The sequence below is a fragment of the Cavia porcellus genome, unplaced genomic scaffold (genome assembly GCF_034190915.1).
Source record: "Cavia porcellus strain 051 isolate PalLab524CR breed Dunkin Hartley unplaced genomic scaffold, mCavPor4.1 scaffold_9, whole genome shotgun sequence".
NCBI lineage: Eukaryota > Metazoa > Chordata > Mammalia > Rodentia > Caviidae > Cavia > Cavia porcellus.
The window spans coordinates 11,588,677-11,875,163 of record NW_026947492.1 but is presented as its reverse complement, the minus strand read 5'-3'; the positions used below and the strand labels follow the sequence as shown (position 1 = coordinate 11,875,163).

At 50.9% G+C, this 286,487-nt stretch overlaps 1 protein-coding gene and 2 long non-coding RNA genes across 6 annotated transcripts; 1 reads left to right on the top strand and 2 right to left on the bottom strand.

Annotated features, from left to right (window-relative positions):
- Nucleotides 1-98,297: 98,297 nt before the first annotated feature.
- Nucleotides 98,298-107,200, bottom strand: LOC134477627 (uncharacterized). 2 transcript variants are annotated; one of them, XR_010049670.1, is made up of 4 exons: nt 106,069-107,200; nt 101,776-101,858; nt 100,645-100,711; nt 98,298-100,555 (listed from the first exon to the last, which is right to left on the bottom strand). It is a non-coding gene; the product is annotated as an uncharacterized LOC134477627 (long non-coding RNA). The 2 variants fall into 2 exon arrangements; XR_010049671.1 differs by having other exon boundaries at nt 106,104-107,199.
- An 11,208-nt stretch (nt 107,201-118,408) lies between these two features.
- On the top strand, nt 118,409-226,781 carry Nectin1 (nectin cell adhesion molecule 1). Of its 3 annotated transcripts, XM_063255929.1 has the most exons (10): nt 118,409-119,308; nt 162,959-163,309; nt 163,860-164,162; nt 164,480-164,597; nt 166,038-166,189; nt 199,078-199,219; nt 200,287-200,356; nt 200,809-200,919; nt 208,212-208,394; nt 224,455-226,781. In XM_063255929.1, exons 1-9 carry the CDS (start codon nt 119,230-119,232, stop codon nt 208,350-208,352), a joined length of 1,467 nt encoding a protein of 488 aa, XP_063111999.1. In that variant the 5' UTR covers nt 118,409-119,229; the 3' UTR covers nt 208,353-208,394; nt 224,455-226,781. The 3 variants fall into 3 exon arrangements, with proteins under 3 accessions (XP_063111999.1, XP_063111998.1, XP_063112000.1); XM_063255928.1 differs by lacking the exons at nt 199,078-199,219; nt 200,287-200,356; nt 200,809-200,919; nt 208,212-208,394; nt 224,455-226,781 and adding an exon at nt 175,024-179,127 and having other exon boundaries at nt 118,571-119,308; XM_063255930.1 differs by lacking the exons at nt 118,409-119,308; nt 199,078-199,219; nt 200,287-200,356; ... (1 more) ...; nt 208,212-208,394; nt 224,455-226,781 and adding exons at nt 128,729-128,821; nt 175,024-179,127.
- On the bottom strand, nt 215,712-231,206 carry LOC134477626 (uncharacterized). Its single transcript, XR_010049669.1, has 3 exons — nt 230,744-231,206; nt 229,284-229,397; nt 215,712-220,570 (listed from the first exon to the last, which is right to left on the bottom strand). It is a non-coding gene; the product is annotated as an uncharacterized LOC134477626 (long non-coding RNA).
- Nucleotides 231,207-286,487: the final 55,281 nt, after the last annotated feature.

The window sequence follows — 286,487 nt, the reverse complement described above, 5'->3', positions numbered from 1 at the left end:
AGCTAGAGTGGGCCCTGACAGTGCTGAGAGCCAGAAACTGGCAGAGACCCCAATTCAGCACCTTCAAGAGGTTGCTAAGAAGGTGTGTTGCCTCGGCCAACAAGGCACAGTTGATAGAAGTCAGCTCTAAAGGGTGTTCAAGTCCTCAGGCCAGACAGAAGTCTGAGACCTCCAATTCTAACATTTCACTTAACAGCCAGCAGAGCTGAGATCTGTGGAAGACAGGGATGGGCCCAATTCACCCTGCCAACCAGGGGAAACCACATTCATCACCTCAGCCCCCAGTTGCATCGATCCAGCTCGCAGGCAGACGACCTGAAGTCAGCTGGGCAGGGCTGCTGGTCACGGTCGCTGTCCGTGGGAGGAGGGATAAAGTTCTGGGGTCCTGTTCTCAAGCCAGCTGCTCTCCAGACCACAGGCTGGGCTGCTCCCTAGCCAGGAGACTGGCTCAGGAATGCGCCTTTTAAGAATAAAGCAGGAAAAAACCTTGCCCAGGCCTTTACCCTTCTTCCTGCCTGATGCAGCATTGGGTCTTCTCTGTAACATCAAAGCCATTTCCCTCCCCTAAGGAGAGGAGTGGAAGGGGTGTGAGGGCCAGCATGGAGGCGGGGGCACAGACCTGCCCTGGGAAGACAGCAAATGTGCCTCTCCCCAGTTGGTTTTTGGGCAGAGCCTGGAAGGTTTCAGGGTGTGCCTCCAAGTGTCTGAAATGCCATCCCGTAGGCCCTGAAGGGATGACACCTCATGGAAGGGCTTGATGTGCCAGCACCTGGCACCTCCGATGTGAGAGCATTGCGGCTCCCATCAAAGCTTCGCAGAGGAGATACAGAAACGTTCAGCTGGAGCCTGGAATTGGACAGGGAGAAAGGAGATGTCAGACCCCAGCCCTAGCTTGGGGTAGGGAGGGACAGAGGCAGCTCAGGTCCCCAAACTGGAGCACTTTGGATCAAGAACAAAGTATTGACCATCAGCAAGTGATCCTTGTCCTCTACCCTCAGGCCTAGTCCCAAGAGCTTTCCCGATGGTGACTCACTGCTGAGTGTGGCACACTTCTCCCATGCTGGGGTATGCGTGGGACAAGCGCCACGTGTCATTCTGCAAGTAAGACCAAAGCTCCAGCTGGCTGAAGCCCCAAGGTCATCCAGATGTTTACATCTTTCCTATTTATTAGCTGTATTTCATAAACAGCTCAAGGCTTGCAATAGAATGCATGCTTGTAATAAAGGGCTTTGAATTTATTCCCTCCATAGCTATTTGGTGCTCTGGTATTGTCCTCTGACATTGTCCTAGCTCACAAGTAGATGAAGAAAGACAGCCCTTGTTTCCATGGAGCTTATGACCTGACACATTACAGCCTTATACTAAGTCCTATGATGACAATGAGGGTGACTGTTAACAAAGTCAGGGCAGCCTGCTCCATGGGGGTGGCACTTAAGCAGCTATGAGGCCCACCGTGACCGAGGTGGGGTCACACTACAGAAAGACTGTCAGGCTGGCTGGAGTGTGATGGAGGCGGGAGAGGAGTGGCTGCTCTCGAGACCTCTGTGGTGAGGAGTTAAGAGTTTCTACTTAGCAGGATGGGGGACTGCTAGGGACCTGTGTAGGTGTGAGAAGTATGGACACTTTAGGGGGATCCTTCCTGCCTCCCTGAGGAGACCCCCAGGATGTGAGAACCCAGCAACTCCTAGAAGACTGCAGATGAGAGCGATGGACCAGAGGCTACAGTGGAGCTGGAGAAAGAAACAAGATGCTGGCCTCAGGGCCCTGAGTTCCTACAGAAAAAAGCCTGGAGAGAAGGTTGATGTTCACAGCAGCGGCCCCAGGCCCCTTCAAACAAGGACTGAAACCCTGCTGGAGATGAACCACCAAAAATATAACTAACTAGAATCCTTGTGAGTTTTCTTCAGAGATTTCCATTCGAGTCGCCTGCTGGAATAACTCCCACCTGCAGAATAATTTCTAATAACTCCATTTTGCACTTCAGGAAGAATGGGAGAAACACAACATAAAAACAGAGATGACTCACAGAAATGGCTTCCACACCGTGGCCGGGACAGACATTGCCAGTCAATCGTGCCATTTCTTCCGGCTGAGCCCAAAAGCAGCTTCACTGTCTTCTCCAGGTCGTCCTGCAGGCAGCTACTGTCAACCAACTGCCAACAACACAGAGCTAACCTGCTCTTCACTCCCAGTGCAGCAAAATGAGCCCAAAGTTTGGAGTCCAAAAGCTTCAGGGTTTCGCTCTTTGTCTGTTATGGAGTCGCTGAGTATCTGTGGCCAACTTATTTAGCCTGAGTCTCACTTTCCCATCTGTTAAAATGAATTATTATTCCAATGTCACATGTTTGTTGCAAGGGCAAAATGAGACAATCAATGTATGAAATCAGTTAACCTGATTCTAGTCCAAATAGGCATCCATAAATGTTAAATAAATAACCTCTCTGCCCCGCCCATGATTATGTTCCTGATGTACACACACACACACACACACACACACATGCACGCACACGCACACGTACGCACGCACCGTGCGTAAAAGGATAGAAAAATGTATCCCAACAGCTGGTACTGGAATTGATCTTCAGGAGGGAACTGTCTTTTGTTCAGGAAATTACCTTGATAAGTCTCTAAGGATATAGATTAACAGAAGTCAAGGAAACAAAAAGATAGCTGAACTGCTTTGCATTAAAATTGAGACAAAATAGAGTGGGGGAGCAGGAGAAAGTCGACCATCTCTGTACTGTGGGTGCTGCAGAGCATTACGGTGGAGCAGGTAAAGGACATTTTAAGAATGAGCTATGTCAAATACCCAACATGAAACTGCCTTGAATATTTTGAGACATAAAACCTCTCCATCTCAAAAAGGGCACATACGACATGATTCCATTTATATAAAAGTCTAGGAACTGCCAACCGATCCACCCTACTGGTGGCTGCTCAGGGTGGAGAGGGGGAACTCCTGCAGCAGGACGCCTGCTCTCTGCCTCCACGGAGGCAATGGGCTGGTGCCGTGTGTCTATATCTGTACGTAGATACAAACCGGTATGTCAAAACTTATCATTGGGAACACTTTAAATATGTACAGGTTTTGTACGTTAATTATGCTTCAATAAGCTATTAAAATGCTTTAAAAAGGAGTTTATATCAATGTGATTCAAATATTTCTGTCTCTCAATTTTCAGGTGTGCTGATTTTCCTTAGCTTTCAATAGACACTGACATCCCCCCAAAAACATTTCCTTCTGTCTCCCCGCACCTCAGTCAAATCTGACATAGATGTAAATATCTTATTGAGAGTGATTTTGGGGTAGAATTTGAAGGAGGGAATTCAATCTCACATCTAAGTCAAAACTGCAGAACTCGAAGGATGTGGGGGACAGGAAATATATGCATCACTGAGCAGATTCTGCAGAGGCTTGGAGTTGAGGTGTTCATAAGAACTTCAAATCCACTCCTTTTTCTGGAAACTCTTAGAAATCTGCAGCATGAGCGGTGAATTTCCATAGGATGTGACACGAGGAGTTAGGTGAGAGTCCTAGATCTCGGTGCCATTCATGTCCCTTACACAGATAGAAGAACCCGCAGGCCCTCAAACACAGGCCCACATGCTGGCACCTGTCACTGTGCACCTTCGCATCACGCCCAGCCCTGGAGCTGAGGGCATTGGATGAACTGCATTTTCTCTCTAAAGAAACTGAGCAGAGGTAGGAAGATCATAGTGGGGAAGGGAGGTCGGTTTCCCTGGCGAACCCAGGAGCGCTGCTCTTCCTCTGGCTCACTCCTCAGAATCTTCATGCCAGCTCATTCTCGGTGGATCCTCCAGCAACATCTGCTCCAAGCAAGCATAGCGACCAGACAGGAGGTCAGGGTGCTCCTGGCAGTGCCACTCTGAGCCTCCTCGGCTCTGCAGGCACTCCGTTCCTGATGGACCAGTGCTTCCCCAGCCCCTCTGCCTCTTCCGCTTCTCTCCCTGATCCCTTCTCTCTACCTCAAGACCAGGAGCACAGTGCAGAAACCCAGAAACCAAATCAGCCTCTCGCCTCCTTCCGAGGGGATAATCAAAGTTCGGTGTCTCTGGAGAGGACCCGGCTCTGTGGAGCAAGTCTTTAATTTCAAGCTGACAAGGTTGGGAGCGTGTGCCGCCAGCCTTCAGAGAGCCAAGACGGATGGACGGCCAGGGAGTCCAGCTGGCAAGCAGGAGCCAGTGAGGGCAGAGGGGAGGAGCGGAGGGAGGGCCGGGCAGGAGCCCTGGCAGCTTCCCAGACAAGAGGCAAAGGTCTCCCCATGCTGCAGGGGTGCTTGCTCTCTGCAGACCCCAGCTGTAGGCGTCTCCTATGCTGCTCGCAGCACAGGCAGCCCTTGCCTGCAGCCCTGAAGGATGAGTCTCTGGCTCAGGATTACAAATCACCCAGAGGGTGCAGGCAGAACCTTAAATACAGACCTGAATGGAAGATCAACTCTTCTCAGGCACTGCATTTAAATTACAGTGTTGAGTTGACAACAAGGCCTCACTGACATGAGAAAACTGGTGCAGTGCAGAACACTCTCCGGCCTTTAGAAGCAGGTATCTCTGAGCTCTAGTCAACTTCTTGTTACCAAAAGGAAACAGGTTCAGAGAGGGTAGAAATCCTACTTGAGATCACACAGCATGCCTACAGAGAAACCAAGATAGGACATAGTAAGTTCTTCAGCATTCACAAATAATGCAACCTAAAGTCTTGATGAAGGCTCCGTTTTTCAAATAAATCATGGAACTAGCTGGACAACATCATTGCTCCCTGGGCCACAGAGCCCGGGTGGGGAGCAAGGCTCCAGGCAGCTCAGTCATGCTTTGCACGCCCAGTGGTTAAAACCCATGTCTCTGCAGGGCAGATAATTTCTACCCAGGACTCCCATGCACTATCAAAGAGATAAAATCACAGATGGCCCCCTAGCAAGGCAGCAGTTTCTTTTGCAGCGCTCTACAATCCTGGACCAGTGCTCCAGCACTGGCTCCTGTCACCTTGGTGCATTAGGTTGGGGTCTCTGTGAGCAGCGGAGCGGGGATAGGGTGACTGCCACCTGGAAGGATAGCTGTGCCTCTCAGCCCATAAGTGCGCTGCCTCCCTTCCTGTTATGGCTTGTGTCTAGATGATCCCCCAAACCAAAGCGGGTCATAGGTGGGTGTCTGGGTCTAGGGTGTGTGAATGTGGCTTAAGGATGTGATACTGGAACTGAGGGTGTGTGCTACTAGATTAGTACACTGGTTAGAATTAGCATAGTTCTGGGTGGGGCTCAACAGACTTATGTATGAAGACAGGAGACCCGACCTGCCTGCAGGAGGCACCACTCGAAAAGCTTGTAGCCTGGATGTGATTAAGGGGAGAGGCAGGCTTGCCATTTCCTGCTTACTGCTGCTGTTTGTCGCTCCGCCATCTCCAGCCTCCTTGGCCATGGACTGTTTCTTCTCTGCCACGCTACCCTGCCTTGGAGCCAGCCAGCTGTGGACTGAGCCCTCTACACACTGTGCTGAACTAAACCTTTCCTCCGTTAACTTGCAGGTGCCAGCTATTATGGCTCAGCAATGAGAAAAGTAACCAAGGCATTTTTCTACTTGACTTGTCTGCCAGTACTGGCCTGGGCTCCACATACAGAAACCAAGTACCTGGACACCAGCCCTTTTGGGAAAGTTTCCCCTTCTTCATGCTCCAGAGTGTGTTGTGTTCCCATACTTCTATGATGTAATGGTGCCTGGACATTGGCAGGTGCTCAGAACTTACCGAATGAGGTTAGATATGTGCATGAATAAGGCCACCCACAGACTTTCTTTCCTTGAGCTGTCTCAGTTTCTGTTCTGGGAACAGATACTTCCACAAGGTACGAGCACCAACCAGCAGGTAGGGCATGAAAGGGTGCTGTAGACTGAATTGTGTCTCCCAAAATTTATGTTGAAGCCCTAACCCCTCCAAGGTGAAGGCCTTTGGAAGTGAGGCCCCATCACCAGGGTAATTAAATTTAGAAGAGGTCATAAGGGTGGGGCCCCTTCAATGGATTGGTGTCCTTTTGAGAAAATAACAGAGGGTTTGCATGTTCTCTGTACCATTTGAGGACCCTGGGAAGGTGGCTACCTGCAAACCAGGAAGTGGGTCCCCACGAGGACCCAACTGTCCAGCACATCAATGTTGAACTTCCCAGAAATTACCATAAGTAATAAACATCTATTGTTTAAGCTCCTCTATATCCATGATTTCTACATCTGCAGATTAAACCAACCATGGATTGAGAATAGAAAAAAAAATGTGTTTGTGCTGAACATATAAAGGTTTTTTTCTTGTTATTATTCACTAAACAATACAGTGTAACAACTATTTGCATCACATTTACATTGAAATTAGGTATTATAAGTAGTCCAGAGATAATGTAAAGTATATGGAAAAATGTGTGTGATAGTTTATGCAAATACTGTGCCATTTTATATAAAGAACTTGGACATCTACAGATTTTCATATTCACTGGAGGTCTTGGGTCCACACAGGTACCAGGGGATGTTTGCACTTCGTTATAGCATCTTGGGCTGACTGAGATACAGTGATATCTTAGTTCATGAACTTAATTCCTTCCACAATTCTGATTACAAACCAAATTAGTTGTGAACTTAACCAAACTGAATCAAAATCAGTGATTAGGTTCAATGTTGACCTTATGGGGAAATTTGCTTGGATTCATGACCAATTCGATTTGTGATTGAAACTGTGGAGTTACACTGGTGAACCAAGGTACCATTAGTCATAACAGGATCACCACCACAAAATACCTCCTGACACACCCCAGAGCCATATCCCCAGGGGTTTAACAATGCCCTTGAGTAGAATTTTGACTTCTGAGGCAAACATGCACTGAGCTGGGTGTCCAGAGCCTGGCCTCTAGATCCAGGCCTCCCGTTTACCAGCGCTGTGATCACAGGCAAGGGATGGAATGAGATGCAATTTGGCAGCAGAGGTGACATCCACATGACCTCAGTTTTCCCACCTGTGTACGAGAGGGGAAAACCCTTTACGCACACTAGGAGACTTTCTCAGGAATACTCGTAAGTGAGCCCACCTGGGAGTGACAGGAAGGTGCGTGCCTGCACAGGGCACTGCAGGACTATGCCAGAGGACCAGGTCAGCTTGGTGTCAAGCACTGCAGAGCTGGGGGCAGAGGAGCCAGCCCCCGTTATGCCCAGCTCTGAGCCCTACTGTGGTCTTCCGTTGGCATTTCCCACCTGCCCACATTCTTCAGACGCTGTCCACTCACTTTGCCAGATGACTCTAGGAGGCCTTCTGGCCTAAGGGCTCTGCTGGATACCCTCGAAGGGCAGGTCTGAGTCCCTCTGGACTCTACTGAACTTACCAACCTCTGCTCTCGGCAGGGACCCAGCTACATCCTATTTGAAGGAGAGGGCTGTAGGAACTCCCTGAAGCCTGTCTTTGGCATTCAGCACTGCTAATGGCAAACAACCCTCTCTTCTCAGGATAATAGAAGGAATAGAGGACAGCCAGGCATGGGTCCCTGTGCCCTTCCCAGGCCCAGCCCCTCTGCACTACCTGTGCCCTTATGCACCAGCAGCACCACACAGCAGGGTACTGTACCCCAGGCCCTGACTGGGGAAGGAGAGATGAGTCCCACTCATAGTGACATGGAGCTGCTGGGGGCTTCTCTGGATTGCTCATCCCAGGAACCCAGCCACCCTCTTCCTGTGTCTCTGTGCCCAGTTGCCAGGGAGTCAAGGTAGGGTGTGAACTGGCCTGCTCCTGCCTCTTGCCTCAGTCCCTGGCCTTTAATATTCATGAACCCTCCTAGCAGGGGAGCTAAAAATGTTCTGCTCCTAAATCTAACTGTTTTATGGATGCCTAATTAGATTCTTTGGTGGAAAGGGAAAAAAGTGACCTTCAAAACTGCCAAAACCGTTCAGAATGGTACTCTCTAGAAACCTTCCTTCTTATCTCCCCTGGGTAACTTGTCCTCTGGCAATGAAATTCTCCAGCTCCCCCTTGGGCTCAGGGTCCAGAAGGTGCTCTGGGGCTTGTGAGTGTCCTAGTGGCAAGACAGCTTCTTGTCCAAAAAACACAGACAGGCAGTGCTACCAGCTCCTCAAGGGACCAACTCTTGCTGGAAACTTCCATCTTAGCCAGAGTTTGGGGCTGAAGGGGACAGAAATGATGGTGACAGAGGAGGACAGAGTCCCTCCCCTGCAGGATGAGTACTTCTGCAGGAGAGAGCTCGGGAAACTCACGTTCCCACTTTCTCTGGCCAACTTGTCCACGCATCCCGGTGAGGCCTTAGAGTAGAGGACGGCCCTTTGCACACCTGTACCCGGGAGCCTCGGGTTGAGCTCATGCGCTGGTTAGATCTTCCCTTTTCCTGGAACAAGAGGAATTTTCCAGAAGTCAGTGGGAGGCCTGCTGCTTCATAAAGTCTAATAAATAAAGTGGGTAAAATGGTCTTTCCTGTGACCTGGCCCCCCAAGAAGGTGGGAGAGATGAGAAGGCATAAGGACATGAGCCCCCAGAAGGCCTTGCGCGGGCTGAGACGCAGGTGAGTTTCTGCAGACATAGTCAGAACTCCACAGATGGCAGTGGAAGGCCCCTGAGGTACGGGTCTCCCCAGCATACCAACATCAGGCCTTTACCTACTGTGACCTCCTGTGAGTGTGCCTGCCACATGGAAAAGCCCGGGGCCTGATGGAAGAGGGCCACCGAATCTGAGTTCCCACCACTTTCTTTCCCCTTTTGAGAAGAGGTCACTTTTGTCTGGCCCAAAGTTGCCTTCTGATTGATTACCAAGGAGTCATACTCAGATATGTCACAGCCAAAGCATGATGACTGGTGGCCAGAGACAGCTGGGCTTTCCACAGGCCTGTGCATCCCTGCAGTAAACAGTCTTCCAAATCAGCTTCTGGGTCATCTTGAGACCATGAGAACAGGCTCTGCTTGGCGTGTGCATTTTCAGGGACACCCCACATAATTCTAGAAAGCCAGGCCACTAAGTAGTCCACGGAGAGCAAAGCCCCGTGGTTGCTCCAGGTGACAGAACTCACTGTGTCCTCACCTCTGTCACCTCTCTCTTCATTCCAGGCTATCACAGTCCTCTCATCTGGACTCCCCTCTTGTACCCAAGTCTTCCACTGCAACCCTGCCTGACATTCCCAGGCCAGTCACAGCACTGTGCCCTGCCCTGACTCTTGGGCTGGCTGACGTCTAATTCTGCCTCCGGGCTCCACAGCGCAGAGCCTGAACACCATGCACATGGGGGTCCTAACCTCTCAGCTACAGTCTAATGCCAGAGGCCGATATTCAAGTTCTCAGTGCCCTTAGCACTCCTGGGCTTGAAGGAGACTCAGCTGCTTGGGAAATAGTGAGTGGACACTTGGGAGAAAGGACAAAAGTGATGGCACAAAGGACGACACTGGCTCACTCTGCTGTGATGGGCTGTGTTCTGGGCAAGCTTCGGACCTAAGAGGAAGTCCCAGAGCTAACACAGACCCAGTTCCCAGCCCTGGGGTCCCTCAGCACCATGGAAAAATGAGTGAGAAAGTGAAGACCAGGGAGTAGACAGGTGACCAGACAGCACACTAATAAGCCTTGGGGACCCCAGCCACCGTCCCGTGGCCCGGGGCTTCCTCACCTTGTCTGTGTCTCCCTCCCCTCTGGCTCCCCTGGGCTGGTTCTCCCCAAGGCAAAGGTTCAGACTCACCCCCTCCTGCACCGACTCCCCCTTCTATTGTCCCTTTTGGTGTCTCTGCACCACACGGGCTCCTCCTCCTCTCCTCACATCTACCTTCTTTCCCATTCTGCATTTCAAGAATCAAACGGCATCGCAGTGCTGCCCCTACAGACACCGTCTTGGGTTAAGACCCAGCCAGCTAGGACCAGCCTCACAGAAGGAGGGTCGCAAGAGCCCCCAACCCTGGCCAAGAAAGAGTAGCCAGGGCTGGGGGTACCTGCTAGCTTGGTGCACAGCACCTCACATCAGGGCATGGGACATGTTCCTGGTGTAACATGGAGATTCACATGACCCTAACCAGGTGGGGACAAAGGCGCTGGTACCTTCAAAACGAACTGCCAGACACCCTGAAGACAGCGTCACAGCACAGCAATATTACTGTTAAATTTTATGTAAATATTTCAAATATAATCCTACAGTTCTGGGCCATACGAAAGACTGATTGGAGCTGGCCTGGCCTCAGGGTCCTGTCTGGAGCCATACTGATTCTATGACCTAAGAAAGTTCACCTCTGTGCTTCCCAGCCTTTCCATCCATGGGTGTCACATCGTAGCAAATGTTGTGGGGACCACCCAACACCTCCAGCAGTCGGGTCTTCATCCTCTAGGCCTCTAGGCCGGGCATCGCCTGCTGCTGGCTCCCAGGGCCATCGCTGCCCTTGACAGAGGGGGCTGCCCTCCTCCGGCAGGCGCCATCCCTCAGCAAAGTCTGGGGCCAACACTGGTAGCATGAGGATGGGACAGTACCCACTCCGACCCACTTGAGATGAACTTGAACGGTCAGCTCAGAGCAGGGACAAGTCCACGTTAACTGGATCTCCAGTCCCTCTGCCCCTCATGCCACCCTTCCTTGCTTACAGGTGGTGGTTGCTGAGTGTCCTCCCCAGAGAGCCTGCTGCCCATAGGGGAACTTGACCTGAGACAGTGGCCAACTGGCCACTCATGACGTGGTAACTCGCAGTGCCTAGCTCATGGGCAAGCTGAATTAATGAGAGCTGTCATGATTCTCCACGAAGGTCATTGTTTCCTAGCTCTAGCTGAACATCAAAGTCAGATGTGGAAAAAAAAAAAAATAGCTCAGAAGCCAAGGCCGTTTTCCCTGAGATTATGATTCAGTAGAATTCAGCCCTAGATTGCTTCATTTTAGAAACCCCAAGGTGTTTCTGATGGACGGTGACAGCTGAGAACCCCTAACCTGGGTCTCTACACCATCAGCCCTGAAGTTTACAAGGCAGAATCACAAACCTATGAAGGGCAGGGTGACCTGACCAAGGGCAAGATGGTACTGCTCAGCTCATTAATCCTGACTCACGCAAGGTCGTCACCTAGGCCCTTGATTCCAATGCTCTCCCATATGTACCCAGGCCCTCACGTATGTCAAGCAGATCCCCAAACCTTTGGCCTTACAGATGATGCAAGGAAGTGGGTGATCAGGTGCTGCCTTCACCAGTGCAGGATGTGAGCAGGATGTGAGCACTCAAGCTCGGCAGTCATGGAGGGCTGCCGGGAGGAAGTGGTCCCTGAATTAGACTGTAGAGAACAATGCTTCAGGGAGGGAGCGCAAAAGGAGACAAGGCCCCAGAAGCGCCATCTCATCCTGTGTTCGGTTTTTAAGGAAACCAGCGGTGATCTGTATTCTCATCATCCTTCTGGCAAGACGGGAGCATTTCAGGGGCATCAGACTCATGGACTGGCGGGCAACAATTGCCCAGTTTTCACAAGAACAGATTTTGTTCTCAAGATTAAAATGGTGGCAAGGGTTTGTTGAAAATTTGTCTAATCAACCTTTTATTAGCCTGCTTGCCTCTGAGGACTGGCGGCTCATAGCCATGTGGATATTGGTGTAGTCGAGGCAGAGAATTGAGCCAGAGCTCAGGCTTTGCCACTTGTAAACGGTGTGCCCTTGGCCAAATTATCTGACTCCTCTGACTCTTTGTTTGTTCAGTTTTTAAATGAGGACCATAATACCTACTTTCTTCCCTCTGGATTGTTGAGAGGATTAAATGGGGCCAAGTTTTGTAAGTTTTGTAAAATTAAAGCACACTATAAGCACGAGATGGTGTAATTTTCCTCTCTCCCTTTTTGGAAACTCGGGATGCGGAAGCCCAGTGAGGTTTCTCTGCTCAGCGCCCTACAGTGAGCCCTCTGAGGGGCAGCGGCAGAACCAAAGTTCCCTGAGTCCCCCGCTAATGTTTTTTCCAATACAGCAACATGTCTCTTCCTGCAATCTTCCTCTCTCTAATTTTTCGTGCACTGGGGGGAATTACACATTCTCACCTTGCCCTAAATTTGTAGTCTTTGATGCCTCCTAATCTTTTGATCACCTCTGCGGCAGCTGGCAGCCTGTGCCCTTCCTGCCTCTGTGTCCTCTCCAGAGGGGGAGGCCTTTCTGCCTCTAGACTCACTCCCCATTCCCAGCCCTGAACATGCCTTGGGATCAGCCTACCTGCTGACCACCCACCTCCTCCTCAGAGTCTCTGCCTCCCACCCAGACCCTGGTAAAACGTTCCCTTCTGGTGCATTTTGATCAAGGCACTTGGCTTAGAGTCAAAAAGCAAACAATAAAGAAATCCTTAAATGCACATTGCTGGTCACTGCCTGGGACCAGAAGGGCAATGCTGGGTATGGGCCTCTCATGCAAGCCAGGAAGGCTGAACGCTGGATTCTAACCTCTGCTTGATCCTTCATCCTAGTATCTCAGCCAGTCAACTAAATTCTCCACAGCAGAAAATGTCTGCTGCTGTATCAGTCTCTGGGTCTCCAGTGCCAAGTGCATGGCGGCCCCACCACTCCCACCCCCACCCCATCCTCTCTCCATGAGGCTCCTCCAAGTCCAAAAGCCCAGCTCAGGCTCTCAGTTCTAGGAGACAGGTCACGTCCACCACCCCGGGGTGCAGTGTGAGCCAAACTAATCAATGGCAGAGCGGTAGATTAAGGGGCCCTGCTCGAAACCATCCATCACTGTCGTTTACCCGGGCCTGTCAGCCTGCAAATGGAAAAGGAGATGATGTGAAACAACCCATCTGCAGGTTTTTAACGCTCTTTACAAATTGCTGTGGTGAATAACTTGTTGCCTATATTTATCCCTTTTCAAATTGTCTCTTAGCTACGGTCATCCGTCTTCATTCTACACCCCGATGGTGCATGTACTGCCAGTTGGCCAACCTCATTATTTCCCTGATGTTGCTGCCTGGAGGAGGAAACGGAAGAAGAAAGAAGAAGAGGGAGGGAGGGAGAGAGAAAAGAAGCCATGAGAGGGAGGAATGGGGTGGGAGAGAAACTCCAGGTGATGGAGCCAACTTGGATGAGAACCCATCAGTTAGAATCCTTCTTCAGAAGCTCCTACCTCCGTAAGCTCATGGCAAGAGGAAAAATGTCCCCATTTTCAGGGGGTTTGTGAGCAGGACCTATCCCCTCAGGAGATGACTTAGTGCTCCTTAGGGTACCAAATCTGTGATCAGAATCTCCAGTCCAAGGCTGGGACTTGGCCATCCATGGTAGCTACCATCGAGGACAGCCCATCTGCAGCTGGCCATGTTGCTCCATCCCACTCCCTGCAGAGACCTTTCCCCTGGCTTTGATCTCCCTGCTCTCCCACGGCTGCCCTTTCTCCTGCCCCCGTCAGAGCAGTAGCCTCCTGCAATGGGCTGGATCAGTCTCTGGGTCTGGGCACCTCACACACAATCTCTCTGTCCCAAATGTGTACGGTGAAACTCATGCCCCAAGGTGATGGTGTTAGGAGATGGAGCCTCTGGGAAGCGACTGAGTGATTATGTGGAGTGGACAGAGCCCTCTTAAATGGGACTCACAAAAGGGATTCCTTCCTCCATGTGAGAACACAGCAAGATGCCCTGCTGAACCAACCTGAAGTTGCCACCCGATACCAAGTCTGCCAGCTCCTTGATTTTGAACTTTCTAGCCTCTAGATCTGTGCAAACTACGTGTTAGTTGTTTATAAGCTGTTTACCGTGAACTAACCAAGACACACCTCATCAGTCATCTCCTGCCAGTGCACACTCATTCTCAGCAGCAAACAGAACTTTTTTTAAAACCATGTTATCTCTTCCCTCTGTTGATACCTTGCAGGGAGCACCCGTATCAGAAGCATCCACACCTCCCCTCCTTTACCTGCTCCAAGATGCCTGAGGCCACTCAGGTGGACAGCTGCACTTTAACTGTGTCCCAGCTGCTCAGTGTGTGTTGCAAAGGTTGAAGGCCGTGTCATAGAAGTTCCTCTTGACACGAGACACAGAGAGATGCTAGCATTGGCTCAAGGTCACACAGCTCATTAGCAGCTGAACCAGAACAAGCAAAACCCTCTTCTCTTTTGCTTAATTTTTTTTAGATTAACAATGGTTAATATATTGCGTATTGTTATCCTCAAAGTAGTTTTAGATTACAAGATAGCAAGCCTCTTTTCCTGCAACCCTTGCTCTTCCTCTATACAACCATGAACCTCCACGTGGGTATTTGTTGTTCATGGTCCAGCTCTGACTCACATAGAAGCTCCCAGATGACAGTGTCCTGCACCCTGTCTCCACCCTCCAAACTCAGCACCCAGCTTTGTTGGCGGTAAGTGGGAAAATGAAGAGGGTATACAACAGGCCAAACCACAGATATGGTTTCTCTTGCAGGCGCAAAAGCCCGATCCCAGCCTGCCCTTTTCCTTGGTTTTCATGAACCGAACCAAAATCCACCTGACTGTCAAATGCTGTACGTCTGACGTTGCAGCCAATGTCTCTGCTCCGTCTTCCCCAACAGACCTTTAAATATTTGAAAACAGCTGTCAGGATTCACTTAGATGTTCTGACTTCTAGGTTTCAGGTCCCCCGTTCCCTGAACCACTGGTCACGTGGCATGGTACAAAGACCTTAGCCATTCTGTGCCCCTCCTCCAAATGCCATCCATTTGTCAACTTCCTGGCTCGCTGGTGACTCTCACATGAAATGCAGTGCTCCAGATGTGGTCCAGCCCCTGTGAAGCACTGAAGGGCACGTCATTATTCCCTCTCTTCTGCGCTCCATGTTTCAATTAATACAGCCCAAGACTGCATTAGCTCCTGGCAGCCTCCCTCCACACTGCACTTTGTCTGCTCATCCATCTAACTCTATTACTGTCTGCCTCGTCCTTCTCTATCTTGTCCCTGAGGATTACATCGAAGTCTTACAAAACACCTTGCTGTAATCCAGATTTGTGATGTCCATAGTGTGCTGTGTGCCTAAGAGTCTAGAAATCTACCAGCAGGAGAAGAGAGTTTGCTTTGGCTGGGACTTACGCTTGGTGAACTCCAGATGATTACTGGTGATCACTCCCTTTTTCCTACAGGTTCACAAGGCATCTATTCAATACAGAGCCCTTTGTACCTCGCGTTGGTGGCCCCTGCCGAGATTCCTCACCCAAGGTGCTTGCTCAGTGTCTGGAATGAGCAACAGTGATCAGCTGCTTGATTGATTCTCCTGTTGTGAGGTTTATGGTGGTGAATAGGGGTCACCCGGGGAAAAGGAAAGGGGAGAGTTAGTCCAAATGCCACAAACTCAGTAATGCCCACGGAGGCTGTAAATAGCTTGACAGAGAGGCTCTGAGTCTCCAGCAAATTTATTAACAATGCTGAATATATTTCACTCTCTATGCACAATGTTTGACTCAAAGAAAATATGAAAACATCACTAGAATCCCAATTCTGCCAAAGCACTTCCTTTCTCCTATAATTAGGTACTCTGGGTTTTTAGTATCATTTTTGTGTTTTTGTTTGCTTCTTCTGATTTCCACAGGCTATTTTTAGGCCGATCATGACTCACTCTTTGAAAGGCTTTTTTAAAAAGTCTTTATCCCAGCAATCAAACGTTCCCATCCTCTGAGTGAGATGCATTTAGGTAAGTCACAGGTGGGTGACTGACATGGCGGGGGGGAGTGCACAGGGGGAAGAGCCCTGCTGTGGTGTGAGGGACGCAGCACTGGACAGAAGATCTGGAACCTTCTGCCCCTACCCAGCTCAGCCCTGCAGCATAGCCCCTCCCTGATCGCCACAAAGGGAGAGGAATCTGAAGCCAGGATCCTAAGCAAAGAGAAGCAGGTCACGCCCAGGTAATGCTGGAGAGCCGAACTATGGGATCATTATTCTGAGAGAACCAGGGACAAGAAAGATCAGAAGGTAGCGTAGTCTCAGGAAGATAGAACTAACTACAAGCTATGTGACAGTACCAGGGGCTGCCAGAGAAAGTAGTGAGCACCTCATCTCTGAAAGTATCCAAACCACACTGGGTAACAATCTCAGTGTCCAAAGCCTCTTCCAGTGCTGGTTGTGTGAAATCTGCTAGGGTGCTTGCTGAAACAATTTCTGCTTTAAAAGGGAAACTAAGTCAGAATGTTCAAGGTCTTTTTCAATACTAAGACTCTGGAAAAGATAAAACATTTGCCCCTATTCACTTGTTCCACAGAGCAGAGTCAACATGGGCAGGTTGGCATGTGGAGGTGTTTATCTCCCCCTTTCAGCCTTTCTGTATGGACTGATCAGAAGAAGAAGCCTTTGAATCCTTTCCAGGGCCTCTGGCTAGGTAACATATGCACTCTCTCACTTTCAACATGAAAAATACTTCCAGTGCAACACACTAGACAGTTACGAAGTAATTTTCCAATTCCTTTAAGCACACAGACTCTTTGCAGAGACTCTAGTAGGCCAATTCCTTCTCTCTCAGAGCTTGTACTCTATGGCAGAGACACCAAAACTAACAAATGTATAAAACACACCATCCTGTGCCAGTGACACAAACTCTGTCCATTCATTGTACCTGGTTCAGAGAGGAATGGAAGTTATTATAATCATCTGACCCTCCTCTAACTATCCTTTCCCTGCCCACCTCCACAATCCCCATATAAGGACCTATCTGACCAATGTCAGATGAGACGTGGACCCCCAGAAAAATGCAGAACCACTTGAAGAACTTCACAGTTTGCAAATCTCTTCCTCATCCATTATTCTTAAATCATCTCCTCACTCGATGAAAGTCTGTTTAGCTCCTGTTATGCTCCTGGCAGTGAAAAGACAAAAGTGACCAAAGCAGGCAGTTCCTGGGCTCACACGTGCAGCTTGCACCCTGGAGAGAAGGGCAGACCTCAGCAGACCATCGGTAAGGTGCATGCTGATCCTCAGCTCCAGTGAGAGCACAGTAGAAGGATCATGCCGTGCTGCAGAACATGTGACTCAGATCTGGAGTTCCAGGAAGACTTCTTCTGGACAAGGTGACAGGATGAGGTCAGGTAACCAGATGAGTGTGGGGAGGACCAGAGAGAGCCTGGCTCTTTGAAGGACTGAAAGATATGACATCCTGAGTAGGGTATGCACAGCTCATCCAGAAACATGGATCTCCCATGAGCCAAGTGTTGCTAGGCACTGGAGATGCCAGTTTTCCCAGACAGACAGCCCTGGCCTCCTGATTTATCAGTCTGCAGTCTGGGGAAAGAGGAGAACAGCTTGAAACTTCACCAAAAATAATCATGCCATGACATTTGGGGAAGCACTAGGGAAAATTTCAGTGTAAAAGAGGAACAGGACATACCTGGGACATTCTTAAGAGTTAGAATTAATTAGACCCAAAGGCTGGTTGAGTGAGGAGAGCTGACTGAGATTGGAGAGGCCAAAGAGAACCAAGAGTTAACCTTGGACACTAGGTGCGTGGTGCAGTGCTTAACCTAGATGAGGACTGCGGGGGCCTTTCCATGAGGACAGAGTACATTCCTTGGAATACATTCCATGAGGATGACTTGGGCATGATCAGTTTGTGCTAGGTCCGACCTCTCCCCAGACAGGGTGCAGAGGCTCAGAAGACATTTTGAAGTTTGTTCTTAAGGGGTAGATGGTGAAGGAGCTACATGGGGTGACTTAAGATGGGGCTGTAGGTAACATGACATAAACTCTCCTCTATGTCCTGAGCAGTCTGGCTCTCACCCCAAACACACACCCTGCATCCACACTGAAAAGCAATGGCCAATAGCTAATCAACCTACCACCCCCAAAAGTGGTCGAGGGATGAGGTATTGCTATTCAAACAAGCCCCTTTATTCTGAGCCTGGATCCCAAGCATATTTTGAGAATGTTCCAGCTGCCCACCTCTCTGAGAGGAGCAGAGATCCACACCGTCCTTTCTAGCACATGCATTTATGGTAATATTTCTGCATCTGACTTAAGACGGACATGCTGGGCAGCTGCCTACTTTTAATTCAGCTCCAAGCAGGTCCTGGCCCTGTACCAGGCCCTCTGTTATGCCTAGTGGAGAGAGGAGAGCATGCATCCTGTTGTGGCTGGTACTAAACTGGTGTGGGGAGGTGGCAGGAAAGATCTGGGTCTCCCAGGCATGGGCAGTAGTTTAGGGTCCACTACAGGCCCTCTGCCACTTGCTCTGCCAGAGTTTAAAGTGACAGGACTTCGGTGTATTCATATTCAAGAGATGCGTGTTTTAGTCTTTGTTCTGTTCCTAACCAGCTCTGTGATTTTAGGCAGGTCACTAATTTTCTCTGGATCAATAAAAGGAAGGAATGAGGGGACTTGAATCTGAGTCCTCCATTCTCCCCATTTCCAATTTTTCTGAGAAACCCCAAATACTTGGATCTAGTAAGTCTCTATCCCCTCAAGGTTAGCTGTGGACTCTCACAGAAAGATGGTCAGTGTAGAAATGAAGAAGGGTCCCTGGGCGATGCCTGGGGCAATTTCATCATGTTGGATATCAAGTGGGGCTAAAGAACCCACTCGGAAAGGCCGATTCTCAAATCAAAGGACAAGAAGTTACCTACAGGGATCAAACACTCACAGAGGAAGGAATCATGTTTTGAGAACAGAGGACAAGGAAGGGGGGAATCTGTGCTCCAGAAGGAAGAAAGCCCACAGGCAGGGGATGCAGGCTGTCGAGGAGCGGTGGCCTCCAGGACAGGCACAGCTGATCCCAAGCAGCTCCAACAAGACGTTGATGTCCAATAGGTCACGAGGAATCTGAAGATTACAAATGGGTCCAGAGACAGTGGAGGCTCATCCATGTTAGGGACAAGGAAGGATGAGCAGTGGTCCAAACAAAACAAAAACAACAACAAAACTGCACACACACACACACACACACACACACACACAAAGAGTGGATGCTGGTCCTGGGAGAAAGCCTGTCCTGCTGAAGGTGATTTGCTCTGCTCAGGGGAAGGACCGCAGGTTTTCATCATTCCAATCCAATGTTGCCCAGCCTGGGCCACAGAGTGATTCAGGGAAACCCAGAATTAGAGTAAAAACTGAAACCTAGGGGGCTGGGGGTTTAACTCAGCTGCATAAGCACCTGCCTTGCAAGCAGGCAGTCATGAGTTCGATCCCCGGTACCGATAAAAATGAAAAAGACAAAAAAAAAAAAAAAAAAAACTGAAACCTGGCCTGGGACTGTAACTCAATGTGAGCGAGTAAATAAACAAATAAATGTGCCTGGGATGAGCCTGTGGGGCCCTCCTGACAAACCCTGGAAGGCTGTCATTGTCCCCATATCCCAGCCACCTTGTAGGGCCCTCCCGCCTCAGCTGGAAGAGCAGTTGGCATCTCTCAGGCTCCTCACCTTGCTTTAATGAATTTTCACCCCTGGTCTGACTCACCCCCCAACCAGGTGGTGGTGGGGGGGGTCAAGGGAACAAATCAAAATATGCTCAGCTCTCCCAGTTGGGGCCTTCAGAAATGCTATTTCCCCAATACATAGGTTTGTTAATACATAGGTTAAATACCTGAGGGAAATGAACTCAGAGGAGAAAAGATTTATTTTGCTCATGGTTTAAGTTCAAGTCTGTGGTGGGCTGGCCCCATTGCCTCTGGACTTGTGGGGCAGTGGTGCCTGACCATGGTGAGGACGAGGAAAGAGTAAACACCTCCTAGCAGTGGAAAGCAGAGAACAGACAGAGTCTGCAGGAAGGAGTGCGGACCGGATATGGACACATAGTTGCACCCTGTCTTGATTACTTTTCTCTCTTGTTGAGACAAAATACCTGAAGCACAAAGTGAAACAAGGACAGATTTATTTAGCTTACAGTTTTTGGAGGTTTTAGTCCATGCTCAGCTGGCTCCAAGGCAGGGTGGCGTGGCTGTGGAACAACCATTCATGGCAGCCACAAGCAACAAGATTGAAAAGGGCCAAAGCAGGAAAAAGCATGCCTCCTTCCCTGTCTTATCTGTATGCTGGTTACCTCAGGTGGGTGCAGCACTCACACTACCAATCGCAGTGCTCGACAATGTACCAATCACAAACACTAGACCTCCATGACTGAATGAGGCATTGGCGGGGGGTGCATTTAAACAAACTGCAACATACCCCAAGGCCTGCTCCCTTGGGCTAGGTCCCACCTCCTGTTCCATAACCTCCCAATAATGTCATCAGATTATGATCAGATTGAATGGGTTAATCCAAGGATGACCATAGAGTCCTTACAATCCAATCCTGTAAAAACCTCACTCTGAACACACAAGAATTTTGGGCAACATTTTAGATCTAAATCCAACACCTATCATGAGTGCATCCAGGATTGAATGCTGGGATATTTAACATTCCTTTTTGTCCTGTTTTTCTGCCCACTCCACATAGCTTCCCAGGCCTCTGGAAAGTTAGATTTAGGATCAGTTTCTAAAGGTAGGTAGGATAGATTTCTGACCCCTCCATCCATGGGATAAAGGGAGTCTTCTTAGGAATAAAGCCTGCCATCTCCAAGGCTAACAGAGCGAGGCAGCATAGCATGGAGACATAATGCTCTGAGCCCTGCCCTGCCTGCTCCCAGAGTGCGGAAGAGGAAGCAGACTCCCCACCATGGCTTGTGTTAGGACAGCACTGACCAAAGGCGACAAGTGTCTCAGGTGACTTCCCAGAGTGGTCTGCATTCCCCTCAGACAAGCTCAGGATGGAGAGTCAGAGGTCAGGGCGTCACAGCCTGCTTCCCCTTGGAGTGGACTCGGTCCCCTGTGCTGGGAGGGTTTACCCCACAACCCTCTGGAAGACACCCTAAAGAAACTGCTAAACTTCACCAATAAAAATGCAGTGTCAAGACAAGCACTGAATATCTGTTTAGTGTAAGTATATCCCCAAAGTTGTATGGGTTATACATATACATGATTATCTGAAATGCAGATTTAACCAAGCATTTTACATTACCCAGCAACCCCTTCCCATATCCTCTAAGAAGGTCAGGTGTCTTCAGAAAATCATTCCTCAGCAGTCAGGGCCTGGCTCACTGCTCCTAACACTTTGGGGGTGGCCCTCTAGGAGCCTATGTGGCAGTCCCAGTATTCCCAGGGGACCCTGGACTGTGGCTTCAACTCCCCCCCCCCACACACACACAACCAACATGAATTATCAGCACAGGGCTGCCTGCAGATGCCCCTCACATCCCTGCCTGTGGCCAAGCTCATCAGCAGGGCGTTCCTCTCTCCCCAGGGCTGAGGTCAAGTCAGGCCTCCGTGCTCTCTTCTTCCTTTGCTGCTCCCTGGCCTGAACACCCACTTCCCAGCCAGGTCTCCTCTGCCCTCTTGACCGGAATGCCTATGCTAGACCCAGCCTGAACCCAGAGGCTTTGGGGCACAAGAATTTCCCCTTTTTCAAAGCAAGAGGGAGGAGAAAGCTAAGATCTGCTTTTCTTTTCTTCCTCTCCTCGCTGATGTCCCCAAATTCTCTCTATGCTTCCACCCCTGGTCTCTCCTGGGCCCCCAGCACTTGCAGGGACCCTGGAGCAGAGGAAAGGAAGTCCTGCTCCATTCTGCCTGGCTGCAGATCCGTGGCCCACATTGCCCTGTGCTCCTGCTTGGGCGATTGAGGCCAGCACATGAATTATAGCCACTAATGGGCCTCTTCTGCACAGACTCAGCTGGTGGGTGGAAGGCACATGGCTGCCTCTTCTCCTGGCCATTAAGCAGAGATGCCAGTACCACACACCAGCTCCTGGCTGAGCAGCAGGGTATAAGGCCTGGCAGGGGGCATGGGGACTAAGTCCCCTACCCATCTCTGCTTGGTTGGCCAAGGTCTAGGAGCCTTCTTAGGGTGATGGGGGCCGTGGCTAACAGGGAGGCTGAGGGACAAGCTCTCAGGCCGTCAGGATGCCTGGCTGGAGTGGATTCAGTCCCCCCACATTATCCCTTTCCTGCAAAAGGCATGCAAAATAGCCCCCCATGATTCTGGGGAATCTCCCCATTGCTCCTGGCCCTGGACAGGAGTTGAGCAGCCTATGCTGAGACTCTGGAAAGATTTTCGTGTAGGATAAAGAAGCAAGAATCGCACACTCCTTAGAACCCTGCTAGCACTTGCATTCTTAACTTTTACACAGCTTCTAGGATTCCACTTAAACAGCACCTCCTCAGGCAGTCCTCCCTGATCCCCCAAACTAGGTCAGGTCTCCCACTACACTTTCCCATAGCACCCTAAAGTTCTATTTCATACCTCATCAGCATTATAATTACCACAGCATGAGGTGGAATTTATACCCAACAACTCAGATGGGTAACACAAAATAACTTTAATTTCTGTAGCTAATCACTTCTTTTTTCTTCAGGACTGGGGATTGAACCCAGGGCCTTCACACTGAGCTATACTCCAAGTCTTTTTTTATTTTGAGAAAGGGTCTTGCTAAATTGCTAAGTTTCCCACAGTGCTGGGATTCCAGATAGGCACCACTATTCCCAGCTACTAATCACTTCCTGACCCAGGTTCTCTACCCCTGCAGAGCTTGATGGGAGATCAACTTGCCAGGAAGTTGTATCTTGGTTTAACATCTTCTCTGAGATAGTTACCAAGATCAAAGTTCCTCCTAGAACTTAGCATCCTCTTTCCTTGGATGGCTTCGGACAGCCAGGGGAGCCGCTAGCCCACCTGCTGCTCTCTAGCTATTGCCAACCTCTGTGAGACATTCTTATGTGTCTGGGGTCCAACCTAGGGTCCTCTGGCCATGCCTGACTGCCAGGATCTCCACTGCACTCCCAGGTGAAGTCCCCAGCCATGGCTAATGACTTCCAGTCATATGACGTCCTCATCCTGACCTCAGGCCTCTTCCCTCCACTAACTCTATCAGGGCTGCTGCCATCCCCATCCTGAGAAACGTGGGAAATGTTGGACCCTCTACCGCATCAGATGTAGGGCATCAGTGTCAGACCAGGGCCACTGTTTCGAACCCACCACCACCACCACTGGGTCACATCAAATGTGAGCCTTCCCTCCCCTCCCTCCTCCTACAGAGGACTGCAGGCAGTTCCTTCCTTGCATCTCTGTACCACACCAAGCTCAGCCCTGTGCTCAGATGCCCAGTGCCCAGTGCCCAGTGTGGCTCTGATAATGCACAGGAGTGCTTCCTACATGTAGAAAAGCATTTTATCTCTACAAATGAGGCTGTCAAGACCACGGTTTTGCTAAAGTCTTCGAAAAGCCAAGCAATGACCTCTTTGTTCCAGAGTCACTCACTTCTTTAATGCTTCCTTGAATATAAAAGAAAGGCAAGGGTGATAGCTCTCAAGCCCGGATTTTTAATCACCTTTGGAGCACCTTGCAAAGATGAACCCCATTGCTCATAGCAGCTCACAACAGCAGGTGATAGATTCCCGCTGCTGCTGATCTCCCCAGGTCCCCCAGCACAGGCAGGCTGTGCTTCTGTGACCCAGTGCTCGGGGCCAGATCAATATACAAATAACTGCAGCGGAAGACAGACCTTGAGAGGGCCTCAAGAAAGGTCCAAGGGCCCGGAGAAGGTGGCATGAGGGGAAGCTTCATCATTTAGAGCACAGATTCTCAAAATTTTTTTAACCCCTGACTCCAATAATGCTTTCTCTCGTTGTCTACTGTATAATTTACTACTCAGAGCAGTTTGTTAACTTTACTGTGGGCAGGTACATATACAAAAATGATAAAAATGATGGCTTTTCTAAAGTATGCACTCTCCTTTGTCACCTCACCCACCCTGTGACGAGTCTGGGGCAGCTGGAAAGGAAAAGGAGGTGTGTCCGAGGGTTACTTAGGGAGGTTTCATGGGCAGCATTGAGGTAGGACTTGAAAAGTGGGTGACATCAACTGATGGAAGTGAGAGAGCCCCCAAACGTATACAGGGAGGAGAGGGCTGGAAGCATTCAGAGACTGGGGTTGGGCCTGGCTTCAGGAGGTTTCTGATGGACCCAGTTTGTCTCTGATTGGAGCAGTTTACATCGCAAGGTAGCAAGGTAGCACCAATCATCATGTCAAGAAGAATCTTATGTGTTGATTGGCCTATCCTGAGTCACATGCCTTTTCCTCAGCCAATCAGTATAAGCACAAGATAGGTATACAGTATTGTGACTGGCTTAGGCTTAGTCAGGAATTGTCCTACTCATGTAATACACAGTGAGATGGTGAATGGATGATGGGGGAGCAGACAGTGGTGCCCAACATGGATGTTTCCTTTGCTTCTCATGAGAGAGAAGAGATTCAAATTGGAACCTCCAAAGAAATTTGAGGGTCACCCATAGACTTGACTCATCTGTATCTCCAAGGCCACACAGAATTCTGAGTGGGCTGTGCTCTACGCTTCCATCTGGTTTTCTTTTCCTTCTTCTCCATCTTGGTTTCCATATTCCTCGTCCCAGTGCTCCCCTACTTCCTCTTCCCCGTTCTCTCCCATCTCTGAACCCACAGAGCTCTGTTGCCCGTGTTCCTGCCTCTCCCCGCCACCTAGCTCTCTCCTCCCCGGCCCACTCCGCCTCCCCGCCCGCATCTTCAGACACCCTCTCCCCATCCCTCTGAGTTCAATTTCATCTCATCCAAATTGCTTTATTGGTTCAGCAGAAAAACAAGGCTAGCTAGAGCCATTATGGGCACACACAGTGTGCATTAGACTCAAAAAATATTTAAGGAAAATACTCCTGCAAATGGAATCAATAAACTCCAAATCAAACATCCACCGGGAAGGAGAAGTGTACCTTCAGCTCAGTGTGCCAGGAAACTGCTCACCACGCAGCAGAGGAGGCCAAGGCTGCCTTACGGCCCCATCCACAGGGCATGATGGCCAGAGCGAACCGGAGAAGCCCCAGGCCTCCAGCCTCCCTCTCGCCAGCCACTTCGCTCTGACCGCGCCCCACTCAGCCCTCCCTCCTCAGCGGCTGAAGGGCCCGTGCTTTCCACATGCCCTGGTGCAATGATCAGTGGTTCTGATTAAGAAAGGAGGGTGATGGGGAGAGGGAAGGGAACTGGGGAACAGAGGCATTTGCATTGTGATATTTTTAGACCCAAAGATTAAATCTTTAATAATCATAATTTTTTCTTGAGGGAAAATGAGGGTTTGGTGTGCAGTGCTTATACATTCCCTCCTCTTTGAGCTTTCTCTACTTCAAGCTCTCCTCGCCTTGCTCCTGCAGCAGAGGAAAAAGACAAGTGGCAGAGAGGAGAGAAAAGAGAGACTCTGGGGGGTGATTAGTACCGCAAATCTGGGCTCTGGCTCCACCTCTCCCTCCCAAGCTTCGGATGTCTGGTGGATTCCAGAAAGAAGAGCCCAGGCTAAGGCACAGTGGTACTTTGGGACTGTCTTCCAAGCCATAGAAAGCTTTCTCTATTCTCTGCTGTCTTTTGGATTAAAAGCAGTTAGTGCTACCTTCCCAGGCCCCCTGGGTAAGGGATTCCTTCATCTAAAGGGTTCTTCCTCCATCACTAATAGTCCCCCAAACATCTCAGAAATCTGACCATACCCCAAGGTAACTTTCTGGGTTCACCTTCCCCCACATGATGCCAATGGGGAACCGTCTCTCACAGGAAACAAGACAGAACCCTGTGCCTGCAGAGGTGGAGAGAGAAGGGTGGGGTGGTGGGGGGAAAATGCTAAAGATACAGTTCTGATTGTACCATTGGCTCTGAGACTTTGGACAAATCCCCAGAGATGTATGCCTCAATTTCCCCAAATTGCAATGAAGAGGAAGATAGATCAAGAGGGACCGGGTGAGACTCCATGAATCCTCTGAATTTTCTTAGAGATGTTGTCTGCCTGGGCAGTTTCCTGGTAGGGGGTTTTAGCACATTCCCAGAGGGGCCTGAAAGCCCACCAAAGCCAAGAGCCATCAGTCCAGCCAATGTTAGAGTTTACTCAGGGCTCCAGTGCTCCAAGCCTTCCCAGCCTCAGCTGGAGAGCTGGCCAGCATCCTGGCTTTGTCCCTGGGCGGGGAGCTTGGCCCTCATGCCCACTGCCACCACCGTGCGTGACTTGCCAGCTTTCCCCGTGGCCCACACCAGCACACAAACCTCTGCTTCTTCCCTTTAGCAGGCTCATTTTATTATAATACGTTTAAATAAAATGTAGGAAAATGAATAAACTGTAAACAACATTAGGCTGTCAGGTTCTTGAAAGCACTAAAAATCCCCCACGACTATCAAAGAGCTCATGGGAGCCCACGTTATTTATCTCCCCCTGAAGTAGTGGCTATCTTTACACATGGGCCAGTGGCCTCACAGGCACTGGTTTTAGGTCACCTCCCATCATGCTGCCTGTGTCCCCAAACCCACCATAGATCCCATCACTCTGGGTGTCGGCTCACTTCTGACCTCTCAGGCTTTAAAACTCACTCCACACATTGCTTAATTCAGACAAATACCCCTCCAAGCTGAGACTTTGCACTTTCTGACCAAGCGTCAAGTACAAGAACCCAAACCCTGTGGAGGGTTCAACACACAGGCAGTGAAGTCATAAGTGAGAGAATGAAGTCATGAGTAAATTCACAGAGGAAATTAGTGACACCTTGACTTTCTTCCCTCCTCTGACTCCCATTTCTCCTAGCCTGGGGATTCCCAGCTCAATTCCTACTTGGGCCAAAAATTTGCAAAGTTCCTGAGCCACCAAATGACTGATCTCTCCAATATCAGGTGCAGATCAGTCTACTTTAGATCCTTCATGTATTATAGGCTGATGTTTTTGCCCCACTAAAAAATTCAAATATACCTTCTATCCTGTTCTCACTCTGTCTCTGTCTCTGTCTCTGTCTGTCTCTCTCTCTTCTTTCCTCCAAGACTTCAATTAAACATAGACTTCTCATTTTTGTCTTCCCTGTCTTATATCCTCCTTTCTACATTTTCGATCTTTTTGTCTATCAATGAACAATTTTCCTCTCTCCTCTCACCTGGAGTTTAGTTTAGTAATTTCCTCTTTAACTGTGTCTAACCTATTATTAAGCCAATCTATCAAGTTCTTGCTTAGATCAACTACAGTCTTAGTTCTAGAATTGCTTTAAAAAAAAAAAATATATATATATATATATATATATATATATATATATATCTTATGTGTGTCGTATCTCTGAACTAGACCCTGCCCAACTTATAGGTTAGCCAAACCGAGTTGGAAAAGAAAATGAGGTATTTAGGCTTCAGGTTGGGAGTGAAATGGAGAGGCTTAAAGTTTTTGAGAATGTGCATCAAAGGAGACAAGGCAGGTAGAAAGAAAGATGGTTGCCCATATTGGCTCAGGGCTCCAGTCGAATGGGGCAACTCAAGAAAGAGAAGAGATGTCTCTGGTCAAACCCGTGAGGCCCAGAGAGTGGCCAGGTGACCAAGTGAGGTGCCCCTGACATTGGGCAGCTGTCGGGGAGTCTGACTTCTGGGCAGTGAGTGTGACCAGGCCTGGGTTTTTGTGGTGCCCAACTCAGACTGGCTCCCGGAAGCCAACGGGGGTGCAGGGGGAGAAGACACAAGCAACAAAGAAACTGAGTTACCCGGACTGAAGTGGGGACTCAGACTAGCAGCAAGTCAAGGCCAGGCGGGGACAGGGTGGATGCCAGGGGTAGTCTCAGTGAGCTCGAGGAGGAGAGGCCAGACCCTCAGAGGAGGGGACCTCGACCCAGATGGGTTATAGCACCAGATGTTAGGAAAAAGCAAGGCGAGCTGAGACCAGTTTCCAGATCCCTGCTGAAATGTTCAAGCCGGGCTTGTTGGTTGGTTTGCTTGTTTGAACACAGCGAGCCTAGTCGGTTCACAGTTCGTGTCCATTAATTCCAACATCTGAAGTCTTGGAGACTGTCCCTATTGCCTATGGATCCCACTGGCCCCGGTCCATGAGTGTATTTGAGTGTCCTGGACACCCATCTCATCCCAGCTGCTGTATGTGTGACCTTGTCAGGGGAATTTCAGGATGAAGGACACTCATCCAAGGGACTGCTGCTCCTCACCTACTGGTCAACATCTGGTTAGAAAACAAGTGGATGGACTGCAACCAGCACCCACTCTCATGGACATCTGCCCCGTCCTCAGAAGACACTGAAGGGCACTTGGAAGCGGGGAGTGGCAGGCAAGAGGACCTTCTGGAAAGCCTCCTCCGCTGCAGACTTGCCTGGTGATGATGGCTGGAGCAAGGCAGAGATGGGGTTCCACTTCAGGAGTCACCTGACAGAGTGACACCTGCACGGTTAGTATGTTTTGTTTATTTATTTGTTTTAAAATACAGCCCAGAAAAAACACATTTGTACCATTTTCTTTAAATCAAGCGATCTCGGCTTCTCTTAAAAGATCCAAGGTTCTGGGCCGGGGGTACAGCTCAGCAGCACGGCACCTGCCTGGCAAGCGCAAGGTTGTGAGTTCGATCTCCAGTACCAAAAAAAAGGAAAAGACCCAAGATTCTGAGCACACTGATCCCTGGCTCCGGGAGGTAACCTGGTCATAGCCAGGAGCTCCTGTCCCCAGGAGCCCAGGGGGCTGCAAAAGCAGCAATGGCACCGCTCAGGCAGTGAACAAGTTCACATGGACACTGGGCACTTCCCAGTCTACTTGTTTACTGCCTAGTCCTGCAGGGACTTGGTGTTTCAGCCCTTGACTTAGAGGAAAAGACAACATGGAGTCTCTAAGCTTGTGAGACAGAGCAGATAGAGGAGACCAGAGAGGCAAAGGTGTCCCCCAGAGGTGCCCAGCTGGCCAGGTGACTGCCAGTCACCCTTGGGCAACTCATTCTGAGCCTCCCCCACTTCATCTGGAAAGTCACAGCGCCTGGCTTATAGGATGACTAAGAAGTGAGGTAAGGTGATGAATGTCTGTGGGCAACAGATGTTCACAGCACTACTGCAGGTGTCTGAAGCCCTTTCCAGCCTTCTTACTCCCATGCTCCTGTGTGCCCTGAGGACCAAGACCCCGGAGGCAGGGTTGCCTTCATCCCTGTGATGTATGGATGATGGAACAGAAGCTCAGTGAGGGGAGCAGCTTCTAGATGTACAGCATGAACACCTAGCCTAGGACATAGTCTGCCTGAGCCAGCTCGGACTCAAAGATGGCAGTAATCACAGCCAGAGTGAGGGGGGGATAAAAGACTTCCTGGGGCTGGGGGGTCTTTAAACAGGATTTGGGGGAATGTTTTCTTATGTACTGCTCCCACATACCCATGCTCTGAAAGTATTTTTACTGTCTTTGAGCCTCACACAATAGTCTAAGCATTATCCTTACCCAACTACCCTATCCAAACAGTTTGCTTTCTTCCCTTGGGGAGTCCTTACATCACCAGCTCGCTTTTCTCATGGACAGTCCCCAGCCAGGTACAAACCAGATGCCCCTCATCAGCACCACACCCCACCAAGGCAGCAGTCCAAGGGTCTCCCTCACCAAGGAGATCGCCACCTAGATTCATCTCTGCATGGAACCATTTCCTTCATTTATTCTAACGGGTTTTATGCTGGCCCAAGTCCCCCCTGGGATATTTAGCAAATAGCACAGCTCCCTGAAAGTCCTTCCTCCCTGCTTCCTAGCATCCACTGGATCCTGGCAGGGCTTTCAGGACCCCACCTGCCAGCCAGCCAGGCCTTCAGACCAACACTTATCTTCCAGACTTCTCCTTAGATTGTCCAAGCTGTTCCCCTAGCACTAACATACACACGCATGCACACAGACACACTCATGCACACAACATACATGCATGCAGAGTAAAACGCGCACAAACACACATGCACACATAGCTATGTCATTGTCACGCACAGGTCTTTCTCCTCAGCCTGTGTCACAGTGGCTTCCCTCCCCATCACTCCCTGAAACCATTGTGTGGTCACATAATTTTGGTAAGCTGTGGTCAGTTCCCTGTCCCTCATCTTTGGCTGCCCTCTTATAGGTTTTGAGCTCACAGCTACCTTCCTGCTTGAAATATGCCCGTCACTGGCCCTTCCAACCCCTCACGGACCATACTGTGCCCGCCCCAGTGGTTCCTTCTCAGTCTCCTGGTCAGCCTCCTCTCCAGGCCTCATCAAGCTGGAGCAGCAGGAGAGGCTCCAGCTGGCTCGCTCTCTCACCCCATCTTTACCCACACTGAGTATGATCGCCATTTTTAAAATCTCTGCTAATCTGAGAGCAAAATTGTTTAAGTGCCCAGTTCTTTTCTAATGGAGAACTTACGGGATCTTGTAGGTCATGGTAAAGAGTTTGGATTTTATTACAGACTCCACCTGAGGAATGACACAATCTGATCCAACAGTGCTGAGTCCCCGTAGCTCAGGGAGGATGCAGAGACAAGAACAGTAGCCTGCAGACCAGATGGACACAGGCCAAGTGCTGAGAGGGTGAGAGAGACACAGACCTGCACTGTTGGTGGTTGGAAAGACGAGGAGGAGGAATGGAAGGTGACCTTTGGGACACTGCCCTGTGGTTGCTGAATCCTGGAAGTCCTCCAAAGGCCATGTGTTGAAAACTTGATCGCCAGCCTGTGGTCCTATTGGCAGGTGGTACAGCGTTCAGGAGGCAGGATCGAGGGGCAGGAAATTAGGTCCTTGGGGTGTGCCCTTGAAGTGGATATTGGGGCCTGTCTTGGTTTATGTTGGTGGCCTCCAGGCCTCATGCATTTGCATTATGCATTTGTGATTGGTTCATTGTCTAGCGCTTGGATTGGTGATGTGAGTGCTACACTGGCCTAAGGGTGGAGCCAGGATGTGGCGTAATGGCAGGAAGAAGGTGTGTCTTGCTTTCTTGCTGGTTTCCACCTTGCTGTTTGCAGCCGCCATGAACTGCAGCCCCGCCATGCCACCCTGCCTTGGAGCCAACTGAGTGTGGACTGAAACCTCCAAAAACTGTAAGAAATAAAACTTTCCTTTCCCAATTTTGGGGATCAGGTATTTTGTCTCAGTCACGAGTAAAAAGTAACTAAGACAGGGCCCTGGCTTCATCATCTACTGGCTTCCTGCTATGAGGTGAGCAGCGTTCCTTCTCTGAATGCTTGTTCACCATGATGCGCTGCTCACCATGAGCCCAAAGCAACAGGCCAAACTACCATGGACTGACACCTCTGAAGCCGTGATCTCCACTGAACCTTTTGTCCTTGTAAGTTGACTTTCTCAGGCATTTATTTACAGTGACAGAAAGCTGACTGATACACCATATCAGCAACTGGAGGAGCAGTCACTGCTGCCACTCACGTGAGACAGCTAGCTGTGTTCTGGCCACTCTTCTAAGGGTGATGGGGTGTCCTCCTCACTCAGCCTCCATAGCCCCCTACAGCAGGTGTCATTACTATCCCTTCTGGTAGCTGAGGACATGAAGCCAATCCGTGTTGGAGCCTCTGTGGTGGATTAACTAATGGGCAACCTGTAACACCCAGCTGAACTGAATCAATGTGTTTCTGGGCATGGTTGGCCCACTCGCCAACAGCATAAAAAGAACTAAAGGGAAGATGGTGTGCTGTTGGTTTTCTCAGAGAAGCTTGTCACGCTGGCTCTCCTGATATGAAGTCGGTCATTCTCCTCACCATTGAGCTTGGGTCCTTACTGTTGCTGAGGATGGCTGTAGTCCTCTTTGTGGGAGCTCTGGTCCTTACCTTGAGCATCACTTCCCGGCTGCAGTGCAGATCCCTTAAGCTGCTGGCACAGATCCTTCAATCAGACTTTCTAGCTTCACACCACTGACCTTTGGGCCTTCCCAGAGCAGATCCTTAAACAGACTTGCATGAGATATTGTCATGCAATGGGCTGTAGGGCTTCAGATGGACTCGAGGAACGTTGCCATCCAGCCCTCAGCTGGATTCTTTGGGTCTCTTCTCTGTGGAAAGATCTCCTGCACTCTTTTGCCTTTGACACTTTTGGGCAAATATTATAAAATAATCCTGTGACATTCTATTACAACAATGCAAAACAAATTAAGAACCTTCCTACCAGGCCCTGTAGCAATATGTGAAGAAGCGGGAAGAGAAAGCCGAGCAGGTCTCGGGAAGCAGCTGCCAGAAGGGTGCGGGAGTCCAAGAGTGGAAAGGCTCGGCGTGTCCTGCCACCAAGTCCACATCCCCTTGCTCTCCCTCATCCATGTTCTCCTTCCCCCTTTGCACTTTTGCCCTTTCCCTCTTTTAGAGAAATTTATCTTATTATTTAAAAATAATTTGTTTCCTTATAAATCATCAACATACTGCAATGTAGAAAAAAATTTCCAATCACCTGTAGGTAACTGAGAGTCCCCAAGAACATTCCGGTGTTTATTTCAGATAGAAAAGAAACCATGACCAGCATCATAATGTATCTTTCCTTTGTATCATGATTTCTTTTTTACTTTAGGCACAATGGAAGCATTTTCTTGTGTCTAAAACAATAATTCTCTAACTGTATGGCAGCCCTGTCTCTGTGTGCCAGGATTTTACCAGGCTCTTGTCACAGACATTTCTGTTGCTTCCAGCTTTTTTCTTTATAAACTGAAACTCTAATGAGAATATCTGTGCTTAAATCTCTGGTGCATCTGATTATCTCCTGCACTGACCTTGCTGGCCCAAAGGGTTTAAACCTTTATGCAGCGTTTGACAGGTATCCCCTTGCTCAGGCCTTGGCCATTGTCGTCTCTCACGGTCATGACTTCCACAGGCTTCTCTCTGTCCCTCTTGCTTCCTCTACTATATTCCAAACTATTGTCACAGCAGCAGGAGTGACTTCTATAAACAGCAGTCACCCTTGTTGAAAACCCTTAAGGACTCCCCTTCGCGCGGGCAACCAGCACCCCCAGAGCATCACCCATGATGCACTCCTCCAGCGGCCACTCACTATACACCCCTCACCTGCTGTCTCCTCCTTGGTCTCTGCATGGCCCCTTTAAAAAAATCTTTGTTGCTACAGGTCCTTTGCACATGCTGCTCTGTTGGCCAAGACCATGCTCTCCTCTGCCTATGGCTTGTTTCTTTTTATCATTAATGACTCTGCTCAAAGCCTCCAATCTTTCTCTGACAGCCCTTGCCCCATTCAATTTTCTTTTTACTTGATGGAAGGCTTTTCATATTTTCTAAGTATCTAGTTGATTTTTGCTTCTTAAATCAGTTTCTTTTGGCTTCTTTTTCGCTTTTTCAGTTTGCCTGCTAAGTGACATGTTCCTGGAGGAAAAACGCAGAATTCCACTCAATAGTATCCATCCAGGCAGGGCCTACGCCAGGGCTCGGCAGAAGGCAGACCCTTGATGCCACGAAATCATCTCCACAGTGACAATGAAAGGGCTTGTGGCTGTGGTTTCATCTTCTGCCATCTCACACACACCTCCCACCAGAGTGACACAGCAGGAAGGCGCTCCCAGATGCGGCCCATGATCCTCGGACTTCCCGGCCTCCAGAACAGTGAAAGTACATTTCCTCTTTATGGGTTACCCAGCCTGTGGGGTTCTGTTACAGCAACACAAAACAAAAAAGAACCTTCTTACGGGTCCTGAAGCAATGTATGAAGAAGTTGGAAGAGAAAGCTGGGCAGTCTGAGGGGCGCTCATAAGCACAACTTTTATCAATTAAAAACACGTTTCTTAAAGGTTCTCTCCCCCCACCCTTCCAGCAGTAAAACAGGAGAATACACTATAGTCTCGCCAGGACCGGATGTTATGATTTTATGCATTTTTTTCTACTCCATTGGCAAAAATATTTCATTGTTGGATTTGCATTGCTTTGGTTACTAGCAAGACTGAGCACTTTCTAATGCTTACAGTCTTTTTAGAGATGGGGGTCAATAATAAAAGAGTTCATTCATGACTTTTAATTGACTTCCTCATTCTTAAACATAGCCCCAGAAAAGAACATCCTGGCCTCAGCTGTTCTAGAAATACTCAGTTGTTCCTGAAGTCTGGTCCTGCTTCTTCCGGCTGCTGTTTCCCTGCTGACCTCCCCCTGCTGAGCCCTGTGAGCTGGCACCTCAGTGGCTCCTGGCCCCTGTCACCTGTGCCCCTCTCCTGCCTGGGCTGTGCAGAATGAAGCAGCAAAGCCCGAGTGTGCGCCCCTCCCCACGCCTCCGGTGTTGAGCTGCAGATTAAACGATTGGATTCAGGAAGGAAGGCCATGCCGGTGAGATGCAATCATCTCTGACTAAAACCTCTTTTTCAGATATATAATGGTCTAATCAATATTAATAGAGAGGCTTATCTGTTTTCTTCATCTCCCATGTCCTTAAGAGTAGATAAAATGCTTGTAAAATAGGATCCTATTCAGCATATACTGATTGCTTCCAAAACGCATTTTCCTGAGATCCGTCATCAAGTGAGAGTCATTACCAAGCAGCCGGGCCCAGCGCCACCGTTGATAAATTTTGGGAAGATTCTTTGATTATTTTGCTCAACATGTGATTTAAGGGCTGCAGCTCCTCTCACTTCCAGATTTGTTCTTGCCTGTCCTGCAGGAGATCTTGGAAACCGGAGGAGTTTTAAACAAATGGAGGTTGTGAGCAAGCGAGGCTGGAGGGACTCCGGAACTGCCAGGTGGTCCTGATCCTTGAGGGGAGACCATGGGGCCGATGGGGGAGCAGAGAGACCAGGGTGTCTCCAGAGCAGTGAGCAGAGCTCAGGAGGGAGTGGGTACAGAAAGAGGACAGGGCAGCACCAGCAGCAGGGCCAGCTTAGAAGGCCAGCTATGCCCTGGGCATCCCCAGACCTGGGTGTTATTCCTGCTTGCCTGCTACTAGCTGCGTGAACCTGCACAGGTCACCCAGGCTCTCCGAGAGACTTTGCTTAACCTCGGTGTAGGAAGAGCCCAAGGCCTTCCAGACTCAGGTTCTGCTGATCTTCTGCTTCTCAGGTGTTCTTGGTATGCCTCAATTTCCATGGTAACAAGACCCAGGAAGTAGTTCAGACAGTGTGCCTGTAACAAAAAGTCATCAGAGTGACAAACAAAAATGAAAGCCACCCTAAAAATTCACCAGGACTACACAGTTCATTAAACAGGTACCTTGACCGCGTTTTACACAGAAGACATAATGTGATAAATGATCCGTGCGACTCCTTAAAGGAATTGTGGAGCTCCATAAGCGCCAGCATGAGAGGTGTCCAAGCTGTAGTGCCAGGTAGAAAGATCAAGCTGCTGGGTGACTGGCACACAGGGAAGAGGCCACATAGGGTAGGGTACAAGCAGGTGTGTGAACATCTGGGGAAAAGCCTGAAGGACAAAGTAGCCTATCACAATGGTTGTCTCTGGAAAGTCTTCTCCAGAGATAGGAAAATGATCCAGATAGGTAGAGAGGGATAAAGAGCATTTGGGTAATGTAATGTCTTTGAGTCTTTTAAAGAAAAAGTACCTACATGTTTCTTGTGTAAAGAAAATAGTTAATGAAGACACTTAGGTCAATCAAAAAGTTCATCTTGACCCCTGCCTTAGTCCATTTTCTGCTGCTATAACAGAATACCATGGGCTGGATAATTTATAAACAATAGAAATTTATTTGGCTAATGGTCCTGGACACTGGGTGTTATGGCTTACATCTAGATACTCCCCAAAGCCCCATGTGCTAATTTATAGGTGGGGCTTTTCAGAGGTGGCTGGATCTAGGGTATGTGAATATAGATTATGAGTGTGTGATGACTGAATTAATTCACTGACTGGGTTAGCATAGTTCTGTGTGTGGGTGAATGAATTTACCAAAGACAGAAGACCCACCTTGGGTATGAGTAGCACCAACCACTAGGCTTGTAGCCTGAATGGAGTAAAGAGGGCAAGGAAGGCTCAGTGCTGCTGCTGCTGCTGCCTGCCTGCCTGCCTGGCTGCCATGGACTGTTTCTCCTCTGTCAGAAAACAAAGCAACTAAGACCTTGGGTCATCCGAGAGCATGGTGCCAGCATCCAGCTAGGACCTTTGAGCTACAAGATCATATTGCAGAAGGCAGAAGGGCAAGTGAGCAAGTGAGACAAATTCATCACTTTTATCAGAAAGCATCTCTCAAGATAACTAAACCACTGCCAAGGTGATGGCACTGATCCTTTGTGAAGAATTTTTTTTTTTTGTCTTTTTCATTTTTATTGGTACTGGGGATCAAACTCACAACCACCTGCTTGCAAGGCAGGCGCTTATGCCGCTGAGCTAAATCCCCAGCTGATCCTTTGTGAAGGTCGAGTGATGCCCTAAGCTTCTCTCAGATCCCACTTCTCAGCACTGTTGCACTGGGACGTGCTTTAGGGGGACACATTTTACCGCGGCAACCCCACATCACATCCTGGACAGAAAACAAGTCCAGGTGAATCATACATGCACATGTCAAAGGCCTCATTATAAAGCTTTTAGAAGAAACATACAAAGATCTTTTCAAGACATTGAGGTAGGCAAAAATTTCCTAAACTGGACACAAAAGACATTCACTATAAAGGAGAAACCCACTATGTTAGAGTACATTAAAATTGTAATTCCTTTAAAAAGAGGGTTCCCATTCAAAGTAGAAAACAGACAGCCAGCCGGCGGCAGTGAAGGGGAGCTGGAGTTGGAAGTCCTTCCTTCTGGAAACGTCATAGTAAAGACTGGTTCAAGCAGGAATCACCAACCGATCATAATCAGCGCAAACTTCGATGAGAAGCAGAGCATTCACGTTATACTAACCCCATGGTCTCCTTAACTACAAGGGGGAATTCTAACAATAGAAACAACTTTGACCAGGTGATCAAACATCAGTCACATCAGCAGTGAGGGGCAGTGCAGTGTGCAGCGGCAGGCGTGGGACCAGGAGAAGAATTCGACATCATTTACATGCGGTTCCAGCAAGCAAGACAATAATCCCGCTAATCACAATAAAATTTCAGACAAACAAAATGAAGAGCGTTCCATTTCAAAGAGAAGGGGAGGGCTCGTATCCTTCAAAATGTCAGTGTCATAAAAGACAAAGAAAAGCTATGGCAATGTTCCTGATTAAAGGAGACTGAAGAGCTATGTCACCGGAGCACAATACCTGGGACTCTGTACTGGAAGGGAAGATGCCATCAGGCACATTATTAGATCAAGTAAGAAAATTTGCACACAGTAGATTAGACAAAGGTATTGTAAAGATGTTAAATTGACTGCAGCTGATAACTGTCATGCGATCATGTAAGAGAATAGTCCTAAGACACAGACACTGACACACTAGCCTGACAGTGAAGAGCTGTCATGTGTGTAACTCACTCTCCGATGGTTCAGAAAAGCAGTGTTTGGGTGCACGCACGTGTGTTTCTGTGTTTCTGTGTGTGTGGCAAGGAGATGCAAAAGACAAAGCAAATGAACAAAAGGTGAATCTGGCTAAAGGCTATAATTCATATTTTAAGCTGCTTTTAGTTTCGTGATGTTCCTGTACCTGTGAAAATATTCTAAAATGACTTTTAAAATAGAGAATGAAACAGCGAGGCACAAATTTAAAGAAGATAATTGTCATACAGATGTCCAACATGGAACCCACGATCACAGTATGAAAAGAGTCCCTACCAACAAATGAGAAAAAGATACATTACCACTAGAAACAATGGACAAAAACTTGAAGAAGCACTTCACAAAAGAGGATATTTGGACAACTAAATAACACATAGTCATCATTAGTGATCAGAGAAATACAAATTAAAGTCATAAGACGATGTTGCCACCCACCATTATAATGGCCAAAATTAGAAAGATAGGTAACCCCATGTGTTAACAAGTGCTTAGAACAACTGGAACCCTGGCCATTTGGGGCAGGAATATAAATTAGTACAATCTCTCAAGAACTTGGCAGTATAAGAATGATCCATTGTCGTGTAGCAAGCCACCCCCAAAACTTTGTGGCTTAAAACAATAAGAATTTATGATCTCACAGTGTCTGCGATCCAGGAATCTGGCCCAGCCCAGTAAGGTACCTCCGGCTCAAGGCTGCTTACGAGGCTGCTGTGGAAGCTGTGAGCCAGGACCGTGGCCTCACCTGAAGCCTGGACTGGGAACAGGTCAGCATTGAGATTTGCTCATATGGTTGTGGCAGGAGTCCGCTCCTCTCATGCCATTGGTGGGAGGCGTCCCTTGGTTCCTTGCTGTGGGGGCCTCTCCATGTGGCTTTGCAGAGCACCCCACAGGACCTGCTTCAGAGCAGATGAGCTGGAGAGTGAGAGAGACACCGCAGAGGACAGAGGCTGAAGTCTGTCCCTGGGGTAATCTTGGTAGTGACACCTATGGCTTCTGTCATCTTGTCTTTGTTGGGAGTGAGTCGCTAAGTCCAGCCTACGCCAGAGGTGAGGGGTTACAGGAGGACCTGAAGACCAAGCCGAGCAAGGCTGACACTGACTTCCCCGCCCCTCTCTAACAGAAATATTTGCATCCACACACCAAAATATTACACCAGGAGGTTCACAGCAGCTCTCATCCTAATGGCCTGACTGGAAGCAATCCAAACACCCATCAACAGAAGAAGGGTAAACAAATTTTGTATAATCATGCAAAGGAATACTACACATCAACGAGAATGAAGAAACTATACCACATGTGAGATAAATAACTTCCAAACCCAGCACCGAGGAAAATCCTGCCAAACGCAAATGAGAACATATTGTGTAATTCCATTTATATAAAGTTCAAAGAAAAGGGCAAAATTAATTTATGGAGTTAGAATTCATAATGGTAGTCATGCCTGGCAGAGGGAGGCCGGAGGCTGGAAGGAGGGCCCTGCTGGGGGCTGGTGGTGTCCCACCTCCAAACCCCAGGCTGCGCTCTAGGGTTGCTACCCTCGGTGGATTCTTCAAGTGTGCACTTTTCTGTACTTATCTTGAAGTTAAAACTTTCCATTAAAGAAGGGATCTGTGGACTTGTTAAATTTGGATTCTGCAATGACACATGATCTTCCTTCTCAAATCCCCTCTTGGCGGGTCAGGCGAGGTGAGCGGGGGAGTGTAGGCCCCAGGATCTGCCCTGGGAGCAAGCTTCCCGGTAAGCCTACTGGTGGTGGGTCACACTGGAGAAACATGGTGACCCGTGTCCATGGGATAGCAACACAGCCTTGCACAGGCAGTGGAAGTGTGGAAGGGCAGAAGGTTCTACTACAGCTGTCCTTTCCAGATGTGTCCCGGCCCACCTGCCCCCAAGAGTGTTAAATGTGCTGCCTTGGGCTTCTAATAGAGAATCTTTTTTTGTATCTTTAAAAAGAACACAGATATTTCTCCTTTAACAGTGAGGTCTATTCCTGCAAATAGGTGGTTAGGTGAATTGGTCACTAAATGAGGAATTGTTTATAGCATGTACATTATAATACTCAGAACAAAGAAATGGTCAAAGGAAACTCCAACTTGGTGACCTTGCTTTTATTTGTGTAACTCTTACATACAGCATCATAATATATAACAGAACATAAAACAATGCTGTATCGTACGGTCAGCAAAAATTATAGCACTGTATTATAGTAAAAGCCATCATAAGGCCACTCTGCCACTCACATTCCTGTGTCCTAAGTCCAAATGCAGGCTATAAGTCCAAACAGCATGCTTTGGTTGTAAGTCCAAACAGTTATTAAACAGATAAATTTTTAAAGGAAGAATCTCTGCATTTAACAGTCAAATTCCCACTGGACTACAAACTCCACGGATGAGGAAGAGGTGTGACCTGTCATTACTCCCCACACAGCACCGCTGAGCAGCCATGCCCAGCCTCGCTCAACAGGAAATTAGGTGACAGACACACTGGATGAATACGTGAATGAATGAAAAATGGAATACGACACACACACGCACAGTCACACACAAAGGCACACGGAGGTTGACCCATCTGTGCAGAAGGCTCAGGAAGTGGGGTCTGCAGTCAGGGCGACTCCTGCTCTTCAGAAGTTTTTATGGTTTTGTGGTGGCTCCCACATATCGCCTCACCTCCCAACTCTGTGCTGTTCACTGCCTGCCCAAGATGATGTGAGTTTGGTCTCAAGCTCCCAGGGCTCCCATCACCATCGGCCCCTCGGGAGGTGGTGACTTCCTTGAGGAGCGAGATCCCAGCCATCTTCAGTTCTGATCCTCAGACCTGCACAAGGAGGGCTTTGCAGAATTTCCAGGCTGCGGGTGTGCGTGGCCAACTGGGTCTCAGCTCTTCTGTGCCTGTTTCTAGCCCAGCAGCCGTGATATCTTTACGAGCATTATCTCCCATCTGAGACGATATTTCCCAGAGCTTAGCATGGTGCCTGGCATCTCTCAGGTGCTTTGTTAAGCTGACAGAGCAGAAGGAATCCGAGCTGGGAGTCCTGCCCTTGCCATGCTTGACAGCCCACCGCCTCCCTTTCCTAGGACATGGCAGGACCCTGTATTTCCAGCTCTCACTGAAACTTAGATCCCCTTCCTCCCTCTCCCTTTTCTTTCTATCTTCCTCTTCCTCCTTCTTTTCTGGGGGGAGCTTAGAGAAGTATTTCTCATGCATAATTCTATCCTTCATTAGCCACCATGATATCGTCACCTGACCAAACTCTTAGTTTGCCCATGAAGCATCTTCTCAAACCCTCTTTCGCCAAGCTCTCAGCTCCCCTGTTCCTATGGAGGTGCCTGCTAGCTGCAGGCATCTCCTCTTTCGGGGCCTGAGAACCTTCATTCCCACCATCAACACATTTTACAACCACAGAACAGTTAAAAACTTGGAAAAAGAAGGAGTAGACAGGAGATTACCAAGGACACAAGGAAACTTTTGGGAATGAAGTGTGTGTTGGTATCTGAATTGGGGTGATGGCTCACAAGTATGTAAATCCCAAAACTTAGCCAACTGTGCATTTTAAATATGTGTGGTTTGCTCTATGTCAATTACACATCAAAAAAATCTCTTTTTTAAAATGAAATATTTTGGAAACTATGCAATCTGGGATCCCCTATGTGGTTTCACTTTGGAATCACTGAAGAATTTAAGAAAATATAGATTCACCCCTAAGTAAATGGAATTCATGTCTTTGGAGATGGGCCTCAGGAAACTTTGTTGTTTGTTTTGTTTTGTTTTGTTTTGTTTTGTTTTGTTTTGTTTGAGACGGGGTCTTGCTATGTAGTTCAGGCTGGCCTTGAACTCATTCTGTAACCCAGGCTAGTCTCCAATTTGCAGCATTCCTCCTGCCTCAGCCTCCCAAGTGCTGAAATTACAGGCGTGCACCATCATGCCTGGAAGGAACCTGTTTTCTTAAAAATTTTCCGGGTGATTCTGTCACAACAGATTGGTGTTTGAAATCCAATGGTTTGGAAAATGTAGCCTCTGACCATGAGCAACATTACCTGGCCTGCACAGAAATGCAAATTCTGTTGAATCAGAAGCTCTGGGTAGGGCTCAGTGATCTGTGTTTTAACAGTCTTCCAGTTGCCTTTGATGATGGCTAAATTTGAGCACCTTGGATTTAGACCATAGCATCATTTAATTAGTGATGAAAAGTATGTGAGAAAAGGGAATAACTTGCCTGAGGTCTCCAGGAAATTTTAACAGAGCAGGATCTTGTCCTCAAACCTCCTGTCTCCCTGGCCAGTACCCAGGAAGCTTCACTTTAACATATGACCCACCCCGGGGAGTCATGGAGACTTGCAGTGGCCTTGCTTGGCCCAGTTGCCCACCGACAGGTCAGACATGGTGACAGTGCAGACGGTACTTACTCCCTCTGAGTGATGGGGACTGAGCACCTCTCTGAGCTCCGTGATGCTGGATGCTGAGACCCAGGAGCAAGAAGACGGCATCCCTGTTCCTGGGGCTCGGTCCTGGGAAGGGTAGAGATGTCTAGCCACATTGTCATACTGGGCTGACATCATGATGTAAGCAAGAGCTGTTTAGCTGAGTCTGGGCTCAGTTTCCTGGAAGATGAGGAACCCTCCAGGCTGTGCCTCCTCTCAGAGCTCCCACCTTACCTCTGCTGCCCCGCTCCTCAGACCCTTCCCATGTCTCACCTGCTCCAGCTCAAATGTTCCCAACCCCAACCCCTTTCTTTTATACTCCTCGGGGCAACAGATACAGGCTGCTTTTTATGAGAAAACTCAGAGAATAAGCAAAGAATACCAGAATCCTGACTATCACAGGGCAAGTGTCTAATTCTCCCACGGCCAGCAACTCAACCCTCCATTTCAACCCATTTCTCCATCCCTTCCCGAAATTAGCACAAAGCAGACCTCCAGTAGGCAAATCGTAGATAAGCAAGGGCCTAGCATCCTTCACCCTTCTACAGCCAGGTCCAGAAGCTGCACCCTCATACTCCATTCCCGGGAGCAGCCCAAATTCTTCCCGATAGAGGTGTTTCCAGAAAGCTTTTACACAGGAAAAGAGAGCAAATCCCCTCACACCCATTATATCCTTTAATCCTCACTATGATTTTTAAAGAGCTAGAAATAGTAGTCTCCAAGGAACAAGATAGTATGCCTAAACAGAGGAAATAAATATACAGTGAGTCGGGGCCACTAGGTACTGCAAGAGGCAGCATAATGTCCCTCCTGAAGTGTCTACCTCCTAATCCCCAGAACCTGGAATGACATTACCTTACATGGCAAAGCAACTTCGAAGATATGATTAAGCTAAGGATCTCGAGATGGGAGATTATCCTGGATTATCCGGGTGGGCCCGATGTAATCACAAGGGTTCTTATAAATCAGAAAGGCAGGAGAGTGAACATCAAGTGACACAGAGTGAGAAAAACTTCATTGGCTCTGAGAAGGAAGGAAGGGGCTGTGGAGCCAAGTGCGGGCAGCATCTAGAAGCCAAAAGGCAGCGAGGTGGAGTCTCACCCAAAGCATCTGAAATAAGTGCGCCATTTTTCCCAGTGAGAACTTTTTGATTTCTGCTACAGTTAGGATCTGAGATGTCTCTCAAAGGTCCGTGTGTTGAAGGCTTGGTTGCCAGCCCAATCGCTACTGGGAGGTGGTTGGACCTCTAAGAGGCAGAGCCTAATGAAAGGCGGTTAGGTCACCAGGGGCATGCCCACCAAGGGGCTGTCAGGATTGGAAAATCCTCCTCCTTCCTCTCCCTTTACTTAGCTCACCACCATGAGGGGAGAAGCTTGCTTCTCCACACGCTTCCACTGTGATATGATGTTTGATCACAGGCCCAAAGGCAATGAGACCAACTGACCATGGACACCAAAAGCCAAAATAAACCTTTCCTCTTTTTAAATTTTTTATCTCAGGTACTTTGTTTCAGTAATAAAAAGCCAACTAGCACCATTTCTGGTCTCCAGAAACATAATCAATTGCAATGTTTTAAACTACTGAGTTCTTGGCAATTCGTTGCAAAAGCCAAAGACACTAATCTAAGTCCCTAACAGGACAAAAAAAGCCCACCCACAGGATGCGATTTACTGACTGTACAATCTTGTCAGCCTTGATTCCCCATTTCACAGATGGAGGCACTGAGGCTCAGGGAGCTGGCTTTCCCAGCTAGTCTTAAGTCTAGCTTCCTTAGGAAGGGATTCAGGGTCATGTGACTTCCCAAGGGAACACTCTTCAGGAAAACCCCATCTGGAAGAGAAGGGCATGAAGAAGTTTGGGGTTTTGGGACCAGTTCACCACAGGCTTCATGCCTGGGTCACTCTGGAACATCAGTCAGCCAAGAAAGTTAGCTCCATCCCAGAAGGAGCTCAGCCTTTGTACCCAGAGTGAGTACATCAGTGGCTGATGGCTGCCATAGCAAGTGGTGGGATGTGACCTTCTGGACTGAGGGTAGGTCTCTGCAGAAGGGGAAGCTGGGGATGGGCACCCCAACCCAGTAAAAATGATGTGGGCAGGTCCTAATGGCATATCTACAAAGACACGGCCATATCTTTCTCTGCAATAAAATTGACCATGACCAAGACTGTTTGTAGGATGACTAGAGAGTAAAGTGCATAATGTCATGAATAAGGGGCAGGAGTGACTTGAGCTAGGGACGTGAGGTGCCAGGGACACACAAAGAACACCTTCAACACCAGGCATAACCATTCCAACAGCATCCCCTAAGCATCTGGACCCCCAGTCTCACCCAGCTCCCCGCATTGGTCAGAGCTGCTTTTTGGGAGGGGTGCAGCATCAGCATCCTTTTGACAGCAGTATCCACACCCTCCTCCTCCCTCTTCTCCTTGTTCCCAGGCTCCCAAGACCAGAGACCAGCGCCTCAAATGTTCCTCTGATTCTCCGAGGAAATTGGATGTTAATGGTGTTCACAGTTTCCCTTTTGCCTTCTCCTTCCCCTCCCATTTCCTTTTGAGCTCGTTCCTGAAGCTATTAATATCCAACTTGAACTAAACGGCAACTGTATTTCAACTTCCCTATTTTATTTGCCATGAGGCCAGGTTGTTTGACTGCGGGCTGTGATAGGACGGGGGTTCCTGCTCCATGCCAGCCCCGTGCGCTGAGGGCTGATGATACAGAACACAACGGCCATTACCAGGTCTAGGAGGAAACTGAGTGTTTCATTTTCTGCGTGTTTTATGTGAAAGTGACTCCTGCTCCAATCACAGACCTTTGCATGCATTTTACCAGCTGGCCTAATGGAGCAAAAATGTGTTCACCGGTGTGGTGGTGCTGGACTGGGGAGCGCTGGGAGGCATCAGTGACTTGCTGCCACAGGCTGGTCAGTAGCTCAGGACCCTCGTTAGGACAGCATAAAGGTGGACAGTGGCAGGCACCCCAGTTAAGACGGGGCATCAAGGAAGAGGCTAGAAACCTGCTCAGAGGATGGCAGAAGCCACGCCTGCCAGCTACAGAGGAATGCTGTCTCTGATATCCTATCAGACCTGAGGACCCTGAAGGGAATATTGGGTGGGGAACACAATGTCCAGATGACCTTGCTCTTGTCTATGGACTCCAGTACAGGCCAGAGGCGAAGTCTAGGTCTACAGGGACCCGCCTGCCCCCATTTCCAGGGTGAGACGGAGATGAGGTTTCCTGGGCATCCCTCCCTTCCAGGCCAGCACCAGTAGCCAGGGGCTACATTTCCCAAAAGCTTCCTGGTCCCAGAGCTCTATCTCCTCTGCCTCCACACCAGACAGCAGGTGGGGACTCAGACCGACTTTAAAGCTCCCAGAGCCAAATGCCACATATATTGTATCCCACCCCAGGTTCTTAGTCCTGCCAAAACCCAGCTAGTAATCCTGAGATATTCAATCCCCGAGACAGACTGACCTCACTCCTGACAAGCAGTGAATCAGTGGCTGGTATGCACGGACAAAGGGACCTTGGAAGACAAAACACCCCAGATAAGTAGCTCCTGGGCCTTTCTGATAGCGGTGGAGAGCAGCCTGCTAAGGTCAGCAGAACACGTGGGGGTTGACCAGTGGGGGAGAGCCGGTCATTTAGTTACTACAGGTGATTGCTCTGTTGCACACCCACCGTGCCCCTGAGCTGTGCAAGGGGCTGTTGGAGATCCATCATGGCAACTGCTCAGTCAGTTACGAGCAGAAGCAACTGCTCTTTTACACATGAAGTAACAGACCTCATGTGTGAAGTCCCTTTCATCCTGTCGAAAGTCCCAGGAGACCATCGTGACAGAGGATGAGTCTCCCTTCACTGAAGAGGAAAGTGAGACTCAGAGAGCTCAGTCAACTTGCCCCACGTCCCCAACTGGTCAGTGCAGGACTTGTGCTCCAAGCCCTGAGCTGCTTCTACTGTGGCTCCCACAGAGGACACCAGAGTGAAGAGGAGAGGGACTCCTATGTCCAGGAGAGGATCTGTCCAAGGAGAACTCATTGCCCAGGGGCCTGAGGTCCTACACAGTTACAGATGGCAGCTTTTACAGACTGGCAGGGTGACAAGGACATTTTACCCTGGGAGGCAAAAAGCCCTTCCCCAGGCTCTTCCCAGGACACTGCTCTCTTGAGTCTGCACTTGGGACATGCTCATGCTGTCAGTGGGCTGCTAGGGGGTGCCTGCGTTACAGAGTTAAACCCATGCACTGCTAATCCACAGAGCCCTGTGAGGTCCCCCAGTTCTGCCTCCAGACCTGGTACCCATCTCACCCCTCTGGGTGTGCTCCCTGTTTCACCCACCCCCAGAAATGCACACCTATGTATACAGACACATGCACACACACTCCCACACCCACACTCCCACATAGGCATGAGGGTGCGTGCACACACGCACACCCTTCCCCAGTCAGCCACCCCTAAACTAGGTCAGGCCCTGCAGCCAGAGCGAGGACAAACAGAACAGATGGAGTGGTGCGGTGGCTCCACAGACAGAGTTCCGGAGGAAGAGGACTTGGAGGAGACACCAGAGAGGGTGCTGTCTGAGTGGAAGGGGGGCGGCCTGGAGCGGCGGCAGGTGCTCTCTGCAGGAAGCCCCGGTGTGACTCAGAAACAGGCAGGACTCAGCAGCCCTGCACAGCTTAGTGGCTGCTCAGGGAGGTGGAGCTGAAGGGCCACCGCTTAACAAGGTGAGCTGGGGAAAGGGACGCAGACATACTGAATCCCCTTTCTCCATCTGTCAAGGGGGCGCTGAGAGTTGCTACCTTACAGGATGACAGTGGTGATTACAGGAGGCAGAGCGTGGCGTCTGGGATGGCTCAGGAGGCCTTAGTCATCTGTAGCAACCTCCCCCATCTCCCTCCTTCCCCACCACAGCTGGCGGACGGCTGAGCACGGACTCTGTCCTGGGCACCCTTCTGCAGTACATCTCACTGGTCAGCCTCCCACCTACCCTAGGGAGGGCAGGAAGAGGTGCTGTCATTGTTGGTCACATTTCTAAGCACGGAGCTTGTCCAAGGCAGGACAGAGCTCAGCCTAGCAGCCCAGCTCCTCTGGCCTGTGTCCTTCCCACCGCCTTTCCTGCTGGCCCTTCTGTCTTTTCAGACCACACCAGGCAGCAGAGCAGGCTCTGAGGTTCACTGTGCGGGGCAGAAACCTCGAGAACCTCCTTGTCCAGGAACACCGCCTGGCTGCCCTCCAAGACCTCTAAGGTAAATTGAGAGACGGTGGCTGTTAAACACCAAATGGATGCCTGGGACCGAGGCTCTGGCCATTACCCCTCAGCAGCCCAGCCATTAGGGCTTGCTGGTGACAGGGCTCTCTGATCGCAGGGAGTGGGGAAGAGGTGCCCACAGGGATGTGCCTGAGGAGCAGAGGATCGTTCAGGGGCAGATAAGGACAGCATGCAGGGACAGGTGACAGGGGAAGGGCTGAGTGGGGTACAGTCAGGGACTCAAGAGACAATGCTGGGTGAGAGTGGGGTGACGCATGCAAAGCAGCAGCTTTCATAGCTTTTTTGCAGCAAAATTCTATTTTTCATAAGTTTCCTTCAGAAAGTAAACTAGACCACAAAGGACGGAGCAGTACTGGCTAAAATGGAGATGAGAGGAAGAAATTAAGTCTGGGTCACTTTAGCCTTCATTATCTTCCCCATCAAGACGGCCCCAGGGCATCTCTGCAGGCCCTCCGGGCCCCAGAAATCCACTTTGCAAACCACCACCTCATGTACAGAGCAGTGGTCCAGAGCCAGGCTCCTAGCTCTGCTTGCCATGTGACCTTCCTCTGGCTGGTTGCATCCCTTCTCGGAACTTAGGTGACCTTCCCTGTAATCTTCTAACATCTCCCCTGTGTGACATTCTACGTAGTTTGGGGAGAGGACTAAAAGGAATTGCCCAGGAGCAGCCTGGACTGCTGAGTGGAAAGCAATTCTGATGCCAGGGGCCAGTGAGGGCCACAGACACTGTCCGGTTCAGCCAGATCTGTGGTCACCTTCCCCTGCCCCCAGCCCCAGCCCTAAACATAAGCACAGACTTCTGTGGCCACCCACAAGAGGTGCACAACTGTGCACAGAGCCAGATTACAGACGGAAAAAGAAGATGTAAGTTTTGGGAGTTCAGCCAAAGGGTACCCTCCATCTCTCAGCTCCCCTGGGAGTCTCCCCACATCTACCCAGTCTTTCCTCTCTGTCTTTAGCAGGCTGTGGGGGATGGTGGATTGATACCATGAGGTCTGGAGTCAGCTACCCTCCTGAGCTGAGCCTTTGCAGGCCACTAGAAAGCACTGTCACATTTTCTACCCTTAGAAACACCTGGGGGCCAGGAGGGCAGACTAAGTCCTCCTCTTGTGCAACTGAGCAAAGAGGGATTTGGAGAGGTGAGGTGGATGTTACCCAGGGTCATGAAGCTAAACCCCAGCAGAGGCATGGCTAGGACCAGTCCTTTCCCAGATGGGACTCCTGCAGCACTCATCATCCAAGGCAGGCATTCAGGGAGTTTTTCCTTCTTCCTGCAGCTCAGTGGGGTGTACAGGCCCAGGGCTGGCAAGAGAGGCTGGCTCCAAGAAGCACTAAGGTAGGCGTGAGGACACCAGCAGGGATCAGCTAATCTCTTCAGCTCACGCTCAGGCCCACAGCCCTGCTGACCACTCAAGAGAGAGGGGATCAGCATCTAATAAGCAGAGAGACAAAAGCCTCCCCTGCAAGGGGCCCTGTAGGACCCAGCACCTCTTCAGAGCAAGGGTCGCAGCATAGCACTGCGCTCTTAGACCTAAGGCACCGGGCTAGGAGGAGGACGAGCCCCATGCACAGGGAAGAGTCGGGACCTGACCATACTGCAGGGCTGCTGGCTGTGTGGCATCCCAGATGCAGGGGCAGGGACGACTGGGGGTGGGGGAGGGACTGGCAGCTGTCATAGAAAGGGGTGGGGCATGCCACAGAGAGTCAGTGTGGGCAGAAGGACCAGAGATCAGGAGGTGACAGGTCATCTGGACCTGTGCCCTTGTCCCATCTCTTGCCCTGGCCAGGACAGCCCCAGAGGTGGAGAGACTGCTCTGTGTCCTTTCTATGTCCTCTTCATGCTTGTACCTCATGTTCAACACTGATTCAATTATTCATCCAGCCAGTTCTCAGCCTTTGGAGTTAATCTCCTGTCCCCAGCACCTACCCCACCCCCCACCTGGGGGTGGGGACAAAGCACCTGCGGGTTCCATGTGGTGTTGATTAGAGTATTGATCACGGCTGCAGCCCGCACAGTTGCCCACTTCAGCATCCATCAATGCCAGGTGGGAGGCCAGAGCCTGGTCTCACGGCTGGGCCCAAGATCTGGTCCAGACAGAGCACAACCCAATGGCTCCCTAGGGCAGAAGTAGGGCAGGGCCAAGGGCAGCCCTGGCAGCCAGAGGATCAGTGGGGGCCAGGGTTATCTGACTTCTACTCCTGAGTGCTGGCTCCTATTGCAGCCCCCTGTTCATGCTCCCTGCTCTCTCCTCTGCTGGGTGTCAGCTGATTCATCGAAGCATCAGTCTGGCCATTCAGGCTGGCAGCCGCCCCTGTCAGGTACTGAGAACCTCCACTGTGCTAAGACTGCTCACAGAGCCCCGTAAAGCATTGTGACAGCAATCTGACCTTCTACACACAGAAACCGAGACCAGAGAGATCAAGTAAGGCCAGGCTGCTGGTCGGAGCTGTGACCAGATCGCAATGCCTCTTTTCCACCCACCACACTGCTCCCTGCAAACAGCTGTGACGTTAATTGAGCTGCTATGTGCCAGGGACACGTCCGCTCACTGACAACACGTATTCATCTTGTGATGTAGAGGTTCATTATCCTCATTTTACAGATGACGACACTGAAGTAACTTGTCTGCAGGTTGTGTGGCTGGGAAGCAGCTGAGTTGGGTTAAAGCCAGTTATTTATAAGACTGCAGAGTCAGCTCCTTGTATCCATACAGTAACTCTGGGTTCAAAAGCATCTCTCTTCTGGGGGAGAGGATGGAGGAAGCTGAGGCATGACACAGGTAGATGGCTGATGGTGGCAGAACTGGGACTCTAATACACATCTGCTGACTCCTGATGCTCTTGTGCCAAACCTGCCCCTCGGTGGCCTCTTCTTAGACTGGACCACCCCGCCGCATCTGCCTGTTGCTCTGCATCTCATCTGCTGCTCAGGAAACCACTGAAGTCCGTCTTCCACCTCTTGCAGGAAGTGCTCCTGGGCGTGACATCACAGAGAAGCAGCCTCCCGGGGCCTTTCTGCTTCTCTCTGGAGCCCAAGCCAAGGAAGCAAGTGGGCAACTCTCCCCATGGGGTCAGTTCCTTTCCAGAAGAGGATGAGATGTGTTAAGGATCATTCCAGAGCCGTCTTCATGCCTGGGTCAATCCAGCCCTTGCTTCTGCCAAGCCGCCCTTCCTCTCCTCCACCACCCTGCAGTACCTGCCTCCCCCACTTCCCTCTCCAGAAGGAAGCTCCAAGTCCATGTAACCCCCATCATGCCTATGCTCACCCAGCATTCAGTTTAGGGGCTTTGGTGGTTCACTTATACTCCCAGAGCCTGTTTCTCTGCCTGTCCTACCCACTCCACTCATTAGAGTCACCCTGAAGCTCGGTGACTCTGCTCCGGACCCTGCCCGGACCCTGCTCCTGGCATTCTGTCCGAGGCATCTGCCCACAAATACCCCAAGAGCTCACGACCCCTCCTTCTCCTCCTTGGACCTTCAGCCCTTGGGAAGGTAGGAAGGCGGGAAAGCAGGCGACTGTTGTCCCAAACCCAGCCCTTGAGTTAGCGCTGATAGCGGTGCTGGGCCCACGAAGAGCTCTGATTGCAAATTGATCTGTTGTGCACCAAGCCGGTTAACTGAGCAGAGAGGAGCAAGCTGTCGATACTGCATTACCCACCGGGGTCCAGAGCCCTCCCTTGGGCTACCAGGAGGGAAGAGAGAGAAGAGAGAAAGGGAGAGAGAGAAAGAGAGACACAGTGAGAGACAGAGAGAAGAGCTTCAGTGCTACCCAAGGCGTCTCTGAGCCTCCTAAGGAAGAATGCCCGAAGTGGAGTCCCGGCCTCTACCTCCTTGTCCTGGGCTTCCATGATGCTTTTCTCATGACAGAACCAACTCAGAGTTCAATATGGAACAGAAGAGCTAGAGTGGCAGATAATGTAGCAAAGTATCTGCTGGAAGCACAGGATAGCCTGTTCATCTGTCCTGTGCTGAATTTGAAGCCTGTTTTGTTCTCTCCAGGGGTCCCAGAGCAGGGCCAAGAAGGACGCTGGGACCTGAAGGCCTGGAGTTGGAATCCGGGCCTTCGCCTTTGCAAGCTCATGCAAGGTGTGATTCCTCTGTGGTCAGAACCTTTACAGTTCTGATCGAGTTCCACCAAGCCCACACCCAGCTCAGTGTCCCAGGGTCTTCTTCCCTTTCCAACAGCATGCTGCTCAGCCCTGACCCTTGGAGGAGGGAGCTCTGTGGCAGCTGACACCAAGGAAAGCAGTCCCTGCCCTGAGCCCCTTCTCCCTGGGGACCCTCACTGACCCATATTCTGACTTTAGGCCAGGACTGCTTCCCTGCCACTCGGCCCTATTCCTGGCCACCTAACCCTCTCTGCAGGTCCCTGCACTCAGGCAGCAAGTGACTCATTCACATCTCGCATGGGAGATAGCCAGGCAATAGGACTTAAAGGCTCAGTGACTCATGACTAGAGTGGAGGTAGCATAGCGCCCTTCTGCTGGTCCTCACCCTCTCTACTGCCACCACCAGCTTTAGAACCAGGCTGGAATTTGAACCCCAGCTCTTCCGAACCGAATTGCCTCCAAGAGCTGCTTCGTTGTTCTAAAATGCAGTTCCTCATCTGGGAACTGGAGACAAAACATCTGCTAATAATGATGCTATAAGAACTAAGCCCCAAGCACAGGGCTCTGACACAGCTCATGCCCACTTGCTGATGGCACTTATTGCTGCCTACAGCGCAGGCACCACCTTTAACCCTTGCTTCCCAGGAGTTTACAAAGGAAGGAATTAGTACAGGACACAATTTATAGGATTATTTTATAATAGTACCCAAAAGAGTTAAATGCAAAAAGTGCAGGAAATCTGCCCACACACTAATGCAAAGAATCTGGCTGAGGGCCTAGATCCCACAACAGTGTCCTGCATGAGTCCAGCTGAAGACTTAGAGCCCATGGCAATGCTCTGCACAAGACCAGCTGGAGCCTAGAGCCCACAACAATGCCTCACACACGTCTGCATCAAGGATCTGCAGTTGGAAAGCCAAAGGTCAGTGGTGGAAGCTAGAAAGTCTGTGTCAGTGGGATGAAGGATCTGTGCCAGCAGGCTGAGGGATCTGCAGTGGAGCCAGGAAGTGACACTCAAAAGTAAAGGCCAGAGTTCTCCCAGAAAGAATCACAGCCACCCTCAGCAACAGCGAGAACCCAAGCTTATCTGATGATAACAACCGAGTTCATATCAGGAAAGCCAGTGCAACAAGCTTCTCCAGGAGAATCAGCAGCACCCCTCTTCCTCCCCAGCTCTGTTTTTTATGCTGTTGGCAACAATCCTTAGGTTTGTTGGCCTTCCATACGCAACACCATGCTAATTCAGTTCAGCTGGGTGTTGCAAGTTACCCAAAGGTTGTGAATCCACCACACTTCCCAAATATCTCTAGGTCCTGCAGATCCAGGCCAAGGTGCCATGCTCGCACATGAAGGAGGATTTCCCTATTCTGGTTACCTGTCGGATTTCTGGTTTCCTCTTCCCTGGATGACAGTGTCCAGCTACTTTTAGGGTAAACCCTCAAAGGCCACATCATTCTATCAGACCATTTCCTAGTAGGTCCAGTGTCTAAGCAAGAGCTGCCACAGACTGCCCAGTGAAGGCTGCTACCTAGCCCAATATGGAGGTGGCTTCCTCTTCCTGTTGCAGTAAGAGATTGAACCCAGGGCCTTTGCACTGAACTATACCCCCAACCCATTTTTATGTTTTTATTTTGACACAGGATCTCATTAAGTCACTAAATTGTCCAGGATGGCCCCGAACTTTCGATCCTGCTATCTAAGTCTCCCAGAGTGCTGGGATTACATTACAAGCATGCACCACCCTGTCCTTTCCAACGGGACATTTTTAAGTAAAAGAAATGGCCACCACTTTGTGTACATCATGCACTGACACAGAGTTCAGTGATGGGGTGAAGTTCTGACATGAGCCATTCCAATGATAAGCACTGCTGGCTATGAGGGACTGAGCCAGGCAGATGCTGCTGAAGGACCCCTTGATGTGGCCCAGGTGCCAGGCTACCTATCAGGGAAGGACTTCCAAAGGAAGGGACAGTCAAGCTGAGGAGAGGATGAGGATGAGATGAGCTCCCGGCCTCAGCACGTCTGAGTATTCCAAACAAAGGTCCCTGCTGGTGCAGAGGCTCCTGTGGCTGCATCATAGGGAGACACTGTAGGTTCAATCACTGAGTTCAAACAACGGCCACTGAGCTCCTACTATGTGCCTAGCAGGTCCTGGGTGGGAGGAGTGGCATGGGCACTGGAGAGAAAGACAGACTTATCCATGGTCCTTCTGCCGTAGGGCAATTGAGACTGACACCCAAAAAGACTGACGCCAAACGGACAGAAGTGTCAGCTGAGGGAACCAAGGAAGAGAGGGGAGAGGTGGAGAGTGAGGACGCAGGAAAGCTTCGGGACAGGATGTGAAAGAAGTTAGGACTGTGCAGAGGTCACAGGAGCTGGGGGTCAGTCCAGGAAATACAAAATCATAGCATGCAGGATCTGCAAACCTGAATTCAAACACCGTGTGACTATAGGTGAACAATGTCCATCTCTAGGGGAATCAGGGCTCACACAAATCGGGATAAAAACCAGGAAGGGTTTAATAAAGGAATATTCTGCACACGTATTAGCAGAGTTTAAGTGGAAGCTGAGATATTACCATCTTAAGGTCAGAAGAAAGGGTCAAACTGAAAAATCACCATCATGTCAGGAGCATGAACCTCTGGCCAAGGGATGTGGCCAGCCTAAGGTAGCCCCAAGGAAAGAAAACAAAACCTTGAAACAATGCCCCTCCATCCTTTGGAGCCTCTTCTGTAGATTCTCCATCAGCAGAACCCAGGGGAGCCCAGAGGTACAGGGCCCCGGTACACTCAGGTCTTGTAGGCCAACCCCTGCTCTACCCCCATCCAGGCAGATATCTGGGAGAGACTGGCGAGTGTCTGGGGACTCAGAGAAGCTGCTGCATCTGTAACACCCCTGACTCAGAGCTTCTTCCCCTGAAAGTAGGCCATCAGAATCACAGTCCAAGAGTCCACAGGCTTCTTTAAAGAAGCAAGTGAGAGACCAATGACAAAAAGCTTTGCACAAAAATAGTCTGTGCTCCTTCTCACAAGCCTAGCAGGCATCCTTCAGAATTGATGCTTTTAGAATTTGTAACAGAGATAATTTTACAGATGAGGAAACTCAAGTTCAGAGAGGCTAAGTCACTTCTCTGTGGTAATTAGCTTCTTACTTTGCAAGTGACAGGAACCCCAGTCACACTGGCTTCTGCAAGAAAAAAGAAGTCACTGACTGGCATAAGTGGAGGATTTCAGTGTTTTAAGCACGGCTGTGTCCAGGCACTGGCTCTGCTATTCTGTGCTGGCTTCATTCTCAGGTAGCTTTTCCACAGAGTGACAAAACGGCTTCCGAAGTACTTCTACGAGCTTAGCTAGGCCGAGAAAGAGAGTCCCTTCCCACACTTCCCTGTCACTGCCCCTCGGTGGCAGGTCTTGCCCTGGCCAGGCCAGGATCAAATGTATCCCCCAACCTTGGAGCCCGGAGGTAGAATCACCATCGCCAAAAAAGGATAGGATGTGAGGGCCAAAGGGACAGCCAGAGAGCTGACTACCCTCAGACAGCAAGACAGAGAAAGGAGGAGAGCCGTGCACAGCACCCCAACAAGTCACAGCCACTGCAGCCCCCCAGGGTGCAGCCGGGCCAGCAGGTTCCAAGCTCTGTGTGCTGTGGCTTTTGCTTGTACTTTACTGGGCTTTAAAGCACTGTGTCCTGCGCCAGCCAGGCCTCAGGGAAGGACAGAAGCACATAGACATGGGGGTGGGGTGAGGAGTGCTAAAGGCAGGATCCACTGGACAGAATTTTGCACGCTGACCAGGAGCTGGAGACCGGGAGCCGCAGTGCACAGGTTAGCACGACCCTGCATCTCAGGTTGGCAGCTGCAGGATCCGGAGCTTGGGTCTGACCCACGGGGACAGGTGCTCTGAGGAATCCTCCAATAGCAGCAGCCTACAGACCCTGCAAGCAGTCAGACTCCAGGGCTCTGGGCTGCAGGACTGAGCCCAAGACGACACGTGTGGTTCCCCGTGTCCACTATCTCCCTTATCTGCTCACTTCCTTCAAGAGCCTGATGTTCGTGAATTTCCAACATCACTTCCCATTTCCCATTTTTCTTTCTGTGTGTTCAAAGCCTCCTGTCCTGCCTTATAATGACATGGTGCTGGGCTGTGAGCACGTGAGCGTGTGTGTGCACAGTGTGTGCATGGTGTATGCGTGACCTGCAGTGGCATGTCACCGAGGGGCCCCCTCTTCTTCTGGTGTTGAGGCGGCCCCATCACGAGACTGGGACTGCAAGCAGCCAGAGAGGAGCCTCATGGCTCCCTGGATTCCCTCTGACCCCAAGCTCCACGTTCTTATTTATCACCCTCTGCGGCACAGGCAGCCCTGAAGGGAGGACAGGAATGGGACCGAGTACAAAAGCACTTCGGGTTCAAAGAGGGAAGAGGGTAAAGAGGCAGTGGGGGGGGGGGGGAGAAGGGGCAGGAGTGGACAACAGGAGAGAGGGAGGATGAGGGAGTGCCTGTCTCAGAGGGAGAGAGACAGGACAGCGGACTCTGAGATGGGCAGAGAGAGGAAGCAGGCGTCGCCACCCCCAGCAAAGCAGCCGGGTGGAAGGAGAGGACGGAGGGAAATATTGGGGCTGGAGAGCCAGGAGGAGCAGGGCCACAGGCTATGGGTGATGAGCATGTCTCGGCCTGGACTGAGGGGACAGATATCCCCCACCCCGGCCTCTTTGGTATTGCCCTCTTGTCCCCTGAGAGCTGAGCTCTCGCGCAGACACGTGAGTGGACATGACAGCGGCCCAGCCCTCAGGCTTCCCTGCCTTCTCACCAGCTGCTGTGCCGCATGCCCTGCTGGCCTCCATGGCACCTTCCTCCAGAGTGGTCAGCACACGGGGCTCCTCTTCCAGCCCACCCCAAAACCAAGAGCCAGGATGTCAGTGTCAGAACCAGATGGGGCACAGGACCCAGGACATGGGGCCTGAGGTCCTCGCAGCCCCCTGCCCCTCTCAGAAACCCCTTGCCATCATGGGAAAGTGGTGGTGTCTCCCTTCCAGCCTGATGACCCAGGAGCGGAAGGAGCTGAAGCCTGTCTGAGGTTGTTGGAGATGCCCACCTCAGAGATGCTGCTCCCCAGACACCCTGTGGTCCGCATGAGAGGCTCATGATTCCAGAGATGCTTCAGTCCGTCATCGCCTGGTTCTCCTAACCTGCGAATCTGATGGGACGCAGAGGCCTGCAGGAAATGGAACCCATGAAAAGCCCCACCTCCTGGTGCTTTCTTCTGCTCCCTGCATGCGCTCCCAAGCTCTGAGTTCAGCCTTAGGTCTGCCTCTGTGTAGCCTGGGGGCGGCTGGCCTTCCACAGTCAGCGTCCCGGGGAATGTGGAGCAGAGACAGTGATTATGAAATGCCAAGGAAGTTTCCAGCCCAGAAGAGGGGAATGCAGGACTGAGCCCCAGCGGAAGCTCACCCTGCCCTACTGAGTGTCTCCCTCTTCGCAACAGGCCAACGTCCTCCTGCCTCCATCTCTGCATTTCTAAAATCTGGTGCTTCGTGCTCCATGAATTTTTGCATCAGGGTAAGAGGTGGAAGACTTAGAACAGACACTGCCAGACCCACTCACATGTTGTGTAAGTGTGAACCAGCACATGCATGCAAACCTGCCCCCCACTAGGTGCCAGTATGTATGGACCCCAGCACCCTACCCGTGTATACATCCTTTCATCCCTCAGGGTCCACCCTTCACTCTCTCAAGCACCCATGCACACACCTGCATATGGTCACACCCAGACACCCGACTGAGCCCTGCTGAGAGCCCCTTTGATGAGTTTCCCCTGTCATCTAGCATAAAGCCACATCTAGACTGGGCCAGTCACACACATGTACCACACTGAGCCCCCAAAACACACCACAGACATTCCAGCGCTGTGGCTGTGACTCACACCATCCCACACTGGGAGTAAACAGGGGAATGCTTACTCTGCCTGTGCTTAATATTTCCTTGTATGCCCTTTAAAAAATTGCTTTTCTGCTTACAGAGCATTTTCATGCAGATTATGTTATTTAGTTTGCTTATTTATCTATTGCTATTGCCTGTGGTGCTGGGGATAGAACCCAGGACCTCACACATGATAAGCAAGTGCTCTACAATTGAGCCACTTGTCCAGCCCCTGCTTGCAACTATCTACTGAGGGAGGGACAGCTCAGAGGCGCAGAGGACTTGGGCTCTCTGAGGTCACATGGGATGCATGTAGCCAAGCTGGGCTTGCATCTGTGTCTGACTGATTTCAGACATTCTGCTTATTTTCATGGTTGGTCACTGGCCTGTAGCATGCCTATGTGCAAATAAGAACCAGGTGTCCCCTCTAAAGCAGACAGAGACCAGTGCCAGGTACCAACTTGACAACCAGCATGTAGACTCAAGGTCAGACCTTACCAGACATCTGCACCTGAATAATCTACTGGGCCTCCCTGCTCTTCCACCATCTCTGAAGGGGCCCTGTCCCCAGCATCTTCCTTGCATTCCCCTGTGCTCTGGACATAGCAGACCCTTAACCCAGACCACCCTGAGATGGCCCTCACTTAAACTTTGATGAGAACTCTGGTGCTGGAGCCTGCAGGATGCTCCCACAAACAACTCTGAGGCAGACGCAAGGCCCTCGGGGGCACAGCCTCCCCGGACCCTGGTTCCTTATTTCTTACAGCACACAGGGCGATGTTGTGGCAATGCACAGAGGCTGCCTGACCGCTTGCAGAGCCCCCTCTGCTCCAACTCCCTCCCTCTTTCCGGGCGCTCCACATGCTGTTTGGTAAATAAATCGAGGGCAGCGGGAATAATACACCTGTCAAACAGCAGCCAGCTTCCAATTTCCGCTGTCAGGCCTGCCTGGCCACACCACGCAGAGCCTCCTGACACGCTGCCATAAGCAATCCACTCCCCAAGGTCCCTGCAGGTGGAAAAGGGGGGTAGCCACCAACAGGGGACTCCCCACCAGACAACGTGTGACAGGGCAAGCCTGAAGAGGAACTTCCCAGTGATGGCCACATAAGACAGCTTGGCAGGGTGAGTCCTAGGCTGGCTGGGAGGGCAGGAGGGGCAGAAGGATGAGCAGGTGACCCTCTGCAAAAGAGGTGATCAAAAGGATGACACCCTTCACCCTATGAAAAGCTCCCCACTACTAGTCCTTCCCGAGAAACTGGCAGATAATGGGATTTAGAGGTAAAATACTGGGATCTACGGTTAGACTGGGTCCCAAGAGTCATTAATCCCAGCCCCCTGTCCCAGATGAGCTGCTGTCCCTTCACCATGGGTGTTCAGGTTGGTCAGTTTATAAGCTTCCTGGAGCCAGCACCACCGGCCAGCAGGATGGCTCTGCAGTCGGCAAGTCCTCTGGTATAGCCTTGACACTGTAGCTCATACCACCCACCCTATGCTGGCCTTGGGAGCACCAGAACAGGGCAGCAGTGAGCCTTCCCTTTTCAGGGTCTCCTGCTACCCCTCCACGTCCAGCCTGGGTCCAACACATCATTCTGCTCCCTCGTCAGCAATCACGTGAGCGAGACAGAGAAGTGCCTGACTCGTGCTTTTGGAGAGGGGCAGAGTCTGGCCAAAGGCCAAAGGATTCCTCCCCTCGTTTTCCTTCCCTCCTCCTTGCTTCCCACCAGCACGGGCTGGTACAACCTTCCTCAGTGTCCTCCCAGGTCATCTAATGGTCACTCTTCGCTGGAGTGCCCCTCTCCCATTCCTGCTGCTCTAAATGCTGAAGACTGACAGAGATTAGGGAGAGTTCTGCGCCCATCATTAATCTCCCCAACCTCCTCCAACCCCCTTTAACTGCAATGAACCCAGCTAGCCTTCCTGGAGATTTCCTGGTTTTAGCCCCACCATTTTTAATGCAGATGCATGACAAGTGCCAATAAACAGCCTGTATCTCCCAGGAGTTCACTGAAATGCCATCATGAGAGCTGGGCTGTCCTAGATGTCCCGCCAGCACCAGCACCTACACACCCTGAAATCAATCACTGGCCTACACTTGGATCAATCAACAAGCCCAAATTTAAGCCAATCACAGGCCTACAGTTGAATCAATCTCAGACTTGCAGCTGCTATATAAGCAGAACTTCATACTTCTGGGGCTAAGTCAGGAAGGCTGCTTCTGGTGTACTAATTCCTCTATTCTGACCCACACATCCTATTAAAATAAAGTCTTGTTCCAGTGGTCCTGTATAGCAATTTATTTCTCAGTCTCAGAAGGCAGGCCCTGTAAATCTGCTCAGGATCTTATAATTATGAGCGTGGATGGACAGAGCAGTCCCTTTAAAATAAAGAGCAGTAAACACCAGGGACTGTTAGCTGTGAAGAACTCCAGAGACCAGGAGCTGACAAAGATCAGTGTCAGAGAACAGAAAGCATCAGAGTCAACAGACAGCTTCAGGCACACAAGCCAGCATCAGATGGCAATGGCCAACAGCAGCAAAGGTCAGCAGCTAGCAGAGCTGACTGATGGCATCCAGCACAAGCCAGCACTGACCAGCAGCCAGCACTATCAACCATTAGCATCTGGCTTTACTGGTGTCAGCTGCTAGAATCTGGGCTGCTAGCAGAGCTAGCTAGAATCTGAGAGATAAATGGAATAAGGGCAAAGTCTGGCTCAGGTCAGTTTTTCCAACATGTCTAGTCACTCTGGGCCATGTCATCCTGAAACTCCAAGTAGGACAGGAGAAGCCAGCGCAGGTTCTGTCATGGCAAGACTTGGGACATACCAGGATGACAGCCCCTATGCAAACTTTGACTCCCATGGAGAACACCCCCAAACATAGAATATGTAGCACAGCTCTAGCAAAACCCTCGCTGCTCCCTCCCCAACACATACCAGGTGACACATTTGTGGGGTCACAAGGTATGAGATGAGGGGCAGGGGCAGGGGTGCTGCTGGAAGGAGACTAGATTGATGGCACATGTCAATGCTCAGAGTCGGGCCAGGTCTCCTCAGCAAATGCAGGTCTGAGCCAGCTCAGCCTGAGACACCTGCCCCAGCCAAAGGCTTCTCAGGCTGTGGGACAGCTCCGCTGCACCCACACAGCATGCACATGCGCAACTGGACCAGAGGCACGGAGTCCAAGACTTCCTGACTGGAAGTCACGGTAAGGCTGGGGATTCAGAGAGCACCAGAGTGGGGTGCGCTGTGGACCCACCCGGCTGAACTGGTCTCTGCCTCTCTCTCCCTGTCCTCTCCGCCTCCCCATCACTCCTCCAGTGGAAGCGGGAGCCCCATACCTGTGAAGATTGAAGAAAGGAGGGCCAGCCACCAGCCACCAGGTGAGGGACAAGATGGTACTCATTCCCTCCCTGGGCCCGTTTCCACAGCCCCCCAGGCCTCCCGGCCTCCCTGCCTGCCTGTCTGGCTTCCAGAGTGACGAGTTTATCTGCCTGGGACAGAGAGGTGCGTTTGACGGCGGAGATGACTCGGGCTGAACTCCTCTGTAAGCAGACTCCCCGGGGAAGGGATGGCAGCGATGGTATCGCTCCATTTGTCAGTCAGTCAGGAAATGAGTCTTCCTGCCTCCCCTCCCCAGGGTGGCGCTCAGCTCCACCCAGCCACCGTAGCAACTGAGGGAGCTGTAGCCACCCCGCAGGACTGGGTGCCAGGGCCCTGGGGGCACCAAGCAAACAAGAATTAACCTTCCCAAACCAGCACCTCCTCATCAAAATCGTAAAATATAACAGTAAGCAAACCTTTCTCACTGCCCTGCTTCCTAGTGCTGGCGCTTGAGTAAACCTCTGAAGTAAGAGAGTCGTCAGCAATTTGAGAGTGGAGAACACTTCTGGGAGAGAAGGGACACATCGGGGCCATCCTCGTGGGTACCCCAGGGACCTTCTCCAGGGCTTTGTCATCATTCCCCCTTTGGCTGTGCTGAGTGCCATTTATATGAAATTCTAGAAAAGGGAAAACTGATTTACATCAACAGAAATCAGATGGTGACATCCTGCAGGGGACCAGATAGGGCTGGGGCGCGCCATCTGAGGTGACCCGAGGGTTATGCTGGAGCGCGGTTATGCAGAGAAATGCATTCACCAACATTAACTTTCTACACGAGGAGTGATAAAAACACAGTGCATGTTTCAATAACAAATATCACAGCAGAAGACACACTGCCATTAATTCCCCCGGGATACTTCCGCCCTCTCGCTTCAAACACACTTCGATACTCTTTGTGTAACTTTTTGAAGCAGTCCTGGAAGTTCTCTTCTGGGAGTGCCTTTGGCTGTGCTGTCCTGGCTGCCTCTGTGTCCCGAATCGATTCACAGCACTGACCTTTCATGACTCTAGGGGAAAACAAGAAGTCACACCGTGCCGGACCCAGCAAATAAAGCAGATGCGGTCATACTGGGCTGTTTTTACAAGTCTGTCTTTCCATTGGATGGTGCCAGGCAGCAACACTTACCAAATTTTTAGCACACCTTGTAAAGACGGGAAAGATGACTTTCCAGAACTTCTTCAAGGAGGGAAAAGAACACGGGAACAAGTGTGTCCAAAGTGAGGAGTGTCACTTTGATTATCAGCAGTGAATCTTTGGCTGCAATAAACTTTTTTAAATGAACATGTTCACCAAGTATTTTGATCACCCCTGTGGACTCTCTAAAAGCACCTGCTCCAGCCGGGGCTTGCTGCCTAGGAAGCCATTCAGCTGTGAGCTCATCAGTAGACCGATCCATTGATAAGCTCAGCACCAACCCGATCCAATCACCTCCAATAGCCCCACCTCTGAACACGTGAGACTTCCGGGAGACACTTTAGAGCTAAGTCACAACAAGCATTACCCTCTCTTTCCTGCCTTCCCAGCCTCCTCCAAGAGGCCTCTCAAAGAAAGCATTAGGTGCCCAGGTTCTTGCTACCACTGGCGCTGTGTCCGTCATCATCGTGGAGACATCCTGGGAGGTGGCCTTGCTCTCCACGTGGTCTTTCTCAGGTCTCAGCCAAGCCCAAATCAAGCCCCATGCACTGTGGGGCCTCCAGGCTGTTCCTTTCCACTTGCTATTGCACAACTGGGTGGTGCCAGGAAGAAATAAATACCCCTCCCTGAGCCCCAGGGCTGGAATTCCAAACACTGGAGCTTCTAGTTCTTGGATGGCAGGAGTTGGGAAGAGGTAGGCAGGTGGCATTCAGGCACAGGAAGTCACAGCCTTTGGCAGCTGCGTGGCTGCCAAAGGAGGAGGGAGCATGAACATGCTCTGCAGCCTCTGATAGAGGAGTAAGGGAAAGCGGGGAGGCTTAGCTTTGGGGGGGACCTGGTGCAATCTGTGGGCAGTGTTAGGGTTCTATAAAGGAAGGAAGTTCAATGTCCCAACCTCAGGGGCAGAGGGCACAGAACTGAGCCTATCACCCTCCTCTCAAGCTGACAGTATTCATGTCACCCTGGGTGGATTGATGTGCCTCCCTGAACCTCTAGCGAGAACAGAATCTCTGTCCCTCAAAGGTTGGTTGGTGGCTCAAGTTAGATACAGGCTGTGAATCTGCTGAGCAGGTAACGGTAAGCAGGGATAGGCAGGCTGCCTGTGCCATGGCAGGTCACCTCTGGACGCAGAACAAGGGAGCCAGTGTAGGAGCGCAAAGCCTGGAGACTCAGCAGAGGAGCCCTGATTGGGTGAATCTGGGCCACAGCTGGATGAAGGGCCTGGGAGCTGTTATCCATGGGACAGAAAACAAGGTGACTTAGGGGATGCCACCAAGGTCAAAAAGCCCAGGGTGCTCTATTGCTAGACTGAAGCTCTGTTGCTAGAATTTCCAGCCCGATTGGCAGTGTGTCCAGGACAGGGAGCCCCTTGCTGACTCCTCTCTGTTCCTGCCATCCTGTCTAGCACTGGCCTGGCACACAGCAGCAGATGCAGGCTGAGCCCACTCGACAGAGGCCAGGCGGGCCTGGAGCTGACTCACTCACCCACGAGGTGCTAACTGAGCCAATTAATTGAGCCAATTACCGCAGCCTCCCAGGAGGTCTAAGAGCTGGCTTGGCTCCTGCGGACCAGACAGAGGGCTACAAGACAGTCTGACAAAAGCCCTTGAGAGGCAGAGCTGCCCCAGCTCTGCCCACTTGGCTGACCGATGCCCACTGGAATGAGGTAGGTTTGATCTCTGGGACCAGTCTGTAGAGTTGGGCCAGAAAGGGAGGCAGGGCTGGAACAGAATAGGGGCCCCAGAATAGGAAGAGGGTGCCCTGAACAAGTGAATGATTCCACAGAGAAATGAATTACCCTTTCCTGCCACATCTCTTGCTAAGTTTGGAGTGTGAATGAAGGTGAGAGTGACTGCGAAGTGCAAATCCTGCGTGGGACATTTAGGATGTGTGGGAATGGTGCACCGCCTTCCGCCTATACACTCTCAGCGGCGGCGGCTGTGGGTGGGAAGCAGGCACCGTGGCTGTTGATGCCATTATATAGGTGAGGAGACTGAGGCTCTGCCCCTGGACTGAGGCCACATGGCTGACAAGCAAAAGAGCGAGGATACACACCTGAGTCCCCCAGGCTGCAGGGCTCAGTGGTATGCGGCACTTGGGCTGTCCAGCCCAAGGTACACGAGGGCTTGGAAGACGGCGAGAGTGAACCTGTGTTGGAGTTTGAGGGAGTGCCATGGGGCCACAGGACCATGGCTGCCCATGCATGTGCACCTCCAAGAACACTCTTCCTCCTCTCCTGAGAACATAGATAGGCTTCCCCTGGGCTATGCCAAGTGGAAGTCCAAGGCCAGCCTGCTCACCAGAGAGGAGAAAGCTCAGCACCTCAGCCAGAGGCTCCAGGTCTTCACCTCCCCCAGCCCCTCTCCACACCACCACCCCACCCACATCCGAGCCTCCCCCAACTCACACACCGTTTCCCCATTTTTACACCTGCTCCCTCCCAGCTGTGGCTCTGTACAGGGGACAGAGGTTTTGTTTAAACACACACACACACAAAAATATACACACGTGCACACACACACAATAAAAGCAGGCTAATCATGACTATTTTTGTCTTGTTTGTGCAAATAGTAAGTCTCTTCACTTGAGAAAGAGAGATTATATTCATTATTCAGTTTAAGACAGAATAAGTACCTTTTTTCAAAAATCAACTTTATTACCATATAATTTACATAAAACCAAATGCACCCATTAAAAAGTACAAGAGTGATCAAAAACTACAGTGAATATTTAAATTTTAAAAATTCATTACAGTAAAAGACAGACACATTGCCATTAACCACCCTCAACATCCTCTGCCTCGATCCAAACCCATTTACCCCTCGTGCTGGCCACTTTCGGGAGCGGTTCTGGAGGTCCTCTCTCATGGAGCCTTTATGAGTTGCAGTAGAAACACTGTGAATGCAGCCACTGAGTGCCATTCACCAGAAAGGCAGGCTCGTGAGACACTAGTGTGTCCTCATCGTCCTTAACCTCGGGATCTGGCACCTGGTGACATGTGATTCTGCCTCCAAGTCAAAGTGGCCATGAAGGTCAGGGCTGTGAATCGATTCGGGACACCGAGACAGCCAGGACAGCACAGCCAAAGCCGCTCCCAAAAGAGAACGTCCAGGACCGCTTCACAGCGTACACGAACTACAGCGAAGTGTGTTTGAAGCGAGAGGGTGAGAGTATCCCGGGGGGATTAATGGCAGTGTGTCTTCTGCTGTGATCTTCGTTATTGAAACATGCACTGTGTTTTTATCACCCCTCATGTAGAAAGTTAATGTTGGCGAATGCATTTCTCTGGATAAACACGCTCCAGCATAACCCTCGGGTCACCTCAGACGGCGCCCTATCCGGGCCCCTGCAGGACGTCACCATCTGATTTCTGTTAATGTAAACCAGTTTTTCCTTTTCCAGAGTTTTATATAAACGGGCTGAGGCACTCAGTACTCTTTTGTGCTGGCGCCTTTCAGCACCACGTTTTTGGACTGCATTTGTGCTGCGTCTTAGCAGTCTGCCCGTTTTTATTGCTCGGTGCTATTGTATTGTTTGCGTTCTCTAGTTTTTATCTAAAGTTAGTGAGCATTGGGGTTTTTTTTTTCCAGTTTGGGGGCCATTATGAATCAAGCTGCTGTGAATTCTCTATGCAAGTCTTTTTTACATATAATTTTATTTCTTTGGGGTAAATGGTGAATATAGCTGCATGGTAAGTCCATGTTTATACTTGTAAGAACCTACTGAACTAGCCCTTAGGAAAACTTGTAGCTCCTTTAGCCTGACCTGAAAATCCATGCATGTTCTTTTTTTATTTTTATTTTATTTTAAAGAGGATAAAACCAAGGAAAATAAAACAGAAAAAAAACAATCAAAATAAACCAGTATAAATGATACAGGACTTCAACACTTCACAAAAATCAACAATAGTTACCATAATGCCTTTTGCTGTCTTCAAATAGCTTCAGATACCTTTGGACATAGTAAAAATTGACCAGAATAGAATAAAAACAAAACAATGAATGCAATAAAGGACTTCATAACAAGCCAATAGTAGATCTAAAATAGCTACCATAATGTCTTGCTGTCATTTAAATAGCTGCTCCTGCCACCAGGTTTAACATATTCAAACAAAACAAAGAATAAAACCCAGGTCAGCAAAACAATGAAGATGCTATGGTTTCCCGGCGGGACCGCCTCCTGGCGAGGCCTGGCTCTCTCCCTCCACAGTCCACGGATGCCCGTGTTCTGTCCTTCTGACCCATCTTCCCTCCCTGTTCCTTTCCTTTACTGTGTGTCACATTCTTTCTTGCTGTTCCTTCTAAGTGCCCACCAAATCTTTGCCTGCCCTGATTCCTTTTCCAAAAATGATTTCCCCAACTCCTTTGGTCTTTGGGTCCCATCATTTGTTCGCTTTGTTTTGTTGTCTTTCTGAGACAGAGGCTCACTATGCAGTTCAGGCTGCACTCAAATTCACGTTGTAGCCCAAACTGGCCTTGAGCTCAAAGCAATCCTCCAGCCTCATCCTCCCGAGGGCTGGGATTACAGGCACACACCACACATCCGGCTAGGTTTCAACACAGGATTCATTCTTAAGGTTTGGGGGAGGCCAGTTTCCTAACTATCCCCACCCCATCTTTATCTGGTGCTCTATGGGCCTTCTCAAAGCTCCCTATCACCGTGTCAGTTACATAGTGGCTTGTGTGACTTCACGTTTAATGTTTCTTTCCTCCCTAACAGGACCTGAGAGGGCAGGAGTTATATCTCTCAGCTCCTTAGTACATAGTACAGTTCCGAGCATGAAGTAGCTGCTTAGCAGACCTTAGAGACTAAATCAAAATGGTTGAGCCCCAAGTCCCACAGGTCTAGGACAGGGTTCATGGTGCCTGCTGAGGCATCTGGGAGCCCACACACCGCAGAGAGGCCACGGCAGCCAGCCAAGCAGCGATCCCAGCCCAGATCCAGTGACAGGCAGCAGGAGAGAAGCAGAGAAGTCAGGAGAGGGAAGAGGGTGACTCATCCCCAGAAGCACATGGCAAGGGAGGAGAAAAATGCAATTCTGCAGCTTCTTGACCTTTCGCTTGTGTGAGGACAAATGTCCCATCCACCAGCTAGCAGGGGTGGCAGTGAAGCACTCTCAGAGCCAGAGAAAACACTTGTCAGGGCATGAGCAATGACTGGAGACATTTCCAGGTTCAGGAAGAAGCTGGGTCATCCTTCCCCAACCAGCTCTGCCACTGGGGTTGTCTAAAAGGCCCCACATTTCCAATCTTTCCAGCAGTGGCTATGACCAGCCCGCCACAGAGGCTGAGTGATAATGAGCAGTCCAGAGATGAGGTGGCGTGCACCCAGAAAGCAATGCCTCCTTCTCAAAAGGCAAGGGCAGGATGCCCCTGGTGAGGGATGGACTCACAGACCCTTCCCAAAGCACCAGGCAAGGTCAGGGGCAGGGCCCCTGGGCCTAAGCGAAGCCTGCGGGAATATACACAGAAATCCTTTTGTACACCTGTAGAAGTCCGGTCCCGCGAGGTGGGGTCACACAGGAGCAGAGTGTGAATGGGGGAGAGTCCACTGGGTGGTGGAACTTACTCATCTCTTAGAGACCAGCCTGGCTCTAGATAGCTGCCCACGTGGCCTGAGTCACAAAAGCAGCTTCCCAGTACCTAAACAACAAACCTAGAAGAGATGGGCGGGCTCTTAGCCTCATGAGGAAGTGGCCCAAGCCCTTGCAAACAGCGCTAATGGACAGTCTGCCCACTAGGACCATCGTCCAGGGCCAGTCCCTGGAAATCTTTTTTTATTTTTTTTTATTTTTATTGGTACCAGGAACCAAACTCACGACCGCACACTTGCAAGGCAGGCGCTTACGCCGCTGAGTTAAATCCCCAGACTCTAGAAATCTTCTTTTAATGTCTTTCTGACCAGCTCCTTTGCAGGTCTGTAACCATCTCGCCTTCACGCTGGGGACGATTTATGGTTCCTAAGAGGGTCTCACTCAATTGCTGCCAGGACTCTTGCTCCTAACCGCTAGGATGACCCCAGGAATGCATGTTCCACTGGGTGCTGCTACTAAGCAAGTGGTCAGGATCTTGATCCTCTGAACTGATCTTCAAGGGCTACTAATCAGGGGACCAGGTAGCAAGAAGGACTCAGGGCCAAAGCCTCAGAATTCAGAGAGAGGGTCAGGCATCTGTGATGGCCGGGGCCTGGGTTCCCAAGGGTGGCGATGAGTACAGCTGCTGTAAGTATGAATTTTAAGCATGGCAGTTTATCTTGGAGCCTTCGTTCCTAACCCTGAAGTGGAAGATGGAAATAATTACCCCTCAGCAGCACCTTGTTAAGATTAAATATAGTCGTGACTACAAAGCCTTGGTGCCTGGTTAGTATTCAAAAAATGGTAACTCATTATGAATGGACGTTAAATTTTATAAAATCATTTGTTTCTAACCCTCAAGTTTGTCAAATGTTTTATAGTTTATGAAATACTTTCTCATTTACTTTCTCATTTACTCCTTAGAGCAATCTTGGGTATAGACAGAACAAATACTACTGGCTCCACTGGACAGATGAATTAACCTAGGCCCAGCACGAAAAAGGGAATTGTGCCATTCTCACAAAACCTAGTGACTACCAAACCTGCAGGGCTGAAACTTTTTAACTTCTGCACTGGAGTTTTTGCCCCTTATCCTTGACCTTGGATGTGCCTGCCTGCTGGGCTCTGTGGGACTCAGTGTGCAACCCCAACAGTCCAAAGAACTTTAGAGGCTTTGCAGAAGGTTCACAAACCACATTTTTCACACTGAACATGAGGGCTGAGTGAACACTTCAGGTTGTACAATAGCACATGTATCTGGGATTGGGGCTGAGGCTGCGGCTCACACTGGGGCTGGAACAAGAGTTTTCCCTGGAAGCAGTTTGGGCAGAGGGTTCCCAGAACCAATGAGAGGAAGAGAACAGCCCTTGGAGGAGAAGAGGTGATGCTGGACCCAGCCTCTTAGGTGGGAGAAAGCCAAGCAGTGGTGAATGGACCCATGAGTGACCTCGGACATTGGTCCCTCTCTTAGGAGAATTGGCAAATGAATTAAAATCCTTTGTGTAAAGTGTCAGACACCTGAAGAAGATAAATAGGCATGAATGTATTAGTTAATTACAGCTGCATAACAAATTATCCCCAAATTTACTGGCTTAAACACAGCAGAATTTATCATCTCACAGTGCGTGTGAATCACAGGTTATAAGGCAACACTGGCTGGATGGTTCCCATTCAGGTCCTCTCCTGAGGCAGCAGTCAAGATGCTGGTCAGAGTCTCAGGGACCCAAAGACTTATTGGAGTGGGAAGAGCCACTTCCCAGGTGGCTGATCAGGAGGCCTCAGTGCCTCACCTTGTAGGCTCCCCAGAAGTGTTGTTAAAGTGACTTTAAGACAGACAGTCCTCCAAAGCCACAGCACTTTGAATTACCTGGTCTAATGAGTGACACAGCATCATTTCTGTTGTATTTCAGTTTTTTAGAAGCAAGTCTCCAAGTCCAGCCTACACTCAAAGGAGGAGAACTAAGCTTCCCCATTTAAAGGGAGCCTCAGAGAATGTGGCTGTGTGTATTTAACCAACCTGAAGGGATAAACAATCCTCCAGTGGACAGACCATGTTCAGAGAGATCCAGGAGCCCACCTGTTGGTGACAACCAGCATGCTAGACACTTGTCTCCACAGCACTGGGAAGGTCCCTTCACACCAGTCAGGGCCACCTGCCACTTGAGCAACCCTGGACAGGAGGATCCAGCTCCCCAACATAGTAATGAAATGGAGGAGAAAGCTGCCAGAGAGCTGCCAGGTGGAGGCTGCCTCTGCTCAGGCCCAAGCACCTGGTGGAAGGAGGCAAGGCATGTTGCCCACTCCTGGTTCTGTGCAACGTTCCCCGAAACTGAGGCCAGGAGGATTCTCCACCTGCCTGGATCCAGCCACAGGAATGTGTCGGAGTGCCCTTGACAACACTCCTAGGTCTGGAAAGGAAACTGCCGTGCTGTGGATGTCTATGCTGTGTGTCACTGTAAGGAGGCGAAAAGGTGGGGCCTCTAAGTAGTTAGAGCACTACTGTCGTGTGTGTGTGTGTGTGGGGGGGGGGGGGTTATGCAATAGTAAAAGGGCTTTCAGAAGTGGGCTTTTTCTCCTTCTCTATGGAAGACCAAAGACCCTTGCCAAACCCTGCTGTCTCCCCTGTGAATGTCCCAGCCTCCAGAACTATGAGAAATAATTTATTCCATCGTGATGTTCTGTTATAGCAACACAAGAATAGACTCTGACGCTGCCTCTCTCTGGTCCTGGCTGGCTCAGGGCAAAACTGAGCTGGTAGAGGTGAAGCCCACGTTACCCAGCGTCTCCTCCAGAAAGTACCACTGTCCCTGAAAAGACAGTACCAGGTCCTGCCAACCCTGCCTCCTGGCCTCAGACAATTAAATCAAAAGTGGACACCTGACTCACAGCAGACCATTTATTGGCTGACCGAGGACCAATCAGAGACTCTGTCTTAAGACTTTGGTACCCTACATCCAGAAAGCCTGGGAAGTAGTCTGCGCTGGGCCTGAAGCTGAGGTCAGGCAGCCAGGGCAGGCCGGGGGAGGCTGGAGCAGCTATTTTAGGACCATGTGTTGATGAGCAAGCAAAGGAAGCTGATCCGCAAAACAAGGCAGGGAAGTGGAGCTGAGAGGGCAGGAGGGAAGAGACCCTGTGTGGCCCAAGGGCAAAAACAGGCAGCGGAGTCCCCGGCTCTGCGGACCCCTAGCTCTTCCGAGACCTGGCGGTTCTTTAGACGATGGGTCCTACAACATCTCCTGCTCCCCTCTGATGTATCCCCTGCTCCATAAGCAAGCTTGAAGAGGCAGTCAGCCCTCCCTGTTTAAGACCTGGAGGACGAGGAGAAAGAGACAGGGACCATGGCCTCTTCACAGCCCTACTCAGGAGGACATTGGGGTAAAATCGTCACACTTCTGATGCCCAGAGAATCAAATTAAAAAAACAAGATATGGCACTTAACTCTTGCACGATTGCTTGCCTTTGCTTCCCTGCTCTTTCTGCAGGCTGGCATGGGAGTCACCTGAGCGGAGGTGCCGGCAGCAGTGGAGGGGGTAGAGAAACATCAGCTCCACATGCTGTGCATTGTGGCATCAGTGGACCTGAAAGCAGGTGAATCCCTCCATGCTAACCACATCCATGGTCAGTGCTAGTTCAGTAGGATGGCTATTGAATTATTCATTGATTCATTCAACAAACATTTGTTCAGCCCTTTCTATATACCAGCTACATGCTTGAAACCAGCTCGGTTCCCATGCCCAGGAGCTCACAGTCTGGGACGGGTAATAAGATGTGAGAAGCACCCACTAGAGGACACACAGGAAGGGACTTTGGTAGCTCACAAGAAAGAAGGATGCACCCAGCCTGGAGGAGCGGCAGAATTCAGGTAGGGGGGAGACCATAGTCGAAGAGGGACTGAAGAAATGAAACACTGCCAATGACCCAGGAAGCTGATAAGATCCTCTCTTCCCTCTTTCCACGAACTTGTTAATCCAACAGGGCCTGATTCTAGTGCCAGCTCCTCAGGGCCCGTGGGGTAACGGAGCTCCTTAACCACCTTGGAGAGTCCTGAGGGCCTCAGGGAGGACAGCTTTGTCCCCTCCCCACCCAGCAAGGACACCTGCATGAACTTGAGGGCAAAAACAAATAAACAAAAATAAATAAGTACCTCCAATAGGCAGGTTTACCAGGCAATAACCTGGCAGGCACCCAGTTCACCAGGAAGAGCTGTACTCTCCCAGCAAAAGGGGCCATTAGCTTCATGATTGTGTTAATCAACAGTGCCCCTGAAATGATTTGCCTTCAGCTTCTCACCGATTGACCACTCAGGGAAACAGAGGCAAGATGCTGCTGAGACACGCACCAGGAACACAGAATGGGCCAACAGGACTTGTTACTGAGGGAGCCTGGGAGAGAAATCGGTGTGCAAGAATCTGTCAAGGTCAGATCATAGAAGGTCTTACATACTGGCCCAAGGAGACAGGATTAGAGGAGGAGGAGCGGTTGAGAGGAGCCGGGGGTTAGGAAAAGATACCAACAACAAGAGGTGACATGTCGAGGTGTCCAGGGAATCTTCAGACAGGGTGATGAGCCGAGCACAGACTGAAGGACTGGAAAGAGGTGGAAGAGACCCAGGAGGCAGTAGACGCCACAGGATTTGAACAGTGACCGGAAGTAGGAAGCAAGAAAGAAAGGCACAGAGAAACTTGGGAAGTTTCCGCTCTTTTTTCTCAGCACAGATCCAGCAAACCACACACCTGAGTCCAACATATCCCGCGCCTGGTCACAGCACAGATGACACCTAGGAATTCCAGCATTCAGAAAGCCCGCACACACACACCACCTGCCAGCAGGTCCCTAGAACGGGGGACCTCATGCTTCTGAGGGATGAGGGTTCCCTGCCCCCCGGCTCCGGGATCTCCCAAACCACTCTGGAGTAAGGCAACAGAAAGCTGAGGGGCCCAGCCAAGGAAAGGCCGAGCCCCCTGCTCTCATCAACAGTCTCGCCAGTATTTTTAGCGCCGCAATCAAGAGCAGGCCCGCCTCTGGCTGGGTTCAGGCAGCCTGGGCCTCGCAGGGCTGTTAAAAATGGAGCAAATGATGCACATTGCAATCAGTGGTGGCGGGTGTGGGGCCCCGGCTGGGCAGCAGCTGTGACATCAGAAGCTCTTGGCCCTGGAGTCTGGCAGGAGAAAGGAAGAGCAGCCTCCCCGGAACATGCTGGCCTCTGAGATCAGTTGTCCCATACCCGTCACGCCCGGAAGCATGCAGGTGCCAGTCCTGTCCCAGCACTGCCCACACACGACCCTCGCCTTGCGCTGCCCCATGAGGTTGGCTCTGTGTGTCTGGGGGAGGACCCGGCTGGACAAAGCAGCCACAGAGGTCCTCTCCCCCTACTGACAGGGAGCCCCATCACTGCCTCCCACTCCACTGCTCTGGGTAGGAAGCAGAGAGGCACTGAGAGCTCCCTGCCAAGGCTGAGTCCCTCCCGAGGGTGGGAAGGTGCAGGGGACCGCCCGAGAGAGTGCAGGTTCAGAGCAGAGACCTAGAGGCCTGGGTTGGAGCCATTTCGGCCACTCTGTGACAGCTTTGGAGCCTCGGGCAATCACTTCTGTTTGGCCTCCATGGCTTTATCTGGAAAATGACGAGGCCAGAGCAGAGTGCAGAAATGACAGTCTCTGAGCTAGTAGCAGAATGACGGACGCCTCAGGGGCCTGCATCCCAGAGCAGAGAACCGCTGGCCAGGGGCAGAGCACGGCCCCATGAGAGGGACTGCCCTCAGGGCCCTTTCAGAGCAGGAGGCCCCAGGTGCTCTCCAGAGGGTGGACCAGCATGGAATGCTTTTAATGTTGCATCCTTCCCAACCAGGAGCTGAGAGGGATCTGGGGTGGGGAGAGAATGTAGTTATGGAACACAGGCCATTGGACAGGAGTCTGCCTCACCCTTTCAGTCTGCAAACAGTGGAGCTAAGGTCAAAAGGACAGAGGATGGGCTCCGGTGACCCAACCAGACCCGTGCCTGTAGGAGTGTGCCTTAGATGGCAAAGGCAGAAGCCAGTACTACTTCCCTGGTCCTTCCTGGGTCCTTCGAGGGCCTTCCCTCAGGATTTCCTCCAGGACGTGGTCTTCCTCAGCTGAGCCCTCAGCCTCACACCCAAGTTGTGGGTTTCTGTGCTGCCAGCCAGGCTGTCCCTGAAAGGCAAAGGCTGCTGGTGTTTACTGGATTCGTCCTAAATCTGTGGTGATCTGTCTCAACACAGCATTCAGCTGGCAGACAGGCTGTGCTGCAAAGCTCACTTTTCTGGCTGTCCCAGAACCTTTGCACACCCCCTGAGGGACAGATTTAAGCCTGACCAGCTGGGCACCTTGCAGGAGGAAGCATCAGAGAGGCCACGCCTGCCATCTCCCAGTCCGCAACCATGCCAAGTCAGCATCTTCTTAAGGACATGCCCTGGACAAGAGTGTTCCACCTCTGTTGGCTCTGCAGATGTTCAGCAGCTGGAAGGACCCCCTGCCAAGCATGGGAAGCCTTGCTGCCTTCTCTGCTGGGACTAAGCTGAGCCAGGGATCCTGGAGTCAAGACAGGGAAACTGTTCACCACCTGTCTGGCTGCCCTGCAGGCACCTCATCCTTCCGCCTGGGAGGTAAGGGAGGCCCTGTGTTGGCACCCACACTCAGGGTGTGCAGACTAGAACACCCCAAGGCTGGCATATGGCAGAGGCGTGCGTGTCACGGTGGGGAGGGGAGGCAGCGCATCAAGTGTTTCCTCAACACCTAGGAAGGTGGGGATGAGAATCTGCCGTCTAACTGCCTCGGGGTGCACAGCCTGCTAAAGGCTGAGAGGCAGACCTAGTGCTGTAGATGGCTGTCAAAGGGGGCGGGAGGGGGGCAGAGGCTCTCAGAGCAGCTGCTGCTGCTGCTGCTGCTGCTGCTTCTGCTGCTCAGCCTAGGAGACTTGGTGGTGCCCAACTTCGGAAAGCAGCCAGAGAAGAGCTGAGCTTCTCTCATGCCCACAGTGGACTGTTCAGTGGTGGCTGGTCTGTGACTCTCTCTGATTTGAGGAAGCTCTCTGATGAGGGCTCGAATGCCCCAACAGCTGCTGTCTATAGGACCAAAACAAATTGGCTGGGACCACAAAGGGAGGGAAAGGGACTGACCGGAAGTGACTCTCTGGAAACAGTCAGCGGAACAAGGCATTCCTCCCAGAGGGAAGCGGAAGCCCATTCTCCAGTGAGGAAAGCATCTAGAAGGGAGTGCCCCCAAGGGAGTAAGAGGATCTCAGAAGGACAGAGATGGGGGAGGCAGTGGAAGGAAGGGACCCGTCCCTCTCTTTCTCCAGCAATTTTGAAACCATAGGTTGCAATTTAATCCCCACAGGAACGGTATTCAGAGGAGGCACCTTTGGGAAGTACTCAGTCACGAGAGTACAGCCTTTGCTGATGGGATTAGTGCCCTTATAAAGAAACACCCCACAGCACTGTCCTGTCCCTCTCACCATATGAACATGCAGCAAGAAGGTGATCTGTGAACCCTGAAACCCAGCAGCAGCAGACAATGAATTTGTTGGTATCTTGAACTTCAACTTTCCAGCATCTGGACCTGTAAGACACAATGTTCTATTGGTTTTAAGGCATCTGTGTTCATGTTATAGCAACACAGACAGACATTGCCCCACTCCCAGCAGAAAAGAACTATCATCCCCACTTCACAGATGAGGAAACTGAGGCTCTTAGAAGTTGAGTAACTTGATCACAATTGCACAGCTGGGCCACAGACACAGTTAGAAAGCACACACCTCGTTTGGTCATGAAATAATCAGACCTCCACAGTCAGTAGGCCCACTGAATTTTCCTTGATATCCCTGGACAGAAGGACTGCCCATAGTCTAGGTCCTCAGTCAGCGGGGCTGGCTGCCATGTGTTCTTGTGTGTGATAAGTGTTGCCCTGAATTTGTTGCTCTTCTCTACAGAGAAATATCCTGGGGGATGGCAGCTCCTTAGCCTCTTGGCCCCCAAGTGAAAGCATCCTTTTAGCCTGTCAGACGAAGGCTGCAGGAGGGCATCCTGGGCCACTTGCAGGAAGTGTCCCTCACATAAACTTCACCCACTGACAAGGGCATGGGTGAGTCTAGTGGAAGACCCAGACATGGATCTCACTCCCCTCCTGATCCTGTTTCCTTACCTACAAAGTGAAGCACTAGATTAGATCCCAGAGTCTCATCTCAGCCCAGTTCTAGGATTCTAGAAAAGAAGAGACTCTGGTCAGTGACTCTGCTTCAGTGTCAGTCCCAGCTCCGACCTGTCCCTGATATCTCTGCCCCTTCTGGTGGTGTCATGCCAGCCGAGTGTCCTGTGCTCATCTTGGACTTGAGGGAAGAAGGGAGGAAACACAAAGTGGTCAGCAGTCTCCAGCTGTGATGGTTTATATCTAGGTGGCCCCCCAAGCCTCATGCACCCATGCGCAGGGCTTTTGAGAGGTGATTGAATTACTAGCCCCCTAAACATGATAAGGGGGGCACTAGGGGCATGATCTGGTAGGGAACACCTTTCTCTCTGGCTATTCCCTTTGCTCTGCTTCCTATCCAATGATGTGGGCAGCTTTCTTCCACCTAGGCCACTCTGCCATGTCATTTCTGCTTAGAACCAGCCAACTATGCACTAAAACTACGAGCCAAAATAAGCATCTCCTTTAAGTTGCAGGCGTCTGGTATTTTGTCCCAGCAATGAAAAGCAGTGACCAAGATACCAGGTGAGTAACACAAAGGTGTCACTGGTGCTGTTCCACAGCTATGACAGAGAGGAGAATCTGTCACTGCTTTCATGGAGCATCTGTTTTTCCAGTAGTGGAGATAAGAGCCACTTGGGAAGAGAGGAGAAAGCTCAGACTTACAGGAGCAGATCCAGCAGCAGGAACTAGACAAGGTAGACCAGCAGACAGGCCATGTGGGATCTGTCATAAAGACACAGAGGGGACAAGACATGACCACAAGGTCCACAGGTGATGGAAAACTTCCTGGAAAAGGCAAAGAAAGATGCCAAAAGGCCAAAGGGGAGGTGCAAATGCCAGGTCTGTCTCAGCATCATCCTGCCCCAGAGACCTCTCCATGGGAGAGATCATGCCAAGCATGGGGGAATGTTTGATATAGTGACCCACTGAGGGATGGTCCCAAGCAGAGGGATGGCACCTGTTACCATCCTAAGAACTTGGACCTTTAAAGGAGCTGGCCAGGCTGGGGCAGTAGGTAGGCGGTAGCAGGGGAAAAAGGGACAATTACACTCGGATCATTAAAATTTGGCTGCACAAATGCAGGATGAGGTAGAGCCCACTCCTCAGCAGCATGGAGAAGGCTCAACATGTAGTAGAAACCCCACTTGTACAAAGATGAAAAAACAGGGAGGGCCCTTGTGTCTGTACCTAAGAACCCAGGACTGGGCTGCATGAGTTGAAGAGTGGCCCAGAGAGGGAGGTGTCATGAAGTTCTGTGCTCAGTTCTGGGTCTCTCATCACAAAGGGCACAATGACAACCTAGCCAGCTCCACAAGACAGCCATCAGAGCTGTGGGGGAGGGACTGAACCATGTCATGCAGTTAATTTTGCAAACACATCTGTTGTATTTGCAGCATTTTCTAAAGTCCCCAGCACAACAACTAACTCACTCCATTGTTGTGATGATTCCACAAAGCAGGCACTTTTGTCAGCCACCTTGGGGTGGAAGGATGAGAAAACTGAAGGGCAGAGGGCTTAAGCAGCTTGTACAGGGTCATCCCCAGTAGTTGTCCAGTCAGGGCTTCACCCTAGAAAACCTAGCTCCAGAGTATGTGCTCCTAACCCCCAGGCTAGGACACCTCGATCACAAAGATCTGGGTAGGGGTCAGGAGTCACAAGGTCTGAATAGAAGAAATTCAGAATGGTGGGCTCCATGCTGTGCATACAGTAGGAGGATTCCAGACTGAAGCTAGGGCCTCAGGAAATGTCAGCAGAGGCCAGATGCAACTCTGTATGTGGGAGGCTGAGGACCGTCCATCCTCACCCCCACTCTGCTGTTTGCAGGGCTCTCAGACTCTCCCACTGCCCAGGACCCCACTCTGTGTCCAAGAGCACATAGGCTAACCTCTACATTCTCCTAGATATTTCCTCTCTACTATTTATGCCCCCCACAACCAAACGGTATGTATTCCAAGGCCAGAAACTACATCTGTTCTTCAGACCCTCCCACTGCCTACCTTTACTCCAGGTACTAGATGGCATTAGAGAATCAAATTACAGACACAAAGGACTTCTAAAGTTCTCCTGCTTAACTCACTCACACAGAATTGCCCTTTGCATCAGCCCAGGGCTAAGAACACATTATCCTTGATGACCTTTAGTAATGGACTCAGTACAAGTCGAGCATTGGTAAGGTGGACAGCTCTGTTAAAAGGAGAGAATCCCAATATTATAAGACAGGAAAGGTCAGGGTGATGTGAAGTGGGATGCAGGGCCATATAGGCTGAAATATTTATGCAAAAGGAAACATAGCACCTTCTATTTGTGGGGAACCTGAGATAGCAGGTCAGAGCCTTGTGGTTCCACAGAGAGGAAGCAGGAACGACCTCCCCCCTTACAGGAGCAGGTGACAGAAGCAGTGACAACCTGGGACTGGTGGTTACAGGGTGAAGAGTAGGATAGATGGGACATGGATTCAAGATTCTGTCTCTTGGGGCTTTCTAACATGCTTGCACCCAGTAAAGAGACCCAGAGCAGTGCTTCCTGCCATATCTGACGAGATGGAAAGATCTGAGAACCAGAGGACGTTTGAACGCACTTTCCTCACTTGCTGGGGCTCCAGAAACACTGTGAAAGAAGAAGATACACCACAGATTTGAAAAGGAAGTGAATGTTCTGTTAGTAATTTTTAAATGTTTAATATATGTTAAAATGACACTATTTTAGATATATTGGGGTACACATGGATATATAAGGATAAATAATGAAGATACATGTAGACAGACAGACAGAGACAGATGGTTATACTGACTGACTGACAGACAGACAGACATGGGAAACCCTTGACAGATGCAGCACAGATGACAAGAGATCAAGAAGTGGACACACATGGCATAGGGCAGTGAGGGGCACTGGTTAGAGAAGGAGGTTCCTGGTGGAGAATAGAAAATGGATCAGAGGGAGAATGCTGTCTCCCGACTGTGCCCCTCAGAGGACCTGGCTTGGTCCCACCCAGCTCCAATCCAGCCTTCAGTCTCTGTTTCCTGTCTGCTCAGCACTCAGTTCCTGATTAATCATTGCGGAGCACCTGCCATGTGCCAGATACTCTGTTAGATTTTGGGACCACAGAAGGTGAGGAGGTTTATTGGTTTCCTGTCCTCCAGGAAGACAGGAATGGAGGCAAAGAGGCAGAAGAGTACAGTGCCAGTGGACTGCTTTACCACACCCAACCCCAGCCAGTGCAGTCCTAGCCGTGGGACCTTTTCAAAGAAACAGCCCAACACCAGGATCCTTCCTGTTCGCTCACCAGTCCTGGCAGGCAAGTCTGAGAATCGAGTCGAAAAAGCCCAGTCTGAGGGTCACACCTGGGTTAGCTGGGAGCTCAGAGCCTTGGTGCCCACGTGGGCCTTGTGGGACCACCACAGGGCCTTGAAGAACCCCTGGGCCTGCTTTAGAGCTTCTGGTGTCCTTGTCCAAGGTGCTGAAGTCATTGAGCGACAGCCTCCTCCAAAAGAGAGAAGCCTGCCTGACTTCTTTCTACCCAGCCAACACTTCTCAAAATAACAGAGCGGTGGACCTGCTAAACCCGGGTTCCCAGGACTGTCTCTTCTAATCTAATTTCTCCTTCAGCCAAAATCACTAAAAAGCCAACCCACAAGGGCAGGAAAATGGGGGCTGAAACCAGCCATCTCCCTCATCCTCTCAGCCTGATTCAGAAGATGCTAGTAACAACAAGAAATCACCCACTTGCTGATCTGCTACCCGTTTATATTCCTATAAGAAGAGGTGAAAGCCCACTTGCACATCCCACAGGTCAGAAATTGGGCTTGAAGTTCTGCATGAATCTTGTACTAAAGCCTATGCACTGTGCAGTCTTCCCCCACACATGAGTAGTATGAGACGGATGAGGAAACTATCTGATATGTAGAGATTACTTCAGTGCCAGAGGCTCTGTACATCTCTGACCCAGCTGATAAGTCAGCAGTCCATTAAGGTCAAAATGACAGCAGGTCCTGTGGCCAGGGAGGAAGTAGGTGAAACCAATCAGAGAGGGATGTTTGGAGAGGCCCTCTTTCTGGCTAAAATCCCCTTCACTAAAGATTTTTTTTCTTTTACAAAATGTATTCCTGCAGCCCAAACTGCACTCAGAAAATCAACGTGCAGCAGGAGATATGGAAGCTGGATTGGAGAGCAGCCTCCTGAAAGAGAAGCAGGAGAGGCCAGCTTTGTGTAACCTTGAGCAGTCATGCTTCCTCTGGGTACCACCTCACCCCTTCCAGGGGATGATTGCAAAGCTCTCTGACCACCTCAACATTGGAGACTCCAGGGGGACATGAACAGCATGCCCATCAGAAGCAGCAGGAGCAACACACAGGCAAAGGTTAGGAAACCAGCCTGACACTCTGCATATGGGAACATGGGACGAACGCAATGTCCCGCACATCCCACCACACCTCCCATCTCTCTACAGCTAACCTGATTGATATCAAGTGAAGGAACCTGGCACGGCGCCTTTCCCATTGCAGGTACTCCACTGTCCCCAAAAAGACTCAAAATGTTTTCTATGGGGATGATGAGAGCAAGAAAACCAGGGAGGGGAGAGGCAGAGCAAGGTCAGGGAGGCTGGGCAAGCAAGAAGGACCACAGCTGCCATCATTAATCACCTCCCCCCGGCAACCTGCATCTCGTGAATCAGCATCTGTGATACTGACGGAGGGTGCTGGAGGGATGGAGGTGACATAGTCACAGGCTGGATGCGATTGTGTGGGGGAGGAGGCAGCAAGGTTGAGTCCTGCTTTCAGGGCTGAATCTCAGTTGGATACACACACACGCACATGCACACGCACACGCACACACGTGTGCACAAACAGTGCCATTCTGCAGATTGCAAAGCCCCTCTTCCTGCTGCCACCCCATCTGTGCTCAGGCTGTAGCCCCTCTGCCGGCTCCCCATGGCCAAGCAGGACAAGCAAAGCAACTTCTGATTAATATTTTACATATTAGGAATTCTGTGAAGCCAGTGCCATTAGAGGGACGGCGACTGTGAAATGAGGCAGACCGGTGCCATGGAAAGTGTGTGGGACAGCTTAGGACCCACCGGTCCCCTCTCAGTGCTCATCCAGGTCTGCTTGCTGACTGAGCTCTCAGGAGTCTTGCTACCAACTAGCTGTGTGACCTTGTCCAGCTCACATCCCCTCTCTGGGCGTCAGTTGCATCATCTGTGAAATGACTGTGTTGGATCACAAGATCCCCCAAACCCCTTCTGGTTCCAAAAGTCTGTGATTTTCTGCCTCTATAAGCTATTTGCACGTCCCAGCAGATGGCCTGCAGCAACAGTCACTGGCTGAGCTGGTTCCCACCAATTCCCTGTAAGAAATGAGCCTTACAGCAAATGCTCTTTTTGGTGTCTATCCATGCAACAGTCAGTGTTTATAATAAAAATCCCGAATTATCAACTGTTTCATTATAAGCAAGGAAGGGGAGGGCAGGGCAGAGCAGAATTTCAGGTGGACTCTTCACCGCTCCCCCTCTGCTAATGGAATAACCACTCACCTCCTTTCTCCTTTTTAAACCTCACTCCCCCTCCCCCTGCGTCCCTCTGTCCCTCTCTCCCTCTCCCTCTCTATCATAGGAAGAGTCTAAGACCACCCACAAAATCCCTGCCTCTTTGCATATTGTGTATTTGTCAACTGGCTCCCCCTTTCTCTCCAGTGTGGGTGGAACTCATGAATATGATGGGGAGGTAATTAGGGCCTCAAACCAGTTGATTCTGAGTTAATTAAAAGGAACATTAAGCCATATATGCGGCACATGCCTGTTGTCCTAGCATTCTGAGAGGCTGAAGCAGGAGAATTATAAGTTTGAGTCCAGCCTAGACAACTCAGGGTCGTAGTGAGTTGATTTAGTCTCAAAAAAGGAAAAGGGGCTGGGAATGCAGTTCAATGTGAAGACCTTAAGTTAAATCTCCAATACTGAAGAAAAAGAAAGATTGTCTTGAGTGTGCCTGACTTAAAGAGGTGATGGCCCCTAACACAGGGAATGCCCCACCTTGACCACAGAGCTAGCTTCTCCCAGCTTCTGTAAAGAAGTGAGCTGCTGCATAAAGGAGCCTATCAGAACCACAGGCAAGGACCTAACTCACTGCTAGGGCCAAGCAGGGGGCCCTTGGTGTCAGCCAGCAAGAGAAAAAGGTCTCAGTCCTGTGACCACACGGCACTGAACCCTCCAACTACACAAGTTGGAAAGAGGACCGCAGCCCCAGTGGGAATAAAAGCAAGCCCGTGACTGCAGCTTGGGGAGCCCCTGAGCAGAGATCCAGCTAGGCTGAGCTGGGACTCCTGACTCTCTGTGTGGATGATCACGTGCAGAGCTGCTGTTCTTGGTTATTTGCAACACAGCAATAGAGAAATAAATACATGCATCCAATTGAATAAAACACCATACAAATAGTATCCCTTGACAGGGTTGTGTCTGTGTCTCCCTCTGTCACCATGCACAGGTGGCCTGCTTCCACTGCTGCTTGGGGGTTGACCAAGACCCCTCCCTCTGACCTGCATTGCTGAGACCAGGACAAGCAGCACTCTGCCCAGGGAGGGCTGCCTCTTCCCTTATGAAGGCAATGACATCTGTCCAGCCCAGCACCAACACAGGATGGCAGGGACCACCCTAGGGCACAAGTGCCCTTCCATTTGTCTCAGCCAATATGGTAATGGTAGGCAGATGATTCTATCAGCTTCCAGGCCAACTGATGGTCAAACCATGTGTTAGGTCAACTGCCTCTGGAGGGCCACCACTCCCACCCCAGAGCGAGCACCATGACACCTGCTTCAGACACCTTCTGCCTTTCCTGCTCTTGTGCCCTCCTCCTGCTTCCCTGTCTGCCTCTCCCCTGGGGGACCAGCTAGCTGCCTCTGTCTGCCACTCTGCCTTACTGCTAAACCTCATCCAGGTTGACAACAGAGGGCAGAGGCAGGGACAGGCTGAGGGTTTAGACTGCATGATCCCAAGGCCCAGGCCCGTTCCCCATCCCTCTCATCCAAACACCTGCCCAAGCCCCTCCCACCCCACTCAGTGCATCCCAGCTTTCCCTGCATTTGCACAGGTTGAGAAGAATTTCCAGAGATGAGCTAGACCCAGTGGTATAGGCCAGGGCCCAGAGTCTCTCTATGTGCCCACTCCTCCCCTGATGATGCCAAGGGGACTGCTGCAGTCTGGGCCCTACAAGAGGCACTGGTTAACTCCAGCTCTCCCTGAGAAGCAGCCCACGGCCTCTCGGTGTCCCTGTCCTCCTTCCTTCCTTCACATCCTGGCCCCACCTTGCCATACAGCCAGATGGGAAGTGTGGAATGGGGCCAGAGGGGGCAGCGAGGTTTCTGGGACCTTATCCAAAGAAAGCTGAAAAAAAACCTTACAGTTTCTCCCTTTATTAAAAACAGAGAAACAACACTAGCCCTATGTCTGGCCACTTGGGAAACACAAACACAGGAGCACAGGGAAAAGAGTTGGCTCATAAGCCTCCTGAGGCTGATTTAGTTCCCTGGAGGTTTGTCTGCACATAACTGCAAATGCCCCACCCTCCAGGCTGGGGTCCTCCATGCTCAGAACTCACAGGCACACGCCCCTGCCCGCAGTGCTTTGAGGTCCCCCATACCAAACGTTCCCTCCTCCCCCAAGTAAAACAGCCTTTCCTCTCCCCTGCACAGGCTGAGTTGAGTCTTCTTGGTGTGGCCTCCTCACGACACCTGTCAAAACTTCCCACACAGCTTGTCAAAGATGTAGATGAGATTCTTGGCCCATTTAATAAATCCTCCAAGTGAAGCTCATGCACATTAAGACTTGAGACCCCTGTCTAGTTTCTCCATGGCATGATTCTTCTATTTTACTACCAAGTAAATACTCAGCTTAGACCAGGTAGGCACAGGACCATGTATCTGATCCATTTATTAGGTTATGTGGTACTGGGAAATATATTTAATCTCTCTAAGCCTCAGTTTTCACAGGTACAAAATGGGAACCTTCTCTCGAAGATCAAAATAGCATCTGTTCACTTCACATCAATTGGACTCATAGTCTATGCTGAGTACAGAGAGAACAGTCTCAGTTCTACTAAGTCAGTTTTGTAGGTTAAAAGCATGTTTTTAAAAATTTAAAAGCATAGCTTGGCATGGTAGTGCATGCCTATAATCCCAACACTTAGGAGGCTGAATCAAGACAATTGCCAGGAGTTTGAGACAACCCTGGACTACATGGTGAGTTCAAGGCCAGCCTGGGCTAGCTAGTGAGACCCTAATTTTTAATTAAAAAATTAAAATGCCAAGAAATTAAGGAGACAAGAATTTGTCAAATAATGTAAAAGGTCTGTGCAAGTAGTTAAAGATTAGAGTGATGGTCAACTGTCAAAGTTCAGGCAGGAAGAAACAGGGAAACTAAACTATCTTGTATGAGTGGAGGAAGCCAAAGCCTGGTTTAAACGTGTCCCACAAAGAAAGTTCCAAACTCAGGTGGCTTCCCAGATAAATTCTAGTAAATATTTGAGGAAAAATGATTCCAAATCTGTATTAAAACCTTCAGAAAGCAGAAGAGGAAGGACTATTTCAAAACTCATGCGGCCGTCATTACTCTGACAGCAGAACCAACAATACCCGCAAAACAAAGCCGTGAACTCATATCCCTTATAACCACAGACACAAAAATCCTACACCAGATCTTACCCCGTTCAACCCAAAAACATATTAAAAGGAGAATACACCACAACCTTGCAGAGTATTCCAGAATACAGAGTTGTTTTAACATTCAAAAATCAATCTGTACTTCCCATATGAATAGACTACAAAAGAAAAACCATGTGATCATCTCAGGCAATGCACAAAAAGCATTTGAAAAAATCCAACATCCATTTCTGATTTTAAAAATCACTCTCAACAAACCAGGAATAAAAAAGAATTTTTTCATACTGACAAAATGTATCGATTCAAAGCCACAGTTAAACTGAGTGTGGTGGCACATACCTGTAGTCCCAGCATCTGGGAGGCTGAGACAGGAGGATTGCTGTGAGTTTGAGGCCAGCCTGAGCTACATAAGTGATTTCAAGGCCGGCCTACAGGATATAGTGAGACCTGCCTAAAAAAAAAAATGGTTAAAATCATATCAACATGTTTGATGATAAGACATTAACTGCTTTCTTCCCAGAGTCAGGAATATCCATTTTCTCATCACCTCTGTTCAGCATCCTCCTGGAGGTTCTAATCAATGCAATAAGACAAGAAAAACAAAGAAAAGGAATTCAGATTGGAAACAAAAAAGTAAATTACCTTTGTTCACAGATGGAAGAACAATCAGTGCCCAAAACCCAAATGAATGTACAAAAACCAATAAACATATCCAGAAAGATTGTAGGATACAAATTCAGTGTACACAAAAATGTATTTTGTCATCAACCAATTAGAAAATTTTAAAAGGAACACATTTAACAATAATAGTATAAATTACTTAAGTGTGTATCTAATCAAAAATATGACATATGTAAGACATGAAAGACAAAAAACTAAATAAAGAAAACTTAAATAAATGTAAACGGCTACTGTATTAATGGAGCAAAGGATTTAAGTAGTGATCACCTCTGTACAGTTTGATCTATAGCTGTACCCCTCTAAATGCAACCGATCTCATCTGATCCACTAATTTAATGCAGCTTTTTAAGATTGAAATTGACATGCCAATTCTAAAACTCATATGGAAACACAAAAGACCTAGAAAAGTGAAAAAAAAAAAAAAAAGGAGAAGAAAGAAATGAAAGTGAGCAAATTTGGAAGACTCATATTCCTTGATTTCCAGGCTTATTATAAAACTAAAATAACTATGATATTGTGGTATTGACATCAAGATAGACAAATAAATCCATGGATAAAAGATGAAGAAAGACCCAACATAGACTCAGATGTAGTCCACGTCTAAACAAAACGAAAAAACTTCTACTCACACTACACACCACATACCCAGTGCTAAATTATTTTGTAAAATAAATGCAAAATACAAAAGCTTATTCAAAATGCATCATAAATCTAAGCATAAAGCCTAAAATTATACAATTTCTATGAGAAAAGCAAAGAAAATTTTCACGATCTGTAAAGAAAAAAATTTCTTAAATATAGCACTAAAAATACAATCAATAAAATAAGAAAATGATAAATAAGACAAACAAAATTAAGAACTTCTTTTGTTTTGAAGGCAGTTAAGAAAATAAAAAGACCTGCTAAAGACTGGGAGAAAATGCTTGCAAATCACATTTCTGATGAAGGGCCTATTCCCAGCCTATTAAAAGTACATCTCACTACTCAAAAATAAGGGGAAAAAAACCAATTATAGAGGAGGAGGGCACAAAATATTTAAACAGCTCACCGAAGAAGACATACAAATGGCAAGCAGCATACGAAGAGATCCCTGACATTATTAATCATTAAGGGGATGTGAATTAAAATCACATTGAGAAGCCACTACACAGTTATTAGAACAGCTAAAAATAAAAAGACTGACTACACCAATTTTAGTTGAGGATGTGGAGGAACTGGAATTCTCCTACACAGCGTACACGAATGCTGGAGGAAATATAAAACGATGCAATAACTTAGAAAAAAGAGACTGAGCCGTTTCTTAAATTAAATATGACCCAGTCCTTGCACTCAGCAGAGACAAACAACTTATACACAAGTGTTCACGCAGATTTATATATAACAGCCAGCAATCCCAAACACTAAGCAGCAGGTGAAAGGAATAACCGTGGTCTGTGTCCACTCAACTGAATGCCACTCAGCAATACAAAGGGGTAAAGTACTGACATATGCAATGTGGCTAAGTCTCTAAATAACTGTGGAAAGTGAAAAAGCCAGACCCTGGAGAGATGGGGGCTTGTTTTATTACATGTATCTGAAATGCTATAGAATGCAATCCCACCCGTAGTAACATAGCAGATCAGAGACCACAGGGATGGGCGACGGAGGGATGAACAGGAGGGAAGGGTCACAGAGGTACACGAATGAACTCTTGCGGGATTCACGTACTATCTTGATTGCACTGATGGCTTCCTAGGTTTTGCATCTGTCAAAATGTATCAGCTGAGCCTGTTACAAATGTGTGGTTTATTGTATGTCAGTTACATCTCAATTAAGCTACTTTGTAAAATACAGCGGTAGAATACTTTGTGTCTCCTGGCTGCTTTAATATATGGTTGCCAAAGGGCACACACTTGGCAACTTTAGATTAGCAATCAGGAAAGGCCTCCCTGAGGTGGTGACGGTGACTGACCTGAGCTCTGATGAGAAAGAGTGATCCACGGAGGCCTGGGAACAGCATCGCAGGCAGAGGGGCAGCCTGGCGGAGAAACACACTTGTTCCCTTCCAGGGATGCTGAGTGGGCTCTGAGGGGCAGGCAGCCCTCCAAATCAGGAGGATCTGTACTCCAGGCTGGGCGTTTAGACTTCATTTCAAGCACATGAGAAGTCGTTGGGTAGATCCTAAACAAAAGTGGCACCGGCTGATTCCTGCTGACTTGCTGCCTTTAATCATTCAATTTTATGACAAGGGCGTGTATTACCTATTAAAAATAAGTGTCTATTAAAAACAAAACTGTTGTCACTGTTGTGTGGAGGGTAGATTGCAAATGAGTAAGAGAAGCAGGGAGCCCCGCCAAGAGGCTACAGCGGTCACTCAGCAGAAGGAGCAGCAGGACAGGGGACGACGCCTTGGGTGTCTGATGTGGAAGGGCCTGGAGCACAGACTGGTGCATGGGCTGCGGGAGATGGGGATCCAGCACGTGCGGAAGCAGCTTGTCCTCAGGACGCAGCAGCTCTGTGACCTATGGTCCCCACCACCACTCTGCCCCAGAGCATCCAGCACAGTGCCTGGGGTCCCTTTGGCTTATCATACCGTGCCTGGTTATAGGTCTGCCTCCTTCTCCAAACATATCTCTTTTTTCTACCCCTACCTCTTATGATGCCTGGCACAGGGCGAGCCTCCAGGATTCGTTGAAAAAAAGTACAGGAACGAACAGCTGATGAGATAATGAATGTATGAAAGCTGAACAAATGAATAATTTCAGCTTCCCCTCCGCCCTATCTTTCCTGTGCCACTACTCTGTCCACTGCAGCTGCCCCCCACCCTGCTCTCTCCCCTGGAAGCTGTAGCCATGCGGCCAGCTTTGCACCGGGCAGCCCATGCCAGCCGCCTCCTGCCAGCAGGCCCTGACCTAGTTTGGAGCTGGCCGAGGCAGACAGCGTCACGGCAGATGCAGCTCCTTAGCTAGGCTTAGCGAACTGGGCTCTGAGACTGGGTCTGGCTCTGAGCACCAGCAACTTGGATAGAGCGCTGTCCAGAGGATGCTGGGGAGTGACGGGGACAGAACTAGGGAGAGAGCAGCAGCTCTCTGGAGACCCTCCTCTTCCTGGGAACCCACCATCCCATGCCCAGTCCCCTTTATGAAATCTTGTAGTGCAGGTTCTGAGACCCACCCCACCCTCACATCCCACAGGGAGGTGTTGGAGGCAAGAGGGAAGGACTGGGGGACAGGAAGAACTCCTGGAACACCTCTGAAGGGTCCTGGTCCATTAGTTTGTAAAAGCAAACATTTTCCAAACATCTATTATGTATCAGCAACACAGGCCAGGAATAAGACTGTTGTGACAGTGCCAGCATGATAAGATGTGATCTCAACACCCAGTGCTCACTATCACAAATCAGGGAGGAGCACCAACAAGCAGCGGGCTCTGGGGGTAATTGTTACTGCATGGCAGGAGGAGGGAGCATACTAGCCAGGGGAGGCTCTCCTGCTGAGGTGGACCTGGGGATGGAGAAGGACAGTGAAAGAGGTCACAGTCAACCCCAGGAGCGGGGTCAGCATAGGCCAGGGTGGTATGTCTGGGGCTACACGGGAACCCAGCCAGGGGGCTGGCCAATCTGATTCACAGCAGGCTGTGGGTGCTCGCTCAGAAGTCCAAGCGTCCTCCTGCCCATGATATGGAGCCAGCAAAGGAACTGGAGCAGAGCAGAGACCTGGACAGCACCTTAGTGATTTGGGGAAAGAAGTTCCTAACCTGCTAGATGTCCAGTAGGGGTTCGTGTTCTCTAAAATTGAAGAATAAATTTTAGGAACGTGGAAGTTAAGAGCAGAATATATTTTTGAGAGAAAGAAAGTTCTGTCTGAGAGAGAGACAGGAGGGGTCCTGTTGCCAAAGACTCTGTCTTTTTTAGGGAGTTTTATAGAGCAAAACACAAAGTGAGACAGGCCTAGGGTGGGGAAAACAGGAACTGGCAAGGTGGGCATGAGGTGGGACAGAACTATGGGCAACCAAAAGGATAACGAGTGTAATTGCTCAGATAAAATTGATTAAATTGAGGATAAATGGGGAAGTTGTCATGTAGCAAACGGGCATGCATAAAAAGCAGTGACTCTTCCTGTGGGGACTTGGGTAGTGACCCTGGCTTCCTCCGGGTGTTAGAGACCTATTTAGAATATCAGTCCCTGATGTTATCCTTAGGGTGTGGGTGCATTTCTTTGACCTTTTGTTTTGAGGTCTGGCCCACAGCAGGAGGTGTCTGTCTCCCCCACAGTTGCAAGGTATCTGGTCTTCTGCCCTGGCTCCTTTGAGGGCCTAGCTGTCTGACTGCCTATAATATGTTTATCTAACTCAGCTGCCTGTGACATTAAGATGCCGGCAGCCTCATGGAAACAACAGAGGAGGCAGGAAGGGCTCTGGGAAAACTGGAGTCTTGGTGAGAATCGATGGAGTCATGCCAGACCCCATGTCAGCCACCAGGAAGGGTTCAGCCAGCCCCTGCCCTCTGGGGCTCAGCGCATGCCCAGTTCATGCTTCCTACCCCTGCTGCTCACTCTGGGCACTGCACAGAGCATGTGCCTGCCCCCAGCACTGCCTTCCTCGGGCACGTGGACATGACCTTCTCTGCCGTCCCTTCACTGCTCACCCCAGTATCTCCAACTTCACGTGTGGAAGAAATAGGAGCTGCTGGGATGAAGATGAGGGTGACCATGGAGACGGGCCCCTTTAGTAGGGAAGGCTGCCAGGTTCTCCCCAAGTCTGGGAGCATCGTCTCTTTAGGGGAGACAAGGACTGACGTTCATGTAATCCAGCCTACATCCAGGCTTCTGCTGGGCAGCATCTGCAAGCCAAGAAGACGGACAGACCCTAAAACCCTGGACTGTACACCAGTGATGACAGGAGCCTGGCACCCAGGAGGCCAGATGGGACTATTGAGGGATCAAGATTCCGCCACCAGCCAAGCACTCTGTGCCTGTGAAATGCATTCCCAGGGGTCAGGAATGCCACAGAGTATAGCATCAACCACAGGGAAAGGAGAGAGGGCAGGCGGCAGGATCTTCCGACTGGAGGGAGCAGGTCCTGAGGGCCCATGTAATGCACTGTGACACCCAGCCCCACCGGCAGCATGAATGTTCCACGTCACGGTAACCAAGTCTGACATCTCTCTGGTGCCCTGAGCATGTGCCTACCGCAGCCATCTCTACCCCAGGACACTGAAAGTCAGCGTAAGGGAGGCCCCTAAAAGGCTGCTGCTGTCACCGTGGGATTACAGGGCAGGAGTCATCTGCACTACTGCAGCACAGGTGGGCAAGGAAGGAGATTCTCCAGGGCCTGAGCCAGCCCAGCACAGGGACAAGAAGCAGATGCATGGGGAAACTGAGGCAGGTGAAGATAGTTTGGAGTAATACGAAGAGTCCTGGAAGTAACTATTCAACCTCCATGAGCATTAGTAGGGAAAGGTAGATAAATAATATTTCTGCCACTGAGTTTTTGCAAAAAGCAAAGGAGCTGACTTATGAGAGAGCTTGTTGAAAATACTAATCAAAGATCAGTGAAGGTTACGGAAAGACAAAGCTAGCCCTCCTGACAGAATAAGCCACGGGAGGCCATGAGGGACCAGGACTAGGGAGAAAAACAGGGGACACAGGTGATGGGAGGGCCTTGCTGAGACTGCACATGAGTCTGGCTAGGTCCCCTGTCCCGTGCATGTCTGGGGATCAAGATGCTGGGGTGCACCCTCCACGAGGTCTTAATAAACTGCCTTTCCCAGTCTTTCCCGAACTTCACAACGGAAGGAGCAGGCAGAGATCAGGCGGGGGGACCTCAGGATCACAAAGCCTCCAGCCCCGAGCCCACTCACCCTGCGCTTTTCTGATGGGCAGCTTTTGGGCCCTACCTTGACCTTCAAGAATCAAACCTATCAGAACAGCATTATAGGATACATCGTATCAAGTCAAACTGAATAGCAAAGCAGAGCTTCCATAATGTGTTCTGTAATAACAGTAGCAACAACTCCTAGCATTTGGATGGCAGCGTAGAATTTACAAAGTACCTCCTGTTTAATTACTCCCTTTAATGCTAACTGCAACCCTAGGAAGTAGGTGCTGAATTATTATTTTCAGAGGAAGAAACAGGCTCAGAGAATTAAATTACCTGCATAAACTCACGTCGTTGTGTGGTAACAGAACAAGGCTCTGAGCCCTGGAAGTTTCTCACGGGACCCCACGGTACCACACCCACTAACAGCAGACCACGGAGTGTGTGTGTGTGTGTGTGTGTGTGTGTGTGTGTGTGATAAGTTCCAGTTCCAGCACCAACGGTGAGTCTGGACCGGAAGGGGGCGGAGCTTCCAATGATGCACATGGGCTGGATTCTGCTTGTTCCTGAGCCCTGGGAGATCTGAGGATGGAGGGATAACCACACCCATGCATTACCAGCCAGCATCTCCTGTGCACCTATTTTGTCCAGGATGCCAGTGAGGACAAGTGCAACTTGGACCCTCAAGAAAAAAATCAAGAAAGAAACCAGAATGACATCTCTTGGCACCAATGTGGTATTTGATAGAGCCAGCCAACAGTGACCAGCCCCCCCTCCACCATTGAAAAAGCCCAAACATGCAGACAAAAGGTCCATTGTCACGTTACAAGAGCCTAGCCACAAGAACAAGGAAATATCCCCTGTAACGAGAGCCCCACTGGCAACCTCCTCCAGAGAAAGACCAAAACAATACCTACCCTCTCTTTTAAGTGCTCAGCCCTGCCCTGGTCTGCTGGATAGAGTCACTTCTGCTTCCTTTGAGTAAAACCCCTCATGTTGACCTCACAGTGTGTGTTCTGGTTCTTGGTGTGGGGTTCAGTCACTCTATCAATGTTTAATTCAGGCTTCCCATTTCATGGACAGGGAGACTGAGGTGCAGACAGCCTTCTAAAAGATAGATGACAAGCTTTATTGCAAGCCACATATATTTCTATGGCTATTACTATTCTTTGACTTTTTAAAGCAACCCAGCTCTTTACACTGTAGAAGCTCACAGTGAATATGTGTATCAAAACATCACATTGTGCCCATAAGTATGTACAATTATCAGGTGTCAACTTAAAATTTACATGAAGTGTAAAAGCCATTCTTAGCTTGATGGCCGTAAAAAATAGCCTGGCAGCCGATGGCATTTGGTCCACAAGCTATCATTTGTCAACCTCTGTTCAAGGGACCAGGCAACCAGTTGCTTCCTGAGCTGGGGTTCATCCAACCAACTATTCACAGCTGCTCTGCTCTCAGCCTGCACCAGGACCTGGAGGCAAATATCACACAGTCAGTGCCCTCAGGCTGCCTGCAGTGCGGTGGGCCAGATAAACAGCTAAAGAAATATTGTCAGCTCAGTGCACCAGCGAGAGGCAGTGCAGGACGGGGCACCCGGAGGCAGGAAAAGGGAGCTATTCCTGGGGTCTCCCTGCTGTCCTCTATGATGGCAGATGTCACAGGATGTTTAAATCCACGTATACCTATCTGTGCTGAGCCCAATCTGCATGTCACAGGAGGGCAATGGCTGTGTCCGTTTGCTCCCATCCCCTGCACCCTCAGTGATGCCTGGAACTTTCGCTGGATGGAGGAGGGGCAGCAGCCACATGGTGAGGCTCTCAGTGTTCGCTAAGACTGAGCCTGGAGTCTTCTGCCCAGTTCTCACCCCTTCCCTGCCCCCTGCTCACCTTGGCCCTCTCTGCTGACTCACATAGCAGCTACGATCACACTCCTGTCAACAAGCCTAATTAACCCCGCTACCCACAGCTGGGGGGTGGGTGGGACTCTGGTGCGTACAGGGCCAAAGGGGCCGGGGTCGGGTGTGGGACTGGGTGAGGAGATGCACACTCACGACAGGTGAAAGGATTTTGCCCTAGATAGAACACTACAGCAGTGGGGGGCGGGACCGAGGGAAGCCCACCTTGAGGGCATCTTCCCCTCCCCCAGGCAATTTACCTGTGCAGGGAAATGAGTTCCAATGGGCTACCTGGGCGTCAGCAATGCCCCTCTAGTACCACCCAGACCAAAACTATATGTATGCCCCACACAACATGTGTCTGGCAGAGAAAGCCAGACCCCAGTGGTCGTGGGTTCTCTCCACATTCTTAGAATAAAGGCCACTTTTATTTTATATTTTCTGTCTCTCTAACCGTGCCAAAAAGCCCTATCAATAGGCACTGGCTGAAAACCTGCAATAAAAAATCACAAGAACAGTTCGGATGCACGGAGCTCGTCATCTCTGCCAGGCGTTGCTCTAGGTCTTCCCGTGTATTCACTCCTCATAGTAAACGCGTGGCCAGACAAGTGCCACTGTCCCACCACTTGACAAATGAGGAAGCTGAGGCTTAGAAAACTATGCGACTTGCCCAAGGGCACACAGCTAGTGAATATCAAGGTGACGGGAGTCCTCTTTTCCTTGGTTCCGTGGCCGTGGAGAAGTGGTGCTCAGAGAGGAAGGGCAGCCCTAACCCCATGGCCATAGCCCTAACCCTACTGCCCACTGGCGTGGGCTCCTCCAGATGGCAAGACTCCTCTTCAGTCACACATGAGGACACTACAGCATCGTCATGGCAACTCGCCATTTCCATATCCACCCCCTCCATGTGCCACATTTTGGAGACACATGTTGAAGAGACTGAGTTCCTCATGCAGGGAACATGCAGACCAGTGGACAGCAGAGCTGTACACAGGCTGTGCTGTGAGGCTCCACTGGTGCCCAGGGAGAGGGTAGGGGCCAAAGACTAGACTGCTTTACATACCAACCAGCACCAGACCCCAAGGACCCCAGGCGCTCTCTTCTTCATAATCTATGATGATATGTGTTGCTATTGCTGTTAATGTAACCGTCATCCCACACTGAACCGAATACTCCACAGCGTGAACCACGTGTCCCAGGGTTTGGCACTGTGCCTGGCATGAAGTGAGTATTCAGTATATGCTTTGAAACAAGTGACTGGATGAACCATGGGTCCTGCTGTCAAGGTGCTTGCAGTTTAGGAGGGGGAACTGAGTCACACATAGAAGAGGAATGCAAAGACATGGGAGTAGGGAAAAGAGACCCATTCCTGAGCAGGGGAGCTGGGAAAGTGATGCCAAAAACTTGGCTCCAAAATGCCCCAAGGACACGAGGAGGAAAGGTCCCTGAGCTACAGGGACAACCCTTGCAAAGGCCAGGAGGTACAACCTAGCAGCTCTGCTGGACAGACTCTAAGCGGCTCGATGAGGCTGAATTATGGGTGTGAGAGTTAAGGGGGAAGAAAGAGACACCACTGGGGACAGGAATGGGGCTGAAGCTGCTTTCGGGTGGGCCTTGTGTGCCAGGGAAACTGGGTCTTATTCCCCAGGCAACAGGAGCTATTGCAGGGTTTTAAGCAATAGGATGCACAGTTTCACTTGCATTTTAGAAAATGGCCCTAGCAGAGGTGTGAATGGCGGACGGCAGCAAAGGGAGCTGGGGGCAGGCTGCTGGAAGGAGGGACAGACGGAAGGAGGGCTGGGCGCTTCAAGGGAGCAGCGAGGACGTGTAGGTTGGAGGAAGGAGGCAAAGAGAGAGAAAATGGACAGAACTTAGCGACCATTTGGCTGTGAAAAAGGAAAGGGGTCACTTAAGCTCTTAGCGTCGCTATCTGTGCTGTAAAATGAGGGTAAGATGATCTTCCCAGCAGTGTCATTGTGAGCTGCACAGGAGGACGACTGAAAGGCTGGAACGGGGTCTGGCAGGCGGCGAGAGGCATTTTCCCTTCTGCACCTCGCTGTGCTTTTGTGCCATCTCGTACGCTACACTGGTTTTTTCAAATTTCATTTTGAATTTTAGTATATGCAATATACCACATGATGCAAAACTTACCATCTTAACCGGGAAGTGTATGCTTCAGCGGCAGATACAGATATCAATATAGATAAAGATACAGACATCTCATAATGTGCAACCCTTCCACCATCCACCTCCGTAATTCTTTTAATTCTATACCCATTAGCTAAGTACACATTTCCCCTCCTCCCAGCCCCTGACAACTCCCATTCTACTTTCCGTCTCTGATTTTGGCAGCACAGGTGTGGAAGATGGAGTCATGCAGTATCGGTCTCTCATGTCAGGATTACGTCACTGAGCCTAATGATCTAAGGTTCAGAATTTCCTTCCTCTCTAAGGCTGAATAATGCACTTTGTTATGTACATACATTTTGCTTACCTACTTATCTGTCTGCATACTTAGGCTGCCTCTACATTTTAGCTATCGTGAATAATACCGCTATGAATGTGAGGCTACAAGTATTTCTCTGGGTCTCTGCTTTCAAATTTCCTCAACATATACTCAGACGTGGAATTGCTGGGTCCTATAGGAATTCTATGTTGAATTTAGTGATTTCCACAACAACCACACCATGTTTTCCCACCAAAAAGTTTACAGGAAATCCAATTTCTCCAGGTCCTCATCAAGTTATTATTTGCTAATTTTTGCTAGGAGTCATCCTAACTGGGCTGAGATGGGTCAGTTTTTACCCTTTTGCAGCATATAGCAGAACCAGGCTCAGAGGGGGTGAGCAATCCTGGGATAGAAAGGGCCAGACCATCGCCCATGGGCCAGAGGCACACGCCCTGCCATAGGCAGCCACATCTGGAGGACTCCAGATCCCTGGCAGGTCAAACCAGCTCAGAACAGGCTGCTTGTGGGGTTGGGGATTTAGCTTAGCAGCATAAGCGCCTGCCTTGCAAGCAGGCAGTCGTGAGTTCGATCCCTGGTACCGATAAAAATGAAAAAGACCAAAAAAAAAAAAACAGACTGCTTGTATACAATCTTGTTCCTCAAGATATCATGGAGGCCACTCAACATTCATTCCATTGAGTCTGCTCAAAACACACACACACACACACACACATACACAGAAACCACTGTAGGCTTTTCGAGCAGAAGGACTAAAATGAAGAGCTTGGTTGTCACTGACAGAAGAGGCAGAGTGTTCCATAGTGAGCCACAGAAGGAAATTGTCCCCCTCCCAGAGAGAAGCATTGGTCTAAGGCTAAAGACTAAAGGCTGAGGTCATCGGGCAGCAGCTGGAGCCACTGGGCCTCTGGAGGAAGTCAGGCCACTGGGAAGGCTGTTCAGCAGCAACAGAGGAGACATCTAGACTGCAGAGTCAGACAAGACACCCAGGAAAGAAATAGCCCACTTTCCCCACCACTCACATTCACCTTCTTCCAGTGCCTCTGATTGGCTGAACCCATCCAGAAGCCAGAGGGAGCCTGGGAAATGTAGTTTTCTGAGACATAAAATAGGGTGGGAACAGCAGGAATGGGTTCCTGAGCAAGGGGCAAATATTTGCCCTTTCATTCACTCCTTCATTCAGTCAAAATTTATTGAGCATCTAGATAGATGGCTGGGGGATAAAAACAACATCCAGGGTCCTCCCCCCAATCTCACAGAATTTAAGGTCCAGAAATATCTGTACTATACTGCTCATCGGATGCCCCTAGGTACCCAATAGCACCTGCTTATCTAACGTAGGCAGGGGTTGGAGCAAAACTTGGGGAATGGTTGCCTGGGAAGCTTTCAGAGTGTGGAGAAGGTGGAGCTGAGCTGAGCCAAGGCTGTGGACCTAGAGGAGGAAGGAGCTCAGTCACTGGGCCTCCTCCCAGCTGAAAGCTCAGCTTAGAATGCAACATCTCCAAAAGGGAAGAAAACCCTTAAATCCCAGTTTGTCTTCTGAGCCTGAGAAGCAAGGATCTAATGAACATGAAACACGCAGGCCGCTCAGAAGTCCTCTTTGAAACCTCCGCAGGCCAGCTTTGTCAAGGAGCAGCCTGCCTTTCAAAGCGGCTGGCTGGCTGCTTCCCCTCTCCTCCCTCCTCGGTAACAGGCAGCGGTTAATTAGCCAGACATGTTAACCACCTTCTAATCCCATGGGAGAGGTCCTAGGGCTTCTGAGAACCTGGAAGTGGGGCCGAGAGCTGAGTGCCTCCACTCCTACACCCCGCGCCCGTGTGCTCCCTCCCCTGCCAGCCTCGCTCCCACCTGGGCCCTCCCTGCAGCAGACCTGCCCTTGGCACTGGCTCCCAAGGGCCTGTGCTCAAACATGCCCATTTCCTCCTGACTCTGCCTCTTCCCAGAAGCCTCCCCAGATTTATCTCATGAATAATGACCAATCACGCCCCAAGTTCGCCAGTCTCACCTGGGATCATAATCTGACCACTATGCCAGCTTCCGTGACCTGGCATAAGGTCATGCTTCTCTCTGGGTGTCAGTGCCCCATCTACAAAACAAATGTTTGGCGCTTTTCAGACTGGAGCACTCATCAGAATCACCGGGGATCTTGGGAGACACACAATGCAGGTCACAGCCCCAGATTCCTGAGTCAGCATAGGGGGAGGAGGGGCTCAGGATCTGCATTTTTAATAAGTCTCCAGCTGCTGCTGATGCTGCTGGTCTTACTGGAGAACTAGTGGGCTGAATGGGTGAGTTTTCATCTGTACTTGTCAAGGTTCTGAGGCAGGAAGTTCTCTCACTCTGCACAGGTGAGGTGATGATGGGAGAGAGCTGAGAACTCCACCCACCCGAGTACTAGCAGTTTCGCCTGTCTGCTTCTCCTCGTGAGATGTGATCAGAACTGAGGTTCCATGTTTTAGGTCGAGGGTTTGGAAGCCTGTTCACTAAACTGGAGAGCAGGAAACTCCTTCCGGCTCCGACCCACCAGGGCTTGGGGATCACTGCATAACTCCAAGCTTCTCCACTGGCCTATTATTCAGCAGCCCCCAGGGAGAAGGGCAGCAAGAGCTTGGCCTGGTATTTGAGTCCTTGATCTTAAGGAATAGGTTACCAGAGGGATGGAGAGGCTGGTGAACCACCAGGCTATTTCAACAGAGGATGCACCACAGAATGGTCTCTCTCTCTCTCACACACACACACACACACACACACACACACACACACACACACGGGCAGGGCTGGGAACCCCAGAGTCAACGTGAGTGCCAGGAGGTGACATTTTGTCAGAGTGGGCCAGGCACAGGTCTGTCTGCATCTGTGACAGCAGGCCGACAGCCAAGGGAAGAGTGTGTCTGGCAGGGATGTAGTGGGCACCACCACACTTCTGGGGACCAGGCACCCTTAGGGCCCCCTTCCCTGGGACCCCTGCTGTCAGCTTTCCTGAATGCTGCTCAGGTCCTTTCTTGCCTTCGCTGCCATGGCTGCTACACTGCTTCTCGGCTAAGGAGTTTCCAGCTTCCTCCACAGAGGTGAATGCCCCTGAGCATGACGTCCCCAGCTCTGAGAAAACCCTTCCTGCTCTGGACACTACACATGACATCCCCGTCAGCACAATGACCTCCAAATACCCACTCCAACCCTGGCCTGTCCAGCTCTGCTGTGGACCAAGCTCAAATCACAACCTGGACATCAGACTTCGCTGACTTTGAGTCAAATCCCTGACTCTGCCTCGGCCTCTTCCACTGTGCAGCCTGGGACAGGTCACGTGGGCCTTCGAAAGTCCACGTTTCTGCATAAAGGAGGAGAGGGAAAAGGAACGGGAGAGGACAGTTTCTGTTGGGTGAGATAAGGAGTGTGAAGTCCCTGGCACTGAGCAACCACAAGGCAGGCACTTCCCCTTCGGTCCCCAGTTTATGTTCCCAGGGCTAATTTGTGTTGAAAATTCCCAGGGGCTGGTGAGATAAACCAGAGCCTTGTATGCAAATATCGTATAGTTTCCCTTGTGTAAAAACTAAAATGGTAAATAAGATCCAAAATGTGTAATAGATACTGTGAAAGTGAAAGGGGAAGAAACTGTTCAAAAGGAAAGAGTAACTAGAGCAGAGAAAAGGAGAGAAAAGAAGGGATAAGGAAATACACATACATACATATGATAGAATAACTATTCTACTAATCTGTATTAGTTCATAGAAAAGAACACTTTGTACTTACATTGTTTGATCAATTTCTTATGTCTTCAGTCTTTGTTTTGTAATCTGAGCAACTACTTTTAAGATAACAATACGTAATACATTAACCACTGTTAACCTCCTAGTATCTTGGTTTGAAATTCTGTATCTTTTTTTAAATTTGTTTCAAAATTAAAAAAAAAGAAAAGAAATTCCCAGGGGCTCCCTAAGTACCACCATCTTCTTAAAATCCTGAAGCCAGAGGTGACCCAGAAGCATGTAACTGGAGTCCACCTTGTCCTGTGCTGAGACAGCTCTCACATGGACAGCGGAGCTGAGAGCAGAGCACGGGTCCACTGCCACGCGATCACCAGCTCAGCTCTCCGCTTTCAGCCAGAGCCAGAGACCTGCACTGCGGTGTCCTTTGATGGGGATTCCTTTGGGTTTGCAGCAAGCCCGAGTCCTGTTAGTGTGAGTGGGACAGAGGCAGGAGGAGGAGGCCTCTGCACAGGAGAGCTGTGCCCTGTGAGAGTCCTCAGCTATTCCACTCTGGGCCAGACTCACGTTTAGGCTTCTCAAAGCCAAAACTCTGCAGAAAACTGCATTCTCCCCACCTCCCGCCTGCACACTAGGAGAAACCAGGCTAGATCCTTATGGCACCTCATTCACCACCAACAGGACTAACAGCGCTGCAGTGGACAGGACTGTGCTGAGACCTGTCCTCCCTTGTCCCAGGGAAGAACAGGGATGGGTGCCAGGAGGACAGCAGAAGTCATGTTCCTTTGTCACATCCAGCCTGGAAGGCTTCTGACCAAGGAAGCGAATGGCAGGAGGAGGTCTGGCTGGGAGAAAGAACACAGCTTGCATCATCCAAGAAGTCAGGAAGAGAAATGCACCTCACCTGCTGCCTCCCTGCTCCCAGGTCCCAGGGGGCTGAGCAGCAGGACCAGGATTCCTCACATAGTCCAGTCAAGAGCAAGCCCACTGCCTGAGCAATCTCCTGTGCAGTATGGTCACCCTGAGGGTCACACATTTTTTGGGAGTCCTATTTGCTCCCACAGAGACCACCCTAAACCCGTGGTCCAAGCAAGAAGACAAAGTCATCCAGGTGCTTTACAGCCATTAGGCACATCTTATCTGTCTTGACCAAAGTCATCAGCCCCATGGCACAGAGAAGCATGCAGAGACTCAGAAGGTGGAGCCCCTTTCCCAAGGTCACTGAGCCTCTCAGGGAAACACCTAGCGCTCCAACCCAAGTCTGCTTGACTCCGGATCCTACAGTCTCAGAACATACTATGGTCTTTTAAATAGCATGAGTAATAATACTTATTATAATAACTAATACTTATGTGGCACTTCCTACGTGGCAGGTGCCTTTCGGTACACTTTGTATTTAAATCATTTAATCCCCATAATAACCCTACTAGACAGGTACTATTGTTGTGCTCGCTCTGAGGCACCGAGGTTAAGCCACCTCCCCAAGGCCAGAAGACAAATCACGGGTGCTGAGAGTCACAGACTGACAGAAGCCGGAGAAAGCTCTGCAGGCTCACAGGGGGGAAGGGGTGGACTCAGGCTGCAGTGAACAGTGGGATACCTGAGAGTTGCCTGCCGCCCCAAGATGCTGACTCTCTCACCCTGTATTCCAGAACTTTGGGGTCTGCAGTTCCCCAAACTTCCTTCTGCTTCCAGTTTGCCCACGGCGAAAAGGACAGGAGCCCCACCTCCCGACTCTGTTCCCCTTCTCCTGGCCCTGGGCCCCATCACATCATGAGGCCTCCTGTGTAGCTGAGATGGATGTGGCCAGGCATTTGGGGCTGCTTCATCCACAGTTCAGGAAGACACTCAGCTGGTGCTCACGTGGGGGCCTCCCGCAGATGGTGGCTGGATAGTGAGAAGCCTCTCCTTCACTCCACTTGGGCCCCAGGGCTAAGCAAGTAGGAGTTCCCTTTGCAATGTTGTAGCTGCCACTCAGAGAAGGGGGCATAGCCCCAGCTGTCCTCAGGCCCAGTGCCTCGCCCCCACTCCAGGTCAGGCTCCATCCTCTCCAAGCCTCATTTGGCGTCAGCCACAGGTGCTGTCCCTCTCAGCACAGGACAGAGAAGGGCAGGCCAAGGACCAGGGCCAAAAGCCAGCGAGGACTCGGGAACCTGAAGAATTCATTTAGCTCTTGTCTTTGCAGCCAGCACCCTCCTGCCAATGCCACCAAAAAGCCACGGGGTCTCTGCTCCTGGGGTGCACACAACTTCTTGGAGCTTGGTCAGCAGAAGAGTTTGCTCAATGGCTGGCTCTGGCAAGAAACAGAAAGAACCTTCAGGCTGGTGTGGGCATTGGGACACAGAAGGGAGAGGAGGCAGGAGCAGAGACCAAGTGACATACCGCTATCAAGGTGACGAAGATTGTCTCCCTCCCTGGGCCAGGTCCCCAAGCTCAGTCCTCCAGAGGTCTGTGTGGAGCATGGAAGAGAAAGGAACCAGCAGCACAAGGCTGAGAAGAGGCCCATGGCAAGGATGCTGATTTTAGTGGTCCCAGAAGGTAGGGAGCAGGGCCACCAGCATGTCTGGGAGGGGACTGTGGATCCTACTGATGTGACCCCCTGCAGCGTTGGGCAGAAGCATATTAAGGTGGCCTTTTGCTGAGCTGGCATGTTTTTGACTCCCAGCTGGGTCACAAAATGGGACAAAATATCCATAAAGTTCCCGAGTGTCTCTGCAGCTAGAAGCTTGCCAGGGGATGCTGCCCCCCCCCCCACAATTGATCTTAATTTCCTTGATTTGCACATCCCTGGCCTCACCCAGGGCCCATTCCCCACCATGATGAATGGGTAGAAACAGCCTGGAAAGCCAGGTCTCAGGGCTCTGGGCTGATCCAGCAAGGGCCACAAGGAACAAGGCAGCCAGCTCTGTCTGCCTCCACCTGAGTCCACCCCTGCCCCTTAGGCTGTGAGCCCCATGAGAGCTCAAATCCTTTCTCCATTTGTTCCCTGCAGGAAGATCTCCACCTTGTCATAAAGCGCCAGGATGGGAAAAGAGCAGGAGCTCAGTACCGGGGTTCAGTTTTATCACACACCCGGGGAGTCTGGCCCAGGCCTAGGTGCTTAGAAAACAGCAAAAGTGTGACTTCACTGTTAGCTGATCTAAGGGGATTTGGCCGCCTACCATGCAGAACGCGTCCATCCCCACCTCCTGTGGGGCTGCCCCAGTTTGTATCCTAAATAGACTGAGGCTGCCAAAGCAAGCACTGGCAAATTATTCGGCAGCTCTGCACCGTTGTCTCCTTAGCTTTAAAATGGAACCAATAACATAACCTACTGCTCACGTGTCCTGTGAAAAGTCTGAAGGATGGTGTGCTTGGCAGAATAATAGGCTTCAAAAGTGTTCACGTCCCAGTGCCAGAGAACTGGGAATGTTTCTTTGCACAGCCAAAGGGGCTTTGCAGATGGGATTATAGTATAGCTGTATTAGTCAAATTTCTGCCACTATGATAGGAAAAAAGACTCTTTTGGCTTACAGTTTCAGAGGCTTCAGTCCATGGTCATTTCCCAGCTGTCTCTAGGCCTGCACTGAGGCAGAACACCATGGCAGGCACATATGCTAGAACAAAACAAAAGAGAAGGGAAGTGGGGTCCTAACTTCCCCATCAAGGCGTGCCCGTGTCCTAACTTCCCCCTACTAGGCCTTTCCTCCTGAGAGTTTCACCACCTCCTACTAGTGCCATAGGTGGGACCAAGCCTTTAACACATGGCCTTTGGGAGACATTTAAGAGCCAAACCAACCAGGTGTGGCGGGGCATGTCTAATCTAAGTATTCTGGGAGGCTGAGTCAGGAAAATTACAAATTCAACCCCAATCTGGCCAACTTAGAGACCTGGTGAGGTACTATCTGAAAATAAAAAGTAATACAGCTAGAGAATATTTTCACGCAAAGGTCTTGGATTCAGTCTCCAATACTATAAAAAAAAAATATCCAAACCATGATAACAATTGTCAAGATGGAGAGATCATCCTGTATTCCCTAAGTGGGTCCAACCTAATAATGAGTTCTTAAAAGCCCTTGACCTCTCCAGGCTATGAAAGAAGGGAGGACATAAGAAGATACAACAATATTAGCTGGCTTTGAAACTGGAGGAGGCATCGTGAGCCCAGGGAGATAGGCGACCTCTCAAAGCTGGACAAGGTAAAGACATGGAAGGCCCCGGAGCCTCTGGAAAGGAGGCAGCCCTTCCTACACCTTGGTTTTTAACCCAGAGAATCTTGTGTCACGTTTGTAACCCTCAGCAGAGCTGCAAGATAACAAGCTTGTGTCGCTTTGATTCGCTGAGTTTGTGCTAAGTTATTGCAGCAACACTAGGAAGCAAATACACATGTGCGAGCAATTTGAAGAGTATCCAGCACACAATGAGAGCCTAAGAATGTCAGCTCATTGTTATTCTTACTAGCTTGGCATCGGTCCGAGTGGGGGGCACGTACTTGGTTGTAGCGTGAGCTGCTCAGAGTCCCTGCCTCACTGCCCTGGGGAATGGAGACTGGACATCAGACAGCCAGGGGGCAGGAACATGCTCAAAGCAGATATGTGCTTGGCACAGCCACCAGCGAGTATAAGACAGATGATGAGGCCCCCCTGCAGTCTCTTTCTTTTAAAGAGCAGGAATAGTGGGCACCCAGGAGAGAGGGGTGGGCCTGCCTGGCACAGACATGATGACAATCCTATAGTTGTCCCTGCAGAGATGACAGCCACCCCAGCCCTACACAGCTAGGTCTGCAAAAGGCTTGGCCATGAGAGTGATCTGTCTGGAATTCAAACTGTATACCCTCTGCGCTATGCAAGGATGAACATGGGGGGCCCCAGAAGGGACTGGGTTAGACAGAAAAGGGGTTTCCTCTTGGGGCCGGATTAGTAGGTCCGCTCAGAAGGGCTTCTGAGGGCTAGACCAGGGAGAGAGAGAAATGACCCTTGAGGTGCCATCTGGCTGACTGGCTCTGGGTCACCCTACAGATCCAGGACCTCTCAGTGGCCTCATCCTCACCCTCTGACCAAAGGAAAGTGCGGCTGTGTCCCCCATACATGGTCTGCCTGCTCCCCATCTTTGCAGAAGCATTCGTGGCCTATCCTTCTCCTCCATGACTCCTGCATCCTGCCTAGACACTAGAGGAGGTCAGAAACCTATCCCCAACACATCTTCACCACTGTCCACATTTCCTCGGAGGTTCTGCTGCGGATGAATATAGAGGCCACACTGGTGGCCTTTCCTGGACTCCTGAGTCCTACGGTAAAAGCCTTTGCCTTGGGCCAGACCAAACCCCCCAGTACACATACCAAGACTGTCCCACCACGGCCACAAACTTCCCCATGTCTAGTGGACAGGGGCTGCTTTCCATCAGACCCAAGCTCAAAGGCCCTGTGAGACTTAAATTCCCTGAGGGCAGGGCCACACCTGTCTGTGCACCCCTCCAGATGGCCTGGCAGGAGGGGCTCCAACTCTAGGCACTGGAGAAGGAAACCCCATGCAAGCAGGGGCCCTGGACCTCAATTCCTCCATACTCCCTCCAAAGGGGCTTGGGCAGAAGGAACCACCTCCGAAGGGGCCACTTGGCATAGCTACTGCAGCAGTGAGGCCGGAGGACAGGGAACCACTCCTCCCAGAACAGCCTGACCTTGGCCAAACCTCTGCCCACTCCTCTGTCTCCAGCTTGCAGCGCCACTTACCGAAGAGTTTACTCTCCTAGGACCTCCCACTCCCGCCTCAGGAGGTCAGCCTGCCCCGGCCCTGCATGTGGCACTTATGCACAGCCAGGAAAAGCACCTCTTTCTCCACATGGACACAGTTCCTACCAAGACACACAGCCTGGGGAGAACATAGGCCAGATCTCAACTTCCATCTAAAGATACCACTTGGCCAGGTGTCTTTGCACAGTGCGCAACCTGCCCTCCTCTGCCCAGAGCCCTGTTGAATGGAGTTTGGAGAACACAGCTGCTGAAAGAAGCTGCTAGGACCAGCCTTATCCCTCCACCTTACAAATAAGGAGATAAAGACCCAGAAGAGCAAGCTTAATTTACCCAGGTCACATGGCAGGCCCGTGGCAGAACCAAGGCCAAAGACCGGATAGCCTGATCCCAATCCAGTGCTCTTTCCCTCAGCCCATTGTACCCAAGCCTTACGCTTGAGGACAGATGCAAAGCCGAGATGGCAGGAGAGGCACCAAAAGCAGAGCCTGGGAAGCCTTCTCGAACTAATTATAAGAGAAGTGATAACTTCATCTCGAACTCTGTCTGGACATAAAATTGAACATAAAACTCTCTGAACCGTGTACCAAGCACCTAACCCTTGGCCGGTGTGCAACGTAAATACAGAGCTTCCCATTTATTTCCCTTCTCCCGGCCACACTTATTCTGTGCTTCTGCCAAGGCTGTGGAGGCCCGCAGATCTGTAGGGGCCGGAAAAGCGCAGGCAGAGCTTCGAGCTTTGGAAGCACTCTGAACACACACCCCGAGAAGCTGACTTTTAAATTCGATGATGCTGATAAAAGAGGAGAGCAGGAAAGGCAAGAAAGAGGAAGAAGAAAGGCAGGCCTGACAGTGCGGCTCGGTGGTGGAGCGCTCTCCTGGCCCAGGCCCCCAGCACCACAGTTCCTGCCACCTTAGTCCCTCACACAGGGTTGCAGTAACACCACTGATCTCTGCCTCCCAGAGCACACATTTGCCCCTGCTCGGTCTCTCTGTGTAGTGTCTACAACATAAATGCACAAATTAAGTTCAGGCAGAGCCAAACATCCTGGTTTTGAACATAAGCTCCGTCGTTTCCCGGCTGTGAGATTTCTGGCAAGTGCCTTCCCTTCTCTGAGCCTCGACTTCCCCTTCAACAAAATAGAGATAATAACAAATGTGACCTTGGAGAGTTTTTAGATGATTATGGGAGAGAATGTATGCGTGACACTTTACAGGGTGCCTGGAGGTAGTGGGTCCTCACAAATATCTCAGAGTGCTATTTTGTGACACCTTGTTCTGGTCCTGTTTCCCTGCAGAAATAGAGAGGGGAGTATTGTCCAGGATGTCTGGCACAGTTTACAGTTCAGTATTTCAGCTTCAGGATGGACGGTCTGGAAGCTTCTAGTCACAGGAATAATCAAGCATAATTCACATGAGTATTTTACATGGGCATGGTAGAAGGTGGTGTGAGGGGATGGGTCTTTCAAAGTCCCTTCCAATTCCAAGAGCCTGTAGAGAAACACACATCCAGGTACTCAAGAGGGCACAGCCTTGCCCACAAATAGGGCCACGCTCTCCACCCTGGCTGTGGGAATTAGGAAGAAGTATGATAAACCAGGCAAACCAGCGTCCCCACCCAGTCTCTCCCCAGCCCCAGCCCAGCACTGCGTACACACCCACTGGCAGCCAGGTGGCCAGCAGGAGCTTTGCGGGAGAGGCCAAGCAGGTTGTCAGGAGCCTGTTTCCTGCCCATCCCTTTTTATGGTACTAACTGCCAGCCACTCCCCACCCCCACAGCAGCCCAGGAGCCATGGGGGGCAGGACCAGGGACAGGGACAGGTAATTGGGTGCTGGTTGTAGCTCTGACATAGGTGCGTGGGGAGAGCATCTAAGCAGTCCTGGCCTCTAACGGGCAAGGACCTCAGAATTGAGTTGCTGTGAGAGGTAAGAACTTCCCCAGCACATAGGAAATCAAACACAAGTCTGCAGAAGAGTCAGAAGCCCTGTCTGTAAGGGAGGCTCAAATCCAGCTCCACCGTTCTAGTCCAAACAGGGACAGGCTTCCGGGTAGAAGAAGAGACACTCAGGTGATTCTTACCGCCTGAAGTATTCCTGCCTGATTTCCTCACTCACCCACTGGGTCTCGGACACTTCTTCCTGCCGTCCAGGGCAGACGGCTGAGCTCGCACTCAGGACGGCAGCCAGCCATGCACTCCTGCGTATCATTTGTCACTGTAGCTGCTGCCACAGCAGCTCCGCCTTCCTGGCAGAATTGGTTTTGCCTGGTATTTAACAGGGCCCCCAAGTGCCACGGAAGATCAGATCAGGGGAGAGGAGGTCAGGGGCTGCAGCAGTGGGGACACGGTGGAGGGGTTGTCCAGCTGGTGAGGCTGGAATAAACCCTCCTCTGGTGATTCTTCCCAGGAGGCTTGCAAAACTTAGGTGAGGAGCCAGCACTGAGAGGAAGAGCTCTGCCTGGCACGGTGGGCCTGGTGGAAGGCAGAGTGTCTCCGTGTGCACGTGAGCATGCGTGTCTGTGCGTGTGTGCCCACCAGCGCGCGTGTCCTCTCGGCTTCCCTACCACAGTCCAGCTGCTCTTCCCGATCAATGGCCTCTTCTGTGGCAGAGAGGGGCAGCAGGGAGGACATGAAATGTAGGGGGAGGGCCGCTTCCTGCATGCCCACGAGTCCGACCCAGCTTACAGTCGTCGGGGGTACCTCGGGAACCGGGAAACGGACGCCCCCCGGAAGTCTCTGTACACCCTGAAGCTCAGAGGGTTACCGCTGGTCTCCTGGAGCAGCCAGTGGGGGGAGGAGGGGCAGGACTAGGTCCGCAGGTCCCCTGCTCTGAGAAAGGAGCCGCGCGACTCCCGGCCCCTCTGCCGCTAGGTGGCGCAGAGCCCTGCTCGTCCCACTTGGGGCAACCCCAGGGGCAGCGGCCCCAAAGCAGCTGGCACAGCTGGAAGCGGGCTGGGGCGACAGGGGCCTTCTGGCGCACGCAGAGAGAGGGAGCAGGGAAACAGGACGGTCGCATTCGTGCAGCCATCACGCGTTCCTTTACGCACGTCGATAGAGTTGCACAACCTTCTTATAAAAGTCTACATGTTGGGGCTGGGGATTTAGCTCAGCGGCATAAGCACCTCCCTTGCAAGTGTGCGGCCGTGAGTTCGATCCCTGGTACCGATTAAAAAAAAAAAAAAAAGTCTACATGTCCTTGTCTTCAAGAACAACCTCAGAGAAACCAAAGCTTCGCGCAGGGTGTCTTCTGTGTGCAGGGTAATCTGTGCGCAGGCCTGGGAGAGGTGCAGCCAGCGCTCTTGATTGTGAATCAGCGGAGCATGGGCTCTGAGGTGGCCTGTCTCGGCCGTACTCCAGACCCATCAGGTGGGGACAGTAGCTCTTTTCTGCCAGTTCCTGCTGAGGCCTAGATCACCCCATGTGACCAGGCAGACTCAGCCCCTGTCCTCAGGAGTTTGTGGAGTAGGGTGGGGACACAACAGGAGGCAGATAACTATACAAATAATTACTTAGCTCCGGCTGCCACAGAAGTTTCCAGATACTCAGCCGGAGCTGCCTGCCTGGATCCTAACCAGGGCTGGCTGTAGAAAAGATGTCACTTCTTCCTATAACATAAAAATACGACAGGGTTGCTTGACACCCAGAGTGTCTTCTTCCTTCAAGGAAACAGCACAAGGGGAAAAGAACCAGCATTTTCTTCGGGCTTAACTCTGGCAAGCATGGCGATCTTCACTCCAGAGCTAGGGTTGGAACCCACGACTGGCTGACATTCAAATCCCACACTTCCCCTGCTATGATTGCTGTCCCTGGGACCAAGTCTAGATGCTCTCTGGGGGCTGGAGCACTAGGGGAGGAGAGAAGTCAGAAAGAGAAGGATCCAGGCAGGTAAGAAGCCTCCAGAGAGGGGCCTTGTCTTCTCCTCCAGCTCATCCCAAACAACTCTTTCTCAGCATCTCTGGACCAAACCACTAGCCGCTTAACATTCTGCTCAGTTTCCTCTCTTCTCTGACTCCAAATGTTTATCAACACATGCTGTAATGTAATCAGCTTCTGGGAAAATACACACCAGGTAACGGATGCTGACAAGAGTGTCAAACAGATGTCCCCTCCCTGCCCCTCCTTCCCTCCCTCCCAGCCAGCGCTGGCATACCCAGGAACCACCTTCCAGCCTTGGCAGTGGAGGCATTTCTCAGGAAGCTGCCAGGGCAGGGACGGCCTGGCACCACGGGGTCCAGCGGTCTACCAGGAACTGTACTGTAGGCTCTGTACACCTGCTCTCATCTGGTCCTCGCATGACGCTGTGAGTTCTGTCTTACCATCTGCATTGTGGGTACAGAAACTATGGCCCACAGCGATAATGAACCCAGCGTGGCACAGCAGCAGAAGTCAAGGGACAGGCCAGCACCCTAGTGAGCACCCGTCATTGAAGGGTGCTCTGATCACCTTTCAAAGTCACTGGCTCAGAGGCCGGGTGGAAGGGACTTGCAGTGCGATCCTGCCCCAGCACAGTGGGGACAGAACTTGGTGGAAGAAGGAATTTCCCACTGCAAGTGCGCCAGGAAAGAGAGGCTGAGGGAGGGGGCGCTCCTTCTTTGTCTCCCCCTCCCCAAACCAGAGCCTAAGGATCCACAGACCAGACAGACAGAAGAGAGGAAGTACAGAGTTGGGGAAAGCCCAGAAAGAATAAGATGTCCTCATCCAAGACCTTCCGGGGGCCCCCAGGAATCAGGGATCAGCTGTCTGAGGCTAGGCTGTCCAAAAGGAAATCAGTATTTGCTTTTCCCTCCAACACATCCAATTGCTCCTTTCATCTGACAGCAAGTTGTAAATGAGGCTTTATGGGATTTCTAATGATGGTGGTTTCCCTTTATCAGCCTCCAATTCCCACTTCTCGGCCAGAGCTGACTCCAGAAAATGTTTTGACCAGAATCAAGAATCTTGCAGTCCCCTATGCTGAGGACTGGAGGTGGTCAAGTCAACATCCAAGCGTCAAGGACACTCACTACCAAGTCAGAGATGAGTTCCCAGTCATCTCCTAGATGGGCATATCTCAGCTCCTGGTTTCTGGTTCTGCAGACATAAACCTGGAGCAATAATACCGCTCCACCCACCTATCCCGTGGGGCTGCCGTGAGGGTCAAATAGGATTACAGGTCTGAAAGCCCTCAGGGAAATATAAAGCAATCACCCAACCTGGTTTTGCTATGATTATTACTGCTGCTGTGCTTTCGCGTAGGTGCAACTGGGGGAACAAACTACGGCAGCCTGTAGGTCTGAGAGTGAGCTCACTTGTGTACAGGAGTCTGCATGCATCAGTTTTGTGAAAGGGTGAAGTTCTTGTGCTTGAACCTGCTTTTAAAAGCATATACGAGGCAGTATATGTGTGTATCAGTATATGTGCGTCAGTATATGTGCATACATTAAAATCTCTTAATATACTCATATGTAATATCATTAAACTACAATACAAAGCCCTGTGTCTCAGGCATTGAGTTAAATGCTTAATCGGAATGTTCCTTTCTAATCCTCATGGCATCTCTTTAGGATGTGAGGGGGTGTGGGCCAGCACAGCTGTGCAGACATCTATCTGAGTCGGTGTAGACAGCATTTACAACATATGTGTGTTAGTGCTTGAGCAGCGTGTCTATGATAAATATAATGCCATGTTTATGCATCTCATCCAGGTAGCAGGGAGTGTTTCTGAGAGCTTGCCTGAGTTTCAATGAAAATGTAGGCATAAATGTCAGTGAGTCTAAATGAGTGTGCACAGGCGTGTGTGTGTACTCATATACATGTGGGTGCACGCCTACTTCCTCTTTCCTGGGAAGGTCAGTATAACTGTTCATGATTTATCAGCTGTCTTGGCCGCATGAATCCCCAGCACATCCCGAGTGCCACTGCCACACAAAGCATCAAGCCCATGCAGACGCACTGTGGTGACAGCCATGTGCCTGGGAGGAGGCGCCACAGCCTATGCCAGGCAGACAGGCTCCTGCCAGGGGAGTGTGCAGGTGAGTGCACCAGGCTGGGAGATGAGGGTCCCTCTGCAGACAGGCCAGTACAAGGGCCCTTGGAGCACAGCAGATAGAGCCACGCAGTTGGGTCAGAGGACCTAGGTCTTGCACAACAAACCGGCCCGGCTCAGGACTGCCACCTTAACACAGCGCCTCTCGTCTGTATCAGAGTTTAATGATGTACACGGGAGCTGCTGAGTGGGCAGGCGTGAAAGCGCTTGCTCTGCTCCAGTCCTACCACGGCCTCTTGCTGCCCTAGGAACTCGGTCCAAAAATAAGGTAGCATACAAGGCAAGCCTCCTCCCAGACCCCTCGCTGCTCCTGCACAGCCAGCCACACTGAGCCACACTGTCCTGCTATGCACTGGGGCTCTCTTCCCTTATTTCATTTCCCCACAACACAACATCCCTGGCTCGCAGGCCCCACATCTTGGGGTTCTGCTGACCTCAGAAATCTCCTGGTCCTTCCTGACCCCTTCCTCATGGATCTGTGCCTTCCCCAGTAGTCTTTGGTTCCAGGAACAGGAGCATGTACACAGCTTTATCCCAATGCCCAGCACATGCCTGTTACAGGTGGTCCATACATATTTCCTTTTGGGTTTGGTTTGGTTTGGTTTGGTTTGGGGTTTTTTGCTGTGCTGGGCATCAAACTCAGGAACGTGATCATCCACGTTTTAGGTAAGTACTCTAGCACTAAGTTGTACTCCCACGAAAGTTTATTGCGAGAGATTAGTTGCCTTAAATGTGCATATATAATCATGGTCTTTTTTAAAATAGGTTCTTTCTGTGTAGTTGAGGCTGGCTTCAGACTCTTAGTGATCCTCCTGTCTCAGCCTCTCAAGTGCTGGCATCATAGGTGTGTGCCACCACACCTGGCTTCTAGACAGGCTCTTAACTCTTAGCTCTCAACACTGGGAAGAACCCTCCTTCTCCTCCCCGCCATCCCACCCACCAGTGATAATCACCCAGCCCAACAGGTGTGAAGAATGTGGAGCTCTCACAGTGCTTATACAAAGGTCTCCGGTGTCATCAGCACCATCTTACATGGGAGAAGACCGAGGCCTAAAAGGTCAAGAAGCTCATTAGTAGGTGGCTGATTTGTCCTGATTTATCAGGAACGTCCTAGCTTCCTCATCAGAAAGCCCCGGGGGGAGGAGGGGTCTGTCATCCTTTTTGTTACAGGTCTCATGGTTGGCAAAAGGCTAGGTAGGACTCCTGACAGCAGGTCACAGCATCCTTCGCTGCTCAGCTGTCTCCTGATCAGCACCTCGTCTCGGGTCCTCAAAATTCAGTCACCCACATGGGCACTGCCTGCCCTCTGGATGTCACCCTCAGGCCTCTGGCACCCTCCTGGAACACCTCTCCCCAGAAGCATGTGCCCAAGAAACACAGGACACTACTGTCAATCTAAAGCAAATGTAATTCAGGAGTGCATATGTACAGGAAAAGCATCTTATAGACTATAGAAAAATATTAAATCTGCTATTAAGGCAACCTCGCAATGATACTAAATTTTTAAATAAAATTAAAATTTAAAAAATCTTTACCCACAAGTAACTTTCACTTCTCCATGTTGCCTTCTAATTTATTGCTCTATGGTGGCTATTTTTTACAGAATTGTAAGCAGAATATGTATCAGACTTGTTATTTCCCCTTCATTTTATAGAAACTGATTTAGACTCATTTGAGATTCTTTACGTCACCTCTGTCCCTCATTAGCCCAAATCATGCGGAGCCTGGGCTCAGTGCTATCTTCTCTCCAAAGAACCCTTCATACAGCGGGGACTCCTGGCCCAGCGCCCCAGCTGGGCCTCAGCAGGTGGTCATGCAAACATGGTCTTGTGTACTGTGCAGGTTTCAGGGAAGAGTGACAGAGCTCTCACCAGCTCCTTCCTGGAAGGGCAGACACCCGACAAGGCAAAGACCCACAGTTCCACACTCCTCCAGAGGAAATGTCCGCAGCTTATTTTCTCTGCTGCATTTGAACTGACCAGGGATCTCTGCTCTTCCTGGCATCTCTTGCCTTACATATGTTTCTGCCAAAAAAAAAAAAAAAAAATGGTTCTTCTGGATGAGTAATCCACCCTGAAAATCATCCTGACCACACCCCCTGGCCTGAGATGAAGGGGCACCATCTAAGGGAAGCGAGTGAGGGGGGAAAGCTAAATGTCTCTTCCTTGAAGTCCTCTTTCCTTTTGTCTCTTCCTCAGCTGGACCTGTTCTAGGTGGGAGCTCTGCCAAGTCCCTTCCCATCCTCATGATCCAAGATTTCCTCAGACCCTCATGAAGTCCTCCGGTCAGCATCACTGCCTTCTCCATAGCAAGACTGCTGCCCCCACGAACACAGAGAATGTCTCAGATTTGGATATGGTGAGTCACAGGAATGCCAAAAGAGCCACCAGACAAGATGCAGGATGTACACTGACTTGCCTTCCAAATCCCTTTCTGGGAATTGGGTTGCTCAAGATGAGACTGGATCCTCTCTATGCTGCTCAGAGTTCCAGTCTTGATAGCTACAGAGACGCCTGAGACACAGAGCCCAGAAGAGGCTGCCTATCAGCCACCTTGACTCCACTTTGAAGCCTTGGCTCACAGACCTAGAGATAAGGTGCAGCTGTGTTCAGCAGATCATTCCCAAGAGCATGGCAGCCATGGCAATAGGAGCCATCTCCGTAAGAATAACAATAATTAGGTGCTGCTGAGCATTGTGAGATAGAGAAGCACCGTCATAATCACCACAGCTACCGTGGAGAGATGACAGTGATTCGGGGCTATACCTTGCCCCCAGGAGCACTGCCTGGGGTAAGGGTGACCTGCTGGGCTAGAAAAGGGGGGATACCCAGGCGGTGGGGGGGTCATTGCTGGGGATGGCTGAACTTTGGACATGCCCCCCCCCCCCAGCCCCAGGATCCTTTCTCCTCTCCTCTCCTCTTCTTCTGCCCTCAGCCTCAAGTGATCTCAGACTGAGGACCTATCTTACCCTTGCAACAGCTTTTTCTTCTCCTGTCCACAGATTTCAGTTGATTGGGTCATCTTGGGGACTTCTTCATAGGATTCCCCTCACATCAAAGCAAGCTTTATTAGCCAATAACCGAGTGACACACAGGACCTAGGATAGGGCTGGGAGGGGAAGTCATTATTGTGTTGACTTTGGGTGTTTTCCAAGCTGAACAGCTGCCTGTCTGAAAGATGCCGGGGAAGCTGGGGGAAGGAGGGCTTTGAGAAGAGGGATGGCCTCTGTCTGGTCACCTCCTCGCTGCCTTAGATCTGAGGCAGGCGAGAAAGGCGAGCCCAGCCACCTGGTCTCTGAGTGGACCGTCAGACATCTCTACAGTCATCGAGTCTCAGAGCCAAAGGGGAAGGTGGAACTTACCTCTGTGCCACGCAAGGAGCCCCAGGGCAGCATTCCTGGAAAACGGACCTGTAGCCGCTGTCCGAAAAATGACTGGTGTTTCCTGCCATTGTTGGTCAGCCCAGGTCCCCGCACAGCCTTCCCTACATTACACCAGGGCCTGCTTCCCGGGGGATTATGCCCATTGTCCTGATTCTTCCCCCATGAAGTCACATAGATTCCACACGCTCCTCTCTCCCTGCAGGGGCTGGAAGGTGCAGGTCAGGCTTCTCTTCTGCTCCTTTTGGCCTTCCTTAAAGTCTAAAGCCACCCTCCAGTGTCTCTCTGCAGGTGATTTCAGTTCCCATCTACTACAAGCACCTTGTTATTAATTTCTCTGCTTCCCACCCCAAACCATCCACATGGGCTGCTCTCTGTGCCTCCCCAGACTGAGACAGATGCCTCTTCGCCTCACCAGGCTGCCTCCTCCCTGCTCTCCCCGCTCCAGCCTGCTCCATAAATGCTACCTTCTTTCAATTATTCCACTTGCCTTTCCAGTGCTTTGCTGTCCACTCCCGCCTTCCCTCTGACTAAATGATGCTCAGTTGCATTTGATTCCCCACCAAAAAGCGAGAGGTAAACCCCTTGGCCTGGCTTCCTATCCTTCTCCAAGCTTGTGATCATCTTGGTCTGCCCCGTCTAGAGCCAAACTTCTCAAATACAGAGAAGCTACCTGCTCCATGCGCTCCCGCTCTCTCTTTGATCTGGCTTCTGTCCCTGCGTGGCCACCAGCATCATCCCCTCAAAGGTCACTGTTTCCTAAGACCCCTTCAGATCCCTACCTGCTTCCCACAGAACCACACACTGTGGGCAACTCCCTCTTCCGTCCCCATTCATCCTTTCCTCGCTGGCTGGCATAGCAGCCCAGTCCCCTGGCTCCCACTCCCCCACTGTGCACTCAGCCCGTGTCACTGCCAGATGCACCTCCTGAGGGCACGGCCTCTAGAGCTCCCAATCAGGGCTTCTGCTCAGAAACCCTCAGTGGCTTAGCACAGTCCACAAAGGGGAGGGGAAGGATGGGGAAAAAAGTTTTCAAACAGGAAAAATCAGGGAGTGTAAAAGTATCACAACACATAACATAGAATGCAATGATCCATTAGGAATTTCAAACTTTTTAAAGCAAACTTTAAAAAAAGAAATCAAAAATCTATTAAGAAGAATTATTAAGAAGGCCAGTGTTTAAGGTGCATGAAGACAACATGCTCTTTAAAATAGTTTCTATTAGTGGAGGAGAGTGTGGTAACACATGCCTGTAATCCATCCCTCTTGGAGGCTGAAGCAGGAGAGCAACAAACTCACGATGACTTGTCTCAAATTTAAAAAAAAAAAAAAGATGGAGGATATAGCTCAGTGTAAAGGCCATGGGTTCAATCCCCAGTAAAATCAATCAATCAGTCAATAAAATTATAAGTCAAATATTTAAAAATAGAGGGGATAAGAAATTCTAAGATTCTCAAAATAAAATATGAAAACTCACATTAAACCCCTCCATCTTCAAATAAGAAAACTGAGGCCCAGAAAAGGAAAGTGATTGGCAGAAACTGGCACAGGTTGTGAATCAAGCTACGTTCTCATGAAGTGTTTATGGGCTACCAAGCAATACAGCAGAGAACAAAACTGATATGGCCTCTGTGCTGGGGGAGCTGCCAGGCTGGTGGGAAGCGAACCAAGCTTTATACAGGGGGATTGAGGCAGTCTGCAGAGAGACACAGGAGGATCTGAGAGAGAGAGAGAGGACTGGCCTTGTCCACCGTGAGGAAATGACACACACAGACCAAGCCCGAAGGGAGAAGTAGGAGAATGTGGGTGAGGCTAAAACGGCTCTGGTACTGGGGAAGTTTGGTGGTTGGACTGTCGGGAAAGCTCAGCAGCTCCTACCAGTCTGGGAGCAGGGAGAGACAAGGACGCAGAAGCAGGCAAGCGTCCCCTACGCCCTGCTGAGGACCTGACAATGGCTTCAGAGTCTAGCAGGCCAGGGAGGCCTTCAGAGTCTCACACACCCACCCAACCATTCCCATTAGAAGACGACGCTATGCTAAGTGTAAGCGGATTCTAAACCAGAAAATAGACATTAGGGGGAAACTTAGGGAAATCCAAGTAAATGAATAAATAAATCCAAATAAAATCTATGTAGTCCATTAATAGTTTATTATAAGGCTAATTTATTAGTTTTGATGGATGTGTCATAATTATATAAGATATGAACTTTTGGAGAAGTTGCATAAAGACAATATGGAAACTCTGTTACTATGTTTGCAAGTCTTTTGTATATTCAAAATTATTTCCAAATAAAAAGTCTTCACACACACACACACACACACACACACACACACACATACATTCCTGCGGCAGAAAAAAAGCAAAATTGGTTGTAGAGAAACAAATTACAGCAATAATGATGACTAACACTTAAACAGTGTTCCTCATACACCACGTATGTTCCAAGTAAAATGTCTAATTCACTTAATCCTCACAAAAACCCCATGAGGTAGGTGCTATTATTTCTCTCTATTTACTCAGAGAAATCTGAGTACATAGACATTAAGTCACTTGGCAAAGACACACAGCTACCGAGGGTCAGAGATTATGTTTAAGAATTTGAGCGGGGGCAGTCTAGCTCTGGGGTTCCGTGTGTCTGACCAGTGTGTTACCCCGTCTCCTCAGTGTGTACCAGCTACCCTGCCAGCTGGCATTGTAAGCTAAGGACAACAAAGAAATCAAGAATTCAGGGACAGGGTGATAACAGCAGAAGTGAAACGATGTCATTAGACATAAAATGTAGATTGAAGGCAAAATCAACAGGGCTGGCTTTAGAACGGGGGTATGATAGTTAAACATGGAAAAAGCAAGAATGGCTCCAGGGATTGTAACTTGCCAGTAAGGGACAAGGGCCTGCTCTCCTGATGGTAAGCCCTGTACTTCTGCAGGAGACCTCACAGGGGCCTTGCACACATCTCACTGGCTGCATCAACCTGTCCCTTGCTTCCTCACATCCCCAGAATGCAAAACAAACTGAGCTGTCTGCTGATCCACTCTGCCAGGACCTCACCTACCTCTGTGCACCTCCATGTCTTTGCACAAACTGTGCTTCCTCTTCTGCCTCCCATGGCCCAAATCTGATGTCCTTTAGGGCCTCTGTCAAATGTAACATTTTCCTTTCCTGCATGTTTAAAGATGATGAATGATCAACCAGACAGTGTCACCTAATCGCCACTATTTCTTCACCCAACGCATCCATGGGAAGATGTGCCTTGTCCCCACTGATACACCTTCTCTGCAAGCTCATTTAAGAGCAGCTAATTCAAAAATCCCTGCTTCCCAGAAGCAGAAAACTGACAGACACCGGTGTATCTGGAATTGGCCCCCTCCAACCCATCCATTTCATACCTGCCGTGTGCCAGGTGCATGGTCTTAAGGCCACAAGCAGGGAAGTCACTTCAGCCCTGGCCCTTAAAGCACTTGCCAGCCAGATAATAGGTTCTTGGCTTTCCAAATGGCCACCACGAATTTGACAGGCCATCCTTCAGTTTAAAACCCACTTCCAGTGACTATTTGACACAATCCAGAGATCTGGAAACCTGTCTCCTCCTCCAGCTTAGGTTGAAGTTAGGACCAAGCACTGGTGGGCGCCTACCCCACCCCTAACTGTTGATCTTTCCTTATGCAACTTCCCTATCCTAAACCCAGCTCCCAGAAACCTTGCCCTCCTGAACTTACTTGCATCTAAAAGATGCCGTACTCAGTCAATGGTCCCTTCCCATATACTGCAGCCCAGGCTAAACTGGCCCCTTTCCCTGTGACCCACCAAACCCACGCCACACAGCGACCTTAATCACTGCTTCTTTAGGCAACTGTTTCTGGTCTCTCCCTGCCAGTGCCACCAGACTGAGTTCATAAGGGCAAGGACAAATTCAATGGCCATTCTGTGTACCCTAAACTTGGCACAGTATTTCGCTACAGACAGCTGGGGTTACATGTGTCAAATGTAGAAGAGGTCATCGAGGAGGAGGGCGAGTGTTCAGTGCAGAGCTGAACTTGACTTCTGCCCAGGAGACACTCCTCACCCCTCCTCCCTGGGCCTCTCCTACTCCCCCAGAATTTACATCTTATCAGAAACAAGCTGGTTCCCTCTGCTCCTGCCCGCTTGGAGGGCAAAAGGGCAAAGGTAACGTTGCTTGTTCCTGCCTCTGGGGACACCTCGGCTCTCCAGTGGGAAATCCTGTCTGTCTGCTTCCCCCGGGCCACAAACAGGGACAAGAGGTCTAGAGAGAAGGGGGAGAGGACAAGGTTCGGGCTGCCAAGGGCCTTGGCAGAACGCCGACCATACCCGGATGTAGTGGGTGGTGACAGCATGGGACTGAGAGCCCCTGCCCTGCAGGGGACAGACTGGATGGGCCACTTTTGTGGAAATTCTGCAAATCGCCCAGAAGTGCAGGGAGAGGGAACCGAGAGAGGTTTCGTGCTTACTTTGGGGGATGGGAGGGTGCTTCGATTATTGGAAAAGGAACCTCTGGTGGCGGTAGGGTTACAACAAACACCCTACCAGAAACCCGAGTGCCCCATCTCAAACGCTAATGCCCTCCGCGGGCTTCTCAGCGGCTTCCGCATGGCCGGGTGCAGAGACGCACCTCCCTTTCACCGACCCCCGAGAGGCAGCCCTGGTTCCAGGGTTCTAGTCTGAGCTCTGGCACTCTCTGCCCTGGACAAGGCGCCTTGGTGTCATCTGGTTTAGTTTCATCTGTGAAATGGGTCAGGAATAGAGGACAGGGCTGCCGCAGCCCTCTCCGCTCGGACACGGCTAGGGCCAGCGTCCTTCGCAAGGCGCCTCCGCGGCCGCCCCCCGCCCTATCCCGACTCCACCCCCACCCAGTCTCGTCTCCCCGAAACCGGCCGCTAGGGGTCACTACGTCCCTTTGTCAGCGATGGAGGCGGGCAGCCCTCCCTCCGGCCCTCTCCGGGGCTGAAAGGCGACCGAGGGGCATCTGGGAGCCGGAGTGGGATCCCGCAGCCGCCGCTCGCGTCCGCCTCTGCGGGGGCCCGGGAGGTGCGGGCGGGAGCGCGGGCGGAGGCCGAGCCGGGTCGGGCGCGCCGGGGCAGGAGGGGGTTAACGCTAACCCCTCCCCCGGCTGACATCACGCACTCCGAGGCTGGAGCTCGCGAGTGAGAGAAAGAGAGGGAGAGGGACGAGCGCGGCTCGCCTCGGCGCCCAGGCAGCTCCACATTGTTGCGGATCGCCTGCACCCGGCGGAGCGGCGGCAGCCAGCGGGGACGCGCGGCGCACCCGGCGGCTCCTCCAGGCGCCCGGACGCACAGCCCGAGCCGCGCCCGCAGCCGCCACCGAGCCGCACCGCCCGGGCCCCGACCCTCCGCGCCGCCCGGGCTCGTCCCGCCGCCCTCGGAGGACGGCCGGCCATGGACGCCTGCAAGTTGGAGCCGAGAGGGCGGGTGTGAGCGCGCCGGGGGCCGGGAGCCCGCGCCGCGCAGCCGGGCAGCCGGGCGCGCCGGGGGTGGGTCCCTCTTCTCCCCAGCCCGGCTCTGCGTGGAAGAAGAGGGCGGGGACCGGCGCGGGGAGGAGAACCGAGGTGGCGAAGGGGGCATGACTCGTGCAACTTGCGGCGGGCATCTGCCGAGCTTCTGAGCCGGCTGCACCCCGGGCCCGGATCGCGGCCGCGCGCGCGGAACCCACCCAGCCCAACCCGTTTCGGCCGACGGCTGCGGTTGACCTGGATCCTCCGAGTGCCTGCGGGCCGCCAGCGATCCGCCCTCGTCTTCCGGGCTGGTTTTTGGAGCGCGGGGAGCGCCCTGCTCGCCGCCCCTCTCACCGGACCCCCGGACCCCGATGGCTCGGATGGAGCTCGCGGGCGCCGCTGGACGCTGGTGGGGACTCTCTCTCTGCTTGACCGCCGTCTTCTTCCCAGGTAGGCGCGTTCATCTCTGACTCCCCACCCACCCCCACCCAGCCAGCGGCTCCCCGGAGCTGGGAACTGGATGGCGGGCACCATCGGGTTGCAGGGAGTGAACGGAGACAGAAAGTTGGGTCATAGCTCTGGTGAGGGGGGTAGGAGGTGGCACGGCAGAGAAAGAGATGAGAACCCGAACAGCCTGCCCTGCAGGAAGGCGGTCGGATGCACGTCTCCGTGTAGCAAGAAAGCACTTTCTCTGCTCAGTTCGTCACGAAAATAATAATATGTACTAGCGTTCCATTTATTTAATAACCAGTTCTCAGCTCGAGAAGCAGTTTGAAAACACTGCATGTTACATAAATACAAAATAATCACGGTAATTCTCGGGGTATAAGACAACAGCCTCAGGGGGAGGTCATCAGTGGGAGCTGGTGGGCTGCGGGTCGGGAAGATGCAGGGGGCTTCGTTTCTTTCGGGGCCTTTTGCCAGACGGTTTCGAGCGCTCAGGCCCCTCCCGCCCCACATCTCACAGCGGACGGACGCTGAGAGCCGGCTTCTGGCTCCTGCGACCGAGGCGGCTCTTGCTCACCTGCAGGTCCTTTTCCTGGAGGGTGAGCGCTCCTCGCTCCCAATTGCAAACTCCTTGCGCGGGACTGGGCTCCCTGGGCTCCGCCTGGGAACTCCGCTCCTGAAGCAGAGGTTCTCCCCGAGGGAAATGCCGCGGGCTTCTTGCCAGCCAAGGTGGCTGCGTGACCCACTTTCCCGAGGGACCCTGAGGACACTCCGCATGTCCTTACTCGAGGCGCCAGCAGCCGAGGGGTTAACTCTAGGCCTGACCCAAGGGTAGCCCTTAGTAGCCCATTCTGACCGGTGCGGTGGGGGGTGGGGTGGGGTGGGGGTGGAGGCAGACCGGCGTGGCACATTGTGCTGGGGAATGAGCTGGAAAATGCGTTTAGAAGGCAAATCCCACCGGGTCCCCTTGCCTAGTTTTAACCCTTTGTGTCCCTGGGGAAGCTACGGGGCTCCCCTCGGGACAAACAATTTAGATCAAGGTAGGGGCAGAGTCCCTCTAGCCCTCTGGGAAGAAACCTGAGATGACTTCTGGCCCTAGCTGCATAGGTTTTGGAAGGTAAGGTGGCCCTTGACTTGGAGCACGTGGTCTTTACCTTGGGACAAAATTAGGAGGGTTAGAAAAAAGACCATTCCTCCAGTGGTAAGAATATTAGCTCCCCAACTTATGATGCTGCAGACTGGTGCCTCAGTTTATGAACAAGGAACCAGCCAGGCTGTCCAGCTTTGTGGCCTGCGTGCCATCTGGGAAGGAGAATTCCAGTCTCCTTCACTTCCCTTGCCAGCCAGCCCATGCTAGGGCTCAGTGAAGCTGCTTGGTGATGGATGCCAGGAAAAGCAGTTTTCAAAAGCAGGTAGGGGGTGTCCCCCCGTCCCCGCTGCCTAGTGTCTCCCTCCTAGGATGGGGGGAGTGGAGAGTCACAGGGGCATGCCTGAACCCCTCACAGTGTGGTCTTGGTGAGAGCAGGAGGTCTTCATGTCACACTGGACAGCCCAGGAAGCCAGCAAGGCTTAGAAGCTCAGGCTGGCTGCAGGACATGCCTGACCACCAGGGCTTGAGCACCCGGAATCTTTTGATTCCATTTGTCATCAGCCAGAATCCAGAGAAAGCTTTCCCAGAGCACTGGCGATTTCTAGCACACTAGGGGTTAACCTAATCCCAGGATGGACAAAGGGCCTGAAGGTTTGGAGAGAAGGGTGATCAGCCACCCCTCAACCCCTCCTTTTGTTACTCTCCCTAGCTTTGTGTGGCAGGCTGCTAATTCTGTTTGGGAGGATGGAAGAGAAGAGGGTACCACCCACTCAAGGTGGGGGCAGGGAGGTGATACTCACCTGGTTCAGAGTGGATACCTCTCTACCCACGAAAGGTCTAGATGGGGAAGTGGGATGCCTAAAACAGAACCGCAACTGAGGCAGGCACTTAGTAAGTGTTCTTCCACTGGTTGTGACTGGTGGATGGACAATTCAGACGCAGCGGAAGTTCCCGGACTCACCAGGCTCCTGGACCCAGGGCCTGGGCACCTGATGCCTGTGCTTGCTCTCTCTGGCATCCACTGTGGAGGGAGGGAGGTGGATGTGTCCACTCTGACCCTTGGGGAGAGAAAGTCAGAAGGTACCAAAGTTACCAGGCCAGCCCTCCCTTTGTGCCAGTCCCCAGCTCCCTCCTGACTGCTCTCTGAGAACTACCGTTCTTTTCTGGGTTCTTCTGGACTGTGACAGGGAGTGTTGAGTGGGTGGGGAGGGAGGACCTCCCCGACATGTGTGTGATGGCCCCTGACTTCAAAACACTCCCAACTGGCAACTGAAGCGTGCACACAGAAGTGTTTCAGCAGTGTCCACTGCACCAGGCAGGGTGATGAAGGCCACAGCCTGTCTTTCCTGAGATGGCAAGCTTGGCTGCTTCCCGCTAACGTAAAGGAGAGGGTCAGTGGGGCACATGGCCTGAAGAGGGACTGGGCAGCCAAAAGAGGAGGACGAGGTGGAGAACCTGCTTGGGAAGCAGGTGTCCCACCCACACCGCACCCTCCCTAATTGGCTTCCCTACACCTTTTGTCTGGAAAGAGAACACACACCCTAGATAGCATGCACACCCTCAGAAGACCTGTCTGGCCACCGTGTCCCTCTGCGGCCTGTGCTCAGCTCCCTGTCATAGTGGTTTCCTTTAGCACTCCAAGTGTGGAAGCTATGGATTATTTCTCCCTTTCTCCATTTTCCATGGACCACAGTATGCTCGGACTTGCTGGGTAGGACATATAGCAAAGCTAATTCTGCTGGCCTGGGGCTTGCAGCGTGTGTATGTGGCCCTCTCCAGGGCTGTTTTCCAGGCAGCCCTGGGAAGGTTGTCTCAATCCCATTCAAGGCCTCGTCCTCAAGGTTGGAGGGAAGGAAGAGGCTGCAGAACCTGGGCCCTGTCTGAATGGCTTAGAAGGTGTCCCTTACACCTGGACTTCTGAGCACGTGGTAGCCCCTGGGTGTCTGATGCTGTGGCAATCAGGAGAGCCATCAGGTCCTTTGCTGACCACTTGGCTTTGCACAGTTAGTCCACCTTGTCCACGTTTGGGCTCCCTGACCTGTGGGCCCAGTGGTGTCCTGCCAGCATGGCTGTGCCAGCCAGAGCCCTGGTGCTGACAGCTGAGCCAGTGAGCCAGGCTGGAGGGGCAGAGGGGCAGCTCCGTTGCTGTATCTGTGATGCTGCTATTGTTCAGCATGACTAATGTTCATTGTTGAGCACAAATAGAAAACACCCAAGGGAGGTGTGAATGTATCTTCAATTTTTTTGATTATATCTTTCCTGGTTAACCTGGTAAATGAAATACTTCCTACTAGGGGGAAGAGCAGATAGAGAGGTAACTACATATTCATCTGTTTGGATGATTTTTTTTTTTTAATTTTGAAAATTTGCCAGCATGCCAGGCTGCCATTTGCCAGTTGTGGAACTTAACCTACAACATTTCGGACGGTCTCACTTTTGGTCTAGTCTGAGTGTGTGCACACATGTGTACAGGGCTTTGTGTGTTTGTGTCAGTCATCTACAGTCCACTATTGCAAGTCCAAATCCATGGGGATTGAGATTAGGAAGTGTGTACTTTCAACTGTGGGTCACCGTGGCATTGGTGCATAAATATATAATATCAAATGGCTATTCACACATTGCTGATTTCTCATAACATACTGATGGATTTTGTGAATGATTGGGGGCCTTGACAGTGCCCGTATTGATGTCCGAGTGTCCGTGCAGGTGGCTGGGAAGAGACCCAGGATTTGCCCTCAGCTAGCTCTTGCCAGGACCAGCTGCCAGGTCTGCCTTTGCAGGGTAAGAACCCTGGACGCTGCTCCCTCTCTGTTCTCTATCCTTGACTTTAGAAACCTCTACATCCTTCCAGGATGTAAGAGACCTTGCCATTACCCAGAGAGGATCTGGTGCTAACTGCCCCCACCCTCACCCCGCCTGCCCGGCAGGTTCTCACCATCCCTGAATGGCTGGGAGGCAGGTTTTCAGATCCTAATTTAGTATCTTTGCTTCCTGTATTTGTGCCTGGGAAAAGAATTGTGGAGGGTGGGGGTTAAACATACCTTGAACTTTTAAAAAAGGTTATGGTTGTGGGCTTTAGCTTTCCATTAAAAAATGTGCAAGGGACCCAGGGCAATGTCCGCATGCCTGGAAGCATCCTGGTTTGAGCGGCAGAAAGCAGGAGCCCACTTGTTAGAAAAGAAGCAGGAGAAATGGGCATAGAGCAGAAAAAGCAACGCCCAGGAAGCCCAGTCCCCCATGCATTAGGCCAGCTGGGAAGTGTACCCCCTTGACGCGCACCCTACTCCACAGAGACCAGGTCTACAGAGCCAGCAGCAGGTGTGCTGGCTGGGGCTGCAGGTAACTTAAGATCCGAGCAGGGATCACCTTGCAGAGGGAATGCCCTGAGCTGGAGATAACCCCCCCTTGGGCCAGTTAACCCCTGCAGCTCTGGATTCTCTGGTGTTGTTTGAACCTGGGAAGTGGAGGAAAGGAAGAGATGTGAGAAAGGACATCAGACATTTGTCAGAACCTTGACCCATTCTATGAGGCGAGGTGAACTCTGTAACAGGAGGCATGCAGGGAGGCCTCAAAGACTTTCCAACAGCAGATTGTAGGCGGTTCGAGGCAGTGGATAATCCCAGGTTTATCCTGGGGAGGGTTTGGGGCAGACTATTGGTTTATATTCTTGGGACCCATGGAGCTGTGCTTTTCATGATTCCTCAAGGAGGGGATGGCAGCAGATGGCTCTGCTGTCTCCTTACAGCCTGGTGATGACCCCATCTTGGTGGCCCAGCACAGTGAGACTTCAGAGTGGGATGAGTTGACCTGGGTTGGAATCCCAACTCTCTGGATGACCAACTGAGTTACCTTGGCGAGGGCACTTGTGGGGCCTCAGTGTTTTCATCTGTAAATGGGTTCAGATAATACAGATTTCCAAGGAGCTATGTAAAGATGAGAATGAGAATAATGAATGAAACTGTCAGCACGTGGCCAGGCATTTGATGAACATGCAATAAAGAGGAGTAGCTTCTCCTGTCCCTGTGTCTTTGCTCTGAGTGGCCCTGCCCTCTCTGAGTTTTGCTCATTGGGCAGTGCCACCATTATGGTTCCTTAAGAAAAAGCCACTTAGATACCCACTCGCTGCTGGGCCCACTTGCCTAGTTTCCAACCAGTGCCACCCAGGAAGTAGATCCCAACCCCTCTTGAAAATAATGACCCAGGCGCAGCAATTGGGGAGCAGCAGGACCCGCAGCCAGGAGAGCTCAGGTGGCCTGGCTGGCTGTGGGCACCTTCCCGCCAAGCCCTGTGGTGGTCAAGTACAACACAGGCAGCAGGCCTTTGCAGGCTTTGTCCTGCCACATGTCGCCCAGCGCTCTCCCAGCACCCACCTTGCTCCCTGGCTGGGGCCCAGCTGGGTCCCCATTGCCCATCTGGAGTGCTCGCAGTGACAGCAGCCTGGGGCCAGCAGGGAGGCCTGGGACTCAGCCCCTGCCTTTCAAACTTTCACACTTTTCGTGGAGGGTGGACCCCAGGACCCTCCTCTAGGAGTGAGATGGCACCAGCTCGGTGCCCTGGGAATGGGAGCGGTGCCTTGGGAATGAGAGTGGCCTGCTCTTTTTGTCCTCTTGATTCCTCCTGCAACCTTGTAGTAAAGGCACAGTTGGTGGCCCTCTTTGCAGCATGGAGTTTCAGGAGGTCAGTGGTCTCCATGACCTCAATGAATAGCACTGGCATCAGCGTCACTTCGGTTTTGCAGCCCAGGAAAGTGGGGTTTGGATTTGGTAACTTGCTGCCTGGCTCATGCCAGCGTGGCCCCTTTGGGCACCAGGACTTCTGCCTGCAAGTTCAGCAGATCAGGATGAGGATATGAAAGGGATGGATGGACGCACAGAAGAGGCGAGCCAGGGCCCTACAGAGTATGTCTGTTGTGTGGCTGGTCACTCTGCCAGCCACTGCCACAGCGTGCCAGGTGGGGCAGCTCCTTACGGAAGCAAGGAATAGGCTGAGGATGTGGTCAGGAGCCCAGCGGGAGCTCTGTCATCCCCAGGAGGGGATGACAGAGCAACTGAGGGGCGTCCTACCAGACACCGAGCATCTGTCCAGAGAAGTGGGCTGAGACCTGGGCAGGGCCTGAGGTGTGAGCACGGAGCCGCAGGCACAGGCCAGGGTGTGGGCCTGGCTGAGGGCAGAGAGCAGGTGCTCAGAGAGCCTCAGGGGCTAGAGGGCGCAGCTGAGAGCAGCAGAGGGCCAGGACCTGGCCAAGAGTTCATTCTGTCTCCTGGGCCACCCTTACCCACTCTGCTCTGTGCAGACCCCAATTTCATTCCCAGTTCATGAGGAGTCTCATTACCAAGCCACGGACAATAAAACCCGCCTGACCACTCTGGCCCGAATCTCATTAGAGGACATTAGTTCCGCCTGCTGGTGGCTCTGTTGGGACAAAGCTGCAGGAGTGACCTCAGCATCAAAACAGGCCATTGGCTGTGGATACAAGAGTACCACTGAGAATCTGATTTCAGTCCGTGGGCTTCAATAGAGTTCCTCCTTCCAAAGTGCTGGGTGCATGTCCCCCAAAGCCAGAAACATGGGGTCCCTCCTGCCCATTTAGAGTCTCTGTTCTGCCCCTTGCTTGAAGGGGAAGAGGACATGCATCCCTCTGGGGCATTCCAAGTGTGCCTTCTCTAGAAGGAGCTGGCAGCAAAGCTTAGAACATCGTCGTTTCGTGGAACAGGGAACATCACACCAGAGGCCAAGGCTGGAGTCCTCACAGCAGCGATGGCCGAGACTTGAGCTGTCTTTCCATTCAGCAGGAGGAAGGGACCTTGTCCCGGCCTATGAATGGAGTCCCATCCCAGACTTAGAGAGCCAGCTCCTTTCAAGGGCCACCTGCCTCCTTGGTAGGGACTTCCTGTTCCCTGAGGCTGAGCTCCCCGGTGGAGCCTTGGGTGCCATGTTGGGGCTCTTCCCGCCAGAGATGGGATCCTTTCTGTCTTAGGAATTCTAGTGCCTGTGGGCAGCCAGCCACCGCTCTGCCTGTGCCTCCCTTCTTTGTGTTGTTTCTTCCTTGAGTCTTGCTGTATCAGAAATCTACCATGGCTCAGTGGCAGGCACCATGGAAAACAAAATCAGAACGAAGGAGAGCCTGCCCCTTCTTGGTTCCTCTGGGCCAGAGGAAATGTAGGCCAGGCCCAGATAACTGCTTCTGGCGTACCTGGGCTCCCATGTATGCCCTGGCTGGGGGTCACATGGGTCGGCCCACACCCTGGCAGCTAAGCTGGCGTTCCCACCAGGTGAGTCAGTGGCGATGGAGCGCTGATGTGTTTGGGCAGCACGAGTGAGCTCTGCACTGAGAAAGGAGGCTGGAGGTCTGTGCTGGCCACAGAACAGCCCTGTGAGGCCCTGCCTGCAGCTTTTCTGAGGCTCCAGCCCCACCTAGGGTTGTCGAGGTGGCTGCTGGGAGCTCTGTTCACTGTGCCCTGAGCCACACCCCATGTGGTCCCCTCCTCAGGCCTTGTATCTTATAGGCAAATGCTGTCAGGTGCCAGGACAAGAGTGGTAGAGAAGGTGCCTCAGAGCCAAGCCAGCCCTGTGCCATTTCATGTGAGTGCCACCACAGAGACAAAGTACCCACTGACATGCTTATTGGTGCCAGTGTTGCCAAGCCCCTGGTTTATGCCTTACCCTGACTCCTGGATCCAGTGTGCTCACACTGCCATTTGGATGAACACACCTGAGTAGACTCTCATGCCCAAGAGCATGGGATAGCTGCCCCTTCTTCCCCAGTTCATCTCCCACTGTCTTCCCCACACTCTCCATGTTCATGCCCAGTGCTCTCTTACCCCAGGACCTTTGCTCATGCTGTTTCATCCACATGGTCTCTTATTTTCCATAAGTACTAAGTCTAAATGCTGAAGTTAAGGACCACTTTTACCATGAAGCCTTTATAAGCCCACCACCCCACAGCTGAGATAACTCCTCTTATCTCAAAGCCCGCAGCATCTTATCCATGCCACCCTGTGACACTCATTACTCAGATAGCTACTGGGATTTATCATCTCCACAAAATAGAGAGCTTCGTTGCTGACGGGGCTTGATTTCCCCAGGGAATGTAGTGGGCCAGTGGTGCGTGCTGTCTGGATGGACGGTTGCTCCTGTGGACTGTGGGTGGTGGTAAGAAGACCAGCAGATTCCTCAGAGTTCCCAGGTGCCAGGCGCTGTTGGAGGCGTCTTATATGTGCTGTAGTGACTGACTTAGTCTTCCCTTCCACCCATGTGGAGTTATTTCTGTTCCCCTCATTTTTACAAAACAAGCTCGCCCGTGACCAAACAGCTGGCAAATGGCACAGCAGGAAACAGGTCCAGAAAGTCAGCCTGAGTGTGCTGACCCTCAGACGTGTGGCTAAGATGCCTCTTTTCTGGGGGACAGGTGAGTGATGGAGGAGACACTTACCAAGCCAGGACTAACACTCCACAGTGTCCGCCACCTCCGCAGAGGCCCTTATCCCTTACACTAGTGCCCCTTTGCCTGGACGGGGGTACCCGGGGCTGTGCTTGTCTACGGTTGGTGCTGTTTGCGGGGAGGCTCCATAGTTGCCCTGGTGTGTTCTTTGGATGCCTTAGAAATATCAGAGGTCCTCTTGTTACGCTCACGTTCCATCCTGTCCATCACCATTCTGCCTGGCGGTGCTGCTGGGATCTGACCTGGTGTCAACACTCTTTCAGCCCCGATGAAGGGACACTGAGCCCACCACAGAGCCTCCCACCGTCCTGCACAGCGAGACCAGGGGCAGGTGTAGTGGCTTCTCTGCAAAAATCACCCCAGCTGGTGTTCCCGGCTGGCCCCGGGTCCTGGGCGGGTCCAGAGCTCTGCAAGCTGCCCCTGTGCCAGCCCAGCCTAAACTAGGGGCGGGCAGGGAGGATTTAGGGTGTTCACCTGCACTCCTGCTTTCATCTCCTGGGACAAAAAGGAGGCTGCTTCCTCTGCCCCAGGCAGCCTGAGAACAGGGTGCTGGGAGAGAGACACTGATCCTGGGGCCACAGCAGGAGGAGAGAACTATCACAGAAGTAGAAAACTCAAAACCGCTTCCTGGTGTCTCGGCTCAGAACCAAGGGACAACTCCAGTCTGCACATGTGCGGATTGTCCTCTGGGGGTGCCCCATAGCCAGGCCCCTCCCAGACCCCGGTCCTGCTGGTCACCGAGTTGGCTCAGGCTCACAGGCTCCCTTGCTTAATTAGGAAGGTAACAGCAGAACAGTCATCTGATCCGTTTCGACGCCAAAGAGAAATTCCTCCTAGACCCTGTGCTGCTGCAGATTATCCATGCTCCGTTAGCTTGAATTACCACACGGCCTCTGTGGCCAGACACCAGCCGGAGCCGGGCAGTTGGCTCCTGGGCTGGAGTCTGCCCCGTACCCAGGAAAAGCTTGGCAGCCTTAGGAGGAAGGTAAGCTTAGGACCTGCCTTAGTCCCCCACCAACCAACCCCAGGGGTTCACAGGGAGCACTAACGGTCCCCTTGAGCAGCACCTGCAGGTGATGGCTGCACTCTTGGGCCAAGTCTCTATTTCTACCCCTTTTCTGCTCTCTGACGCTGGACCTCCTTGTTGGGGTCTGAGTCCATAGCAGAAGCAGCTTCCACGTTATTCAGTAGCTTCCACATTTAAATTGGAGCAGAAGCAGAACCAGGCATCTCCCAGAGTGTAAATAAGATCGGAGCGGAGCCGCCACACTGCTGGGTGATTTTATTATGATTGCCCACCTCCCCCGCCCCCAAACCGGCTCCATCTCGCTGGCCTAGATTGCTCCATCTCTCAGAATGATGGATGGATCTCCTCTCTCTTCCCAGGCAGGTCGGCCAGCCCAGCTACCGAGACACCCTCCTACCCTTTCCCTTCCCAGATTTATTCCCTGTGTTTATGGTTCCCAGAGAGTCATCAGTGTCCTGGGCTGGCTGAGCACTCCTATTATCTCAGCACTTGATGGATGAGCCTTTGGAGGGACTTAGGCGACAGCCCCTGCCTCTGCTCCCCGGTGCCCCTCTCTAACCTGGCCACAGTATGCCTCCCAACTCACCCAGGAGTCAGATAATGGTCTGGGTCAGTGCTGAAGGGACTCAGCCGTGATGGAGAAAGGGAGGCCCCAAAGTCCTTGGCGCCCTCCTCTGAGTGCCACTGCCTCCCTGAGAAGTCTTAGTGGCCTCTGCCACCCCGAGCGCCATTCCCAGGAAGGGCCCCCATTCCCCTCTCCTGCTCCACTGCCCCACCCCCTCTGCACTGTGGGCACATTTGCAGTGTAGTAATAATCGGCGTGGTTTATGTGTTTCTTTACAAGCATTTTTTATGTCCTCTATGTGAGGAGGGCTGCGTGTATGCATATGCACACACAGGAGGTCACGTGCTGTGTGTGTGTGTGTGTGTGTGTGTGTGTGTGTGTCTGCTCCTCATTACACTGATCACCATCTGCATGAGGCTGGGGCTCCCCCCTGCTCCTGGGGTCTTAGGGGTAGGGGAGAAGGAAGGGGAGAAGGAGAGGAAGCCATCAGAAATGATGACCGTTGGAGTCAGGGTCCACACTGCTCCCCAGCCGCCAGTTAGAGAATGGGCAGAGGTCAGTTAGATAATAGTTTTGTCTATAGGATCACAAACAACGGGCTTGACTATTTTTCTCCCTCAAATTGACTGAACCCATCAATTACTTCAGAGCCACATGATCTCAGCAGTTCGTGACTTACCGTGTCAGCATGCACATTGGTGTCTTGGGTTTCTTGTCCTCTAAATTTCTTTCCCTATAGGATAGCGGAGATCCTGGGAGGCTTCTGAAAGGTAAATAGCTCACAGAGGCTGTGTGGTTGACACAAGGCTGAAGGAGAGCCCATCTTGGCACTGTGAGGCTGCCATCGGCCACTACTCACCCAGGGCCACTACGTTTAGAAGAAGGTCTAACCCCCAGGAGGGAAGCTCCCTTAGCGGCTGTGACCAGAATGCTGTAGGAATGCTCCCTTGACCTTGGGTGGCCAACATGGCCCCCATAGGCGCCCCTACCGGTAGGAGATCACCCGGGAAGGACTCCCTTATCTGGGCTCTCTTATTAAACAAGAAGTGCAGGATTCTGACTTCCCTAAGGACCCCGTGCCAGATTTTGTGGTATCCCCCTACCCTGGGCATCATGGAAGTGTGGGCAGTTTCATTCCTCTGTCTACTCAACAGCGCGTGTCCTTGAGTACCAGCCATGGGTGTGGGATCTGAGGACCCAGCAGCAAACATAACGTCCTGGCCAGCACTGGGTAGCATCTGACCTCTGATCTCTGACCTCCCGCACAGCCAGTGACCGGAGGATGCGTTTCTTCAGGCAGGCATGCCCACTGTGCAGAAGTTTGGCTCTGTAACATAAAGAACTGAGGCCTGGTGGTCATTCCAGCATGAGGCCCTTGCCCTCCCTTAGCTGTCTGGGTGACCAGGTGGGAGCAGCTGGGGCTGGCCCGGCACTGTGCCCTCCTTCAGTTTGCAAGGTCAGCCCTCTTGTCCCCCTCCTATACCAGGTGTGGAAAGTGTTTCCCAGCAGAGGTCCCATGAAGATACCTCACTGCCCTGCAGAGAAAGGTGGAGAGGGCAACTCAGAATCCCAGTCTCCACATTGGAAGGGAAATCAGGAACAAAAACACCCCATTCCAGCCCTAAAACCCTTACAAACATCTCTGCCGTTTGACTGACCCTTTGGCTTCAGCGTGAGTACCTCCAGTAGCAGGGAACTCAGTCCCCAGCGTGAGCACCCTCACACAGTTTGACTGCTCTGGTTCCCCTGGCGCCACGCTGAGCTCTGGGTCTCCAAGGCTCCAGGCCACCAGTCCTGTCTCCGTCCCTCAGAACTGCATGGAGCATATCTGATCCTATGTACAGTGTCCTTCACACACTCAGCCTGCGTGGGCTCTGAAGCCCCCTGCCTCTGGGCTCAGATGACCCACTGCCACGTACCTTGCCGTCTCGGGGCTGTCCTCAGAACTAAACTGTCGAGATTCCTGTAAGAGTGGGGATGCCCGATCCTGAGCCCAGCGCTTCATGGACTGAGCAGAGGGGATGTAGTCCGGGTTTCCTGCCCTGAGCCCCGCCTGCTTTGATCACAGAAGGAAGGGTGGGAGGGTTGTCCGCAGGCTTCCACCATCTTCCACCCCATCCCTTCCCATCCCTGCTTTCTTTGGGATTAATGATAAATTTTGGTGAGAGATCTGCTTATTTTCAGTGGGAATTAAGGAATTAAGTTGGTAATGGAGAGAGCACAGTGCAGAGACCCAGAATGCCACGGGGCAGAGGGGGAGGGGTGCACAGCCCGAGCTGGGAGACACAACTCTGCTTGTATCAGTCACCCTGGTGGCATCTGGGGCTCCCCAACTGCCTGTCCCGTCCCCCACCCCGGGAGTAGATGCAGGCTTGCTTGGGAGTGTGGTGGTTGCTTTGGAAGGAAGTACCCTACAGGTCTGCCACAGGTCAGGCTGTCGTCGGACAGTGTCTCATGACACCCACTAGCAGGTCAGGGCCTGGGAGGCCGAGCCAAGGCACGGGGCAGGTGGGGCACTCTCCTTTTCACTGTTAGCAAACAGGCCAATTCTGAGGTGGGAAGCACCAAGGCCCCACTCCATGGGTGCTTTATGAGGACCGTGCAGGCACTGGCGACCTCCAGATCCCCTCACTTCCTTGCTGAGACTGGCGTAGCCACTAGCCACCACCAGTGGAAGACTGCGTCCAGCCCCAGAGAAACTGAACCTCTCTTCATCCCTAAGCTAACGGAGCCTCCTTGAATGGCCAGGAGGGCTCACTCAGGGCCTGCCCCCCATGCTCAGGGTCTGTCCCCCACTTCCTCCTTCCCCTTCCTCCTGGCGTCAGCCCGCCCCCAACAGGGAGCCCGGAAGCTGTTCAAGGGTGAATGAGGGAAAGGCAGCCCACAGGGAGCTGGATGTGAAGAGCAAAGGGGTCCCAAGGACACGGCTGCCTCCTGGGCCAAGCTCAGGACCTGCCCAGGCGGTACCTTCAGTCACCATTATACACTGCTGTAGCCACCATCGAGCCAGAGAGCAAGACCAGAGGAGAACTGAAGGAGGTGACAGGCGGGGACATGGCAGGAAGGCAGGGAGGATAAGTGTGTTCTGGTCTAGCGAGGGGGATGCCAGAAATTGGGCCTGCAGGTCCAGGAGTCCAGCTGGTTAATAATTAGTGACTTAGATTAATAAACCACTCATGGTTTTTCCTCCAATTTTGGCTTCCTCTCTTTATCCCCCAGCCCTGGAGATCTTTCTAGGCTGTACCCAGGCCTCAAGAAAAAAGTCCCCACCTCTGCCTCCAGCCACCATCTCCCAGGCAAAAGTCACCCTCTGACCTCCCACAGCTGCTCCCCACCCCCATCCCTAGCTGGTTTCTGGTCTCCAGAGCTGGTGGTGTTTAATCTCCAGGAGATTAGTGACCTGCTTTCACATCCCTCCCCCACACGCTGTTTGGACACCCTTAGATATTTTCTGTTGGAAGGCCAGGCCCTGCAGCCACCCAGGGAGGGCCAGGGTCCTCAGCAGAGCACCCTGCCCCCACTGACTCTTGACTGTGGATCCTTTCTACTGGCCACATGGCGACTTGGGTGACCCTATGGGTAACATTTCCCTAATCCTTTAGGTGAAGTCAGTTAGTCAATCAACAGATATTTGAGCATTCATTACATGCCAGGTATCATATGTTAAAGGGAAAACAGTGTTTTAAGCAACTTGAAATTAGGTAAGAGGCTTTATTCAGCTGGTATACTTGGGGAGGGGGGGTGGCCATGGTGGGTTAGAGTGAGAACAGGAGGAGACGTGTGACCTTGGCTTTATACTACCTGTACCTCACTGTGGGTGTGTTTCTGGATGGAGGGGTCCCTGTTCCCCTGGTGTAACCCTATCTGATAAGTGTTAGAGCTGTTTTCTAGGTGGTTTTGGTAGGAGAGGGAACGGGGCGGGCCTCTTGTCTGCCCTAATCCTCTGCATGTGCTGAGCTGGGAGTACAGTAGTGACCCTGGCCTCAGAGCAGGGTGGCCCCTGGTCCTCAGGGGCTCCCGAGTGCTGCAGACTTACAGACAGGCTGTGGCCCTGGGCCAGGGCTCCTGACCCTGTGGGATGCTGAGCAGCATCCCTGGCCCGAGGCAGCCTCTGCCTCACACCTGGCGCAGTGCCACAATGAAACATCTTCCTGCGCGGCTGAAGTCCCCGGGGGGCACAGCCAGTCAGGAACTGGGAGCCTGGGCTTTCATGGCAGGCAGGCCAGCCCTTCCAAAGTCTCTTCCCCACCCCGCCGTGCGTGGACACACTCAGGTTCCAGCCAAGACCATCATTCCACCTCCTCTGCTCTCCTTTCCCTGGGCCCCGGCTGCCGCTGCTGACCAAGCTACCTGCCCTCCCGGCACTGTGGTACTTAGTACTTGGTACTTTCTCCTTTCCCCTCCCCTCAGCCCCAAGCTACTTGGAGGATGGCCTCAGTCTCTGCTGGCCCCACCTCGGTGCCTTGTATACACTTGGCGTCCCATAAATGTCTAGGAACGCGGTGGCATCTAACGGACTTCTCAAGCGCAGGAGGCTCCGAGGTTTCCTGCTCCTGAGCCCCTCCCGCATCGTTCTTGGCACTCTGGTTAACCCGCAGCCAAGACAGGAAAGCTTGCAATGCTTCTGTTTTTCCTGACACCTCTATCCCCATCTCAGTGTGTTCTTAGCAAACAAATCATCTTCCCCATTTGTTCAGCATTCGCTAAGCACTGGGAGGCTCTGTAGATGTGCGTCTGTGTGTGTGTGTGTGTGTGTGTGTGTGTGTGTGTGTGTGTGTGTGGCTTCGCAGACAGGTGCCAAGTGACGTCACATTTCTATGTCTCGGATGTTAGTGGTTCAATCAGAAATCCCATACCAGGGTCTGTCACAGCATCTTTTCCACTCCACTGGACTTATGTTCTGTGTCAGCTATGACCTTTCATCCCTCCCCCCTCCATGCCTCTTCCCCTCTTCTTGGAGGGTCCTACCTCGCAGCCTGGCAAACTCCTACTCATCCTTCAAAACACAGTGAGATCTTACCACCTTGGTGTGTGCCCTTTTTTCCTACCCACCCACTCCCCCACCCCTGTAGTTTGTAGCTTCCCTCAATGTGGCACTCTGTGAACAGTCCTGCAGGGGCAGTGATCGTGTCATTAATTCATGTGTCCTGTTCTCTGTACCCTTGAGGCCAGCGACTGTATCCATCATAGGCTTCTGTTCATATTCCTAGCTGTTGGCACTTGACAGAGTCTTCCTACACGTTAATTAAATAAATGGGAATAAACTGCTTGTTTTGTTTTTCAAAGCAGTTTCTTTGTACTGTGTTAAAAGTGCGGCTCTTGTGATGACTTTGCTTAACCTTCCTGCCCTGCTCCCCGGTGCCTCTGTGCTCGCAGACACGCGGACACACGGCCGTGTGTAGCTGCACACACGTGCCTGGGCCTAGGTGCGTTCACGGAGTGTCTCCGTTGTGGTGTTTCTATAAATTTAAAGGTGTGCAGCCTCCAGGGCTGTTCCCCTAGCAGATGTTCCCTCAACCCTCGCGTCCTCCGCCTCTGAGAACCGAAGGGAGAGGGTTGGGGTAACCATTGGAGCCTCCTGTTCCCGTTTCCCGTCCATCCCGGGGTAGCCCAGGATCCTCAGGCCCGCAGGCCGGGGTGGTGGGCAGAGCCCTCCCTGGCCTAGTCACATCACACCCCTTCCCGATCCATCTCTGCCCTGTTTAATTGGAATTTGGCTAGTGGAAACCATCTGTTCTATTCCGTCCTGTTTCCATGACAACCAAGTGGCTTGAGACTGAGGTTGGTGGTAAGAGAAGTGGCCTGGGGGATGCTGGGTAAAAACAGCTAGGTCCTCCCCCTCCAACCCATCCTTCTCGCCCTTTCCTCTCTGCCCTGCCTTCGCCCACCAACCCAGAGCAAAATAAACCTGCTCCCTGCCTGCGAGTTGGAGTTCCCCAGCGTCACTCTGCCGTCCCACCCCAAACCCGGCTCTTTCCCAGGCTCTCTTTAGCTTCCTACACACGGGGCTCTCTCCTCGCTGCCTCCGTTCAGAAGTCCTTGCCCCTGTGGACTGATGAGCCAGCCCATCCCGTCCCTTCACCGGGAAGGACAGCATGGCGACCACATGAGAGCTTGCACTTTGCCTGTGCTGTTGAACCCAGCCACCCAGGCCTCTGGCAGTGACCTCAGCTCACCCAGGGTCTCTCAGGGCCCCACGCTGCCCCTCCTTTGCAGGCATCCGAAGGCTCATATATGATGGTCAGTTCATTTTTCCTTCCTTAGCCCAAATCCCGGTGCCCATTTCCCACCAATGACAGGGACTAGGAGCAGGGTGTAGCCTCCCCTGGGAAATGAGTACTACCTGAGGCCCCCGGGGAGGAACATTCTTTAGATAGGGCCAGGAGCACAGAGGGCAGGTGCACGGGGCAGACAGAGGAGTCCTGGCCCAGCACAGATGATGTGGCAGTCTGTGGCGGGTGCCCTGGGACTCCCGAAGGCTCAGACAGCCCAGGCACCCTGGGATGGAAGGGAACGTTTTCCTCTCTCCTCTCCAGCAGCCGGTTCTGTTTATATGGTGTTATTTTCTGCCCTAATTTCTCTGTCTATGGCAAAGTCTCTTCGTGCTTGCTGTATTATCAGGGGACCTGCCTGTCTTCAAAAATAAGTGGCGCACCTTGTCAGGTGACCTGTCTGTCGCCCTGGTCTCAGCAGTCACGTGCACTGTGTGTATTTGCTACAGCAGGGCTGGGGCAGCAGCCTTGAGGTCTCTGCCTGGGTCACCCCACCCCCACCCACCATGGAGTCAGTCCTGGGCAGGGGAGGGACAGGGACAGCTCAGGCCCAACAGAGTCATTGCTTACTGCAGCTGTGCTGAGCTGGGGACCCCACATTTGAGGGGTGCAGCAGGTCTCCTCGTGGCTTGTGCACAATCTCCTCAACACCCTTTCTTCGTGCACTTCTTTCTCTTTTAATAAGGTATAATTCACATTCCATCAAGCTCACCCTCCTCAAGTGTAGCATTCAGTGGCTCCCAGCATATCAGAGCCACAGGGCCACCACCGCCTCAGCATCCAGACACTCAGAAAGAAACCCGAACCCAGGGCACCAGCCACGCCCCTTCCCCTGACCCACCCCTGACGCCTCCTTATGTGTCTGTGCTTTGCCAGCTGTGGACAGGGCGCACACATAAAACCATACAGTTTGTGGCCCTTTGTGATGATCCAGCTTGTGGCCCTTTATAACTGACACCTCTCAGCCATGTCTGCGCCTTGCTTAGAGAGCTACAGACCAAGCTGCCCACAAGGCAAAGTTCAGACCTTCGTTAACGTAAAGCTCTTCTAAACCGCTGCTGCATCCTGTCATTGATCCCCATTGCCCATTTGCCTAAAATTTCCAGTGCTCTCGCTGCACCCATCCTTTCCAAAGCACCCTCCCCCTCCCTTTCCCCTCCCCCTCCTTTCCCTTCCCCCCCTCCCCCTCCCCCTCCCCTCTGCCGGGCTGGTGCTCATTCTGCAAAACTTGGCTAAGAGTCTCCCCGATGGCAGGTGGAAAGCACCCCTCCTTCCAACTCCTATGCCTTTCGGTTGTACTTTTAATAGGCAAACAAACAAAGCTCAGCACTTATCACGCCACACTTGTTTGTTTTCATGTCTGGGGCCCTTGTTAGACTGAGCTTCCTAAGAAAGAGAAACTGTGTCTGCGTTTCTGATTCCTTCACCTTTTCCAGCCGTCACTACTGTCAGCTCCGCCAGGAACGCACGATCATGGTGCGGGCACGTAGTGGATGTTCGGTAGTGTTTTATGAGTCAGGGTAGGAGGAGGAGAAGCAGAGACGGTAAATTAACCTGGGAGATGTAACTCCGTGGAATAATGTAGAAGGAAAGGAGGGCTCCATAGCCTGGCATGGCAGAGACAAGGCGGGCGGGCGGGATGTGACTGGGTGACGGGGAAGGGAAGGAGGCAGGTCATTCCCCCACTAGACAGTGCGGAGTGCCTGGGGGGCCACTGGCAGGGGTGGAAGCAGCCACACGGAGGGTGGAGTCATCTTTAGGCACAAAAAGGGAGGGATGGGTGCAGGGGAGGGTGCCGCTAGTAGACGGGACAACTGTACAAAAGCCCAGAGGCAGATGAGAGCTGAGGCCTATGATAAATGGGCGTAGAGCCCAACATGGCACAGGGGCACCGGTGAGGCCGGGTGGGGGAACAAGCAGGGGCTGAGGTACCATGGAGCCTTGGGACAAGGCAGGAGCAGTGACCGCCTACACCTGCCTCTGGTGGAAACCTCCCGTCTCTCAAGGTCCTCAGAGATGGTCATTAAGGGCGACAGTGGACGCTATCGGAAGGCAAGTGGTGCATCCGAATTCCTCGTGGGAAAGACTTGAGGGGCAGGGATGGATTTGCTGGTCCTACCCCCTTAGTCTCTATGCCAACCCTCTGATCCTCAGTTTCTCCTGGTGTAGAAACCGACCGTCCAACCGACCGAGGATACGGGGCCGTGGCAGCAGCAGCGGCAGCTTGAGGGTTTTATTGAAGATTATATGAGATCATGATAGAAAGGCCCAGAAAGGATTGTGCCTGTGTTTACCCTCAGATGCTCTGTGGGCACAAGGTAACCTGGTGTAGGGAGCAGAGGCCTCCCCTCTCTTTTATGCCATTTCCAAGGGATTAGAGGCCTTGGTGGGGCCATTCCATGCTGTTTAATTGAAACAGACTTGAAAGCAGTCAGTACTATGTATAATTTCTGGGTATGGGGCAGGGAATAAATTTAGCTCCCACCCTTGGTCCAAGGGTAGTGATGTGCAGAGCAGATATATTGGGGTCCCTCCTTCCTGTGGCACCCAGCAGTTCTCAGGGCAAAAGGGAGTCTGTCCTTTCTGCTGGGGGGGTTCAGTGGGGTGAACCCAAGGGCCAGGCTGAAGTCTCCGCAACGGGGAGTCACAGGAGATACAGGCCTTCCCTGCAGGGGTCCAGTTCCCAAGGCGGGTGCTAAGCGTGCCTTCTGCCCCAACAGAAACAAAGCTGTGTAATTGCCTTTTAATCTGGGACGGTCTGCTGGTGTCATGCTGAACGGGGAGGGGAGGTGGCTTCTTCCCTTTGAGTGAAAAGTTATTTGATCTCTGTCAGAGGAAAAAGGAAGGGAAGGGGAAGAGAGAGGAGCGAGGGCCTGGCTCCAGGCCCAAGTGGAGGCCACCACAGAGGGTTTTATTTCTCCTAATAACAATCATAAATAAAGGGGAACAAGCATCTCTCTTGTCTTGGCTCAAGGCCATTGTTTTGTGCAGGGCCTGCTCCTCGCGCTGCTGCTCCTGGCTCCCCGCAGCTGTGGATGGGGAAGACAGCTTGTCTGCAGCGAGCAGTAGGCCACCACCTGTCCCACCTGGACAGCTGGGAGAGATGAGCTCACAGACCTGAATGAACCCTCTTCTACCCTATAGCCTCACTCCTCTCCCCCGCTCTTCATGCTACTGAGGCCGCCACCGATCAGTCTCCCAGCTCTGCCCCCCACACTTTATTCCCAGTAGTCACCAGAGCAGCCTCTGTACCATGCATCACTGCTCCCTCTACCTGGAATCTTCTCCAGGTAGCTGTGGTTGGGCTCCCCCATCCTTCACTTCTTTGTCCAAATGTCTTTTCCTGGCCAGACCTTCCCAGACCACCATTGAGCTGAAATAATCCGACACGAACTTTATCTCCCTGACTGTCATTTCCATTGCTAGAATTTAAGCTTCACCCCCTCAGAGGTTTTTGTCTGTTTTGTTCAGTGCTGTACCCCCAGGACCTAATAAGCGCATGCCCCAGAGCACAGCCACTGCCTTCTAGCCCTGCACATATACGTATGCATACACACAGGCTCTGCAGAATCCAGCTGCCTGGGCATGCTCTGGCACAGCCATCCCTGACCAGCATGTGCCCCAGGTCCCCTCCCAGCCTCGGTGTGGGCTGCCCTGCTAGCACCCACCTCCCGCAGGCGCTGTGACATTACAGACAGTTCCCACTTCGTGTTGCCCGCCTCTGAGGTCAGGGCTACCTCCTGTTTTACCCTTGAGAAAACTAAGGTCAGGGCATTAATGGCTTGCTTATATGCACCCTCTGGGCACACGGGGCCAGTGTGAAGCCAGAATCACGCTCAGGCCATGGCCAGCCATGTCCACATTTCCCCCAAATGTTCCTCAGAGCAGTGGAAGAATGGCCGACCACTTCCCCAGCTATAGCGTACACCTGCTCACCTGGTCTGGTTTCAGGGAGGCCAAGCAGGGGAAGTGAAAACAGCCGCGGGGAAGATGTCCTCGGTCAGTGGTACCCACTCACAACCAGAAGCCACCTGCATGCTGCCCCAGGTCCAGTGCACCTGCCCCCGACCTCAGTGTCACACAGGCCAGCTGGGCTGTCTGTCCTCTCCCTGACTTGCCCACCTGCTGGGAGCCTCCCCAGCACAGGAGGGCATTCTCAACATTTCCTTCCCTATGTAGATGGAGATGTGGGAGCTGGGAGGGCACCAGGGACCTTCTCATACCCTCAGCCTGCAGTCTGGTTCAAAGCCTCTGACTTGGTTTCCTGTCTCTCCCAAGGGGCCCTGTCTCCAGCTATAATCTGTCTGTCTCAGGAAACACTGAAGTGACCCCCAAAACACCCAGCACAGGATATGGGGTGGGGGAGAGAGAACCCCTGCATCCTGGTGAACATTCGAGAAGGTGCCACAAAAGGGAACACCGATGGATGGGCCACCACCAGAGGTGGCTCCTTCCAGCCCCATGAGACTTGTCTCTAGATGCTAAGGCAAGGTCCCTGAGTAGGGTGATTTTTAAGGACAAGCCATTGTCTTAGAGAAGAGGTGACTGGTAGGTCAGTAAGTAGCAAAGAACAGGTGTGATGAACACTGATCATTCTTCTGGACACAGAAGAATTCTTTCTTCTGCACCTATGTGCCAGTTCCAAGCCGGGCACTGGGGACATAATGGAGTTGACAGGGCACACAGGCTGAGAGGCACATAGCGTTGGCAGAGCAGGAAGCCGCCTTGCTTTTTACATGATTGAACCTTTTGGGATCTCATTTAGAGCCGGGGGTGCTTTCAGATAATGCAGGGAGATAGAGACCCCATGGGGAGCCAGACCATGTGTCTAATTGTGCTTATGCTTACCAGTGTGACCAAGTGTGCTTATGCAGGAAGCACTGGGAGAGGGTGTTTCATATGTGTCAGCTCAGTCACCTTGGACACTCTCTGGCCTCAGTGTTCCATCTGTACAACAAAAGAGCCTTCTCTGGCCCATCCTCTGTGTAGAGTGGATCTGTGTAGGACTAGGGACTGTTTCCGCCATTCGTCAACTCCAAGGTGCTCAGAGACCAAGCGTGTTACAAGAAGCATGGTGCCCTGAATTCTGAGGGTACATCTAGCTGATCTGTGAGCTCTAGAGATGCCTCTTGCCTCTTACTGTCAGACATGGATTTATTTGTCCCTTTGGTAAAGGCATGAAGACCCTTTCTAATATCTGGGCCTCCAGCATGCTCGACCCAGAGAGAGGTCATTATGGAGAAACTGTGCCATTAGCTTTTCTCAAACCTGCCTGGGCCCCAGCTCCTTTCCAGTGAGGCCCGCAAATCACTGAAGCACCGTGGCCTCCTGGTCCTGTCTGCTGTCAGTCAGCAGTTCTTTGTTGTCTCCCCTGTGCAGGTCCTGGCAGGTGCTGGGCACCTAGTTTGACAAGGCAGGGCCCTCGTGTTCTCAGGGTGCTCACTGCCATTACCTGGCTCTTCCCAGTGCCAGGGTCAGCTCCACTGGCTTCGGTTATAGGAAGTTGTGCAATAGATGAGGAAACAAGCACAGAAAGTAGAGGCCACACAGCTAGCAAGTGGCTAACTGAGATTTGATCCAGGAGCGTAGGACAGGAGGACCTTTCTGCTGCACAGCAGGCTGCACAAAGATCTCTTGTAAGTGTCTCTGATGCTGGGGGATGAGAAAAGGCAAGAAGCAGGCCAGACCATGCCCAGACAAGAGCAAAGGGGGAGCCCTGCTTTGTCCCAGCCCCAGAGCTGGCTGGGCCACTCGCAGCTCACCTCATCCCCACCCTAGACCTGCCTAGTTGGCGTCAGGTAGTGGCGGATCCAATCCTGGGCTCAGGACCAGAGCACAGGGAAGGCACTTCTCTTCAGTAACAGGGATGGAGATTAAACAGCAGGTAGAGTTTCCCAGCTGTCCCGACCATACGCTATTAAAACAAGAAGCTGAGGGAGGTGGAGGCCTTTGCCGAGAAGGTTAATGCCACTGTTGCTCGGAGCTGCTGGAGAGGTGAGTGGAGGAGGAAGGTACAGGATGACTCCTCCAGGGTCTAGAGGCCAGATCGTGTCATGCGGGTCAAAGACACTGTCCCACGGGAAGTGGAGACTATCGGCCATCCCTACACTGCTACCCCTGTCTTCCTAGGACCCTGTCTGCCCCAGCCCTACCAATGGACTTCATTAAATCGCATTTTCCCAGAGCAGGGCAGGCCTGTGACAGAATGAGTCAATGCCAGCCTGCTACAACTGTCACCCCTGGAGCCGGCGGGCATAGAGAGAGCTAATTGGAAGCAGTTTGACAGCTTAATGTGTGGGGCTGGCTTCCTGGAGCAGCTTAGGGGTGGGGTGGGGGTGGGATGGGGTGCCATACAGGTGGGATTGGGCAGGCTTTGGGCTGACCCTCCACAAGCCTTTCCCCCCTCCACTGCCCCAGCAGCAGCTTGTTGGGCAGGGAAATAAAGCATGGGGAAGGAAATTAGATATGGGGAATAAATTAGGCTTTCTTTATTAATTTGTCAGAACTAATTAATATCTCCCCAAGATTTGTCTCCTCTCCAGATGCCCCCTAGAGAAGGAGGAAGGGAAGAGTGAGAGAGGCCAGGCTTGGTCTCCGGGTTCCCAACCTTGGCCTGTCCTCACAGTACTTGTCCCCAGAGTAGAGAAGGACAGGAGAGGTGTTACATAAAGGAGGAGCCCCTAGAGTCCTGTTTTAATGACTGCTAACAGAGAGGGAACCCGCAACTCATCTTGTCCACTTGCCTGGGTGCTGAGCCCCGGAAGCCCCTAACCCTGAGTCTCAGTCGCCTCCCGTCCCTGATGTCACCTCTCTGATGTCACCTACTCAGTGAAGCAGGGTTATACAGTACCTGCATGCTCAGGGCTGGGCCATCTGTCTCTCAGTGGGTGCAGCTCTGCCCAAAGCTCTGGCTGCTACTCTGGAAAACAATTTAGGAGAAACTGGCAAGCTCACAGATTGCCTTCGTTGCACAAGGCCACTTGGGTTTGACCTTAGCAAATAACTTCAAGAGGTAAAGAGGAGTGCCTGGTGTTCCCATTTCACCGCTGTCAAAACTGAGTGCCAAGTACCTCGATGAGAGCACACCAAGAACAGCTAGCAGAGCAAGACCAGAACTACAGAGTAAGTAATTACTCTGCTCAGTGGCCCGGCCTCCTGAGAACCCGTCCACCCGTTTCACCCCATTTCACCCTGACTCACACCATGCGTCTCGCTTACTAACCAGATCCTCATTTCCTGGGTGTGAGTTCAAGGTCTGCCTGCCTGGAAGCCACTCTGACTCCAGAAGCTCAGTCTGCTCCTTGACTTGGACAAGAGCCTTGGCTTGTTTCCTGCAGCTAATGTCCCCCCGCATCCACTGTCACCCCAAAACAGGACTCAGCCCTGTCATGTCAGGAAATGACAGCTCTGAGAAGCTCCTCTCCACAGCGGCCATAGGAGAGGGAGCCATTGCAGGTACCGCCTTGGAGGGCTGCTACATCCAGCCTGTTCTGCATCCTGCCATGCTATGGTGGCACTGCAGGGTTCTGTTGTCACCCACTAGCAGCCCCTAGGAGCTATAACCTGTGTAGGTAACACTAACCCACCAGCCCTGGGCCTGGAGCTTTTGCTTGTCACAGCAGAGCTTGTTGGGGATTAGCTGCAGAGCCGAGGGACCCTGTAGAATCATGTGGCCAGGCCTGTGGTTTAAATAAGGAGACTGAGGCCTAGAAGGAGAAAGCCTGTCACTCTCTGGCTCTTGGTAGCACTTGAATTGATATGTGACACTGTAGATAAGTGAATTTGTCACATGGGGACCCTCAGAGCCAAGAACAGGCTACCTCTGGATGAATAGGAACTTACACCAAAAGAGGGAAGAATGCAAGGTCAGTGTTCAGGGACAAGGTCACAACCTCCACGCCTTCCTGCCTCTGGTCATGCAGGAGTCCACATCCCTTTTGCAGGGGGCATGCGCTCCTGTTCCATGCCCTCAAATCCTAGGAAGAGTCAGGGCTCTGCCACCTGGGCCTGGAACACAGTCCCCTTTTAGGCCTTGTTTCCTCTGATGACCTCAGCAGACCTGCAGTGCCTGTGTGGTGGTGGCTGTAATTCCACCTTACAGGAACAGAGACTCAGGGAGATTGTGCCTTCCCAGCCTTACATGGCCAGAAGTGGCCAAGCCAGGCCTAGGAGGCAGCCACCTCCGTTGGGAGCCTCACACTGTGTTTGGAGCACGTTCTATTTGGACTGGGGAGACCTGGCTCTGCTGCTGACTGTGACAGTGGCAGTCCTTGGGTGCTGTCCAGTCTAGCTTTCTTATGCCTAAACTGTGCTGAGGACTTCATGACCAGATGTGTGGCAGCTCCAGGCCTGTGCCACTGCCCAGTGAATCCACTGAGTGTCTCTAAAGGTCCTACCCCAGGTCCTCTCTCATTCCTTCCACATCTGTGGTGACCCAAGAGTAGGCAGTGTTGGAATGGGGCCCTCCCAGCTATCCTGAGACTCTAGCCAGACCCAGAGACTGGGCCACACCTGCCTCTTGGGGGTGCCAAAGTGTGGGGTACAGCAGACAGTAGGAATGGGGGCCTTGGTTCTCCAGACCTTTGGGCTGGGCACAACAGTTGGGTGTGATTGGCCTGGGTTAGAGGAACGGATGCAAGGAGAGGGAGGAGCTGCCATGATTGGCATCAGCTGGCCAAACATGGGGCAGAGTCTCAAGGTTCCCTTGAGGACTCTTGAAACGTTCTGAGACTTGGGGAACTCAGGAAGGGGCTGGAGAAACCCCTTAGTATGCCTTCCCTCTTTTATCACACCCTTGGGGCTTGTCACATGTCACAGTGTGAGCATGGCTGGCAGTGGTGCCCACCCAGGGAACTGACCGATACAGAGGTACAGGACCACTCCTACTTGTGCTCTGCAGGGAAGACACCATGGCACTTTGGGGAGCTCTCTGGGAACACTCCCTACACACACTGGCCAGAGGGCTTCAGGACCAGGCCAAGCCCAAATGAGGATGCTGATTTGGGGAAAAACGGCTGAGCTAACCAGAAACTGCTGTGAGCTTTGTGGGCCCACTTGGAGCAACTCAGAGAATCAGAACAAATCCTAGTAGCCCTAGCCTTTGGAGAACATCTGGGGCCCACACTTCAGGTGCAAGAAAACATCCTGCCTCAGCCGCCAGGAATGGTTCCCTCTGTGGCTCTGCCCCTGATCCCAGAGTGGCACATACCAGCAGCCACTTCCTGAGCAACTAGTCTGTTGGGCATTTGTGTCCACACATTATTCTACTGAGTCCTTCTGGTCATTTTAAGATAAAATATTAAGCCCATTTTACACATGCAGAAATGAGGCTCCCAGGGGTAAGGCCTCTTGCCAGGGAGTATAGTGCCCCCAGCCCCAGTCCTGTCTGCCCCCCAAGCTCCCTCCCTTGTTCTCCCTTATGAGGATGCAGAGCTGCCTGACTCCTGGCTTTAGTACCTGACCCAACAGGCCCAAGCTCACCACAGGACGGAGTGTGCTTCCGCTGCAGCAAGAGGTGGTAACCATAGGGACCAGGAAGAATTTCCCCACTGGTGAACTAAGTAGCACATTTCGGCAGAATCTGCAATCATAGGGACCTTGAAAGAAGGGAGGAGTTTGCTTTATCCCATGGGCAGAAGTGTTTGGGTTCAAATTGTGCCAAAGGCAAAGGGTAACACAAGACAGTGCCTGTCTCCAAGCTCTGGTTAGAAAGTTTTAGAAGCTCAAAACCCCTGACTCTGGCTCTGCATGACCATCAGAGGCTAGGCATGGATGACACTTTTCCAAAGGCTTTCTTGCCCTAGTCCACTTGGGAGTCCTTGCCAGCTGATGCCTGGGGCAGCACATTGGGCAGGGCAGGACTAGGCCTGGACAGGTGTGGTCCCAGCTACCTGTCTGAGCCCCAACTGGCTCCACTCTGTGAGCTGCACTGCTCCAAAGCCCACCTGCTCTGTCCTTTCCCTGCACTTACAAAAGGAGACCCAGAATGCCAAGGTTCAGCCTGTGCCGTCCACCTGGCTCTGCAGAAGTCAGACGTGCTTGTGAGAGCAGAGCCGTTGCTGAGCATGGCAGGGAACAGAACACCAGGCTCTGGTCTCAGCTCTGGCCTCAGAGAGGATTCTGAGTCTGAGAATCAGGGGCAGCATCTTACTGAGAGAGAGCACGGCACACAGCAGCCAGAAGGCTCAGGTCAAAGTTCAGGTTCTGCCATCCTTTGCTATGCAACTTGGCAGATTTCTCAGCCACTGAGCCTGTTTTCTCCTCTATAAAATGGGAATATCAAGATTGCTCCAAAAGACAGATGTGCAAAAGGGAAGCGTAGTAGGTGTTCAGCCGGTGGCAGCAGGAACAGAGAAACTGGCTGCTAGCGTTGTAGCACAAATACTGACCGCCAATTCTCCTTTTAGGGTTGAGGTAGCCTCCAAAGGAGGGGGTGCTGAGCCTCGGAACACTCAGGCACATGCTCAATTTAGTCACTTTGAAGATGAGAAGCTGGCTGTGAAGTGCAGGCCATTCTGATAGGACCAGGAGCAGTGATGAAGAGGCACAGCAGGGCAGATGGTGTGAAATAAAATGGATATTTTTAATTGCTTCAGCTCACATCTCATAAAAGAAAAAATAATAATAAAGCACAAGCCCTAGCCTTTCCTCACCCCCCTTTCACTGCCATGAGTCAAGAACCAGTTCCCACCAGTTGTTCTGAGGTTCAAAGCGTCTCCCCGCCCTGATCCTCACCCGACTTCCCTGCCCCCCACCACCACTGTGGGCGCCAGGCCTTCCCCTGCTCAGCGTGGGCACTGCCACTCCCTGGGCCAGCCTCTGCCCGCCGAAGGAGGCGCCCAGTAGTGGCAGACCTGACGGGGGTTGCTGGCAAACAGGTCACCAGCCCCCTTGTCTGGTGGCCTGCTCGAGCCTCAAGTTGTTGATAGCCACTGTCAGGGTGCAGTGGGCAGCTATCTCCTGGTATCCGGGCCTCGGAGCCCTTCCCACACACCCAAGGAGACAGAGGCCAGGCCGGCTTCCCACCTCCCGGCATCTGCCCCAAAGCGCTGGGACCTGCCCAGGCCTGCGCCCCGGGGAGGTGGAGTCTGCGGCCAACGCCTCACTGCGCCTGTGCTGCTGTCCCTGGTCCCTGGGAACCCACCCCTGCCCTGCTTCCAGCCAGCCATGGTCTCGAGTCCTATGAGGTGGGACGAACCTCCCGCCCACCCTGCCCGTCCCCCTTTCTGCCCCCACTCCCAGCCCTGACTCATTGCCTCGCTTCCCACTCGAGCTGTGTCTCTCCTGGACGTGTCAGGACAGGGCGCCTGGGTTCTGGTCCTACAGGCTTGGCTGTGCTGTTCTCCTGGGGGTGGGGCAGCAAAGAGCATTGGCTTTGACCTGCTTCTTCAGGCTCCCTCCCTCCTCCACCCCACCCCAAGGGGACAGGCGGGGCTGAACTCCAGAGCACCTCCGGATTGCACCCAGAGGCCCTGCCTGGGGCTGCTGCAGCGAGACAGTGGGAGCCAGGGACTGAGGGGCGCTGCCGTCCATGCCAGATTTCTAAGAGCAACCCTATCCTTCAGAGTCCCTTACACAAGCCTTCCTAGAGGGCTGCTTCTGACTGGCTTCCTTCCTCAGTGCCTTGGAAGCCACAATGTAGAAGGGTCAAGAGACTTAGATTTTCCTAATGCATTTTCCCCTCTGAGGCTGAATTTTAGCAGTTCAAAATGGGCAGCCCTTTCCTTTTGATTGTCCCAGAGTCCTGGATCCACAGGGTACATGAGAGTGGAAGAGGAGGGTGGGAGTTTTGCCCTGGGAAGCTAGCATGGACAGCAGAGTCTGCGAGGGGGCTCCCCACTTCCCACTGGGGCTGGGATTGAACACGCACTCCACCATCACCCCCTCTGTGGCCACTCAGCCTTCCCCTTTGAGGATCTTTCCTTTTTGTAAGCAATCTTGGTCTGGCCTAGGGAATCCGGTCTTCCTTTGATCAGCTAACTTCCTGAAAACTCTTGGTGACCGGAGAAGTTGGCAGGGCCTATGTCCCTCTGTTTGCTCGGACTTAGCTCTTGATCGCAGCTTATTGAGTGAACCAGCTACAAAGTGTTGCCAGTGCAAGCGCCAGGCTGGGTGCCGGGGTTCCAGAGATGAATGTGTCCCCTTCCTGGCACAGCTAAGCACTAAGCACCAGGGTCTGCAGCTTGAGCCAGCAGCCAGGGCCAGTGGGCTTGCAAGGACTGGATGTCACTGTGGGACCTGGGTGTTGAAGCAGTTTTCCAGGAGGCTGGTGTGGAGGGTGGGGTGTAGGATGGGCAGGAGAAGGAGCTGAGAATGTAGGCAGGGACAGATTATAAAGGCCTGATAAGTAGCTTTAGATTCACCTTAAGGCACTGGAAGACCAGCTGGGGACTTGTGTCATAAAATTTGATTTGCATTCGCATCTACCTGTTAGCAGAGTGGTTTGGATAGGTTTGGATAGATCGGTTCCCCAGCCTGGGCCTCAGTTTCCCAGCATGACTGTGGCGCCTATGTTCTGAGACTTTGGTTGAGATGAGATTTTGCTGCCTGGCGTCACACCCCTTGGACATCCAGTGCTGCTGAGTAAATAAATGTTTGCTTTTAGTGTTCTCAGTGCCACGATTCCAGATAGGAAATGGGGAGAGCCTGATTGCCAGGTAAGCTGCAGGAAGGACAGGGAATCAGGGGCCGTATTCAAGCAAATTAAAAGGCTGCGATGCTGTGACAGGAGGTGGGGACCAGGGATGCACTGGAGGGGAGTTTGGTGTGGACACAGGAAGAGCAAGACACCTAGGGGATCACTGGAGACGTAGTTCGGGGTCTCACCCTGCAGGCATCATGCAGGCCCTGTGACATAGCCAATCCCCACCACCCATCTCCTCCCCGCAGGATCCCCCTTCCCAAAATAATAAAAGCTTTAAGGCAGCATAAAGTTCAATGAGCAAAGTTTTGTCCACTCCACCCTCCCCAGTCCCCAGCCCTACAGACTGCTGCAGAAGGTGGTAAGCCAGTCAGGGAAGATTCCGGAGGTCAGGAGCCTTCACAGACACTGAGCCAAGAAAAGGAGACCGAGAGACAAAGAAAAAAGGTACATAGCTAATAGTGGTGACATTCCAGCCACAAGCCCAGTGACTGCTAGATCTCTCCTTCTTGGCTGTCTCCTGCCTTGATGAGCTGTTTCTTATCTCATGACCCAGAGGCAGGGCCTTTGTAACCACAACAAGAGAAACAAGCCCAGTACATTTCTATGGGCTTGTGCCTAGCTGATAAGTCTTACCCAGGTGCGTTCTGTGGCTATTAACAGGTTACTGAGAAGGCCAAGTAATACCTTCCCACTCCTCTTCCAGGCAGGTTCCCACCAACTTCATGTCTGTAACAGTGGATGAGTTCATTTTCTCTGTACCGGTTTCCTCATCTACATAGCGAGAGCCAGGAGCTAGCTAGCTGGTCTCCAGCTAAGGTCTTCAGACCAAAGGACTCTCAGCCTGCCCCTGCCTCCAACCCAGACCTCCCTTCCTTGGGTCTCGGCCTGACTTCTCCATCCCTTTAACTTTCCCATCTATTTCTACACAAAATTCACCCACAACATTTGAGTTTTCCAATCCAATCATTAATTACCCCAGTAATTAAATCCAATTAGCTGTCGTAGGGGCCTTTCTGAGCGAGGAGCCATTAGCTAGGATGAAAATGCATGGGAGAGAGAAAGGAAAAAAAAAAAAACACCCTTTCCCAGCATTAAAAATGAAAGCAGGAGTCTGAGCTGCAAAGCAGAGGGCCCCATTAAAGTCGGGGCCCAAACTCATTAAGCTAATTTGGTGTGTTATCCCAGCAGCCTCCGGTGGGAGCCGGATGTTGGAGCCGGCCAACATTCCCTGGTGGCGGGAAGGGCCAGCATTCATCCTGGGGGCTGAGCTGCCTGGACCTGGCTTTCTCATGAGTACTTCCTAGGGTTCAAAGCTGCTGAGAGCTGGGAGTGAGAGGGCTGGGGGGGTGCATCCCAGGTGGGAGAAGCAAGGGTCCTGCAGAGAGGGAAAAAATACCAATACCTTCCACTTCCAGCCTTGGGAAAGGACCCAGCTTCACAGCCACTCACCTCTCTGAGCCTGAGGCTGAAGGGTTCCTTTCCTGAGGTGGTTGGGATGATTACCTGACTAATGGTGGGTCCTCACAGCCCTGCAGACAATGCCCAAAGATGTCACCCCACAGTTCTCTAGGTGGAGAAGCTAAGGGACAGAAAGACAAAGACTCACAGCCAGAGAGCAGCAGGGTTTGGGCTGGGAGTCAAGGACCTGGGGAAGAATGGAGGTTTTACGTGCATGGCATCCCCCGTACTATCCCTTCGTGGCTGGGCTGGCCCATACCCTGGCACAATAGAGGAGGTGTCCAGCTCACCCTCTCCTCTAAGTCAAGGCCAGGAGGCAGGGGAAGGTCTTCCCCCTGTCTGCAGGAAGCCCCCTCTCCAGCCCCTCGTCAGACTCAGGCCAGGGTAGCCAGACAGGCAAGGAAGTCCACAGGCTGTGCACACCCTCAGCCGTGACTGAGAGGCTCCAAAGGGGACAGCCACTACTTCCCCAGGAAGGAGAGAAAGGCCGTGGGACAGTGGGGGAAATGGTGAAAAGACATAGCTCCTGGAGACAGTGGGCCCACATTAGAACTGGCCTCACTCGCTGTTTGACCTCGGGCAGGTTACTTGCCCTCTCTGAATTCCTCACCTCTAAAATGGGGACGGTAATGATTCTTAGCTCCCAGAGTTCTAAGATTTAAGTGGATTAATGCAAGTAAACATTCAGAGCTGGATCCGGCACAGATCACTGATACACGCATGCTAACTGTTCCTGCCTCTCCGGGAGGAGCCTGGCAGGGGCATGACCCGCTGTAGTTTTCTTTCCAGAAAAGGTAGGGAGCCCTTGAGACCCTCGGCTTCTTCTGCTCAGGGGATAGCCCCTTTTGGGGCAGTGAGAGGGGACAGTCGAGGCTCCTCCAGATCTAGAGAACATGGGGTCCCCCGCCAATGTACACACACACTTGCATGCACATCACGGCCAAGAGCTGCTTCTGGGCTTCAGGGGCCACCATGGCCAGGGCCGGGAGGGCATGGGAAGGGAAAGGGAGCAGGTGGCCACAGAAGCCGCACTGCATCCCCGCAGCCGGGCGCCATGCCTTTTGCCTACGTGCTGGCTCCCTCCGCCAGGCAGGATAAGGAGCAGGCCCTGGCATGCCGGGGCCCCTACCCAGTGACTCCTGAAACCCCGACAAGTCTGAGCTGGAAGCCGGACTGGGCGAGGCTCCTGATAGATTCATGTTGGGCAGAAGGATGGTTGGGGGGGGGGTGGGAGAGACCCCCCCCCACCTGGAACTCTGACACCACCGGTGACAGTGAGAGAGGGGAGAACAAGCAGAGCCGGGGGGAGCAGCCAGCCCTGAGGTTCTCCCCTGCTTCTCGGGTCCCCTCAGCCGACGTGTCTCTGCCTGGCAGGGCAGCAAGAGGACAGGCTGCTGCAGCCAGCACAGATGTGCACCTCTCAGCATTTCGCCAAGTGGAGGGTAATGATTTGGGTGCTTCTGAGAAGCAGGGAGGAGGGGACGATGACAGCCTGGTGCTGGGAGCTGGGAGGCGAGGTCTTCCAGAAGACAGGAGAGTCATTTTCTACAAGTGATCTCATCTGTCCCCACCCTGCCGAGCAAGGTGGACTGATAAGGCCATTTCACAATGAAAAGATGGGGTGTAGGGAAAGCTGTGGGATTTGATCATGGGACCTACTGCTGTAGCTGACCAGGATAAAGGGGAAAACCTGTGTCCTCGCCACCATGACCCCATTCAACCTTCTGGCACTAGGAGAGGAAGGGTCTAGGAACTGTAGGCATGCCCACAGGCTACTGAGCCTGGAACGGGGTTCCAGGCACCTACTAGCAGATTGGGAGACCTTCCAGCTGGGCCTGACTCCCCAAAATACATATCAGAGCTCTTTGAGGACCCCTCTTTATCCACCCACTTCAAGGAGGTCTGGCATGTAGAAAGAAAATTGCTCTCTGGGTGATGCTAGGTTAGGGGTACGTTTGGACCTGGGAGTTGGTAAGTGTTGGGATTATATCAAACAGTGGCACATGCCAGGAGTGCCAGCTGCTTGGGAGGCCAAAGCAAGAAGATTGCTTGAGCCCAGACGTTTGGAACCAGCCTGAGCTACCCAATATGTAAACAGAGAGGGAGAGGAAAAGAGAGGAAGGTTTCAGTTGCTGCTCCAGGAAATTTGCTACCTCATGTTGGTTACACCCAGGAAGAGGTAAGCACTTGAGCTGGGGCCATGACCTGGGTTTTGCTGGGGTCTGTGTTAGCATTGACATTGGGAGTCAAGCCAGGGCTCCCATGGAGTTTAGGAGAGGTAGGGGTTGCTTTGGGGTTTGACATTGGAGTAGGTGTAGGCAATTGGGGCCACCTAGCAAAACGCAGAGTTTGAATGACTTTGGAGGACCCACATCCAGTTCAACCGAAGCCTGTTGCCTGTATTCGGAGGAGAGAAGTTCATTCCTACTGTGCATTGGCCAGCGCAGGAGATCAGGGCTGGGAGCTGAGCCAGAAAGCCATTTGGAAGGTATGAAAACTCCGTGGTTTCTGAAGCAGTGAGAGATGGAAGGGCCATTACTCGTGCCCTTTTCCTAGAGACCTCTGCAGCATCCTGTGATATGGTCCTCACCCCTCACAGTCCACTCAGATACCACCAGACATAAGCCTGAATTCTGGGCCAGTGGGACTTGGGATCTCTTCAGCCAAGGGAGCAGAGGACAGGGGCTTCACCTCATCCTTTGTACCCCAGCATCCCTGGTGCTGAGAACACCTGCCTTGCTGGCCACCTCCAGCACTACAATGCAAGTCTCTTGAATCAAAGATAAAATGTGACCCAAAACTTTGCCAGTTCCCTGAATCCAGCCTCCTCTTGTTGCCTGCCTCCAGATCTGGGTCATCAGAGTGTGTCTGATAATGATTGCTGTCCTCTGCCTGAGGTCCCGGGTCCAAGAGAAGGCATGGGAAGCTCTGAAGACAGCCTCAAGGCAGGAGGGATAAAGACAAGCTGACCCCGGAGGACTGGGTCCAGGTTATCCCCATTGAAACGTGGCAGGAGGGAGATGTCACCACCCAGGGCCCTCCCTAAGCTACTTGTGAAGTAGGTGGAAGGGAAGAGGTTGCTTTAGGGCCCTAGCCACTGATCACCTCCCTGTCCAACAGTGTCAGGTCACCATGGTGCTACAAAGCATTATGCCAGAGGTGACTGCATTTCAGTGCTACGAACTGCTAGAAACACAGCTTTCCTGAGGGGCTGGGGTCTAAAGCTTATCCCAATGTCCCTCTAACGGCCCCACTTCTCACTGGACTCAGTCCCCTGAGACTCAGGGGGTGCATTCCTTGAAGGGTCCCAGCTCACACCCTACAGCTGGGACATTTCACCCTGCAGTCCCAGATTCCCTCTGACCAAAAGTCTTGCCTGTGATAAACCCCTCCAAGGCAAGGAGCCACCCTCATGGAGGTGCTTGGGGTGTGAATGGACGGGCCAGAGTGACAGATGCCAACTCTGGGTGAGACTGGCACATAGGCTGGTGCTGTGGGGTCATAGTGCCACAGAATATGCGTGTGTGTGTGTATGTGTGTGTGTGTGTGTGTGTCCGTCTGTGTCTCCAAGGAGCTTGAGGCAGTAGCAAGGTCTTCCCACATTAAAGGAAAAGCCCAGAGAGCCAGGCCCAGGATGAGGAGTACAGACAGCAAAACTTAATGACTTTAATATGAAAGAATTTGCCACTAATTAAGCACAAACACTCCACTAATGCAGAGAACACATGTTGTGGATTTCACTTAAGCAGGAACCAAATGAGGTGAAAATCCTTCTGAAATGATAGCAGTTTACCAGCCCAAGGAAGACACTACCTGACCTGGTTTCTGCTGTGGGTAACGCAGCCTGGCTCCCGCCTTCCCAGCCTCCCTTCCTCCCTGTCCTCCCTGTTTGAGGGTTCCAGCGACACTTGTCTCTGTCTGTCCCTTCCTGTGCCACTCCACACCCACATCCCTGCCACTCCATAACCCATGTTCCAACAGCCAGATCCTCCAAGAGTCCTGTTTTCCCCATGTGTCTCCCCCAAATACTACCCATTACCCCTCCTCCAGCAGAATCCAGACTCCAGTGAGGAAGACCTGCCACCTTCTTACCTGCCTCTATGCAAATGAGGATGGTCACTGCCAGAGTGCCCCCCACTGTTCCCTACTCCCCTGTGCACCCTGCTTAGCATAATCCATTAATTGATCCATTGATCGGCTAGGCTCCGCATATCCAGAAACTCCACCTCTACCTCAGCTTAGCATGCCTTTCCCAGTGGGGGACATGTGACAGTAGTAGAATGGGTAGAGACCAGGGGTATCACTAAACATCCTGCAGTGCACAGGGGAGCCCCCATGACAGAATTACCCAGCGGTGCCAAAGTCAGTATGCTCTGTGGAGTGAACAGCAGGGACTTGCTCAGAATCACACGGTGGGCTGAGAGAGCTGTGATGGAAACCAACTCATCTGCGTCCTAGGCAGGTCTTTCCCCCACAGTATAATAATACAGCCGCTTATGTGGCATAAATACGTGCCAAGGGCTGTGCTCACAGCGTGTGTGAGGGACCCGTTTCACCCCCATATCAGCTCTGGGAGGTAGACCTGTCATTATCCTCAGCTCACACCTGAGAATACTAAGGCCCAGAGAGATGAATGCAGCTTACTCAGTTTCCCAGCTAATAACCAGCAGATCCAAACTCAGATGTGTCCAAATTCAAAGTCAGTGTTCATGCGCTGATTATACACCCCAACCTCTCTTCCTTTCAACCCCTATCTTGGGGTTTCCACCCAACCCCATGCTCTTAGCATAACCTTCCCTGCAGGCAGACACCCCACACCCACCTGACTGCTGTCTCCTTCCCCACAGCCTCTGAGTAGGCAGCTGCATGTAGCTGGACAGGACATCAAGAGCTGGGCACTGGGGTGGTCCAACTGGCCACGCCTGGTATGAGGCTGGTCTGAGAAAGTCTGCTTCCAAACACATGTTGAATGTTGGTTGGAACCCAAAGAGTTGAGACAACACGTATGTCAGTCCTGGGTTTTTAAAAGGTTCTCCTAGGGGAAGCTGAGGAATTATCCTTCCGCTTGCTCTGTAGTCCCTGTTCACCTACCCCACCCCCACACTAGCCTTCCAAAGGGGCTGGTCCCTCTACTGGCTCTCCGGATGTGTCATTAACAATGCACACTTGCTGAGGGGACTCCAGGCTGATCATTTGCTGTGAGATAGTGGTGTTTGCTGCTGCTGCTGCTGCTGGGGTGAAGAGGTTGACACTGGCTGGGCCTTGCTGGAATCTTGGCCTTAAAGCCAAGGGCTTCCCGGTCTGCAGGCCCCAGGAAGGCCAGGGCTAGAGAAATCCTAGCTATGTGGGAGACTGTGGAGCTGAGGAACATGCAGACACAAACAGAGCTTGGGAGCGTGGCCTTGGTCTGACATGAGGAAGAAAGAAAGGCTGGGTGCTAGAAACTAAAACAGAAAAGCATCAGGAAGTAACAACTAGCCATCAAGCATAACATGGGGCAGAAGATGGCAAGACAGCAGGTCAGCCTGAGCCTGCTGCGGTGCAGCTTCCTGCTGTCAGTCAAGGAAGGAGAAAGTCAGGCCCTGGGACCCTTCTGTGCATGCAGGAAGCCTCCTTTTCCATTACTGCTCCCTGGCTAATGCACAGTTCCCAGGAAACTGTGGTCCAACCTGAGAAGTGGCTGACCCAGGCTTCCAGCTGGCTCACAGCCTGCTCCATTAACCTCTCTGGGAGCCTCTTGTAATCCCCATTAGCTAGGCACTAGGCGAAAATACTGTGACAGAGGTGTGCCCAGGTGCTGGGCCCCTCAGTGCAGGAACACTGTGATTGGGGATCAGGAGGCCACTTCCTCAAAACTCAAGTCTAGGGAGATTCAGGAAGGATGAAATGGACTTAGGCGGTCATTGGGCAGAAGGAATAGCATGACAGGGGTTTAATAACATCATCCAGTGTGGCAGGAGAGAGAGAAAACAGGGAGAGGAAGTGGCTGGTGGGTGGAGAGGAAGTGGCTGGAGATGCCCAGCATGAGGTCTGGAACCCAAAAGGGATTTGGATTTGGTCTTAAAAACTACAGGAAGCCTCAAGAGAATTTCAAGCAAAGGTGACCTGTTCTGTAAATGTCACTCTGGCTGGTGAGGGAGGAGAGGTTGCATGGGAAGCAGCGGACAGGGAGGTGGTAGACAGCACTGTACTACAGGGGACTGGCAAGGGATGGTGTGGGCTGCCCAGAGACAGGCTGAGGAGGCCTGAGGTTCTGGATGCTGAGGTTCAAAGGGTGGGTGTTGAGTTCGCAGTTCAAGCTCAGGAGTGTTGACAAAATGAGGGACTGAGACACTGCTGGAGGTGAGGGAATGGAGGGATGCACAGGTGTGGAGAGTGCTGCGGAGGAGTTTGAAGTTGGGCCAGTGCAGGTGGTGACCAAAGATGAATTCAAAGCTCTTCAGGAGCTGGCGTCAGCTGGTCTTGGTGATTGGCTATAGAACCCTGTGCCCCAGCTTTGCCATGTGCATCCTGAGTTTGTCTGATAGACCATTTAATCTAGGAGAGCTTCCTGCAGGAGCTGGCAGGCATACAGAGCCACTTGGCAGATGGGTTCCCTGGGGCAGATAGAGAAGATGGGCGGAGCTAGGGAAGACAGTGAGCTGGACAGATCAGACCAGAAAGACCTCAAATTCAGGACTTTCATTTTACAGTAAGGAATTCCTGCCCTACTCAAAGCCAGACAAAGACAGTGAGCAGCCAGTGATCCCCGGAGCCTGCCTCCTAAGTTTCAGTGCATGCCCTTCCTCTCCACACCCTGCCCAGAGGGAGGGTGGCATGTGGGGTATAGAATGGAAGGTCCAGAGGGGACTAGGAGGTGCTGCCTGGAAGGCTGGAAATCGAGAGGGACAGAGCCAAGAGAGAGACTCCCTATTTCCAGGGCACAGAGGTGGAGTCAAAGGCTGCCTCAGGGCCCGTCTACCAGGGACCCTGAGGCTGGGGCGACAGCAGTACTCAAGCCTGCAGGGGCATAAGGCAGGTATCCTCAACCCCATGCTCCTTGATTCGTCCCTGCCTCCCCAACCTGCCCTGCTAGGTTGAAAGAGGTGGGATTTACCAGAGCACCCCCACTATGGCTGCCGCCACTGTGGGCCCAGGGCTGGCTGGTCCTGTCTGCAAGATCCCGGGCCCCGGCTCCTTCTCGGGGCTTTTCCCAGGCTGCCGCACCCCCTCATCTCCCACGCACTGTGCTTCCCCGCCCAAGGCTCCGGGCGCCAGCCCCACAGCCCATCATTAGCCAGATCTGTGTGGGGAGTTGGGGGGAACATCAGCCAAGAGGAAAACATCGGCAGTTTCTGTGACCCCAGAGCAGGGCAGAGACGCCTGGGCTTGGACAGTAGCAATTAGCCCCTGACTGTGGGATCATGGGATGTTATCACCACTGCTGGCAGGGCGGCTGTGAATGGGGCTCAGGGGCCCCAGGACACCTGGAGCCATCCCAGCAGCCAAAGTCATTGCACTGTAGGAGGCAGAGGAACAGAGATGCTGGCTAACAGCCCAGAGCCCAGGGCCCAGGCCAGACTGGAGTCCAGACCAGCCCTGGGCCCTCTTGCTGGGCCCGCCCCAGCAAGGGCTGGATAGCCGCTGGGACCAGACGGGGACCAGAATGGGGCAGCTGCTGCTTCTGTCTGCTCACTGAGCCCTCCGAGCTGGGTCCCTCTGGCCTGGCCCTGGGTGTGAGGGAAATTTAGAGTCAGGCCATACAGCCTGGATATTCAAGGCGCTGCAGGACTAATGGGGAACTGAGCCTGGGGGTTAGAAATGAGACAGGACAGGTTCAAAGGGCTCCAGCAAAAGCCCTGCCCTTGCAAATTCTTGCTGGCAGAACAATTTGGTCCAAGTGACACAGACTGGCAAAGTCTGAAAGGAGAGGACCCTGAAGAGGGGTTCCCTCCTGATCTCACCATGTCACTCGCCAGACTCTTCCAGGTGAAGCTGGCCTGGGCTTTGGACAGTGAGGAGTGGGGCTGTCCTGGGAGTTGGGGCTGTGCTGGGAGGAAGGGGCCATACCCTTATTCACTGTGCTGACTCAGCAGGGTTTCAGGGGGGCCCTCCCCCCCATGAGTGAGTCATTCCCACTTGCACTTAGCTGGTTTCTCACCGGAAGTCCTGTTCCCTTCTGCCAGTTCCTGGAGTGGAGGGAGGGAACATCCCTGGAAAGCCCTAGAGACGAATCCCAGAGGATGTTGGGTCCTTAGAGGTCTTCGCTGGGCAGACCAGTGGCCCCATGTGTATGCACACAGAGCTCTGCACTCTTTAACAGGCTGCCCCTTTGATCCAAGACAGGCCTGCTACTTCTGCCCACCCAATTTGGGGTACCAGGTAAGTCTCAGGAAGGAAGTATCTGGAAGGGTTGGCATGGCCAGGACAGAGAATGAGGGAGGTCTATGCCAGAAAATACAGGTGCTCCTGGATCACTCAGCTCCTTTCCCACAGCCGAGGGAAGCAGAGAGGACGCCTCTGTCTCCTCGCCCACCTGGGCCCAGCTCCAGCCTACATGGTTGGGAAAAGGGGGCCTAAGGTATAAAAGGCAGGAAAGAAAACTTCTCAGAACAGGTTGAAGGGAGCAGCCATGCCACACCCCAGTGTGTGGGAACCTGTGGCACCTGCCTACAGATTAGCGCTGTGGCAGGCAGGGCAGGGCCTTGGGGAGCAGGTTTGTCTGCCACAACTGAGGAGCCTTTGTGTTTTGTTGCTGAGCTGGGGCTTTTGCAGGTCTGTGACGATAGGGGGGAGGGGGGCCCAATGCCTGCCTCCCTGGCTCAGCACTTTTGAAAAGCCAGATCACCCAAGCTGCCCAAGCTGAGCTTTCCTGGGGAAACTGAGGCACCTGAGCACAAGCCCCAGGAGTCTGTATCCCAGACCCTAGACTCGGGTGGTCAGGAGAATATAGGCAGTGCTAGACCAGGAAAAAAGGCAAATAGTTCAACCCCTCTGGACTTGGTAAGTGACGGCTTGTGTGGCCCATTGGCTCCAATGTGCTCCCATGCCAGTGGACCCAGTCCCCACATTCCCAGGAAGGGAGGGAAGCAGAGTGCTTTCTGTAGAGCAGCCCATAATGCTTGAGGAACCAGAGATCAGCAACAGGATTCTCTAAGTCCTGGGCTCTGAGCATCAGGTGACACAGGCAGTGCAGCCCCAAACCAAATCTGCTCCAGCCTTCTCCCATGAGGCGTGTGTTCTGTTAGGTGTCGGGACCTGGCCTGCACACATGTGCCAGGAAACAGCAAACAAAGGGTTATAGGTGCTTGTTTAGGCGGCTGACATAGAAGTAGAAGCATTTGTTGAGGAGCAAGGGATGAGAACCACAAGCGTGTCCCAGAAGAGGGGGACTTCGTAGCCCCAATACAGCATGCAGGGTGGCGTGGGTGCTCAGTAAATATTTGTTGGTTACACAAAGAGAAGTCTGCAGCTTCATGGATGAAAGATAATTGGCGACAGTGATGGTGATGGTGACGGTGATGATAACAACCTTTATTGAGCATGTAACTTGTGCTAAGTGATGTTTCCTCAGTTTCCCTTGGACTCCTTAATTTAAGCATGCAGCATTTTTATAGGCAAGTATTTATTTGTTAGAAACCCCATTACGCTGATGCTCAGACCAAATGGAGCCCCAGATGAGTTAAGTCACTGACCCTCAGTTAGACAGCCGAGAGATGCAAAGGTGACACCGACCCACGCCGCCAGCTCGTCACAGTCCCACTGTGCCCCTTCAGAGTGGGGAAGCCACCAGCACCAGTTTCCTGACTGTCAGAGCTGAGACACTGGTACAGTTTAGACAGATAAGCGTGTGAGGCTCCTTCCTGCCACCTCCCTGGGCAGGCTTCCCTCTCTCCTGAGCCTCCTCCCGGGCCTTCCAGATGAGGCCCAGGATTCCTGCCACAACCAGCCCCCCACGCTCCCTCTTCAGGGGTGAATGCTGCTCCCCTCAGAAGGCCTCCCACTCTGTTCAGTATAAGAACCAGGGACATCACCTCCAACCTGTATCCTTGGACCAAGACAGGAAACCCCTGCTAGAAGCTTGGGTCTCAGGCACAGATCCTGGAGTGAGGCAGAGGAGAGCTGGTAAAGGAAGTTTCCAACTTGGCCCAGCCCCTGCCAATTCCAGGACTCTGGGACACCCCACCCCACCCCCTCACCACCACCACCCCCCCACACACACACTGCTGCAATGTTCCAAGAGCCCCAGGCCTTGCACACGGTGAGCTGTATCAGAGGCAGAGAGCAAAAGTGAGTGCGCCTGTTCCTTGGGGTCCCGCCTGTCCCACCCCACCTTGCCCAACACAGGGTCAGAAGGGTCCAGGGGTACCCACATGAGGGGACACCAGGAACATCACCCTGGGGATGTTACTGGGTGAGCCGCAGTGGGAAGAAAAGCAGTCAACAAGCCTCGGGGTTGGGAAAGGGCCACTCTTGTCCAGTGCCCTCCCTACCCCCTGCCCTGGTGCCATCAACCATCTCCTCTCTGGCACTGACCTGGCCCTGAAGGGTGAGGTCACTGCTTTAAAGGTAGCAAGTGAATGTTAGCCTGTGTGCCAGGCCCCATACTCTACCTGTCCCCACACCCATGGGGGACTAAGAGCAGATGGGGTCAGGTTGCTTGGTGCCCGTGTGCCCCTTCAGGCCACCATGCCTGACATCAATCCCAAGATGGCTCCCCATGCTCACCCGCCTTCCTCCAACTTTCACCCATGGCCCAAGCCCTTTCAACTGGCTTTTCCAGTTCCTGGCTTTGTGTGGTGCAAGTTTCCCAATTATGCCTGTGTTATCTCAGTCGATGAGCAGCCTCCAGCAGGCTCAGGCAGTGGAGACTTACCCTGCGGGGAGGATGGAGGGCTCAGCTGCCTGCCAGCCAGCCATCAGCAAGCACGCTGGGCTGTGCGGCCCACTGACCTCATCGTAGGGCTGCTTCTGGGGCAGGAGACAAGCTCGGCTGCTGCCATCAGAAGGTTAAGACCAGGAGGCAGCCCTGAGACTGGGGAGTCCAGGCTGCTGCTCCCGTGAGGAGGAGAAAGACTGAACAGGATCATGCCTAGCCGAGGTCCCACATACTCCTGATTAGGTGCGGCTTCTCCCACCCCTCCTGCCTGACCACAGCATCTCTGCCTGAGAGGTATCCGGTGCTGGCTCTGAAGCACCCACAGACTGGCCCAGGGGACAGCCAGAGTGGTGAAATGGGGACACACCATGGGCCTGATGGGCTGTGTGTATATGACTATCAGGGAATCTCTCAGTGCGGCAGGGGCCTGGCTTGCATGGCCACAGACATTGCTTCAGCAAACATTTCTTAAGCACCTACTGTGTGCCGAGCGCCAGAGATTCCACAGTCAATTGTACCCTCTGGAGTGGGGAGGGTATATCATGACCTTTGCTTTGGAGCCCTCAGAGGAACCCACCCTGCCCCTGCCTCTCTATTATGTAGCCAGAGGAAGTGACCAGTAGTGCAACTTCCCATTGCTGGCCAGGCGTCCTTAGGGGTTTTCTCCCGGTTCTGGCTCAGCACAGGCCCTGGCATTGATGCCACTTAATAAACTGACTGAGTAAAGGACATGCAGCACACAAATATGGGTCAAGGTCACAGCTCATGGATAGCAGCACGCTGGAAGGGGGCAGAGCCTAGGGCTGGGGACGGCTACCCCACATTACAGGGGCTAAGCCAGGTTCCAGGGTAAGTAAACACAAACAGGAGACATTCCAGATGGGATAAAGCAATGGGTATGGGGCAGGGGGATTTATCCCTTTATCCCATGCCACCAGTCACTCCCTCCTTCCTGTACATCTGTCCTCTCTTGGCTTCTGCTGGAGTTTGTCTGGTGAGAAATATCTCCCAGTATCGACCGTACGCCAGGTGCTGGGCTGGGCACTGGAGATACAAGATGGAAAAGACAGACGCTGCCCTGGAGGAGTTCACAGTCAGGTGGAGAAGTCAGATGTGCAGATAGTCAATTCCAAGGCAGAAAGCTGTACCCCAGGTGGCCAGTTACCTCCTGCTGGGTGGGTCAGGGGAGTTCCCCAGAGGAGGCAACCTCAGCAGGTTTTCCCTGGGTGAAGGGGACAGGCCTTCTCGGTGGAGGAAGGTACATGGGTCGGAGTTCAGAAATATTGCGTGGGCAGTCTCTGCTCCTTTGGGGCCAGAATGAACTGCTCACCGATATGACCAAGAGCTGATAATAGATGCTGGCATATGGTCACTCAGCAAACAGTGCTTGAGTAAATAGGAGGAAAGAGAAGGGCACATGGAATCATGCCATGTTTCAAGGACAGGTCTAGGCTACTTGTTTGGAATACTCTGTTCATGGAGCTATGTAGACAAAAGCTGGGTGGTGGAGATGCCAAAGGCCGAGTGAAGGCATTTAGACTTGATTGAAAGGCAACAGGAGTCAGCAGAGACCCGGCCGTGGGCAGCGCCTGAGTCCTGTGTCTGGGTGGAAGGCTGTGAGCCAGAGCATCCTGGGGAACATGAAGCCAGTCGTGAAGGAGGAGAGCACAGTGACAGCCATAATGACGGCCACCACGGGTCCTCACACTTGCCTCCTGTTCCCTGATGTACACGCGTATGCATTGTACCACTTGGTTCTCCTAGCAACCCTATGAACTAGAAAGGACTGGATTGCCCACCCCGTCTAACAGATGAGGGAACCAAGGCCCAGGAAGGTAAAGCAGCCTGTAGGGCCTGGCTGCGGCTCCACTTGGAAAGCAGGGCACTCAGCTCTCATCAAAAATGAGAGAGTTCACATACATTTACTAATAGAGCACACTGGCAGCACATCAGCAGGCACAGAGCAGCATAGGGAGCAATCTCTATGGTCTGATTCTGATTTTGGTAGAAATACCGATGTTTATATGGATATACATATAGACACAGAGAAAAGGCCAAAGAAGATGGGTCCTATGAAATTATTAGTGATATTTCTGAAGATGAGATGTCATTTCCTTCTCGATATTTTTCAATATAGCCCAAAGCGTTTCTATAACAAGTAATTACCAGCTTTGTAATTAAAACATTTAAAAATGAATGACTGATCTGAAAAACCAAAACCAGACAAGAGCACAGGGAGCGCGGTGGGAGGTGCAGAAGGCTCGCCTGTACTGACCACTCCTGTCGTCCCCCCGCCCAGGTGCCCGCACACAGGTGGTACAGGTGAACGACTCCATGTACGGCTTCATCGGCACAGACGTGGTGCTACACTGCAGCTTTGCCAACCCAGTGCCCAGTGTGAAGATCACACAGGTCACATGGCAGAAGTCCACCAACGGCTCCAAGCAGAACGTGGCCATCTACAACCCGGCCATGGGCGTCTCCGTGCTGGCTCCCTACCGCGAGCGCGTGCAGTTCCTGCGGCCATCCTTCACTGATGGCACCATCCGCCTCTCCCGCCTGGAGCTGGAAGATGAGGGCGTTTACATCTGCGAGTTTGCTACCTTCCCTACAGGCAACCGGGAGAGCCAGCTCAATCTCACTGTGATGGGTAAGCTGGCCTGGCCACTCCCTCCCTTCTGTCCAGAGGCCTGGGGCCTGGGGCCTGGCGATCCTTGGTGTGTTCCTCCCTGGCCTCGGACAACCTCCTTGGGTCACCGTGCTTCTGTAGCTCCAGGCTTGGCACTGCCAGTCCCTTCCAGCTAAGCTACCTTGCAAGTCACTGGGATTTGGGTACAGGGCCTTTATTCCACTGAGTAGACGCTCAGCATTCAGGCTGGTGCCCCCACAATGGGACACTTGGAAGTGGCCTGGAAGCAGATAGAGCATCAGACATAGACATCATGGTAAGGACAGGAGGGAACTGCTTGGCGTGACATTCCAGACTCCAAGAAGGCCTGAGTTATTTGCCCGAAGGGGCTACAGATAGTTAGAGCAAGGAGAGAACATTAAAGACAGGAAGATCTTCCCATGAGAAGTTCTAGGAAGGGCTTTGAGGAAGTGTCACTAAGAGACGGGGTGGCCCAACTGGCCTGACAGCTGCTTGTGCAGCTTAACAAAGCAATAGGGCTGATCCCATGGTGCTCTCTGGTTCCCCACAGCCAAACCCACCAATTGGATAGAAGGTACCCAGGCTGTGCTTCAGGCCAAGAAGGGACAGGATGACAAGGTCCTGGTGGCCACCTGCACGTCAGCCAACGGGAAGCCTCCCAGTGTGGTGTCCTGGGAAACGAGGTTAAAAGGTGAAGCTGAGTACCAGGAGATCCGGAACCCCAATGGCACAGTGACAGTCATCAGCCGTTACCGTCTGGTGCCCAGCCGGGAAGCCCACCAGCAGTCCCTTGCCTGCATTGTCAACTACCACATGGACCGCTTCAAGGACAGCCTCACCCTCAACGTGCAGTGTGAGCCAGGGCTGGCGCCAGGGGTGTCAGCTTCCCAGTGCAACTCGTAACCTCTCCCTCCTCCTCTCCTCCTGCCTCCTCTGTGCATCTTCCTGAGGTGTCCCTGTGTGTCCCCCATCCCTTCCCTCTGCTCTTTGTCTTCTTCTTCCTGTTCCCGTTGCATTTCTGCTCCGAGGGTTGAAATGCCACCATCCTGCTCCTCTTCCAACTGCTCCCATGTCACTGCTCCTCCTGTCCCTTCCTCGTCTGGGGCTTCCTTGCCCTCCATCTGGCTGTCCTACTCTCACCTTGTTCAAGCATCATTCCTTGCCCCACAGATGAGCCCGAGGTGACCATCGAGGGCTTTGATGGCAACTGGTACCTGCAGCGGATGGATGTGAAGCTCACATGCAAAGCAGACGCGAACCCTCCAGCCACCGAGTACCACTGGACTACGTAAGTGCTGCTGGGCTGGCTAGCTGCCCAGGAGTGTGCCAGCCCATGCTGGAATGTGCCGACTCACTGGAGCATGGGCCACCCAAACACCCCACCTCCAGGAGCCTTAGGCTGTGAAGACACTAGGGTCTGCACTCAGGTTTCTCAGTGAGAAGTGGGGACCCACAAACACCCTTGTGTGCATTCATAGACATATACCTCTGTATTCGGATCCCAGGGTCAGCTGGACAAAATAGTCTTCTAGAGAGGGCTTGTCCATGGTCTGCTTCCCTTCATCTCACTAATAAAGAATTTTTTCCTTTTCCTTTGGTGATTCAAACTGAGTCACTCCCACCCCAGCCCCAGTATTTATTTTTATCAAGATGTCCCCAGGGAAGCTGGCATTCTAGGGTACCCCAGATCATTCTTCGTTCCTGTTCCTTCTCTCCAGCACCCCCAGGTTCTCAGGGTAGGGCAGGCAGCAGTCAGCCCAGAATGTCCATGCTCGTGGACTATCCATAGGCCCATCGCCCTCTTCTTGGTTTCAGCATTGGGCCTGCCTAGCTCTCAGACAGTCATGTCCCCCTCCAGCCCGTGCTAATGGCCTGAGCCAAGCTTTTTTCCAGAAAGAAAGAGCTGGATAGAACCCACAGAGATAGGAGCATGGGGGAAGCCAGGAAGGCTAACGTGGGTGGCCAGTAGACAGCAGCCCAGAGACAGTCTCTAGCCTTTTTCTAGAAGTAGAGAACTCTGGATGCCCTACCTGCATCTGGAGTTCTTCTGGAGATATAACAGGCAGAACCAGCTTGTACACAGAAAGGCTGCTGGGTTAGCTGAACAGCAGCTTTGTGGTATTAGGGATCAAGAGGAAGGAAGAAGGGCCTCTGTCCTTGATGAACTCCAAGGGGGCTCCTCATGTGTGCAAGCCCTGTGGCATACCCAGAAAGAAGACAGGATTGGAAAAACACAGCCATTCCTGTCTCCCATCAGACTATCTTCTTAGAATACACATGTGTAGATTCTCGCCCAAGTAGCTCTGCCTCAGGAGATCTGGGGACAGGACCCAGATATCTCTACTGTTGCCATATGCCTGGAGACCAAGGACCATGCACAGTAGAAAGGACACTCCTAGAAAGTGTACTTGACCCCGGGTCCAGAGAGAGATCTGGTCAGATGGCCCATTCTACTACTCAGCTGTATTGCCATGACCTTGAACCTCAGATTTCACCTGTGGGCTGGTGCCCACATACTTTTAGGGTGATCAAATATGAAATACTGAGTTAATATACAATTGCCTACACAGGAGATTATTATTGCTGTTATTTTTTCTTCCTTCCAAGGAAAATCCTTCTGCATCCACTTAGCTGAAAGGCTGATGGGCTTGGAGACAGATGGGGGACACAAGGCCAGCTCTTGGGGTGGAAAATCATAACCTTGCACCATATCTCCCAATTCCCACAGGCTGAATGGTTCTCTCCCCAAGGGCGTGGAGCCCCAGAACAGAACCCTCTTCTTCAGGGGGCCTATCACCTACAGCCTGGCAGGGACCTATGTGTGTGAGGCCACCAACCCCATTGGCACCCGCTCAGGCCAGGTGGAAGTCAACATCACAGGTAGGAAGCTGCATCCACCCTGGCCACCCCCACCCTCAGGTTCCTCCACCACCTACGTCCTCCATGTTTGAGTTGTGTTAATACAGGAAGTTTATGGCTTCTTTTCCTGCTTCTCTGGTTTTCCCTGGTTCTCTGACCACTGGTCTTGCTACTCTGTTCTCTTGGCTTTACTTAAGGTTTTATGGGACAATCAGAGTTATCCCCAAATTAAAGAGGGGCAAAAAAAAAAAAAAAGGAGGAAATGCTGTTGGCAGCAGTGCTGTTGTATGGGAGAAGCCTGCCCATGCATCTGCCCGCAGAATCACTGCTGGACGTTGGCATGGCAAGGGCAGTCTTCAGGGGAAACTTAGGAAACCTGTATGGGCCACAGGGCAAGACTCACCTCAAGCAGCGGGTCTGAATGCAGTTCAGAGTCATGGGATTGTGGGATTGTGTGTCCAGCACCCGAACTGCTGTTTCCCTGATCTTTCTCTTTATCGACCCAGATGAGGGGGGCCAGCTGCTTTGCTTCTTGGGGAAAAAGGGAAGAAGGGTAGGGAGATCCTGAGGGAGCTTTCACAGGGCATAAGATCCGGAACAAACCTCATCTGTAAAACAGGGATACTGTGACTTGCCTTGAAAGAAAGGCTGCTGTCAGAATGACCCACAATGTAGGTCACATAACCTGGCACGGATCAGTCTGTCACTAAATGGCCAGTGCTCTGTGATTATGATGTGACCCCTGTCATTATCATTGCTGCTAATGGAAGCATCAAAACAAGTCAATAGAGGAGTAGATTGCCATCAAACTCCACAAAAGGGAGTGAGTGTCTTCAGCATCATACCTGAGCTACTTGCAGGGTGAGAAAGTGACAGAAAAAGGCCCTAGAACAGGAAGGGACATCATTCTGCTGCCACAGTGGGCAGGACATAACACCTTAGAAGGTGCCGAAGGCGTACCGGAAACTGGGTGCAGTTCCTGGGATCCAGACACAGGATTTGATGTCTCTGAGCCTCTGTGCCTCTTCTGTAGTGGCATTCAAGGCACAGCTGCAAAATGATCAGCCAAAGTTGCCCAAGGGGTGCACCTAGCCATCCGCAGGGCTCTTCTGTCATCTCTCACCTCGGAACAAGAAGGTGATGTCACCTGCTATCTTCTTCTATTTCTTATCAGAAATAGAAGTACCAGGGTTGGAGCCTGGGAAAAAATGAGATGTCTCTCCTAGCCTGGGTCTGGGGACTCCCTCAGGTTAGCAAGTAGAAGACAGGGCCACATTTGTGCTTTCTGAAGCAGAGACACATTCAGACAGATCCGGGGCCGTGGGGGGAACAAGGAAGAGCAGGGCCACTCCATGAGAAATTGTCCTAGGGATTGTGACGAGTACTCAGGAGTGACCGTGTGCCCCTGAGCAGGGTTTTCACTTCTCTGAGCCTCCGCTGTCTAATCTGCAATGTGGAGATAATCTCGCTACTTCTTCAGGCTTCTTATGACCCTCAGTACTCTCTGCATGTGACACATTCCCCTCCTGAGGGACTGCCAACGCTGCCACCACATCCCCCTCTACCACCCCAGATCTCTGGGGAAGCTACTGATTGGGAAATCGTGAGGAAGCCAGGAACCCAACAACAGTGTCCTCCCACTGACCCTACTCCCCAGCATGAGCGGCCGAGCCACTGAGCTAAGTAGTGTTCCCAGGCCCACAGGAAGGGCGAGCGGGAGAGTCCCAAGCTGCCTTCTCCCAAAGCCCAGGGATAAGCAGGAGCCCGTGAGTGCAGCGCTTCTCCCCGGGAAGGAAGTGGGGAGGAGGGTAGGGAAAGGGAGAGCCCACTGCAAGACTGCTGTCCAGCCTTCCGGTTCCTGCTGTGGCATCAGCAGTCAGGCCTGTGATCAGGCCTGCGGAGGTCATTGCACTAGAGGGCAGATGGGCCAGGGCCACCCAGGACTGCATCTGGAAGAGGAATGTAACATGACTCTGCTGCTGACAGCCTGCTAGGCAGGAGCCAGGGAAGCATCGTGCTCCCTGCATTGGGGATAGGTCCCTGCGCTCTTCACCAGCCCCCTCACAGGACTCAACCAGGAGCCCAGGACTGTTTATTTTGCTCTCACAATTTGCAAGGAGCAGATGACCTCACCCCCAGAAACCCACAACAACCACTGACCTCCACTTGGTGGGCGGGAGTAGGCAGCCTTGCAGGAGGGCACCATCCTGCCCTATGCTCCAAGCCCCACTGGCCTGGAGGGAATGCATGAGTGAGAAGGATAAATGGAAATTTAATTTTTCATTCTGGCCATCCGTTCAGGTAATAGCTTTGCCCTGGGCACATCTGGAGAGGAGAATGAAGAAAAGCTGGGCTGAGGCAGGAAGCTGGCCATGCGGGGTGCATACAGAGTCACGTGTGTGCGAGTGCTTGTGCACCAGGCTAGAGAGAGGACGTCAGGGCGTCCACGACAGGGGTGCAAGGAAGGCAAATGGCTGCAGTGAGTGGACGGGGTGATGCGCACTGAGGGGCTCACAGGGAGACAGTGTAATGGCCCAGGGACACCATTTAGGGGTGTCACAGAGAATAACTCTAGTCAAAACAATACGCTGGGCTCTGGCTGTGAGGATGGGAGAAGGCAGATAAACCCAAGGCAACCGGGTTTGTTTACACAAAGCCCAATTCAGAGGCCCTTGTACTGAGGAACAGTTGATGGAGTTAGCCCAGTATCACACCTCAGGCCACCAAAAGAGCACCCCTCCTTTCCTCCTCCTGGGGTGACCCTAAGGTGAGGAGAGGTCCAAGATATGGCCTTGACTAGTCAAAAGAGACCAAGTGGGCAGCATCTACCTCTACAGCTATTGGGAGTGTAGCTGGGCCTCTTGCCACCACCACCACCCCGTACAGGGCAGGGAAGCCACCAGGGTGCATGGTGTCTGCCCCAACTCTCACATTCAATGAAGTCTGGGCTCATCCCGTGGGGCTGCAGTACCAGGTCAGGGGCCTTCTGGTCCAGGCAGGCCTCCAAGGCCAGGGTCTCTCTGCCTAGGCATGGGTACAAATATGTGCCTCTGTGAGTGTGCAGATGTGAGCCGGTGTGAGCAGGCCAGCCACGATGCACGTGCTGAGTGTGCAAACAGGAGCCATGTTCATGCCATAAGCAAATGTCCCCTTCTTCAAGCTGGCAAACAGCACATGGTCCAGCAGTCTGAGAATGCAGCTGCATCCGTGCCTCTCAGAGGATCCGGTCCCCCTCAGCTTGCCGAAGCCCTGTCTGATGGCCTGACACAATGCACAGCTGTTGCAGCTGCAGGGCTTCCCAGCGTGTGACCTCACGCTGCCCCTCTCACTGTGGCCAGCTGTGCATGCTGGGAGATGTAGTTCTCATAGCCTCTCAGCCTATTCTGATGCGGGAACATTTCCTGCCTGAGGAAGCATCAGGCACTGGCTTTGGAAGCAAGCCCAAAAATTTTCTTGACTCCACACCTCCTCCAGGTCCAAGATCCAGAAGCTGTTTTTTGGTTTGGGTCCGCTCCCCACCCCAATACCAGGGATTGAACTCATAGCTTCACACTAGCTATATTCCCACACTTTTTAATTTTTCAGAGACTAGATCTTGCTAAGTTGCTTGGGTTGACCTTAAACTTACAATCCTCCTGTCTCAGCCTTTCAGTTAACTGAGATTACAGGCTTGCACCCCCACATCTTGCCCTAGAGCCACATTTTAGACCCTAACTTCATTGTACTTCAAATCCACCCAAACCCTTTCAAACTCGCCCCCCTACCTCTGCCAGGGAATCAGGGGCCCAAATGAATGCAAAGCCCCATGCCCTGTGGTCCTGGCCAGCCTGGGATCCCAGAGGGGAGGCTGCAGAGCCCAGCTTCTCCTTTGTAAGAGGATGCGAGGGAGGCTGGCTGAGTCCCTGCCAGCGAGCACAAATGACCCCAGTGCTGGCTCTCCTCTCTCCTCCCAGCTGCGGCCCTTGCGGCTCTGCTCCTGGCACAGAGACAGGAGCTACTGGCTGAATGTGACAGCTGGAGGGGCAGAGGGGGAGGGGAAGGATGCTCTGCTCCACACCAAACAGCTCCTTCTGCCTGCACATGAATTGGGGCCCCACGCCTGCTCTTCACCTGGCACCTTCACTTTGAACTCTGCAGCCCTGGGAGTCATCTTAGCCACTCTTCGGCCTCTGCAGAGCTGGCCCTTAAATAACCAAAATAACTAGGGGACTCCCTTTGGGTCCCAAAAGATTTCCCAGGGAAGAATGAACTTCTGTAGAATATGGGGTGGGGGGAGAGTTAAGCCCAGGGCCTAAAGGGGAAAAAAAGGCAGTATAATCTAGCCTCAGATACCCTCCTGTCCTCCCATGCCACACTCCAGTGAAGTGAGGTCCCCAGTGGGTGCCGTCCCTGGTTTGAGTGTCTCCTGAATACTTGCTTTGCCTAGAGCCAGGCTCATCTCTAAACATAACCTTGCCATGAGAGAATTCACTCATTCAACAAATATGTCTTGAACCTCAGCTACATGCCAGGCAATCTAGCACTTGGGTTACCTCGGTAAGCAAAACTTACCCAAGTCCCCAAGCTTGTGAAGCTTTGTAATAATTCTGAAAGTAGAAAAAATAAAAGAATCAAGTAAGGAGATGATAAATGTTACAGGCTGGATGAGGTTCATATGTTACAATTTTAGATAGAATTATTCCCGAAAGATCTCATGAGAAAGTGAAATTTGAGCCAGGCAGATGATGTTATAAACTGGGAGGTCCCTGCAGAAGAGCTCTCCAGGGTGAGGGCAGCCGATGCAAAAGCCCTGTGCATGGAAAGTGCTGGGAATGGGGTGAGCCTGAAATAAAACAGGAAATTGGGGTGGAGCACAGATCACAGAGAGAATTCTAGCACGCTAACCTCTGACGATTTGGGCGAAGACCTCTGGGCAAAGAAGTGATCTGATGTAGCTTACACCTTACTAGGATGGTTCTGGCTACCCTGAAAGTCTGCAGAGGGAGAAGGTGGGATCAGAATGGCAGTTAGGTAGCTATTGTAATAAATTACCCATGCAAGAGACAATGGTGTCTTGATCAGAGTGGTCCTAATGGGGACCATAAGAAGTGTTTGGATTCTCAATGCACTTTGAATTATAATTTACAAACTAGTTTTGAGACACCAACCATTGTCATGAGACAGAAAATATAGTAAACTCCACCATCTTGTAATTACTTGGGTCGAACAATTCGATCTAGTCACGTAAAATATGGAAGCTTTATTTTTCATTGGGCCTATCAAAGAAAACATAAAAATACTTCTGAGGACCTTGATGCTGTACACAACTAATGTACAAAAATGGTCAATACCGGACCAGGAGGGTGTCACATCCGGCAAACCTGTACCTTGTTCTAGCAAAAGAGAACAACTTGAGTTATTTGGAAATTGGCAAAATAAGCAGAGCCAATGGTGGTTCAATCCTAGTTTGCATCTATTTATAATCCATAGATTAATTTGTGATTAATGAAACGGGATTAGCAGTTGTTCAAAGCAGCATGAGAGGTGCAGACCCATTAGACAAAAAGTAAAGTAGAAGCCAGAGAATAAAAGCTGGGTGAAGAAGCGACCCTGGGATCACAGTAGGCAGGGAGTGGCAGGGGAAGACTTGCAGGAAGGAACCCTCCTGTAGGCAAGGATGGTGTGATAGTTGGCTTTCAGTTACTGTAACAAACTACCTGAGATGACTTAAAAAGAGCCAAAGTTTAGTTTCCAGAAGTTCTAGTCCATGGTCAGTTAGCCTACTGTTTTGGGGCCTCAGGCAAGGCAGTATAGCATGAAGAGTGTGTGGCAGGGCAAGTTACTCACCCGGCAGCCAAGAAGCAAAAAGAGACAAGAGACCAGGGTCTCAATATGTCCCTCAAGAACAAAATCCCAATAACCTAAGTGCCCGCCACTAGGCAGCACTTCTGAAGCCCCTGCCACCTTGCAACAGTGCTACAAGCTGGAAACCAAGACTTCTGCACATGAGCCCTGTAGGACAGTTGTTCAAATGGCAAGGAAGCCAAGCCAGTCAATCCCAGAATGAAATTGCATGATGAAATCTTGAAGGGCTGACTCAATGGCAGTAGTAGGAGATTTATTGCTGGTCTTGGAAGGGAGTGCTCACATTCATAAAGTGAAAATTAACCTGGTGTCCATGGAAGAAGCAATTTAAGGGAGCAGGGGCTCAGGTGAAGGTGGGAGACCCAGGTCGTACAACAGGAAAACCTGGAATGGAATGAGGATGGGAAGAATCAGCAAGATTTGAAGGCAGATTTTGACCCAGATGATGAAGAAGGAAGAGTCAACGATGAATGAGATTCTGAGCAGAAAGAACAGACAGAGGACCAGGGGGGTTGTGCTAGGCAGCGAAGACAACTATGCTGGAAAACATGAGTTTGAGTTGGTCTTAAAGATTCCAAGTAAGGATGTCCCCAGGGGCAGTTTGTCAAGTGTGTACCCCTAATAAGTGAGTCCTTCCCATGCCAGGAAGTTAGGGAACACTCCATCCTGTATGTCCCTCTTACAGTTCAATGCACGTGAGAATAAGAAAGGCTCTGATGTATAAGCCAGTGGTACTGATGGTGTTTGACCCTAGCATTTTTTCTGAACCTCTGAGACAATGGTTTGAGGTTCCCTGGGCCATAGTTTGGGAAATCCTGTCCTCAGAGGCCTAGAAAGATAAAAGTTCTGGAGTTGGGTGAAACCTATGCCCCTGAAATGATTTGGGAGAGCCGGAAGAACAAAGGTAAAAACCATGAAACCAAGACCAGATCTGTCACTGGGAAAGAAAACAAGGCAAAGGCCAAAGGGCCGTGGACAGAGGCTCTGGTGAGACGGTGGGAGCAGAGAAAAGGCCCAGCAACGCAGTCGAAGAGGGGAGCCAAGGACCAAGGCGTCCCCAGACTGGCACATTTCAGAAACAACAGGCAGCTGGAGGCCTCGCTCCTTCTCTTGGTCTCCTAAGACGGCACTGTCCTTCAGAAGATGCCTTTTCCAACCTCATAGCACAGCGTCCTTGCTCCTTACACCCCTAAGCCTTCCCCTAAGTTCCCCTGATACCCTCATGCTCTAAGCATGTCTTCTGGTTCTCTAGCGAGGTTGGATTTCTGACATCCTGTAGCTCGGGAGACTGAGGATGTGTTTGCTAATTGCATGGAGGAGTAGAGAGATGAGGGCAGGGAGACAGAGACCACCTCGATCTGGTGAGAACTGAAAAAGGAGCCAGCAGGTTGAAAGTATGCATGACATAAAGTTCGTCTCTGCTGCCCCAGGACACTTCCTGTGGAGCTGACAGCCATCTCAAGATCAGTGCCGGGATATTTTAAGGGCAGTAAACAGATGGACCTGGTATGCTAAAAGGAGCCCGAGATTCCAGGAAACTGTCCCAGAGATAGGCAGTCGGGACAGACATGCAGTAAACTATTCATGTGCAGCTCCTCACTGAGCTGCCCTGAGGACAGTGGTGACAAGTGAGGAACCCAGTCCTTCCATCAGCTCTAGGCACAGCAGTATCTGAGTGGCCCCAGCTCAGCCACGTGACCTGGGGCAAATAACCTCCCCTTCTCTGGGCCCCATGTTTCCCTGAGCAAGAAGGCCTTTCCCCTTCCCAGAATCTCCACCCTCGGGGCAGCACCAAAGTCAGGCTCCAGCCACCCCACCCAGGGGAGGGGGCTCTCCATTCCGATGCCGTGAGTGATGCTGAATCAGGAATGAGCCGGCTGCAGCAGACTCCCAAGGACTGCACCCTAAGCCTGGACCGACCCTTCACTGTAGCCTGCAGAGAGGAGGAGAGCCGCCCCGTCAGCCTCCTGGCCTGCCCTGGGCCTGCCATGGTCTCGGGTGCCACCCTGTGGTGGTGCTGGGAACCGCCTCACCCTGGGACCTCTGGCCTCTGGCCTGACCTGACTTCATGCATCTTTCCAAGCCCTGCAAGATGCTGGGCTCCATGGCACAGAGCAGAACAATACCGTGGCCTGGCTCAGAAGCCGGCAGACCATTCTCCCTTTCTGCCCCCTTCTGTTCTCTTCTTTTCCCCTTTACTCCTCCCCATCTCCAGTGTCCCAAATACACACATGGTCACACCAGGGTGTGTGCACGTGCTTGCTCCTGTGTACCGATCTTCGCTGCACACACATGCGCCTCTGTTCCCATTTCTGTCTGGCCCTGTACTCTGCCAGGCCCCACGGGACCTGACCACAGATAAGAGCCACAGACAGCCCTGGTTCCTGGCACTCTGTTGGCTGCTTGGCACTCACAGGACATGTACCAGCCAGAGTTTGGGAACTCATTTTCCCTGTGCCCTGGGGCCAGATGCAGAACACCTGGTCTGCTCCAGGCTCTGAGTCCCTGTAATCAAGAGGAAAATGTTGTGGCTCAGCTTTGTGTGGGGCAGGAAGGATATTGGTAACTGGTACAGGGGTACCAGTATCCCTGTATCATCAGCTGGGCGGCCGTGGGCAAGTTACCTCCTGAAACCGTTTCCCCTGGTGTGCTGAACAGAAATGAACAGCATTCCTACCTCCGGGTGGTGACAGTGAATGACACCTAGGAGATCCCCACCTATGCTAGGGTGCAGGGGGCCCCTCCACACCAAGAGCTAGTGTTAGGGCTGGCGGGTGGGGCGCCACCTCCAAGAATGGTCAGGATGGAAGACCCAGTGGCCTCTTCTGCCTCTCCTCTTGCCTGTCTGAGTCCAGCTACCAACTCTGCAGCAGCTTGTGCTCTGGGAGGGGAGGGGTGTGGATTTCCTAGCCCAGCCTTTCCTCCCCTGCCTCCCTCCCTCCCCCCTCGCCCCTGCTGATGCCCAAGGAGCAGACGCTGACACTGTCCCCTCCTCTCTTTTCCTTACCCAGAGTTCCCCTACACCCCGTCTCCTCCCGAACACGGGCGGCGCGCTGGGCCGGTGCCCACGGCCATCATTGGGGGCGTGGCGGGGAGCGTCCTGCTGGTCCTGATCGTGGTAGGCGCCATCGTGGTGGCCCTGCGCCGGCGCCGGCACACCTTCAAGGGCGACTACAGCACCAAGAAGCACGTGTACGGCAACGGCTACAGCAAGGCTGGCATCCCTCAGCACCACCCGCCCATGGCGCAGAACCTGCAGTACCCCGATGACTCGGACGACGAGAAGAAGGCCGGCCCGCTGGGCGGGAGCAGCTATGAGGAGGAGGAGGAGGAAGACGGTGGGGGGGACCGCAAGGTGGGCGCCCCCCACCCCAAATACGATGAGGACGCCAAGCGGCCGCCCTACTTCACAGTGGATGAGGCCGAGGCCCGTCAGGACGGCTACGGAGACCGGACTCTGGGCTACCAGTACGACCCCGAGCAGCTGGACTTGGCTGAGAACATGGTTTCTCAGAACGACGGGTCTTTCATTTCTAAGAAGGAGTGGTACGTGTAGCCCCACTCTGGGGCCTCTGTCTGTGCCCACATCTCCCTGCCCCTACCCGCACGACCCCTTCCTGCCCCACTGCCGGCTCCTCCAGAAGCTGGACAGAGACTCACCCCCTGCCCAAAGCCAGCCCTGAACCCCCGGAAGCCAGGCGAGCACAGGGCAGCCCCGATTTGACTGTTTTTATTTCCTCCCTGCCCGGCCCTGCCCTATGGTGTTGTGTTCCACTGTGGCTTTGGTGTCGCTGTACCTTTCTCCACTGACCCCACCCGCTGCCCTCTGTGTAGGGAGCCCTGTTCTTGTCTTGTGTACCTGGGGCGTCCCTCCAGGGTTTGGGGAGCCAGCCCTCCCCGGCCCCCCAACACTGGAATTTGTTTGTGTTCCCTTTGTTGGGGGTGGAGCGCTAAGGGGCTCCGAGAAGAGCCTCCCACTCCCGCCACCCAATGCTGCTCCTCTTCCCAAGGAGAGGGAACCCAGCACCCCCACTATAAGCTGAAGCAGCTGGGGTTGGGGCCTCAGTCTAGACAGCTGGTGCAACTGAGAGGTAGGGGGTGAGGTGACTTCTCCAGGGCACCCAGGGGAGACTGGTTTGTGAGTGATTCTGTTGAGGTCCCCACCTGGAGCCTGGGCAGTGTGCTTTCCTGGCGAAGGTGGTTTTGGATTTTTCTCCTCATTGGTTTACAGAGTCAACTGACCCAGCCCTGGTGCCTCCCTCCCCTTTCCCCAGTCTGCTGCCCACATAGGGGAGGACCCCAGGTGGACTGCCCACACTTCCCCTATGCCTCTGCCCACGCGTGTACACATGTACAGGCACACACGCCTTTCGGCTGACACCTGCTCTCCTCCAGAGATCACACACCCTGACCAGGCTGGACTCTGCCCAAGGCCTGTCCCTCTCTGTTCCACCTCTGTCCCCCTTCCCACCTAAGGATGGGAGCAGCCTGTGGAAACTTCCAGGGACAGTAGGATGGAGTCTCCTTGATGCCACTACTCTAGGGTTTCAGGCAGGCCTGACCTGTCCTTACAGCGTGGAAGTTTCTCAGATTTCTCCCTCTTTGGTCAAGTGCTAGCAACACTTGATTCTCTTGGAAAGTCAGGGCTGGGATCCCAGAAGTACCTCCAGGAGTCAGTGGCGAAAAGAAGTATTTATGTGGGGAAGGGATTCTGCGTGGGAGAAGCTCTGGTAGAGACAGGGACACAGCAAGCACCTGGCACATGAAGGCCAGCTTAGAAGCCAAGGGCCTCACAAAAAATGCGAGGGCAGTGGTGGAGCAGGGGAGCCCACTGCTCCTCACTCCACACCTGGCACCTGCTCTGGGGTACGAGTAGAGTCCCTGCTTGAGCGGGCCTCTGGGTTCCTCTCGGTCATCCAGGACAGGGCCTTCCACAGATACGGTGGAGGAAGGCCCCTCCCAGCCCTCTCCATCTCCCAGCTCCAAGTGCCTCAGTTCCTCCATCTGCCCCCCAGGGCCCCTGGCCCTCCAGAAGACATACCCTTGGGAAGGACCCTGGGATAACAAGGGTGGGCTCCAAGAGCCCTTTGGCCAGCCTCTTGGGATCTCGGCTCCCTCAGCCCAGGTGTCACGCTCTGTAGGATGGCGAGTGTTGGGGGGAGGGAGGCAGACTACTCTGTGCCCCACGGGCACTGACCCATCCTGCCATAGGCTTCCTAAGGGAGCCCCAGCCCCCACCTACCCCCTCCCTGGTGCTGCTATTGAACCCCAGCCAGAGCTCCATCTCTGCCCTGGCATGGGCCCAGCAGCTGGGCCACTTTCACCAACCCTCACTGCCCTGACCCCAGCCCAGGCCGCCCAGTAGCCACGTAGCAGAAGTCTGAAGCCATGCCAGCCCTGGGGCGGCGCTCCCCTCTCAGCACTGGGGGCCCCAGATGAGGTGGAGTTGGTGAGAAAATTCTAGGATGGTGTTAGCCACAGGACAGAGGGAAGTGGAGGAGCTGGGCTGCTTCTCCCACAGTATTAGTGTCCCCTAGGGCAGGGGACCTTTCCCATGTTACAGTACTGTCCCATCCCTCCTCCTCGTGCCAGTCTGGCCTCTTTGCTTGGTTCTTTTGCTCCCAGGTGGGAAGCAAGCCAAGGGGTCTGCCTGATAGAGGTATTTTCTGTCTCTGTGGAATCCCAAGACAGAAAGAACATGTCCTCCTGCGTCTCCCCTGCACTGCCACCCACTGTTCCTCATTTTGTGACAGACCGAGGAGGCTATGGACCCAGCCAAAACACTTAGTCCCCACCTCCGCGCCTTTCGGCAAAGCAAAGCACAAATCGTGGGGTCCACGCAGCGTGGTCAGGAGCCCAGCCACAGCATCCACACCGTGCAGCTTCTCCCCGGGTGGAGAGTGGGCGTGAGGCAGGGCTCAGCCCGTGGCTGGAGGGATGGGGCTTTCTGGGTCCCACATTTGTGGGACATTGGGCACTGATGCTGGGCGAGAGACATAGTTAGCAAAGGGAGGCCCAGCCCAGCTGGGAGATGAGGACATATTCTTCTCCTTCGTGCCCCCAGCATGAGCTGAGCCGCTTTGCTGAAAATAAAATAAACTTGGTATTCATCATGCCAAGGCCTCCCCAGGTGTCATCTCGCCTCTTGTTGCTCTCCCTGTCCTTGCAGTCTCCCCCTATACCCGTGTCCCCTTGCAGATTTTGGTATTGTTCTAATGTGCAGCAACCACCCAAGCCCCCTTTTACCAGAGGATCTGAAAAGCAGCAGCACAGAATCTGAACACAAGGCTGCAAATGCAGCCAACTCAGGCCCAGCACACATGCACACAGTGTGCACACACGCCCCTCACAGATCCAAGCACTGGTGTGTGTGTGCATGTGTGCACACTCATGCCCAGATGGGCGCTCAGCACAGACAGGCAGACATGGCAGAGGAACTGGTATATCCCACTGGAAGCTTTTACGGACAAGCAGTGGTTTCCCCGTGCTCAGGCCTGAAAGAGACCCACGGGGGCCCTGGTCCTGAGCACGTGCCCCCTCCACCAGCTCCCCGGGTGCCCCAGTCACCTTCCAAGAACTTTTCTGCCATCCTCAAGGCAGAAGAATTGGGACTCATGTCAGGTGGATGCAGGAAGCCGACGGAGCCCTGCAGACTCTGGCGTTCCTCTCCTAGGAAGAGCGGGTGCTCCCAGGCCCCTAGGGATCCAGGCAAAGACCTAACTGCCAACAGCAACCCTGTCCTGCCAAGGGGCAGGAGAGATGCCCAGGAGGCCAGGCTCCAGGCCATGCTGCTCTCACCATTGCTGCTGCTCTTCTGACCCTGCTATGAGGAATGGGCTTGGTCAGGAAAAATGGCTTTCCTTTTTTTTTGTACAAATGGAAACAAAATCCAGGAGAAGCTGCCACCCTCACCTCTGAGTGTGACTCGCTTCCTTTGCTTCAGTTCTTCGTCACCGTTTTCGTCTTTGGTCCTGGGGACAGCCCAGAATTCTCCTGGTTCTGACCTAAGGGGTGTTTGGATCACCTCCTTTTACTTGTATAAAATAAAAGATGGATTGAAAAATGTACTGAGGAAGAAAAATGTACTTTTTTATAAATAAAGTGTTTAACACAAACCTATTTGCCTTGTGTCACTGCAGCAGGGCAGGGATAGAGGTAAAGTTAGAGAAGGTGGCATGGCAAGAGAGTGGGGGAGAAAAGGGGACCCCCGCCCCATGCTCACAACCCGTATCCTGTGACAGGGTCCCCAAGGAGAAGGCACCTAGGCCTTGGTGGAACTGACTCCCACACAGGAGGAAGACCTTGGAGGGAGGAGCTTGGCCTGGGGAGGGACGGTGTCTGCCAGCACAGTGGGGACCTTGCAGAGGGGGCCTGAGAAACCTTTAAGGAGAAGCAGTGCTTCCTGGTGCCACACTGGCTGTCCCCAGAGCCCCTGAGCTCCACTCACCTGCCTCACCCCTCCTGTCTCCACTCCCTGCTGTCCTCCTCCCTGCCAAGTCCCCTCCTTTGGCCCTCTGGAGAAGAAAACCAGCAGCGTCACACCTGCTGTGTGAGACAGATCCCCAGGGAGCTGTGTCCTTTCATCTACTCTGAAGATGCTATGCGACCCAGCTCCCCCAAACCCAGTTGCTACCCCCACCCCCCATTTCTCTCCATGGGGCTGGCCACCTCCTCCTCCCCACACCAGCACCATCTGCTTCCCATCTCCTGGCCTGGAATGCAGGACAAATCAATCCTAGGGATGGGAAAGACAGGGCCTTCAGGGCTCCTCCATCCAGCCCTCCAGCCCCGCTAGCGTCTCCTTTCACTGAAATCCACACCACAGGCCCCTGGAAGAGGGAGGAGGCTCAGTAGAAAGATAGCTGCTAAGCGGAAAGCCCTCCTGCCTTTTGTGGGCAAGGCCATGTCCTTCCACACCTAGGAGTGGGGCACCACGGACAGACAGAATCGCGCACGGAGGAGAACCAGCAGCTGTTGGCAGCTGGCTAAACCCCTCACTGGAAGGCCAAACCCAGCACCCTGGACAGGGCTGTTTAAATGTTGATATTCGAATGAGATGCAAATTGGTTGTTTAAGCGGTCACTTCCTCACTTTTCCAGCCTGTCCATTTAAGTTAATTTTTAATTTGTGCAGGCAATAAATGCTTAATTACATTATTAATATATTGGAAGAGAGCGGTGGACAGAATGTCCTAATTGGCATTTAACTAGAGCATTCCGGCAAATTAGCCAAGACTTTCTGCGGCTGCCCGGAAGAAGGGTGAGCCAATTAGTCTCCGGCACGGCCTCTACAGGCAGAGCTTCCTTTGGAAAAGCCAGGCCCAGTCCCTCCCCCAAGCCTCAATGCCCAGATACCAGGCGCCCCTTGCAGACACCCCAGACTGAGGACACCAGGCATCTGAGACCACACTTCCAGATTTTGGACAAACTTTCACCACTTCATAAAGGCTCTCCTGCTGCTAACCCCAGCCATTGTCCTAGTTCTGGCACCTCCACTCAGTAAAGCAGAGGCCCCAAAGCTGGATGGCCTGGAAGCAGCCCCTGCCTGAGTAGCTAAGGTTCCCGTGGGATGTGCCCACCTGCATTTGCCCTATGCTGACCCTTGGGCCTGGAGCTTGGGTACCTGGCATCTCCTCTCTGGAAACCATGGAGACCTCTTCGAACTCCCTACCTACCTGCTCCTGGCTGCAGATCATTAGAGGGATGAATGAACTGAGGGGTTCATTTATTCACTCACAGATCCTTTCATTTAGATCACATTTTTTTTGATCACCCTGAGCCAAGCACTGTGCTCTAATAATCCCTTCTCAGAGAATTCAGAGATCCCGGGTTGCCGGATTCCACAACAGCCAATATGTGCTGGCTACTGGCTATACCAAAACCATGTGTAAAGCAATGTCGTAGCACAGGACAGGGCCTGATAATTTTGTTTGAGAGGATCTGAGATGACATTAACCTGGGTCTGGGAGGATATGGAGGAGTTCTCCAGAGAGATGTAGGCTGAGAGAAGTCCAGGCAGACATGAGAATTTTGTGTCTTGCATTACTTGTTCTTAAAGTGACCATCCTAGCCCAACATACTCGTGCTGCACATGGAGAGGTGAAGGGTAGAGAAACTAAGGCTTGGCCCATCCACATAACCAGAAAGCATACACTGTGCATGCTCAAGGGCAAGGCCATGTCTCAAAAGCAGTACAAGGCCAGAGGAACCCCAGGGATGGGTGGCAGCCTAACTCCTAGGGCAGTCAGAGGTACTAGTTATGGCGCAAGTTTCTGCTTCCCAACAAAGCAGCCCCCAGTGGGATAGAGACTGGGCTAGTAGGAATGACATTTGGTGTTAAACAGGAAACCATTCCTCGGCTCAGGCTCATCGACAAAGGCTTCCTGGAAAAGATGGCATCTGAGATGATTTGAAAGCATGGGAAGGATGTGGATATTGGGGTAGCGGGAGGAGAAGAGGCCCCTGATGGCTTGAAAGGGAAGTCCTGCTTCTAGAACACCTGCACACTTGCTGCCCCGGCCAGGAGCTTCTGGGCAACAGTCCTTGGGCTCTGCTTTGCTGGGTGCTTCTGAGGTTCCCAAACCCTATTTGCTTTCTTCATTTATAGGCTTGATGACAGAGCCCCCCAAGTCCTCTGGTAAGGGGATCTGGTGAGTTAAACACATGGATTTGAGTGCTAAATATGCTATTTATTGTTGTCATCTTTGGTCACCTTCATCTTGTTCACCTCTAAGACTTGGAATCCTGGATGAAAGAGACTTCAGTGGAGGCCACCACTTAGGGAAAAATAGGGGCCAGGTGGGAGTCACAGCTATGAACCAAGAGCAGCAGATTTTCTGGTTCTGCTCCCAGGCACTGGGCATCTGCCAGAAGAAAGAGCAGAATTCTGAGTGTAAAGTCCAAGAGGGAGGTTCAGTCGGTCCTTCCTGAAATAAGTAAAGGTGCTTCCTGAGAGGGGACAGTTCTACGATGGCCCTGGTAGGCAGATGGGAGAGGACCCTCGGAGAGGCCTAGGGGGTAACAGGGAATATGCCTTTTAAACCCTTCTGCCGAAGACTGGCCCCGATTGTCCCCAGAGAGCCTATTCCAGTGATTGAAGACCTTTTGAGGCTGGTTGCCTCAGTTCTGGTTGGGGTCCCTCAATTGAAAGAGCCAGCTCTTTTTTATTTTATATACTCTCAGGACCCTCACCTCTGCAGGAGCCCCCCACATCCTCCAGCAATGAATAGCACCATGCAGGCTGCCTCCTTCACTAGACTGTAGCCTGAGAGCTGGGGCCATGGCTTATTCATCCCCAGCACCCAACCCAGAGCAGGTACACAGTGGACACTCAGTAGAGTTGGGGCCAAACTAAATTTATCAACATCAGAGTCAAGAGAGACATTTCAGAAGGAGAAGGTGCAGCCCCACAGCAGGACTGCCCTTGACCACCCATGTGCCTCTGGCGACAGCACCTTTTAGTGTTTGGAGGATCCCTGCACCTCAGGGCTATTCTTCCCTGCAAACAAAATGTCTCTGACCCAGGTCTCATTCACTTGTCTGGGTATTTCTCTGTGAGGCCACACAGAATAACATAGCCTGGCCTCCCAAAACAGCCCTGCGGGAGATGGCAGCTCCTTGCCCAGACACTTGTCTATATATCTAGCCCTGCTTGGCAGTCATGGGGCCTCATGGAGCCCAGCTGTCAGGAGCCTATGTTTGGGGGTCAGACGAGCCTGGTTCAGGCCTTGGTGCAGTTGGACAGTAGTCACAGGAAAGCAGGATCTCAAAGCAGGTGCTCAGCACAACCTTGTACAAACCCAGGTACTTGCGGCCTGCAGGTGAAATGTGTTGGTGAAGCTTCTTGGATCATAACAAATGTACCGTTCTGGCGTGGAAGCATTGATGGTGGGGGAGGCTGTTTGTACGTGAGGGCAGGGATTCTCTAGGAAATCCCTTTACTTTTCACTCAATCTTGCTGCGAACCTAAATTACTCTAAGAAGTGAAATCTATTTTTTTCAAAGTTCTAGTTGTTTTGAGTATTCCCGAAAAAAAGGACTATCGTTTCCCTCTCATTTCAATGAATGAGACATAAAATATTGTACCCTGAAACTGATCTAGTCAGTGGGGAATAGGGGATAGGGGAGAGGGAGATTATCCATGGGCCCTCCCGGAATCTGGCCTCCCACCCCTATATGGCTCTCTAGCCAACATCATGATGTTGCCATGGATACAGAGGTGGCTACATTTCAGAGTAGATGGGGATGGATGGGTGGATGGATGGACAGGCCTTTGGATGGGCAAATAAACCTCTCCTGTGTGCTTCTGCAAAATGTGATGACTTTCATCTATCTCTGGGGATTGGCTCAGCACTCCAGTCTGTGACAATGCTTTTGGATGCTGATTCTATCAGTTCAGTGTACCACAGACATGTCCTGAAAACACACTAAAAGGAAAAAGACAGGATTGTAGAGTCAAACTGACCATGCGTGATTCGGCCCCTAGTCCACCACTCAGCAGCTATGTGGATGTTGGATAAATTGATTCCCTTCCCTGAACTTTATTTTTGAATCCATGTAAATAGACTGCTGGGATGAATAAAGATGGCTTTTATGGAGAGTTAGTTATTCGTAAAGCAGATAAGAATGGTATCTACCACAGGTGGCTTCTGGAAGGATTAAAAGAAAATAATCTTCTAAAGTGCACAGCACAATGCCTGGAACAGGTTGGGTGCTAATCAATTTTAGTTAGGGTAGTATTATTTCTCATTGTAATTTTCACTACTCTGTGTCTGCCCTAAACAGGGAAACAGAACCTGTCAGGGAAACAGCACCAGATATTAGGACACTTGCCAAGTCCTAGCTGCTTCCTGCTCAGCTCCATCCTGACTAGGTGGGGACCAACATCCTCTTAGCTTTTATCCTCCCTAATCTGCATCATCTCAAAAACGACTCACCAGCTGGTTGGAGGGATGCAGGCATGGTGGATAGCGCCTGGTCGGAAGCCCCATGCTGCGCTACAGTTACACATAGGTAACTGGGCCAGCTGCAAGAATGTGAGACCATTTTTATTTCAAATCAATGACTTCTAGCGCATCCTCCAGTTTCACCTGTAGAAATGTCTCAGGATCTCAGGGGCTGGCGATGTGGCCCAGTGGTAGAGTGCTTGCCTAGTATATGCAAGGCTGTGAGTTTCATCCCCAGCACCAAGAGGAGGGGGAAGCAAACAGCCAGGAATGGCAGTACATGCTTGTGCTCTCAGCTCTCAGGGGGTGCTGAGGCCAGGAGGATCACAAGTTCAAGCCCAGCCTAGACAACTTAGCAACTTAGTGAGACCCTGTCTCAATTTAAAAAATAAAAAAGAGCTAAGTGGGAAAGACCTTATTCAAACTCCAGTACTGAAAAATAAATAAAATTTAAAAGGGAAGCAAGAGGATTACCAGGATTCCATGTAAGTCTTCAGCACTTTGTTATTTTCTGTTTTTAAACTTTTTTGTGGAGCAATGTTGTACTATGGGTAAAGTGTACAGATGCTGGGAGCCCAGCTCCCTATGTATACACCTGTGTTACCACACTCAGGTCAGGGCAGTGGCTCACTGACACACCTTCCCAGACAGGATGATGGGGGATGATGAGTGCTTTGGGAGAACCCCAGAGGAGCAGGAAGGGAGGGATAGCATCAGGAAGCAGGAATCCTTATGTAGACTCAGAGTGGCGGGCCTCAGTTGTTAAGGTGTCATGATGACAACACCCTTGGTGTAGAGAGTGCTGGGAAACCTCTTTTGGCTCCCCATGATTGATTTCAAAGCAATACGTATTTCCTGAGGGATTCAAAAGAAGGTCAGGGAACCATGAGCCACACCTGGTGCAGCTCCACCTACAGTGGGTTGGGGCAGAAGGATGGACAGTCGGAAGTGGGCCTCGGGCAGGAGACAAGGAACACACTGCAGAGGGGCTGGGGTGGGGAGCGAGCTCTGCTTCCAGCTCTGCTGCTTCTCACCGGGTGACCTTGAGCAAGCCTGTTTGCCATTCTGAGTCCATGACAGAGGGGACTGGGGCATGGATCCTCTCTGCATGGAAAACGAAGAGCTGGGGCGATGGGAGTCTGGGAGTCTCTGCGGGCTGTTCCGGGAGACAAAGGCACAGTGCTAGACGAGCAGGTCCCTGAGCTCTGGGGCAGCCCTGACAGTGATGAATCACTGTGGCCCAGCCCACGGCCTCTGTCTACTGCGATTGATGCTGAGACCAGGTGCTGGGGGGTGATGGTGACCAGGCCAGCTTCCTGAGGAGTCAGCAGTGGCAAGGGCAGGGGTCAGCTGGCCTTGTCAGGCTGTCCTCAGTCTCCTTGCTGATGAGCGCCCCAGACTTTCTCTTTCTCCGCAGAGGGGCAAAGGATCCACCCTACTGACAAAACACACAATCCCAGATCTTACAAGAGAGGAGCAGAAAAGGAGTTCCCACAGGAAGAAGCATGGTGCCCCAGAGTGGATACCTCAAGTGGGTGCCCCACATTTCCTCTGACATCACTTGAAGGATGCTGCAATGGGGAAAGATAGACCCCCCAGAAAACTGTGTCTATGATCTGTCTCCAGGGTTTTCTTCCAAGAAGGGTTCCTGTTCACTCCCAGAAAATCTGATCAATGGAAAGTATAACTTCCTTTCCTAAGCACTTTCATGAAACAGCATCAGTTGCTATGGTCTGAGCCCCAGAAAGTGGACACTGACCTTCCCCAAGGCTCGGAAAACAAACAGCACTAGGGAGGCCCTTGAACATCTGCTACCCCCTACCCTCAGGCCGGATTCCCCTTTCCAAAGCCTGGGCCCATTCATGTCCTGATCTGTGCCCTATTTTTGTCCCTACAGCTCAGCATATGCAAATCCCATGCATGAAATCTGTCTACCCATTTAGAATTACAGTTGTTTCTTGGTATCTGTGGGGGATTGCCCCTCTAATACCAAAATCTGTGGAAGTTCAAGCCCCCTTATGTAAAGGATATAGGATTTGCATACAGACTATGCATATTCTCCTGTATTCCTTAAGTCATCTATCTCTACATTGCTTATAATAGCTAATACAATGTAAGTGTTATATGCTACGGTTTGGATCCGAAATATTCTCCAAACACTTGTGTGTTGAAACCTTTGTCTCCAAAACAGCAGTATTTAGAAGGGGTCTTGGGTAGATGATTGGCTCATGAGAGCCACACCCTGATCAGTGGATTAATCCACAGATGGGTTCGTAGCTGAGTGGGCTATCAGGAGGGGGTGGAAAGCTCAGGAGCTAGAGCAGGGCGAAGAAGGAAGGCAAGGGGGCATGGCCTCGAAGGACACATTTGTCGTGGGCCTTTTCCTTGCTCTCCCGGTCTCTCTGCTTCTGTCATAAGGTAAAGAGTTTTGCTCCAGCATGTGTTCCCCGCCGTGGTGTCTTGCCATGATGGGCCACGTGTTCATAGACTGGATCTTTAGAAACCACAAACCAAAATAAATGTCTCCTTTTTTAAGTTATCTCAAGTATTTTGTCAGAGTGAGAGAAAGCTGACTAGCACACTATGTATATGTTTAGTGGTACCATGTATAATGTACATTCAGAAGAGAATAAAGACAGGAAAGAAGCCAGTGCATGTTACTATAGGTACGATTTTTTCTGAGTGCTTTCCATTAGAAATTGGTTAAGTGTGCAGATTTGGAACTCACTGATACATAGAGCTAAAAGCACACACTGAACCTCAGAGATCATTTTCCCCAGTTCTCAAATTGAGAAACTGAGCCTAGGAGCCTATCATAGTAAGAATTCTGGCCAAGTGTGGTGGCATTCCTGTATCCTAGCACTTGGGAGGCTGAGGCAGGAGGGTTAATGTGAGTTCGAGGCCAGCCTGGGCTACATAAGCAAGATCAAGGCCAGTTTAAACTACATAGCGAATCCCTGTCTCAAAAATTTTTTTTTCTTATATAATATTTGCCAATCACAGAATGACTCAGGATATTTCAATAATAGCTAAGATTTATGCATCATTCAGTACCAGGCACTACTCAAAGTGTCCTACAATATGAAATCCACCTCCTCCTCCTCCTAAAGCAGTGGTATTAATACCTCCACCCCTAAGATCCAGGGAAATGAAGAAGTGAACAGTTGCCAAAGTCACAGAGCCAGCAGGTGGGGAGCTGAGCTGCAAACACAGGGTGTCTGGCCCCAGGTGCCCTTCCTCAAACCACTTGGCAATCCTGCCCTCTGTCAGTTACTGCCACCATAAAGGTAGTAGAAAGAAAGCCCTGCCTGGCCTCAGTGGTCAGAGCTCCAGGAGGGGAGAACCACATCGGCCTTTCCTCAAACATCCCATAGAAGTTTCAGTTCAGTTACAAAGCAGCAAGGGGCCCAGGCCAGGCAGCATGACCTGAACCCGTGGGAATCATGTTTAGTATCAAAGTGAGTCATCAGAGGCAGGCAGGGCTCATAAAAAAACATTTCCTAGAAAAAATGGTATCAGAGATGATTTGGTAAAACGGAAATGCTCTGGAAAAGAGGAACCTAGCATGCTGGGACGAGTGAAGGCTTTCAGGTACATTTGCAGCAAGCATCAGCTAGAATAGGCCAAGCCCGTAGGGTGCAGGAAGAGGACTCGGGCAGTCTGTAACCTTCCCAACCCCCCACAAGGTTAGCAAGAAGTGGGTCGGCACAACCCTTAATAGCCAATGACGATGACTTCAAAGTTCAGGGACATTGGATATTCTGCCGGAAGTCACAGAGTAAAACGTAGTAGATTCAGAGCCTGAACACGGGGCTTCTGCATCCATTCCAAGTGCTCCTTGCACTGTACCCAAACTCCCCTCAGAAAGAAACAAAGCAGGCTTTCAGAGCAGGATCTCAATGTATGAATTTTACAGATTCAGACCGTAACAAGGCTTAGAATTTTCTTGATCCAAATGTGTTAATTTGTTCATTCACTCACTATTTTATTAATTTACCCTTCCTACTTCCTTCCTCCTTCAGAAACTTTCAATAAAGATTTGAACTGGTCAGCTGTGGTGGTGGACACCTGTAATCCCTGCACCCGGGGAAACTGAGGGAGAGGGATTGCCTTTGGTTTGAGTCTAGTCTGGGTTACATAGTGAGTCTGAGGCCAGCCTGAACCACACAGAAAAATAAAAAATATTTGAACTACAATTTCCAATAATCCATGTCGAATATCATTTATTAAACAAAATACCACCATGGCTCACAATTTTCCATTGGCTTATAAATTACTAAACTTATTGAACATAGTCTCATCTGAGTAGTGCTCAAGAATCACAGCCCAGACACACACATGAGTAGTGAGTGCCCAGTTTCAGAGTCACATGGACCTGAGATCAATCACTAATGAGGTGCCACCAATGATGTGCCACCACATATATACAATGCAGACATTAGGGTTCCATCCCAGGCTCCAATAAGGACATGTGAGATGCTGTGCACCCCAAAACTACTGTATCCATATTCTGCCCAACCATCCCCTTGCCCACTCCCCATCCAAAGCAGACCTCATCCAGTCTTTGGCCCAATAAGAACCTAGAGTCCAGCTGTCCCATTTCTCTTTTTAAGGCTGTTTCCCTGCAATTTTAGGTGGAGTAAAAAAAAAAATTAACCAAATCTCTCCGAGGTTTCTCACCATGCTGGTACTAAACCACCCTCCCCTTCTCCCCTCTCTAGGTGCATTCAGGTCCTGAAGTTCCTCAGATTTTTAGAGTCTTCCGTTCCCTGCCACCCCAAACACACACATCTTAAAACCAGAATTCTTTCTGAGGTGGCTGGACTTGTGCCTTCTACCTCAGTGAGGCTAGGGATTTTCCCTCTTTGCTCTGAGAATTCTAAGCTTTTGAGATCCTGAAGCAGGCCTTTGAAAGGAGGAAAAATTAGTTTTCTCAACCTAAGCAAATTCCTCTTTAGACTTTCCTCTACCTGTGACGGTTGTTCTTTGTTCTAATACAAATAAAAGTGGTAAGATTTGTCTCTGTAGTAAAGTTTTATAATCCCCTGCTCCAGTGCCATCCTGTTTTGCCCAAGCAAGGCCATCAGGATATAATAAACTGCAAAATTATCACAGTTTAACAAATGACCTTTGTTTTACTGCTGTAAACTTGCCTACAAGTTTTTTACCATTAAGAAGATGAACTCCCTTCGGTAACATGCATAAAACAGGAGTCCTTCCTTTGTTCAGGGCTCAGTCTTTTGGATATGAGTCTGCTGAGTCAGTGTACGCCTAAAATAAATCATACTGTTTCTTCTGTAAAATCTCTCTGGTCTCTTGAATTTGGCAACAGTTCCCCTTTGCCCATCCCTTCCTGGGACCTGGACCCTATAATCTTTCTAACCTCCAAAACTGAGCTCCTGTCTGTCCTGCTACTGTGTCCTGCTGTGTCCTGCTCTCCACAGATGAGCCATGACCCCTGAACTCACCTGTCCACCTCCTATGTACTCTGCAGGGGTGGCCTAGCATCCAGCAAGGCAAGATAGTAGGGAACAGGTCCTCTGCACTAGAAGTAGAAGACAAGAAATGTAGATTCCCCGAAGCTGGAGCAGCTGTGGCTCAGCAGGGCTCAAGACCCAAGTGTAAATCCTGGCAAACTTGGCCACTGCCTCCATGTGACTTTAGAAAGATGACTTGTCTCTTATGCCTCAGTTTCTCGTTTGTATAACAGTGATACTGTTTCTCCTACTCCTCGTAGTTTCCAGGATTTCAGCAAAAACAACTGAAAGCCCACTGTGACCTGAGAGCTGTGAAGTTTTGTATCAGTGTTAAGTGAACACCATGCAATGACCTTTCAAGGTTATTCCCCACCAAGAAGACTCAGAGACCTGCTCGGAATACAGCCAGCAGCAGGACCCCCACTACCTGGGCCCTCCCTAGGCAAAGCAGAGGCTGAGGCTGCCAGGCACCACCAGGATTAGACCTTGTTTGCATACTGCCACCACAGAAGTACATTTGGGACAGTTCCAAGGTTGGCTGGTGCCCTTATGGGAAGTCCTCTTGTTCTCATCGCTGAGTGAGGCTCATTGAAAAAGCACAGCCAAGCATGTGTTGACACTTGGCCCTAGTGCCGGTCAAGAGCAAGCCCAGGCACCAGGAGAAGATGAGTATCCACCAGGCCGTGTGCAGGGAAGCCCAGACTTGTGCAGCTCACAGACACCTTGGCCCAGAAGGACACACTGCTGACCCACACCTCAGTCTCCTCAGTGATGTGGATGAAAACAGCCACCAGGTCAGGCAGCACTCAGGCTGGCTCGGGGAGCCTTTTCCTTCGTAGAGTTTAGTGAGTCTGTACCTGGGTGGAAATAGGTTCTCCATGAGCTCAACTGTTCCTGGGGGTTGTATCTCCTGCTTTTCTCACTTTCTTGAAAAGATGAGTAAAGATCAGAATGTCCCCACCAGCAGTGACTCGTGGTATGAAGCTCAAGAGTTTGAGATCACTAAGAGCCAGGTCCTCTAGAGAGGAGGACCAAGGAAGAGCTTAAAAGAGCTGGAGGTATTTCCTGTCCCCTTTAGGGGGCCACTCTTTAGGTCATTTAGGCTCTGGGGCTTGGGTGGCTAATAGTCTCATGGAGCCCCCAAAACAGAGTGGGAACAGGGAGAATAGGCAGCTTCTGAGACCTAGGAGAGTCCAGATGTGGAAGTGGGAGGGGCAGCAGGGCTGCTGTTTCCTCCCTCTGCTCCCCACTTAGGTCCCCTCCCCAGACACAGGTCCCCCCTTCTTCTTCCACCCACCAACGCAGCTCCACATCTGGCCCAGTGGGGCAAAACCCGCTTGGAATCCACTTAGTGTTGTAGCCTTCGGTCAACGCCCAAAGTCCTGGGGCTCACGCTTTCCTGATTCCATGGACTCCTTCCCCCAAAAATAGGGAAGCAGGAGCCAGATCTGACTACTTTAATGGGCTGTCACTCAGGCTTTCTTTCTCCCCCATCAGCTACTGAGCCCAGGGAGAATAAGCCATAGTGTGAGACTTCCTTCCAGGCTAGTGTGAGGCACAGTGTGAGACTTCCTTCCACCGGGGCCCCTCAGGAAACAACCAGAAAGCTTCAGGGGACACAGAGCTCCCGCACACTGGGGCAGCTGAGGGTGGGGAAGTGACTGGAGGGACATGACAAAGAGCCCAGAATTTTTTCCCAAGGACCTCCCTACGGAAGCAACCCCACCTAGTGATTTTAAGAGGGTACGGGTTAGCCACTGTGAGTTCCTCTGTGCCTCTGACCCTAAGCTTTGGTTTCTGTGGGGACAGTCTTGGGTTCTTTGTGCACTCAGCTTTCCTGGTGGATGCTGAACAGCAGCTCCAGGGGACATCATGGTGGAGGATGAGGCAGAAGGGCTTTCCTAGTGCTGGCAGACTCTGGAACTCATGTGCATGTGGCCAAGTCCACCTTGCAGCAAATGTGAGAACTACCCCTCCCCTACAGTGCTGTGCTTCTCAATCCTCCCCCTGCTCATGCTCCTGGGGCTTACACAGGCCAGGCCATGGCAGGCACAGCACATGTGTCCCTCCTCATTCTTGTTTTTTGTGTTTTGGCTTGGTTTGAGTTGGGTTTTTTGTTGTTGTGGTTTGGTTTGGTTTGGTTTGGTTTGGTTTAGTTTGGTCTGGTCTGGTCTGGTCTGGTCTGGTCCGGTCCGGTCCGGTCCGGTCCGGTCCGGTTTGGTTTGGTTTGGTTTGGTTTGGTTTGGTTTGGTTTGGTTTGGTTTGGTTTGGTTTGGTTTTGTGAGACAAAGACTCACTATGTAGCCCAGGCCGGCCTCGAACCTGCAGCATCCCTCTTGCCTCAGTCTTCCAACTGCTGGGATTACAGATTTGTGCCACCATGCCCAGCCCTCTTCACTCATTTCTATTGTCTGTCTGTTTTATAAAGAAAACTGAGGCTCAGCACAGTGAAGGTCACACAGGCAGGAAGTGGAGAATCAGGCCATTAGTACTCCCTCCGCACTTTGCACCTTTTCTGATCTTTGCTTCTTCCCTTGCCCAAGTCAGCCCTTTGCAAACTGAGCTGGGAGAAGAGAGTTAAGAGCTGGCAGAGGAGAGGGACCAGGGCACCCAGCAGAGGGAGAGGGAGGGGTGTGTGGCAGAGAAATGGCTTCCCCAAGACCCATCCCTTCCCACCTGGCTGGGTGATATACTCGCTTATTCTCCTCCCTGCCTAAGGGCTGGGGTCACATCCCTGCATGGCAAGGGCCCCACGGGGAAATGGGCCCTGTTGTCCCAGGAATGTGCGTGAAATCTCGGTAACTGTCTCCATCTGGGCCTGACCTTGAAGGGCCCCAGTTTAAATGCTCCTCCTCTGCCTCCACCTTCTCCTCCTCCTAATGACAACTTGGGGTGTGATAGGGCTCAGTGGGAGGGGCTGGGGGCCTGGCAGGTACTGGGGAAAGAATTCCAGATGGAAGGAGTATGAAGGGCAAAGCAGAACGGTACTATCCCCGAGACACACACACACACACACACACACACACACACATCAGGGCACTCTGACCCCTCAATCAGAGCCCACATAGGCCCACACAGGTTGGGGTTTGAGGGTGTCAGTGGCGAAGGAACTCAGGGAAGCTGAGAGGAGGAGAGGTCAGAGAGGTCCACAGGCTTAGGAACAGGCTCATCCCTGCCCTGCAAGAACAAATGCTTAGTTAGCATGGAGCTCCCTGCTACCTGACAATCACCCCGTTGTTATTCCCACTTTCCAGATGAGACCCTAGGGCTCCGAGGGCAGGAGCAGCTGGCTAAGAGAGTGAGGAACTCCAGGCTGAGCTGGCCTGTCCTCGCTAGTGAACTGGGAGATGGAGGTAGCAGTGGCTCGAAGATGGACCCAGGAAGGATCCTCCTCCAGGTCAGACAAAACTGCACAGGAAATCAGGAGGCCGGGCTGGGGGATTAGCTCAGTGGCTCAAGAGCTTGCCTGGTGAGCGCAAGGTCATGAGTTCGATCCCTGGTAGCAAAAAGAAAAGAAAAAGAAAATCAGGAGGCCTAGATTCCCATCTCTCCTTCATTGTCAAAGCACTGTGTGGCCTTGAGCATTTCCCCAACCTGCTCCGCATCTCCAGCTTCCTCGCTGTCCCCAGACACACAGGTGTGGGGCATGGGACGAGATCATGCAGGTAAAACCACATAGGATACAATCGATACTCTGGTAAGATGACCACAGGTGCCATCTGGCTCAGGTGGCATTTAGATAAAGAAGCCAGGGAGGGGAGAAGAGCTAATATCGTCATCATTCTTGTCATCATTGTTGCACCACCGCCCCATCGCCATCAGCACTGCCACCATCAACAGCAGCTGCAGCAACAGCATCACTGTCCTTAGCAACTCCGCGCCATCAGCGTCGCCTCCACCGTGAATTTCTGTTTATCGAATAACTAATCACAAAAATAGCAACCACGTATCACATATTAACTATGTGCCAGGCACAGTGCTAAGCACTTCACATAATTCATGCCGGCTCTAGGCAAATGGAATGGAAGCCAGGGGCCGGGGGGAAGCTGGTCAGGACTGCAGAGCCCAGTGCCTCTGCCCCATCCCAGAGGTCTAAAGGTGACTGAAAGCGACAACCAACCAAGTTTAGAACCACAGAAATTTCTGTGGCCAAAGAGAAAAGGCACTGAGATTTCTATCGGGACAGACATTAAGGCCAAAGTGCACCCAGGGCAGACTAGTGGGAGTAGCCAGGGCAGGGGTGGGGGGTGAGCCAGTCAGGAGGATCTCCGCTGCTCCAGCCTAGGGCCACCGCAGGCTGTAGGATAGCAGGTCAGGCAACCTAGCCCTGTAGCCCAGGGGAGGAAGGTGCAGAGCCTGACTCTGCCTAGGCCACCTAGTTACTAGCTGCATAGGATGGCACTGAGATGACCCCTCCTCAGAAGAAAGAGCGTGGGTGTGCTGAATTGGAGGAGAGAAGAGAGAAAGCTTTGTCTGCTTCGGTGGGATAGGGGGACTCCCCCACCCCCCAAGTGTGATGGCACAGCAGCCAGTCCCATCGGGAAGTCTGGAAAAAAAGCAATGAGACACATTAGGACAGGGAGAGGAAAGCAAGCTCCAGATAAGCAGGCTGCACAGGCTCATGGCCAGGCTGAGGTGGCCATAAAGAGCCAAGGGGCAGGCTGAACTGATGCAGAGGCCACAGGGGCAGCTGCTGGTGGCACCCAAGCCATGGAAGGCCAAGCGGGAAGCCCTAAGTCCCTACCACCTCATCCAGCCCAGGTCACAAGTGTTCTCTGGCCTGTGCAGTCTGAACTTCCTTCTCTAGTGAACCAGTCCTCAAATTTAGACGCCTCGGTAGCCAGGCTTGGTGCACAGCTGTAATCGCAGTACTCTGGGGGACCAAGGCAAGAGGATCTCAAGCTCAAGCCCAGACTGGCCAATACAGTGGCTTAGCAAGTCTCTGCCTCAAAAAAGAGCTGGCAACATGGGCTTAGTGTGAAGACCTTGGATTCAATCCCCAGTACCGGGCAAGAGAGAGCACAAGTCTTGGGAGTCCTGTCTCTCTCTGGCACTTGGAGAGTGACGGTACCCAGAAAGACCACTGGACTCTGCCCCCAGAACTTTGGGGACAGAGCAAACTGGCCCAGGCCAGAGAGCCCTCCTACAATCCCTGCCTCTGGTGAGCAGGAAGGAGTCCATCTGTACACCCAGCTGGAGAGTGACCAGTGGACTCTGACCCTCAGGCTGAGGCTTGGGTAGAGAGCTCAGCCCTTCCTCCAGCCAACTGTACCCCAAGTCCAAGCACCCAGCCTCCCGAATGTAGATTCCCTCCTTCTCCCCACCACCAAAACAGCTCCAGTCCGAGGCCAGCAGTCCGAAGGTAGCACCTGCGGGCTCCCCAGTTCCAGTCCGAGGGTAGCACCTGCGGGCTCCCCTGAAACAGCCTGCATCACAAGCATGACCCACCCAGCTCAGCTTCTGGGCAGAAGAATTGACCTAGCTGCCCTGAGGGGCTCTGGGAGAAGCAGTCTCAGGGCAGATCTGGTCTCTGTCCCAAAGCGGGCACAGCAGAACAGGAGGAGTTACCGTCACCCCGGGATAGGATCTAAACTTCTGAACACACTCTGCCCCCAGCTCCCCGCTTACCCACCTTCTTTTTCAGCCCATTTCCCAGGCGTATTTGGTATTTGGACTCTGCTTCACACAGCCTGCTTCACATGCATCCCGTCACAGCTGTCCCCACCCTGCCCATAATGTTTTGCTCCATTTCTACTCCTAGTGAATTCCTATTGTGCTTTCAAAACCATCCCCAGAAGTCCCAACCTCTGTGAAGTCAGGAACTCCTGGCTAATCACTCTCTTCTCTGTGTACATGCTAGGCTTTGCACAGACTTCCCTGGAAGCATGAATCTCAAAATAGGGTATACATCTGATCCCCTGACTGCCCTTAGGTTGGGGCAAGAGCCCTGGCACCTAGATGCTCAGGGTGAAGAAGGGGCAGTGATAGGGCAAGGAAGCAGCTGGGAAGGAGGAGGTCGGGATCCGCCTTCTCCCAGTGGACACAGTGGCCCCACTGCCCGAGAGTGGCAGGGAGAAACAGGGCGAGCATCGGCTCTGGGCTGCTCCTCAGCGCCTCAGCTCCTCAGGCTCCCAATGGGCTCCCTGCGAGGTGGGCAGGTCTCTTGAGCCAAAAGCCCTGGCTGTCCTGGTCCGCAGGCCCCAGGATGGAACCAGGCTTGTGCTTCTCATCTAAGGTACATTTCACTTTCTCAGTGGTTGAGGGACAGGAAAACCAGACACACTGTCATCCTGTGACAGGTGCGAGCTGAGGAGTTACCAGCGTATCCCGAGAGACAAGCAGAGTCACAGCAGAGTTAGTCAGAAGCAGGATGGAGCTGGCCCTGCTCCAACAGAGGAGCTGCAGGGAAAGAACCAAGCCCAGGCAAGCCGGGAGAAAGAGGGACTTCGGAGGGAGACCGAGCTGGGTGACGAGGGGCACCTATGGCCCCGGCCCCCCAGGAGGCTGAGGGGGGCAGATTGACTGAGCCCATGGGTCTGAGACCAGCATGGGCAACGTGGCACCATCATCTTCAAAACAGGAAGTCACTCTGATCCTAGTTCAACCACGGTAGTCCTGGCTGTGGGACTCCAGACAGCTGACTTAACCTCCTTGGGCCTTCTCATTGGAATCAGGGGAACACGGCCAGGGACTGGTGCAGTAGAGCTCTCCCCAGTCCCTCCCTCCCTGCCTCCCCTTGCTGTCCCCAGTTCTCTCAGGCCCCAGGCAGCAGCCCTAACCCAGGCTCTTCTCACAGCCAGGCCCTGCAAACTGCAGGTGACAGACCCTTCCCTAAATCCTGTGGAGCTGGAACTGAGGGAACAGATTTGTCACGCTGTAACCAGAGAGTGTCTGGGGGCTCCATGCCAGGGCTCCAGCTGGGGCCAGTGCCAGGCCCCCTCCTCACAGCTGTCAAGGGGAGGCTCAGAGACAAAGCACCCAGGACTCCCCTTGGGGGAGGGGGAGGGACGGCCGTGTCTGCACAGGAATGAGAGGGAGGTAGCAGGTCCATGCCAAGTAAGTCACCAGGACCTCAAAGAAGCGCCCTCCACCCTGCCACTGACCAGCTGGATGACCCTGGACAAGTTATCCACTGCTCTGAACCTGATCTTGCTCGTCAAGAATAACATTATCTCATTTCTAGGTTTGCTATGAGGATCAAACAAGCCCAGGGTGGCCGAGGCAGCAGCCATGGCACCTGGCATGCCACGGATTTAAGGCCAACTCCTCCTCCTCGTCTTTCCCCTTTCTTGTTCCCATTTTTCCTCTCTTCTCTGCTAGTGTTTCTTCCACCAAGGTGGGGCTTAAGCAGCTGGGTCATGCAGGGCCGGGGAATCCAAGGGAAGTTACGATTAGATTGTGAGAGGTGGAACATACAGAAGAGGCCGTTGGAGGGACCAAAATCAGAATTCTCCACTCTGGCCTGGGTTTGGCCCTGGTTTTCCAAATGCCCACACACGTGCATTCACAGACTCTCCCCTTATTTCTTCTTGCTTTCACTGCAGGGATGGTATAAGACCCCTGAGCAGACAGCTCACTCCCTTACTCGCTAGAGTGGCACCAGGGGCCAGGAGGGGAGATGGCTGAAAGTGCCAGAGAGAAGTTCCGGCAAGCAAGGCTGCGTTCCGGGCCTGTCTCCCTCCCCTGCCTGGCCGGAGTGCCTGGAGTCCTGCCCCGGTTTGGCTGTGAGGGGGGAGAAGCCTTTACTCCTCCAGGAAAAAAGGAGGCAACACTAATCATGACCACTCCCAGCCCCTGACAGGCACCAGCCTTCCCCAGGCCCCGGCTCTCGGTGAGAGCGCCCCCTGGCGGAAGGTGAGAGTCCAGCGGCCCAGCTGACCCTCTTCCAGAGCCCCCCTCTGCCAGAGGGTGGTCTTTTGGTGTTTCCTGCGCACAAAGCCTGAGCCAAGCCAGGAAGGCAGGATCTCACCATCTCCAGAAAGGCCCAGAAGGAGGTGCTGGGGAAGGAGCAGGAGGACAGCCATTGCTGCGGAGGAGACAGGGAGGGGAATGGCAGCCAGCTAAACATGCAAGATGACTTGGCCTGGAAAAGAGTGGGGAAGAGAAATCCCTGTAGACAAAGCAGCTCCAGCCAATACTCCCCGTCTCTGAACTCTGCAGTCTTCCTTGGGCAGCTCCTTCCTCCTAATAAATCTCCTGTCTCCAGGATCGTTCCCAGCATCTCCCGAGCTGTGGTCACAGCCTAGCCAGCCTCTCTGCCACCACCAGTCTAACTGCCTCCAACCCCTCACCACCCTTGAACTGAGTGCCTGTTCTAAACTACAGATCTGATCAAGTCACCTCCCTGAAACAAGCCTCCAGGCCTGATGACACACCATACAGGGGCTTGGGCAAGGATTTTGAGGCCCTGGGGAATGGGTGCTGGAGGACACAGCTGGATGCCATGCCGCGGAGGACAGGAATTCCTGCTTCTTCTTGGGTCTCCCTTCATTACTATGTCCAGGGCCAGGACTGGAGGGTGGGGGGAAGCTGCATGCATGTTTGATAAAGGGAAAGATGAGAGAAAGAGAGAGAGAGAGAGAGAGAGAGAGAGAGAGAGAGAGAGAGTTTGTCCATCTCACTTTAGGGAACCTGGCTCCATGATGCTTATTGCAAAATGCAAGTTAGCATCTTTATTCGGGTCCTCTCTGTGTTTAACCATATAAAACACCATAGTGGCTGATGAGGAAGCGGAGAAGAGAGCACATCACCTTTCCTCCTCATTCCCTCCCTCCTTGAATGCTGGAAAGGTTAAAGGTGAGAAATGGAGCCCGCAGCAGGAGGAACCCAAAGGGCCTGGCTCCCTCTGAGTCCTTAGGCACCAAATGTGAACAACCAGAAAGCGGTCAATGTCCTGGCCACAAAATAGCCTGGTGGCTCCAACTCACATTGAAAAATAGCTCAGCAAACTTGCAACTGGGCCTTTTCTCTTCTGAGGCCCAGAGAGGTTGAGTGGGCTCCCCTGCACAGAGCAAGTGGAGAGACACCCCAGTCCCGCTCCTCCTATGGGTTGGGGTGTCCTTCACCACAGGCTGCAGCCCTCTGGGGTGTTCAGCCTCTCCTTCCTACAGACAGAGATGTGGCTTCCCTGGGACCCTCCAGGAGCCCTTTGCATCCAACCTCACAGCTCCTGCACCCCACCATGATCCCCACCCTCTCTCCAGGCTGTGAGGGCAAAGCTCCAGTTACCTCATTTGCATGTTTAATTGGGTGGGAAGGGGAAGGAAATTAAACTCCTCAACAGGGATCTTCCCTGCAGGGCCAGGCAAGGAATGAGGGAAGGAACCCCCTACCTCCTGCCCTGGGTCCCCCTCCCCACCTACTCCCCGCTGCAGGGCCAGACAGAGTGTGTGTGTACAGCCCTGGGAGCCAAAGCATAAGGTCCTGAGCCCTCCAATGGGACAGCCAGCCTAGTGGAACCAAGGGGACAAGGTCCAGCCTTGAGGTCTGACTGCTATTTGCTTCTTTGGCCTCCTTTTCCAGTTTCCTTGGCTCACCTGAGACTCTCTCTGCTCTCTGTCTCTGTCTCTGTCTCTGTCTCTGTCTCTGTCTCTGTCTCTCTCTGTCTCTCTCTCTCGTTCTCTCCCTTGATCTCTTGGTTCCAGAAAAGCCCCAAAGAGGCCCAGGAAGTGCCTCGAGGCTCCTGGGGGGCACAGTGGCCTTGGGCCTCATCCTCGGTGTGGCTCTCGCTGTCTTCTTTCTATACCGCCAGCAGCAGAAGAGCCAGCTGGGGACAGACACTGATGGGTGAGTGTTGCAGGCGTGTTCCTCTCCCCACCCTTGTGGCTCCTGGACACAGAACACCTGGACTTGAGCCTGGGGGGCGCTGGCTGTGCTCCCTCACCTGGGGGGTGGGCGCTACCCTTTGGCTGGAAAACCCTCAAGGATGCCACGCTCACAGCAACTCAAAGACCTAGGTGCCAAATTGCAGCCCACAATTGACAGGTGAGGAACCTGAGGCAGGAAGAGATTGAATAACCTGCACAACTTTACCTTCCTCCAGCCATGACAAGCAGCTAGGGCAGGCCAAGGGCCAGAGGGACAAGTGAGGCACAGAGTTCATGGAGAGCAAAAACCCTTGGTCATAACAATAAACAGTATCTTCATGCAATTTTTTTCTGATAGTGAGTGTCACTGTATTCCCCAGGTGGGGCTCAAGGGATCCTCCCACATCAGCCTCCCAAATAGAAGGCGCTAAGGCGCATTCCAGCATCCCCAGTTTTAATGGTGCACCTTTAAAACACCAAAACAAATGGCAAAAATTCACGGTGACCAAAATACTAACACTTCAAATAGAGACAAGATTAGAATGACTGATTTTTTTCTTTTGCCTTAGGCTCCAATATGGCTCAGCACGCCATCATCACCAATTCTGTCTTCATTTAAAATGTTGACATTTTGTTCCTTATGGATTTTTATGTTAATTTTTGTTTTAAAAATATTGCAGCAAACATTATTCACCACGATGGCCTGAGGTTTTGTTTTGTCTTGTGTTTTGTTTTGTTTGTTTGTCCGTGCTTCACACCTGAGGCCTCACTCTCCTGGCCCGAGGCACATCCTCTGAATTTCACACCTTCCCTTGAATGGGTTGGGTCAGACTGGCCTGGGCCAGAACAGAGACATCTACCTGGGAAAGAGGCATGGGTCACCCTCAGCCTCTGCCCCCAGCTGGCCACATAGAAGGCTTCCTGGTACAGAGCCCTTGGGTCTATCATACAACGGGGCTCAGGGATCGTACTGGTCAGGTGGCCCGGCCAGGGCAGAGACTCCTATGTGAACACCTATGCTGAGCTCACCTGTATTCTGTTCCCCAGGACTGACCTATCCCCCTCCCAGCGGCTGGAGCTTCCTCCTGACAGTTACCTTGTACCTGAAGACATCCAGGTGGGCCTGAGATGCCAGACAACGGGGCTTCCAGACTTGGGAGACAAGGAAACAAACGGAGATGACCCCAGGGAGGGAGCCCAACCTGAACAAAGCCATCGAGCCTCCGGGGACCCGTTCCCACTAGCCCATGTCCAGCCTTCCCCACCCCCATCCTAAGAGATAATGAACTGGGATCCTCCCACCAGGGCCCCCGGGAACATTCCCCCCCCTCCCCCTCGCAGTCCACTCAGACATTTATAAGACTCATTAGCACTATCAGGTGCTGGCCTGGTGCTGACCCCTGAGAGAGTCAGCAAGACTGACAGCTTAGTTAAGGTGCGCTTGTGCCCTCTAAGACAGTCACGGTTGTGGTGGACACCAGCATGGGGTGCCTGGGAACTGGGGAGAGGGTTCCAGTCAGACTAGAGGGCCACCTGCAGCTGGGGCGCATTCATCTCCTTCTCTTCCAGAGTCTCCACCTGGAGTCAGAGAGGCAGCCGCAGCAGGAAGACGAACTACAGAAACCAGCCCTGCAGCCCCCCTACTACGACCTGGGGGTCTCCCCTTCCTACCACCCCTTGGTAAGGATGACAGAACTGTGAGCACGGGAAAGGAGGCTGAGGAGGCCAGGGCAGGGAGGCACAGAGGCCCCCCAAGAAGAGACCCTGCAGACCCCCTGGGCAAAGGGGTTGCTACACACTGGACAGGCCAGGGTAGAAAAGGGAACTTCCGGTGAGGCTAAGCCCGGTCCAATGCCCAGCTCTATCTCCTCCAACTCTCAGCACCCTCCCCCCCCCCAGCTCTTTACCCTGCACCCCCATCTCCAGCTCCGGCCAAAGACCCCCAGCAAGCCAGCCATCTCCCCTCGTCCTGGCCCCACTCCCAGTTGCTTAGAGAGTCAGCACCTACTTGAATGGAGGCTTCCTCTGCCCATATCCTTCTCCTGTTAGCAGACTTGGGGGCTTGGGGTGGTACTCATACGGTGCCAGCCAGAGACCCAGGCCAGAGCACCTGGGCCCAAAGATAACACTCTGTCTCTTGGCACTGGGGGACGAGCCAAGCCTTTGTCTCCACACTACAGCCATCCTCCCTCTTGGCTGGAAGTGCCAACGAAGGCCCATCTTGGGAGCCAAATCTGCCCCAGGGTGGCTGCATTCCCTTCCAGGGTACTGGGCCCAGAGGACCAGCCCCTGGGTCTCTACCTTCTGATACTATGCAGAGAGCAAAAGACCACCAGCTGGTCAGACATGAGAACAAACTAGAAATTCCTGTGGACAGACACAAAGCCCACTCCTCAGTGGCTGGGTGACCTGGTGCTGTTCCCCCCACCTCTGACGGTGCATCACATGGCTCAGGCTGTGCCATATGGCCTTGCCAGCTGTCACAGAGGGATCACAAGGGCACACAGAGCACTCAGTGTGTGGCAGGTACCTTGTTAGTTGCCTTTCAACCACTGTTCTTCTTGATCTCACCGCTATGTGATAAATGCTTTCACTGCCCGGATATACGCAGACACTGAGAGCCTGTGAACGTAAGAAACTTGCCCAGATCACCCAGCAAGTAACTGGGCAAAGCACAGCTCAAACTCTGGGTCCTCTCACTCCCAAGTTCGGGCCCTGACCACGTATCTGCCACTGTGAAAATCAGCTGTATAGGGAGTTACCTGGAGATAACAGACCCCAGAGGAGGCCTCCAGGAGCCTTCAGGGGAAGCTCAGTGGACACAGAGCCCTCTGTGGCCTCAGGCTGACCATGTACAGCAGAAGGCCTGGGTCTGTTCCTTAGCTGCTCCTCTGCTCCAGGAGCCCAGAGCACAGGCAGGGCAGCCCTAGCGTGCGTGAGCTGAGACAGAAAGGAGACCCACTATTCTGGGAAAGAGAAGCCCTGCCTCAATCAGGACTGGCCATATGGGCCTTCTCCCTCAGTCTCTAGTCAGGAGTCCAGCATGTTTCTCAGAGCCGTGCAGGCAAGGGGGTGGGGTGCTGAGACATGGGGGAGAAGAGACAGAGGTTAGCAGTTTGAAAGCCACGCAAGATTCCAATAGGATCCCCTGTAGAGTGGGCCCAGGCTAGGCATAAAAATCGCTATGATGTAACAGGACAGCTGCAACTGGCCCTAATCCCCACCAACAACTTCCCATCTTGTTCTTGACTGCTGCCCCCTCGCCCTGGCATGCACAGCCCTCCCTGAGGATCCAGGAGAAGCCAGGCCATTCCTGGAAGCACCAGTTAAAGGACAGCTCTCACACGATGCCTCCCCTGTGCACACGTGCGTGCGCGCTCACACACACTCACACACACCTCCTCTCCTCTCAAAGGAACCCAAGAACCCAAGACCTCAGCACATGGCTCTGCTCAGTTTATGTTGACAGAATCCACAGATAAGATCAACCATTCAAGACAGTTTGGGGACAAATTGCTGGGAGAGTCACATGTAACCACCAGCTATGGGCTGGAAGAGCCAGATGATGGTGCAAAGTGTCTCCACCTGTGTCCTGCACCAGCCAAAGGGCCCTGTGACGGGGTCCCCCCGTGATGGGGGGACGTGAAGAGATGCCTGTCAGAATGGCCCTGGCCCGTGGAGGTGGCATGTGCAGGACCCAGGTAATGGGAAACTCGGGTCCTGGGGAAATTTCCTTGATGTTGCCAAATGAAGGGTAATTCCTCTTAGCTCACAGAGCAATTACTGGGCCAGGAACGAATTTATCCCCAGTACTCTGGTTTGTTGTTGGTACAGCTTGTACGCAAGTCACATTATTGATGTTGTCATTAACTCTCCTTCTCAACAAGCATTGAATGTGAGGTAGAGAGCATGCCCTGTTTTCCAGAGACTGGGGAGAGATTCAGCAACCTGAGGTTCATCAAAGCTTGGGGTAGGCCCCAGTTCCCCTACCTCTATAATCTAGGTCCATATTGCACACGCACCCAAGGGTGACAGCTCATGCATGTCACTCCTCTCCATGTCTGCCAAGGTTTCTGGGCCAGGAGTCCATATGGATGGCAGATACTTTTTAGAGAGCCTGGTGGATCTCAGGGAGGATCCACAGCTGGTGTCTAGAGGAGGAAAGAGATGTGACCTCACCTTTAAGGAGAAGGGCTGCGTCCTCCTCAGCCCTGCGAATACAGACAGCCCAGCTTAGAAACAGAAGACTTAACTCATTGGTCTTTGGAGGGCAGAGTTCTCAAGCTACTAAACCAGCTCAGGGTGCCCAAAAGGTGGCACCACGGTGAAATCAGACAGGCAAGAGCCATTGGGGGCACTTGTAGGACACAGAAGGTCTCAGGAGGAGGCAAGGAGATCTTTAGTCCTGTGCTCTGCCCATGATAGGAGAGGAAAATGGTAGCAGGGCTGTGTGGGAAATCTCAGGATGATAGCACAGCCTGGCCAGTTCGAAGTCTTAGGGCCCTTGTGTCAGTAGAGGACTCCTATGTCCCACAGCAGTGTACCGAGCCAGGCCCACCCCAGTCACTCGGGTCTGGGAGCAGTCTAGGCCAGGTGTGGCCTCAGTACAATGCCCAGGAGCATCCAAAGAGACAGCATGTAGGGCTGCAGCCAGCCATGCTTGCATCCCAGGAGACCCGAGCCACGCACGTCCACAGCTATCATGATCACATAGGTCTTTTCATCCATCTGGGTTCAGGGAGCATCTCCTTCACAATGGAGGGATGGAGCCTCCGGCTGTGATAGACCTAAAGACCAAGACCCACACTTCCCTCTCCTCCCCTCACTCACTCTGCTGCCTCCACAGCATGTCACAGCCAGTCTGGTGGCATGACCAGATCTCCAGCCTGAAGACTGAGCCTTTGGTAAGAGGCTCATGCAGGCTTGTGCACACCCCCACTCACGGTCAATCAGAAGAGCAAACCATACCCGTCCTCAGTATGGTACAGCCATCCTCACCCCTCTTGCTGTTTGAGATCAATTACCCCTATCAACACGTGAGTCCTCTTCTTGCCTGTTTCTACCCTGGCCTGTCCAGTGTGTAGCAACTTCTTGCCTGTTGGTTCCAAAACACACAGAGTCCCAGTGTCCATGCAGCAGCCCAGTGGCCCAATGGGACCCTCCACACTGCAGCACCCGAAGTTGCAGGACAGAAACACACAGTCCCCCAGGGTGTCATTGAGAGTGATGGAAAGTCACTGCTGCTATATTTCACCCTTTGATGTACAGACCCATGCATTCTTCCTCCTGGGGACAAAGTTCCATATAGAGGCCTTTCAAAGCATTGCCACTAAGCTGTCCTTCAACTGGCCTTCAGAAGACTGCTCTAGCAGCTGTGACCAGACTACTATTTGATTGAGGTTATAGTGGTTGTCTATCTCGGTTCGTCCAGGTTGCTATTATAAGCTGGGTGACCATAAAAAGAGGGATGCATTTTTCACAGTCCTAAAGAGCCTAGGAAGTTCACAGTCAAGGCTGGAAGACTCAGATCCTGGCAAAGACAGTATTTTCTAGTGCATAGATGGTGAATCTCTCTGTGTCCTGAAATAGTGGTAGGAGAAATGAGCCCCTCAGGCTCTTGTATAAGAGACTGATCCTATCCATCTCCTGTAGGCTCTGGCTCCTAGTATTACCACCGTGGGGTTCAGAGTCTCAGCATGTGAATTCAAGGGGATGCCAGCATTCAGACCAGAGCACCAACCATCAGGCCCTAGAATTCATTTGCTTTCTGTAGAGGCCAGACTACTGAATTAAATGAAAATACTACTGGATCCACCACTCCTGCATCTTTTAAGTCTTAAATGAAGGGATTAATCTCTCCTATATTAGTTCATTTTATTCTCTTGGCGGATGGGTAGCAGCTTTAGAGGTGTGCTCTTGCCTCTCACCCCACAGACCAAGGAGCCAACATGTGGTTAGTATGTCAACCTCAATTCTGCCCTTTTGTGCCATGCCCCTGCAATGAGTTTGCCCTGTCCTCTGGAGTCCTTGCAAGGGTGTTGAATTTCATGTTTGCCAAAGTATACTCATGAAAATGAATTCTGGCTTACCTAGTTCCAGTTGCAGGTCCTTAATTATGAACCCTCAAAACCCACCCAAGAGTATTCATCTGGTGAGATGAAATACCTAACACTCAAGGTGTTAAGGAGAAAGGTTTATTTAGCTTACAGTTTGTAGAGGTTTCAGTCCATAATTAGCTGGCTCCAAGGCAGGTTGGCACATGGCAGAGGGGCAACAGCTCATGGTGGCGAAAGATAGCAAAAACACCAAGAGAACAGAAGGGACAAGTCTCTTTCTGTCCCTTAGATTGCATGCAGGCTACCTGCCCTAGGGCTTTGAGGGAACATCTAGACACAGATCGTAACATCTGGCTTCTGCTCATGCTACTCGTCTTTGCTGCAAGACATGTAATGTCTCCTCTGTGACCAGGTCCAACATGTCCCCAGCTGGGTTGTGTGAGGCTCTAATCCTAAATATCAACCTTCAGCCAGGAACAGAGGTGGGAGGGCAGCTCCAGAGGAGAGCACCTATTTATTGTCTTGCTGGGAAAGGCCTCCGCGGTGTCCTCCAGCATGGACTGGTGATGGCTCTCACTAGAGAAGGAGCCACCTCTGCCTGCTCTGAGGGATGCACCCTCAGGGTTCCTGCCCTCAGCCTCCTGTCCTCCTGGCCTAGTACATTCCATTCACCTCCTACCTCCATTTGAGGGTCCTGGGTTTTCCTGCACAGGGCTTTACCCTTAGCCTTGCAAGTCAAGGGGATGAGGCCCTCTCAAGCTGTGTGATTCCTGCTCTCACACCTGAATCCTCTCCTCTTTGAAGCTACTAGAGGGTCTCTGGCTCCCACCCCGAGCTCTCACTGTTGGTGGACCTTGGTTTTCATTAGTTATACGTCAGTGCCCACATGACACTGAGATGTATTGTTTCTTGCCTCTCTTCCAAATGTCCCTGTACAATGTCCCTCCACCAGAGTGTACTCCCAGGTTGCCAGTGGGCTACTGCCTTGTGCTGGACACACTCCATGCCCTGCTTTCCGCTCAGCTCCTGCTTTCCATAAACAGTAAGTGGCCCAGGCCCAAATCCCCACTGACCCTTTTTACCTGCTTTCTTGCATCCCTCCTGGTATCATCCAGCAAAAGTCACAGGTCACTGCTGTCTGTCCATCTCTGAGGCAGATTTTATTAAAGCTGAAGACAATATGCCCAGGCCTCACTGGACAGCTCCATATCCTTGGAATCTGTATAAAAACTGAAGAACGCTCCTTCCCGCAGCTAGATAGGAGGTCCCAAACCATCCATAGAACCCTTTCCACTCACCTGGGTGAGATTTTCCTAAATAATTTTTTGTTATCACCTCTCAATCTCCCAGGCCTGACTGGTGGTCAGAGCCAATGTGGCCCCATCCAATGGCACTCACTTGGAAAGGACCTACAGAGAGATGTTTTCTGGGTGGTGATTGTTTGCAGATACCTCAGTGCAACCAAGGGGTCTGGGCAGCCCCCTGGGTATCTTCCTGATGATGGACATGACAAGAGGACATCTGCTCCTGCCTTACCAGTGGGGCATGGAACACCTCACCCAGTCCAGGTGCCCTGTCCCTCCCACTGCAGGAGGCTCCACAGAGTTCCTCAGGAACAGCTATCCTTCCCATCGAGGGAACCCCAGCAGTGGACTGAAGTCTTTCCTGACCCTGTGGCCACAGGATAAAGCAAGTTCAAGCAGCCAACTGGAGCCTCTGATTACCTGGACCCCTCTCCCGCTGACAGCCACCCTCCCAGGCCTCTGTGTTTGGAGTGGGATCCAGAATCTCATCTCTCTGCCCTTCCCCTTCCTTCTGTCTTTGTATCTCCAGCCTCTTTCCAGGGTGCCTTCCTTCTGGAAAATAGGGCCCTTTAGCAATTCCTCACAGGCTCTAGACGCACAGAGGACCGAGGGAGAAGACGTCAAGGTGTGACTTCCACTGGTGAGAAATCAGGAGCTCACCGTACTAATTTTAGCCCTGCAGTGTGTTCCTGATCTTGGTCACTGGTGGGTGGCTGACAGAGCTGCCAGAGGGCAACCAAAGCAGGACACCTGGCCTTGTCTGCTGCCCAACTAGGGGAAGAGTGGGTGACAGGCAACAGTCAGTCTCCAGGGGCCCCTCCAGCAGCACAGAACCCTCATCCTGCCCTCAGCATCCTGCCCTGCTGGCCCGGTAGACTCCAGCTTCTCTCGGCCTGCTCTGTGAGCATCAGCACAAGTGGTCAGCGGTGCTGGATCCCAGTGGTACCAGGGAGGGCCTCTCCCTGCCTGTTGATTTATTCTAGCAATTTCCACATCAAACTAAGAGCCCAGTAACGCAGTGCCACTGAAAAGCCAGGCAGGGTTAGAGCCCTGGGCTCTGACGATGGAGATGTTAAGGCTTGTAAGTTGTGCCTCCCCATTTACACAGGGAAACCAGATGGGCTGACCAATCCATGCAACAAGTCACAGCCAGTGACCCAGCTAAACTTCAGAGCCAGGTGCGCCACCCCACACTGCTCTTACTTCCCCCCTTTCTCTGCTGAAAACTGACGCAGGCTGGTGCAGTCCCCTGCAGGTAATGACAAGGTGAGCCTGGATCATCTCAGAGCCAAGCATAGTGAGGCCAGGAAGGGTACCTGTGTCCCCTCGCCGCCTCTGCTCACCCATCCCCAGGACGCCAGGTCAGAGCCCAGCAATGCCTCGGGGCTGTACCTGCCTGCATCTCTGCAACCTTTCTGTGTTCTCTGCCATCGCTGACCGCTTGGCCTCTGGTTCTCTCTCTTCTGTCCCCTCCTCCTGGTTTTCCTCCCTGCTCCTCCATACACTGCACCCCAACCTCCCTGTGGGATCCCACTGCCTGGCCTTGGGTGATTCTGTCCCGGGCCTGGCTTCTGCTCCCCACTGCCTCCTCCCCCTTCTTCCTCATTCCCAGGACCCTGGCCTAAAGGACGCTGATGTCTACTATGCAGAGCTGGACACCTCGGCCATGGGATGCATGCAGGGGCCAGGAACCATGGAGCCAGGGCCCGGAGAGGTGGTAGAATACGCAACCATTCAGCTGAGCCCGCCCTAGGGCACGCTGCCTCACCACCTGCCCGTGCTGCTTTGGACTCAGGTACCCCTGCCCACCAGCTCCTGCTCTCTGGTCCCCTCCTCACCCTTCCCACAGTGCCTGGGCCCTAACTGTGTGGAGGACAAGAGGGATGCGGGGCTGGGGCTCTGGCAATGGAAAGGGGGAGGCCAGGCGGGTGCAAGAGAAGTACCTCAGACCATTCCACAGGTCTGGAATGCAGTCCTACACTTGCCACCAACTCGTGTTCCCTGATCACATCACCTCCCCTCTCCCCATGCCTCAGTTGCTCCACTTGTGAAATAGAGAATCAGCCCTGCTGTCTCTGGGTGCCTTCCTCCTCTAGCCACCTTCCTTAACCATCCATGGCTCTCTGAAGCTGCCTGGCTCCCTGCATCGCGGTGCCCCTGAGCCCCCTCACCCTTCACCAGACACCTGGGTGCTCTAGTCTGTTTTCTTGCCAAGGGGCCCCCAATATCAAGGCTGCACACTCACACGTCTCCTTGGTCTCCCTTGACCCAGATGAAGTTAAAGTCAATCAACTTTTATTGAGCAACTACCCATCCCAGGGACTTGGGGTTCAGGATGTGGTATTCAGGGAGTTCACCAAACTCAAGGGGCTCCCTGCAAGGCAAACAGTTCTGGATCCTAAGCCCAACACTGAAGGGAGCTGATGGGCTCTGCTGGGAATGAGGGAGAGTAGCGTCCTTTCCACAGTGGGGCCCTAGAACATGCCGTGAGTTTCACGGGGTCTGCAGAGCAGAGACCCAGACATTGGCCAGTGAGTTCCAAGCAGTTTAGGAAACACGCCCACCCTGAGGGGTTGACGGAAGCCAAGGATCCCAACAACTTGGCAACTGAAATCCTAGGATTGGGGCTTGGGTAGAAAGTGTAGAGGAGGACACCTGGCCTGGAGGTCTTGTGCTTAAGCTGATTTGGGGAATGAGTAGGGAGGGAGGGGACAGAGAAAAGGACAGGATGGAAAAGGTAGGACTGGCCAGGAGAGGCTCCAGTGCTCAGCAACAGAGGGTCCCACAGGCCTGGCAGCTGGCAGGTCCAGTAAAGACGGATGCAGGAGCATGGCCCCAAGATAGGCTTCTGCAGAGGGCCCTACAGAATCACCCCAGGAGCCAGGTGGGTTTCCAGACCACTCCAGCCAGTAGGCTGCCCTGTATCCCTCAGCTGTCCCCATCCCCTTGTGCCTTGGCAATGTGTCACCTCAAGCCACCGCTGTGGATGAATTGTGTTGCCTTCTCACCCCACAGGTGTGGGCAAGAAAACACTGAGGGCAAACGGACCCCACAGCTGCCCACATGGCTGTCCTGGGGTGTGTGGCTCTGGGGCCTGAGTGTCTCCCTGTGCCAGCCCACCCTCCCCTTCCCAGCACAAAGTGCCACGGGCACAAGTGAGGGGCTGGGTTCCCCTGAGCGTCCTCCCTTCCCAGCCCCTGGAACCCAGCTACTGCAGCTTCTTGTGAGGTCTGGCCCCAGGAGAGGCCCAACCACAGGAGGAAGGCAGGAGGCTCAGGATAGGGGAGGCAGGCCGGGGGCCCAGAAAAAAGCCATTAATCTCATAAAACCTAATTTGGACACCCTCCCGGCTCCCTGAAGTATACACAGAGTTGGGGCGGGTATAATCCGGAGGCTCCTGGCAGAAGCCCAAGGGAGGGAGGGTCCTGATGCCTCCCTCTCTGGGCTTCACTTGTCACACATTCCTCAGATGTGTGACAGTTCCGCAGAACTGAGGATGGGGGCAGGGAAGTGTCCCCACCCCAGAGGGACCCTCTTTTGGGGTCTAGGTCTGAAAAGGGCTGTAGAGGGTGCCCACCCTAGGGGAGACACCCTCTACAGCCCCAAGAAGGTGGGTGTGACAGGCAGGGAGCATGGGGGATGGGTACAGCCCAAGACAGGGGTGGGGAGATCTAGGGAGGGGAGGAGGCTGCTGCTGGGCTAGGAACCAGCCCCGCCCATCCTGATCCACTCCTGCCTGCCTGGGGCAGTCCCACAGGAGGAACTCGGATGACAGACAGGAGCAGGTGCGCGGCCACCGCACAGACTCTCCCCCACATCCGCCCCTACCCGTTGAGTGGGGTGCAGCCCTGAGCCACAGACCCCAAGAAAATTCCCTATGGGATCTCTTCACCCATTGGGCCAGGAAATGGCTCGGCTTTCTGGACCATTCGTTATCAACACCTGGCTGTGGCAGAGCCAGAGAGCAGCCTCTCTGGGGGCAGGAGGAGGGTTTGAGATTGGGGGGGGGGGAGCGGGGGTGAGGAGCTCAGCCCTTCCCTCCTCTCCGCCTTGGCCTGGCCTGGCCCCCTCCCCGCTACCCGCAGCCTTTCCTCTCCTCAGCCCCCTTTCCCTGCCAGCCTCTCCCTCTCCCTCTCCCTCTCCCAGCTGCCTGCTTTCCATTCTTGTTCACACATCTGTTTCTCTCTCCACCTCCAGGACCCCCTCCCCTTCTCTCTCCCTCTTGGGCTCCCCCTGCCCTTTCATCTCCCCCTTTCTAGGCATCCTCTCCCATGAAGTCGCTGGTCCAGAAGCCAGGACTTCAAAAGGAGATCAAAGCAGGGTTCACCCATCAAAGAGCCGCTCTGCCGGGAGCACCCCCTGGCAGATCATAACTCTCCCTCATGGGGACAGGTTCTTACATCCCAGTGCCCCGGGAAGTCACTCTCTGCCAGACCCCATGCTAGAGAGACCACTGGCTGTGTTGGTTGGGCAGCTCCTGGAGCTTGGACTCAGAGAAGCAGCTGAAAAGCTGTCATGGCCAGCTTTTACTGGACGTGTGACCTTGGGCAGGTCACTGCACAGAGGCTCGGCTTGAACTCATTCTCTGGGCCTGGGCCTCACAGTGTATAGGGACCATGTCAAAGTCCTCCCATTCTCACCCCTCCAGACCTCCAGCTCCATCCTCCACCAGGCTCCTCTGCCCCACCCACCTCTCCCTGAGCCTCTGGCCCATCTCTATCTTCCCCTCAGCCCAGCCTCAGGTCCCTCAGGAGATGGTGGCACCTGGATGGGATGGGAGGTGGAGCAGAGAGGCTGAGGCTGTGTGCATAGACTTTTCTTGGCCCAGGTATCAGGAAGCTTGGGAATGATGTGACTTGAGTCAGTCCCTAAACCTCCCGGAGCTTGTTTTCTTGTTTGTAAAATAACGGGTTGCCTGCCTCAAATCCTCCCTGGGAAGCAAACTGCGCACACATTATAATTTTAAAAAACCGAGGAGGCAGGACTCAAAGGGCCCGTGGGCTGCAGGAACCGAAGCACCAGGCTTCATTCTGTGCCTTTCTTGCTGCGGGCAGATGCAGTCATTCACAGTTTTTCCATAGCCTCACTCAGCCCCCAGAGCCAAAAGACTCTGTGGTTCTGCTTCACCAGCCAGGTGAGCAAGTGACTGAGGTCACACAAGGAGGACCAGCACAGCCTGGAGTATGACACCTCTCGGGCTCTCCTCTCTCCATGGCGGGATTGTTCTTCCCAGGTTGTAAATGAGTGTGCAGATGCTCAGAGCCAAGGCACACACACAAGGTTGGATGTTGCTGTCCTGTCCACACCCTGCAGCCCACATGCCCAGCGCTGGCCCAGCCTCGTCCCTGACTTCCCGTGTTAGTCAGCTCTCTCGTGGCCAGGACACAATACCCGACACCCACAACCTGAAGGAGGGGTGGTTTCATTTGGCTCATGGTTTCAGGGGACTTAATCCAAGGTCAGCTAATTCCAGGGCAGAAACATCATGGCAGAAGGGCATGGCCCAGAAGCCTGGCAGGGGAGCGGTGCCAGGGAGCAACCAGCGGGGACCAGACCCAGACCTTAAAGCCACAGCCACATGACCACCAGACACACCCCAAAGAGAGCATCACCTGTCCCCTGCGTGGCTCCTCTGTCAATCAAGTTGAGTCTGCCCCTTAACTGCCACAGCCCCTCTTCCCCAGTGCCCCTCACTGACTCCCTGGGGCCAGCATCCCCACAACAGGGCCCGATACACCTGTTCCTTCCAGCTTCCTGGCTCCTTAGACCCCAACACTGACACCAGCACCCCAGGTGTTGAGGGGCCAGACCAGTGCTGCCTGGAAGAAAACCCACAATGTGGAACATTGAATCTGTGCTCCCCCCACATCATCTCCAGGCCACAGAGCACTAGAAACCGGCCAGGGCCCCTGAGACACGGGGTTATTGTTACACGAATGCCAGGGCTCAGTTTTGCCTTGTTTTGTTGTAGCCCTGGAGAGTGAGCCCAGACCTTTGTGTTAAGCTATGTCCCCAGCCCTTTTTTACTTTTTATTTTGAGGCAGGGTCTTGCTAAGTTGCCCATGCTGGGCTGGAGCTCCCAGTCCTCCTGCCTCTGCCTCTCGAAGTGCTAGGGCTGCAGGTGTGTTCCACCACATCCGGTTCTTCCATTTCAACTTAAGCAGAGACACACGGCTGGAGGCCGCAGTGCTGGAGAGCAGACCACAGCAATCCCGTCCTCCGCAGGCAGGAGCAACAGTGGAAATTTTTGAAGCAAAGTCATGGAATATATTAGGTGAGGGTAAGAAAAATGCCTGTCTTCTGGATTCCCCAGCCCAAGGCAGCTTCCACCAAGCTCGCAATGGCTCACTGCCCAGAGGTGGCCAGGGCAGGGCCCTATGGGCAAGTGGAGGTAGCACTGCCCTGAGAATCAAAGCATCCTTTCCCAAGCAAACATCTGAGCTGTGCCGTGCAGACTGGGAACCGTGCAACCCAAGCCATGTCCCAGGCCTTTCTTCCCTTCCTGCGGGGGGCCTTGGATCCCGGGAGCTCTGACATCTCAGGATGCCTTCTTTCCCTGCAGATGTGGAGAAGGTGGGAGGCCAGGCGCATCCTGAAAGGGGCCTGGGAGCCTCCTGGCCTGAGTCTTATCCCCGACCACACGGGAGGCCACACCCATATGGCCGTACCGACCGGGCAGGCCAGGTACAGACAGGCCTGGGAGGTCTTTCCCAGAGCCAGCAGACCTGTCCAGCTGTCAGAGGGAGGAACTCTAGAAGTGAGCACCTTGCTGCTCTGGCCCACTGGCCTGTGACAGGCGCTGGGACATAGGATGGGAGGGCAGGGCTCCCCCTGCTGGGAAGGCCAGGAAATTCTCCCAGCCTCTGCATGGAGTGAAGTCTCTTGGCCAGTCTTGACCAAGTTGAGGTGAATCCCAGGAAGCTGCTCCAGGATTTCAGCATGAGTAGTAGCCAGGCAGGATGGAGGGACCAGTGCTCTGAGACGTCCTCGCTAGACTCACACAGTGGAGGAGGAGCCGAGAGAGGGTCAGTGCCAGACCTCAGGAGTAGACCCAGCACTCCCTGTCCCCACTCCACATCCCAGAAAGAGATAACTACGCCCACTCGTTCCTCTGGACACTGCCTCCAGTATAAGGGAGAGATGGGTACCTGATCAGCCACGTGTTTATTGTGTAACTTGGACATAGGATGAAGGAGAAGCTTCCTAAGCCCGTAGAGGGGGAGAATGACAACCACCTCCCAGTGTGCCAAAGAGGATGAAACAGACTTAGGGTCACTGTGAGGATACAGAGCTTCTCGTAGCACCCACAGGGCGGGAAGAATGTTCCCAGAACTCTTCCCTGCACCCCTCTTTCCCCAGGACTCCAGGGTGAGACTTTCATCCCACTCAGAGCTGACACCAGGGCAGCCGCCTGGGGCTGCTGCCCACCTTGCTTGCCCAGGACCTCCTTGCCCAGGACCACCTCTTCAGGCCCCTTTGCTGGCCTCCGAGGGCTCTGCACCCATATGCACATGCAACTCAAGCTCACACACCACACTTCCCTCGCCCAGTGTGGGGGAACTTAGGAGTGGACCACAGAATGTGACACCTGCAGATGAGGGTAGAGGCCGAGAGGGTCTGCCGAGCACATGCAGGCCCACCCCGCATCATCTCCCACTCCCCATCTTCCTGTGAAGCTCTCGGTCATCCCCTCAACCTCTCAGGCACAACATCCTGGGTGCCTCCTCTCCTGCCAGGAAGTTGAGCCATCAAGGCCTCAGGAAGAGGCAGAACTGACTACATATATCAGGTCCCCAAGCTCTTAGCACCTCAAGTCACCTTCAAGCTCAAAACCAGGCACCTCCTCCCTACTCCCCACCATCTCAAGCATCCTAAGACAGCACCTAAGGGGCCCTTCAACTTGGACTAGACCAAGAGAGCCTAGCATACCTTGGTCTGGCTAAGTCCCTTTGCCCATCTTCAGGGCCCAGGAGCCCTCAAGGGCTGGGTCCCCAGACCATGACCACCTCCTCCCACAGGGATTTTAGGCCAGTTCTGTTCCCACCTGCTTCTCCCCCAGCTGCAAGAGAACCAAGCTGTGATCTGACCCCAGAGAGACTCCCACCTTCCAGTACCCTGAGCCATCAGGCCCGGCACCCAGGTGCCATGGGTGGAGAGGACCCTAGGGACACCAGAGTGTGCCCCATACAGCTGCTAACTGTCCTCACACTGCCTGGAGACCAGCAGGCCCAGTGAGAGCTGGAGAAGAGAAACAGGGCCCGGTAGGCACACTGACCCAGGCACTGGACTAGGAGTCCATTCTGCCCCTTTCTCCTGGGCACAGAAGGGTCAAAGCATGCAATGAAGAGCTGGCTGGGCTCAGATGTTCAGTGCTGAGCAGGGAGCAGGAGTGGGAAACTCTCAGGGCAGCACGGAAAAGCATCTCTGACCCAGGGTGAGTCCCCTCTCCCGAGTACCTCATCCCATCTGGCCCCTGGGCTGACGGGCTCTAGACCTTGCCAATCAGCCCTCAGGCCTAATCCCACAACAGAAAAGGTGAGGAGAAGGCCACAAGCCAAGCAGCCCTGAGACTCTTTCTCTGTCTCTCTGCCTCTCTCTGTCTCCATGGCTCTGTGTATATGTGTCTCTTTCCTCTCTTCCCACCTCTCCTCTCTCTGGTCTTCCTCTCTCTCTGTCCTGCAAGGACTTATACAGAAGCAGCCTGCAGCCTGCCAGCTAATGTCGCTGCCATTTTTCAATGAGATCTGAGCGAGCTCATCACAGTCACTAAGCCCTGATTTCAGCAAGGAAGGCAGTCACCCAAATGTGGCCCAGACTGAGACACAGGAGCGTCACAACCCAGTTAGGTAGACTCAAAACATCTCTCTGTTGGCGCTGAGAGGTTTCATGGGTGACGTTGCCAAGCTCGCCCTTTATCTTGGTTCTTTTCAACTTTCTTCTCATTTCTGTGAAAGATGAAATTGTGCTTACTGAAACTTTGTAGGAGAAAGAGGGAGAATTAGGAGCATTTTCTGTCATTAAATTGGCAATCCCAAAATACTTGTAAAAGATGGAAGATTTAGATGAAAACCAAAAATAAATAAATAAATAAAATGTAACAGACGAATGCAAAATCTCTTATTTAATTTCAAAATTCAGTCACACAAATTTAGGCTTAGGGAGTCTTCGTTTGGTTTGCAAGCCCCGGGCCTGGTTAACTTAACCATTCAGTGAATTACATTAATGTTCCCAATGTGTCTGTTTGTGTGCATATTTATCTATTTTGTCTTGTTTTATAAATTTTTTTTTTATTTTAAAGATAGTAAAATCCAACAAAACAAGACAGAACAAAGCAATCAGAACAATACGGCAAAATTGGTGTATTCACCAGCAGGATACCGTAGTATATCTTGTTATCTTCACAATAGTTGTCCATTCCATCAGGTGCAGCAGAATCAAACACAAAATAGAATAAAACCAATCAAAACCAAATATTGAAAAAGGCAAAAGAATCAGTACAAAGCAAAACAGTGAGAACAATATTGGATTTCAAAGACAAGACAGAAGGAAATCCCCCATATTTGCTATACTGCATACTGTCATCCTCCCAAGAGATGCTCAGACCGCTGGTCCAGGCCTGCAAAATCAGCCAGACAAGAGAAGCATTTAGTTGCTTTATGCACCTTAGTTGCTATCAACTCAGCCTGTCCTCCAAACCATCAGGTTGCTGGGGTGGAGGTGGAGCTTATGGAAGGTGTTTGGCTTACCGAAATGCTGTCTTTTCTCTCGTAGAATGCCTCCTGTTTACGCAGCTTACCAGGAAGGCTGGCTAGTTGATTTCTTGGTTGGTCCCCCAAGTCCCAGCATCTCTACTGTGTTTGTGTTTTAACACATTTCTGCTGTTAGTCTCAGCCCGTCCACTTTCTTTTTGCGTTAGCTACCCTCATGATCACAAGATGGCTGCCACATTTCTAGGCACCATATCTAAGCTCAATTTTCTAATAGAATAGATTGACTCTTCTGTCTCTTTTAAAATCTTTTCTAGAATCTCCCTGAATGCTTCTCCTTCAGCTTATTAGCTAGAGTCTGTCACCTGCCATGCCCTTGCAGAAAGCATTCATTGGGAAGGGAAATGGGCCTGACACAAACCCTTCAACTGGTTATATTCTTCTCCTTGGTGCATGGAAAAGGGTGAATACTTGATTAAAATCAAAATCCTAATGAAGAAGGAGAAAAAGAGAATGCTAGGAGAGTAGATATGATTAGGTAACCAAAGTTCCTAACCAATGGTAGTGAACTCTCCATCACTGGAGGCATTCAAGTGAAGACTGAATAAAACCTATCGGAGATACAAGAAGAGATTCTTTCAGGGGTTAGAGTTGAAGGTAAACCTGATAATCTATACTTCAGTACAGTAATTTCCTCAACAAGAGACCACACCTCTTTTTGAGCTCTCAAGAGGGATGATTTGTGGCTAACCCCTCCCTTTGCTTTGGGGAGACAGAGGGGCAGGAGACAGGAATGAACAAAAGCCCAGAGTCTTGGGTGCTGCACTGCTTTTTTAGTTCAAAGTACTCAAGCTGTCAAAGCACCACACTTTGGAGTATAATTTTCTGAGACCAACAGAATTAACACTCACAGCACAACAGATATCTGTGAATCCACCTCTGTGCATAAGACCTGTGGAACTAAAGAAGAACTGTCCATTTGATTTCTGACTCACAGAGCTTACAGTAAAATTGGAGGAAGGAGAACAGAATGCATAATGGAACCAAAAAATAACAAATCTATTTCTGTGAGACACATGTGAAAATCAGCCAGATTTCTTACAATTAAACAGAAAAACAGCAATCCAAAATTGGCTCTCAGTGATGTGGGAGTGGAAGCAGCAAAAGGTACTCTGGAACCACAGAGGAGATCAGTGTTGCTGCAAATTACATGCACAGAAACAGACAGTGATAATTTTAAGTGGACCTGTCCAGGTGTGGTCAGCGTATTAGCCAGTTTTGTGTTACTGTAGCAAAATACCTGAGATAAAAAGTTAAAAGGGGAAAACATATTCTGGCTTACAGTTTCAGAGGGTTCAGTGCATGTTCTACTGACCTTGTTCTTTTGGGCAGGAGAATGCAACAGAAACAACATCATGGCACTTACCTGCAGCAGAGGAAACTCCTCATCTCATGGCAGCCAGGAACCAACAAGAGAGCAAGAGGTCCCAGTATCAGGATCCCAATATCCCCTTAGAGGGCATGGCCCTGTCATCTAACTGCCATCCCAAAACTTGCCAACAGCATCACAGGTTAGGGACCAAGCCTTCCACACGGGGGTTGTTGGGGGACTCCAAATCCCAATTATAACTGTCAGATTATCCTTGCCTAGACAGTCACCAGCAGCCATCCATCCCATCAAGAGTGCTAGGCACCACAGAAAGAAGCAAGAAGATATAGATGGGTATGCCCTCCCTTCTGGTGAGATTTTTGTATCTTGCTATATATGAAATGGAATGTTATCGTGTTGGGGTATGGGGTTTGGTTTGGTTTGGCCTGGTCTGGTCTGGTCTGGTCTGGTTTGGTCTGATTTGGTTTGGTTTTACAGTACTGGGAATTAAACTCAGCTCTTTTGCAATCACCTATATCCCCAGCCCTCCTCCTCCTCTTCCTCCTCCTTATATTTTTTTAAACTTTATTTTTGACACAATGTCTTGCTAAGACACTAAACTGTCCTGGCTGGGCTTGAATTTATGATCCTCCTACCTCAACCTCCTAGAGTGCTGAGATTACAGACGTGTGCTACCTTGCCAGGTTGAAATGTTATGTTTTAAAAAAAAAAAAAACAGTAACTTCCAATTTTCTAAGAGTTTCCTATGCATGAGCCTGGGGCTAGAAGCTTTAATTAAGTACATCATCTAATTTAATCCTCACAACCACAAATGTTCTCTTGATGTCCCTTCAGGCTTCAAGGGTGACTTTTCTTTAGTATTTAGAAAAAAATGGAGCCCCACCCCCACCACACTCTCTAAGATTCCTGAGAAGTGCCAGGCCTGGCTGTTTCCTTCTCATTCTGATTCCTCTTCTTACTCCATCCTCTTCTAACTCACTTATTGAGTTTATGTCTTTTTATCTCGTCAACCTACAGACAGGGCGACATCTAAACCACACGTGAGAGCCAAGGAAAGTCCAGGAAACAGGGTGGCTGGGTTTATCTTATCGTTAATTCCCCTCCCCTGAGCATATATAGAACATGCAAAAGAATTGTACTAAAACTTGTGTAAGACTGGAGAGGAGGTTTGGGGAGGTAGGACTATTTCAGCAAGCAGTCAAAACTGAAGACCCAAACGTCCTGTGCTCGCAAGTTCCTCTGTCCACCGCACCTCTGGCTGCTGGCCTACTGTCCATGGCAAGACCCTCCCCTACACTCTCCTCGGCCCCTCACCCTCTCCTGCTCAGATGTCTCTGGTTTTTGTCTTTAGAGCAATTCGACCCCCACTTTGTTTGTCCCTCTCTTCCTCAAGGTCACTCAGGAAGCTGGAGGGCTTTATCTGTTACACTCAATGGGTCATTTTCCAAAACAAAGATTCCTGTCTCCCTGGCAGCAGTGAAGGCTTTTCTCTAGAATTCACAAGGAGCTAGAGACACACTCCTGATTCACAGCCATTTTAAGACACAGTGTCCACCAGTTACACAGGAGAAAAGTGAGACTTAACACAGTGAGAGATTGGCCCACAGTCACAGAGCCAGTAAGGGTGACATCTGGATTGAACTAGATCTATGACTCCATTTTAATGATGGCACTGATCTTTAAAGAGGCTTGAGGAACCCCTGGAGGAGCCCCTGGAGGAGCCCCTGGAGGGAAGGACAGCCAGATAGAGAGGCCCAGTGTAGGAAGCAGAACCCAAGACCAACCTAGCTAATGGGAGGAAGCAAAGACCACCTGGAGGCAGGGAGCCAGATGGAACAATTGGAAATGACAGTGGAGGAGGCTGGAAAAGCTAACTAGGAGAGAAAACCTAAGGAATAACCAGGCAAATCGCGCAGCAGGACTAAATGTTGGCTGTGAAAGTGACAGAAGAGCCAAGAATCGAGTCCAGATTTCTGATGGGCGGCTATCTCAGAGACAATGGCCATGGAAGGAAGGCGAGCAGGGATGCTCGGAAGGCGTTCAAGTTGGCACATGTGGACACAGAGGGGCCTTTGAGGCGTCAGAGGCGAGATACTTCTGAGCTGCTCTGTGCCTCGCTCTCAAGACAAGCCCACACTGGAGAGGCAGTCACCACCTATAGATGGTAATTAAAGCCAAGGGGAAGATGAGCTCATGCAGGGAAACTTGAGAAGCAGAGTTGTTGGATACAACAGAGGAGCACCCACAAGAGAGGGTGGGGCCGGGGGAGGGGGATCAGCCACGGAAACCCAAGAGGCCAGCCAAGTCCCAGGGGCAGAAGGGCTCTGCACTGGGGAACCCAAAGGTGGGCTTCCCAAAGCAAGGACCGGCACTATCAAATGCCCAAGTCAGTGTTGAATAAAAAATATAAAAAGCCAATGTTTCTGAACTAAGCTCCCACACTAGGCCCCAACAGACCAGGCTAAAATTCAAATTGGAGCCACTCACATGAAGTTCTGTATCACCAAGCTGAATCTAAACTATTTATCTCACCTCTAGAGAAATCAGGATTAAAGAGATAACAACCAAATTTCCCAAACAGCCTGGTGCCAATTGGCACGATAATGAAGTCCCCTGTGGCTTAATTCTTAAACTGATAACCTGAAATACACTGATGTTAACCAGCCAGTTATTTTCCTGCTGTTCTGGCCCCTCATCCCCACCATACAAGGAAAATACCTGAAACAATCAAAGTTTGTTTGCTGCCATCATTATCATCATCATTGTTGTTGTCTCCTGTTTTCTTCAAGCACTTCTCAGTCTATAAAGCCATCCATCTTCACTTGGACCATCAGGACCCTTACTCTGTATTACACAATGAAGTGTTGCCTGAGTCTAGAATTGAAAATAAAACCAGTTAAGATCTTTTATATTAAATCACTGTAGCTTTGTCCATTCACCTCAGAAACGCCCTGAGAACGGCCACCGGGTTTAGACATGGGGGATGAGTTGGTGAATTTGGTGACCACCGGCATTCTACTCAGAGGAGGACCACCTGGAGGCTGCTCTTGAGCGGTGTGAAAAGGGAATGAGAACAGATAACAAGGAAAGCTACTTCTGGCAAGATATGCACTGGGGGGGGGGGGAGAAGAGTTATCTGAAGAGGCAAGTGGAGCCAAGGGAGAGAGGACTTTGTTTGTTTTGTTTGGGAGAAAATTGAGCAATGGCAAAGGTATGGGGGGGGGCGTTGCTGGTGAAGGGACAGGACCAGGAGGAATCAGATGGAGACAGAGCAGGGAATCTGTGGCCCAAGAGCAAAAGGACCCTAAAAGCATCCAAATTGTCAGGCGTGGTGATCCCACCAGTCTGCAAGGCCGAGGCAAGAGGATTGCAAGTTGGAACTCAGCCTGGGCAATTTAGTAACTAACCAAGACCTTGCCTCAAAATAAAAATCAAAAAGGGATGGGTATGTAGCTCAGTGTGGGTATGTAGCTCAGGCTAGTTTTAATACTCTGTGCTGGAGGAGGAGTCAAATCAATAGGAATCCACTAGGAGATCTGGGGCTAGGCAGGCACCATGGGCCCCAGAAGTTACACATATGGCTGGCTCCCAAGGGAAGGAACATTGTGGTGAAGACAGGACACAGGAGAGGCAGAGAAAATCTTCTCAGAAATATGGTGGCAGTAGTCTGGGTCTTTCATAGTTGTCATGACCCCCACCTTAGCACAAGGGCCACAACAAAGCTCTCCAGCCACCTTCCTGCAGACTGTCTGTGAGCCTGTGGACCACTTCAGTGCTTTCCCTGGGCTATGCTTGGACTTGGGCTCTGTGTCCTTCACCTTCTGAGGCTCATGTGTGCCCACAACCTCTTCTACCCATGACCTGGTACTAAGGGTCTTGGCTCCTGGTGCCTTCATTTGGAAGGGAAGATGTCCCACAGCTTTGGTACCCAAACAAACCGAGCTATCCCTTGGGCCCAGCCTCTGTATGGCCCCTAGAAGGTACCTGCAGGTCTGGCTCCTCTAGTCCCCCTCTGTCATCACCATCCTTGCTCAGTTCTACCACCAGTTCACTGTGACTGCAGTGTAACCAGTCACTGACCACATGCTCCCCACCTATGCTGTCCTTTATTGATATATGTAAGAGCAGCAACCATGCACACAGCACTTTGCTTGCTGATGGTCAGAGGCAGAACAGTAAGGTAGATATCCTTTTATATGGTGCACATCAGCCTTCTAGACTAGTATGTGCTACACACTCTACTGATTTTAACCTACTTCTTAGAACACTTTGAAATAAAAGAAGCTGAGACCCAGTATGATTAGAAAGTACAGGGGATGTGGTCATCAGAGCTTTGACATACCTTCCCTCACAGGCTCTAGTCCCACTCTCCAGAGCTTCTCTGACTTTGGGCTTCCCAGGTTTACTTCTGTCTTAGTTACTTTTTTATCATTGCTGAGACAAAAATCCGACACTCAAAGTTAAAGGAGGAAAGTTCATTTAATTCACAGTTTGTAGAGTTTTCAGTCCACAGTTGGCTGACTCCCTGGCAGACTGGCACATGGCAGAGGGGCAACAGTTCATGGTGGCAGAAGACAGCAAAAGCAACGAGAGCAAGAAGGGAGACAAGCCTCTTTCTGTCACTTATCCAGTCTATTGGGATTAGGGCGGTTCCGATCCAATCAGTGGGCTGACCCAGCAATCACCCATCCTTACCCCCAGCACCTTAATCCCAGCATTGTACACTGTAGATTCAGCCAGCTCCAAATAAATCCTATGACTGCGTGAGGCTTTGGGGGGACATCTAAACACAGCCATAACACCTTCTGAAGCAACTCCTCCCCTCCTTTGCTTTCCTCTTTCCTTCCTTCTCCCTTCTTGCCTGTGTGGTTTGAGTCCTGTGTTTTTGGCTCACTGGCAGCTGGCTAACCCAGAGCTGGCTGCGTATGGCACTGCTCCAAGCCCAAGCCCCTTCTAGGGGAAATGAGGACAGTTGTGGAGCCCTTCCCTCCCAGAGAGGCACTGGGGAGATTAAATGAGGTCAGAGATGAGAAACTGCTTTCCGAGGCACTCTCAGGCCAGGGTTATGCTTATGGAAACTTCTCAGAACGGAAGCCCTGGCATCAGCAAACTACACATTAAGGTGGGCTGCAGTTCCTGAGTTTCCTGTGCTGGGTGTTTATACTAGAGTCTTTCTCTAGCTGTGTAATGAAAGGCTTTCCCTCTTCTAAAGGAATCTCAGGTGTCACTTAGCAGACAGGAGAAGGAATCAGGAGTTTTCTGAAATCATAGCCAAGAAGGATGAGAAGAGAAACATCTACTGATCATTTAGTATGTGCCAGGCACTGAGCTAAGCTATTTGTATACAGCGCCTCATTTATTTCTCACAAACGCTTACAGCACAAATACTAGGGTTTCTTTTTTTAATCTACTTTATATATGAGCAATTTTTTGAGGTCACAAAGCTTTGAAAGGATGAATTTAGATCTTGGTGCAAGACCTATATAATTCCCAAACTCTTGCCTTTCTTGATAAGAAAAAACCCCATCCTGCCCGATCCCAGTTGAAAGCAACCTCCTCAACAGCAGCCTCAGCACCATCCTTCTGTGATGCTCACTGAGGAACCTCCCAGCCGCCTCTGTGCAGACAATGAGCTCTTTGAAGACTTGGACTGTGTTGGATTCATCTTTGTATTCCCAGCATCAACCAAGTGCCTGGGCCAGAAAAAGCATCAGCAAACATTAACTGAATGACTGAATGGTTAAGGAATAACTTTTGTCTTAAGAATAAAATTGTGACTCTAATACAAATATAAAATCAACGTGTAAAAAATTATCTAACTCCTCAAATAATGGAGAAATCACTAAAATGAGATAGTTAATTTGTTCAAAGAACTCAGAGCTTGGGGTACAGTTCAGGGTAAAACATTTGTCTAGCATGCCTACCATCCTAAGTTTGATCTCCTGCCCTTCACAAAAGATAAAAAAGAGAGAAAGAAAGAAAGAAAGAAAGAAAAAGAAAGGGAAGAGGGATGTGCTAGATGGGTCACCAAATAATCCTCTTTGGTCCATTTGCAAGTCAGATTTTCCTGTGGGCTGAATGGTGGAAGCAGCTGCTTGAATGGAAGGGGAGGTGTCCACTCAGAGCCACCCCAAACCCCATCTCTCTTGGAGCACGGTATTGCACACTGCCTCCATCACCCACTGCTACCAGACAGTGGCTGGTCCCAAGCTTACCCCGAGGCCTTTCAACTGCCAGTCAACCCTCACCCACAGTGATGCTAACACTTACAGATGCCTGAGGAATCTTTTCCCTAGAATGGAGGAAGTCCTAACCAGAGGGGGCCTCTGATACTGAAAGGCCAGCAGCCAGGGTACAGGTGGACCAGGGAAGAGGGGCCTGAATGTGAGGTCTCCCGGGTCATTCACTGGTGTTGCTGCTCAGAAGATCTACTCAGTCTAGAGAGGGGATGTTACACAGTTCCCCAGGAAAGGGGTTCCCCAGGCCGCTCAGGTCACCAGTTGGACACTGTGGGAAAGTGTCATGTCTTTCCAGAGCTGCACCTGTCCAGGGCCTGAGAGTGTAAGAGGAAACAAGGGCACCGGGAGGAGGTTCTCACCAGCAAATCACTGGCAAGCAAACCTGGGGCTGGCTAACTGCAGAGCACAGCCCAGCTGGCTCGCTAGAAAACTCGGCCTTGAACTCTAATCTTCCAGAAATCCAACCTTTGCTCTGAGAAAACAATTTATGATGTCTTTTTCTCCTTTCCTTTTATGAAGGTCAAGTTCTACCTGCAAAACGATGTCCGTGTTGCCAGACCATGGAAGAATAGTCTGTGTGAACTGCCCGGGGTCCATGTCGGCAATGACAGCCTCACACCACCAGCCTGGACCGGCCACCCTCTACCCAGTCTACTGGTTTCTTGTCTCTCCCTTGAGACTCCTCCCGCTGGGATGCCACAGTCATATCCCTGGGCACATTTGGCCTTGTGGTTTCCCTGTCTACATCTCTGATGGCTTCACTCACCCACAGGATTAAGTCTGTGATGCCCAGGGGGCACCACACCAGCCTCTTGCTCTCCTCCTGGCCTTACGCCATCACTCCCCGATCCCCACTTTGTGCTCCAACACGGCCAGCTCTGATAGTTCTCTGCACACTTCAGGCTTTTCCTCTGCCTGGAAGACCCTAGCCTTGGCTGACCCCTGACTCCCTCTAGGAGGCTCGACTGGGGCTTCACCAACCCAAGCTCTCTGCTCCGTGTCCCATATCCATCCCCATGTTGCTGCCATTAACATATCTGCTCCTCCTACCGCGGATGTGTGGCTCCTGGAGAGCAAGGCTTAGTTCTTGTACTGTTAACTAGTGTCCCCTCAAAACTCATGCTCATCCAATAGTGTACCCTGATTCGAAAACAGGTCTTTGCAGATGTAATCAAGTTAAGATGCAGTCACACTTCATCTTAAGGTTAGAGTGCACCTTAAATCCAATATGATTGGTGTCCTTTAAAAGGCAGGGAAAGGGTTGGAGGTATAGCTCAGAGGGACAGCGCTCACCTAGCATGCACAAGTCTCTGGGTATAGTCCCCAGCACTACGACAGAGGGCATAGGAATCCCAGGGGAGAACATCATATCAAAGCAGAGATGGACTGGAATGGTGCTTAACAAGCCAAGCAATGCACAGGTTCCTAGAAATCACCAGAAGCTAGGAAAGAGGCAGGGAACAGATCCTTCTCTCAAACCTCAGAAAGAAGATGACTCTGCCATCCAGGGCTCCCCAGGATGCTATAGGAAGCCCTAGGAAATGAAGAGACTTCTTATTAGAGCCCCTGACCCAGTGTTTACACAATTCTATGAAAATGGTAAAGACCCCTGATTGGAATACTTCAAAATAGTGAGTCTTATAATATGTGACTTGTGTCTCAATTTTGAAAAAGCAAACCATGAGACAGTTTGATGCTGGAGAGTGATGTGGTGCGTCTGCATTTTAGGAAGAAGAGGCTGTGGTCACAAGGTAAAACCAGACCTGAGGCCAAGCAGTCCTGTTGGCTACGAGGCTGCTACAAGAGACTTGGTGATAATGGTGACCTGTCCAAGGGAGCAGCAGAGAAGAGGGACAGGTCAGATCCAAGGGGTTTGTTTTGTTTTTGTTTTAAAGGACCTAAGTATCACACTCAGGGCCTCCTGCCTGCTAGACACACGCTCGGCCGCTGACATCATCCCTGGTCTCCAAGAAGTATTCAGATGGGTGATTTAGACATATACAATGTATACATATCACAAATTATTAAATTGCCGAAATGTGACTTCTTCCTCCTTCTATAGACAGACTTTGTTCTTGTGATGGGTTTTCTAAAATCTCGAAACTCTGGGGGTGTGGCTCAGTGGTAGTGTTTACCTAGCATGCACTAGGCTCTGGGTTCAAGTCACTGCAACAAAAAATAAACAAGCAAAACAACAACAAAAGTCTGCAGAATGTAGGACTATTCTTTCTTTAGAAGGTGGAGACTAATTTGCTTCCCCTAGAATGTGGGCTGAACTTAGTGACTTTGTGACACAGTCTAGCTATGTAGCTCAGGCTAGCCTTGAACTCACTATGTAGCCCAGATGAATCTCCCCCACAGGAAGTGACTCACTTGTTAATAGCAGAAGTGATGCTGTGTGACTTCCCAGGTTAGGTCATCAAAGGGTACAGTGTCCATTGGATTCTCTCCCTCTCTTTGTCTCTCTCTGTTTGTCTCTGCCTCTGTCTCTCTGTCTGTCTCTGTCTGTCTCTCCCCCTCCTTCCCTCTCATTCTGTCCCTTATTGTTGCTTCGAGCAAAGCAAGCAACCATGCCAACCAGAATATTCCACACACCTGTGAAGAGCCCACACAAAGACAAACTTACGCCTCCTCTCAACAGTCAACACACCTTCCAGCCATGGCAGTGACCATCTTAGAGGCCAACCCTCAGACCCAGCGACGTTCTCAGACAACTCCCGAGTCTCTGAGCTCTCCATTGTGGCTGCAGTCCTCACAGAGCAGAGACAAGCTGCCCCTCCTGTGCCTTGCCTAAATTCCTGACCCACAGAAACTATGCGAGATAATAAAAGTTGTTTTAAGCTGTTCGATTCTGGAGTAATTTGTTACACAGCAACAGATAATGAATAACAGTTCTGTTGAACCAAATCTCTTGATACTGAGGGCGCTTTAGAAGGAAAGAGTCTATTGAGCCATTGCAGATGCCAGCTAGCAAAGGACCAGATCCTGGAAAAAGATCCACAGTTCCCAGAAGCCAGGCTACCCAGCAGCTGGAAAATGTTGACCAGATCTAAGAGTCCAATTACGAAAATTTGGTGGAATAAAATAAACTGTTTACATTGCACTTACATTGACTATAGATAAGAGAGGCAGAAGGGAAAGTTTTGGGATAGGAGGGCAGGAAGGGAAAAGGATTAAGATTGTTCTTACATGTACCAACTCTCAGCGAGGAATGTAATCACAATGCACTGCGAACATGCACTAATAAAAATTTTAAAACTGTTTTGTAAAAGGAGGGCCATCTAGAAGGAGAAATATCTGCTGTTTCTAGATGGGTTGGGTTAGCAGTTCAAAATGTTTGCACCTAAGCAAGACACCATAGCGCAGAGAGGTTGGACACTAGAATTTTGGAGTCTGTCTTTGTTGGTGGGGCCGGCAGCTATTAACTGCCTCATTCCCATATCTGTGCCTCCCTGCTCTTGTAAGGGAATGTAGGACATCTCAGGCATTTTATTTTATCCATTTCTACGGATAAGTGGGAACATTTCACTTTCCAAGGTAAGGTAACTGAGTCACTTCCTTTCTAAAACTGAAGCCCACTGGGGGATCAACACTGCTGATTCCAGACTTGAATGCCTTCTTAGACCCCTGCACTTTTCTTTTGTTTGTTTGTTTGTTTGTTTGGGGGTTTTTGTTTGTTTGGTTGGTTGGCTGGTTTTTGTACCAGGGATCCAACTCATGACTCCGGCTTGCCAGGCAGGCGCTTACGCCACTGAGCTAAACCCCCAGTCCCACCCCTGCACTTTTCTAACTGGCCTCCTCCCCAGGATGCCTCATTGAGGGGGGTGCTGTATGCAATGTAGAGCATGCATCCAGGCGTTCCCCTCCCCTCCACAGAAGGATAGATTGTCCTCCACGGTCCCGGGCATCGCCTTCTGTTCCTGCTGCTCTGCCACAGAAGTAGCTGTGTGTAACCCTGTGCACATTTGCCCAGATGCGGCCCCACACAGATCTGTACAGATCACTCTGAGAAGGCGAATGAGACCTGAAATCCAGCCTGCATCCTCCTCTCTGAGCCTCGCGTGGTTCCCAATGGCAAAGCCTCAGCTCAGCAAAGAGGGCACCTTTGGCATTCCATACCCCCCATAAGGGACATGACAGGGTAACCCTAACCCTAATCCCAACCCTAACCCTAACCTAAAAGGTTACCTAGCGCTCCAGCTCTCACCAATACCCAACCCTGCTGACATGGCCAGGGAAAGACAAAAATACACACTTCACCAATGAAGTTTAACACAGTGCCCCAAAATTTAACAATTAAGACAAATAACATTTCAATCAATATTTTTGGAAAATCAAAATTAGTGCAAAAAAAAACCAGAACAAAGATTCAAAATTTTACATAGAGACAGGATCCAACTCTGCACATGGACTGAGCTGATTCACTAACCCTAGCCTGGTTCCAATAAAGCTCCATCTACAAAACCAAGCAGCAGCCCATGGGTCACATTGGCCACTTTTTAAAGTGTGTTTCTAAATATTATTTACCTTGAGCAAAATAGAGTGGAGCACGCCTGCCATCCAGCTATTCAAGAGGCTGAGTCAGAAGGAGCTCTTGAGCCCAGCAATTTGAAGCCAACCTGAGCACTTGCCTAGTATGCAGAAGGCCTTCGGCTCTGCCCCAGCAGTGCAGAAAAAAATAATAATTGAAATAAAATATTATTCATCTTGATTACTTGGTCGCCCACTCCTGCTGGCCCTATGTCATTTAGATCTCATCTGTCAGACTGAGGGCCACCCTGGACTTTATTAATCAGCCACAGGTCAGGGACAAGAAGAGGGCTGAAAAAGGGCGGCTGTTGCAAGCAGCCTGACCCAGGCCCTCTGGAGACTTAAAGGCACCCTGTCTTCAGTGTTACCCCTGCTGGTCCAGGACTCAGTCCTAGAGGGAAGCAGAGACAGCAGCCTCAGGCCCGCAGTCTCACCTGCGTCTCCAGCACACCCTGCAGACTTTGGTTTCTAAGTAAACAGTGAAGGTGGAGAGTTGGGAATCAGGCCCAAGGCCTCCTTCCAGACTCACCCACCTTTTTGTTCCTCAGCTTCCCAGGCAGGAGGGTCTTCCTGTGCGGCAGGACAGCCACACCTTTTTCCCATCCATCCCCTCAGTGGTTCATTTCACAGTCTTTGATCTCTTCTACCCACCAGGCATTTGCTACACTCCAGAGTCAAAAAGCACCACTACTCTCGGAGCAAACAATAGGAGGGACCAGTATTCACAACTGATTACAGTGAAACTGTGATGCCAAGTGCACAAATCAAACCTGTGTGTGCCACAGATGTAGCTGTGGCACAGAAGAGGAAATGGTCACCTGTCCATGGAGGCTTCAGGACAAGCAGGACTGGATTTCCCCAAGCAGACAGAGGGTCAACAGATACTCCCAGAACACAGACGAGCACACACAGGAACCCGGATGGAGGAAGAGCTGTGGAAACAGAAGTGATGGCATTGATTTAAGGACAAAGAGGCATTGTAACCTCGGCGGGGTATTAGGCAAGCTGATGAGCTCACCTGTAACAGGGGGGTAATCATGATCCTACCTTTGTGAGCTTGAAGAGGGCATTAAATGAGATACTTCAAACCCTTAGTACAGTGCCTAGCTCGTAATAAGGTGCTATGTATGCACAAGGTTGACCACTGCTATTCATTGGATCTTCAGTCTAACATCAGAAGCATTGTATGAGAGGGGGGGGAAAGCCTAGTTACATAAAATTTTTTGCACACTGAGAAAAGGTTAATTCAATCAACATTTAAACATCTACTACATCCCTAAGCACTCTACAGTTAACTTTTAAAATTTCAGTGATCAGGCCTGAGTTTAAACTAAGCCTTTTTGGAGTTTAAAGCTGAACTGTTTCTCTCTTGAGCTCTAGGTCTTGCAAATCAAAATTGCTTTGCTCCCAGACTATTGTATCAGCATCTGACTCCAGTTAAAAAATCCATTCTGCAACTCAATTGACTGTTTTGTTCTACATGCAAGCTGCCCTCCCCAGAGACATCGATGATGCCATGACTCAATAGGAACAGAGCCACCAGGCAGTAGGAGCACGTGGTTTAGTATTTTAAAAATATTCAGCCTCTTATGGAGCTGGCAAGACCTGGGGATGAAGCTTGGGTGACGGGAGATAAGGAACAAAGGGAGGCTCAGATTAAAGAGATTTAATTTATAGAATGGGTTGTCTTTGGGGGGCTTTTTTGCTCATCTAAGAGAAAATAATATACCCAGTGACACTGAGTCATTTGATGAGAAATAGGATAGCGTGCATTTATTAGGTGCCTACTGTGTGCCAGGTTAGAAAGGGGTCCCCCCAAAGATGGAACAATCTGCTTCTCTGGTTTTCACCCAGGCACCTAGCGGGGACAGAGATAGAATGTCTCAGCTTTTGGGAGGTCAGAGGAGGCTTACTGAATGATTTGAACTATTTTATTTTATTTTATTTTATATTATTTTATTTTATTTTATATTATGTTATTTTATTTTATTTTGCCTAGATTCCTGAAGCCTGCCCTTCGGAAAACTAATTCCGCTATTTGTATTTTCTCTCCTTTTTTGGTTGGGGCAGTCTGAGGATTTCTGGGGACGGAACTTGGGCCTCCCACATCATAATGTGAGTCCTTCCACTGAGCTATATCCCCAGCCCCTATTTTCTATCTTTAAAAAAAGAAATTACTTTTGAAAATACCAGCCTGTCTTTGGGAGTGTTAGGAAACTAAAAAAAGCTTCTTAATTTCAGCCTAAGTTGAAGTTAAAAGAGAAAAGCTGTCCCCTACCTCTGGGAGGGAAGGGGTGGTCCCCAGGAGATGAAAAAGCCCAGGAGAGCGGTCTTGGTTGGGGGTGCTCTTAGGAGCTGGAGGAGGGCTCCTTGGTGCTCTGGTTTTCTGCTCCCCCTTCTGATGGTTCCGTTCTTCTCTCTCCTGCCCAGAGTATCACAGGAGCCTCCTGTGTGCTGGTTCAGTTCCCTGTCACTTTAGCCAAACTGAGAGAGTTTCTGTGCCTTGCAAGTCGCCATCCCTGGGCAGAAGAACTTATTAGCTCAAAGGCACAATTCAGAGAGAGAGAATCTTGGGCAGAGAAGAAAGCGAAACACCTTTGGAAGCTCGAACGCTCCCGGTCTTTCTCACAGCAAGCCACTTACTACTTTGTTCATTCTGCAAAGATCTATGAAGCGCCTCTAGACTTGCCAGGCACTAGGGATATAAACAAAAAATGAAGATACCCCTGCCCTGAGGAGCTTCTGGGCTGGTGGGGAGACAGCTGGGTGAGCACCGCAGGGGATGCCAGCCAAAGCCCCAATTCCGGAATTCCCTCCTCCAAGGCACCAACAAGGCCCTGTTAAAATTAACTCCACCAATTAAATGCATGTTAGGAGACAATGCTGCCTGTCTTCTGCTTTATTTTTAATTACAGGGCCTGGCCCAAAGTTGTCAAACCGTTTCTAATTAGAGCAGAGCATGTAAGAGGACTCCTGGGAAGCAGGAAGAGGGGGACGGTGGAGAAGCCCAGGGCTCTGCTCCCATGTCCTGGTCCTCTGCAGCCAGCCCAGGCCCATCCGCCTCCGGACAGCCACGACAGGCTGCTGCCCCACTAATGCACTGGACGACTAGGGAAACACTCTCCACTCGCTGTCCCTCCCTTGCATTTCAGCACGGACCCTGATTATAGTCATTAGGGAGTCACCCTGAGTGACAGGAAGACAGGAGGGTGGAATGGAAGGCGGCTGCACGGCCAGGCAAGAGAGCTCGGGCTGCAGAACAGAGCCTGGGGAGAGCAGTGGCAGCAGCCCTCTCCACAAAGGGAGCAAGAGGCTTCCATCTGCCGGCTGCCCTGGGAAAGATGTCATGGGGTGGCTGTCAGCCTGGCGCACAAGGTTCCAGAGCCACTGGGGCCCCCACAGCAGCCCCTTGAGGCCGCAGCCCAGCTTTGCTGCCCACTACAACTGCAGGCCCTGTAGCAGAATCCATTCAATGTATGTCTTCCCAGAAGTCAGCTGGGCAGCAGGTTTGGGACTGCCAGAAGAGGCAAAAAATAAGTCACAGTCCCCTCAGGGCTGACATAGAGTTGTCTGTAGACTTGAGGAGGCGGGAACAGAGCTCAGTCTCCTAGGCTTCTGTCTTCACCCTCCGCTTGGACCAGAGGCATAGGCTTCACCTCTCCTACAGGAAGCTCCATGTGGCCAAGAGGGTAGTCTGGGCTGGCCACTCCCCGCTGCCTCCTGCCCTTAGCGTGAGAGCAGGGAGGTCTAACAGGCTGTGACCCACCCAGCAGGGGCCTCTATCCTCCACACACCTCTCCTTTTAGCCAGGTCTAGGGCTCCAAAAACACAGCAGTCTTGCAAGGCAGAGACCCATACCATCCCAGTGTGCAGTGTCATACCTGACTGTGTTATACCTGACTGAGCCCTGCGCTGCTGGAAACAGCCACCGCCAGGTAAGAAACCGCCCACCCTTCATGCTCTAGGAGAAGGCTCTTGGCAAAGAACTCCCATCCTCATATGACAGAGAAAAGACTCCAAGACGAAAACCCACCCAAGTTCCTTTCTCTGTCTCACAGATGATTATCCAGACCACTGACCAGTCTAGACAAAATGCCTGAAGCCTGGACATGACCATCCTTTAGCCAAGCTTCTTCCCGCTGGGATACTGGCCCACCCTAAGCCTGGGCCAGCCTCAGAATTCAGAGCAACTTTTCCTTAATGACCCCCAACTCTGGGATTCAGGGAAAACTGTCCCTACAGGCCACCTGCTTACCTGCTCCCTTCACACATATACTGAATTCCTTCTAGCCTTATTTATTGTGTTAAGAAAGTAGACTGCTTACTTTTTTTAAAAAATCCCTTTTTGCCTTGCCTTTGAGAATTTTATGCTCACCCTATTGCAATAGCTCCAATGGCAATTTATCCCAGGTGTCTTTGGGAGTAAAATCCTCATTTTGGCTCCTGTTTTTGCTCTTTGACACCAACCCAGGAACAAAGGCGCTTCCCCCAGAGGTGGCTCTCATGGGCAGTCTGCCCTCTGCCACCTGCACACTGCACCTCGTGTACCTTATCTGCTCCTCAGGCGACTAGTTCATATGTAAGCCAGGCGCCCCACCAGCCGCCCCACTGGCTTCCAGCAGTCTGCTGGTCAAAGGTTTACTGGTTAGCAGCAAAATCAAGTTGTGTACCGAGTGTGTCACTGGCATCTCCTAGGCCCCATGAGCCAGGCACCGTTATTACCCCCATTTCTTAAATATGGAAATTCACACTCGGAGAAATGGGTGTGAACGGAATCATTCTGCTCAGCCGCAGGATGGCAGCTCCACGGGCATAGCCAATGAGACTTAAAATACTACCCTTCCCTCCTGGCCCTATGGATTCCCTGAGAAGCTGACAACCTCAGAACCGCTTAGGACAGCCCCTGGCACCCAGGAGGTACCATACAAGCGGTACAAGTGGTACCAGTACCACCATGATAACAGCATGCGCAGTTATGTCCAAAAGGTTCCCAAGAGCTGGGTCAAGTAGCCTAGTCCAAGCCTCAAGGCTTGTTCACTTCCTTGTGTCACCCCATTCTTCACGCATTGTGTCTGCTGTTTTTATTGGCTCCTCCGCTAGCCTGTGGGCTCCCCAAGGGCAGGACTCTCTCGTGTTTACCACAATATCCCTAATGCCTGGATCGGTCCTGGAACAGGAATGAGCGGGATTCCGAGGCTTGTGCTCCTGACCTCTAGGCCAAAAGGCAGTCTTCTGTCCTCAACAGCCCAAAGAGGGCTACAGCTCAGAGGTACAGCGCTTACATGTGTGAGGTCCTGGACTCAATTGCCCAGCACTGCAAGACGAAAGAACAAAGGATGGAAGGGAGAGAAAGAGAGAAACAAAGGAAAGTAGAGAAACAAAAAGAAAAAAAGAGAAAAACAACTTAATTTCCAATGTGTTAAGCTTGCTTGCTTAACACACACTTTCCCCCTGACCCCAGAAACACTAATCTCTTTACACAGTCTTCACGTGGAACTTGTGGATTTCTAGAAACTTCTACATGCACTACCTGGCTTGGGCCCCTACCAGTGATTATATCCATTTTACAGGAGAAACTGAGGTGCAGAGAGCAAAGCCGACCTGAGGTGGGCGCCCCAACACAGCATAGCCACCATCCCCAGGAGCATCCCACCCCACCACCCCACCCCACCCTGCCCCACCCCCACCCCTGCTCCGCGCAAGCTTCCAGAGCTAAGAGTTTTCGCTTCCCTTTCTGCGTGGCTAATTATCCTTTTAACTCGAGCTAGCATATTTTTGCCATGTGATCTGCTGGGTTATTTTTATCTATCTCTCCATAATGGTATCAGGGCCGTTACTCAGGGAGGCTCCCGGCGCTGAGCTGCTCCCCAATTTACAATTGCAATTATGATCTCCGACAGAAACACATGCAGCTGGCGTCAATTTTAAGCAATATTTTGATCATAATAATTAAAAAAGTAACTTATGGTGCGTACGCATTAGATAAATTAATGTTATTCCAAGGCTCTGCTAAAAAGGCGTGCAAGGGAGTGGAGATGGTGCCCGCTCTCTCCGGGGCCTGCACCGTGCTCCCCGGGCTCACAAATTAACTCTCACACTGAGTTTAATATCTGCCTGTCCCCGCCCCTCTCCTGGACACACAGGTGAAATTGATGGTTATTAAGGTAGTGGAGTATAAACAAGCATATTTTCTTGTCACTTCTCCCGGGGAGGTGACAGGCAGATGAAAGGATGTTCTCCTCTCTCCCGAACTCACTGCCCCAGAACCAAAAGGGAGCAGGACCCGAGGGCCCAGAGGCTGGAAAGGAGGAACAACCTATCCTCCCCAGCCACCCAAGCACGCGTACACTCACACAGGTACACACAGTACGTATACAGATGCAGACCCGCACCCATGCATGCAGACACCACTACACACACACACACACACACACACACACACACACCCCAATTGACCTGCCCCGCTACAGGCTTCACACATAACCACATGTACCTCCCAGTCCCAACCACAGACATCACATAATTAGTGTGCATGTCTGCTTACATCTGCCCTCCTATCCATGAACTGTAATCACAAAACACACCCTACACTGCCCTTAACACACAGACTCGTATATGTGCACACACACACGTACACACGCACTTCCACACACAGGTTCTCCATACACAAATGTACCTACTCCCGAATACACACCACACCACATATCCACACACAGATTCCTTCACCTGCATACGCACTTTCGTTTAAGGGCACATACACAGCTGCTGGCTTTCAATATGCAATTTCTATAATCACAGGCAAACCCACAATCAGTTACACAACGAAGCCCACAAACTTGTGTGCTCACATTGACACAGACACTCTCACATACTCCCTCTCTCTGCACAGGCAGGGCACCTTGGAGGAGGAGGCCAGGCCACAAATAGCCATCACAGCTTTTCAGCTTTGGAAGGACCCCCAAGCTGGATGCCTGCTCCCCACCACCATGCTACACAGATATTTACACCTCATTCCAAGATTTTCTGAAATCTACCTGGTCCCAAGCTCAAGTCCATTTATCTGGGGGGGTCCCAGGAAGCCCCATTCCTACCTTCCTGGGGCACATGCATGAAGGGTTAGGGGTAGAGAGGGGCAGAAGACCCACTATCTTTGAGTACTCCAGGCTTCTCCGCTGGTCATTTTGTGTATGTGGTTTGTTCTTTTGCTTGCTTGCTTATTATAATAAGCACCATTACTTTTGGCAGGTTTTTAAAAAACTTTTTAATACCAAAAAATAGTACTACCCCCTTCTCCTACCCCTAGGCTGGCAGCCACTGGTATAACTGGGTGGAGCTGAGTTTCTGGGTATCTGAGTCAGAAGCTTGGATTCAAATCCTGTCTCCACCTCCCATTGGTAATGACTCTGGAAAGTGCTGACCTCCGCTCCCTCTTTTCTGTTTCATGGTTGTCATCAAGCCTGATGAAAGAAAGGAGGAGAAGGACCTGGCCCCGGACAGGCCCAGGGCATGGGCTGAGCGCATCTCATCTGCAGCCGCTTCTACTGCTGACATCATGTTGACCCCGTACTTTCTCTCCACCTGTGCCAGTTGCTACCTCCTCTTGTCACCTTGTTCAGCTTCTCTTCCTGTCTCCTGTTTCTGCGTTTGGGGATGCTGCGCCCTGCGCCCCCTGCCCTCGTCTCTACAATACTTTGGAACATCCACTCCTGTGGTTCTCCGTGGTGGTTGGGGCACAGATGAGTGTTTCGGCCACGTGACCCTGAGAGTAGTCATCTAACCTCTGCAGAGCTCCTGCTTCCCCTTTGGTGAAGCGGAAATAACAATGCCTGCCCTCCCCAACTCACAGGCTGAGTGAGATTGGGTCTGGGAGAGTATTTGAAGGCTGCAAAGCCCAAGAAACATGTCGGTTTCCCCAGTGGGCTTTGTCCCTCCCTTCTAGAACCTTCTAGAACCAGCTCTGGAGAAGCACTTTCTACTTGCAGCGCCTCCCTCTGCTAGCTGATACTTCCAGAGCACAGCTGAGTGCCCCCTTCCTGTGTCCCCAGCCCCATCCTTCTCACATCCAAAGCCTTCCTTCCCCACCCTGGGCTTCTCCCTCCGGCCCACTCCTCCAGCTCCAGATGTTCTTGCCTTTCAACTTTGAAACCTTCTTTCATTCCCTTCCTTCCATCTCTGTTGGCACCACCTCTGTAAGCCCTCCACCAGTCATCTGCAAAGTCATGGGCTAGTCCTGGCCTCCGGGGCCAGAGCAGCCCACCTCTCCAGTCGCCTCCTTCCTCCAGACTCTCCATTCCCCAGCTCAGGTCTAGATGGCTCTGCAGGGCTTTCAGTTCCCCGAGTCTCCTTCTCTTCCCTCTGGGCGTAAAGTGCAGGAGGCTGTTTCACCCATCAGGGCAAAGCACACACCGAATGCGCTGCACTGCAGATTAGACCTCCCCACCAAGTCCTCACTGAACTCCTAAGCTCGGTCCGCAGCCGAACAAACTCCCACCCGTGAGGCCTTCGTGCAGCCTCAGAAATTCTTGGAAGCCACTGGCTTGGGGTTTTCCTTTAAAAATTTGTTAGGAAAATTACAGGTACACCAATAACATATTAGTATAACGATGTAACAAAGAACAAGTACTCCACCTTTTTGTGGCTGTTTAATGTCGATGTCCGCTCCCGGCCGGCAGGAAGGACACACGACAAAGTCTGGCAGTGGACAACCTTTTCTTTTATTTTTCTTCTCCGTACAGCCTGCCCTGGGATCGCTCCCAGCCGAAGCCTCCTCTGGTCCGCTCCCCGCGGCTCCTTCCGGGCTTCGCTCCGAAGCCTCTACCGGTCCGCTCTCCGCGGCTCCTTCTGGGCTTCTACTTCCGGGCTTCTCCTTCCCCCCAGGGGTGGCACCAGTATATATACGGATACAGTGTCCAATCATGTTAAAGTGAGCAAGGCAAGCTGATTGGCTAACATCATCAGTTGCCAGGCAGACTATATTGTTGAGCGGGTTGCTTACGCGGTAAGCAGGAAACTAACGTGCTCGATGGGAGGGGTAATCTACCTCAGGCTTTGCTCTTTCCTACAGGCCTCACGTCCGCCAAGTGAGGCGACCGGGCTCGGGGCTGCAGCTCCCAACATCTCCCCCTTTTTTATTTTTTTTTTTATAAATGTGCGCATCGTAGCCCTTCCTGGACTGGGTGCAGAGGCTTATGCCCTATGCGTAGGCCCACCGTAGGTCCTTGGCTTAGACCCTGGTCGGCCGTCCCATGGTCTGCCAAGGCCCTGAGGCCCTCGTCCTTTTTCTAGGGCCAGGCACAAACTGGACGGAACCTGGATGCACACAAGCTTGCACTCATTTTCTCTCCGTAAAGAAATCCCCTCGGAGAGAAATTTAGACCTGGGCAGCATCTAACAGTCCAGCGGCTCACGTGCAGGATGGGGTAGGGCCTGGCTTAGGTTGAGTCGCACCGGGGGAGTACGCTCTTACCCGTCATTGACTCTCCTACCCAGCTATGTCATAATTTTTTAGAGGAGGAGTGTGGGAAGCTCACCGCCCCTAGACTCGGTCGTAGGCTAGGCGAGCGAGCCATGCATATGCCTGAGGATCTTCTTGTCCATTTCGGGCTACCGCTATTTCTATTCATCTTGTTGGTTGGTCTGTGATGGATCTCCGGTAGGGCAGGTCTGATCTTCAGTCGAGGGCTTTGTCGCCCGTGTCAGTCTCTCCGGTACCCACAGTGGTTCTCGTCCCGATTCCTGTGGGAAAACACAAACCGCGCCTCGGTTCCAGCTGACCACTGGATCCGGGCCCATCCATTGTCCTGTCAGGACATCTTTCCACTTCACCCACCCTTTATGGTTGGGGGAAGGGTTGCAGTGCTCCACAGCTGGGGAGCGATTATCATTATTTAAATTTAAAAAATTGTGTGTGAATAGTGCCATGGATAATCGTGCCTTTGGGGCCAGGCCTTGGCCTACTCCCCCTTTTTGTTTTTGTAAAATTTCTTTGAGGCTTCTATGAGCCCTCTCAATGATTCCTTGACCTTGGGGATTGTATGGGATACCATGTTTTAATTGAACCTCCATCATTTTGCAGAACTCATTGAAGGCTTTGCCTATATAGGCTGGTCCATTATCAGTTTTTAATATTTTTGGTTTGCCCCATGCGGCCCAAGCCGCCAGGCAATGATTGATCACATTAGACACTTTTTCACCTGTTTCTGCTGTTGCAAATATGACGTGAGAACAGGTGTCTGTGGAAACATGAACATATTTAAGAGTTCCAAACTCCTGTATATATGTGATGTCCATCTGCCAAACATCACCAGGGATCAAACCTCGAGGGTTTACTCCCATCGGTATGGCAGGTTTGTATGTGGCACAGGAGTCACATAGTCGCACGATATCTCGTGCATCTGCTCTGGAAACATGGAAATGGTTTGCTAGTGTCCTGGCATTGACATGAAACTTATCATGGAAGGCACGGGCTCGCTCGATTGGTGTTAGTAAGGTAAAAATCCATAACGGGCGAGTGGCAGTATCAGCAGCCGCATTCCCCTGTGCCATGGGCCCTGGCAGGGATGTATGTGCTCTTATGTGGGTGGTGAAGACCTTATGGTGTCTGTTCTGAAGCAATGTCTGGATAGACAGGAACAGCCCAGCCACTGTGGAAGTGGATCTAATTAAACCGGCAGTCTCAAGCACTTGCATAGCATTGACCACATACCTAGAATCGGAGACAATGTTAATGGCTTCTGAGAACCGTTCAAGAATCATTTTAACGATCTGCAGTTCCACCACCTGAGGCTGATCTGGTTCAAATTGTATGGTAACCGGGGGCTTGCCTAGGATCACATAGGCGCCTATCCCCGTCTTGGAGCCATCTGTATATATTGTAGTTGCTGGGACTAATGGCTCAGAGGCAGTAACCTTTGGAAAAATTATAGGGTGCTGAGTGACAAATGACAAGATAGGGTCTTTAGGGTATTGATTGTTTATATCCCCATGGAAAACACATCTCAGAATGGCCCATGTATCTATGCAGGCAGCCAGGGTCTTGATCTGGCTGGCGGTATAGGGTACTCGGATGGCTTGTGGTCCTGAGCCAAAATGTTGGACAGCTCTATCATGCGCTTCAAAGGCCAATGAAGCGACTGCCTCCGGGTAATGCTCTATGACTTTTGCAGGTGAGATCTTAGGGTGTATCCACAGTAGTGGTCCTTTCTGCCAAATCACCGCTGTAGGCTGTAGACTAGTCTGTAGCAAACAGACATCAAAGGGTCGCCCTGGTTCAATTCTGTGTAAGGTAGCCCCACCTAAGGCTTTTTTCACTCTCTGTAAGGCAGCTCTTGCCTCAGGAGTGAGCCTCCTGTGGGAGGCTATATCTGGGTCTCCCTTTAGAAGGTCGAACAGGGGTTTGAGATCTGAATTTGGTATATGTAAATATGGCCTAATCCAATTAATGTCTCCCAATAGCCTTTGCATGTCATTTAGGGTCCTAACGCCATCCATCCTAATGGTGACCTTCTGCGGAGAGACTAGCATAGGGGAGATTCTCGCGCCTAAGTAGGTCACCATTTCTCCTCCCTGAATCTTGTCGGGGGCAACATGCAGATTAGCTTGTCTCAGGGCCTCGACCAACTGGCCGAGCATATTATTTAGCATGTCTGGGTCCCTGCCGCTGAGCAAAAGGTCGTCCATGTAATGTACACATCTTATCTTGGGAAAGGATTTCCGTAGGGGGGCCAGTAGGGAATCAAGGTAAATCTGACACATAGTGGGACTGTTGGCCATACCTTGGGGCAACGTTACCCACTCGTATCTGAGATCAGGGCTTTCTTGGTTAATGGTGGGTAAAGTAAAGGCGAACCTATGAGTGTCCTCTGGGTGCAGGGGAATTGAGAAGAAACAGTCTCTAAGATCTATAACATAAACTGGCCAGGACTGAGGGATGGCTGAGAGAGCTGGCAGCCCCCTCTGGACCGCCCCCAGGGACTGCATCTGCGCGTTGACCGCCCTTAGATCATGGAGCAGCCTCCACTTGCCAGACTTTTTCTTAATTATAAAAATGGGGGTGTTCCATGGGGAGGTTGACGGCTTAATATGTCCTAATCTAAGTTGTGTACTGACTATTTCTGACAAGGCTAATAGCTTCTCCTTAGGCAGGGGCCACTGAGGTACCCAAACCGGATCATTTGATTTCCAGGTGATTTTGATCGAAGTGGGTAGGAGAGCTTCTTCAGCGGCCCCTAAGAAAAACCCAATCCTTGCCTACCTTTTTTGTTCTCTACTGGTATTGGGGATGTCCGACCCTGCAGGGCATTGCCCAAGCCTTTGCCGGGGGTATATCCCTGGTTCCTGAGTATATCCTTAGCCTGGGGGGAGCAGTTTGACGTAAGCGTGACATCCATCTGAGTGAGGATGTCCCTTCCCCATAGAGACACTGGCAACTGCAACACAAATGGTTGGAAATGGCCCTGATGACCCTCCTCATCACACCAGAGCAGGGTTGAAGCACTAACCTGAGGAGCTGACACCATCCCCAGGCCCTGCAGCGTGTTATCTGCAGTGTTGGTGGGCCAGTTGGAAGGCCAATCCTTTCTGGAGATAATGGAACGGTCAGCTCCTGTGTCTAGGAGCCCTGTTATATTCTTGCCATTGACCTTAAGTGAGAGCATGGGCCTTTTACCAAGTGTCATATGGAGTCCCTCAAAGACTTCCCCTGAGGAACCGAAACCTTGACTTTCTCTAATTTTCTGCTTTGAGGGAAATCTCTTGTGGAGACTGGGGAGCAGCAAGAGCTGCGCTATCTTGTCTCCTTTATTGATTACCATAGTACCCACAAGAGATTGAACCATAATTTTAATATGTCCTGTGTAGTCTGAGTCTATGACCCCCGGGACTACTGTGAGACCCCGAAGGGCCGTGGAGGATCTCCCGATCACCAGACCCACGGAATTTTCGGGTAACGGTCCCTTAAAGGTGGTTTCAACCACTTGAACACCCATATCAGGCACTAATATAAGTCCGGAGGCGACACTGAGGTCCACACCTGCTGACCCAGGGGTGGCCCTTGTTGAAGGCTGCCATCCTGAGCTGTCCTGTCTCTGGGGCGGGGGCCAGCCTGTGAAGGGGGCCCCCTCTGGCCGTTTTTTGGCTCTGTAGCATCTCGTCCACAAATACGGTTGCCCTGAGCATCAAAGACCGACCTACACTCCTCAGCTTTGTGTGATCCCCTCTTGCATCGCCCACAAACATATGGTTCTTCATTCCTAGGGCGAGGCCTAGCATCTGCATTGTTTGGGCAGTGACGTTTAATGTGTCCTGGCTCCCCGCAGGCAAAACACCCTTTAGCCTTACATTCCCCTCCTGACCCGCGAGGTCCCCTCTGCTGTACAGCCGCGGCCAGGAGAGCAGCCACTCCCGAGTTGGAGAGCGGCCCCCCTATCTCTCTGCATATCCTAATCCAGGCGTTGAGGTCCTTGTTCTTATGAGGAGCTATCGCTGCCTTGCACTCCTTTGTACATTGCTCGAAAATCAGCTGCCTTACCAGCGGTCGAGCCACTCCCGGATCAGAGAATATCTTATCGGCAGCATCTTGCATTCGGGCCACAAAGTCAACAAATGGCTCTGTGGTACCCTGAATTATTTTTGAAAGACACAAGGAGGCTGTTCCGGCACCACTTACTTGCTTCCAGGCGCGGAGCCCTATGGCATTGATTTGTTCATAGACAGCGCCGGGGAACTGAGTCTGATCATCAGCGTGCCGACCTTCTCCCATAAGCATTTCCTTGTTCCACCCCCGGTTTCCCCGATTGGCGTTTCTCTCAGCCTGCTCTGCAGAGAACTCTGCGTACCAGGCTCGCCAATCCAGGTAACTACCCGAGGGCAGACACGCCTTTGCCAGCTGAATCCAGTCCGCGGGGGTGAGGGGCCCAGAAGACAGATTCTCCAGCATGGCAATGGTGTAAGGCGCAGTCGGCCCAAAGGTTGTAACTGCATTTTTAAGTTCTCTAATCTGCTTTATCTCAAAAGGCTCCCATACATTGCGTCCCTGGCCCATAGCTACTTGTACAGGAAATATCCCGTAGGGGCCACTATCTATCCCAGGTGGATGTACCTCATGAGACAAGCGTCCCCCCTGCCAAAGCCGCCTGTAAAAATACCGACCCGCCGGCGGCGGAGCATAAGACGGCGGCCGTGATTGGGCGGAAAATGGGGGCCCGTGCATCACTTCCTGTTCTGGCGAAAGGGGAGGGAGCTCCCAGGCGGCCGCCTCGTGGCGAGGGATCGCCTCCCTCTCGCGCCGGGGAGCGCTCAGGAGCTCTCTACTCCTCCGCAGACCAGGTTGAGCAGAGCGCAATTCGCGGCGCAACGCTGGAAAAGAACCCTGTGACTCCTTATCGAGCGACTTGGGCTCCTGACAGTTGGTCTCTTTGGCCTCCTTGCCATTCAACTTTCCCTCGTCCTCGGAGTCAGACGACTCCGAGGCTAGAGCCCCGTCCTCCTCCTTAGCATCTTTGTTCCCCTTGACGGGCCCCTCTCGGGAGCTCCCTGACTGGGCCTGCTCAAATACCCTGCGTACTTTTGTAAGCTCTTGAGAGCTTTCTCCACAACCACCCTCGCTCTTAGTGTTGCTACCTAGCATGTTTCCCATCTTTTAATATGTTACTCACCGCGTGAGGCCCAAGGAATCCGCCACTTACGCGTGAGCCTGAGGGGAGTCTAAAAGCCCTGTAGGTGCGCGCCACCCAGAGCCCAGGCTTATCCCCAACTCACCTGTCTCGCAGCTCTGTACTGGAGCGTTGTCCGCTGTCACGTCTCGGGGGTGATCAGTCCCCGGGCGGGCCTCCAAATGTCGATGTCCGCTCCCGGCCGGCAGGAAGGACACACGACAAAGTCTGGCAGTGGACAACCTTTTCTTTTATTTTTCTTCTCCGTACAGCCTGCCCTGGGATCGCTCCCAGCCGAAGCCTCCTCTGGTCCGCTCCCCGCGGCTCCTTCCGGGCTTCGCTCCGAAGCCTCTACCGGTCCGCTCTCCGCGGCTCCTTCTGGGCTTCTACTTCCGGGCTTCTCCTTCCCCCCAGGGGTGGCACCAGTATATATACGGATACAGTGTCCAATCATGTTAAAGTGAGCAAGGCAAGCTGATTGGCTAACATCATCAGTTGCCAGGCAGACTATATTGTTGAGCGGGTTGCTTACGCGGTAAGCAGGAAACTAACGTGCTCGATGGGAGGGGTAATCTACCTCAGGCTTTGCTCTTTCCTACAGGCCTCACGTCCGCCAAGTGAGGCGACCGGGCTCGGGGCTGCGGCTCCCAACAGTTTAACTTTCTTTATCAGTGTTACAGAGGTACGTGGCTTAGAGAGCTATGTAATTCGGCTTCATTTGGTGCTTAAAACAAAACAAATACCACAGCAGCCTTCCGTTTTCCAGCCCCACCCCAGCAGAGAGGGGAGAGGTGCTTGCAGCCAATTCTTTTGATATTCACCTCCGCGTCTCTTTAAAATGTGCTTAGATTGCTGCTTCTTTGTTTTTTCCAGTTTTTTGGGCTTTATCTATAGACTTTCCACTACGCAGAATGAGAATCCGGCTCTCTTTCCCTCTGCCAGCACGCGCAGGGGCGTGCACGCGCACACACACACACACACACACACACACACACTTCTCTTCCCTCTATCCTGTTTATATTGCTATTTTTGTTAGATCAGTGTTTACTGATTGGAATAATAAAGATGCCATTCTGAAGCCTTTTCCTTAAAAATGCAGGTTTTCCTCTCTCTTTCTATGCACGTTTGTAGAACCTTTTCTGTTCCCCAAGTGCTGAAATTTCAGTGTTTTCCTGATGCAGTCTCTTTGTCTACTGTGTTGAACTGTAGTATGGAAACTCATGTCCTTTAGGGCAGGGATTTTTTGGCAGGGGAAGAACTGTTGAGGATGGACCCAAAGCCTCATTCACACTAGACAAGGGCTCTACCCCTGAGCTACACCCCCAGCCCAGATCCAGGACTGTTTTTGAATCAGTTGCGACTTTCTGGAAATCCTTTCATTCCTGGACGGGCTCTCTAGTTTCTTATCTTTCTGCTTCTTTTCTTTTTTTAAATTTTTTTATTTTATTTAAAGGAGGAAAAAAAAACAGTAGAAGGGTACAAGTAATACAGAATTTCCAAAAAAAACAGTAAGAAATCACTAGTTAATACATTACATATTGTCATCTTAGAAATAGTTGTTCAAGTTACAGGGTTAAAGCATACAAAGTGGACGTTCAATCTGCTTCTTTTCTTTGTCTTCCCTGTTCTACTTTCTGGGAGATTTCCTAAACTTTACCATCTAATGCTTCTATTGAATTTTTCATTTCTGCTCTCACAGTTTTAATTTCCAAGCTCTCTATTTTTTATAGAAATCATTCCTTATTTCATGCAATTATCTTTGCTTACCTCTCTAAGGATATTAATGATAATCCTTTTGAAGTTTTCTCCTTCCTATATGGTACTTATTTCTGCTAAGTTGCTTCTTTCAGCTTGCTTGGTCTCTCCTCTCATTGTGGGGTCCTTCCTCTGAGAGGTGATAATCCTCGATGGTCAGCTCTTCCTCAAGCCATGAGTGCCAGATGTCAATTACAAGCTCTTATCCATGGGAGTGGGGGCTGGCTGACTGTGAGATCCCTAGGGTGACTGGCTGTTTGGTTGGGGAACCTCTGACATATGCATGTTTGAAGTCTTGCTTCTTCAGTTGAACAGATTCCATAGGGGAAAAAAATTCTCCTAATCTCTGGCCTGACTCAGGATTCTGGGAATAGGGCAATGAAAGCCTCAGTATCCCATATGTATAAATTCATTTTTGAAAGGACCCAAATCTCTAAAGCTCATGCAGAAAAAATACTACTATCTGCAACACAAATACTATTATCTGTTTCTCAAGTCAGCTACCACAAGCCCACCCCAGCCTGTGAGGAGGCTGGCTGGCCTTGGGCACTGGGACCTTCTCCAAGGTTCATCAGAGCATCCTTTGAAACCTCACCTGCTAACTGGGTGTGTAAACCTTCTACCTCTGACTATTCCATGATTGTCTCATTACGGAGAGCTCCTGCACGCCTGCCTTTTGTCGATTTAACAGACTTGTACCTCATATCTGAAAAGCTTTTGCCTTAATATAAATTACTGTACCGTTACGGCGGTGGTCTAACGCGGTGGAAGGCCAAAGCGGGAACACCTACCACTTCCTCCTCCTTCTTCAGCCCTAATTGCAGCTCCTTCCTGTTTGAGTGCGCAGAGAATTCCAATCGGTTCCTCACACATCAGTATCTGCCCCATATACCACTTCCAGTCAGAAGTCAGATGGCCCTGCCTCTCTGTATCCAGTCGAAGGAGAGAGCCCGACCTCCATAGGTTGTGTGTTCCTTTCTACGTCCTCAATAAATGAGTTCTTTTTTACTTTTTGTTTCTCTATTGTAACAGAAAACTCTAACAATACCCATTCATTTGCAGGGTTTCTACCACACAGATCCAGGTTGGAATACTGTTTTCTTCCAATACTTTATCTCCCTCCTTTACCCTGCCTCAGCCTGTAACTCCAAATCTTTTTTTTTTTAAGACAGGGTCTCCCTATGTAGTTCAGGTCATCCTTAAACTCACTTTGTAGTCCAGACTGGCCTCAACTCTCAGCAATCCTCCTGCCTCAGTCACCCAAAGTGCTGGGATTGTGGGCTTGGCCTCCCCAAACTACTTCCTGATTACCAGCCAGGTCTCCTTCTCTGAGCTCCCTTCACTCCCCTCCTCCCAGCATTGCGTGGTATCAGCAATGCCTGAGAATTCACAAAGACCTGGGAGCCAAACATAAATTTTTAGCTTTCTTTTTCAGTTTAGTCTTCGATTTTCCCCAGTCTGCTAAGCCCTCTCATTTATCACTTTAGGATTTTCAAGAAGTACAAAATTAGTTGTGTATGCATGTGCTTGTGCATGCATGTGTGTGTTCAATTCACTATGTGTACCTAGGACTCATCACCCCTGCATTTCACCCTTGAACTGATGGACTTATGCCCTCTTTACTTGTCGGTGTCGCTCCCGGCCTGCAGGAAGAACACGCGACAGATTCTGACGGTGTGCAATCTTGCCTTTATTTATCTCCGCGTGGGCCCCGCGAGGCCTCCGCTCTGTCACCAGCCCTTTCTCGCCGGTGGACTTTTTCTATCCCTCTCTGTGCTTCTTCTCTCGTGGCGGGAGAGGCATTCACTTTTATAGGGTGACAGTAGCCAATCAGTTCAAAGCGCGCGATGCGGGCTGACTGGCTAACATCAGTTGTTGCTAGGCAGACTATCTTACAGAGCGGGTTGTTTAAGTCACCAGCGCAATCAGGGGGCAGGAAGCAGGCGCCAACTTGGCTCACTCGATGGGAGGGGCAATCTAGCTCAGGCTCCGCTCCCACCCACAGGCCCTACGTCCGCCAAGTAAGGCAACCGGTGTCGGCCGCGGCTCCCAACATCTCCCCCTAATTTATTTACTTTGAATGAATGTATGCATCGCAGCCTGCCCTGGATCGAGTGCAGAGGCTTATGCCCTGTGTTGAGGCCCACCGTAGGCCCTTGGCTTGGACCCTGGTCGGCCGCCCCCGGGTCCGCCAAGGCCTTGAGACCCTCGTCCTTTTTCCAGGGCCAGGAGTGAACTGGACGGAACCTGGATGCACATAGGCATGCACTCATGCCCCTCCGTGTGATCCCCTCGGAGAGGCATCTAGATCTGGGCAGATTCTAGTAATCCAGCGGCTTTCGTGCAGTATGGGGTAGGGCCTGGCTTAGGTCGAGTCGTGCTGGGGAGGCACGCTCTTACCCGTCATTGACTCACCCACCCTGCTGTGTGGTGTCAATAGGGAAGGAATGCGGAAGACCCGCCACACCTAGACCCGGTCGAAGGCCAGTCGAGCGAGCCATGCGTAAGCCTGAGGGTCATTGTGCCCATCACGGGCTGCTGCCAGGGCCGCATGGGCAACCAGGCGTACTTGATGCCGGGCCGCCACAAGGCGCCCATTAATAAATGATGTAACCCATCGGAGCAAGCATGGTCCTATAAGCAGGAGCAAGAACAAGGAGCATAGAGGGCCTAACAAGGGTAGCACATAGGGGAGCAAGCCGTTCCAGGCCCCCAAAAAGGGATTGTCCTGCAGTTCTTTTAGGGCTCATCTTGTTGTTGGGTCTGCGGTTGGCCTCTGGTGGAACAGGCCTGATCTTCAGTCGAGGGACTTGTCGCACGCGTCAACCTCTCTGGGACCCACAGTGGTTTTCGTCCCGGTTCCTGCGGAAAAACACAAACCGCGCCTCGGTTCCAGCTAACCACCGGATCCGGGCCCATCCATTGTCATGCCATAGATAACCGCGCCTTTGGAGGCAGGCCTTGGCTTACTCCCCCTTTTTGTTTTTTATTTTTTATTTTTTTATTTTTTATTTTTATTATTATTATTATTTTTTTTTTTAAATCGGTACCAGGGATCGAACTCGCGATTGCCTGCTTACAAGGCAGGCGCTTATGCCGCTAAGCTAAATCCCCAGCCCCCGTTTCCTCAACCGGCGTTTTTCTCAGCCTGCTCGGCAGAGTAGCCACCCATGAAAATACCGTCCGCCCCGCGGCGCAACGTCATAGGACGGCGGTCGCAACAGAGTGGAACGGGGCGTCACTTCCTGTGCCGGCTGAGAGAAGGGAGGGTTCCCTGTAGCGGCCTCTCGGCGGGGAGCCGCTTCTGGAGAAGAGCTCCAGGGCGGAGCGGATGGCTCTCTATCTCCTCCCCGCCAGAGGGCTCTCGGGGGCCCTTTCTCCTCTCTCTGCTTTTCTCGGGCAGCGCACGCACACAATTTGCGGCGCAACTCGGCATAGGAGTCAAGGCACGCATGTATCATTTCCCACAGGGGGCGAATAGCCGGCGAAATATCGCCTCCCAATTCCGCCGAGGTGAGGTCCCCGCCTAACTTCTCCCATGACGGCAGGTTTAAATGCCCTGTGGGTAAAAACCAGGGAGCCACCCTATCTACCTCTGCTATGAATAGTTCTAGTGTTTTTTGACCTACCCTGAGGTCTCTAGCTTTTAAAAGCTTTCTAAGGGCCTTTACCAAGGGCCGCGCCTCCGCGCTCGGTAAATTACCCATTCTCAACCTCTAAGGGCTGTAACTCACCGCGTGTGACTTAAAGAACCCGTCACCTACGCGTGAGCCTGAGGGGAGTCTAAAAGCCCTGTAGGTGCGCGCCACCCAGAGCCCAGGCTTATCCCCAACTCACCTGTCCGGCAGCACCACGCTGGAGCGTTGCACACCACCGCCGTGTCTCGGGGTTGATCAGTCCCCGTGCGGGTCACCAAATGTCGGTGTCGCTCCCGGCCTGCAGGAAGAACACGCGACAGATTCTGACGGTGTGCAATCTTGCCTTTATTTACCTCCGCGTGGGCCCCACGAGGCCTCCGCTCTGTCACCAGCCCTTTCTCGCCGGTGGACTTTTTCTATCCCTCTCTGTGCTTCTTCTCTCGTGGCGGGAGAGGCATTCACTTTTATAGGGTGACAGTAGCCAATCAGTTCAAAGCGCGCGATACGGGCTGACTGGCTAACATCAGTTGTTGCTAGGCAGACTATCTTACAGAGCGGGTTGTTTAAGTCGCCAGCGCAATCAGGGGGCAGGAAGCAGGCGCCAACTTGGCTCACTCGATGGGAGGGGCAATCTAGCTCAGGCTCCGCTCCCACCCACAGGCCCTACGTCCGCCAAGTAAGGCGACCGGTGTCGGCCGCGGCTCCCAACATTTACTAACACCCTTTACGCTCATTTACATCAGCTTCTAGGAGGGTGTAAACTAATGGATGGTTCAACTTGCCACCTTTGACTGGAATCAGTTTGTTCTTTCTTGAGCATCTTTCTACAGATAAATGTCTTCCCACTAACTGTGAGCTGCTTAAAAAGAGATGTCTACCTTTCTTTCTTTCTTTCTTTCTTTCTTTCTTTCTTTCTTTCTTTCTTTCTACTGCCTCAAAAGCCAGCACATAGCTGGATAAGGCAGGAGCTTCTAAAAATTTATGACTGGACCTGCACCTTCATGATATTTAATTCCAATTCTCTTCTCTAGCCTTGACAAGTGAGCATTTGGTAAATATTTATTGAGATTCTATCCTTTCCCAGGCACTATCCAGGCCCCAGGCTTGCCGCAGAGATCAAACCCACTGAGTCAGGCTCGCATGGCAGCTGCATTCAGCTCCGTGAGAAGGTCTAGGAGCTGTCACCTCCCGGGAGCCACACCCATTGCTGACTGTGACCCGGAGGTCCAGACCCCTCCTGCAGAGCCTCCATCCCCTCTGCGTGAGGCCTCCTGCTGACGAAAGGTGCTCTCTGATGTCTTCCTCAGACTTTCCTCCTTCAGCTGCCCACACTTGTTTCTTCCAGCTGTTCCTCCCACGGTGCAACCATGGAGCCCTGGGCACCTTCCTCTCTCACTGTCTCTCTTTCCTCTACCCAACCAGGGTCTGGACCTTCTGTGTGTAGGAAGATGTGGTAAAATAAAAGTATACACTTGGTCTTTGTCCCAGGGTGCTGGCACAGACCTTCAGAAACTCTTGGAATTTCCTGAATGATCGGAGTGTCTTTTGAGATTCCTAACAAGTCTCTTCCGACCACACTGGCGTGTACGCTAAGAAGGTGAGTCATGGCAGGGATCCTAGTCAGTTCCTTTACAGGAGCTGGGCTGATCCTGGGGAAACCAACCAAGCAATCAGGGGGTGGGAACTTTCACCCTCAATTTTCAGGGAGAGCACAGGGCTTGCAGATTAAATCCAGTCATGTAGTCAGTGATTTAATCAGTCATGCCTACACAATGAAACCTCAATAAAAACTCTGAACAATGAGACTTGGGCAGGTTTCTGGTTGGTGAACACTAATATTGATATATCGGGAGGGTGGTGTACTCCAGAGAGACAGAAGCTCCTGAACCTGAGGCTCTTCCAGAACGTACCAGAGGTACATCTTCATCTGCCTATCCGTGTGTACCCCCATAATAAAATGGCAATTGTAAATAGAGTGCTTCCAGTGAGTCCTATGTAGAGAATCATCAACCTCAAGAATGGCTCAATGGTATACATTGGTAATATCAGCTACCAGGGAAACCGAGGCAGAAGGATCACAATTTTCAAGGCCAACCAGGGTAATTTAGTGAGACTGTCTGAAAATAAAAAAGGGCTAGGGTAAGCTTAGCAGTAGAGCATCCCTGAGTTTGATCTCCTGAACTACCAAAAAACAAAACCTGGAAGGATAGGGGGAAGTACAAAAACTCTTAAATTTTTATCTGGCCAGCTGGCAGGGCAGGAGGACTGTTGGGAAAACCCAAGGCTTGTAGCTGGCATCCAAAGTGGATGCGGTCATATGAGATCAAGCCCCTTAATCTGTGGAATCTGTTAACTCCAGGTAGATGGCATCAAAATTAAATTAAATCAGAGGACACCCAGCTGGTAACAGCACTGACAGGTCAAAAGTGAGCCTGCCTCAGTGCCCAAGTTGTCATCTCCCAGGTTCACAGGCTGTCTGCCCAACTGAGGAAGATTTTCCCCCTCAAAGCACCACTGTTTGATGGGATAGTGTGCCAGTTAGTTTGCCATTACTGTAACAGATATCTGGGTTAATCAGCTTATAAAGAGAAAAGGTCTATTCTGGCTCAGGGTTTTGGAGATTTCAGCCCATAATACAGAGGCCCTGATTCTTTGAGGTCTATGGTAAAGCAGCACATCATGGCAAGGGATATGTGATAAAGGAAGCCACTCACTTTGTGGTTACAATGCAAAAAAAAAAAAAAAAAAAAAGAACGAAAGGAAGGGACCAGGGTCTCACAATCCACTTCAGGAGCACAGCCTCGATGACCTAGAGACTTCCCACCGGGCCCCTTAAAAATTCCATGGTCTTCCAATAGTGGCCGAGCTAGGGATCAAGCCTTTAACACATGGACTCCTGAGGGATATCCAGATCTGAATTATAGCAAGGGGACTGGCCTCCTTCCTTCTACATTTGCAGAACATGCAGTCTCTGTTGCCTATTTGGGGCTCAAAACAATATCCCCAATTACGGCACTTTGCTGGGTGGGTTTCTGTACAATTGAAGGCATTTGGAAATTCTCTTATTGCCTTAAGACCAGCTCCCCCAGAAAGCATTCAGTTGCTGTGAACCCCAGATACCTCATCAACTCAGAAAGACTCATCTTACAGGACAAGAGACCAAACGTCTTCCCAAAGAGACTTCATCACAGCCTATCTCCTGTTCTCTGCCACCTTAGCAACATGTTCTGCACAGGACAACTTTTGGTCACCACAAAATTTCCCCCTCATCTTCCCCCATCTGTTGTCCCACCTCAGACACCCCATGGCAAGCAAGGCCCTGTTTCTCCTGTAGCTCAGGATACTGTATAAACCTCAGGCATCTGGCCATCTTTGAGTTTCATTGTTTGTTTTGGGTGTTTCCATACATATGCACATAGTCTATGATCAGTTTCTTCCAGAAACTCAAGTGCTCACACCTTTGGAGAGTAAAGGTCCCTGTACCTGTTAGCTCCCTGACTGAAGGGAGATCCATCTGGTTACCTCAGTGGAACCTGAAAATTCTTAACAGTTTTCTTTGATCCTATAAAGTGTCCAGCTCAGGTACAGGCACCCAGGAGATGCTCAGTGTTAACTGGCACGGGTTGACCAGCTGTGAATTAACATGCGTTTGAAGAGGTGATGCTTCCCTGAGCTCTCGGCAGGTCTTCACCCAGCACAGGTTCCAGAGGCCCTCCCCAAATCTAAGATTCCTACTGGACAAGGAGAGACAGACCTCACAGGCCCATTTCTTGTAGCTGTTTTTGCTGTTTGGCCTCCACCCACGAGGTGGACAAACGCTTAGTGAGCCATGTGCAGCCAGACAGAAAGTGTCTGGCCAGGTGCCCTGCTCCCTGCTGAATAGGAGGAGAAATAACAATAATTCATACCTGACATCGCTCTGTAAGCTACCGATTCTTTTCAGGACCAACCATGCTCACAACCTGGTATCTATTTGCCTCACCATTCATCCGCATTTTACAGATAGAAAAACTAAGACTAAACAAAGTTAGGTTACAGCTGCCAAGCCCAGAGGACTGGGGTCTTCTGACTATAGAGCCCTTGAGATTTCTGTCCCCCAAGTCCCCACCTGAGGACAGCAGGGTTACCATAGGTGGGCAGGGAGAAGGTCTTAGCATCTCTCTGTTGTTCACCATTTCCTTTACTGTCCCGCAAACTACAGCTCCTTTCATTTACACACCAACCTACAGACTCCTCCGTGTGCCTCTGACAACACAGTCCAGCTGGAGGGTGGAAATGGCAGGAGACAACCAGAGACCAAAAAAAGTCTGCATGCTTGTTACATGGTGCGTGGAAAGGCAGCACTAGGGACTCGTGAGGAAGACTCTGATGACACCCTCCACCCATCAGCTCTTCTCAAGCTCTGCCTCTGCAATTGCTTCCCAAAATTATCCCAATCAAGGAAGATCACACTGAGGATGATCCTGATTCTGACAGGGCAGAGAGAACCAGGAGGTAGCTTAGTTCCTTCTGGGAGGAAAATGCCCCAAGAGTCTCTGGGCCTCACGCCCAAAGCTTGGCCCTTGTGTCCAGCCTTGCAGCCTGGAGCAGGAGCTGGGAGTGGGCAGGGCCCCTGGGCACCGGCCGGTTTGCAGGTCGCCCTTGCTGCCAGAATCTCGGCAGGGCCACCTCTCCTGATGGCAGAGCAGGTAATTCCTAACTTAGCACTACCGTCAGGAGTTCTAAGACCAAAGTGTCAAATCTGATCTTACGTTACGGGAGAACAAAGCCCTGAGTTAGACACGGAAGTTCTTCCAATAAACACAAATACCTTCAAATAAAAAGCCCTCGGAATTTACATAAGCTGTCCCCTAAGAACTTTCTTTTTGTTTGGTTTTGGTTTTTTATGAGATTAGGTAGGGACTGATCTTAACTTTTCCTGAGATGAGTCAAGATGCCTGGTGACATCTACCATCCTCACTTCCGTGAGATCGTTTTCCTTCTCACATCTTTTTTTTTTTTTTTTTAAATCAAAGGGATTTTTTTTTTTCTAGTCCTGGGGATTGAACAAGGGCCTTGTGCATGCTAGGCAAGCACTCTACCACTGAGCTACCCTCTCCGTCCTTTAAAGGAAATGATTTATGTGGATAAGTGAGTCATCACCATTCCCTTCAGCTCTCATCTCTGGGTCATTTTGATGGCCCTGATCCCTGTGTAGCATCAGGGCAGATCCATTCCCTGCTCGCTGGGATGCAGCTGAGAAGATGGATTTGGTGGAAGGGTATTAAGTACCATCAAGGCTGGGAGCCAGAGGATAGATGTTTTCTGATTTGAGAAGACATCTGAATGAGGCCACATAGAAAAAACATCTCTCTGTCTGTCTGTCTGTGTCTCTCTCTCTGTCTCTCTGTCTCTATCTCTTTCTCTCTCTGTGTGTGTCTCTCTGTCTCTCTGTCTCGTTCTGTCTGTGTGTGTGTGTGAGTGTGTGTGTGTGTGTTGGGGATCAAATCCAGAGCCTCATCCACAGGGTATCCCCCTTTCGATTTGCACGGGTAAATTATACTATGACTTCACTGGAGGCAAATTATTCACATTTGTGTTGGGAGCCCTCCCTCTTCTGCTGGTCCTCACATCTCCAAGCGCTCAGAGGGGCAGCTGCAGCAGGAGAGGCAGGCAGTTCTGAGGAAGCTGGGATGCCCAGGGGCTGCTCCAGCGAGGATGGGAATACAAGCGGGTGCAGGCAGGGAGCACGGTGCACCTGTCTCACCCACCAGGGAGCCTCTCACTCCACCCTTCAGGGAGCACTCAGCACCCCGCCCCCACTCTTATTACAGAGCACTTCTGTAACCCTCTCCTTCCCAAATAGCCACCACACCACTCCAGTTGGTCTTGGGCTGCAAAGGAAGAGAGGAGTTGTGCCCTCCCTCCCCCCACCACACACACAGAGCCAGGAAAATGTGGCCCCTGAGCCCTCCCTTACTACAGGGATTAAAAGCCACCCTAGCTCCTCCTGTGGGGTTTCTAGAACCGCGAAATGACAGGGCTGCCTTGTATGCCATGGTTGAGGCCACTGTAGCCGGGGCATTTACCCAAGGCACACAAGTGGTTAGAGGACAAGCCATTATAAAGTCTTGGCCCCTGCCTCAGCCCCAGAGTTCCTTCCAGAACCACTGAGTAGGGAACTCGTGGGAACTTGTCCTCGCTGAGGCTCCCCACGGTCACCCCCTGGCATTCCTTGTAGGGAGGCCTCCACTGGTAGCTCTAGGGCCTGCCACAGACTGGTCATTCCTTTCTCTCCCTGCTCTGCCCTGGCAGCTGTCAGCACTGCTGCAGAAGGTGATTGCCATGTTTGCAGCTTCTTTCCTTGTTTGGAAAGATCTGGAAGCAGGCGAGGCTGCAGGGAAAGCAGGCAAGGATACAGGTTGTGATTGCCTCTTTCCAACCAGCGCTGAAGATGCCCTGGAAGGGTGTCTGTCTTCAGGAGGCCGCCCGCAGCCTCCACATACCTCTTAATTACCCACCAGGGCTGACCTCCTCTGGGCTTTCCTGCTCCCCACAGCTGCTAAACCCCAGCAAGGGTCGCCTGTGTCCCTCTTGGAACCCCTCAGCAAACCCACCCACCTCTGATTGTCCCCCTCCTCCTGTTTCTGGACATCTAACTCAGATCTCTGACTCTGCACAGCACCGCATTCTCCTCCTCATGGTGCCGGACAGTTCCTGTATCCTTGGAGGGACCACCTGGAAATCAGTCTCCTTGAGATCTTTCTTGGTGCCTGACAAGGCAGTTTGTGAGGAACAAGATTTTTTCTCCTTCAGGATGCTAAGTGGGAGCAGAGGAGGTGGGTGTGTGTGTAGACGGGGCGGGGGGGGGGTATTCTAAAGAGATACCCAAATTAAACATCCAATCTGCCATGTCCTGTGTCATTCAGCGCGATTCATCTTCTCCCGAGCTCCCCGCTGGGACAGCGCCTGGAAGCCTGTAAACGTGACGATGCGGTCTTTAGTGGTGCACTGTTTATCAGCCACGGAGAACAAATGGATGCCCTGCGGTCCCCCGCCCCACTGTCATTCAAAATGCCAGTGCTCCTGCTCTCGCAGCCCCGGGAAACCACCTCCCAGGCTTCAGCTGCAGGCATGACTGAATATTGCTAAGGAGACAACGGGCAGCAGTGTGGGTGTGGGGTTTTCTAAAGCCCCATCCCGGTAACACTGTCAGTCCTCTGTGTCCATGGCTCAGCAGGGGGCTGGGTGTCTGTGATCTGACTCTAAGCTTATACACTCTGGAACCCATAGGCGGCTCCCACAGTGCCTTCAGGCTCCTGTGCTGTTCTCCAGAGTTGAAGTCCTCCTCCAACCTTCCAAACCTGCCTCTCAGCATTCAGGGCAAGGAAGGGGGATCAAGGAACTCAGAAGATGACACCCAACCCTTGACAATGGCTCTTTAATGGAGCCAAATATTTGCAATGTTTCTTCCCAACTCTGAAGTCCCAGGGCTCCCTGAAGAATGTCCTCACTCAGCCCAAAGGAGGCACTGTGTCCAGATTTAAGTAACCACAGGTGACTTGGACTCAGAAGATCAGAACAGTGGAGACAGAGAGATTCCAGGGCTCTTGGGCGCCAGGTCCCAAGAGATCTCATCCAGCATGCCCTCACCCCTAGCTCATCTCCCAGGTCCCATCTTTATCCAGGGATTAGCAGCCTAGGGTCTCCAGAGCTCACTCTGTCCATCCTGCTGCTTCCAGGCCCACCCTCCCTTAAAAAAAAAGCCTCCACCCCTGGACCAACAGAGGACATATGAGGAAACCAGGGAAGAGGGCAGGAACATGGGGCTGGGCTTCCTATGACATTCAGGTTTGTGTCAAGGTAAAGGAAAGAAATGGATACTCCACTGGATTCCAGGCTGCATCTCCCAGAATGGGAACAAAATCTTCACAGCTTTGACTCCACATTTCCCATCCTGGCTCAGCACTGACACTCATTTTCTCTGAATTATAAGAGAGCAAAATATGCCACCCTCAAATACGACTGTAGGAGACCAGAATATCCTACCCCAAAATACGCTTCTTTGCCATGAGGATTATTTTGAGCTGATTATTTTGAGAGACAGCAGACACAGAGAAAGCTCTGAAACAAAAGAGATGCTGTCCTTTTGTGAAGGAAGTTTACATCTCTAAAGGAAAACCCAGCTTGTAAGGATGACTCTTCTCAGCAGCAGGAAGGGAAGAAAGACTGAATCCTAGAGGGTTTGCTTTAAGCTGCATATCTTGGGTCCATGTTGTGCTGTCCTGGTCATCTCCTTGTTACTGGGGTGCCCCATCACCCCACTTTCTTTGTTTCAGCTGGAAATAATATTTCAGTCTGAATTCTAAGCCATCTCTTTGAGATCTACTTATTTTCTTCTGATTATCCACTGTAATTTGAATCTAAATTGTCCTTCAAAGGCTGAGGTGTTTAGGACTTTGGTCCCCAGCTAGCACTGCTGCTCCTAAGAGGCGGGCCCCAGTGGGGGTACAGGTGGACTGTGAGACCCTGGCTTTTCCTCTTTCTTTTGCTTCCTGGCCTTGAGCTGAGAAGTTTCGCTGCACTACACACTCCCACTGTGATGTGCTGCCTGGACACAGATCAAAAGTGGCAAGCTTAACCACTCTTGGACGAGAACCTCCAGAACTGCAGGTCAAAATAAATGTTTCTCTTTGTAAACTGATTATCTTAGATATTCTGATATCATGACAGAGAGCTAGCATAATCTGCCATGTATATGGAGGGATACATGTTCTGGTTTTTTTTCTTTCTTTCTTTCTTTCTTTTTCTTTTTCTTTTTCTTTTTCAAAGAGAATAAGCCCAAACAAAATACAACAAAATAAAGCCAATCAAAGTGATTGTGAAAGTGATACAGGACTCCAAAACAGGATAATGGGAAATCAACTATTGTCACCATTATGCATCTTGTTGTCTTCAAAATTGAGGCCTGTGCCATCAGACATAATAAAATCAAACAGAATAAAACCAATCAACACAAAACATTGAATACAACAAAACAATCAAATGGAACAAAACAAAACACTGAGAACAATATTGTATTTCAAAAACAAGACAGAAGAAAATCTCCCACAGTTGCTATATTGCATATTGTTATCCTCTTAATAGATGCTCAGAATACCAGCTTTAGGCCTGCAAAGTCAATCAAACAATACAAGCATTAAGTTGTTTTCATACTGCAGTTGCTATCACCTCAGTCTGTGTTCCTCCGAATGAGCTGGTTGCTTACAAGGACAGTAGGGGGAGGGGGACTCAGCTTTTCTTGTCTCCCAGAACACACGCTGGCTTGCTCACGGGGAGAGTGTTTCCAGTTTCTCCTCCTGGTCCAGTTATCTTCTTCTTTTGTTAATCTCTTTTTCATTAATGGGGTCCCAGTCAACAAACCTAACCTGGGCAGAAGGAAAAATACTGTTCCCCCTCCACACAGCCTCTTCAGTTTTTAAACAAGTTAGAGTTTATGCTGATGCCCAAAGGTCCATCTGGATTCCTGGTCTCCCTCTTGATCTGGGGTAGCTAGAAATATGGAAAAGGGAGTCCTGGAATCAGTGATATTACAATTGCCCAGTTACAAAGATGGATCAATAGACCGGGTGTGGCAACACATGCCTGTAATCCCAGAATTTGGAAGGCAGAGGCAGGAGGATCGATGTGAACTTGAGACCAGCCTAGGCTTCACAGTGAGTTCAAGGCCAGCCTGAACTACATAGCAAGACCCTGTCTCCAAAAAAAGGGTCAGAGAAATTCTTTCACCCTCTAGAATTCTATCTGTGCATCTATGAAAATGAACCAGACAGATCAGAGGGCATACAAATGTGTTATGCTCACATGGTCTCACAAGACAGAGAGTTCTCAACAGGCCAGTGGGATTTTGGAGCATGTACAGACCTTCCTCACAGGCAAGAGGCACACGGCATATATGGGCAGGTTAGAGGGAGGATACGTAAGTTTTAGGAAAGAAGCACAAGCCTGAAGAACAAGTGGCCACTTGTAACGAAGGCTCTCTGGGCTCCGGCCTTGCGTCAATGCTGGTCTTCTTCCTGCACTGTGCATCTGCTGAGGCTCAGCAAACAACTCCCCCAAGACTGGTGCCAAGAGGTCTTACAATGTGCCTCAGCATCCGGCTCCCTCCGATCTTGTCTGTCCCCACCCCAACCCCCAAGTGCAGAGAATGGCTTTTTACAAAATCCTTTTACCTGCTTGAATTGCAGAATGCCAAAGAAGCAAGTTACCTCTGGTCCCTTCCTTGAGCTTTTAGAGCTCATATTACAGGAAGGAAGTCTGCCATCACAGCTGGCCAACTTCTTGTCATACGCCATTATTCTTCCTCTATCTGGGTCTTATAGGGAGCATTTACAAACCTCTGTCAACTCTGCAGGCCAGACTGTCCCGGCCCATTGTATGTCCTTCGAGCCCATTAAAGTCCCTGAAAAATCATTAACTATATTCCTCCACATTGTCCGCATTCCCCATTCTCCTCTCTTGTAGAAATGAAGGACACAGTTTTTGAATAGATTGGGACCAATGAGTAATCGCACCCTCTGACTTTCCCCTGTGCTCTGACTGTCCCTTTCTGCACACTAAATTTCTGTGTATTTGCTCCTACTTAATCTGTCTTTGTCAGTTTACTGCAGTGAGCTTTCAGAGGGCGAGGACCAGAAGAGCAAATTTTCCTTCACCCCTGCACTCCAGCCTCAGGATGATGAGATAACTGGGGGAGGAATTTACCACAAAGTAATAGCTTCTGGAAGATTCTCCTTTAGGAAAAGTCCATACCCGCATCTGCTGTGTTCTAAGTTTTTGGTTACAATTAATCAGTGTACCAAAGCAGCATACTTTGGGGTATTTTCCTTGAGCCACAATGTAAGCATGCCCTGTCCCCTGAGCCCTTATTTTGCCAGTATCTGTCAGACTGAAAGGTTTGACTTTTGCCTTGGAAAGTTGGCCCCAGACTTTCAGAGCATTCATTGTAACACTATCCTAGTGACAGGCAGGGAGGTGATGAACATCTTGCCCTTGTACGTGCTTGGCCTCCAAGAGAGGTGATTGCAAACCAAAGACAAGTTGTGTTTCCTAGGCCAGAATGCAGTCCTGCAATGTCACAGAGCCACTTGTAGAAACAAATGCCTTGCAGTCCAAGCCTGTTTGCCTGCACCACCATTGCCACCAATCTTCAGTGGCAGCAGCGACCAATTGTTGGGTAGCCCAGCTGAGCCAGTGTTTGCAGTGTTGCCAGTTGCAACAAAGTGCTGAAGAGGTCCACATGAATGGAGAGGTCCAACAAGAAGCCATGCTAATGCTTCTTCAGCGCTGCCTGCTGCCTTTTATAGATCAACCTGAAATGTGATTATCTTTACGGCTGGCAGAGTAAATCACCAGTATGTGTCAAAGAGATTTGCTCCTGTGTTTTATTACATTATATATTAGCTCTACAGTTTTAAGGTGTCATTACTTAGCTAATCGCATGAAACGTCTCCGTGAGCAAACAGTGTTGCTGGTGGCAGCTGAGGACAGAAACCCATGGCCAAATCCTTCAGAGAAATGCTGAGAAGGGCCCCGGGCGCTCATCTTTTCATCTCCCTGCCTCCAGGGCAGACAGGACTTTAAGCAGGTGGCGGCCAGTGCTGGATGGAGATATCTGGTGAGCTGATGATTCCCCTCCAGGATCTACTCCCAACAGAAAGGAGTTTTAGGCCCACCAAGGAAACGCACAAGAATGCTCCTAGTGACTCTCTTTCTTAACAGTTAAAAGCCACAAAACATCACCAACAACAAAATGAAGGGGAGAATTATGGTATGTTTGTTCAAAGAATATGATGAAAAAGAATGAGCCGCTGATATACATGGCACCAGGCAGACCTGGCATCCCTCCATCTCAGGGTCACAGCACCCATCCAGGTGGATTATGTCACTGAACTCACCCACTCAGTAGGCTCTCTCAGAGCTCCAGGAATGTCCTCCTCCTCCAGACTCAGATGCAGATATAACAACCTCCTTGAGTTCACCCTCTCCTTCTTCTTCCTCTTCCTCCTCCTCCTCCACTTCCTTTACCAACAGACTCATTTTATTGCTGCACCTAACAGTGGTGTATGTTCAGATTCTTTCCTCTCTGGATATGGGTTGGGTGGACCAAGAGAGTGCGATGTAACAGGAGTAGCCCAGCTCTGCAGTGCAGCCCACCTGTCTTTCAATTCTAGCTGTCACTTCCTGATTTTGCTATCTTGGACAGATCATTTAAACTCACTGAGTCTCAACTTCTACATCTGCAAAATACAAAAATAATATCCTCTTTGCAGTGCCATTGTGAGAAGTAATGAAATAAACCAGAGCAAATTCCTTGATGCTTAGCATGCTCTTTCTTGCATCATACACGGGATCTTATTCAGTGAACCCTTACTGAGCTCTGCACTGTGCCAGGCACTGTGCAAACAGCAGATGCACAGCAGATGCACAGCAGATTCTTTGTGTTAGGTATCAATGGGTCAGCATTCTCATCTCCCTTTTGGGAGACCCTCTGCCCAGTCCCTAGTTCAGGATATTCCCTCTCTCTAATGAGAGAAACTGATTCTAGGATAGGCTCCTGGTCCAGATTTGTTCCATGAAAATAGCCCTGGGATATTTGTGGAACTATTCAGCAAGAACTGCTATTTTTCCTCTAACGATGACCAGCTGGACAAAAGGAGCCCTGGACCTGCTAAGGGACATCTTTGTCATCTCATTGGGAGTGTGTGCCTAAGGATAAAGACAAAAAAGGTGAGAGATAAAGACGAAAAATTCCCCATAGCTTCACATCAGCACCCACACTAGGACAAAACTGAGTTTCAGACCCTCGTGAGTAAAATAGTCCTGATACAGTGCTGGTCTCACAATGACTAACATTCAGTGGATTTACTACATGATGTATGAGGTAAATGTATGGGCCAAAGAATTATCCTCCCAAAACGCATGTCAACCCAGAACCTCACAGCGCAAACTTATTTGAACGTAAGATTTTGCAGATGTAATTAAGATGAGATCATGCTGGATTAGAGTGAGTCTTAAATCCAATGATTGATGTCTTTAGAAAGAGGAGGAAGAAGAGAGAGAGACAGAGAGACAGAGAACACTGTGTGAAGCAATACGATGCATCTAGAAGCTAAAGAATACCAAGCATTCCTGGGGCTACCAGAACTAATAAGAGATGAGTAATGAATTCCTCCCTGGAGGTTTTCCAGGGGTCACAGGGCCTGGCCACCAAACTGATTTTAGACTTCTGGTCTTCAGAAGTCTGGTCTTCAATGGTTTCCAGATTTTTCTTTTTTCTTTTTTTCCTTTCATTCTTTCCTCTCTCTTAACTATTTTAAGATATAGATATACATACACAGATACATATGTATTTCTTTCAGCTTCTCACACAATGAAACAATACAATATTTACACATATGGGTCTTGTTTATCTCACTATTGAGTATGGTCTCAAATTGCATCCACTTACCTATAAAAAATCCCCAGTTCTTCCTCCTTTGTGGCTGAGTAGTACTTCACTGTATAAAAAGACTATCTTTTTTATCCATTCCTCAGTCGATGGGCATTTAGGTTGTTTCTAAGCTCTGGCTATTACAAACGCTGCTGCTATAACATGGGTGCACATGTATTGCTGTGGTATGATGTTTGTAATCCTTTGGGAAGATACTCAGAAGGCGAATAGCTGGGTTGAATGGGACCTCTAGTCCTAGGTTTTGAAGAATCACCTCACTGATTTTCTTAGTGAGACTTGGTTGCTCCAGTCTCTACTCCCATCAACAGTAGAGAAGGGTTCCTTTTTCCACAGCTCCTCCAGCATTTGTTATTGGTTGATTTCTTGATAATAGCCATCCTTTCTGGGGTGAGGTGGAATCTTATTTTAATTTGCATCTCTTAATGAATGGTAATCTTGAACATTTTGTCATATAATTATTTGCAGTTCATATTTCTTCACCTGAGAAGTGTGTACTCATCTCAGATGCCCATTTTTGGATTGGGTCTTTAAATCTGGTAGGACTGATTTTTTGAGTTATTTATATGTTCTCGATAACAATCCTTTGTCTGAGGAACAGCTGGCAAACATTTTCTCCCACATTGTGGGTTGTCTCTTCACTCTGTGGTGGTTTCTCTTACTGTGCAAAAGCTTTTCAGTAGGGTGAGAACCCATTTGTTGATTCTTTGCAATAGCTCCTGTGCAATCTGGATTTTGATCAGAAAGGCTTTGCCTCCCCCAATGTCTTCCAGAGTTTTACCTACTCTATCTTCCAGAACATTTAATGTTTCTGTTTTAATATTAGATCTTTGATTCAGTCTGACTTCAGCCCAGTACCTGGTAAAAGATATGGGTCCAGTTTTAATCTTTGGCATGGTTAGAGCCAGTTTTTCCAGCATCTTTGATTAAAGAGGCTGTCTTTCTTCCAGTAAATGTGTTTAGAACCTTTGTCAAAGATAAGGTGGCTGAGTGTGTCTGAAGTTGTTTCTGCATCTTCTAATCTATTTCATTCATCTTTGGATCTGTGTTTTGTTTTGTTTTGTTTTGTTTTGTTTTTGCCAGTATCACACTTTTTATCACAATAGCTTTAGAGTAGAATTTCAAGTCAGAGATTGTGATGCCCCCGTCTTGTCTTTGTTGCCCAATATTGCTTTTACTATTTTAGGTCTCTTCTGGTTCCAGATGAACTTTAGGATTGTCTCCTCTAATTCTGTAAGATATGCTATCAGAATTCTATTGGGATTGCGTCAAATCTGTATTGGAAGTACAGCTATTTCACTCTATTGCTTCTTCCTACCCAAAAGCACAGGATAGCTCTCCATTTTCTAATACCCTTTTCAATCTCTTATTTCAGAGTACTGTAGTTTTCAATGTAGAGGTCTTTTACATCCTTTGTTAGATTGAGTTCTTAGTATTTCATTATTTATTTATTTTTTGTTTTTTTGTTTCCCTGATTTCTTTCTCAGTGAACTTGTTACTCATGTATGGAAAGCCATTGATTTTTGAGTTTTGACTTTGTAACCAGCTACATTACTGACTTTGTTTATTAAATCTAGAAGTCTTTTGGTAGAGTTTTTGCAGTCTTCTAATAGAGTATCATGTCATCTGCAAATCATGATAGTTTAACTTCTTTCTTTCCTACTTTATGACTTTTATTTTTTTCTCTTGTCTGATTGCTCCAGCTAAAGTTTCCAGGACAGTGCTGAATAAGGACAGAGACAGTGGACATCCTTGTCCTGTTCCCAATTTTAGAGTAAAAGCTTTCAGTTTTTGTCCATTTAGTATGATGTTAGCTGTTGATTTGTCATAGATGGCTTTTATCAGATTGAGATAAAGGACATCTATTCCAATTTTTATAGAGTTTCTATCATGAATGGATGCTGGACTTGGCCAAAAGCTTTTTCTTCATCTATTGAGATGATTATATGATTTTTGTCCTTCGCTCTATTAATATGGTGTATTACATTTATGGGTTTATGTATGTTGAACCATCCCTGCATCCCTTGGATGAGTCCCACTTGATCATGGGGTACAATCTTCTTGATAATTTGCTGGTTTGCCAGTATCTTACTGAGGATTTTTGCATCAATGTTCATTAGGAATATTGACCTATCATTCTCTTTCTTAGTTGGGTCCCTCTCTGGTTTTGGTATCAGAGTAGTGCTTGCTTCCAGGAATGAATAAGTATTGCTTTCCATTCAATTTCATTAAAGAATTTGAGAAGTAGTGATGTTAGGTCTTCACTAAATTTATTGTAAAATTCAGCAGTGAATCCATCAGGGCCTGGGCTTTTCTTTTTTGATAAGTTTTTAATTATAGCTTTGATTTTATTTATTGATACTAAGTTATTTATTGATAGGGATTTTTATATTTTCTTGATTCAGCTTTGATAATTCATATGCGTCTAGGAATCTATTCATTTCTTCTGTATTTTCCATCTTATTAGAATACAAGTTTCCAAAGCAGGTGTAAATGATTTTCTGGATTTCACCCTTTTAATTCCTAATTGCACATATTTGAGTCTTTTCTCTTTTTTGATAAGATTTTATTTAATCTTTCAAAGAACGAACTCTTCAATTCATTGATTCTTTGTGGAGTTTTGTTTGTTTGTTTGTTTGTTGTGGACTTTTTTTCCTTTTGTCTGTTTGTTCTATCTCTAGTGTGTTAATTCTGCTCTGATCCTTATAATTTCCTCCTTTGTATGAGCTTTTGGTTTAGCCTGTTCTTCTTTTTCTAGAAGTTTGAGGTTCACCATTAAGTTATTTATACATGTTTGCTCTGTTTTCCTGTTATGGATACTTACTGCTAAAAAATTCCCTTCTCTTTCATTGCATCTCTAGTATGTCGCTTTCTTTCCTTCTTTCCTTCCTTCCTTCTTCTCTTCTCTTTTCTTCCTTTTCTTCTTTCTTTTTTCCAGTACTGGGGATTGAACCCAAATAATCCTGACTATGTCCCCAGCCCTTTTTATGTTTTAATTCTCAGAGTCTCACTAAGTTTTTAGACTGGGATCAAGCTGGAGTCTCCTGCCTCAACCTCCCAACTAGCTAGGATTACAGATGTGGACCACCACACTCAGTGAAATAAACTTACCAGTTTGTTTTTCTCTTATTAACCTGCCTTTTGTTAATTTGTCTTTGTTCCAATCCAACTGAGAACTTTTGAGGGTTACACAAAAAATTACCTTTCTCCCCCTAGACCAGAGTAACTGCTAGGGCCTGAGCAAGAAGTTTTTTTTAAAAGCACTGGAGATGCTCAGAGGAAGGAAAGCCCTAGAGTTGAGCCCAAAGGAAGCTTGGAGAAAAAGGCTGGCTTGGTGCGGGTCCTGAAGGCCTTGGGACAGACTGGTGAAGAATGCAGAAGTCTGCCATGAGGCAGGCACGGAGGAAGGACTCTAAGATACCCCTGGGGCAGTACAGATCACAAAAGGATGGGCGATGGGCTGGGAGGGGTTGGACAGTGCCAGGTTGTGGGAGTTGTTGGGGACCAGGCAGGAACCTGGACACGAACAAGTAGCAGGTTCCCGGGAAAGGCTTTTGGCAAGCACAGTTTTGCATTTGTTGCTGCATTAATAGAGACAATCTCTGTGCTCTCTACATTTCCAACTGCCTGCAGTTTGGCAGGGATTCACGCTTTGCTCTGGCCAACAGGCCATGGGTCTAAGTGTCCCTCCAAATCTGGAGCACAGAACAGGTGCAAGTCCTCCCAGTCTCTTTGTTCTTTTTGGCAAGTGTTGAGATGGCACCTTCCCCAGATCCAAGCTGCCTGGATTGCTGAAGACAGCTGTCTGAGAGTCACACGGCTTTTATGAGAATAAAGAAACAAACATGTATAAAAAGCCACTCAGGACTCTTTTCTTACCAAGGCATAAGAGCAGCCTTTCTTGATTAACACAAGAGACTAATCGGACCCGGAGGTGACTTAAGGAGAGGAGAGGAGGAGACACGGACAGGGGCAGCGATGGTTGGAGATGTTAAGGTCTGGAGTCCATGACTATACTAACAGGCCTGCTGGATTTCCTGTTAGGACCACTGACTAAGAGGCAGGCTTTGGAGTGAGGACACTGGGGAGGTGCTGCGAACTTCGGGTTCAGGAAGCTAGTGAAAAATACCAAAGGAAGATCAGGAAGCAGATGGAAATACGAAGCAGCCAAGCACCCACCTTCTCCTCTGAGCCTCTTTCAAACACCACACAGGTCACCCCAGTCTACGACCAGGCTGAGGCATCAGGCCCTCTCAGGCCACCTTTCCTTCCCGTCCCATGGCTGTAGCCCCACAGATTTTCTAAACACCATTTGGAGGCCTCTTCTGGGGATCTATGTTTATGGAGAGAAATAGGCTCTGCGGACTGCAAATCATGCCAGTCAGAGTGAGTCAGAGCCAGTCAGAGCCAGTCAGAGCCAGTCAGAGTCAATCAAAGCTGGAGGGTCCAGACCCCCAAGGCTTCTGACTTCAAGCAGAAGCCAGCTCCCAGAGCCATCCTCTCCCACACACAAATTCAGGCTTTGGGGAGCCCCCAAAGCTAAAGCTGGAGATGGTCTGGGATTTCTGAGGGACAGTGAGGAGGGGAGGAGAGGCCTATGGGCACTTTGTTGGAATTTGTCATCACAGAGCACTTTCAGGATAAGTCCTGCCCCCCAAACCCTGAATATGTCCAGAATTTCTCTATCACCCTAACTCCTCAGCAGCCTGCAGTGTTATCACACCAACATCCAAACACTACATTTCGTGCTCTTTTGAAGCAAAATATAGCCTGTGACCAAGTTCTGGGCAATGAGATATAAAAAGAAGATTTAGATGAGACTTCCAAGAAAATTTCTTAAAACCACGAACAATGGTTTTAGAACAATGAACTTAGATTTGATCGCAGGAACTCCAACAGATACCTTGGGCCATAAAATCTAAGAAAACTGCATACAAAGGCAGTAAAGCAGAAGCACATAGAGGGCTAAGACTCTGATGCCACTGAAGCTGAACTGCTGCCCTGAAGTACCCACCTATAGACCCTGTGAGAGAATTAAGTTCCTAACTGGGATAAATACCCGTAGTCAAGTCTCTGTTAGTAGCACCCACACACAGTCTCTAACACTGGGCTACCTGGTGGGCTCAGAGTGGGCAGCTGCCTCCCCACACTGCCCTGCTTTGACGATGAGGTGGCCACAGTCAGAGAAAGTCACTGGGTGGCATTTCAAGTTGGAAGAGAAATAATGCATTTTCAGCAAACTCTGGGAAGATGTTAGAAATGGTAATGCAGAAGGAAAGAAGATCTGATACCAACGCAGAATTCATGAAATAAAAGATCAAGGATTAAACCTCATCAAAATAAAAGAATTCTCTTTGTAGCAAAAATGATCTGTATTAGTTAGCATAAGCTAATTATGCTGCCATGGGAAAAAGGCAACAGAGGATTATTTGGTGGTAAAAGGCAACAGAGGATTATTTGTTGCCCACACTACCTGTGCCCCTGCTAGTCGGCAGAGGCCTCTGTTCCCGTGTTATCATTTTTGTCTCCTTCACTCTGGGCTCTCACGTTGAAGGCATGGCCGATGTCTGTGGTTGCCAACTGCTGTACTGAGGTAAAGAATAAATGCACACAGCACTAAGAAAGCAGCTTCCACCCAAAATGACGCACGTGCTCCTCCTGGCGCTTAACTGGCCAGATGAAGTCACACAACCGCACTTGGTTGAACAGGCTGGAGGACAAAATGCCTTGTTAGGGAGGAAATGGGACACTCGTGAATGATAATACACAAAGCAAAAGGTCTAACCCACTGGGAAAGCTTCAGTCTCTCCTATTACAGACAAAGGACAAGCTTCTCTGATGAATGAAAAGCAGCCACCAATCATTTAGTAAATGAGCACATCTGATCAGAAAACAGGAAAAGGGTATGAACAGGCATTTACAGAAAAGGTAGTTAAAGATGGTTTAACTTGCTCATGACACATAATATTGAACATTAAATCCTGCTATGGTGGCACATACCTCTAATCCCAGAAATCTGGGAGCCTAAATCAAGAGAAGCACAAATTCAATCCCAGCCTGGGGAATTTAGTCACTTAGTAAAACTATGGCTCAAAATAAAACAAAAGCTGGCCAGGGATTTAGCTCAACGGCATAAGCACCTGTCTGGCAAGTGCGAGGTCATGAGTTCGATCCCTGGTACCAAATAAATAAATAAATAAAACAAAAGCTGTCAATAGAGCTCAATGTAAAGATCCTGTGTTCAATCCCCAGTACTGCAAAAAAAAAAAATTAAAATCACACTGAGATACCAGTTTTCACTTATCCAGTTGGTAAAGATCTATGCCAGTACAAGTGGGCATAGCTGTATATGACAACTGGGCTAGAAATTGCTATAACACTATGGAAGTCTATCCTGACACCCACAGCTTAAAGGAGGGAAGGTTTATTTTGGTGCAGAGTTTGTACAAGTTTCAGTTCATAGTTGGCTGGCTCCAAGGCAGGAGCAGCATAACAGGGGGCATCACAGAGGAGAAACACTTTACGGAGTGTCAGGCAGGAAGCAGAGAGAGATTCAAGGGAGAAGGGAGGGAGATAAACCCTTCCAGGCCGTGCTGACTGTGACCTGCCACTTCCCACCAGGCTTCCTCTCCCAACATCACATTTACCGATAAACTCAGTGAGTCAGTCCCCTGATAGTATCACACACCCAGCTGGCATGATGTGCCAGGATTTAAAATTCACAAAATGCTTAATAGGGTTCTTTCCTGATGATGAACATTTCATAATGATCTTGTACTTCCAGAAACATGTCTCACACATGCGGGAAGCGATATGCATTCAAGGTTTTCTCCTCCATTATTCCTTATAATAAGAGAAGATTGAAGACCATCAAGTGCCTTTTAATTAAGGACTGTTTAAATTATTTAAATTAAAGAAATTATTTCCTCTTATGCAAGAAAATACTCCACAGATATAAAAAAGAATGAAAATCTTCTGATGTGACATGGAACAATCCCTAAGATTTAGTATTAAATGAAAAAAGCAAGGCACTGAACAGCATACATTGTACATCACCATTTGTATAAAAGAAAGAACGCATTCTTACCTGTTTATGAATGCCAGAATGTCTCTAAAAATTTAAAGTGAAAAATGTTGGCCACTGATGAGAGGAAAGAATTTTCTTTCCTACTTTTTAAATTATGAAATTTGTGGGGAAGGCAAAGAAAGCTAGTCAACATGTACAGAGTTACAGCTGGATGGAACAAATAAGAACCAGTGTTCCATGGCACAAGAGTGGCTGTACTCCATAATAACGCACATGTATTTCAAAATCCTCACTTTGAGCTATTTTGAATGCTTCACCACAAAGAAACAAATGTTTGAAATGACAGATATGCTAATTATCCTGATTTGATGATTATACAATGTATATAAAAGTCAAAACATTACATTGTACCTTATAACTCTGTATACTTATTATGTGTCAATTATAAATAAAACAAAATTAATCATGAGGACTGTGTTATCTAATCCAACAATAAAATTAAATATTGAAACAGGGGAGAGATGACCCAGCATTTCTACTCCTAGTTATGTAATGATCAGAACTAGAAACATACATCAACACAAAAACTTGAACAGAAATAATCCTACCAGCGTTACTCATGATGATAGCTCAAAGGCAGAAGCAGCTGGGACTGTCCGTGAATTGACTGATGGTAAATAAAATGTGGTGTATCTAGACAATGGGAAAGTATTCAGCCACAAATAAGAATGAAGTATTGAGCCTTGCTACAACAGAGATAAACCTTGAAAACATTACACTAAGAAAATGAAGCCAGACACACATCAAAAGCACGTATTGTGTAGATCTTTAAATGAAGTGTCTAGAATAGTCAAATCCATAGCAATGGGAAGTAGACAGACGGTTGTCTAGAAGGACAGAATTGAAGGGCAAAGGGAGTCACTCCTAATGGGTACCATGTTTCTTTTGGGGATGGTAAGAATATTCTAAGTGGCTATGATAACGCTTGCATGATGATTTACACACTTAAAATGAGACTTGTACACTATACGAGTTATAGTTCAATCAAGTTATTTTTAAAAATAAAAGAAATGGGGTGAAAGCCACCATTGGAAACACCACGAGCTTCTGTGATCTAGTATCTCATCAGACCCCTGACTCAGGCCTCGAGCCTGTTGATTAGTCCTCCGGGTTACTCATAAACTTCCCAAGAACCCAGCAGGACAGCTGTCCTGCCCAGAGTTCACCCTGGGGCAAAGACTTTCCTACAGGGAGCTTATTTCAGAAAGAGAGTCCAGGAACCCCCGGGGCGGGGAGGAGTGAGAAACGTACAAGAAGGAAAGAGAAAGCCAGTCCAAGTTTTCTTAATTATGCTGGTGACTACTGCGGGCAACTGAATTTCAGCCCTGCTGAGGAACCACTGGAGAGTCATGCAAAATGGACCTGACACAAGGAAGAGGTAGGAGGCTCTGGCTCTGGAGGCAGAAAACCCCTGAGCAGATAGCCGAGAGCTGGGCATTACAAGGCCACCTCTGCTCAGGTGATCGGGGATGCAACAGGAGCACAATGGTGGGTTGAGGTTAAAGCCAAGAGTGAACAGTCTGAGCCAGCACCTCTAGGGACCTTTTGGTCACTCTGCAGAGTTCTCCCCTGCTGTATAATTCTCCAGGCTTGAGTCAGAGACCCTGACCTTTCCAAATACCAAACTTACCACCAAACAATGAATCTTTCCTGCCTTAGTAGATCAGCAAAGACGTATGTTACAGGCTGCCACAGACTGGACTGACTGTTCCCCAAAGACCCACTTGGGAAAGACGTGGTCCTAACCCGCAGCTCAGCGCTATTGGAAGGTGGTGGGAACCACTACGAAGTGTAGCCTAATGAGAGGCCTTAGGTCTTCAGGCATCAGACATGCTTTCAAAATATATGGTGGAACATCAGTCTCCTTTGTTTTTGCTTTGGCCCGTGAGGTCAAGGCCTCCTGAGCCATGCCACATCCTCCCACCATGATGTGTTGCCAACAAACTAGATGAGACTTCCAAAACTGTGAGCCAAAATAAACTTTGCCTCTTGTAAGCTGATTTATCACTGGTATGTGTTACAGTAACAGAAGGCTAACCCAGGCCACTGAATGCACCAGATATGGCTTTGTTTCTGTTTTTGTTACTAGTCCTTTAAAGCCAAGTCTATCCCACAGGGAATGATTGAGCTGTGGGTTTTTGTTTTGAGTCAACAGTAAGGAGCAATGATAAAGCAAAGCACTTGGTTATCTTAAACTGAATCTATGACAGCGCCCAAAGGGAGCTTAAGAGACACCCTGAGTCACAGTCACAGTAGTGTTGCTACATCAGTGTGCTGGCTCCGAAGCAGAGATGTTTTCCAGGGGACAACAGTCACACAAATGAAGAGAACAGTGACAGGCAGAGTGGTCCCTATTCAGTACGGGTAGGGACAAGTGCCCGAGTCTGTCCACAGAGAGAAAAATTGAAACTCTCCCCCAGGCTCTTCCAGGAGTACCCAGGAAAAATCCTCAGGTATCCCCAGCATCTTAGAGGAACTGAGAGCTCACCCCAACCTCCCAGCTGGGGGAGATCGGCAGACAAGAGTTAGAGAAGGGGCTGAGTCCTGGGGGCAGTCTTAGAGGCTGGCATCAGTGTGCCACCATGTGGCAGATATCCAGGGTGGCTGTGCCATCCCAATGCCATGGTTGGTAGAAGAAAAGAGCCCAGCAAATGCCAATCTGTCCCTAAAGTTCAGGCCAGATTCCCACAGCAGAATGGACCCACCTGACACCACTACCTTGCAATGGAGCTCTCTCAGAACAAAGTCATTCCGCAATGTGACTTCAGATCACAAAGATCCTTGGACCATTAGCCATGAGCCCAAAGAACCAAAGTTGCCAGCATCACCTCATTCTGATCACCTACCTATCACCTCCAGGGTGCAGCTGAGCCCAGGAGTACTGGGTCCCGTTACCTCCAGAATCTACAGCCACCTTCATCCAACCTGACCTATGCTCCTCAGCTCCAAGGAGTAGATCTGGACTCTCAGACACCTATGACTGGTTTACCTGCATCCTTGTCTAAGGAAACCACACTCCGGAGTTCCAAGGGGATATTCCATTCTCACAGAGGCTGGAAGGTAGCCAAGACAGGGTTTAGTAAGGAAGAGGAAATCGTGTGTCTTTTGTGATCATCTATCCTTCCCGAGGGACCTCATTACAACGTGTCTAGCTTTACTCCAAGAACACTCTCTCCACACTGAGTGCCTCCCATGCAGTGTCGTGTAATCCTCCCAACAACCCAGTGATGCAGGTGCTCTTCTAGTTAATCCATTATATACGCTCAGCGTACAGAACCAGAGAAGTGAAGAAACATGCTCAAACTCAGTTCGCAATGGAGAAGTTTGCTAATTGCACGCACGCCGATAGCATTCCATCATCTCCTGCGGCCTCTCATTGCACTAGGCCGTTTAACCCGCACCCAGTTCCATAAGTCAATTAACTATTGTTCATACTGTGCCCATCTTAAAGATAATAATGGTGAGGTAACTGAGTATCAGGACTTGCACAATCACTCAGCCAGATGGTGACAATTGATGACAGGAAAATAAACCTCAACCCCTTACCTGACTTTGGAATGTGGCTCTTTGAACACACACACACACACACTGCACATATTAAATAGATTCTGTATGATATTTTTATACACACGCAGCACACACTGATCAAATCCAGTCTCCCTTTTCTACTGTCCCACACCACCAACACTTCTCAGTTTTAGTAACCACGTATTTCTCTACTGTCGGGTCAACTTCTTTTAGCTTCCACAGCAGTGATAAAATATATAACATTTGTCTCTCATTGCCTGGCTTATTTCACTTTCCGTAATGTCCTCCAGTTCCATCCACTTTGCTGCACATGACAGGATTTTGTTCTTCGCGGGTGAATAATACTCCATCAGTTTTCAGTGTTTTGAGGAGTGTGACTCTTGTCTCACTACCTCTTGTCCCACTGCCACACTGCTAGGCTGACCCCGTAGTGGGTTCGACTGTGCCCCACACCCACCAAAAACACCCAAGTCTTGACCTCTAGTACTCATGGACATGATTTTAGCTGGAAACAGATTCTAAATGAGAGTCCTGGATTTACGGTGGCCCTGCATCTAATGACTGCTGTCTTGCAGAAGGGAGAGGGAGACTTGAGACACATGGACACAGAGAGTGTTTGAGGACAGAGATGGTAACTGGAATGATGCTGCCACAAGCCAAGGAAAGCCTGAAGCCACCAGAAGCTGGGCAAGGAGAGCAAGGATCCTCTCCTATGGCTCTGGAGGGACTGTGGTCCTGCCACCCTCGGATCTCAGACCTGTGGCCGCTGGAATTGGGCCAGAGTGTGGTTACTTACTACAGCAGTTCCAGGAAGCTGTAACCGTCCATTCTTAAGACCTCCCCCACAGAAGAGTCTCCTGCCTGCCAGGAGGATAAAAGGGTGAAGCAGACAGGCCAGCGCTCAGAGCCTTGCTTCTCAGGCCAGGGCTCCTAATCTCCCAGTGTCCTGGTGACCACAAAAGGAAAGGCACAGGGTCAGCAGTGGCATGGAATGCAAATTGACTAAAAGCGTCTGAACAGGAAGCTAAGCAATTTAATTGACAGGAAATTCACAGAGAGGGAGGGGCTGCGGTCACCATGCCAAATTTCTCAGAAAGGAACTTCAGCCAGGCTAATGTAGGAGGATTGCAAGTTCATGGTCAGCCAGGGCAGCTTAGTGAGACTCTATCTCAAACTAAAAAGTAAAAGGGACCAGGGCTGCGGTTCGGTGGTAGATTGCATATCTAGATTGCTTGCATGAGAGTCACCAATCAGCTGAGGGGTTTTTTGCTGAGTTCAGATAGAAATCATGAATCAGCACAATGCAGCTCTGCTAGCAGCACTGGGCTTTGAGTGACGATGGCCTCAACCGTTACTCCGGATGCTGACGCCACCAGCCAATACCAGTTCATGCCAGACAGTAGGTCAGTACTGCCAGTTGTTGGTACCTGCTGCTGCTGGGCTTTGCCAGCTGCCACTGGTAACCCCTCTGCCATTGCGGGCTGCCAGTAGTGGATATTGGTAGACACTGCCAGTTCCTGGTCTTTGTCACTAATCTTTGCCAGCTACAGGTCTGTGGACCTCTTCTAGGCTAAGAGGTCCAAATGTTCCTAGCTCATTTTTAAAGTGACCACTGTGTCCCCACTAATCTTGGGTATATTTACCAGCTCACGTTACTAAGAAATAAATCACAAGCAGATTTACAGGAGCAAGGAGGGAGGCTTTATTTGAACAGAACCTTGCTACAGGACTGGGTGGTGTGGGTAGCACACCGAGGGAGCTCTCCTAGACCAACCCAAGAAGTGTGGGTAAAGTACTGCTTACATGATAGCTATAAGCCTGTGAGCAACCCCAGTTCAAGCCTGCTGATTGGCCCAAATCAGTCTAAGTTCAAACCTTCTATTTCAAGCCCACTGATTGGTCCAAATTCAGTTCTTCTGGTTATCTTAAATTGAAGCCCACTGCAGTTAGAGTAGACGCCTCCTTGGAGTCCAGGAGAGTCGCGGTCGTCATTGTGGTGGCAGTTCAGCAAAAGGTCAGGAGTCTTGAGGTTTGGCTGACATGGCAAATCTTTTTTTTTATAATTTTTTATTTTATTTTAAAGAGGCTAAAACCAAGGAAAATAAAGCAGAATAAAACCAATCAAAATAAACTAGTAATCAAATAAACAGGACTTCAAAACCTTATGAAATCAACAGTAGATACCATAATGCCTTTTACTGTCTTCAAAATATCTGCAGAAACCTTTGGACCTGGTAAAAATTGAACAGAACACAACAGAGACAAAAACAAAACAATGAATGCAATAAAGGACTTCAAAATAGGCTAACAGTAAATCCAAAATGGCTACCATATTATGTCTTTCATTTAAATTGCTGCTCCTGCCACCAGATTTAACATAATCAAACAAAACATAAAAGAACAAACCCCAATCTATGAAAATGATAATGGTCTCCAGGCAGGGATCACCTCCTGGTGAGGCCTCCTTCCCATCCTCCAGCAGCAGTCCATGAATGGCGCTGACTCACAAGAGAGGCTTGGGTGTGGCTGTCCCCCCTCCAGCAGCAGCCACACATGGTGCTGGTTTCCAGGCAGGGGTCACCTCCCGGTGAGGTCTGGTTCTCTTCCCTCGCAGTCCATGCACGGCACTGACTCACAGAGAGAGGCTTGGGTGTCAGGAAATATTTAGAAGGCTTAGCTATGTCAAACACAGCACATTGGGATTTGGGGGATGTTACTAATGGGCCCAGATCCCTTCCCAGTCTCTGCCACATCAGAGGCAGTTTCCCCACGCTTCTCGGAAGAGGTGGCAACAAAATCTAGAGCAGTGGCCCTGGGGGAGGGCACTACAGCAGATGCCCAGATGTATCTGTGCTCAAGCGGCCCAGAGAGTAGTGCAAAGTGACCTTTGGGGTGAGGGGAAGACACTGAGCCAAGCTACTTTGGGGACCAGGGGACAATTGGAAGTGAGAGGAAGAGACAGGACAGCTGTCAGCCCAAGCCTTCCCTCCCGCCATCGCAGGGAGAAGGGGAGAAGCAGCCACTCCTCTGTCTGTCTCTTGAATCCTAGGTTTGATCCCCAGTATCAGAAAAAAGGGAATTCACAGCAAACCCATAGTTCTTTGGAGCTGCGCTTCTCAGCTCCGTTAATGCAGCCTCAGCCTGTGGGACACTAACCTTTGCCCCACGGGGTGAGGAGAAGAAAGAAAATCTTAATTTTTCCAGCATCACAAGACAAAGCTCCACCGCTGAGCCCACAGAAGGGCCTCTCCTAGGCTCTCAGGGAGCCCCGAGGAGGAGGTGCCAGCTGTGGTTTCCACTCCCAGGCCCAAGGATGAGCTCCACAGACTCTTCAGCTTCTAGTTTCTGGCCACCTGGCCCATGGAAAGGGGCCTCAGCTCCCAATCCTGGGTGGCCTGGGGACTCCTGAGGTGCTCACAGAACACTCGCTTCAAATTTCACCCCTTCCCAGGCTGGTGAGAGGAAACAGGGGGAGCAAGGGGATTGGGCCTGCAGGGAATCTGTGCTTTCCTAGGATAAGGCAGAGAAGAAGCCAGAGGACTGGACTAGGAGCAGCAAGAGTAACCCCGCCCCCAGAGCAAGGGTCCGAAAGTTTCTTCCGGCACGGAGTGCCTGGCCTTGCTAGCTCTGAGCCCCTACCCCCACCCTTCTGCAGGGCTCAGGGAGGCGGCAGCAGTGAGGCAGGCCACAGGTCCCTGCTGGGCACCACTCAGACGTGGGTACTGGGCTCCAAGTGCATCAGTGTTGGTCCTGGAGGAGTGGGAGCTGCTGGGTGTTTTACTGGTGTTAATGTGATGTGGAGAGCATTTGGGACTCCCCATGTGGTTCTCCAGAACAGAGCACATGAGGGCAGGACAGTCTCTTCTCTCCTCCCACGGAACCGGGTTTCATTAAAAGTTCCTTTCTAGGGATGAAATCTATTGTTCTGTAGTGGAGGAAGGGAAGGGGGCAAGTGGCAGTTCTTGCCCCCTCTGCCCTCCCTGTTTGGCATCCCTTCTTGGGAACTAGAGATGCATATTTATCTGCACACCTTTCCTGGCCCTGCTGACCAGATTTCAAGAAGCTTCTCCAGAGAGAAAGTGTCTTGGGAGAGCTGGCTGGTTTGCATTTCTCTCCCCTAAGCTCAGGTTGAGACCTGGATGCCAGATGAAGTCAGGAAGGAGCTGCAGAGGGTGTCTAGGACACTGTGAGGTTTCCAGCCCTTGGTGGTCCACACTGAGCATCTATGGGATCATAGGCAGGTCCCAGGGAAACTCAGCGCCCTCACACCACATGTAATTTCTATGTAGGTGACTTTCCTGCCAGCCCTCTGCTTGCCCAGCCTGTTCCCCTCTTATTACAACCATGCAACCTCAGCCTGTGCGTGCCCCTGGGTACCTCCTTACTCCTAACTGTGTCCTCCAAGAGTATCTTCCTCCTTCCATTCTACCCTGTGTCCTCAGGGGAGGCCCCTACCCATCCCGTCCTGGTCACCAAACTCCAGCCCTGCTCAGGAATCCCATGCACACCTGTGTATGTGTGCAAATTCAGCCAGAATTGTGTGCACACACACGATGACTTATATACTTCAACTCATGCATTGGTCCTTGATTTTCTAGACACTGGGAACAAATCCCAGAAGGGGTTCCAGAACCCAGTCATGCTGTGCCTGGGCACAACCTGGGTGGAGCTTCTGATGCTACCAAGAATTGAACAGACACCCTGCCTGGCAGTGAGCTGGGTGTAACATCCCAAAGGCAACGTAACTCCAGCTGTTCTTATCTTTAGGGGAGAGGCAGAGGCTCTGCCCAGGACAGCAGAGAGCCCCAAGTCTGTCTGATCCCACAGCTCATGGCCAGTACCCTCTGTTGTCTCCAGCTAGGGGCAGTCCGGGCTCACACCCAGGATACTGAAAATGTTCATGGATTCCTCTCTATCACCACCCAGAGTCCCAGTGCTGCTCCTGGTGGCCCCACTCACCACAGCAAAGCAGGGAGCTTTAAAAACATTTTTTAGACTTTTTAGTGGAAAATTTCAGGAACTGGCATAATGAACTCCTATACACCCATCACCCAGCTCCAACAACTGCCAACATTTTGCCAATCATGTTTCACCCTTTCTCGCCCACGACTTTATCTGAAGACTTTAAAGCAAATCTCAGACATTTCATTTCACCTGTAAATACTTCATGACGCGTTTCTGACAGATAAGACTTCTTTTCGTTTAATCTGATTACAGTGCCATCACCTAACAAAATGAGTGATGGCCGCTGAACATGATGTAAGGCACTGTCAGGGTCCAAATTTTCTCACTGCCTCAAAAATGACTTGTTACAGTGCGTTGTCCATACCAGGATCCAAACAGTGCTTGTCCACTGCATTTGACTGAGGTCTCCTAAGTCTTTAACCGTCCCTCACCCTCCACACACAGGCTGTCTCTGGTCCCCGCCACCCCCTACCAACAGGCCACTCGTCCCATGGAACATGCTGCTTTCTAATTCGCTGAATCTCTCTTTACGGTATTATTTAACATTCCCCTTAATCCCCTTAAAGATCTTTTCAAAAGTATAAAGTGGACCATGTCACACCTCTGCTCAAGATACTTCCAGGGTGTCTTTAAAAGAAAACCCATACCAGGCACAGTAGCATTCTCCTGTACTCTCGGGTTACTTGCGAGGCTGAAGCAGGCATATCATGAATTTGAAGCCAGCTTAGACAACTCAGTAAGAGCCTGTCTCAGAGGTAAAAAAGGAATGGGGACTGGGGTATAGCTCAGCTCTCCCTGAGTTCAGTCCCCAATGCTGCAAAACAGAAAATCCACACACTGGACCACAGACCTGGCCTGCCTGTGTGATTACTTTCCTGGTTGTTTCTGTCTCAGCTCCACGCGCTTTCCTGCCCTTCAGTCCCAGTTGCTAACCTCCTCTTCCTGTTTTGAAATATCCAGGAACTTCTGTCTCCAGGCCAGTGCAGACCAAGGCAGTTCCTTCTGACGCTCTGCTCCGGCTCTGCTCGGCTCCCCACAGCTCTTCCTTACCCTCTGACATCATCTGAGCTCCTCTTTGGGCCACATCACCAGACAGGAGACTCCAGTCCCCATTTTGTAGTCATCGCCCTCTAAACATGTGTGGCTGCTTCTGCCTATTCGGGTGTTTTCTTGGTGTTTTGTGACCTCTTTCTCCACACAGGAGGCAGGCTGGGAGGACAGGGCTGTAGCTGTCTGGTGACTCAGGGGCTAAGACAGGGCTCAGATAGCTTGCAAGCTCAAGTGTTTGTTGATTCATAGAACAAATAGAAGGGAGAGGGGAGATTTATCTTCCAAAGAACACACAACCCGTCCAGAAGGCCGGAAACCAAGGCGAACACAAGACTTTTCAGTCAATCAGTGAAGATCTCCTAAGCACGGCTAGAGACCTCCACTGACTGTCCCTCAGATTCCCCCCATCGGGAAGGTCCCTGGCTATCGGCCCAAGCCCAGCACTTAAAGGAGGTGGCAGGTGAGCTCACTGTCCCTGCTCTGTCCGCAGCTGGGGGCATTTTCCCTCTGGCATGAGCTCCCTTCCTTATGCTTCTAGTTATTTTTAATTTAGACAAAAGATCTCACTTGGCCTTTTATGATCCCATCCAAATGAGCTTTTTATCTTTTAACTAGAACTGTTTTTACTACTTGGGTCTTTACTATTTTACTAAATAATCCTTTAGCTTTCTTCTTCTTCTTCTTCTTCTTCTTCTTCTTCTTCTTCTTCTTCTTCTTCTTCTTCTTCTTTTTTGTCTTTTTCATTTTTATCTGTACCAGGGATCGAACTCACGACCACACCGCTTATGCCGCTGAGCTAAATCCCCAGCCCCTAGCTTTCTTTTTAATTGGAATCTTATTTATCATACTTCTTTTTTATCCTCTGCTTTTAAATGCAGACAGAGACCACAGTGTCACAAAGCAGAGGCCAGCAGGGCACTCCTGGGCTGATAAGGCTGAGCCTGGAGACCTGGGAACTCCAGAGCGTAAACTTTGTCCCCAGATGTCTCCAGGAAAGGCTGCTGTTCTCATTTAAAATGACTCATTTCAGGAGCACAGATGTACAGGGCAAATGGCTCTCACAGAGAAGATAAGATTAGCCCTCCACAGCCCAGAGGACTTACCAGAACAGGGCCTTTTAACTTATTTGTAGAAAGATAAGTGACATCTTCATGAAACTATTTTGACATGAATTGCTGAATGGTACTCTGTATCCTAAAAGCAGCCATTAAATCTGAAGTTCCTCCACTTGCAGAGCAGACTCTTACCCCACCCCTAAGACCCCAGCCCAAGGGTACAGTAAGAGGCAGGAGTCTCCACAGCAAACATGTCTGGATAACAAGCAACCAGCCTCTTACATTTTGACATAGCTGTGTCAAAACATCTCCTGTGTGTTTTTCTGTTCTAGCATTTACAGTTTTAGTTATTTAGACACATGGGTACCCTTTAAAAGCATACTGTTGCCTATGTTTTGGAAATTTACATAAAATGGTCTCATGCTATCAATTCCATTCTGTCTCTTACATGTCTCCCCTCTGGGTTGCTTTCAAGAGCTTCCCAATTGCACAGTGCAGGCATAGTAATTGCTCATTACTTCTGAATGCCGTGTGGCACTAACGCAGTCATGACAAAGCAGAGACCACCGTGGAGACAAAAGAGACAAATTCCTGGGCCCTTAACCTGTTACTCATTAAAAGCACAGTTTGTGTTTTCTTCTGAGACCATCAGGAACTTAAAAGAAGATTTTTCTTAAACAGATGACTTCATAATTAAAAGTAGAACAAACTTTGACCTTGGTTTTGTAAAACTGTGGGTCAGATTCTCCACAGCTCTGCATATAGGCATGTTAGTCCTCTAGGAAATAGCTGTCTAAAAGTTGTTAAAATAAGGTTTATTACCCCAAATTTAGCTACCCTATTCCCTTTAAGACAGAACACCAGACAAGAGTAACTAAAGCAATTTTCATAGGGACATTGGATTATCAGATTTTACAACTGCAAAGTTCCAGACCGTCTCTCTGGAAGCAACGCTTGGAATCCTCCAGCCATTGCCCTAAACCTGTGAACACCTGAATTCCAGAAAAACCAGAGCCTGTGACTGAGACTGCTCAAGCAGAAACAATCATTTCATAGGAATGGACTGGAGGCAGGAGATTAGGGTGTGGCCAGCCGGCTGGGCAAGTGAGCATGACCCGTCAATCACAGAGATCCAGAGCACATGTGCAGGAAACAGTTCCAAGCTTGCACCTAGGGCCAATCAGAAAATGGTACCTTCAATCTTTCTGGCAAAATTAAGTAGGTTTTTGACAGAACAGCCTAGACTTCACCATTAACCACTTGGCCACTGTGCTCTTTTTTTCTCGAGTGGGCCACTTTTCCTCTGCAGAGCATCCTGCTTTTCCTACCTGTAATAAATATAGAACCCCACTGCAGTTTGCACATTTCTTGTTCAGGACAAGAACCTGGAAAGAGTGTATGGTACCCTAACAGATTATATAATGCAAGATGTAATGAACAGATACTCTGAAGGAGATACAGTAAGAAACCCAATGCTAATTTTGTAGCATTATGATATAAATACTAGCAATACTATTATTCACTGATCAGAATGATATTAGTCTAGTCTCTTAAGTTCAATTTCAGCATATGTAAAGATGGGGATGGCTACCACGAAGAGAATGAGATGTGATGGTAGTTATTATTGTCTTCCCCAGTGTTAGATCTTGAAGACCTAAAAAGCCTTCATCATCCTGTAATGATTTGATTAGTTCTATAATATGCAATATGTATATAATGTGGGTGAAGATGGGGACAACTATTTGTAAGAAACTAGAGACAGTTAGATAGACAGTGAAGATCTCCAGTGGACTTGCTTTGAAATCTGTATTTCTTTAAATTGTTTTTTTAACTGTTTTGTTCTGTTTTGATATGTTTAATCTTACCCTCTTTAAGATGTAAAACAAGTGTGTAGGACTAATAACCATATTATGGAGTTTTTGTTCGATCATTGAGCAGAACTGCTTACAGTGTCACTTTTTGACTGTCGTTTTAAATACATCAATTTTGTAACCTGAACAGCTATTTCTAAGATGACAATATGTAACTTATCAACCAGCGATTTCTTACCATTTACTTTTCTGTAATTTTGTATTATTTCTACCCTTTTTTATCTCCATGTATTTTTTTGTTTCCTTTTCTTTAAATAAATAAAAGAAAAAAAAAGAGTATACGGTACCTTAGAACCCCAGTAACAGAATCAACCCTCAAGCCACGAATAGGAAATTAGGATGAAGATAACAACCAGCAGGACCCTGGCCCAGCTAATCCTTAAAAGCTGGCTCCTGCTTTGGTGGGCAGGCCAGTCCGATGGCCCCCACATGTGTCCACGGTGGCTACTCAAACTGGAGTCCTTTCCTTATTTGTTTTACTTTCCTTGTTAGGGCCTAGGCTTGATCTTTGCTAGAGCTGTGCTGCCCTGTATTTTCTCTCCTGTTTAAGTAAAGCTTACTCCTGCAAATTTATGCTTTAGTTTTAATTTCCATTTCCCCTGAAGCAAAGACCCACACTAACTGGTGACAACACACAACCACCATGCTCAACCGGCCATCGCCTACTGAAGGCCACCAGGCTGCGTCAGATCCTCCTCACCAGTACTCGGGAAGGCTCTGGGTTTCTAGTTCTTCCCAACCCAAGGAGTTACGATGAGGTACCTTCTTATTTTAATTGTGTGAAAGAAATTGAACAAGCCTCCACACAGCTATAGCTGTTTAAATGTCTACTTCTATGAATGGCCTGTGTAAACTGCTTATTTCCTATTGGAGTCTTGTGTTTTTCTTATGCATTTGCAGTTTTTTGTATATATGCCAGATATTAAATCTTTGTAAGTTGAGGCTTTAAAGAATATCTATTCCCATTCTGTCACCCTTTGTTTACTTTGTACAGTGCTTTTTCTTTGAATACAAATCTATAATGTTGATATTATTAAATGCATTACTTCACGCTTTGTGAATTATATATGATTTTTGTTTCTTTTTTTTTTTTTTTTTTTTTTTCTTTTCAAAGCAATACTTGTTTGAGTTTCAGGGTTTTCTTGTTTGTTTTTGGTACTGGGGATCAAACCTAAGGTCTCTCACCTGCTAGGAAAGCACTCTACCAACTGAGCTATACCCTCTGTCAGTTATTTTTAAAGTCTTTCTTCAAATTTGTTTTTTTTTTTTTAATCGATACTGGGGATCGAACTCACGACTGCCTGCTTGCAAGGCAGGCGCTTATGCCATTGAGCTAAATCCCCAGCCCCTCAAATTTGTTTTTATAATTTTTGCTTTTCATGCTTAGGTCTTTACTCATTCGGATTTTTAAAAGTAAGACGTTCCAGAAAGAGTAGACTATTCTCCCTGATATCCTTTGCTAGATAATTATCCCTCACTGATTTGTGATACAACCTCTCCAAATGCTGAGTTCCCTTGTGGTTTTGTTTATTTAGATTGGTTTTTATTTACTACGTTTATTTGCTTATGTATATCCACATCTGTTTCCGGTCTCTTACTCTGTTCTTTGACCTATTCGTTCCTAGACCAACAGCACACACATTTATGTATGTAAGGGGTTCCTCAGTTCACAAACTTAATCTTTTTCATGATTCTGGTTACAGACTAAATCAGATGAAAACCAAATCAAATTGAATGGTTAGGTTCAACATTGACCTTACAGGAAAATTTGATTCAGTTCTCATCTGATTCGGTTTGCAACCAGAATCGTGAAAAGAATTAAGTTCATGGACCAAGGTACCACTGTATTTGTTTATTTCCTTATAGTACTAGAGATTGAGCTCACAGCTCTCCCATTGAGCTACAATGCATTTTTTTAAAACAATATCTCACTAAATTGCTAAATCACCCAGTCCACACCCAAACTTGTGATCTTCCTGCCTCAGCCTCACAAGTGCTAGGGTTACAAGCGCGCACCACCATACTCAGCCTTAATCAATTTGATTATCAACAGAACAACTGTTGCTCTTTTTTAGATTACCTATTTGTGAATCTCAATTCTATATAGGTTTTATAATCATTTTAATTCCCTAATATTCCTGCTGGAATTTAACTGAATGTAAAAATTAATTTGGAGCTAATTGACATCTTTCCAAGATTAAATCACTCCAAACATAGATATAGTATTTCCATTTATTTAGGTCTTTCAATTAACCATCTTTAGTAAAATTTAATTGTTTTCCTTTGTGCTCTCCGCCTTCTTTGTGATGTTAATCCCTAGGACTTTTGTGTTTCCATTGCTATTATCAGAGACAGGTTTATTCTCATTTCTGGGATCTAGGGAGGGGCTTGGAAATAGATTGGTGTTATTGTAAAGCTGTAAAGGTGAGGAATTTTAACTGTGATGGCTCTCTTTCCGTCCTAAATTCCCCTCCACTGCGCCTGTTGGACCACACTGGAGTGATCACAGTTACTTTGGGGCTTTATCTTAGAGAAACATCCAGCTTGGGGTTGGTAGGATGTATTTACGTGGTTTGCAGTCTCGTCCATGCATAGTGAAATCATTACCTGGTGTCTTGGTGTCTGAATGACTTCTGGGACTTCCTAGAATTCTTCTCACTCTGGGTCTGGTTCACTAGACACAAAGATGCAAAGATGGAAGATATAACTCAAGTACTTAATTAGTTTTATAAAAAGCCTTTTTTGTTTGTTGTATCTATTATTTCAATTTTCAACACTAATTAGTTATGAGTTCTCATGTTAAGTAAACATAGATTTTATAGCTGATTGTGAATCAACAGTTTTATTTTCTGTTTCTTAGAGCGCTCTCCCAAATTGCATAAACATCTGACCTCTCAAAACCTGGCTTTCGCCCCTGTGAGGTCTGCCTGCTCCAGAGGCTGAAGCAGGATTGAACAGTCAACGACAACCCGGGCAACTTAGCAAGTCCCTGTCTCAAAATTTTTGCAAAAGGGAGAGGAGTGCTGCAGATGTGGCTTAGCAACAGAGCAACTGCCTGGCGCGCACGAAACTCTGGATTCAATCTCCCCACTGCTTGAAAAAAGAATAAAACACTGAATATTGAATATTGTCAATAATACTAATTTTTTTGCATTTGAATTTCTTTGTTGATCTAGAATCCAGCAGCCTTTAAACCCTTTTTAAGTTTTATTTACTTGCTTACTTCCTTGCTAACTTACTAATCTTGTGGGACTAAGAATTGAACCCAGGACCTTTGCACTAAGCTATATATCCCATTCCTTTGTGAAACTTTTTATTTTGAGACAGAATCTTCCTAAACTGCTTAGTCTGGGCTCAAATTTGCAATTCTCTTGCCTCAGCCTCCCAGAGTGCTACGATTAGAGGTATGAACCACCACACTGGGATTTAAACTCTCTTAGCAGACTTAAAACTTTGTTGACTCTTGGATTTTCTCATTATCATATCATCTGCTACTTTATTTTATTTCTTGCTTTCCAATCAGAAATCCTTAATTTCTTTTTCTTGACTTAAGGTCTGGTCAGGATCTTCAGCATTCTGTTGAACAGTGTACATAACAGTAACTATATCCTTCCTTTCCCCCTACCTTATGATGGTACATCAAGAGTTTCTTCTCGAAGTGTGTCATTTTCTGCAGTTTTTTAGCTGGATTCTACCAACATAAGAAAATTCCTGTGTCCCTAAGAATTTGCATTGGTGTTGAACTTTGTCAGAAGCTTTTTGTATCCAGTTAAAAGACACTGTGGCTTTTCTCCTTTATTACTTTTAATCCGAATTGGAAAAATACAGACAGCAGACCAAATCACATCTGTTTTTTCTAGACGCTAAGTGGAAAGAGCCACACCCGCCGGTTTGCCTGTAGTCCAGGGGCTTTCACACAGCTGGCAGAGTTGAGCAAGTTGAGACAGACTCCACGAACGCACAAAGGCTGAAACATTGCCAACTGTGCCTTAAACGCATGGCTTACGATCGGCAAGCTTTCTAATAATGAACACGGTCACATTTTTCATACAGGGCTGCGGCTGGAGCCCAGTAGTAGAGTATTTGCCTGGTGTGCAAGAGGTCCTGGATTGGATCCCTAGCAAAAAGGGGTGGGGAGAGAATCCGATGTCACTTGGATCCTCCTCATTTGTAAGGCATCTCATTTTCTTTTATGGAAACTTTCTGTTTTCACTTTTGATCCTCTTAAATTTCACTCTGATGCCAGCAATGAACAAATGGAAACTGAACTAAAAACTAAAAAATAAAATATCATTTATATTAGTAACTCCCCAAATTACATCAGCATCAGTCTATCAAAGTATCTGTTATAATTATGTGAAAAACACTATTAAACTCTGTTGAAATAAATCAGAGAAATAAATAAGCAGAGAGCTATACTCTGTTCATTTAGGAAGACACCACCATGCACCTGTTGGTTCTTCCCGGTTGTGGCTATAGATTCAATGCAATACCAATCGAAAGTCCAACTAATTTATTTTATGGCTACTGACAACCTGATTCAAAAGCTTACATGGACAGGGAAATAACCCAAGATAGCCAGTACAGTACTGAAAGGGAAAAGCAAAGTCAGAGAGAACCGATCCCACTCAACTTCAAGAAACTAATCAAGGGGCCGGGGATTTAGCTCAGCGGCATAAGCACCTGCCTTGCAAGCACTCAGCACTTGGTCATGAGTTCAATCCCTGGTACAAGAAAAAAAGAACGAAAGAAAGAAAGGAAATCAAGATAGTGTGGTATTAGAAAAATAGACAAATGTACCAGTGGTGTGGAATAGACCCACATAAATATCATCAACCAACTCTGACAAGGGAATACAGGGGATATGGTGAAGAAAAAGGTCTTTTCAACAAATGGTATCGAAATAACTGGATGTCTACATACAGAAAGAAGA

Coding starts and splice junctions, on each gene's coding strand:
- Nectin1 (XM_063255928.1), top strand. CDS start 119,230: ATGGCTCGGATGGAGCTCGCGGGCGCCGCTGGACGCTGGTGGGGACTC. Junction 164,163..164,479: donor CCTCACCCTCAACGTGCAGT/GTGAGCCAGGGC, acceptor CTTGCCCCACAG/ATGAGCCCGAGGTGACCATC. Junction 166,190..175,023: donor GGTGGAAGTCAACATCACAG/GTAGGAAGCTGC, acceptor TTCCTTACCCAG/AGTTCCCCTACACCCCGTCT.